The 288,358-nt window shown below is 41.2% G+C and overlaps 4 protein-coding genes and 1 long non-coding RNA gene across 7 annotated transcripts in view; 3 read left to right on the forward strand and 2 right to left on the reverse strand.

Annotated features, from left to right (window-relative positions):
- Positions 1-1,721: 1,721 nt before the first annotated feature.
- amer2 (APC membrane recruitment protein 2) lies at positions 1,722-6,610 on the forward strand. Its single transcript, XM_086305994.1, has one exon. The coding sequence runs from the start codon at positions 1,988-1,990 to the stop codon at positions 4,061-4,063; it is 2,076 nt and encodes a 691-aa protein (XP_086162120.1). The 5' UTR covers positions 1,722-1,987; the 3' UTR covers positions 4,064-6,610.
- Positions 6,611-9,714: 3,104 nt separating this feature from the next.
- LOC147321845 (beta-1,4-galactosyltransferase 1-like) lies at positions 9,715-14,301 on the reverse strand. Its single transcript, XM_086305995.1, has 2 exons — positions 13,829-14,301; positions 9,715-13,065 (listed from the first exon to the last, which is right to left on the reverse strand). Exons 1-2 carry the CDS (start codon positions 14,240-14,242, stop codon positions 12,400-12,402), a joined length of 1,080 nt encoding a protein of 359 aa, XP_086162121.1. The 5' UTR covers positions 14,243-14,301; the 3' UTR covers positions 9,715-12,399.
- A 10,820-nt stretch (positions 14,302-25,121) lies between these two features.
- On the forward strand, positions 25,122-177,991 carry LOC147321846 (uncharacterized). The gene is made up of 5 exons (XM_086305996.1): positions 25,122-25,257; positions 29,033-29,131; positions 136,927-137,075; positions 146,009-146,071; positions 176,090-177,991. Exons 2-5 carry the CDS (start codon positions 29,122-29,124, stop codon positions 176,207-176,209), a joined length of 342 nt encoding a protein of 113 aa, XP_086162122.1. The 5' UTR covers positions 25,122-25,257; positions 29,033-29,121; the 3' UTR covers positions 176,210-177,991.
- Positions 177,992-202,417: 24,426 nt separating this feature from the next.
- LOC147321847 (uncharacterized) lies at positions 202,418-228,875 on the reverse strand. The gene is made up of 3 exons (XR_015131028.1): positions 228,717-228,875; positions 210,348-210,402; positions 202,418-203,035 (listed from the first exon to the last, which is right to left on the reverse strand). It is a non-coding gene; the product is annotated as an uncharacterized LOC147321847 (long non-coding RNA).
- A 6,559-nt stretch (positions 228,876-235,434) lies between these two features.
- Positions 235,435-288,358, forward strand: part of zfhx4 (zinc finger homeobox 4) — an 84,318-nt gene continuing 31,394 nt past the window's right edge. Inside the window, exons 1-6 of one of the 3 annotated variants that reach the window (XM_086305998.1) lie at positions 235,435-235,644; positions 259,849-262,384; positions 262,758-262,970; positions 263,313-263,607; positions 265,257-265,798; positions 281,448-281,682. In XM_086305998.1, the coding sequence (XP_086162124.1) occupies positions 259,895-262,384; positions 262,758-262,970; positions 263,313-263,607; positions 265,257-265,798; positions 281,448-281,682 (3,775 nt within the window). In that variant the 5' untranslated portion in view covers positions 235,435-235,644; positions 259,849-259,894. Of the gene's footprint in view, positions 235,645-239,186; positions 239,573-239,597; positions 240,277-259,848; positions 262,385-262,757; positions 262,971-263,312; positions 263,608-265,256; positions 265,799-281,447; positions 281,683-288,358 lie in introns of those variants that run through there. The other 2 variants (XM_086305997.1, XM_086305999.1) reach the window with 2 other exon arrangements.

The following is a 288,358-nucleotide window of genomic DNA, read 5'->3' on the forward strand; positions in this document are numbered from 1 at the left end:
TGTGTGGGTGGGAGCATGTCTCTAGATTTGTGGTTGTGTGTATTGGGCTCATGAATGCAGACATTGTTTGATAGCAGTGGGATGGAAGAGGAGAGCCTGTGCTCACAGTCACTGTGGAGGAGGAGGAGAGAAAAGGAGAAGGGGAGGGAAGGGAAGGAAGGTTTGTAAGTGGGTCGGGATAACAGGGAGATTCATGGGGGGTTGGGAGCACCCCCAGTGGATTGCACTCAGAAAAAAGGAGAACTGGGTGGATCTACGGTAAATGGTGATTATGTAATTTGTTCAGATATACAAACTGGTTGCCATTCTCCAAAATCAAACAAACAAACTGAGATGTGGAATAAAAATGATTTCACTCTTTATTATTATAATTTTTTTTAATTTTAATGTATAATACCCTAATTCATTCACAATTTTACTTATTAGCACAAATGCATTTTGATAATAAAACTGGAACACTTGCTGACTTTGTAAAGACACGACAACAATGAACAAAAGTCAGCAAGTTGATCCGCTGCCATAAGGTTTCCTTCTAGTTGGTGAACAGTTAATTGTTCTACATGCCTGCAGAAACTCTGCTGGTTGCCAAGGTATGCTCTAAAACTATAACTAATGTGAAAAGAAAGAGTGTACTGTGGGCTGCATAATTGGTGACACAAAACCACAAACACAAGGAAACTGAGGATGACGTGATGACAGTTATATGTGGCATCACAGGGCTCAGACACCTGGCCCTGTGTGTCCATATGGAAGAGGCCTCAAGGCCATATGGCTTATATGTGTGTGTCTCAAACTCTATTGAAGGCTGTGCTATTTGTGTTTGTATGTTTGTCTACTTGTAAGTTGTGAGGGGCCTAAATCTTTTTGCAGAGTCACTTGTAAGTCATTTAAGTTGTGGATGAGAAATTGGTTGTGACTGGGAGGTTAAGACCTCCGTGTCCCTTGAAATAACAAAAGCCTGACTGCACTGACATTTCTAAATCCATATCCTGGTCTAAGCCCGCTCATACTGTTGATCAGCAGGTCTTGTTTTTGAGTCCACTAAATCGCACTTGTGATATGCTTAGTTTCGTTTACTTTGAACTTTTTCACCCTCACACTCCAATTTAGCCAGTCTAATAAGCCTGGGTGAAGGGAGAAGGCTAATTCTGATCAATTTACAATGTAAAGCTACTGTTTACCCAAAGCTCTGACTTACCTAACAGGAAAGATATACCCAGAAATTAATGTCCACACATGCAAAAGTTCTGTTTTTAGTGGGCAGCATCATTGTCAGTTTTCCCACATCTGTGGTCCATGTCCTACAAACAGTCTGTATAAAGATTAGCCTGTGATCTGTCCTAATAATTGGCTATTCAACCGAGCTGCCATTAAGGAAACCCTCATAAACATATTGAACTCATGTCTAATCCTTTATAATGCATCAGCAGATCAGTGGGTGCGTATTGCTTCATTGCTACCCTGGAATGGGTTTGTACAAACACAGAGACGTGGACACACGCATACACGGTGCACACACACACTGATGGATGGGGTGAATTTTGGGCTTCGGAAATACTCAATAGTTAAAAGGAAAGACCAACCAGTGCATCGGTGACAGGCAAGGTGGAAGCAGAGAAGAGGAAAGGGGGTTGGGGGAGGGAGTGGAGGAGAGACGCTGGCGCCCCGCCAACGTTGACGAAAGCTGCTTAGCCCACCCAGTTGCCATGGATACAGTGAGGAGCAGCATGTGTGTTTGTGTGTGCGGCTGTGTGAGAGAGAGCTAGAGAGAGAGAGAAAGAGAAAGAGGGAGGGAGGCAGACAGAGAAAACCAGCAGGCAGGCGTTAAAGCAAGTCAGAGTGGGAGTGAAAGAGCACCAGACAGCAGGGTGGAGGGAGAGAGAGAGAGAGAGAGGGTGAATGTATGTGCGCCAGAAAGAGAGAGGATAAAAAGGTAGCTAAAGAGCTCGAGGGAGACGATAGAGTGGGAGCAATAGAGTACTAGATAATGGAGGTGCACTCAGAGTGTGTGGAGCCTCCTGTGGCCCCTCAGTGTGACCCTCAGCCTACAGGGAAGATCAACAAAGCTGCCTTCAAACTCTTTGGGAAGCGGCGCACTGGATCTGGAATGGCCAGCTTCTTTTCCTTCAGGAACAAAGGGGCTACAAACAGCGGAAACAACGGGAATTCTGACAATGGAAATTCTTTGAATGGAAACAGCTCAGGGGCATCGGCGGAACTTGTGAGGAGCAAAACCCACGATGGACTAACAAGCTCTAATAACGACGCTGATGGACAGAGAGGGGAGGGACTTGCAGGCCTGGAGGTGGGGCCGGTGAGGTCTCTGAGCAAATCGCTAAGTTTCTTCTCTCTTCTCCGACGCGGGAGTTTTAGGTCGAGTGAAAACGGAGGAGCAGGACTTGTCAGAAGAGGAAGGGGCCTGAAAGGGTTTTTCAGCAGCATGCGATGGAGACGTAAAGACAAAACAAATGAGGGCGATGGAGAAGAGGCGGAGGCGAAGAAGGACAAGGATGGAGATGCTGCTGATGCTGAAAAGGTAAAGGACATTACTCTAACCCTTGAACCACCTCCCCATAACCACCAAGCAGACTGTGAGGATGCAGAAGCAGGACCTAACCTCCAAGCACTAGAGACTCCCACCACGAGCGTTACCATGACACCGCCACACTGTGTTGCCATGCCAGGGCCATCTGGTGAGCCAGACTCTCCCTTTCCCTACACGCCCACTGACTCACCACTGCGACCACCCATCCAAAAAGCCAAAGCCTCAATTTCCAGTCTCACCCCCTCCCTTGCTACACCCCCTTTGGATCGCTGCAGCACTGGTGACCCACCATCAGAGCCCTCTGTGGACCGACTCTGCTCCCTCCTCTTCACTGACGTCACGTCCCTCAAGAGCTTTGATTCTCTCACAGGCTGTGGTGACATTATTGCTGATGCCGATGAAGAGGGCCCAGTGGGTAATGGGGGCAGTGGTACCAGCAGCAGTAGCAGTGGGGGAGGAGGAGGTAGCGTGGGAGTGGGTATTGGGAGAGTTGTTGGTATCACCAGTAGCATCTCCCCATCTAAACCCCCTTTATCTTCTCAGATGCCCCAGCCCATGTTCTCTGTCTCCCCAAACTCTGCACCTGCCTCCCTCCCTGCCCGGACCAGGGCACGACCTCAACCACAACAGCACCCACCCGGGAGTGGTGTGGTGGCCTACATGGGTGGAGGGGAAGAAATGGCAAGTCCAGAAGGAGTGGACGATGCAGACATGCAGGGACTCTGGCACATGTTGCCTTCCACAGGAGACAACTCCCCTGCATTGCCCCGATCGCATCAACCTTCCTCCTCTACCCCTACTTCTACTTATCCCCCTCGCACCAACCCTGCTAGCAGCTACCTTCCCTCAGCTTCCAGGAGTTCAGATAGAAAGGTACCACAGGTGAAGGCGCTGGGACTCAGTAAGATTCCAGTAGTTGGTGGAGCGGGAAGCCGGGCAGCTAAACCCCCTCTCCCTCACGCACATGGTCGTCACCCTACATCGCCAGGTGAAAAAGAGCCGCTTAGTGACGAGGGCTACTGGGACACACCGTCAGCAACACCTACAGCAACACCTGACGAAAGTGGGCTGCAGCATAACCAGAATATGGCCCTATCACGTGACAGTTGCTCTGGAGACCACCTGTATGACCTCTACAATGATCCTGAAGAAGAAGCAGAGGATCAGGAGGGAGATGAAGATCCAAACAGCTCGCCCTCTCCGTCCACTGAACACAAAACGAGCCCCATCTCCCAAGCAACTCTGCCTTCCTCCTCCTCCTCTTGCTCCTTCCGATCAATGAAAGGCAGCGCCAGCCTTCCTCGAGAATCCAAGATCCCGGTAAGCACCAAACCAACCACACCCCCTCACTCTGCAAGCCAGTCAGCCCTGTCGTCCGTCCTAGAGGCTGAATCAACTCCACCAAAGACGCAACCGCCTCCTCCGGCTCGCACCAGAATCCCAGTATCCAAGGTGCCAGTTCGTCGTTCTGGAAACAAATCTGGCGGCACAGCCAGAGGGACTGCCCACAAGAAGTAGCTTCTGTCACATGGGTGATTTTCCGCTGGACTGGAGTGCACATTGCTACACTGCAGCTTACGTAGAGCCAAATGTTTCCCCAGACAAAGAAAAATGTTGAGCTGTACAGTCAATGGCCTAGGAATTCCTCTCAAATCTTTAAATCTCTCATTCCTTAGGCGTGTTGGCTCACGAACAGCTACATTAGAGTAAGTGCTTTGTTCACCTGAGAAAGTCACTAGGAAACTTGAAAAAGCTAGGTTAACATTTTGCAACCCTCCTTAAACCTTTGGGGGTTGACTGTTGACAATCTGTTAACTATACAACCACCACTTTGACAGAAAACAAAAGCAGAGCACCTTTTTTTCTTTTATGTTTTTCTTTTAGATTTCCACAATTTGTTTAACTCAATCTGATAGTAAGGACCTAATCTAATCAACATTATTATTATTATTATTATTATTATTGTTATTATTATTATTATCTAATCTGTAATACGTACCTCCTAATTCTCTGATTTTAGAGCCAAAGTTTTTTGATTTTGTCATAGTTTGGAAAAGTCCCAACAGTTTTCCTCCATTTTTCCTTTGGTTGCTGTAAATGGTTTTTTTTTAACATGGTCTTTTGCTGATCGCACACTGGTTTTAAAACTATACATGAACTCTGAACTGCTTTTATTATCTACTTTGCAGCTACAAAGCTATCCTGCAGAAGGTCACACTGCATCTCATACTTTTTAAGATCGATTAGCGGATTTCTTTTTTTAAAATCCATTTGGACTAACTTTGGCTTCAGCCTTTGTACTTGGATCTCACTCACACCCGGCTGCTTCACTGGAAGTACATTCACAGAATTTTAATCTCTGGGATTTACAAATGTTTAAATACCAATGGAAACCTGCAAAACTATCGCAATACATCAACCTGGAGGGATCCCTTGCACTAAGGCTTCGTTGTCTGCGAACACACGCACATGCAGAATCATACACACACACACATACACATTTCTTCTCGCTCTCTGCATGTAGTGCCACATATCAAGGCACAAAGGTCAGGGAACGTCATCTAATGCTGAAGGATCTGACACATGTGCACTGCTCAACCTTTGGCACTGTATTTGTAGCTACACTGGATAACTTTCTTCTCTACGAACACATGCACAAACACATTTTTTCTAGCTAGTACTTTGTTCTTCACTGGATTTCGTACTGTTTTTATAGACTTTCCCTTTCCGCAATCATACTGCACGGATCCTTAACTGTGACAGCACCAGCTTTCTAACACTCTGCCTTGTCTTCTTTCTGTTACTCTCTGTTAGCATACTGTATAGGCTAATGTGGATGGATGACAAGTGCCAGTTTAGAGAACTAGGATATTATACATAGCAAAATTTGGGAACTAATGCTAAATAATCGACCTCGCCCCTTCTTCTCCTGGCTATGAATAAAACAAAACAAAACAAAACAAAAAACAATGTATAGCCTAATTTCACGAGCCACCACAGCTGCGAGTGAATGTGAATGTAGCTTGACATTGTAATGGATATTTGTGAGGACATAGTTTTCTGTGTTCTACTATCCTCTTTGTCCCTCTTTTGTGGGGGCAAGACAAACTGGATTTGACTCTTTTCTAAGTCCCCTGTGGCTTACATTGCAAAACGCCGCTTGTTTTAGAAATAAGAAGGTGTGTTGCAGTCCTAGAAGGCCTTTGTTAGTGATTCAGTGCAATCAGTTAAAAGGGAGCAGGTTGGTCCCTTATAGGGATTTCCATAGAATTTTCATAGGATATGCCAAGTTTAATGTAATCATTCCCACAGAAGCTATCAGTGACACTTGAGTATCATTCTCGTTCTTTAAGCCATCTCATCTCATTTAGAGTCTAATGATTGATCCATGACACTGCTCCGGGTTCAGATATCTTTTCAGCCTCCCTATGGTGTAGTGTAGGCAACCATGGAGTAACCTGATTCTGAGACTGCAGTAGGAACTCTCCTAGCCAAATAAAAGGGCGCCCTAGAGGTCACCTGGGAAGCAGCAAGTGATCATGTCGGTTCACATTTTCCCTTTCTTTAGCTTTAGACCTTTAGCTTCCTTTATTCATTGCTGATTGAGAAAAAGATTTGTTTTTTAAGTAAAGTATTTTTTTGGTTGATGTTATTGGTTGGCAAGATTTTACTTGGATTCCTTTAACAGTCAGATTCTGTAGAACTGAAAGATGACAGGTCATTATGCAATCAATGTCCACCAGGTTTTGTTTAAATACAGGACATCACTCTATCCAACATGTCACTGTTTCTTAGCTTCATCCAGGTATGACATGGCATGATACAACTGTTCCACTGGGACACACTCTTACTCCTGAGGTCACCATGTTTCCATCATGGGCTCACCAACACCAGACTCAGCTCAATGTATTTTTTGCAGGCACACACTTCTCTTTTTTTTCTGGGCCTTTATGTGATCATTTGCTCTGATGAAAAGCAGATTTCCCCCCCTCCTTTATGTTTCTATCTGTTTATATTGTGAAAACCTCATTACATTTTTAATAAAGAAAACTGTATTTGCGCTGATAGATGAGCCCCTGACTCTTTGTAAGCACGTTTACACCATCATAGGAGTTATGTCCTTTTTGTGTTTGGAGAAAAAATAAAATGGAGGTTGAATTCCACTTCTCTCATCCCACCCCTCATGTCCTGCTGTCTTAAATCCCTAAGGATCAGCCTGAGTGAGAAAAGGTGATGCATTGAGTAGAATGTAGCTTTAGTTTTTGGATATTGTTGTGGTCCGGCACTTAGGGAGAGGTCATTCTGGGTCGGGGATTACAGGTTATCAATAAATCCTATTGATTGCTGACATGAAAGCCCGACAGATGCGTCCCTAGCTACTGTTGGTCTCTGTTGGGGAAAGAAAGGAGACAGACAGGCACGGTGATGACAAAGAGAGACAACTGATGCATGTGGATATGAGACCCGTGTGTGTCCTGAATAGATGAAAAGTATAGTTGCATTTTTTCAAGAATGGCTCATGTTGCTAGAAAAAGCTTATATGTTGTGGTTTATCCATGTGAAGTAGGAGGAGGATTTGGTGCAGTGCGAATCCCCTTTGTAATGGTGCAGCAATTCCCCCTCCCTCTTTATCCAGCTCTCTACACTCCGAGGTTTATGTAAAAACCTTACGTAAGACCATAACACTCACTTGTACCAGCCCACCACATCAAAGCCAGGGATGCTGACAGTAAGAATGGTGCGTAATGTTGCATGTGTGTGTGTGTGTGTGTGTGTGTGTTTGTATATATCTGTGTCAGCTGATCTCATCAGTAATCTGCTGTTTGGCTGCTCGATGTGGACAGTTGTTCTCAGTGTGAGCCATGTTTGTGCTTATTTGTTTTCGGCCATAAATCTGGTTAAAGAGTGCAACAGAGAGCACTGAGTTTCTGATGAACAATGGGGTTCTTATTCAAACCAGTGAGGAAGAGAACAAGGGAAGGACTCATGGTGAAAAGCAAAGAATAAGTGGCAGAATAAGATTTATTGTGAGTATGTGAATGGGTTTGAAGAGCTTCAGTGCTCTTAAATGAAGCTTTTATTTAGCTGGTATAACTTCTGATGATCACCAGCCACAAGTATCCACTTGTCACTGGCCACTTCATTAGGTACAGCTTGCTAGTAGTCCATGCCAGTCTCCTGTTCCACCACATCCCAAAGGTGCTCTATTGGATTGAGCTCTGGTAACTGTGGCGGACATTTGAGTACAATGAACTCATTGTCTTGTTCAAGAAGCCAGTTTGAGATGATTTGAGCTTCGTGATATGGTGTCTTATCCAACTGGAAGAAGCCATCACATGACGGGTACACTGTGATCACAAAAAGTAGACATGGTCAGCAACAAGCTGTGCCATTCAAACGACAATCAGCTGGTTCTTAGGAGCCAATATGCAATAAAAATATCTCAGACAACACCACCAGCACCCTGAACTGTTGATACAAGGTAGGATGGATCCCTGCTTTCAGTTTGTTTACACTAGATTCTGACCCTACCATCCAAATGTTGCAGCAGAAATCATGATTCAGCAATTTTTCCCCTAATTTTCTACTGTCCAGTTTTGATGAGCTCTAAAATTCTTTCCATATATGAGTGGCACCCGGTGTGGCTTTGGTCTTTCGTAGCCCATCTGCTTTAAGGTCTGGTAGTGGATGACCAGTAGTTTTGCTCTAATAGATTTAGACCTACAGTTTGATTGTAGGCAAAATATTCTAGCACGGGCTGTAGTAAATAACAAATAAGCATTTACTGCTGTCATAGTACCGTAAGTAAAAGTACTACCAGTTGAATATAACAAAAAAAATGAAAAAGAAAGACTACACTACCTATCTGGTGGTAAAGAAAAGAAATTCTAGCACAGACAGAGAAAAATGAAAGCCACTAGTATTTACAAAAACACAACATCTTGATGGTAGGTAGGCTTTCCTGGCCTTGATAAATGTGTGTGAGTGCATGTGTGTACGACAGAGCACCATTCAAAAGCTGTACCCCACATTCTGCATGGCAGCCTCTCCACAGTTGTTCCCATAGTAACTCCACTAGGTCAACCAATAAAAAGAGGGGGCTGGGCAGGAAGGAGGATGGGAGTCTGTTTGGGGGGTGGGTGCTGACACAGTGTGTGAAAGATGTGATTGGAGTTGAAGTGCTGCAGTAAAAAATGCATACAAAGACAATAAAACACCAAGTGAAGCCTTTAGAAAAATGGAAATGCAATACATTTGAATGTGTGTGACCTTCAGCACACAACACATCTTTGCATCACTGGATTTCAACTTTGCATCCCATGTGAAGCCTCCTCTCACTACTATTTTTCGCCTCTTCACAGGTGTTAGTGTCATTTTGTCCTCTGTCCCTCTTCACTTTTCAGTCTGCCTTTTGAGTGACACTACAGTTCATCTCAGGGAAAAATTGTGCAATCTTCCTTTTATTAAGAATTCATGAAGCGCAAAGATTTTGACCCTTGAAATGGGCACATCTGTTTGGTACACCGTAAAGACGAGAAGATCCAGTACAGTATGACGCTAGTACAGCTGTAACCTTCAGAATGTGTAAGTCTAGTTTATTCCTCAGGACGCCAGACAGTCCTGGATACCAAACAATGTTAAGCATCACATGGTTATGACACCAGTAAGTTCTTTCTAAAAACAGCATGTGCTCGTCTAGAGTGATAAATTCTGCTTTGAAATGATAAAACGGAAAATGTGATTAACTTGCAAACTGAATATGACCGTGTCAGGCATGAAGCAAAATGATTCAAAATTTAATTATCAATCACAAGATAAATATTGAGAATATTAAAATGTAAGGTCAGACACAGCAATACAAAGTACAAAGATTTGAAATTTTTACTCAATATTGAATTAAAAATTATACTAAACTGAGTTTGTGCTAAAACTTTCCTGAGATTACCATCTTATACTAACTCAATTCTCAAAATAAATTTCCCTAAAAGCATTAATATAATATATAATATAATATACAATATGATGACCACATTAAAATAATCAGTCTAACGTAGTGAATCCATAGATGTATCTAGACATGTATAGTTAAAGGAGCTTGCAAAGAAAAGCGTCTGGACTTCTTTAAGTTAAGTCCAGACGCTTTTCTTTGCAAGCTCCTTTGACTACGATGACCTGGATGACTGAGAACCTTCACAGACACCTAGACATGTATAGCTGTACTTAAGCATTATTGGTATTTTGTGAAGAGCAGGTGTATAAAATCACCTAGACACATAGACTGCTTCTACAAACATCTCTAAGAGGATGGGTCGCTCTCAAAAGTTCAGTGAATTCCAGTGTAGTTCTGTGATAGGCTTCACGACTAGACTGTACAACAAGTCTAGTCGTGAAATTTCCTCACTAATAAATATTCGACAGTCAACAGTTAGTAATATAACAAAACTGAAGTGATTGGGAACGACAGCAACTCAGCCATGAAGTAGTAGGGCATGTAAAATAGTGGGGTTAGCAGATGCTGAGGCACAAAGTGTGCAGAGGTCGCCAACTTTCTGCAGAGTCAGTCACTACTGACCAAACTTCATGTGGCCTTCAGATTAGCTCAACAACAGTGCATAGAAAGCAGCCGCATCTGAGCCTTAGCAATGATGTAAAGCATGTCGTCACTGGACTCTAGAGCAGTGAAGACGTGTTCTCTGGAGTGACGAATCACGCTGCTCCACCTGGCAATCTTAAGGACGAGTCTGGGTGTTGCAGTTGCCAGGACACTGGTACTTGTCGGCCAAGAGTCAAGTTTGGTGGAGGGATGGTAATAGTGTGGGTTTCGGTTCCTTTATTCCAGTGAAAGGAACACTTGATGCTTCAGTATACCAAGACATTTTGGACAATTTCATGCTCCCAAATTTGTAATAACAGTTTGGGGATGGCCCCTTCCTGTTCCAGCATCACTGCACCAGTGCACAAAGCAAGGTGCATAAAGACATGGATGAGTTTTTTGTGGAAGAACTTGACTGGCCTGCACAAAGTCCTGACTTCAGCCACGTAGAACACCTTTGGGATGAATCAGTGACCCTTAGCCTGACCTTCTCATCCAACATCAGTGTCTGACCTCACAAATGTGCTTCTGGAAGAATGGTCAAAAATTCCCATAAGCACATGTCTAAACCTGTGGAAAACCTTCCCAGAAGAATTGAAGCTGTTATAGCTGTAAGACGAATGGGATGTCACTCAAGTTTATGTGAACATGTGAAGTTCAAGTCCATGTGAACAGGAGTGGACTGGTAATCTGACATACCAGGCTGGTGCACTTTTGGGCTGATGGGTCAATTGAAGGTCCGCTGCACTGCAAGCACTGGCAGCAGCCCATTTGTTCGCTGTAGAACCAGGTTGGTTTCCCTTTTGCGTTCAGAAGTTCCTTAATACTGGTTGGATAAATTCAATAAAGAGCTGGCAACATTCAGAGGTTTTGATCCATAATGACCTTTGCCAACACATTGTTGCAGTAAATTTGTCAGCTGTACAGTAATGATGGAGATCTTCTGTTCAACCACATGCCAAAGGTGCTCTGTTGAATTAGTGCTTGTCGAGGAATGTGAGTACAGAAAATGCATTATCATGCTCAAAAAACTGGTTAGACAGAATCTGAACTGTGTGACATGGTGTGCTATCTTTCTGGGAAATGGGAGGAACGTGCTCAGCTATAACACTCAGGTAGGCTATTGTGATTAAATGATAATTGTTTTCCCCGATAAAAATATTAGAGAAAAAATATGTAAAAAATATTGCCGAAGTTTTTCTTGTCTCTAAGTGTGCTAAGAAAATATCCCACACCATTGCACCACCACTAGCTGCCTGAAAAGTTGACACAAGGTCAAATGGATCCATGCTTTTATGTTGTTTATGAATTGAAATTCTGACTTTACCATCTGTCATTTCATTTTATGATGAAAATAAACTCCATAGTATACAGTCTCACTTGTGAAGTAATTGAAATCCAAATGCTCTAAATAGACACTATTAGCACAAACATTGAGCAGACACAGTGGCCGTGGCTGCCTCTGTTGGTGCCAAATGGCAACTCCTGAGGCTTAAAAATGAAGCCATTCATTCATTCATCTGAGACAGCAGTTTTAATGTTCTTATCTTCTCTAAGAATATCTAATATACAATAGTGTCCCATTTATCATGCTCGTTGGTAGGTTCTTAAGCATTAAATTTAAACCTTTTTTTCACCTTCCTTTAGTTACTTTACTTTCTACCTCTTAGATATAGCGCACAGTTATAACACACTTTTTAAAATATATGTATATGTATATATATGGTATATTTATGCTTATATCCTTACTCTCGTTCCCCTTATTGTATCTGTAACATGCAACTTCTGTTGGTGCTGTGCTACTGGTAACTAAATTTCCCAGAGGATCCCACCCGAGGGATTAATAAAGTTTCATCTAATCTAATCTAAACTGGTAGGTTACTTAACAGCTGATCAAACCCAGCCAGAAGACATTATACTTCTTGTTATTTGCTGTTTGCAAAACAGATGAAATCATCACTTATAATTGCTTATACTTTGCAGAGTTCAAAAAAAATAAAGTAGAAACAAGCACTGGAATTTCCCTGTTTGTCCCAGTGCAGCAAAAAAAAAAAATGAAAAAAATGAGTTGCTTGAATATTCAGAATTTCAACATTTTCCTTTTGTTGGAGTGGATACCTAAATTAATTATTTATTTATTTATTTTAGGGCAAATTGGAATCACAGAGATTTTAAGAGCATAAGTCACTCGTTCAGTTCTGAGATCAAAACACCAATGAATCACTGGCCACGCAAGAGAGTTAAATTGCATTCAGGCAGATCATTCAGGAGAGCCGATATCTACAGTGATAAAAGTGTACAAGATATCCTTCTCAATGTTCTTTACTGTGTATTTGAGGGAATTGATGCCATCCGCATTCATGGTCCAATGTGTTTGAAACAGTTTATCAGGATTCTTTGGATTTGGGTCATTGTGCGCGTCTCTTTGATGTTTGATCATCCTGTACCTGCCCGTCAGTAAGTCAGGTCGAGAAACCTGCATTCCACGTAAGACTATTCGTTTGTAGATATCATCGTCCTCACCACCCCAACCCCAGTAGGTGTTTGGGAACCCATTAATTTTCAAGTACTGATGTTTGTACAATGAAGCGACCCCACCAAAGAAGGTCTTATAGGGTAAGTCGAAATTAAATTTGTCCATGCCTATAGCCAAGTGTCGTGGATTGTCAAAACATCTGTAGAGGTTACGGTCATTTAGGGGAACCAGATCTACGTCAGAGAAGAGGAAGCAGTCATAATCATATTCCTTGAGCGCTTCGACATATCCTGCATTCATCAGTTTAGCCCGATTGAAGACTCCCTCTCCATCTTGGTTGATGACATAGACTCCGTAGTCCACAAGCTGTCGCTTCAGTATAGGATGCAAGTAATAAAGCCAGTGCTTCAAATGCTCGTGCCGATTCCGGAATGGGATGATGATTGCCACCTAAAGACATGACAATAACTTTTACTTTAACATTTGAAAAATTAGCCCGTGATTCACCAATAATTTTATTTGATTGATTCTAGGGTAGCTTTGCATGATTCAGTATTATCTCATACCAGGTGACAGTTCATCCTCTCTCTAGCTCTGTTTGCCTTCCCTTCAAGACTGCTTTCTTTTGGCTGGGAGCAAACCACAGGTGTGTTTGCTTGAAATGACCATATTAGTGTCACTGGGATCCAACTGTAGAAAGAATTGTCTGAATTGGAATGTTTGTAGCTTTCTGAAGCTTGTGCTTTTAGCTCATGATAATTTTGCTCATACAATGACAGACCTCATTATTTAAATGTGACGATGTTTAATATTAGCATGTATGTCACGTGTTATCTTTAAAAGCTTAAAAAAGCATGACGTTTTTTCCGAGTTTATTTCAAATGATACTGAATCGAATGAAGCCAAATAAAGAAATCTGTGAGTGAGTTAATCATTATATGATATATATGATACCATTTTATCTCTATATATTACCTCTAATTTCTCTTTTGGTTGGGTAAAATCAGGTTTTATTTGATCATTTACACCTGTTTAAGTATTGAAAATAAACTATGAAAAAAGAGTGCCAAAAACATGTAAAAATAAATACACAAACAAATAAATAAATCCTTACATAAATAGTCAATTTAAGGAAACTTGTCCCCTTAAATGCAAGTTGCTATCAGTTGCTGGTTTCTTTCTTTCCTCTCTTCTTCTCAAGTCATTCACCTACCTTCTGCTTTGCAACACAGTCTTTTGGCTTGAACCTTCCTCCTTTTTGAAGCAAAGGACTGACTTCCTTTCTCACATGTTCCCAAGTCCTTCCGAAATCAAACTCAACGAGGAGTGGACCTATGAGATCTGGGGGGTTTTCAGGGCAGGGGCCCAAAGTTAAGCTGACAGCAGATGGTGTCGGTGCCATCTCACTGCTTTTGTTTGAGGCTTTGATCCTCCTCTCCAACAGCTTCGCGACTTGCTCCTTTACCATCCCTGAAAATGTTTTGTTTCCCAGTGTCAAAATATATTTTTCAGGAACAATAACCACAAAGCTTCTTCTGGAGTAGAATAAAACCAGCACAAAACATGCGACACTAACAAAAGAAAAAAGTACTAGAAAATTAAATAATCTTTTGAAGTTTCCTGCCATCTTTTATCTTGAGTATACTCAGCGGCTCTAATTTCCCTTGTTACAGCTCAGTTGCCAGCATATCTGTATGTTTGCAAGTCAAAGGTATTTCAAACAAAGAGCAACCCAACCGGTTTTTATTTTTGCTGTACGACTTCCTTGTTCACGTCACCTTATCAGGATAGGCCTCGCACCTGTGGTTATTAATTAAACATGACATCTTTTGACTAATTTCTCCAGTGTACAAGACTCTGTTGACTGTTTCATACCTAATTTGTTTGTAATGTGAAAGTAGATTACTTCCTGGCTTTCCGAGTAATTCAGTAAGAGAGCACTAGTACATTTTCCTAACATCACTTTCTTTAATGTATATCTTACCTCCAAGCAATTTCAGATGGCCAACAAAGTAATGTAGTGACAAGAATTAGTGATGATTATGGGAAAGGTTTAATTAAAAAAGTAAGTTCTGTTTGAAAATACGGATATAGTGATATTGGGGGAAAAGAAATCTCTGAAAAGTTGTTAAAGTGTGCCCTCTCCTGGTTTGAATAATAGTGTTTAAGTTTGAGATCTGTCTACATGTGGTAATTTCTGTAATCCTCTGGATTGTCGCTGATAAGTATCCAATGCTCTAGATGACTATCATCAGAAATTAAGAAACTGTTTCCATGTAATTGGTGACAATAGTCATGGAACACTGTCTCATATTGTTTGCAGCAGGAACTCTTTACAGATGAATGATGGGTCCTCTTTAGCAAAGTAATATTGGAACTGTTGGCAGGTTATGTATGTTTAGGATTGTGATTTTATCAGCAAAGCATAAACCAGCGTTTAATGACGTTGTTAGTACACACAGCTCCCTGTTTTCTGAATGATAACATGAACAAAGTCCAGCTACTGTATAATTACACTTAGACTTACTGACATCAGTAAATAAAGCTTGCCCAAAAAAGAAGAAGTCAGTGTTTAAGTCATGGGACCAACTTAAATAGTGAACAGAGGCCATGCTCATCTGAAAGCATAAAAATATTCCAACTGACTAATATTAAAACACAAACGGATGAAATGCCACGGTGTTGAACTGATCCGATGATTGTCTCAAGAACACAGCTCCGTCCTTCCATCTCAAATCACCACAAGCATTCTACTCGACTTCTACTCGACCATTTTCATATATCAAATAATTTCAAAGATGGTTTTTGTGTGTGTGTGAAATGGTCCATCCACCCACTTCCAGGCAGCTTTTTGGCACAGTGAAATCTACCGCCATAATCGAACATGAACATGTCAAAAACTATTAAAGATAAAAGCCTGAGAGTTTTACTGCCCTTTCTTACTATCAGAATGAATCAGGATCTGTGATTGTTGCTCAATCTCAAGTTGTACCACCAAAAAAACAAATAAATAAATAAATAAAACAAACCAACCCACCACCCCCCCTAACCCCCAAATATCTTTAAAGATATTTGGTTGCTTTCTTTTTCTGCATTCCTTTTACCAAATGCAGAACAGAAATGGCCAAACTTTCGCATCTTTAATGTAAGCTTTTGGAAGTATTCCTTCTACATTTTAAGTTTAATGCATTACTGTTACACACAGGACATATGTTACATGTTTCTGTTTGTCTCACAGAGCTTGTTCACAGAGTTAACCTCCTAGGTTATGGAATAAAAACAGAGCCCGGACTTGTTAAATGAACTGAATGCTCTCCCCGTGACCCCACTCACTGGCAGTATATTGAAGGGTAACATTGAAAGACTGGAGGAATACGTTTCAATCCAGTTCAAAATCAGCTGAGTGGAAAGACAGGCACTGTTTTGAAATGTGAGCAGACCTCCATTGCAGTAGGCATTCTCTGGTCAGCTGATTTGAAACTGCCACGTCTTAAACAAGCCCACAGACCTTTGGGAAAAATTTTTGCTTCACAGAGTGAAATCAGATACTTGATTCACAATAATAGCACAATTAGCAATCAGTTCTAGTTCAGCAGTTGAAGCTGGAGCTGGCATCATCAAAGAATCGGTTATAACCTTTCAGCATATTGTTATTGAAGTGGTCTGAGAGGGAAGTGGACTCTTGCGCCTCATCTGGAGTGAGTTTTTAGGGCTTAGAAGATCTAGCCTATGAGTGGAAACGCTGAGCAGCCACATCTTTAAAAAAACAAAAACAAAACTGATAAACAGTGTAAAGTTGTCATGGTCTCCGTGCCTGCCCGGTCGGCCCCACAAGGCTACATTTGCTGTTTCAGTTCTCTCCCTCTCTCCCTGGGCGGAGCTCACTGTGGGCTCCCGCCCTTGGCCCACACACCTGACAACAATCACCTGTCATCACCAGGAGCACTATTTGAGGCTGGAACACAGATCCTCTCGTCGCTGGATGATTGTATTACTGATGTTAGTGTTCTCACAGCTCCTGTGGACTTGTGCTTCGTGATTTGTGATTCGTTTGTGACTTCCCTTCTCTTCTGCTTCAGACCTTCCCCCCCCGGACCTGCGACCTCCCTGCCGTGTGAACGTGTGTGAGCGTGGGCAAGAAGACGTGAGCGAGTGTGAGAGAGCTACCCTGTGATTCCCTGGAGTTTTGGATTCCCTTCACTGTATATATATTGTGCACTGGAGCCGTAAATAAACTGTATTTTGGAGACATCTAACCGCTCTGCGCTTGAGTCCCTACAACCAGATCGTGACAAAAGTAGTATAAAAACTATCAATGCAGATGTGGTGGCACATCTTTAACCTGTTAAAGTGACTTTTTCCAATCCTGTGAACAGAGATGGGCAGTAACGCGTTACTGTAATCTGATTACTTTTTTAAAGTATCGAGTAAAGTAAGGGATTACTATCGCAAAAACGGTAATTAGATTACCGTTACTTTACTGTAGGAACGCTGCAGGAGGGCGGGGCATAGACTGCTAACCTCCTTATTTTGACTTTTTAAACTTCGTTTTTGTTCCTGTTGCAGCTTCAATATAAAAAGATTTTCTTTAATTAAAAGTCGTTGTTTTTCATATCTTGTGCTTCTTGAAAAAATGGCTTTGAACTCTGATTCTTGATGATCGCTTGTCTATAGCATTTTGTTTCAATTTTAACCGTGAATAGTGAGAAGACAACGTAGATGGGCTGATTTTGTTTGACAAAAGCGAATGTTTGCACGACAAAGGCATTCAAATACCAAAAGGCCAGTGGCAAAAACAAATAGGAGCTGCAAGGCGACCAGAGGGCTCCACAAAAATGATCCAAAAGACGAAAAAGAAAATATCAGTTTGTCAACACCATGAACAAATTAATACTTTAACACCAACATGTAGGCCTACTGGTCGATTTAATTGGTCAGTTGCAAACAATGTATTTGCAGGGTTCTTTTTTAATCAGTTGATTGTTTTAATACAACTAAACAACATTTTCAGATATGGACAGATATGGGCAAAAACCTCCAATATTTTCGCCCAGTTTTGTTGTTTGTGATTTTTGACAAACCTTTATGCAATAAACGTAAACAGTACACGTAATTTATGTATTTCATTTCCTACTATATGAGGTGTGAAAAGTTATCCTGAACCTAACCGAGTAGTCAAAGAAATCACAAAAAATAAATAAGTAAAAATTGGTGAGCCTTTGTGAATTGTGGCCTCATCTTCCTAATTTTGCCCAACAGGAGTGGCACCAGATGCGGTCTTCTTCTGCTGTTGTCCATCTGATTTCAAGGTTTGATGTGTTGTGCATTCAGAGACGCTCTTCTGCATATCTTGGTTGCTATTTGAGTTACTGTTGCACTATCAGCGTGAAGCAGTCTGGACATTCTCTGTCACCTAAGTCACTTACGTCACTTTCTTCCCCTTTGATTTGTTTCTTTGATTCTTGATTTTATCTTTATCTTGATCATAACCATTTCCAAATGCCTAAATGCATTTCCTTGCTGACTTTCTGCATTGACTTAGAACTGAAGTGTTCCACTGTGGATTTTCCTGTTTTTTAAAGGCAAACACCAATTTTAATTGACAATGCAGATTATTTTGTGGACAAATTAAATAGCTACAATAAATGATCATCCAACTAAACCGTATTTTCATTTCCCCCCCCAGTTCAGTTCAGTTACATTTTATTTATATAGTGCCAATTCACAACAACATATCAGGGCACTTTATCATCATAAGTAAAAGAACTTTAAATGTCATAGATTGAAACCTGATGATATAGCAAGCATTTTGCTTCTGTGGGAAGAGGGGGGTGGGGGGGGGGACCTCCCTTTGAACAATAAGAAACCTCCAGCAGAACCACAGTAAGGGCGGCCAGCCAACTGCCTCCACCAGTTATGCTGAATGAAAGGGAGAAAGTAAGAGCATAGAAAAACCACAAACAAAGCAAAAACTGAGAGGGAGAGAAGATGAAAAGGTAATGACATACAGTAATTACAAAGACAGCAACAGAGAGGAGTGTAGATCATATCCAGTACTGGTCATCTTACTTCAACTCAATATCCTGGCAGTAATCACATGCCTCTGACTCAGCTTTTGTCTTGGCAGGGAAATAAAATCTTGTCAGGAACTTCAGAAATAAGGGTGGAAAATTTAAATGTCTCAGAATAGCTAACCATATTGTGCTGAATTTAATTACCCAATTGCCAAAAGTGTATTCTCGACAGCACTAATGGTCTGTGTTCCCAAGACCTTTTGACTATAGTAGATAGCTTATTATCATTAACTTGCAGCTATGAAATTGAGTAAGACTGAAAAAATCTAAACAAAGCACAATGACATTTTTTCTTTCCTTTTTGTTCTTTTCAATTTTTTCACCCTACACTGTGCTGCACTCTGCAGTGCTCAGAGGTTAACAGCACAGAGATCAGAGTTTAATATGTTTGTGGCAGCTAACACAACACACAACCATCAATGAAGCAACAGTGGTTCGGATGATTTATTGTCAATAAATGTTCCTGATAAAAAATTTTTCCGGGGCAAGAGCAAGCATTTGCTTTAATGACTGCTTTCATTTCAGTTAAACCAAGTTCAACTAAACTCGATTAAAAACGTTGTAAACAGTGACCTCTAGTGGCTCTCATGTACAGATGCCATTCTATAAGACTTTCAAACCATAAACTATGTGGCTATTATTGTTGTTTTTAATATTTTACTTGTGTTTTCATTGACATATTATTTTTTGTTTTAATAAAGTCCTTAGTTGTGAATTGAATGCATGCCTCAGGCTCATCTAAATTGTTAATGCTCTGCTGGCTTATGATTTCTGGCTAGAAATCATATATTTAGCATGATGTGCTGGGCCACACAGCGCAACAAGGGTTTAACCACGTTCATTTAAATGCAAGTGTTGCCCCATGGAAATATCTGTCTTTTTCTAATGCAAAATGAGGCACTGCTTGGTGTGATCACCCTTCTCCATGTGTCTCCAGGGGCAACCTCAAGAACTGTTTAAAAAAAAAAAAAAAAGAACACTGATGTTCCTCTATGGTAGCAGTTGATGGAGCTCCAAAAGGGAGTCAGTCTCTATAGAACCGCATCTAAAATTTCCAATTTTACAGTACAAATTAGTAGTGTTATTGTTGTTGTTATTAGTGTTAAGTGTTATTGTCTATGGATTCAACCAACAACAATTCTAATGCTAACTCTTAAAAGAGGACTCTTTTATTTTGGTAGTCTCCCTCTCTTGCCCACTGCAAGGAATTCATACTCCTTTGCACACACCACAAAACTGATTCACTTATTTATATGCTTTTTTGATTTATTTGCTTCTTTTTTATTGCAGGCTTAAACTGCTTGTAACATAGTTTTGTTTTGTTTTGTTTTTTTCAAAAGTACTTTAAATGTGAATAGCAGATATTTAACTACCAACTCTTATTGGTGCTTACTGGTAACTGATGTTCCCTCACTATTCAATTTTCCCAGGACTTAGTGGATGTGTCTTTATACTCTATATTATATATTTACAATGATTCCAGTCATAAAAAAAAACGTTTTGTTGAAGCTTCAGCTGAACTTGAGCTCTCATATTCAGTCAAAGTCGCTTTAAATGCCTTTTGTTAGACAGTGAGAATGAGGAGACTCACCTAAACAGCAGGGAATTAAACAAAGGACTCACTTAAAAAAAATTCCCAGTGTCCTATAAGTGTATATTTACCTAGCTGTGGATTTAATCTTTCTTATCTCTTTGAAAAACTGCAAGTGTTAAGTTTTATGAGGTTGTGATATCACTGGTGCAGACAGTTTCCTTGCACTACAGATGAATATTGAAGCAGGCTCAGACTTCAGAGTTCAACTATTCATTTTTTTTCTTTTTGTGTGTATGAAAACAATAGTGCAAAAAGTATGTGCAGTTATGTATATTACCACTAGATGGTACTAATGTACCACCAATAAGGAATAAGCCCATTAGGAACATTATCCTGTGCCAGTCATGTTTCATTTCAGATAGTGATAAATTGACACACTCCAGCCTTAAACCATTCTTCAGACCTAATTTCAATGATATCAGTTTCTTTTCATTAATAGAAAAATATAAATGAATTGAAACTACAAAGTAAATACAAGTACATACAACCAAACAGAAATGTGTGCATGCTACTGCATTTTTCTTTTTCTTGTGCAGCTCTGTTTTTAACCACACTTTTGGATAAATGGGCTGTTGTTCACAGAGAAACCTGATCCTGAGGCATTTATAGATGGAACCCCGCTTTGGTCTTAATATCTTCTTTTTTTTTTCGAATACTTCCCACTGACTGGTCATTTTTGCTGCTCCCACCGACTCCAGTTTCAGAATAAGAACGATGCTTACTGAGACACATTTTGATTTTATATTCAGACAAGTGGGCATGTTGGATTTACAGCCAACTCACACTGAGCTAGCAAACTAGTGAACCCCTGTGAATTTAACCACACAAGTCTTTTTTCTGGCACCGAGGCATCCCTTTGGAAGTGGGAGGACCTGCTTGTTTTGGACCCGAATTTTACTTAGCATGCATACTTGTGGTGTCAGAGAGGCATTTATGCAAACCTGCATAATCTCTTAATTAAATATTTGGTTATATTTTTTTAAGAGAAATACTCTGGAATTTTTTGGTTTGAATGTTAAGGTGGTGCCAAACAATTGTTCTTTAGCACCATATAAGTAAAATAACACATTCATCCATTGTTCATTTGCAACACTACAGGGACTTTCTCACTAAATTTTCATACAGGTCAAACCAAACCAATTGGATGCTAAAATGCTTGCAACATGGACAGGACTGAGCCAAATGTTTCTGAGAACAGAATAAAAATATGTATGTTGTGGCATATTAGCAAATATACAGATACATATATAACTTTTTTTTTTAAATGTTGCAGCCTGAAATGTCCTAGTGTAGCACCTCACAGAATATCCAGAGCTCAAGAGGCATAACAACATGTCCACGTACACCCCCACTATCAGAAAATTTGAATACACTGCATACACAGATTCTCTGCAGTCACACACACACACACACACACACACGCACATTTATACTCAACCACAGCTCTTAAAACAGCCCTAGTTACAGCCTAGAGAACTCAGCAGTTTAGTGAAACATGATGCCCAAACCACAAAAGTGTGTGTTTGTGTGTGTGTGGTTTTGAGTGGTCTCAGCTGTGTGGGGCATACTGCAATGACAGCCAATCAGAGCTAATTCAAAATCAGAGTGGTTTTGACGGCTCCATGGTCTACCCGAGGGAACAAAGCGCTTTATGTGTGTGTGTGTGTGTGTGTGTGTGTGGGTGTGTGGGTGCGTGAGTGTGTATCTGAACACACCTCTTCAACCTTACTCTGCACTCCACCTGCTTCTGATTGCCAAAATGGCCTGATAAAAATCAGTTTTTTGGATGTTTTCAGCATTTGCATTCCACAGCCTTTACTCCAGAGTTGAAAATTTATGGAAACGTATAGAAATTATTTGAATTTGAAATGAAAGCAATCCATTAATATGCTATAATTTAAAAAAATAATCCCAGGTACTTATCAAAGCTCATTATCGTGTCTAAAACACAGTTTAGACTTGCCAGCTACCAATTTTAATTTCCCCATTTCCCCTTAACATTTTCCTGATAATAATCTGCTGAATTCTGTGGTTTAAATCAACCTTACCTCCCAGCCAAACCAAAGTTTGAACCTCCTTCCACTTCATTTCTACTTACAATCTACAACTACAGAAAATTGGGAACACACCACACAGTACTTTTTCCCCTTAATTTGAATTTTCATGTTCTTAAATATATATAATTCGTCTAGTTTAAATCTCAATTAAAAATACTATATAAGCATCAATGTGGGGTGGTCCATGGAGGCAGAGAAGGTTGTCAATTCTACATTTTGAGAGGCAAAAGAAAAAAAAACAAAGAAAAAAAACACTAAAAGTAACAATAATTTAGTTTGGATTGCTTGTTTTTTTAATGGCTAATGCTTTTAATGTTTTTTGCTTTAAAAAAAACAAACTATCAGTTAATTTGCATTTAACATGGGTTAACAGCGACCCCTGCAGGAGAGGCAGGGAAAAAGGGCATTTCCTCTGAAGTTGTGATGGGAAGCAGAAAAGAAATGGCTCAAGCTGTCAAGCTTATTTATTTATTTGTATCACAGTAATCTGTAATTGGCCATAAAGCATATAAATGGTCCCCCAGTAGAGCAATAACCAATCAACAAGAAAAATTTCGAAAACCAAGCCTTTATTTTTACTGTGAAATTATGTACCTTTGTCAAAATTATATTATTTTATGTAAATAAATTGTAATGTAATAGTTTTTAACACAATGTGAACAAATCACGCTTTATTCACTCATTTTCTTTTTATATTGTTACTAGCTGCTTGTTTTAGGCAACCTAGGTTTGAAAGAATTTTAGGAAACTAGATCCCGGCATGACTGATTAGGAAATGTTTCAATTTTTGTCAAAAATTTTACTGACTAGGCTTCCACTAGATTAAAGAATTCAAAGAAGACAGTCACATTTCATTTTAATTTTTATTTTGCTAACTAGATGCAACAGGACTCACAGCACCAATGAATTTTTGGTGGGTAAAATGCAGAAATCTTTACTATCGAATTAAATATCAATACAGTTGCACCAAATATTGATACATTTATTGAACAGATTGCCCCTGCAAACCTGTGATCACCCCAAAAACTGTGAACTCTTATGCTATGGTTGTGTAACCAAATTACAGTTCAAAGAGGATTTTTTCTCCACTAGTGGTCTAACCTGTGACGACAAAGAAATCCTTGACAAATGCTTGGCAAAGGTGAATTAGTGCATAAATAAGGTGACAGCTATTACTACAATACTTTCATTTTCATTCAGATTAGTAAGGGATGTCCCTGAGTTCGATATTTAGGGCTCTATTATGAACATGTGGCTTGTACAAAAATGCTCTCTATCTGAAAATGATCTTTTAATGCAGTACTGCCCAGTGCGCTCTGGGACTTGGGTTTTCAGGTGGCATACTTCTGACCAGTCGCTCTTTGTCACAAGTGTGCCACTCTACCACGAACATTTATATTACAGCCATTTGCAGTGTTTAAGAGAAAGCTGAGTTGGGAACTTCTTTTCTTTAAAAGTTAGAGAAACATCTGCCTTACAGTGAGTCACGGGGGCCGGGTGTGAGGATCTAGAGAAGGAAAAATGACAAGCACCATCCTCTACTCCTCGTATCATCCGTCGCTCCCGTTTTCTATGTGACAGAAAGCTGGTGTTCTCCCAATAGGCCCAGGGGCGATGTGTCAGTAGCAAGTGCAGAATGAAGGAGAAGCGCTCAATTAGGGCCCATTGACGTATGGTTTTCACACCTACCTGTAACTATCTGCTTCTCCCATCCCTGATTGGTAGCGCTGTGGAGGCTCTCTCGCTCCCTCCCTTGTTTGCTCAGGCACACACTTGCTGCCTCAAACAGCTGTCTCACTCGCTGACACACTTGTTCGCTCATTTCCCTCTTCATTAAGGCTTGTCCCCTCCATCTTAGGTAAGATAGACCTCCAAACTCATTTATTTGCCTGCCACCATTTGGAAACATAGTCCTGCCTATTCTGCCCTGCTCAATGAGAATCTCAATGAGTGTGATGGAAATTGAATGGTTGCAGCAGCCTTTATAAAAGGAAAAGAAAAAAGCAGTAACAAATAAGATTGCTAAAATTCTTTTTAAAAATAAGTCTATTTTTGTATGAAATAAATAAAATGGTTTATTTAAATGTGCTAATTTTCTTTCTTGTTAAGAGAACTACTGTTACATTTGTATGAAAACCAGGCAACTTTTCATACAACCTCCTTCAACCAAAAATAATTCTGGGGCACAAGAGAGACAATATGATTTGAAGATGTGCAGAGAAGAGATAGTAGATGCTCTGGACAAAAACAAGAAGGAGGAAAAGATGAAAACCACAGAGAAGGCTTGTGGATGTAGTGAAGGATGATTGGTGTGACAGAGGAGGATGCTAGGATGGGTGATCCCTAAAGTGAACAGATAGAAGAAGAAGAAGACACCACCCTAAATGCTGATGAGTTTCAAACAGGCACAAACAGGGCATACGTTAACTTAGAGATATATAGTAATCCAATGGTTTGTATTTTAGCTTGTTATCAGAAATGATATCGACTTTATTCTCCTTCTAATTCTTGAAACTGCCAATAATATTTTCCCAAAATATGTCAATCCACTCTTTCTTCTTAACTCTGGAGATTGACCTGGACATTTAATCAAAATCAGAATCAGACTACTTTATTGATCACAGGATATTCTAATATCGGAAAAGTGAGTGTCTGTGATTAGTTTTGTATTAATTTTGAAACTTTTTGCGTTTTGTATGCCCCCCCCCTTCTTTTACTTCCTGCAAGGTTAAAGGCTTTCAAGAGGTCATTGCTTCACGTTGCTAGCTGCTTTCATTATGAATGACATGTTTTGGAAAATAAAAGGTTCCAGTGATGTTATGTTAGGTAGTGTCATTAGCTACTTTTTACCTTTAGACTTGATTGGCTAAAAAGAACATCCTGCTGCAATGAAAAACCAAAGTAAATTACATGTAAGGTAAGGACCTGTGCCTGCTTTTTGCTGTGCTCTATGTAAACTCCATGCGACTCATTATTAGCTAGATTGTTGCCTTGCTATTTTTGACTTATATATAAGCTACTCTTACGTGTCTTGTATTTGCTATTAAGTACAAATATAATGATGAATTTTCCAGAGGGTTTAGTCTTGAATATATTTCTAGCAGAATAGCTGGGCTGTGCCTTAAACGAACGGGCTAATAGCCGCTTTTTTGTGTGTGAGAAAATCCTGCAGCATGGCTCGCTGTGAAAGGTTTCCTGGTGTTTAGTGGATTCTTCACTGTCAGTGCGGACTGCTCAAGTCCATCCAAGTCACATGGTTTATTAAAATAATCAAATTACAGCATTTACATTTATGTTAGACTACTTTTAATTAACTGCTTTAGCCCACTTACAATGAAAATAAAAAAAAAATCTTATTCATGACCTGTGTAGTATGTTAACACTATTGGAAGTAAAAATAACTTGAACTCCAATTTTGAAAACACAACTTTATTTATTTATTTATTTATTTATTTATTTATTTATTTATTTATTATAAAGCTCTGACTTGTATTATGACTATGAGTCTGTGGTCTGGGAGAGAGTCCTGCAACTCTCTGTCTACAAAATATAGTAAATAATGACCGATGTTGGGCAATTAATTATATAGTTCTCCAAAAAAGTTACTGAGTTTTGCAAACAACAAAGTTTTTTTGCAGCTGTTTAACCTAAAAATGCAGCCATGGCGTTTTTTTTTAAACAAACATTTCAAACTATTTACAGAACAATCAGCTGTTCTGCATCAAATCTGATGCCACACAAATAATTTGTGCCACTCCAAAAAATTATTTCTGTCCACTATGAGATAAAGGAGAACAACAGCCTGATACCTGCAGGCCTGACAACAGGAGATGTATCACTCCTGTAACACCTGTAACATTCAGCAGTCGCCTCATTGTTCTGACACACACAACAAAACTATTGACTACACTAACTACACAAGACTTGCGCTAAATGTCTCAAATCTCTCACATCTCAAAACACTGCCATCACTCCTAAAACTTCCTCCCGTTTCTTAACAACTAAGTGCCATGTTTTGATTGGTCGACATGGTACATTTTTCGACCAATAGGAAAGGGTGGGTTTTTTTGGTTTTGTTTTTGCTCAAAAGCGGAGAGTGTTTCGATCGTTTTTCTTATAAAACGCAGTTTTTACCGTTTCTTCCCGCAGTAAATATAAACAACGATAGTATCCAGGAAGAAAACCAAACATTACAAATTATTTTTATCATAACTCTGGTTTTACGCGGCCTATCAACACAATTTAAAAACTGGTATAAAGTCCACACGTTTTCCGTCAATTGTTCCGTCTGTCCTGCTCACATCTCCAATGGTTGTTCACGTTGTCATTAACGTGGCTTTACTCCACATCAGCCACGCCGCTTTGCTAGCTAAAACACCGGTGTTGGCACATAAGGACGCTGGAGAACTGCCAGGAGAATAACCTCCTCCTAAACATCAGCAAGACCAAAGAGCTGATCGTGGACTTCACTAAAGCAGACAAGGAATTACAAGCCCCTCATCATCAGTGGCACGCCAGTGGAGAGAGTGGACAGTTTCCGATACCTGGGTGTCCACATCACTGTCACATCAACACCCTGGTCAAGAAAGCCCGTCAGCGTCTCTTCTTTCTCAGAAGACTTAGACTTCCATCTGCCACTGAGGGTGCTCAAGAACTTTTACTCCTGCACCATCGAGAGCGTCCTGACGGGAAACATCTGCACCTGGTTTGGGAACAGCACCAAGCAGGACAGACGAGATCTGCAAAGAGTGGTGCGCTCAGCCGAACGCATCATTCAATTAGAGCTCCCTGACCTGCTGTCCATCTACACCAAGCGGTGTAAGACCAAAGCTAGGAAGATTATGATGGACCTCTCCCATCCCAACAATGGACTCTTCTCACTGTTGAGGTCTGGGAAGTGCTTCCGCTCCCTTAAGGCCAAAACAGAGGCAATGAGGAGGAACTTCTTCCCCCAGGCTATTCGGGCCCTGAACACATAAATTTGAATTTGTCATAGCCTGTCAACGACGTTGATTAGCTCAGTATATACAAATTTCGTATATATATATATTTTTGTGCGCAACACAGATTTTTTGTGCGCAGAGACTATTGTGTGCAATTGCGCACGCGCGCTATGTTCCCCAAAACTAAGTGTTAAAGTAAATTGAGGTTTTGGATGAAGCATTATACCCAAATTTGTTCCTAGTTTGGCCCAAAGACAAAGAAATGTTTAAACCCCTTAGTGCTGTCCTATAGTGCACCAAGTATGCACATCTGTATTTGAGGAATCTGTACATCTTTGTTGTCTCTATTCTCTCATAGTCCTGAATTAATTTCAAATAATTACTGAGAAGAGTTTGTGCATGTCTTATAAATGTCAGCCTTTAAATCATCTCAGGGTAGAAGACGAAACACAGGCTCTTGGTCTCTTACCTCCTTTATTCCTCCACTTCTCCCCCTGCTTGCACTCGTTCTTCTCCCCTTTCCTTCCTCTTGACATGTGTCATATTTTGGGCTTCTGCTCTCTAGGGATAAATGCCAGATTACATGGTGTAGTATTTTTATCCGTAGTACATTAACCGGCAGAGCTTACAGCATCAAAGCCTCATAGTGTACATCACACAAGCATGCACACATATGTAGACACACATGCATGCAGGCACACACTCCTATCAGAACTGAAACGGAGGGTGGAAAGTGCTCACTTTGATCACTCTTTCCTTCCTATTCCTAATTACCCTAGTGGCACACATAACATGAAAACACAGAATGCCCTGATATCCCAGCATATAGTCGCACACACAACCACACATAGACACGCACACAAAGAATTTAAAAACATCATGAATTCTAAATACTTAAAAAAATGTGAATCCGTTGTAAAATATTTAAACGCCAAAACCTGAATAAAAGCAACGTGCATGGCATGTACAGATATAAACATTACTTATTATGAAATTAAGAGGATATTAATGCAAAAACTTATGATAAGATAATGCTCTAAAAACCAGTTATGGCTCATATTTGCCTTCATTTACGTGCAAACACACAAAATAAGTTAGTGTGTGAATAGAAGAGTCTTTAATCCCTCCCTGGGATTCAGATGATTATTTTTTTAAACATTTGTTATCAGTGATGGATGAGCGCACCTCCAAAATGCGTGCAGACAGACCAGGTTTGACATGGCAGAAGGCATCAAGAAGTACAAGGAAGAAATTTAGCAACACGTCAGAATATTTAAGGGGTCTATTTTGTTGGTGGCAGCGTAGACTGCACTCTGACATTTTGGTAATTTACTGACCTTGAAATTTGCTTTAACCAGCATGTGTTTTATTGTTTTCGAGCCAAGCGGAAAGTCAAATGTGCACTAGTGAGAAGATTGAAACAATCAGGGGGAAGGTTCATTCAGACGAGGCAATACAAAATGAGTTAGTGGTGTTCTGGTGGAAAACATTGTCTTATGCTGAGAACAGACATCTCAAAACTGGAAAAATAGTACTTTGAATCTTCCTTTTCAGTCAATTGATTTGAAGTAGGTGTAACACTACTAACACTGCTCTCTTTTCTCTCTTCTGATGTTTATTTATTGTATTTTGGATTATAGAAGCTCATTAGTCTTCCCCTTCTTCCAACCTTCGTGTTAATAGAAGTAACATTTCGTTTTTTGATCTCGAAATGCATTATTTTGTGACACACTTTTTGTCTGACTGCAGATTCGGGGTGCTGTGAGATTACGTCGCGTTGCTCTGCCTCCCCTTTGTTGTCCAAGTGTCATTGTGATGGCAGCATCACGAGATTGCAGATGTATTTAGGTAAGAATGAAATTAATTATAATAAATTAATTTTCTTGCATGCTGTGTTGCTGTTGTTTTAGGAACCCAAACAGTAGCAGGAACTTGGGGTTCATGCACCCAAGACCTAGCGCTCTCATTTTTAGCAAATCAAGCTGCTCTGGTTTTCTAATATCCTTAATTCAAACAGTAATAATAATATTCAATAATATATTTAGTTAAATAGTTTATTTCATAGCTGGTAATATATCATCTAGATAAAACAAATTTTGAATGATAATAAAAAAAACAGGGTCATGGCTTAGCACATAAATCGAATTAGTTGTGAATACATATTATGCTATAATTTAGTCGAAATCATCCTGTTACAGGAAAATCTGTCAGTTACTAGAACTCGTTTGTGGCGAAAAACACAAACACTTTTACAAACAAACCAGGCACGAGTCAGGAAAAAATGGAACAAAAGGGAAAAACCTCTCTCCAATGCTTGAAAACTGCTCACCAGCTTTTAGCTAATCTCATTCAAATACACAGAGTTTCTCACCATCTCATCGGTTGCAAACAGGATCTGATGGGGGGCCATTCAGCCTGCTGCGAACGCTGCCTTGTTGACCTTTGGGTGCTGTCAAGCGATCAATGAGGGGATATTTTGCTCAGTTTCCACCACTGTTGGTAGATGTGTGAAGAGCCTCACCCTACTTCACGAGGTAATTTAGGAGAGAGCTTGGAGTGGTGGGGAGAGAGTTTGCGCCGTGTGTACGTGCGCGCGGTGCACTAAAGATCGCAGCTCTGGTGTTTGTGTAGGGGTAGGGGTTAGTTGCTCGTAGGGTAGATGTAGCATGAGTGAGTTGTCGAGAGGTTGAATTGGCCCTGCAGTACATACCGTTTAGCTGGAATCAATAAGGATCTATTCATTGAGTGCCTCACCCCAGGCTTGTGCGCCTCATCCAATAACAGGTGAAGAAAGCCTTTTGTGTGTGTGTGTGTTTGCCAGTGTGTATTTGTGTACTCTGATAAGCTTATAACCCTTGGGAAGAACATTGATCTTCTAGTTGACCTTTCACCCTTTCAGGTTGACTCTGGTATTATTTTAGGCCTGACTTGTAGGCTCTAATGAAACACAGGGCAATGTGTCTATTGTTCAACTGAGGCTTTATATTGTTATTAAAAACTTTATGCTGTCAGATGAAACCTGCACAACTGCAACTCTAATATAATTTTAGAGTTAATATATTAGTGTATGTGCAATTACTTTAAAGGAGTTATTTTGCATCACACATTTGATGGGGTACAATTACAGAAAGGAGCAAGTGTTAGTTTGCTGCTGTTTATTGCGTGTTTTTTTCCATAAATAAGAGGCATTTGAGGTTGAGTGGAGTGCTAATGTCTGTCTCTGTTTCTCTGTGTGGGGTACATACTCCCACCAGGGGTGGTTGACAAGAGATGACTGTGGCTTACCTCACACTGTGAGTGCTGCTCTTCTTTAATCTCTTTCTTTCTGTGTTTCTCTCTCCCCGATCTTAATTTCTCTCAACTCTGACACGTAAAAGCCTTCCCTCCCATCTAAACCACTGCATTAATCCTTCAGCAGGTCTTTGGGGGTATCGTGCTGTTTTTGGGCTCTTCTACTGACACAACGGTTTAGTATCATAATGGCTTGCAAACACCTGTCCAATTAGGCTGGTTATGATGCACCTCAAACTACTAGATGGATCCTGTGGCGTGGCACGGAGATTTAGCATAACGCACTAAATACTTTTTGCTCTGGAAAGATGTTTTTGCAGTTTTGTGACAAATGTCTTTCTGTAAATCCAGGTTTAGTGAAGGGTAATTGAGGGGACTTCAGGAGTCAGCTGTCAGAGAAGGACAAAAGTCTTTCCGCTAAATTTAAAATGCAATGTCAGTTTGCTCTGCGTTACAAAAGTGGAGAAAATTACAGGCTGCCCAAGGTTTATGGGAGGGTTTTTAAAAAGCATGTTGGATTCAAAAGCATCTAAACTGTGGTTGAGTGGCTTAAAGATTTTTGTTTTATTTGAAAAGCAGCTAGGAGATACCAGACTGCACTACTGCTCAATGTCAGATTTTATACTTTGTATCCATATTGGATCTTCGCTCACGTTCCACGTGCTTTGAGGCTGAAGAGGATTCAAACTTCTGACAACTACTGGAGGAAGTACATCCCTTATATGTGTATAAAAGTTCTTAGACTTTAGTTTTAAGATTGTTTTTTAATTCCTCCTTCAAAGAAATGGCAATTGGTCCTGATATTAAGTGCTGATTGGTCAAACAATGGCAAGCATCCTTTTTAAAAAGCCTGTGCAAACATGGGCCAACGTCAGGTCAAAAATACTTCTTAAAAGTGGAATAAAGTACAGAAAAAACAAACCAACAGCAAAGTTTGGGCTTTACTGATCTTGCAGTTATGAATTGTTTTCAGCTATTAACTCATCATCAGCATTCCTACTGGAAATGCAAACCTACCAGAGGGGTATGAAGTGTGCCAAGAAATTCCACAACATAACCCCACCACCCGCAGCCTGAATTGTTGATACAAGACCAAATGAATCCATGCGTCCAAATTCTGACTCTATCATCCGAACGCTACAGCAGAGACTGAAACTCATCAGAACTTTCATTGTTCAGTTTGGTGACACCCCCCCACCACCCCCGTTGTTTGCTCTGGACAGTGTTGTTCCCTGTCTTGTTTACCTCTGCTATCAGCTAGTCGTTTTTGTCTGGACAGCCAAATGATTACTTTGTGTAAACCCTAGAGAGTTCATGAAAACACCAGTAGATCACAGGCTAGTCTGGCACTGATAATCTTGTCAGTTGCTGTCCAGGGCCCTACGACAGCTTTGTGGCTTATGGCTGACCTGCTCAGCTTTGTGGGCTATGCTGGCTTTTGCCTTTATTTCCCAATGCTTAATGTGAATTTCAGCAGATGGTAAATGGTAAATGGCCTGTATTTATATAGCGCTTTACTAGTCCCTAAGGACCCCAAAGCGCTTTACATATCCAGTCATCCACCCATTCACACACACATTCACACACTGGTGATGGCAAGCTACATTGTAGCCACAGCCACCCTGGGGCGCACTGACAGAGGCGAGGCTGCCGGACACTGGCGCCACCGGGCCCTCTGACCACCACCAGTAGGCAACGGGTGAAGTGTCTTGCCCAAGGACACAACGACCGAGACTGTCCAAGCCGGGGCTCGAACCGGCAACAGATCAGCTTGACCATGTCTACATACCTAAATGCTTTGACTTTCTATTGTGAGATTTTCTGATTAGAGATATCATTTAGCAATAAAAGCTGTTTAGTGGTTGCAGGTAGCTGGTAGGTGATGCTTCTGGATGCAAAAAGAAATCTGACTGTATAGAAGTCTTTAGGAAAACAACCTTAATATAATACAATATCCATTTAATGTATTATTTGATATCACGTGATTTTTATTTTGTAAATTATGGATCTCTTTCGAGTCAAAAAAAAGAAAAATCAGTGTATGCTTTAGATCTTGTACTTCACAGGTTGCAAGTGCATGAGTTGGCAGAGTCTCACGGTTTCTCAGTCAGATCCATCCCTCAGTTATCACAAGGTTTCAAAGAAGAAAGATGGCGATGGCCAAAATGCTCAGCTTTAGGCATCAAAATAAGTGTGACAGAACAATAGCGAAGTCTATCCTTTATATACAGTTTGTCAGTGAAATACTTTGATTGTTTTGTGATGGCTGATAAGTTGTAAAATCTATGAAATGTGCACGTTTTAGAAGCGTAGCAGTGGAGCACATGCAGCTAAAAACTCTTACTTCAGTAAGAGTCAGCTCTCTCCAAGCTGAATTTATTAAACTGGAGCAGATCAGGAATCTAAAAAGGCTCTGAAAGCTTTACAGGCATTCACTCAGCGGCTGAACTTTATGTAAATGCTGTTTTAATACCAGACTTCCCTTTAAACGAGCCCCAAAACACCACTGTCAGTCTCACTGTAATCTCTTTCCCCTTCTAGCTTCATAAAAACCTTGAACAATCTTTCTTTGAGCTTTGTCCTGGATTAACTCATATTACCCTTTTTATAATTAATGGAATTTTGAAATTGTTTATTTCATTAGTTTTGTGTTTATGTTTCATGGACATCTACATGCTTGGCATTTTCTTTTTGTAAGCTCCAGTTCAAAGGTGACAGCCCCCTGCTTTTTGTCCTTGTTTCATCGTGTATCATCAAATGTATATTGTATGGCAACTTTCTTGGTTTGCGTTCATTATGAAGCTCTAAGGATTCGAATTGCCTCCACCTATATGTGTGCGTCTGTGTGGTTTCATGGTGCACGCTGCAGTAAGTGTGGATGCGGTGGAGGCAGGCCGCTGGCTCTGGCTCCGGCGCCGGTTTAGGAAGACATCACTCTCCAGGCCAGGCAGATAATGAAGCACAGTGTATGGCGACACAGAAAAGATGACTTATGAACATCTCTCCCTCCTTTTCTCTGACGCTCATTTGCTCACTTGGTCATTCCTCCTCTCTCTCTCTCTCTCACTCTACCTCTTCCTCTGTCTCCATCACTTCATTACACACACACACACGCATGTACAATAGGCGCAGACTGTTTCCCCCTTCAGCCAAACACATTCTGGTTTCCTGAGCATGATTAGAAGAAAATAGTTGTCAGGAAAGAGAGAGAGAGGAAGAGAGAGCTAGCGAGCGGGATGAATGGAGACATGAAGGGACATGTCACACCGTTCACAGAGCACTAGGTCTGACAGGAACCCTCAGGACATGGCACTTGTTTCAAGTGGGGACCAAATGGAGGTGGCACCAGGCTGTCAGTGTTCTCTAGTTAATTAGAAGACATTGCCTTTCTGGCTCAGAGAGGGCAGTTGGAAATCAGAGTTAATTACATCCAGGTTAGAACACTAGTTTGGCACCTCGAGTCAGCTTGTCACAGCTTATCTGATGCTGACCATAATGGCTTCATCCTATACATTCACAGTCAATGATGGCGGCGGCATGTCTGCACTCTTAAGTCTAATGCGTGTACAAATTGGACATACTGGTTTTCACTGTAGTTAAGCTAAGTGGAAAATTCTAAACAGTCGTTACTTTTTGGATCTAATTAATGAGCTGCAGCTCTATTTATTTTCAAAAATGGCAGCGGTCCTGTTTAAAAGCAGAAAAATAAGCTGCACTAGCCGATTTTCAATTTTTATAGAGAGGCCTTTGTTGGGGTTTCTTAATATGTTTTGTGCGTTTTCATTTTTTTTTTTTTTATGCCGAATTTTTGGGATGGGCTCTCAGCTCTGTCCTGAGATCTAAAACAGTCCATTGCAGTAACCCATTCTGACTCACAAAGTAGTATACGCTCAATGTGAGAACGCACCCCAGAACGAACAAATACAAAGCCCCGAACACAGCAGAATGATAGTATTTCAGTTGCTTTTAGCTCATTTTGTTTGGCCACATGTTGAAAAATACATGTACAAGTCTCACATTTGGCCTTTTCAAACAAGTTCAGGGAAAATGCTTCTACTCTGTATGCGGAATCTTTCAACAACACCGTCACAGCGAACCACTCAGGGCCTGATCCTCATCTCTAAACACAAAGGAAAATGCCTGTCAAGTCTTGAAAGAAATCGTGTACCTGCATTTGAAAATCCATTAGGCAAGGCGGAAGCTGCAGCAACTGAGAGCAGTAGAAGCAGATGAAAGGGGTGACTCATTTGATGGTGCCACTGTGTGTTTTGAAGATGGAATATAGTCTGTAACTTGGCCGCATGGGTGAAAACAGAAAACTTTATGGACGTACGGTCACGTTTTTGGGTAAGCATGCACAGGCATGAGTGTGTGCATATACTCTGGGTTGTAGGTACGCAGATGCATGCACGTTGCCCCCCGTGGCTCAGACCCTCTGTCGAAACCAAAAAGCTACAGGAATGCACACCCTGCTTGTAGCCAGGAAGAGAAGTGGAGGAGGGGGTAATCAAACAAGAGAGCACTTAAGGAGAAAACGGCGGGCTGTTATTCTTGAGCTGCTGTACCGCCCTCCCTTAAAAATAAAGGCCTGTTCTTTTCCTCTCTCCATCATCTTCCATTCAGTTTCCCCATCTTTTAGGCAAACCTAATTACCAGAAAAGCTCAGATTGAAAGGAAAGAGCTTATTGTTTTTTATACTGGATCTCCTGCTCTCCCTGTCTCTAGCGCTTTCTTTTCTTCTTTCTTTGCGTAAAACAGAAATATAAGCTCTGGCTTTTCACCATTTGCAGTGACTTGGGAGAGCCTCGCTTGTTTGAAATCACGGCACTTAATATCCATAAGAGGGAAAGGAAATTTTGAGAAACCTGGTTTTTAAGTCGGCCTCATCTGGTGCTATTCTCCTCTCAAAGCCACTCAAAGCCAAATGAAATCACTCAGGGGAAGATAAGTGAAGCTTGCAAATGACCAGAGAAAAGGGAGCGATCATAGTCCTTGCATCCGCTTCATTTCAGTCAGATTCGAGACACACGAATGAATAGGGCGAGTAATTTGGTATCAACAACTCGCAATTCTGTGTTCCATCTTTTTCTTTTATGTCTGTTTTTATGAATTTTCAGTCTTTTCCACAAGTTTGGTTGCACAGTTTACATAATTCTTAGGACAGTCATGCATGAACTTTGTGATAGGCTTAAACTTGGGAATCCAAGTAGTAGAATTACACTCAGTGTTCCTGGACTCCTCAATTGTCCTCTCATTTTCAGTTGTGACAAGCCGTTCCACAGTGATAGCCTACATATAACAGCTTGCTGTGGACACTAATGAGGCTATGTTTATTTTAATGCGCAATTAGAGGCTCAACTGAACCACAAAAACTGAACAACTGGTGTCATTTTCCCTAAGGGCGTTTTACACCTACAGTTCGTTTACTCTGCTCCAAATCAGCTAATGAGTTTATCAACCTGTAGCTTATACTCATGCTTTGGTTTCTTTTCACACAGAGAAGACTCCAAGTGAACTCCAAGCAAACCAAAAATGCATTATTACAAACCATGTGACAACATTCATACCGCTTATTCGCCAGAATTGTCTGGAACGGGACATGGTTGCTTGTTAGCTGTAGCTGCTGTTAGCGTTGGTGTTATCTTTGGGTTGATTGCATTTGTATTGATGTATAGATAGTTTCCAGTAGCATTTATTTAAAGTTTAGTATTTCATCACCTTTAACAGTTAATATTATGCTAAATTATTTATCATTAATAAATTAAGTCCAGTTAATACATTATTAACTTTTACTGTAGATAGCTGCTAGGGATTTTGATCTGTCCTAAGACCACATGGTAGTGCGGATAACTGCTGATGTGAGATGTGTCATCCTGCTCATGACTCATATGTTGCATTTGATTGGAACAAATATTCCTTCCTTGTCTTTGGCAGTTCATGCAGAAATAAACGCACAGATGTTGTTCTTTCGCTGATGCCTGGGTGTCATTTAAATTTTTTTTCATTCAGTTCTTGATTGTTTTTGCAGGATGTCCAGCTAAGATACACACACGCACACACACACACACACACACACACACACACACACACACACACACACACACACACACACGAATGCAAATCATTGGCTTGAATACCACGCACACAAACACACACCCAGGCAGTCAGCCGCATTTACATTCTCCGCAACCACATCCACCACATCCCCAAAACATAAATTATTTCAGTCATGTTTTACGTTTCTAATTGCTGTAAGTATATATGTCAATGTATGGGACCGAGAAACCCATGTGCAGAAATAGAAATATACGTAGTAGATGCACCATAATAATTTTAATGACGTATTTAGGCCACATTAACTGTCTATGCAGCACTCGCCACTGTAAATGCACATTAGCATATATTATGACTTGGCTATGCAAATAAGCTGCATTAATTAGGGATAAAAAGTAATCTTTCCCTCTCAAGTAAGTTTTCTCAAGGCAAGTGGCACACTTGGCTGTCAACAGGGAATTAACTAAACAAAACCTCAGTGGAAAAGCAACTTTTCCTCATCTGACTAATTCCCAATGTTTTCTCAGTTAATAGTGTCATGATTAGTGCCTCACTCAGTGGTCTGAAAGCTCCGTGGCTGTGGACTCTTGAGCAGCTTCAAACCCGAGCTGAAACGGTAAATGTGATTGGACATTTCTGGGTTGGCTAGATGGCATGTTGGATTAGTTGCTGCATTAATTATGCTCTTAGACAATCAACAGCTAAGACTAAGGCTCTGCTTTGATACTGAGCTTCATTTCTACATTGCAGGAAGTATAAGTCCTTCTTGGATATGCGCTGAAACACCAGCGTTTTTAAATATAGTACTTCTTTTGCATACCAAAGAGACACATAAAACTTGTCAAATTAGTAATATTAGCTTGTGTGACTTATTTTTATTTTTCTGGAAGAACTTCCCCCCACACCCACTGTTCAGGCACACATCAGCTTTCAGCAGTAATCAAATGGACCTAATGGTATGTGACTTTATTTTTACAAATCCCTCAACCTTTAGAAGGTACTATAACAAAAAACATGTTTAACATGTTGGCATTATTTTTTTTCTCCAGACTGTGACATCAGTGTTTCTGGTTGAACTAGTTTTATAGAGTTGTATAAAACTCGACAGGAGAAAAGCAAAAGGGGAGGTCAAGCAACAAGCTTACAAATTATACTGTAACTGTAACCTCAGCCTGAGAAAAAGGAGTAAATATGTCATAATTATGGAGATTACAAAACAAAAGAAATTAAAAATGATACAAATATCTGCCATAGCAAAACTTGTTATTATTTTTATTTCAATCACCCATCTTTAGTTTAGTCCAGCTGAATCTGTAATTTCTTTAATATAAGTTATTAATTAAACATCCCCCCCCAAAAAAACCTACAGCTGGTGAAATTCTTATCTTGCAGTGATATACAAGTGGCCTCCAGGCTCTGTGACATCACTGCTGGGTTGGGTTACATGTACAACAAAGAACATTTCTAACCAAAAAAATTCAGGCATTTTAATAAGGATGGGGATGATCAGATCAAAAACAGACTTGAAAATCTGAAATAAAAAAGGACAATAAAACACTGTTTGTGTTACTCTTTAAAAATCAGACTACCTTTAAACCTCATCAATGAGCAAATTTCAGCTAAAGATACCCAACCATAGCCTTTCTTCCCAGATGTTCCTCTTGGTGCCCGGTGTCAGACATGATGGCAGCTCACCTCAAACTAGAGTGCATTCTTGATTATACAGGGTGAAGGCCGGGCTTTTTATAGAAAACCATTACTACAAGGGTTGGCTACAAGCTGAGTCCAATCCAACTTTACATTTGTGCACTATGCTCATTTGATAGCATGTTATTCCCATCTGTTTGTACATTTAGAGACTGTAAGGTGTTCTTCGTCTCTCTTAAATTGTTGTTAATTTACACCTTCAGCATTTTTGCAGACCTTTCCTGCCTTGAAATAGGCAAAATTTTATTAACATAGTAGGTCTTTTCCAGTCTTAAAGAAGGGCTTCCAATCTGGTATTATATTGTTTTCTTCTTTGTAAAATCAGTTGCTGCCAGTAGGCTGATCCATGTGATGGTTTGTGATGATGCTAACGCTTCCCCTTTCATATGAACACGCTTGTAGCTAGATTGTTAAACCCTGTGTTAATTTAAACCGCCTTCATGTGATCTTTCTTGCTGGCATTAGGGTAAGCAAACTACATAATGAAAGGAAAGATATCCTTGCTATGCTGAATTTGCTTTTTAGCAGACGCTGTTATAGTGTTTCCCTACCTGGGCCTTTGTTCAAGCATTTCCTGGTTTGGTCACATGGTCATTATTGATTTTTTTTTTTTTTGGTCTTCTTTTTTATGCCACTGGCTACTGTGCATCACCTGGGATTAAGGAGGTGTGTGTTTGATTTCATGGAGTTATTATAGAGACACAGGGGGCTTGATGTAGTTTGAGGAGCCTATAGCTTACAAACATACACACACTAGCACATGCTGCTTGGTAGGCGCTGATTGTTTCAGATGATGGATGTCACACTTTCACCCGTCAACACAGCGCCCCTGCTGCCTTTAATTGCCCAATCAGAAGGCTGGAACATTTGTTATTGTAGGGCAGTTAGGGCCAGATGACAAACCATACACACACACACACACACACACACACACTTGCACAGTATCCACCTTTCTTTAATCATTTTTGTTTGATTGGAGGTGAACAATGCCTAAAAGAATACCAGGTGTCTGTACTTTTAGTATACACAGTGTTCCTGACAGTGTCTCGCTGTTGTCATAACACATTAAAATACTATGACACCTGCGAGTACATGTTCTCTTTGTAACGGTCCACTTTAATCTCAGGAACAGCAATCAGCATTTAGCAATGAAATATAAAAGGGGGGATGTGGCGGTGACACGACTTCCTGACAAAACAGCACATTTTGAGACAGATAAAAAGGATCGAAACATAGAGGAAAAAATCAAATCAAACCAAATTTGCTTTGGCTTCACACATTCTTCCTCGGCGATGTCTTGCCTTCACTGTTCAGCTCGCTGCCAAGATCTTTCCTTTGGGAAGTCAATAAACTCAACCAAATGTGATTTATATTGTCAAGCTATGAACTTTTATCAAAGTTATACAAGTTGATGAGATGCGTGGTCCTTGTTTAGCTCGTGTGAGTGGCATTCGTTGCAAAGATGTGGGAAAGAAGGTCTCACCACACAGAGGTATGACTGACTGTCAGCAAATGCTGTTCTCTGCATGAACAACAGAGGGCAGTATAATACTGGTGAAAAATTGATTTATACAATCCGTTGCTTCATATTTCTGTCTGTCTCTCATTTTGCCCCCTTCCTCAGTGCTCCTCACTTGATATCAGTTTTTTTTCTCAGCATTCAGTTTCATCTCCTTCTCTTTGTATGTCTGTCTTCCTCTCGCTGTGCACGCGCGCGCGCACACCGTGCAGCAATGCAATAAATATACATGCACACACGGAGGGTGACCCATGCACAAGTGTGAAGTAATCTCCAGTCTGATACACCCCGCTCAATTATGAGCTACAATGCGTGTAATTAGAAAAGAATAAAATGCATTTCAGTTTTCATTAATGAATTTCATTGATTGGCTCTGTCTCTTTTGTTCCTTGTTTTGATGAAGTTAACTTTGAGGGGAATAAACACAACACTTCCAGCGCAATCAGACCAGCTGCGGACGTGCTCGTGCGCTCATGTCTGTGTGTGTGTGTGTGTTTGCGTGCACGTGTGTGTGTGGCACTGGCTGTGTGTGTTGTCTTTGGCGTGTCTTTTTAATCTGTCCAAGTGGAGAAAATAGAAACGGGCCCCACCACAAAGCATAAAATTGTAACGGAGAGAGGCAGAATTCAAATCAGAAAGAAAGAAGTAATAAATCATGGGACGAGACGGGGGGGGGGGGTATAGCGAGAGACAGTGTTTTAAAAACAGCAACGAGTGGCGGTGAGGAGGCTAGAATAGATGAGGTGAGGGGAAAAGACATAATTGGTACTGTGTTTTGGGGACATCTTGCTGCAATACAGTAAAATAAACCACAGAAATATGAGTTGGAATAAGCCGGGCTAAAACCAAATTGAGAGCACTCGTGTATATTTCGGACTACAGCAGTGTTAGAGACTCATGTGTTTGTTGGCAGGAGCGAATGCCAACTCTGCATGTATGTGTGTTTTCATGCCAGTGACCGTGCTTGGATGGCTGGGTGCACTTAATGCCCACACCTTTTGTTTTCATGCATTTTATGTTTGCCACAGCGTCTATGTGTGTGTGTGTGTGTGTGTGTGTGTGTGTGTGCACAGTGGAACAGAGGCTCTGTGTCAGCAGTGGTGTGCCCTCAGTGAGCCTGTCTCTAATTACAGTCTAGGGTTTCAGCGTTCCAGCCCGTCCATCTCCCTGTTTAAACCCAGCTAAGGAAGCCAGGCCCCACTGAGCCAAGGTAAACCATACAGCTAATTAGACAGACTAGCTTCCATCTCTGTAGCAGTGGGGGAGGCAGGGGGTGGTGGGAAGCAGGAGTGTGAATCGAGAGAGGAAGACATAGGTGGAAGGACTTGGAAAGAGAAGGCTGGGAGAAAGAACAGAGGGAAAAGGAGGGGTACCGAGGGATGGTTAGATGATTTGGGAAAGACGGGTGAGTTAATCTAGAGTGATGGAGAAAACGACAAATGCTGGGAAGAAAGAGTGAAAAAAAATTACTTTATAGAGCATTAACTCCATGTCAGAAGTTAAGGGCAAAACGCTGCAGTATTAATAAGTTTTTGTCGCACAAAAACCTCCAAAACACTTCATCAAACACTTCATCAAACAAAATCTCATGCTAAGTTGTTTCTCTTTCATTTGCACATGTTCACTCACATGTGGGAGCATTGCGGGGGCTTGTGGAGAGGGGGGGGGGGGGGCAGTTTAGACTAACACTGTAATGCCGCAAAAGGTGTTTTGACACCCTCCAGCACGTTTTGGAACCCAGCGGTAATTTGCATATTGTAAACAAATGTAAACGGGTGGGGGGTTGGCGTGGGAGGTCATTGGTCAACCTGGGGCAAGCTAATCTGCATAATTGGCTCCGGTGGTTCAAATTATAGCGTGTTGCTGCTTCTGCTGAGAGAGGGGAAGAGAGGGGGAGGAAAAGGAAGGGGTGCAATTATGGTCATATGCACCCAATGAAAAAAAATTATCCTTTTTCAGTTTTTTTTTTTTCCCTTTTCTTCCTTTCCGTGCCTTTGCCTCTCCTCCCTGGCTTACTCTGACCAATAAGAGTGCTCCGCGCTGCCCGACAGCAATCAGAAATTCATCTCGCTCCACGACAGTGAAACCCCACCCCCCTCGCAGGGAGCGGGGGAGAGTGAGAAAGACCAAGAGAGGGAGAAAGCGAGGGCGACGGGAAAACGGATGAATGGAGGAGAAAGAGAGAAAAAAAAAGAAGGAAAGAGCGAAACAGAGAGAGCGAAAGCACGAGATGGCATCTAGACTTGCTAGTCTTGGCGGTGCAAAATGTGAGAGGGGAAGGCGCAGGGAGGGCGAGGATGGGAGAATAAGGGTGAGAGGCAGACGCTGGCTCTAGAGAAGGAGCTAAAATGAGAAGAGGACAGGGAGAGCGGAGAAATGGAGAGGAAAATAAGATGCTACTGCGGTGTGAGATAGGGTGACCGATCTGTTCTCTTCGCACCAAACACCATTTTCTCCTGCCTGTCCTGTCCTGAACGAGGAAAAAAAAAAAGAGCCACATTTGCAGATTCTACCTTATCACTGAAATACTAGAAATCATGTGTCCATGTGTGCTGGGAGAGGTTGGATAAGGGCACAGTAAATAAATCATGGGGGGCTCATTTGAAGAAGGTCACCGGCTGGACCCTGCCAGCACACACACACACAAGCACACACATAACCATGCGTGTTGACAGGCCCCTGCCCCTCATTTCGGGGTGCTCTGGGTGATTCTCCCAGCGTAATGGCTTCTACCCCATTTCCAGTCTCCTGTCTGAAAGAAATCACACACAGACCCTCCAACAGTAGCTCACACACTGACATACACACACCTGGCCAGTCGGGCATTGGGGAAAGGGAACGGATGGAAACAGTCGGGTAAATACATTCTTTTGTAGATATTTGGTGTTTGTCTGCGCCGGCATGCCGTTATACCGCATAGGCTTCTTATTATTTTTCTCGTCATTCTACATTGTACACAGTATTATATATTTCCAGTCTTAGCTGTGTGCTTTTGTTAGTTTCTCATTGTAAACTCGCTCTCATTCTTGTGCGTGTTTAAAGAGGCCATTGTGCGAGCTTGGCCCTCCTGAGCACAGGTCTTGTTTCTTCATAGCGTGCTGCTTTGTCAGGACAGAGCCCAGTAAGTACATGCAGAGGTACGGCGGAGATGCAGTTAAATTTAATGCACTGAACAGTGAGGTGAGTTGTGCTGTCAATCGGGATGTTGCAGAAGCAGTTAGATGGATTTTTCAGCACTTACTTGTCACACGTTAAGGCTTGAAGTGGAGGAAAGTTGACACCTTGAGGGATTTAAACTGGCTGCAGTGACTTATTGAAAACTCTCATGGTCCATTGAGTTGATTTATTCATGTATACTGGCCATGTCCTGTAGTCTACGGAGTTGACGTTCAACTTCTCTGGAAGCTAGTCTTCAAAATATCTTTGGCCGCTCTGGCACTTCTGTCATGAATTAGGATGGGGACTGTATTCTAATAATGTACTAATTATTGGGAAGATTGCACATATTTGGATATTTCCAGGGCCAGTTGAGGCCTGCTGTGCATGAGACCTAAGCTCAGGGAGTGTTTCTTGGGTGTTAGTGTTGAATTGAAGCACTATTAATAGTTTATAACTTGTTGATGAACTAGCATATATATATGTTTTTACTTGTTTGAGTGAGTGGGTGAGACACAGGGAAAGGCGAGAAAGGAGAAAGAGAGATGCATATATCTGTCTGGATTTCTATCTGTCTGTGGAGGGTGGTCAGTGGGAGGGTCTATCAATCATTCCCAATCATTTATATTCAGCAGTTCATATCACTTTACCACGATCGGGAGTGGGAGAGAGTCGGCTCATTTGCATAGGCAAGCGTAACTGTTCCAAAGCTGTGGGATCAACAAAATGTGTGTCTATGTTGATGTACACGTTTGGTGTTTTTGTTCAGTGTGAGAAGCTTGGAATGAATACGTGTGTATGTGGTGACAGATGCAAACCCACTACCATCCATTAAAAAAAGTCTTTTTGACAACTCCAGTGGCTTTTGTTGCATTAGGTTGCCACACACCTGCTCTGTGACGCCACAGCGTGAATTTTTGAAATTGCAATTTAAAGACGGTCCAAAGTCTAAAATGAAAAATCTGAACTGTATTGTTTTCTGATCTTTTTTAGATTTCATATAAATGAAATTTGAAAAGAAAGAATAAAAAAACAATTAAAATGCCACAAAGTAACGTGAATATAGTCTAAAAACAGAACAAAATATTATGTGGGATCAGTGGGGGATCTGTTTAATGCTACGTAATTGTTATGAGGACCCCTTATATTCTTTTGATAAGCCGAGGAAAAACAGCAAAAAAACGCCTATGTTTTTGGTGCTTTTTGCCTTTTTTAGGGCAAAAATTTACACTTAAGAATGAATGGAAAATGTGAGTTAAATGGGACACAACATAATCTCTTAACATATGTGGTGTAGTTGATTTTTTTGAGGATATAATTAGGAAATCACAATTTAAAAGCATGGACCATAAAACATAAATAACGCTTGGATTTTTTATTATAAGTATTATTATATCTACAACTGCTTCATTTAATAGTCATTTCTTTATTAATTCTTTACCTATTAATTAGGCAAAGAAATAAGTGACGCCTTCAATTGTTTCGCTTTGTTCAAACAAAAGTCAAAAAATCCAGATGAATTTTTTTTAAATAGTCAAAGAAAAGCCAAAAATCTTTTTCATTTTGAAACAGGAAGCAGAAACCTCTGATTTTATTTCCTTAAATTGAGATAAAAATCATATATTGGTGTTTATTCTGTTTAAGCTGCGCGTATACTTATATATTTCAGAAAATCTCTCAATTTAATACACGTGTGTGACAAAATATGTTTGCCCCACATCTCGTGGGCCATGCCACATAAGTCCATTTCCTAGAAGAAAAATGACCATGTTCACGATTCATGTTGAACGCATAACTGACACAGGCTTCATGCAGCTTGTAAAATAGCTTTCGCCCTGTCTGTAGTTTCCCAAATGTAACAGAAACGTGCTCTTCCTTGTGTCTTCATTTCTTCATCCCACACTGTCCTCCATTTCTGCCCGTTTCTCCCTGACTCTCTCAGTGTGTGACCTTGTGTTCCTTCTGTGTTAGTGTGTGGAAATTGGGCACACCTAACTGCAGAGGCTTAAGTATAATCATGTATTTAGCTGCAGAAATGTACTGACACACTGTTCCTCCCTGGAAAAAGAAAACTCCCAACATTAATTGAGGGATATTACTGTTGGGATCAATTTCCACGTTTTTTGACAGAGATACTCATTCCCTCAGACCTGAGCAAATATTTATGTCTGGGTGCAAAATAAGGGAAATGACACACACACACACACACACACACACACACACACACACACACACACACACACACACACACACACACACACACAAGAATCAATATGAAATGATTTAGTATTTTGAAACAAATAATTAAAAAATAAACAAATAAATCGCTGAACCATTTGGAAAAAATGCAGTTTTTTACCCCCTCATTTGCATGCATCACTTAGATTTGTTCAAGTGGTAAGACTGCCAATAGGGGCCAGTGTGTAACCAAGTATGGGGCTTTGCTGAGGCTCGGATTCATTGGTGGACGAGAAAGAGAGAGAGGGAGAGAGAGAGAGAGAGAGAGACGGGCTAGGGGGAGCAGGTGGGGAGGATGGGGGCGGCGGGTGGGGGGGGTATTGTTGGAGGGGGTTATTGTGAAATAGGAAACGGCAAACAAGGCGGTCTTTAACTCTGCTTATAGAATATGTTAAAGTGATGTCTGTGATGCGCCGTGTGAATTATTTGCCTTATCATAAAGTGCATTTATGACGCACAGTCATAAATATGCATCTGGACGAGTGTTTTCAAAATTGAACCTCCCTCCTCCTTTCTCTTTTCCATCCCTCCCTCCATCCCTTTTTTCGTGCTAACAACAGGAAAACAACATTTTTAAAATGCAACCCACCAGTGGATGTTTTGGAAACATTTCCTCTTCCCTCCCCTCGCCCCCCTCTCCTCCTCCACCTCCTCCTCCTCTCTTCCGGTAAATCTGCTTATTGTATTATAATGTGGGATGATTTAAAAATGTTTGGAAGTCACAAAGTAATTAGGAAATTCCATGAATTGGTACGATTGCGCTTAAAACGGTGGTGTACTACAAGTACATACATTGACTGCCCCTCTCGCTCGCCCTCCCTCTCTCGTCCCCTCTCATCTTCATAATCAAAATCCTGTTTCTAATTTCTATGGATTTCCTGCCAGGAGCAGCCATGCCAAGAGCTGACCCCCTTAACTTGAACATATAATGTTCTTAATATCCAGATTAAAATTTTTTCTTTAAGCTCTTTTCTACATGTGAAATTATTTCTGCAATCAACCACAAAAGCCAACCCCACCCGTACCCTTTGCTCTCAATTGTGGCCTGTCCTCCACAAAACACAACTTCTTATGCAGATGCTCTGAAAGCACCCACCACCCACTCAGCCTCCCGCAGCAGCACAGACACTCACCTCCCCCTGCTCTTGTCTCTTTGCAATTAGAAAGTAAAAGACTGCAATAAAGGTGGCGCTATATAGGAGGGCAGTTAATGAAAGAAAGGATTATGGGTAAAGGCAGCATCAAGGGGAGATTAGGAAAGGACGAACAGGCTTGCTGAGACAAAAGATCCTGCCGACAAGAGCTGTTTGGAGCGCACACTTTTCAAAAAAACAAGAAACATAAATGAACACTTTTACACTTTTGCATCCAGGAACTCATATCTACAAATGCATTCATCAAAGCGTCCTCTAATATATATACAAAGTTGAGAGCGCCTCTGAATTCGAGGATTGCTGTCTTATGGAAAACTACATTTCCAGTGACACATTGTGGCATACAGATACCACAATGAAAGATTAAGCCAAGATGTTGTCACATAATCCATGTGAGCTTGGAATTAGAAGACCCCCTCACTGAGAAGAGACTCAAGATACTAGGCATGAAACTTTTCACATCCAGAGAGCAGTAGTTGTAGGTGGGGCAGTGCAGAATCATCAACTTTAAGACAAAACAGATTTAAAAAAACACAAAATGCACACCTATTTTTTCACTTTCCCAGCAGTTCTGTTAAAAAAAGGCAGACTTTTTATTAACATCACTTGGTTTGCGCTTTAAAAAACTACGTTTATGCTAGTGAAGGTGTCTTTTAAGGTTTCCAGAATGAAACCCTTACATGTCCACCAGCACTATGAGACAGGCATACGGTCTCTTTAAGTAGAGTGATAAGCACTTCGGCCTCAATACTGAACAGGGAGCAAATTGAAAGTGAAGATTGCCTTCCCATAGACTTTATCTTTTCCCACTAAAACAGGGAGCGGGCGGCTATGACTACACCTATTGATTTTGCAATTTCAGCAAATTAAGAAGGAGACAGCCAAGCCTATTAGAGATCTGTCTGTGGCAGGGCCTAGCAGGGCCGTTGTGGTCTGTGATGGCGATGCTAAAAGAAGGGGAAAGAAAGAATGTGTACCCGTCTTGGGGGGCGCCTGTCTAATTATGTTTTTTACACCTCTTAGCAGGATGTACATAAATAAGCACATGCCACTCATCTTTTGATTTCATGCTATATAATGTGTTATGAACAGCTGCCACAGCGGGCTGGCTGCCGCATAGATGTGTAAATATAACACAAGGCAATCAGGATGAATGAATTACCCACGCATGTGGCCAGCCTCAGGATTTCAGTAATAAAAGAAGCTAAAGGCCAATCTGTACCGCTCTAATATCCACAGTAATATCCACTGCCACATGAAGAGTGATGAGAGGAATAAAAATTTCTATAAGGGTGAGAGAAAGAGGTGCAATTCAATTATAAACATCAAATAGTGCACGTTCCTATAAGTGGGCTGCTGGTTTGGACATGCTATATATATAGGCACGTGGCGATGCTTTGTCAGTGTTTTCGTTGCTACTTTCTTGCTGGGCTTGATCGCAACACGAGAAAGCCCAAGGTTTGTTCACCTTCCGAGAGGTCAACAGATTCAAACCATCCAAGTGCACTAATCCGTGATATACATTTATCGGTAGGAGGTGAATTTTTCTCAATTTTCAATCTGATTGTGTTATCAGCCTATATGACTTCCATATTGGAGTTTTAATATGGGAAATTCAATAGGAGCAGTGATGGATGGTTTCTCTGGTAAGGGCTGCACATTTTTCATACTGATAGGTTTTTGGGTCCTCAAAAAGGAAAAAAAAAAGATGAAATATGAGGGGTTTTTTTATTGATCATTAGTCTCGAGTCTGCACCTGCTTCACCAATTTGTTTCCAATCAGAATTGGCATTAAGATTCATATTTGGCATCACAGCAGCAAAATTTTCTCATTATTCATTCAATAACGAGCAGGAATTACGAAGACAAAGAGCAATACAAGACGCCCAATTTGTCCAATTTCCTCCATTGTGATTATTTTTTAACGTTTTTTTTTCCTCAGCCTGTTTTACATTGAATTTTAAACTGTTGCCCTCAGGCGTTAGGTGTGCATAGCGGAGGAGAAATGAAATTCTTGACCACTTTGCTTACTAAAGGTGCAAAATGGTTTTACAGTCTGCCTTGGGTTATAAAATAAGCTAATTGGGCAAAGTGTGAATTAATTCCTGTTTTCTGTGCCATGTAGGCACTTGCTCTATATGTGCTAGGCAGGAACAGAAAAAGTGTCTGAAGAGCAAGTGGGAAGGAGTGAGGAGGAGTGTGAACGGGAGGGCTCGGCTGGCAACTCAACACGGGAATCGCAAGCTAATTCATTGATTGCCCCTTGGAAAAGACGGCTGCTAATTGTTAGGTAATTAACATGGCAAGCTGTAATTATGTTCGCCTAAGGACCTGATTAGTGTTTCTGCATGTCTTATGGGCGCTGAGGGGCTGTATCTGTGTGTGCGTGTGTCTAAGCCTATCTGTTGGCTCGAGGACAGATGGCACATTGTCAAAAGCTGACATGTTTTGTTTTCCCTGATGTGTGTGTGTGTGTGTGTGTGTGTGGAGAGAGAGAGAGAGACCTGTGTACAGAGAGACAGAGAGAGGAGACGAGCTGTGCCCAGGGACTTGTCCTTTTGTTTCAGCATCATTAATTAAGTGCTAATTGAGTGTAATTATTTACATCATCACACACGGCGAATGGAGATGTCAAGTGGCAGAGGCACAAAGGCAGTTGGTGGGAGGCTGGCAGCTGAGAGCCTCCAATCTGTTGATGCCTGCATGGTTACAACCCACTGGCAGCAGAGCAGGAACAATTAGCAACAAGCTGAAATCGGTGCTGTAAAATGTTTACACACGAGCGTGGCTTAGACTTGTAAAAAAAGATTGTATAAAATGAAAGCTTTAGAGGCAAAGAGAGAACAGAGGGAGTGATGAAGAGGAAAAGGAAGTGAGGCAAAGAGTGACATTGATCACTCTGGAGGAGAATGAGATGAGGCAGTATGTAGTGTGTTAACACCTACAGCTAATCAACATGACAGAGTTTAGACTTGCCCTAGAAACAACACGTGTACACACAAACACGCGCACTCATTTTCACAACCTGACTGAGATAATAGCGCATATTTAAGTGTTTTCTTTACATGTGCACTCATTCTGCTAGTGGTTTTCTGTGTAGAGATATAAATATGCACTCATTTATGAGCAAGTCTGCATTAAAAAAAATCCCCTTGCTTCCACTCACATCCTCTATATCTTCATCAGAAAATCACTGAACCTTGAATCGAATTTGGTAGCAGCTGGATTTCCCCTCCTCTGGTTTTGCTAAGACAAATGAACAGCAATGAATCTTGATCATTTGCCACACCTGTCTGCGCGTAAACATTCTAAAGGCCTCAAAAAAACGCCAGAGCCTCTATCGGTTTGATGATTGCGCCGAGCATGAAGAACACAGAAAGTTGAACAGCTGCACAGACCTCGGTAACAAAGACAAAGTGCGCCTCAAGACAAGAGAATGAATGTCACTTAAATATGAGTTAACAAAAGGTCACTTAACAACAAGCCCCGAATAAAACAAAACTCAGGCATCTTAGCGGACGTGCGTCGTGCGGCGCTCTGGGAACAAAGTGTTTATTTTGAGGCATCGCAGTCAAGTAGCTGTGACATATTGCTGTTTTTAGACGTTAAATGTATTAAGAGGGAGCCAGCCTTTATTGATGTTGTAAATCAATATTGCTGGATAGAGGGAACTAATGTTGTGGTATCAAGTGTTCCATTCAAAACTTTTATTTATTTATTTATTTTTTAACCACATTTTAACAAGCTTTGTGCTAAAAAGAAACAGCATGCCATCACAGAATGGTGTTTTGTTACTTTGTAGCTTTTAGGTTATATAATTCATGCGTGTGCTCTCTGCCAGGTTGGAGCACCAAACGAGGAAAAAGAAAATGCGTTGCTTAAATGCGCAGTAGTTTTGCCGAATGTTTCAGCTTTGCTGTTTGCTTAGACTTTTGATCAAGACTGAGTAGTGCGCACTGAGACCGAATGAGGACTACTCCAAATTCAGCATCAGCCTGCGTGTCCATGTAGCCACTTGAGTTTGCGTGTGTTTGTGTGCGCATGTGCTTGAGCATGTAAGAGCTTAAGTGTGTGTTTATGGGTGTGTGAGTGTGCAGAGGGGGTTAAGCAGAGGGGTATTCTTGCCTCTGGTCAGAGGTGGAATTAATTTTAGCTGGCAGTCCCACGCTGCGGTCATTTGGTTTAAAGGGAGGTGTTATTATCCTGATTTGGCCGTAACGGCAGGGGATTGGATACCCGACTGGCAGCTAGACACTTTTAAAGACAAAGGGGCTGGAGACTGTGTCCTTTTATGAGGTGAGAGATAAATAAATGAGCAGAAAGCCAGCTAAACACAGGAGTATCAGAGAGTTACAGAGCAAGTGCTCGAATTTAAGTTAATCCCAAAATAATATCTGTTTTGACTGTTTCGTTTCTGAATTTGAAAGAATCTCAGCTTAAAAATGAGAGTTTAGTTTTCTGCAGGACACCCTGCTCAAACATATTGCAGTTTACATTTTTTCTACATGATCTGTTTAATGATAAATTGCAGCTGACACTGCAGAACAAACTTTGACTAATAAATAACAAAACACATCAATAGCTGCAATCAGATACTGAGCAATTTGGGATTAATGTGATTAATGTCGGTCACCGAGTGTAAACTGAAACGCAGAGTTTACGCCTACAAAGCCATGCGCACGAAGACACGAGCAGGCATGCGCATACATATACAATCCAGCGACAAGCTTAATAAGAGATGCTGGTTATAAAATAATTGCATTGTCTATTTTTCAGAATGAGCCTAAGCCCCCATTTCATTAAATCAAAGATCGATCTCCTGACAGAAATACCCAAATGACCACATTCCTCCCTTTAAATACCAGCCATCTGCCAAGGAGGGCCTTTTCAGCCTCCCAATCATTTGCATAACCAAAAGATTATTATTTTCCCCTATGAAAGTTGAAATGACTGAATAATTATAATGTAGTGGATTAGAATGTGGAAAAAAAACATGCCTTGATGTCAGAGAAGATTGCTGAGTAGTCACTATAATCGCTGCTTAGGTTTTTAATCAGAGTGAAATATGGGCCATAAATTATTGCCTTTCATGCAAACTTGTGTTTATGCACCGGCGCATCACAAATCTAATTTTTCAGCATTTTTAAGAGGCTTAAAAGATAGTTATTTTTGTGCAGGAGCTCTGAATTAAAAATCGTTCGAGTATACTTTCACTCGTGGGGATTATGTTCCATACTGTAAGGTTTTTGCCCGAATTACATTATAAACTTGAAATAACCTGCCCTTGCTTCAGCACAACTGCTTGTTTCATACATGCCAGCCAACTGAGATACAAACATAAAATACATGACATGGACCTTTAACTCAAAGCTCACATTGTGTAATACCTGGAAACCTTCATCTTAATATCCTGCAGGAGCGCACTTTGCTACGCTGAACCTATTGCATCACGCTGAAATCTACAACTCATAAAAGTATGTGCTGTTAAATCTTAGCGCCGATGTTTCGGTACTGTACAGCAGTGTAGTGTCAAAACGAAGAAGTCATATATTTATTTAAAATACCTCTCAGCCAGAAAGTGAAAGATAGTTTTAATATTACAAAACACCTCAGGATTCAGCTACTAAGATAAGATCCTCTGAGCCTTGAACAGAAAAACGGCACACATAAGTACAATCGGTTTATCTATGAGCTCCATTCTTGCTGCTCACGCGCTAAACACGGCAAAGTCTATGATGCCTGCACACCCCTTATCCTTAACAAAGCAGCAAAGCCAATGCATTGCGCTCGATCCTTCTGTAACGAATTCATACATCTATATCGACGCACCGGGAAACAAGACACCTGAGGAGAGAGGGATAAAGTTATGGACAGAGAGATGGAGGGATATATTTCTCCTTTTTTTTTTTGGTTTCGTTGGGAGTATTAGCAATCAGAGCCCCCACCCCCCGCTCCCCTCTCATGTTCTTTACAGCTGCAAATTGCTTTGCCACCTCTTCCCCCAGCAGTCTGTCCTGCCAAATCCGCCCATGATGTATCATTATCGCAACTTTGGGTGGAAATCCATAGAATCAATAGGTTTGTCAGGGAAACTCACGCCTGGGATTGCTTACATGCTGTGAGGCTTGTTCATCTACTAGTCAGGCCTATCCTGCCACAGGCAACGAAAAAAGGAAAAAAAAAAAGAAAAGAAGAAGCCAACAACAAGCGCATCGGTATATTCAAGATGTACCCAATCACCACATTCATATAGAAAAATACGCAGGCCCGCATGCGCGTATGCAAACGATACGATGCGTAGTATCAATTTCACAAAGGCGCAGATATACCCACGCAGATATTTGTGTTACCATCTATATTTGCCTGTGTATTCGTCTATCTTTGCTTCCCATCTGCCCTCATCTTTCCCCTATCTGTCTGTGCTGTACTTCATTAGTCGAGCTGGTCAGCAGGATCTGGATGGACGTCTCTTCCCATGTAATTACTGTCCGGTAAACAGGTCAGAAGGGTAGAGTCCAGCCACAGCTGCTGCAGCTTTCAGCAACTCACACACATATACACGCAAGTGCATGCACTCATGCACGCACAACCACACATGCAGTGGCTGTGGATCCCGAGCTTTCAGAGTGGTATTGATTGGTTGGGCTGTGACATCTCCTAAGCCATGTCACCCCTGTGAAAGAAGCCTCCAAATTGACCAATAATAAAGTGGTGGAAGTTGTAGTGGCACTCTCCTGGGAGCTGTCCGCGAGGACTGTGTCGCTGTGTTTGTGGGTGAGGCATGTGTCTGTGTATGCGTATGATTGTGTGGGCAGTGGATATACAATATATGTGTGTGCCCTCTTGCCTTGCTGGCTCCGTGGACACCAGAGTGACCATCCGCCCTGAACCACATTTGCACATTTTTGATTATTTGCTAGTGCTTTCGCTCAGATTAACAGCAACTTAAAATAAGAGCAGTATGTAGCAGTAAGTGTAATCAAGTATTTGTACTGTGTATTTTCCTTTTATAGTATTACAGAAATAAGTTTTATAAATGGAAAAGACAATAAATCAGCTGCCAGAAGCACACTATTTATTATATTTATTACACACCAGAAACAACAGCTCTACGGTGATCATTGCAGCGTGGTATAATCCATATATATTTACCTACACATATGACAAAATATTTTTTAAAACTTATATAAATATATAAATAAACCTTTTTGTAATGTCAGAAAAAAGACTTAAAATCAGCTTCAAAGTTACTGAATAGTCATAGTCAGACAGTTGATGCATTGTCTGAGAGACCCTTACAGAATCTGGTCATCATAGACTCGAGCACTACTCAGATTTACATTCATGCAAATATAATCAAACACTGCATTTTGACACAAGCATTTATCTTGAATCGTCTCTGGTTGTTGCACCAACCAATGCACACACTACAGCACCGAGCTGCCCACATTATACAAATACACTTCTTTATACTCAGTTGAATGCATTCCTCTTGAAATTTGCAGGTATGAAAGCAATATATATGTGAACTTTCCATTTCCCGTACGATCTTGTTTCCACTCGGCACGTGCGGATAAAATGAGCTAATTTAGTAACTTTACAACCAGTCGCAAGAGTGAGAGCGAGTTTGAAATTTTACTTCAAAATGTGACCATTTGATCCTAAGAAAAGATTTCAGATGATGAAGCAGTCCTTAAATATGCATGATAATATCTGTGTGTGAAGAGCGCTGCTTCACAACTATTGTTATTTTTTAACAAATAGACTCATGTCGACTGTTGCAACACACTTTCATAGCCTCTTCACTTACTGACTCATTAATCTTCACTTTGAGAGAGATCAACCTTTATACAAATTTTTTTTTTACTAAAATTAGTGTCTGCATATGTGTGTGTGTGTGTGTGTGTGTGTGTGTGTGTGTGTGTGTGTGTGTGCGCACAGGCGTTCCAACACCAGCCTCATTATAGCACCGCTTTATGCACAAAGACTGTGGGGTCACATTGATTTGACTCCCTGGAGTATTAGCATGGGATTACAGCAGTCAACAGGCCTTCATCAATGTGTGTGTGTGTGTGTGTGTGTGCACATGTGTTTGAGAGAGTGAATGAGTAAGAGAGATGAGAGAGATGAACCAAGAGTAATTAGCGCACAGAATAGTCCGACATGCTGCGCCTTTGCCGTGGAGACTGTGTTTTCCGTGCGTGTGTGTGGCTGTGCGAGCAAGACAGAGGGTGAGTGCATTTGTGTGCCCTCATTAATTCTTTGTACTAATACAACTACCACCCTGCTTGAAGTGTTAGACTCTTAGAGAGCTTCTCATCTTTATGATTTAACACTTTGATCTCAGAGTTTGATTGCGTGTGGGTGGGAGCCAACTTAGTTAATGTTGATGTGCGAGTCTCTTTGTGTTCGCTTGCCTCATGTGCTATTAGGCTTGTGTACAATAACCTCTATGAATAAATGCATATCTGTGTTACATCTCCAACCTGTGTGTCACTGTGCGCGCTCTCAGCCGAATGGCAACTCACAACAACTCACAATCAGTTTATCCACAGTCTGTGTGTGTGTACGTGTCTGTGTGTCCTTGGTGTGTGTGTGTGCCTGTGTATATAATGACAGCCATTTCAAACACTTGGTGGATTACTCATCATCACAATTTGCATAACTTTGAAGTATTCATAGCATTAGTGAGGCAATTACAATAATTAACATGGGAATCCATGTCAATGGGCCACAGCCATGAGGCAAGTGCAATTACAGTTATGCTAATTAGGGTTTGATTAAGCTTTTAAAGAACAATCAGCTTATTTAACTGAACATATTCAAGAGGCTGTAGAGATATCCCCCCACCCCCCCACACACCCACACTTATGCTATCGCACCACCTGATGCACATATGTGATATGCACATAGAAACCCCCCCACACGGTTTTATGCAGAAGCACCAGGTGTGCAGGGGTGGTGGATGTACACACAGGACACCTTCGCTGATACTGAAGACAGGCCTGTACACACAGATGCACAAATCCATGCCCCTGTGCATACACACACATGGCTGCACACTCACTGTCCTCCCCCCTCCTCTTCCTCCTCCTTTTGTTTTGTCCGCCAGTCTTTCTGTCCAGACAAGAAGACAGGATGTGTTTTTTTTTTTCTTTTTTCTTTTTTTCTTTTCATTGAACAAGAACAATTTGCTGTCTGATGTTGGAAGCCTCATTGTAGTGACAGGGCCTAAATTAAAGTGTGGGCTTATTAAAGCTTGTGTGTGTGTGTGTGTGTGTGAGTGTGTGCGCATGTGCTCCTGACACTGATCCGCCCAATAAACTCACTGTCCGTGACTAAGAGTGCGCTCGCAGCAAGACAGACACAATTGCCTGTTAAGTCAGTGTTGCTTTTATTGGGCCTCCCTGAACAATGCCTTGATGTGTGTCACGGCTCAAACCGAAATCAAGCCAAACTGAGATTATTTTAATGAATTAACATGCCCTCCTCTTCGCTGTGAGGGCATTTCCTCTTTCCCGATCTATGCGCACCTTTTCCACCTCACAAATATGCATCGTACGTCTCTATTTTTCTTCTAAATTTGATTTTTCACATCATTTTATGGCTCGTTTTAGCTCAAATGGAAAGGGATCTGGATTCTTTCTCTCTGGCTAGAGCCAGGACCTTTGGTCTTTTTAGTTCAGCGTGCCAAGTAGAATAAAACAGTGCTCTAAAACTCAATCCTACTTGACCCAAGTCTGAGGAGAGGTTGCTGAACTTTTTTTCAGAACACAAATGAGTAACTTAATCTTTTATCATGGGTCTGGGGCTCATTAAAATATATTGCTTCTTTTGTCCGGTGGGGACCTGCCAGATACATATCCATGACCTATTTTTTGGTCCAAACTCATAGTTAAGCCAAGTGTTTAAGTTTTTTAAGTGGACTCTTAAAAAATCAGGATTTCATTTTTTAAATGACTACAGTTAGAATAGCAGTATATCAAAGCAAAAAACAAAAAAAGTCAAACTGTACGTCTTGTGGTTTGACTCAGTCTGGGTCAGCCAGCGGATGAATGTCACTCACTGCCCTGTCAGGGTCACTATAAAGCAAATAAAGTGCTGTTTTGGATGCTTTATAATAACCACTGACAAGAGAAGTGCTGTTTATTTGTTATAACACAAACACACAGACACGAATGCGCCATTACTGTACCCATACATGCACGCTTAAACTCACATGATAAGCACCTTCATTCAGCTAAAATCCATCTCTGCTTGCAGGTTACCTTTTTAGATCACTTTAGTAAAACTGCATATGTGTGTGTTTGCTCGAGCCAGTCTGAGGTATGTGGGTAAATGCTATATTTCCATACGTGTGCGTGGCTGTACATGCATGCATTTGTGTGTGTGTGCGTGTGTGACTGTGCGGTTGTGCAGCTATCATCATTACCCTAGTCAATACCCACATGTCCACGTATTGATCAGTCAATCGATGAGCGATGAAGGATCTCAGGCTGCAGAGAGCTTTGTGGATCTGTTTAGACTTTTACTGAGACCACACAGTGAGATCAGCTCAAGTTCAGTTAAAGATCACCTCCAGGGCAAGATTATTGGCTCTTAGACAGTTTTACGGGCGGCATTGAATACACATCTGATTAGAGCATTTCAAATAAAATACATATTACAGCATGTGTGTGTGTGTGTTTTTTTTTTTTTTTTTTTAAATAAAGTAGCTTTTTAATATCTATTTGTTAGATTTATCCTCTGGACAGAGAGACTTGAGCACATTCCTAATCATTACATGTTATGTTTGCAAGCAAGCTGGTTTAATCTCCCTCTACAGGCTTGCTGATCAAAAGTTTGTTGCAGTTGAAAGTGTAAATTATAAATCAGAGTTGCATGCATTTGTTCATTTTGTTTTGCTATTGAATCATCTTTATAGATTCTCCAAACTGCATACAGAGAAACTAAATTATACTTAAACTTTTTGTTTACTGACAAAGGAAAGTATTTCATATACTTTAATGATACAGTATGAACTGACCAGATGTGCCTTTAAAAAAAAATAAAAAAATCATTGCACTTTTTTTTGACCACAATGACAAGCCACATGGTAAAGTAACAATGCATGCTAAACTGTAACTTTGCACCAGTTGCCATGAGTTATGCATGCTATACATAATTACTCCAGTCTTGTGATGTCCTGTAAATGTAAGTTCTCTGAATTGGAGAAGTCATGCTTATGTTACACCAGAGGCTCTTCGTCTTTTTCAGCCCACGCCAAAATTAGAAGTTTAGTCTCTCACCCTGAGGAGAAGGCTCATTAAAACATATTACTGCTCTTGACATGTGGAAACCACCAATGGCCTATTTAACTCTGAAGCCAGAGTTCATGAAACCAGTGGACAGTTTCTGTGCATAATTAACATATTGAACATGTTGTATCCGTCTCTGTCTGCTTCCTGGTGAGTCTGCTAATGTAAAGCACAAACTGTGAGTACATCCACAGGTGTATTTTCTATTATATGTCTCTTTTAATCCTATGCAGTAAAGTAAGTCCTTAAAAAGTGTTTTTTTTTTTTTGTTCAAAGAACATTTTCAAAAAAATATGTTGCTATTTGGTCATATGAATATTGTTGAATACATAATATTATGCTTTTAGAAACAAGATTCACAATTTAGGGATGTTATCAACAACCATTAATTAACATGCAAGCGGGATTAGTTTAAATCCCGAGTGAATAGTGCAATCGCCAGAGGCTTGAAAACAAAGCAGAACTACAACAGGAGCAAGTATGAGAATTTGAGTTATTTTCAAAGGGAAAAAATAGGAATTCATGTTTGCAACATGTAACTCTGTACTTCTAATGGTAACTGACTAATAAACATGTCAGGTGCCACAGGTGTCAAGTCATCAAATGTTCCAGTTTCTCCAAAGCTACTGGAATCTTAAATGTCGGTGTTATATATATGTACAATATACACATACCACACATGTCATATGCGACACGTTGCACTGGACACTGCTAAGCATTGTTCAAGGTATGGGAGACGGACCGTCATTTTTTCATAAACCTTTCAAATATAAGACAAAATACTAACCTTTGATTTTTAAACACTTTTATTTTGGAGATTTTCTGCTGTATGATTATATAAATAGATGTTCTGCTTCTGTGACTCACAAAAGTTTTGCATCAAATTATTATGGAAAATAAAAATAAGCAGGTCTTGCTGATGTTTTAGTGTTTACTTTTTTAGACAAATAATAATTTTGCCTACCTAAATAATAAGTGAGCAGTATTGTTCATGTAAATTATGCTCTACTGAATTCATAACCTGTACATTACTATAATTAATCCACTTTTGGCAGTTGTGATTAATATAAGCACCGATTATTTATACAAGATTGTTACTTCTTGCGTTCTTTTGTCTTGATTTTGATTTGGTATTGAGCAGTGACTCATTCTTGGTAGTAGCAAGCTAGCGTTTCCATCCTACACTTTTCTCCTTTTAAATGGCATCAGACACCCCTCAACCCATGCTTTCAGATTGCTTTCAGTTTTAAAACACCTTCTGTACTCGAAGTTTTGTTTCTTACTGATCTCATCCAGATAAAGCCGACCGAATGTCACTGTTTAACAGTTTCAAGTCCAAAAGAGCTCTCTATCAAGTAAATGCTCTTCTGAGGTTTGCTCTTGTTTTATTTTTGGTTTCTATCACTCTCACTCTTCACCTTCTATTCCTTCTCCAACAACAGGTCTCCTTTTTCTTTCACTATTTGTTTTTTTTTGTTAGTTTCCACAGTTTCTCCGCTTGTTCCGGCGTCCACAATTTCAGCTACCTAGGGAAAGCTACTGATCGCTAAAGGGTACAACAAAAACAGCACCGTCTTCTGTTTTTTACCAAGAGATTTTGTATCCAATGGCAAACAGAACTAGTATAGTGAAAGAGAGAGGCTTATCCTTCTAACCATTCATGGTGTCATTATTCTATACACAGCACTCTGTGCAAACAATTTTTAAAATGCAATGTAAAGGAAAACTTCCTGTTTAATTTAATAATACGCAAAACATCACGTTAAGCTGCTAACAGACAGCTTGTCAGCAGCCCTGCAGCGCACACTGCACTCAGTGAACTGTAACTGAACAACCCAGTAACATAGAACATGCATAACATTGTAGTCTATAAGCTTTGCTATTGAGGTTGGCAGCCGGGACAGAAAAATAAGAATACATAATTGTTCTATGTATTTATGTCCATAAAATAACATGGACCCCTCCACTGTTTCTATATTTAGTAAAATTATTTAATTCAATTCTATTGATTTAAATACTTTGTATTCTAAGGCAAAAATCCTCCAAAAATAATAATAGATTATTTTTTCAATAATCTATAGATGTGGAATTTTTATAATAGAAATGTATAAGTGTTGTAGAAATACTAAATGATTACATTTCCCCAGAGAACCAACCCACATTACAAAACTACTGAAAAAGACTTTATAAAACAATAAATAAATACACAATGTCCAGTTTTAAACAATTAACAAATTATTTAAAAGTAGATATCGTCATATAAAATGAGAAATTTAAAATCATTGATCTAATTGAGCTGCATTTACACCCCATATTTGTTTGCGTGTATATATACAAAGGGACGAGCTCTCCAGACTTTTCCCTAAACAGTTTACACAGAATTATTCGATGTCTGATGTTAACAAAGCATCACAGGGTACATTTCCATGACAGCATTGTACATAATGTGTGTCAACATAGTCAGCTTGTATTAAAAAAAGAAAAAAAAAAGCCTGGAGGCCTCTTACATTTTCTCCCTCTCCACCTTTCAATTTCTGCTCCCCCCAGTCCTCTTCACCATCACTCTCCCTTCTCCCTCCTCCACCCCTGCCCAGTCCCCTCCTCCTCCTCCTACATACCCCCAGGGTGTCCTGAGACCCTTCATTACTGTCGCCATGGTAACACCTCAACCATTTGACAGTGGTCCTGGACACTCCTCCCCACCCACCCATCTTCTTTTCCTGACTCCTTCTCTCCTTCCGTCCTTGTCTTTTACGCTTTTCCTTCATCTCACCCCCCCCTCTGCAAAAGTCCCTCCTGCTCCTCTCAAAACATGGCTTCCGGACAAAAATCACCAAATCACAGCGGCAAGTGGGGCATATGATGATGGGACGACCCCCTGAGGTTTTCCTTCTACCCCAACCACTCCTTAAATGGCTAGAGCAATCATAGCGTCCTAACACTTTGAAGTCAAGTCTCAATTCCACTCCTTTCACTTTCTTCGTCCGTCTGTCCGTCTTCCCGTCTGCCTGTCTCCCTTTTTCTTACACCCTTTCCTCAAGAGTCAAATTGGCCGGCTTGTGGGCCTATATTGCCGTGACAGAGGGATGTCGTGCAGACTATTTCTCAACCAAATCAGTCGGCATCCAATTAAACATGGGAATATTGATCTCACGCCTCATTTCTGAGGATTAGTATTCCCTTTGAAACATGCTCTGTTTGAAACACGACCGTGATGAAAACGCACATGGACACACACACGGATACACACTCATAATATACATGCTGAGAGACACGGGCGCTGTTGGCTGTCTGCCCTCCAGGTGTGACACGATGATCAGCTGTCATTACGAGTTGCCTTCATGTTTGCGACAGTTGACAACGTCAACATTAGGTTTAAGGCCCCTGTTGCTTCTGCGATGCCAAGTTCATGCTCGTACGCATGCATACTGTAGGTTCATATGCATACAAATACACACATGTGTGCACACACACATGCACGCACACACACAGACTGGGTCAGATCAGTTCTCTCTGGCCACCTCTGTGCTTTGTAGCAATGTTTTAATCATGATCGGGTTTGTTTGTAATTATAAACACTCTGAGACACCCATATCAAAGAGCTTCATAGAATTCAGGCCTATGGGTATCCTTGGTTGCTTTTGAAAAATGCTTGCACACACACACACACACACACACACACACACACACCCGCTTAAACACTTCACTTCAAAAGCAGACCCTTCTTTCTGAGATGTCTGTGCGGCTTTTGCATACACCTTGAAGGCCTCTTGCCCAGAGCCCCAAGGTCAACACAAGTTGTTTGTGCATGTCATATCGAGCCATCCCCTGGGTTCAGCTGCTTCAGAGGCTAGGTCCTGCTTGCTTTTTTTTTTTTTTTTACACCACAAATGCCCGTCTTTCAAAGTCAACTCCCAACATCTGAGAGAAACGAGACTTTGAAAGCTAAAGTTAGAATCAGCGGAAATTAACAGAGTTTATTTTAAACAGAAAGCGGCTTCTTAATGGAAAGTTGGCAACTTATAGGTTAAGTGCTGGGCGTTTCACGGGCATCTCTCGAAAAGAAGTCTCATTACTGTTTCAGATCATATTTAATCCCGCTGTTTACAGTACTGACTCCCCAGACAAAATCGTGCAGTCCTCTAAAATGATGATGTTTTATCCGTCATCAGCAGAATGGCGACCTAAATATAACATCTTTTTGTTAAGATGCAGATGTTAATCTTCAGTTGAACCGATAAATCAAATATAACCATCCCGCCCAGACCTAATGATTATTTCAAACGCAAACAGAACACAAGACCAGAAACAAATCCGTTGTGGTATATTGTCTTCATTCATTTTATTCGGTATGTTTTTAAAAACCCTCTACAGTTGCCATTTTATCGTAGTTATATCAATGCTTGCACAGTGAAATGCAGCTTACTGAGCATTTCCTCAGCATAACCTCGAAATTGCTGTTCCACATCTGTATCCTAAGGTGTATGCAAACATACACAGATTAAAAAAAGAAAGAAAAATCCCCCCCAAAATGAACGCGTAAGCATAAAATTCCAAGCAAAATGTACTAGTTTAAATTAAGTCAAAGTTTTCAAAGTGGTAATGTTATGCAATAAATAAATAATAATCTTTTCCATAACCAGGCTGCTACAGGCCATTTTTTATAAAACTTTCAGAGAAGATTTTATTGACATGAAATGGATTGTGTGTTTGTGCGTATTTGTGTTTGGATTATGCAACACCGGACTGATCACAGGCAGGATATGATGAGTGTGTGGTGTTGCGTGTGGGTGTTCAACAATAATAAAATTATTGACTGTTGCATAACCCGCATAAGAGTTTTTGTGCTTCTCGTACTGAAGGATGGCGCTCACTCGTTTGATTACTTCGATTACTGTATTTATAGGAAACAGGGGCTCCTATTAAAGCGGCTCTAAGACATGAACTGTTTGACCAAAGAATTTAAATAAAACATTTGCCGAGGCAAAGTTGAAGACCTGCATCAAACTTCAACATGAATTATAAAACCGATGTCTTTGAAAACGACCTTGTACTTTCACTTTACTTTTTTCTCACTCTTGGTAAAGACCATGAAATGAAAGAAATATGTGTTGTTGTTGGGGCAAAGGAGTGCATGGTGTCTCCAGAGTCATTTTCATTCACAGATAAACACACGGCAGCATCGGTAAACAAGATTCACGGGGAAAGAGTGAGACACATTTGATAGTCATAAAGGATTTTTTCCCCTCAACGAGCAAAGATCAAATAAACTCTGTGTGTCTGAGGTGCCGCGTAGCCTCAAGCAGTGAGGCATAAATTTAGAACAAATCTTGTTTCTCTTACAAGGGTATTACTTTAATTTCTATGCTTGGGTAAAAAAGGGAAATGCGGGGGGCAAATTATGAAAAAAATAAATAAAAACAGCAGAAGAGTGCAAGTCGTCTTCCATCCATCCTTCCTATGCATTAGAAAAATATGCTCTATCCCAGTTCAAGTTATCACCTCATATACCACCTGACCCCGCAGCTCCCTTCTAAAATCAGTTTTGGTTCAAAATGAAAAAGCAATTTTCCTTGGGTTTATAATCCTTAGTAATAGTCAACCATCATTTTTAATCTTTAGATGCATTTTAAATCCAAGCTGTAATGTCTTAACTCTCCGCCAAGGTCAAATATCTTAGCAAATAAGGCTTAAGCTTTGTTTTATATGAAAGAATTACATGATTAATACCAAAGAATTAATCACGTACTCTTCAGATCTCCCAGATTGGGTTTGTGCTAAAGGATTATGCTGTCCTACTTTTTCACATGGCACAAATTGACATGGAGGTTTGTTTAGTAAAGTACTGCTAAATACATTCTTTTGAACTGTTTGGTTGAACAGAGCATTGATTGCAGATGTGATTGCAACTTTCGGGTCATTCCTCGCCCTTTAAAAGTTCGAATCTTATTACAGGAAAGACTTAAGAACGCCATCAATTGAAATAAAGGCAAATGTTCTTTGATATGTAATTTCTTTGCACATTGGCACATTAACAGTTAAGAAGAAACACACATAAAGTACTGAGAACGCAAAAGTTGCACTACTGATAATGAACTCTCAGGCTGTCCATGTGACTTTTAAAAGGAACATGCCACACTTAGTCACATCATATGACCTTGCAGTTTGTAATGCTCAGCATACAATAACACTCAACTTAACAATAAGTCCAATAAGTCAACTTGTTTTGAAAAAGCGGCTCCTGGCATCCGAGACGGTCATATTTGAAATTTTCCTTTTAAGCGATGCCAGTAGACAAAACTGTAGCAGCCATTCTCCCTGCTGAATCAGTCATCATTGGAAAACTCCAAACCCAAATCATCAGCTGCCACCTCATGTTTCTCTATTTACGACCACCCAGGAAGGCCTCACTTATTAATGCACACTTTTATAAACTGGACAGCATTTTCACTCCTCGGCCCCCTCCTCTACGTCCAAACAAACCATGATTTATAATTCCCATGATTTATGATCCATTGGAGTGCCGAAGTACCACCGTCTACTCAGCCATTCGTTTATACATGCACCCACTACAGATAAAGTAAAACTAGATGTAGATGCATTGGATGATTTCATTCAAAACCTGCTCATGTGTTTATTATGCACAATAAATCTAAAACCACTTGGAGTGTCAGAGCAATCTGTTGCCTCTGCTGCACTTTTATTGCCGGGCAAAATGATAAGTTGCTTTGTAAATTGCAGGGATAGCGACACATGCATATTAATGGGAGATTTCGGATGTCCCCGCATTTTGATCAATGCAAAATGAATAATTGCTGAATGTTTTGTGGCAAAACTTGAGTCACAGTTAGGCTATGGATATTTTACTTTCAGGACAAGAACAGACAGATATATTAGAGTCATTGTGCGCCAGCATAGTTGAGTATCTTTTATTTTGAAGCATTAAACCCCAGACTTTTTAAAGCACCCTGATCCTCCAACTTCTACTTTCATTTTACACTTTCATGAAACATGTGAGATACATTTCAAGCAGTTAGTGTAAGTGCATGTGATTATCATATGAAAGGTTATGTTTGACCCCACGGAGTCGGTTGCATTTAGCATCCATTTGGAGATGCTCTCCCCCTTTTGTTCTGGCTTGCCTTGGATATCACCTGGCTGTGACTGTGAGTCTAATGAATGTTGATATCTCTATATGTGACAGATATTACACAATAAAAATGTTTCAGTAAAACTCACTATGTGGGGTAATTGGTGCTGTTTAAAAATGCATCAGGTTCGGCATGGCAGCGTAGACACATTGCGCGCACACACGAGCATGCCCGTATACACACGCACGCACAGTTGCACGCCAGGCACTTTCTGATCTGACCCGTCAAAACTCATTAAGGCTTAAAACATATTTCCAACTGACACCCGAAGTCTCCATTAGAAAACCGCCAATTACCGCTGAAAGATATCCCCCCACCTGCCTGCCACATTTGCATATGATTGGAGCGATCAGTTAAAATGAGAGCATTTTGGCGCTGCTCAAAAATTCACAGTAAGCCGCCAGATCAAGGGAAGAGGGGGGGCGCTGGGGGGGCATAGTAATGTGAAGTCAGCGCTTTAACTGCAGGTTTAAAAGTTGCTTGGACTGCGGGGGTGAGAGTGGGGTTACGTCCTCAAAATCGTGGCTACAGATGCAAGTTGGGCAACGGCGCCCCTTCTTTGCGCGGCTCTCTCGGCGATGCACTGTTTTGCCAGCGCAGAGTGGATCTAAACATCTCTCATTTAAATACATTTGAATACAAGGACAAGAAATAATAGGCACTGAACATGTAGCGCTATTGTCGTGGGAGTGTAGAGTGCAAGCAGTGCAGATTTTCGCAATTATGAATGTTTTAATGGCAAAGTTGTGCTTGTACAATTTTTTTTTATTTTTTGGACATGGCTTATGAGCGTATGAGAGTTTGTCTGTGTGTGTGTGTGTGTGTGTGTGTGTGTGTGTGTGTGTGACGGAGAGAATGAGAAAAAAGAGAGAGAGAGGGGGATTTAGGGTGTTTGCATCAAGAAAAAGCAGCACTTATAGCCATTACAATCAAGATCATTCATGTGCAGCTCATATTTTCTGTATCGCTCGCTCCCTCTCTTTCTATCTCCTCTTTATTCTTTTGTCTCTCTCTGTCATGTTGATTGTCTGACCATCGCTGCCTTCATAAAGTTGTCTGGAGATGAGAAGTCAAGTCTTCAATCAGCGCGGAAGTAGGCCAATAGATGTGAATCCAAACATATGTCAATCAGAGACATAATCACCAAGCCTCTGGCTGAGGTGGGAACTGTAACAGTGGACCCTATGGATGCACATGTGCAGCCATTCTTTTAGAGTATATGCATTCATGCACAAAAGTATGGACGCAGCCAGAGTCACTTAGGGTCATTTCGATGGTTGATGATACATTTCTCATTAGTCTTATTTGTGTCTTTCAGTGGAATAAAGTTTGTTCTCAATACTTATTATATCCAGAAATCAAGTGTTTCAATGATAGTCTACTAATAGTAATGCGATATAATGTGCAGGCCTATGACATCATGCAACTTAAAGGTAAAATTAAAGGAAAACAAGCAACAAAAAAAGGTCTGTTAGTGCTGCACAAATTAACCTTTTATGTAACAGGATGCCATATGTTGTAGTTCTGCAATGAAAGATATGAATGGAGACAAGCTCTGAAGAAAAAAAGAAAGGCCACTGAGCCAGCAGCTGCTATCTGGACATCATGTGTAGACTGAACTTAAATGGCTCTGGATGAGGTTGTCAGACTTTGGTAAATGTGAGAATATTCAAATATAAATATAATAGGTTGAAAGACCCGTTGAAAGAAAAAAAAAAAGCTGGTGATGACATTGATTGCAAGGTGTGACACATTTTCTTTATATGCAACAGACAGTAATGACTGTGCTGATGGCAGGACGATCATTATCACTGTAATCATCATTGGTATAATCAGTACTGTTTTTAGTGGGAGATTGCTTTGAGCCTCCTATTGGTTGTTCAGGGTGTGATAGGGAGATGGAGGGACACACAACACGCACACACCCTCCTACCCACACCACACACACAGACAGATAAACCCAGCGGCTCTAAACGAGGCTCTTCATTGTTTCCCATGTGATTAAAACTGAGTGCCGTTGAGTCTCTTATATTGTCATCAGCCTGCTTTTGTGATGTGTGCTGTATGTGTGTGTGTGTCTGTGTGTGTTTGCTCTCCCTGCAGTGACCCTGCTCTAAATGAATGTCAGCTTGCCTTAGTCCAAGCATGGGCCCCAATGTGGCCGATCGATACTTCATTAGGCCGGGATTGTCTTGTGTCCATGCAACCTTGAAGCTGTTCCTTAATTACCCCGGCATTAAGACCCTGGACATCGCTACAGACCACGCTACACTGAGGATGGTCAGACCCAACAAAGCAGTGACACCCCACCACCACCTCCCCCAAAACCCTTCAACTCCCCCCTGACATCACCCCCCACCACCACGACACCATGCTGCATCAGATGCAAAAATGCTCACACATGCACATACATAGAAGAATATATAAGCATGCATCAACCCAAATGTATAGATGCTCCTTCATTCTCGCTTTTGATGGGGGGGTGATGTCAGGGGGGAGTTGAAGGTGAAGCGAGGGCAATGAGGAGTACACAGAAACAAAGCAGTGGCAAAAACAAATGCAGAATAATTGTATGTTTTCCTGATAGTCACTGCAAACGAATGAGCAAAGAAGAACACCACAGCACTATTTTCTGACGTTAGCGTTTTGATCAGTAGAAAAAGGTGTCGTTTCGCTTGCCACGCATCACAATATTTTCCCTTTTTTTTCCCCCCAGTAGCCCTGGCTGCCTTGAAAAGTGAAAAAGTAATTATCAGTATCATTTGATTTTAGTGTTTATGGGGGTAACCTACATCACTAACCTCTTTTTCAAGATGTGAAGCAGATGGCGCACGAGATAAAATGCTTAAATGTCACCAGGCTTGACATTTCAGCCGTGCATGTGTGTATGTATGTATTTATTTATATAAAGTGTGTAGGTGTGCGCCTCACGTCTGTGTCTGTCCATTCGAGTTTGCAAGTGTGTGTGTGTGTGTTTTGTGCTGAATGCCAGTCTAATCCTTACCATTCACTGAGAACAGAGATTTCTGGGAGGGGGAGGAGGGCGAGGAGTTGGGATTGTGGGGGGGGGGAGTAGTGGGAGGAGTGAGGAAAAGATGATGTGGAGACAAGGAGGAGAAAGGAAAACATAAATAAATCATATCCCTTTCTTCTTGGGCGCTGAGTCAGAAATGGGTGAAATTTCTTACAAAGTTAGAAATACTGTACCGCTGTTAATGTAAGCAGGTGGAAGTAATATCGGCAAGAGTCGGGCACAGTGAGTGTGCATGAGAGGGAGGATGAAGAGAGATGAGAGGCAGTGGGATGCGTTCAAATAGATCATTACAATGAAAAGAGAAAGGGAAGGAGAGACAGGGAGACGACGAAGGAGGCAGAAGAGGAGGAAGTTGAGGAGCGAGGGAGAGGGTGAGATGTGGAAGAGGAGGCAGATGGGAGGTAGGGGGAGGGAGGGGGTGGGGTGCAGTCAAATGGCACTCATGACAAATGACATCCCCTGTCTCCCAGTCCCCTCTCCTCAGCACCATGATTTGTCATCTCCACTTCTGACATTTTTCATCGCACTATCAAATCACCCTGACAGAATGATATTTTCTAATTCTCCCAGCCTTGGAGCACGCCAAAAATAATGGCCTCCACATGCTATGCACACTCTTTCTCTGTTTCCCCTACCGCTCTCTTTATTTTCCATCCTCTGTCTCTCATAAACATCCGCTGATTCTTTAATAATGAAAATACAGCAGCACAAATGTATTGTAGGCAGGACTAGACTGGAAGCAATTGGCTTCATAGAGTCATTGGAGTTGTTTTATTTAGGAGGTGGCACGTGTTACTGCTGTTTTCCAAATGCGTACAGCTAACAGTTCGGATTTGTTGGTTTCCATGTGAGAATGAAAAATGAATATTAAAAAAAATGGTTTTTTGGCTGGTTTTTTTTTTTCCTACCTGGGAGAAAAGTTAGCATTTTCTATAAGTGAGTAAACGAAAGAGTAAAAAAAAACTTTCAGAATAAAAAGTGAGATATTTCTGCACTTGTAACCTGTTGTCATTTTCCTCAAAAGATATAAGTGAAATTAAATGGACTTTTTTTTTCAATAGTTCTTTTGTGGTGCACATCGTGATAATCAGCGTGGTAATCCTTAATCTTTCTTCTGTGCTAACAGAACTTAGACAAGTCCCCACCTGCTGAGCCTTTGAGTTTCCTGCGTATCACCCTCCATTGTTTTATTGAATATTAATAAGCACAGTGTCATATCTGCCGTGACCCACCTTTCCGATAATCCGGGTCATGGCACCGCAAATGAGTTTATGGCTAATTCCGTCTCAGCAGGAGATCACTATCTCTTTAGCCCAAAGGCATACAAAGAAAAATAGGAATGCCTATAAGTCTTCACATGACTGCTGGCTTTGGATCATAGTGATAATCAAACATTTACCATTTAGCATTATGGTGATCCAGTTTCATCTTAATGGCAGATTTTTGGAAGAATCAGAAGATGAGAATGTTGAGAACCAATATAATTTATAGAGATTATAATTTTCTCAAAGTAACACATTATCCTTACTTTATTGTTTTCGAACCATTTACACTGTCAGATGAAACAAAACCATCCACCTATTTTCCAATGCTTTAATCAGTCTCTGTGTGCTTTTCCTGACTTCCCCATGTGCCTCTGTACTAGTTTTACATCAGGGGTAATTATGCTTTATCCTCCAAGGGATCAGCGTCTCGCGCTAAGCAGCACCAGGGTGTTGTTGTTTAATGTAATAAATGTCATGTATGCATGGCTTCACATGCGCTTCGTTAGCAGTTTAATGCTAACGATTAAGCATCACCAGTGCCTCCCAGCCAAATGGCAACATCTGCTGATGACAGAACTGTTTAGCTGGAATCATCATGTGGAGAAAGATAAACATTGTTTGCGACACCTCAGCCTCTGCAACTGTGAAACTTTGGTTGTTATTTTAAGCTGTTAAGGGGAAATGATTCACATAGTATTATGCCATCTTTGATAAATACAGTTTTATATCAGTTTTATTATTTACTTGAGTCAATCACAACGTACTAGGAGGTGGAGTTTTAAATCATTATAGCTGAGGCCTATTAGGATTGCATGAGGCCTGTAGCTAGCTACAGACACACCACTAGGTAGGATAGGATACTACTATGTAGCTAGGATAAGAGACATACAGTTTTTGCTAGTCTGTGTATTTATTGCAAATTTTTATTGGTTGAAAGAGCATGTGTGTAAATACAGGATGAACAACAGAGGTTGAGAAATAGCTTGGTAAAGTCTGTTATGCCATGATATGCTAGTTAGCCACATGCTCATGTTGCTTATGTTAGCTAATCATGTGGGGCTTTTACTGTAATGCCTGGTGAAAACAGCATAGAAAGGGGAAAGCTATGTTCCTAAAGCTCATCTTCTCACTAGAATGATCATAGCGTATACATGTTTGTCTGTATAGGCTATATCCATCCATGTTCTTTTGCTTCTCCAGTTCAGGGTCATTGGGAAGACTGGTGCCTATCAGAGCTGTCATTGGGCAAAAGGAGTAGACCGTGAATAGGTCACCGGTCTGTCGCAGAGCTGAAAGAGGGAGACAAACAACCCTATTCATTCACAGTCACATACACACCTATGGCCAGTTATTAATCACCCGTTTGCATCTATCTATCTATAAAAATACAAAAGCAGTCTGGGTGTTGGCTAACAGACCTTTGCTCATGAGCACATGAGCACAAAAGGTCACAGGGTCCACTTTACAAACATAAAACATTTAGAGTTAACTTGATTTTTTTTCCTTGTTAGTCAACCCTTCGACTGTGCTGTTGTAATACAAAGTTTTATGCCAGCAACACGCTGAAACTGAGAGAATATTAAAGCAATTTCAACTCTGCCCGCTCTGAGATTGGGCCACAGTCAAAAGTAATACCAAAGCAGAAGAGATCAGTTTTCTATCATCTGAGAATTCTCTAAAGATGAAATAGGCTTCATAAATGAGTCTCAATGATAACTGGTGTATGGTAAATGATAGAGAGAAGATAATATAGGAAATTGGGCGAATAGTGTCTGGAGACTGAATCCATTCATTTCCAAGTAGAGATCTACTGTGGGCCCTGCTATTTTTTAAAAAAAAATGTACATTCTGTGCTTTGCTGCAGATTTCATCCCAACTCTCACGTCAACCACTTACACACAGTATTTATGGTCAAGCACGCAAATATACATACACCGACATAAGGAAACGGAAGAGAGGCAGCGATTATGGTAAAGAGGCATGGCGGATACATCATAGGATGAAAGATCACATCACCGAGCTATTGATGTGCTCTTGAGCAACACATTGGTAGCTTAGTATTCCGACTCTTTAGGTTGCTCTTGATAAGACCATCTGACTGAGTATAAAATGTTGGGGAGTGGGACACAAGGGGTGTGGGAGATAAGTGGAAGAGGGGGAATGACAGTAGAGTGGATAGATAGGATGGAGGTAAAGGAGGAAAGAGGAGAGAGAAGGAGGAGAGATTGATTTGGCCAGCCAGGAGATGACTGCTGATGAAGGCCTCTCATAGACAGATGGATACAGCGTCAGGTCCCCGCTCCTATAAACCCTCAGCCTAATCCGCCTCAAATTTCCCTCTGATTGCTTCTAAATTGCCTTCTCCCATAGTTTCCTGCTGATTTCTCACCGTGAACTCCTTCCCTCCCTGCCTGCCTCTCTGAACGGGGAATGATGTCTAGCCTGGTGAGCTGCTTCCTTGGGTTTGACCGAAGAATGTGCTAAGAGAGCAATTGGGGAGGGTGTGAGGGGTGATGACTCCTGTGCCCTTGTTGTGTGTATATGTGTATAAAAGTGTGTGTGTGTGTGTGTGTGTGTGTGTGTGTGCATGTGTCAGTCCCCTCATAAAACCAGTCTCAGGTCTTGTCATTAAAATGCATTATCATCCCACTGTGTCAAGAGAGGAGACAAATAGTCTTTCTCTCGGCCTGCTATCTCTGTCTCATTCTTATTCTCTCTTTCATATACTCCCCGACTCCATCTCTTCAGGGAAGTGTAGAGGTGGTGGCCACGGAGGAGGGTCTCTCTCTTTTTTTCCTCGTGCATCCCCCCACTTTTTTTGTGTCTTGCGTTTCCTGTTTTATTTCACTCCCTTTATTCACTTTTTCTTATTGTGTCTTTTTTGTTTAGTTTTTGACTTATTAGCCTTTCATTCCAGCATTCTCTTCCTCCATTGTCTCCATTTTTGTACAGCGTCTCTCTCTGTGCCCTCGCTTTAATGCAATGCATGGACTCGACAGAAATGTAATTCAGAATTATTCAAAACGGGGACAGTGTTTTCTGTCCGTGCCATGCGCGCCCCCACCTCAGCAGCGTGGTAATAAAGCTATAGCCTAACGCCCTCTGATTTGTTTGCCATTCGTTTATCATTTGACCTTTCCCTGCTACCATTAATACAGAAGGGGAGGGGGGAGATGGACAGAGATGGACAGGACGGACAGACTGAAAGACAAAACCAGAATCAAAGAAGCATACATTTAGAGATGCAGAAAGAAAGGTCAAGTAAAGAGACAAACAAGGTAGGAGGGAGCTTTAGAGAGAATAGAGAGAGAGACTGAAGAGTGAGAAGGAATAAAATAGAGAAGGAGAGAGAGAGATAGCAGGGAAGGAGCAGAGAAGATTGCATTTTAGAATTACTGGCCAACACCTAACAATTTATGCCCTCATGCAGTGCTTGGCAGCAGCTGGAGTCTGCAAAGCCTGCGGTGAGTGTGCACAAGCGTGTGTTTGTGTGCGTGCATGTGTGTGTGTTTGCGTGCATGTGCATGCGTGTGTGTGTGTGTGTTGGAGAGAGAGAGTAAAGGTAAGCTACAATACTCTATAGCGGCGAAGTGACATTATCAAGGGGCATTAACTAAAAGGTGTATCACTGCCGCTGTACACCGATATATGGTTTTATATAAGGCTCACATTGTGGCAACAACACTGTCCTGCAGGAAGAGCAGAGCGACAAAAAAAGAACCCAAAAGGGAAGACCTAGGCTATATCATATCGAAAATCTTCTCTGTCTTAACTAACCTTTTGATCCTAGGATGAACTTAACCAGGCACAACAGCCGTGTGGCATGAAAAACAGCTACTACTTGACTAAAACCAGAAACACATATGCTTACTTCCTGATTTGTGAAAAGTTTAGTAACATAACAAATACAAAGCCAGATTCAAAGGAAAAAAACATGCAAATGAATGACATTAATTTTGTTTTATTTTGTGTGTGTGTGTGTGTGTGTGTGTGTGTTTTCTGCTTTTTTTTGTAAAATGGTGAGGTCACCACCAGACTGTGTGATCAACTCCACAAGGCCTGGCAGACAAAGACCTCAGCCCAGCCAAAACTACACAACCCTCCGAGAACAGGCGCTAACACAAACCATTTGTAGCGCTGTTTTTTTATGAACAGTTAATCCATTACAGCATGAGATCGTAGTTAAGAAAACTTTGATCCTGTTGGGGGCAAATAAGGATACCGGTTATTTTGTCAGTTTGTTGATGGTTGAAAGGATTAAGATAAAGTGCAGTTCTTGCTCTGGGATGACCCCCGCATTAAAAAAAGGGGGTTAGGAAAAACAGAAACTGTATTAGTCATAACAATGTGTTGTCATACACGTTCATGCACGCACACTGCGACGCAAACACACACATAAACAACAGCCCCCCCCCCCCCCCCCCCAAAACCCTGCTATCTGTCATCAGCCTAGAGTGAGCTTGCAGGTGAAAGACCACAGTGGGCAGTGAAGGTGGCGGTGGTGAGAGCCAAAAAAATTAAACCATCTACAGGGAGCTCCAGTCTGAGAATATGAACAGAAAAATGAAGGTGACATTTGAGAGAGGAGGGAGTGGGGGGGTATACTGGTGAGGCTGGAAGTGGGGGGGGATTTTAATAGGTCCCTGAGACACGAAGGGTGTGAGATGAGATGATGAAACCAGAGGATAGAGAGGAGGGAGGGCGGGAAGGCAGAAGGAGATTGTGTGTCAAAATGTGGATGTTTGGAGATTGGGCTTCCAACCCTGCCAAATGATTAAAATGTTCCCTCTGACATTCATATTCCCCTATCTAGATTCCTGCCTATGTACGTTGAGCTGCGTTGAATATAAATTGAGAGATGGCCCTATAGAATTTGATCTGAGAAACGTTCATGGCCGGAGATGCAATTTAGCTATGTGGCGTTTTGTGACAGTGTTAGCTTGATGAGAAAAGGGAAAGATAAGATTTTATTTTATTATACTTTCTCTTTTTTTTTCTGAAGCCACAGACCAATCAGAGCCTCTTCTGACCATGTGTCTCAGCCTCAAATGATGACGCATTAATTTGGTTTAATTTTAGTAATTAAGACTCAAATGTTACCTGCTCTTTAGAAATACAATAATACAATAATTTGTATTTATTTATTTTTAATTAGGCTCTGATTTGATCTGGCAGCTTTCTCAAACTTTTGTTTAGTAATATTTAATTAAATTGCTCGCACTGCACACAGCCACACGTATTTGCACTTATACTTACTCATGGATACACGCACGCACATAAACACACACTTGCGCACAGACAATAAATGCACAACAAAAGAAATCAGGGGGACCTCAGACATCAGAATCTCCCTGAGTCGCCATCCCTTCCCTTCCAACGCTCTAGAGATGAGGGTTGTCATGGTTACGGGGGCAGAAAAATCACCCCATGTCCCACCCCACCCCCCATGACACACATCCACATATACACATATATACAGACACACACATAAAGACACACCATTTTTCCCTTTTCTGTTTTTTTTTTTTCCCCCTTTCCCTTCGGCTGTCCGGACATTGCTGATGTCACCGGTGAAACTATGAATTTAACATACAGGTCAGAGATGCATATCTGGGCCGCAGTAAGCCGTCAGGAGATGTAGAGAAAAGGAAAAAAAAATGGAACAAGAGCCTCGTTGGCTGACAGATAGACACAGCGTCCGAACGCCCTTGAAATTTAAAAGAGAAGGTAATAAAAAATGAGAGGAAAATTCTAAATTCAATCTCGCCGAGATTTGCTTTGAGGATGCTCGCTTTTTGCTCCGCTTTCTCCTTTTCAGGTGCAATTAGACCTTTTTCTCTGTAAGAAAAAAAAAGAAAATAAAGGCAGGCAAAAGGCAAAAATGAGAGAAACAAGGAGAGCTCTACTGAAAGGAGAGATGGATGGTGAAACAAAGCAAAGAGAGTAGAAAGAGGGGAGATTCTTTGAGAGTTGCTTTTGTTTTTGCTTTCACTCTGTCTGTGGTATTATGAAAAGGACTTCGCTGAGCACTTAGAGGATTACAGTGCACTTGCTCCTGATAAATGTCTTAATTTCAATGTGATTTTTAAGCCATCAGCATAATTATTATTTTTCATTTTTCTTCCCCTTTCCAACTTGTTTTTAATGAAGACCCCTTTTCAATAAACAAATGGATATGCATTAAGGGGGGATGATGGGGCTTTCAAGTATAAACCTCTCATGTTTATTAAGTGCTTCCATTACACCACATTTCTTCAGCAGAGCATTTTTTTTTTCCTCTCTTCTGGAAAATAGTGAGGAGGACGTTTGAGCAGACACGTTGAGGCGCTGCTCATTTTTCATTCTTTGCTTTAACTTAATGCTCATTTGCATAAAGAAATACTTAAATAAATGAAATCAATAAAAGACAGAAGATTAAAGACGTAGATAAAAAAAAATGACTGGGAACAGTGTCGCACATCATGTTTGCTATTTCAGCAGTTTTAATTAATTAAGATCATATAATAATGTTAATTGCTGAACAGTCAACATTGTTATCGCTCGCCTGTTAAAGGATATGTTAAATATGGGGATTGACAAAATTTACATCACTAATTAAAAAGCGTATTCCCTTTCCTTATCAAATAAATAAAATGTTGAGACATTTAAACCCAGACGTCTAGCTTTTGGACTGTGCTGAGTGAACAAATACAAGACGATAAATTGATGCAGTCTGTCTGGACATTGTTCTCATATAATTGCAGTTTGATAACTCCGATTGACTATTGATCGGCACTGAGATTTGACCCCGGCAATAAATCCAGACCCCTGGTGGCCAGGACACTGCATCATTGAATCTGAAATATTTTATCCAGGGCTTAAGAGGAATAGCCACTTATTCTCCCCTTACACAGGTTTTTCTTTTTTTATGACAGCAGTGCTCTCATCTTTCCTCTTAAGTTTTACCCTTTTGTGACCTTTTGGAGAGACCAAACGTGTCTGCTTTATATATGGGCTTTCCTGCGATGACGGGGCGGCGAGGGAGGTTATGGACAGGGTGCATTAGCAAGTCCCCCCCCCCCCCCCCCCCACCTCCCCAACCCACACCAAGCCAACCCACCATAGCAGAGTCTCTTACCCCAATCCCTACTCCGCTTCACTTCATTCATTTTGTTCGTCCCCTGCGGTCGGCCAGCAAGGCCTCTAAATCCTCCCTTTATTGTACACAGCGCGCACAAAGGCTTGGCCTGCTCTCTCATTTCCTTGATGTGCCTTTGGACAGCAGCGGTGGCTTTGTAGGCGTCGATGCAAGCATTTGCATAAAGGAGCTCCCCGGGACCGTCGAACAATCAACTCAACTGTTTCTGGTCAATCCAGAAGAATTACACATGATGTGTGACCACATGAACTAAATACTGGGGTTGTGGTCTCTGAGATTAAAGTTGTTTGAGATAAGCAGCACAAGGTGGCCAAAGACGTATGATTAGACAAGAGGAGCGAGGCTGACTCTCTTGATCTTTGGTGACGCGAATCGCCACAACCTCAGCTCGCTGTCTCTGCCTCACTCTCTTTCGCCTCACCTTCCTCTTCAAAACTAACAAAAGTGGGATTACCACGAGAGAGTGAAACAGAGAAAGAAAGACTGGGTTGAAAAAAAAAAAAGTCAGCGTGTTTATGGCTAAGTTAAGCTTTTTGAACCAGGGGAGGCGGGCGGGGAGGGCTTCCATCCTAAAATAGGCTCACTTCGGGCTGCGAGGCTGGTAATTATTGACCAGGAGGAGAGAGTGGCAAACAACACACTCATTACACATGGAGATTGCTTGCTCACCACTGAACACCAGAATGGCGATGCAAATTGGTGGCTGCCCCCTTTTTGTGTGGTCAAAAAAATCTAGAGGGTCATTAGTATTTTGCTGGGGCCCGTTTAATGTTCCTGAGTTGCATGTGGGAGTCAAGCTGCCTTTGAGGAGGTGGCAGCGGCTAAAGGGAGGGGAGATGGTGGCCCTGGCGTCTGCTTCAAAGCCTTCACTCAATCTTTCATGTCTTTGCTCGAGAGGTGATGAGCATAATACGGGAGAACAGACACAAATATACGTTTCACTGGCGATCGCCTCTTTACTGCAATAAATTTGTACTTTTATTTGGAAAGAAAAAATACTCCGTACTAATGCAGTGTTTTCAGTTTTATTGGGGTTTATTTATTTCTAATAGCATATCTGCACAAGCTACATATGCACAAACTTTAAAAAGCATGAAAATATACATGTACTTTATGATATCAGGGTAGAAACGAATAAACATTTCAGACAAAGGTTTGTTTTATTCAGAGGTTTGATAGATTATTTTTAGTTTAGTTAGGTGCATATTTTGAACTTGAATATAATTAAATGATAACATGATATAGTTCTATCAAATTTTCTTGATCACAATTAATAATCAGTTTGGGTAAATAGAATAAAAGAATACATTTTTAGATGATTAATCAAGTTGGTTGCTGGTGATAGACCGCATCATCTTCACCTGGCTGTTTTCAATATTTTCTGATACTGTTATAATGCATCTTTACATACATTTATTTGGACACATATAGATATTAAAGTGTAATAAAATGTGCTGTTCCACCATATCTGTCACAATGGTTCTTTCATAATATTTGTAGATGTTTGCGTGTGCTCACAATGTAGCGCAGTCTTATATTTAATATGAATTTTGCACACACGCTGTCCTGCATTTCTTTTCTGCTGGATTTTTTTTTTCTTGTACCTGTGTGGGCTTTCCAAGGATACAAGGAAACAAACACGATTCTCCAACAACAATGCACAGCTCTCTTTTCCTCCCCTTCACGTTGCATTCATTGCTTTATATGAAAGGAGATTAACATCGCCTCTGCATTTTTTTTTTCAATTCCCAAATGTATATCAGGCAGATGAGAACCACAATAGTTGTAATAGCAAAGTGCCATTATTCATAGTCGATATTAGCTGTGTGACACTGTCACTTTCGCTGCTGCTTTGGCGCTTGGTTTATTTCTTCCCATCAGGCACTGGGGTGTGACAGGGGGAAGTGTTGTTAGGACTGAGGTCCCTACAATGTCCCCTGATGTGGACAGACATTATAAATGACATCGCCCAATCAGATGCGAGATGGCGACCGGGGCTGGTGTGTGTGTGTGTGGCAGAAAGAGAGAAAAAAGGCATGGTGAGGGAGGAGAAGATGAGAAAACACGGGGAGCCTCATTTGATGCAGTTAATGTGCAGATTTATGTAGAGGGACAGTGGTCAACATTCATAAGATCTTCTTTCCTCCCTCCTAGCCACCCCGCCCCCGCCTCCTCCCACCCCATTTCTTCCTATCCCACCCCTACTTCCCCCACAGGCTTTCTCTTTTCTCCTCTCCCCCTCATTCTCTCCCACTCTGTCACTCACCATCATTCCTCCCTTCTCTCCCCTGTTTTTCCCTCCTGTCCCTCATCTGTCTCTCCTGACTTCCTTTCCTCCCTCCCTCCCTCCTTCCGTCTCCCATGAAAGGACTGAGATTGTTGTGGACTGCAGCATTCAGACCAATAGGAGGCATAGGTAGACCACAGAAACACAGACCGCAGCAAAGGCAGGGAGCCTTCGCTAGTTTGTTTCTATGTACAGCCAGCATTTCTTTTCAAGACAAAGCAGGATGATGCATTTATCCTGTTTTGTCTGCACACCCCAAGGATGCATATTACAGTATGCAAAGCAGCACCACACAAACGAAGCTGCTTGATTGATAAGGCAATTTGCAGAACTCTTAAAAAAACAGGGGAAACTGTGAAGCTTAAAAATGCAGTGCTGCAGTCTGCTGCAGGGCTTTTTTTTCCAGTGTGAATTGTATTTAAAAAAAAAGTCACAATCCAGAAAAAAGAAAATCCTAAAATAGTTTGATTTTAATAATTTATTTGTAAATCATGATGGGCATTATATTGGTAAACATACTATTTTACAGTAAATGCATTTTATTTAATATTCATGTGAATAAGAATAGGGTCGTTTTTTTAATTTATTTTTTCTTAATTAAAGCTTTTCCGCAGCAGTTAAATGATTATTGTGAGTGAAGATGTTCTCTCATCATCTGAAGAAAGCGTTGCATTTTCTTTTCTATGTGTTTTATAGGTAGCAGTTGCTCAAAGAAAATGTTCTTTTCATCTTCCTCGTCTTTGACAACCTTGACTATTAAACTTTTCTAATTCAGCCAAAGTTTAACTTGATAAAGAAGAAGAAGAAAACAACAAAAACAACCCTTGTTTGTTTGTTTTTTATCAACAAAGGCTATGTAACCTCAATAGGAGTTCATGTAATGTTATTTTTTCATTTACTCTCAATTCCTTCATTTTAAGGGACCACTTTGTTTGTGCATTGCTTTATTTAACTTGAAGCATGTTCAGTTGGAGTTATGAACTATGTTCGAGAGCTACTGCTAAGTGGTTCGTGCCTGTGAAGCAGTTTGTGGGCAGAACTTTATTTTTTTAGTTGAAAAACTTTTTGCTCCTGCTGTGATCTGAAGTGAAGTGAAGAAAAAAAAAATCCAAAATTTAAAATGTCACAGTATCCCTTAAAGCATTCTGCATTATTTTCATTATAGTAGTGCAGAACCCACGCATGGCTTCATTTAATGATTGAATCAATTTATTTCTGAATTAACCCCACCCCCCACCCCAAACCCAAACACACACTTACACATACACACCAGCTCCCTCCCCTCTCATCTCTCTGCCCTTCATACAGTATTTTCTCTCTTCTTCTACCTTTTCCCCCTCCCTCCAACTCTTTCTCTCTCTCGCTCTCTTTCCCAGTCCACTGAGTTTTCTGGGTAATCCCTCTCAATCATTACAGAGGCCCTTCACTCTTTGTGGAACTTTCTCACCCTTGCTGAGTCTCAGACTTCCATCCATTTTCCTTCTCTCATGTTTCCTCTCTCAAACCTGCCCTTGCACGCCTTCCTTTTCATTTCCAGGGTGGAAATAAACCACAAATCGTTTTTCTAATGCACTTTTTTATTTTAAAAAACTGAAATGGACACATATTGCTTTAAGTCTTCCTTAAATGTACACTCTTAAAAATATATATATGCAGTATGAAAGAGTTTGCAAGAATAATATGTAAATTACTAAAAGACTGAGGGTTAAAAAGATGCAGAGACACCCAAAACACTTAATCATCACATATTCATGCAGCAATGACAATAAAAAAATACTATATATCATATATGCTAAATCTTTACCTTTGTTTGAGGTTATGTCTACTATATATTCCAGGATGAAGAAAAAAAAATGCTACCGAAAGCTAATCATATGAGTTCAGTTCCAAAGTGGGTTTCACTTTTATGCTAGCAATCATTTTGTCACACATTTTCAAACAGAGCATATCCTGTTTTGGAAAGAAACTCTTCAAGCTCAGTGTTTCTACCTGCAGCAGCAACCGTCTGTAGTTTTCTCTGTCTGAGAGCCTAAAGCTGTAGCTTTACAAGTGAACCTGCCAGTGTGATCTCAGACTGGCTGCACCCTGGGGCAAGGCAGAGGAGACTATACGTGTGTATGAGTGAATACACTATGCGTGTGTGTGTACAGTGTGTTAGAGCTGGCACAACCACCCCAGAAAAGTGCTCTCAAGACCCTTGATTCCATAGCTCAATATTATGATCTCTGAAATTTCTCTTATGCCAGGGTGGAACTTATGGATTTTGGGCATTCGCCTTGCAGCGCTATTAGCCTGCTATTTCCATACATTGTTCTTTGGCCTCTGGAGGAGAGGGGCTTTTTATTAGCCTGGCTGCTTTTTAGCTTCTCTGTCAAAAGACTGTAAAATTCGGAGAACTCGTTCAGTTTTATTGATGGTGGGCAGGAATATCAGTAACTTTAAATCACGAACTTTGCTAAAACGACTCAATCACACTACCGACTTTATAATGACCTCACATGTTATGGTATTTTTTAATTTCCTATGGCATCATTATCACAGTCGTTCGTTTTAGCTCAGCTCTCGCTCCCATGTGTCACGACGGGCCTGTGCACATCTATTAAAACTGCGTCCAATGAGGACAATTTTCCGCTAATGTGCTCTTTTAAAAAATGGAATTACACAGGTGATAAACTCGGTGAACTCCCACCCTTGCTGTTTATGAGCTTATGAGATGTGGATGTGTCCAGAGTAAAATGTGTCAAAGCTGAAACATTAGCTGAACTTTTTTTGCAGGCTACAAACTAATTTCCGCTTGTCCTCTTCTGCACCGCACTTTAGCGGTACTTACGGAGTGCAGCTTAAAGATGTCATTGCAAAGTAAGAATTTGTGATTTTAAAGTTGACAAAGAGTTCCCTTTTATTCTAGTTAGGGGAATGATGGCTTGATTGACAGAGAAGCACTTGAAGGGCAATACAAAGATAGCTAGCTGGGACGGCTGGAGAGAGCGAGGGAGTTGCGCTTGCTAATTAAAAGAGAAGCAGCTGTCTTTCTTTCAGTTTCTGTTATTCCCTTGTTCCTGGGAGTATTAATGTTTTATTCAGGAGAAACATAACTACAGATGAAATTAATAAAATCAGGCTCTGCCTTTCCCTTGCTATCTCTTGGGGGGGTGGGAAATTCAAACGCTCGTTTCTCCCGGCTTTGAAAGTGCAAACTCAAAGTGCTCCGTGTACTGTAGTTTTCATTTCTTCATTTCCTGCATATTAAGTTCCTTTTCCCCTTTTGTTTCAAAGTGCATTGCCCTGAAAATAAAGATCAATTTTTCAGTGCAAGAGGCTTTGGAATTAGAGCAGTGTTTTCCACACTAGCAGAGTGATTTACTGTAGTTACTGCATTATTTTCACGGGCCGTGTTGTGTTGCACGTACAAAATCTTTGTATCACAAATAACAGACTGTGGAGCTTTTAGTCCTGTTTATGCAAGTCTACATGAGATAGAGGGTAAGTGCGATTATATTTCAGCATGCTGTGTCTGTGCAGACGTAATAAGCATGTTCTTGCACTTTTGCAAGTGTGTATGTGTGCATATGAATGTGTTTCATTTGACTATACATCCAGGCTCTGGGAGTATTTGCCTGTCTGATCACCTCATGTGAGTCTAAGAAGGGAAGCCATGCGCGACTAACACGCACTTCAGAGTTGAACTAATTGTGTCATTTTTAACATGAATCTGTGCTTGCCCACATTTTATTCACTCTCTTTCCTCTCCTTTTCCCCTGAGCCACACAATGAATGCAGAGTGTAGCAGGCCCTTGCATCCATCCAACTCTGGAGGAATTTTCAATGCTGCACGCAGGTGCATCATTTATTTCCCCACCCCGACGCTGGTGTTTAGATATGTGTGTGTGTGCATTAAACCTACCTTTGTGGGGACCAAATAACCTCACGTAATAAGATTAGGTGAAACAGCTAGTATTTGCTGTCAGTGCTTATTGAGGCCAAGTTAATTGTGAGATATTTCTAAAGGTAAAGTTGAGTGCTACTCAGGTTATGGTTGAAATTAAGTTTGCCATTCAGGTTTGGTGTGTGGGGTTTCCCTTTGTGCACGCTAATACAGTTCTGCAGCACAAGTTTTATGTTATGTTATGGTTTTTGATAGGCAGTAGTGCTCACAGTTTTGCATGTTTTATGTCATTAGGTAAAAAAAAAACATATTGCATACTAGAGTCTGTCAATATTCAACAGCATAACAGAAGTATTCAGATTAGTTTCCTGCATATGGAAGATTCAAGGAAGCCGGGATGTGTGCCATTTGCTGTCAAACTCACAGTACACTGTGAGTGGTGGAAAATAAGAACAAGCAAACAATTCGCCGTTGAGAAATGGATCGTACAATATTGTAGTTTAGCTTCAAAAACAATACTAACATAGCAATAATTTTCCAAAAAACATGAATTAAATTTGAAACCCACTTCAGATTTCTGTGTTATTCCGTCTCTGTTTAAACAAAGTAATCTAGTGCAGTATGAAAGAGTTTAAAAGAGTAATGTTTCTTTAAATTGTCCATGACTCTAATGTCTTCAACCACTAACATATTTGTCAACAGCTATGTGTTTCACAGAATTAAAGCCAGCTGCTAAGAACATCATGTTTACTCCCGTTACCAGTGAGTTAGGACGCAAGCAAACTTTGTCATTTTGGAAAATCAGAACTGCGTCGTGTTGTCGAGTTGAATGAAGAAGCACTCGTTTCCACTCCACCTACTTTTTCTCCACCTACTTTTTCCCTTGCCAACGCCACTGGCGTAAGTTAAAATGAAGGTTGATGCCGGCTGTATGTGATGGTATTAGAAATTGTATAGACATGTAATTGTTTATGTGCCTGGAAGCTAATATCAGTGAAAATAGAGTGACAGTAGGCAGCTAGAAAGGCTAGATTCCTGACTTTGGAAGGCTTTACCATATTTTGGGAGTGGACTGCTTCGTATTTATTTAGACAGTGAAAAGGAAAAATACAGAGCTGCGGGTGCACATTTTGTTTCCAGACACAGGGACATAACTATCCAACTATTTCTTGGCAGTCACGGACACGTTTCAGTAATGCGTGTGTCATCTACACACTCACTAATCCCATTCTACAAACAACAACTGACTAACCCTAATATCAGCTAAAAACTCGCTGATTTGCTTCTGCTGGGATCCTCTTTACTAAGATGTAACTGGTCAGTGGGGGTGGTTGTCTGCAGGGTTGTTTCTGACATTTTCCACTTAAAATCTAATTTGCAGAAAACATAATTTTCATGTAAACGACAGGTACAATCACAGTTCACGTCAAAGAGTCAGTGAAACAGCTTGGCTGTGTTGCATGTGACAAAGTCCCACATTCATTTTCCCATTACTGTATTAAAAATGCACACATAATGTTGGCAAGAAGGAGAAAAGGAGCAATAATAGAAGTCCTAGCAAGCACACTGTTTCGCTGTTGTTGAATCTAAGTACATTTGAGTGTTTGAAGCTATTGTTCACACTGCAGTAAGTACCGAGCCTTTTTTAATGGCAGTCTCTGTTTCTTAGCCCTGTGATCTCTCACTCCACTCAGCCAAAGCCAGGGAACCTTAATGGACTTCCTACTACACAAATAATGAGATAAGTTAAGACATTACAAAGAGCAAGACGGACATGTAAAAACAAAGAGAGAGTCGAGTACTCGGAGCTAATTCTATGCAACTTCAGTGCAGATTCTGGCATTTAAGTCCTGGAACAAATAAACAGACGCACAGATGCAGAAACACGCTCGCCCGTGCACGTGCACTCGCACACAGACGCTGCTTACACATATTTTTACCTACCGAACAGCAAAGCACACACATGTGCGCAATCACACATACACAAGCCAAGGCAGTGCTGTCTGGTTGATCAATAGTTTCCTGTGCTGGGGAGGGGTGATGACTGCAGACAGCAGTCAAAGCCCCGAGGACTAGAGGGTGACACCCCTTATCAACTGAGCAAGGTGAAATGTCAAACACTGGATCTGGAGCTCCCTCCCTCTCTCTGCACACCGCCCCCCCTCACATTCGCTCGTTTTCTGTGAGATGCTCTTGACTTCCCTCAGTTGCTCCCTCCGATTCTGATTGTCTTTGTGAACTTCTTTCTCTGGATCTCTTTATCTCAGGGTTTCCTCCAAATGTCTGGCTCATTCTCTCGTTCACCTTACTCTGAATCCCCTTCTCTCACTCTCTTTCATCAGTCTCTCTCACTGCTACTCTCAATAAATCAGTTTTTAACCTTTTCTCTAGTCTGAAATATTATGGGATTCTGTTAATAGATTCCCTTCGTGGCATCTGTTTCTAATTGTTTTTCTTTTGCATCAACCTTGCACCATCCTACAAATGCTCTTACAAAATGTTCCACTTTCCATTTCACTGTTACCTCACCAGCTTGCACACAATAACTGCACCACAGCAGAAAAGCCTATTGAGAGGAACACAGTCATAAATATGAATTTGAATATGGCAACAATGTTTGTGGGGGTGTTTCAGTTCTAATCTGGTTTACATGCACTCTGCATGTCTTACTCTCTGTCCATTTCCATGGCCCTGAGCTTAATAACAACACTGTAGGATTAGTGCAGGGTGACTTCACACAATAACAAAAAAGAGGGGGGAAAATGCCACTCTCGGATCCAAACGATGTAGGCAGCTTGAATACAGACACATAATTTTGTGTCAGTGAGGGAAATGATACATTTTTCAAACTCAAAATCATTTGAATTTAATACAGTAGTAGATGATATGATAAAAGTTTTAAAAGAAGCAAATGACTCTTTAAAAAACATGTTAACGTCCTCCCTTTTCTGACCACTGAACAACATTTGGTTTTAATTCCTCATCTGGCAAAAGGATTATCATCCTCAGATTGGATTTATGATCTCAGTGCTCAGGCAGGTTTACGCAGCAACCATATGTAGAATTATCATTAGAGCCATAATCCCCAGCAGTGCACTCACACACAAAAACACCCCCTCCACAGTTAAATGCCCCATCGTTGATCATGATTGGCAGTTAGTGATTCTGGACTTCTGTGTGTTTTCCCTCAGTCAAAGCAAATTCCCATGCATGCTGTACGGATGGTGTGAAACACAAAAACAATGAGATAAGCAGGGGTGGAAAAAATAATATCCAGATGTTTGTTGTTGGAAGAGATAAAATGGAAAGGGGGTAAGATTATTTCTTTTATATTATTGTTATTGTTATTTTTAGTTTATTATCATTCGCTCAATCTCTCACACATCTATTTAGACTCATTTGCACCAAACTTCCCGATATCTGGCCCGACTCTGAGGCCCGGTCATGTCACGAGCTAGGTCAAACTACCTGAATACCACCAGAGATCATTTCAAGGTAGCATAGAATTGATTTCACCTCATACATGTGGTAGTCTGCTTTGCTTTCCCTTTGTATTGTAATATCCACATATAGCCAATTTGGTATAATTTTATTATTATTACTCATTCTGCTACTATCTGTCATTCCAACTAAGAGAACTGAGTTGACCTCAGTGTGTTCAGTATTAACTTTCAGCTTTTTTTACCTGATCGTGGGTCAGCATTGTTAAGCCACCGAGGTGTGTGACATCATTTGGAGGTCACAAATTAAGTGTAATAGCCGATGATAACATCATAACTGTAATAATCTTTCAAGTGAACTTCGGTCTCCAGCAATACATCTGCGGACTGTGAAATAGATGAGATGAACAGCTGCCGTAAAAAGCAAAGTATAGATTCCTTCCTATAGTATCTGATGTGCATTTACTGAGATTTTGCACAGTTAATTATAGAAATCATTTGGTAGCTCTCTGCACCAATTGCCAGATTATATTGTTGAGCAAACCTGTCACCTGTAAATGTATTTTTTATACGATCCCGTTGTTTTCGCAGTCTCGTTTCAGTGTCAGCGTACATCCAGGCTATGGACAGCTCTTTTTGAATGAAGCACACATTATTCTTGGCTTGAGTGGGCGGCAGGTGCACAAAGCCCATGTCTGTCACACCAGAGAGTGATGTTTACATCCGCACACTTGTCTGTGATTAAGACTAGGGAACCAAAGTACTTTGGTAGAGGTCAGGATAAGACTGCGGTATAAACATGTTGTGTCTCGAATAACTGCAAAGCTTTTCTAAATTATACTTGAACGTAATCCTAACCACAAAAAATCTATGGGCTTTATTCACAATTTTATTTAATCATCACTAATTATTAAACTCTGGCCCTCTTGTATAGTAAAATATATATTTGATTTATAAGTGGTCACTTCAACTGTATAGCCAGTCAAATATATTTTCAGATGTTTCCAGCATCAGGCTATTTTCAAGTTGTTTATTGTGTTAATTACAATTAATGTTTCCTCATTTCTTCACATTAAGATTTTTTTTAACATTACCTTGGAAACTGATTAGAAACTGAGGATTAAATCAATGCAAGATCAAGACTTTTACCTCAATTTTAGTGCCCAGCTTGTTTCAAGGAAAGGAAAGAACACCTGTTCCTAATCTTCCATGCAGTGAGTTCACATTACTGATTCATACTCCTCACCATCCTTCCTGATAAGTCATCATCAACCCCCCCCCCCCCCCCCAACTCTCACCCCACCCCTCTCTCCCTCTGCGACTCCCGCAGGCTTCGCCATCTCTAATCAAGGCCTAATGAGCCTAATTGGTCGTTAAAACTTGCCAGAGTATGACACAGCGGTACTACAGCGTCTGCCATATGGTCGGGTTTGGCCCGAGGCCCTCAAGCTGCCAACTGTTCCCCCCGTCACTGACTGAACTGTGCTGCACTGACTGACAGCGGCTGCAATGGGAGTTTCTCTTCTGTTGATGATTCAGCACTCAGAAGACCACTCAGTGCAGCAGTGAGTGGAATATATATACTATACAGAAGTTAACTGTTGACTTCCTCAGCCACCTTCACCACATGGATATTAAACTGGAGCCAGATGAAAGTGCCGGGGATTTTAATTTTTTGGGGTTTTTTTTTAAGTTGAAGATGGCAAAAGTACCCACAAACCAAATTGTATGCATGATTGCAAGTAATAATAATTTTGTTGAAATCATTATTACATTGGCCAGGTTGTCTTGTGGAACTGAAGAAGCAAGCTCAAGGGTGGAAGAAAACTAACAACTGTCGGGTAAATACGGTCACTTCTGGCTCCAGAAAAAAGATGGTGACAAGCATAATGCTAAACTCACTTCTAACAGTAGTTTACAGTGCAGCAGGTGATATCATGGTAGTTTGTCAGTATTTTGTATGGTATGCCAAATATCCAGATTAAACAGAAGAACATGTCACATCATGTCAAAAGATGCAACCACTGAATAATTAAAATTTAGGATTTGCGTAAACACATTAAAAGTAGTTCTTTATTTTTCTTTTTTTGCAGCAAAAAGCTTAGCCATAGATCTGACAGCAAGCTTAACATAAATGGGCAATATCCTTTTTTAATTTGATGAATTTTCCATTGTTTTTTACACTTTTACCTTTCCACAACATTCATTCTCCCACCAGTGACCCTTGTTCCAGGGCAGAGAAATGAGTAGTAGCCTAATATTATATTTAGTAATATTTAGACATCCTATTGCCATCAGTGTGATGTGAGCTGCATCAGTAATGTGCTAACTTCACAGTGCTGCATGGCCCACTAATTAATTTGCCTCTGTAAGCTAGGAGCTGTGAGGCCTGCTGCCCTCAGCCAATTTACTTGTGACCTTAATATGACCCAAGCATAGCGCTATGTGGCTTGGTTCTAGTGTCTGCGTAGGTGTTCGTGCATGTGTGCGTGTGTGTGTGTGTGTGAATAGGTTAAGCATATTTTACCAAAACAAGGAAGCCCAGCATCTAACAAGAACTGATTATGTAAATGATGTGTTGGCAGCTCCAATACATCTGGGGTTTGAAGTGTGTGTGCGTGCATGTGGGTTTGTGCATGGGTGTGTACTTGTTGCAATAAGGTTTGAGCTGATCCCATTTCTCCAACTGGCAGCTCTGCAAGCTTTTGGTCACCATACTGTGAGTGATGGACAGAACATTTATTTATTTAATGCAAGTTTCCAGTTGGAGCAGATATTTCAATTAATCGTGATTGCAGCAAAAGATTACGCTCAAAGTTTTATTTTAATCATAGATAATAATAGAATAACCTTTTATTTTATTTTATTCTTTTTTATTCTTTTGTGGTGACCCGGTTGTTTCAAAGTCCAACAAGAGTCATTGTTGGTCAGACGGGTTATAAACAAGCCAGTGGTTCAGCCAGATTGTCAAAACCGCTGCATTCTGCTGCAAGTCCAAAAACTCTTACACACCTTAAGTAAAGTCTTCAGACATTGTGCGCACATGGAAACTGTGCACACAACAGCTGCAGCAACCAGATTGAGATGAAAGCTGATTCTGGAATTTTTTCTGTAAACTGTGGTGGGTGTTTACAACAGAAAGTTTGGGTTATTATTGTGACATTTGGCTTTCCAAGAGGTTTGTTTAAAACCTATTACACTGACCAGAATTTTTTTTTTCTTTTAAAGGAAGAAAAGAAATAAGACGATAGGGAGAGAAATATTTATTTTTTTAAGGTGTCCATTACAGGCTTATTTTGTAAAATGTGTCTTGATCTCCTTCTCTAACCCCACCCCCATTCTTCATATTCCCTCACCTCCGTTTCGCCAACTGATGTCTTCATCAGTGATAATTTTGGGTCCATGCAGAGTGCGGCCGATTTCCCTGCCAGTAGATATAACCTGATTGAAAGCAGCCAGCGTCTGTCAATACCGCTTGCTTGTATTTGGCTGCGTCCCGCCTGCCTCCAACCCAGCTGATTATTGGAGACCTCTCATGGCAGTATTGAGCTGCTGTTCCCACTCTTGTTACCTAGCTGATAGTTTCATTGTTTAAATGCAGATGGAGGTGGGCTATTGAACAACCAAGACACTCGGTCCTAATGGTAAACAAACAATCGGAGTGGCATGCGGAGGGAAAGTGAGGTCAATAGAGTTGATTAATACACGTAAGGGGACACATAATGGACATTGCGATCCATATTTTCCACTGGCCACATCCTCTGTGATGTTCAGATGAAAGTTCTGAAAGATCGATAAATTGTCGGATATAGCAAAGGTGATTATGGATATACATGAAAGGGGGGAAGTTTAGCTTCAGATAAGTGTTGAAATCAGTGAAAGTTATATGGAGCTTCTATATTGTATTTTCAATGGACTGCAATTACCCTGTGTTAGATATATCGGCTGTGGTTTTATGGACCGTTATTGGAATTCAAAATGGCAAAACAGTAACTTCATGAGGGGAAAAGTGTAACGTTGCTTTTGAGGTAGCAGTGGATTAAAATAGCTTCTTGGCCTCTGTGCTGTCAGCCTCATCTGTACTTGGTACAGATGTTCATACAGTATATTATAGCTTGTCCATATTCTAAAATCACCATTTCCTTGATTGACATTAGATGTGCTTTCTCTTTACCAATCAGCCTTTAATAATACAATTTCCTTCTCTAGTGATTTTTCTGACATCACTCTCTTCTTCCTGTTTGGCCTTTCTTTCACCCTCCTCTGCTCATAATCTTTTAATTTGATTCATGTGTTTGTGCTCTCATCTAACGATATGACAACGTGAGTCAAGTTTCCCAGAAAAGCACACAGACATCTTTGTGTCAAATTATATGAAGACAACCCAACAATGCCGGCCTACTCAAAACCATATGTGTGGTTGCAAACTTAGACAAAAACGGAATTATGTCCTGTTTTTGATATCTGGCCCTGTCTTACAGAAGTTCAAGCAAATGTGAATGAATGGAGCATGAGTCTCATCTGTGATGTGTGAAGTTTGAAAAACATATACTTCTCTTTTCCACCTTGAAAGGCCTCGGTACAGGCTGACCCATACATCAAAATGTATCAAAGGAAATCTTTTGATGGAACTTTAAAGTGAAAGGAGCCTTGTGATTGGGCAAGTGATGTACTGAAACTAAAAAACATAGTTCAAATGATGTTTCAGTGCCTTAGAGTTTAGTCCTCAAAAGCCAGGAAGCTTATGCCTCTAAGCTTATGGCTCGCATAAACCCAATTAAAAGCTGTGTATTACCTGTATATGTGTTGGTTCTTTTGTGTGCCGCTTGACTATCTGAGGTCAAAGGTTTGGTTTACACAAAGCTGCAAGGGAACAAGATATAAACGCTGAGACAGAATAAGAAGTAATTTCTAGAAGCTTCCGTTGAAGTAGAGCTGGGCGATATGAGATTTTTTCATATCACGATATGTTTTTTTCATTTCAGTCGATAACGATATCTATCACGATATAAGCCAAATAACTATATTTGTAAGATTTAAATGTGCCGTTGCTCACAAGTAAAATGTGAAATAATCAGCAGCTTGTTTTTATTTAAATATTTATTTCCCATAATAAGTTCAACAGGGTAGATGTACTTAAGGAACATGAGACTTTTTCAGATAAATAAGGGCAAATATTGCAAACTACACAAAAGGCAGCCGCTAAAGCGTTTAAGTTTCAAAATAGAACAAACGAAACAGACTAAATTGTCAATTCCACTTAGAAACAAAATATTAATTCTAAAAATAAATCTTAGTTTGTTTTACAGAAGAACAGACAAAACTGACTAACTTTTGTCAATATCAAATAAACTGAGAACTAAAAGGAAATTCTCAATCTCTCCTTGTTGTATAGCTTAGCTTTTCAAACACTTTTAACAGTTACTTTAGTCTGACAAAAGTCGAATGACGAATTAGCGCTTCCAGTCAGAGACTGAGGCTACGTCCACGCGTACACGGGTATTTTTGAAAACGGAGATTTTCCGTTTTCGTTTTAAAAAATAATCCCGTCCACACATAAAGGCAAAAATGAAGGAAAACGCTGCTATGAACATGCCAAAGCAGCAGGTGGCGCTAGATTCCTAACCGTGCAGAAATGTTGGCCAATCAGAAGTCTAGAAGCCTCGGTGGGAAAAAGTAAACAAAGCTGGGGCATAGAAGCAGAACAGAGTCGTATGTGTGGAGGGACAGTAACTGTGTGTATATGTAAGCATTTAAACACTGCAGAGAGTAGAATTAACAGTAACAGTATTGTAGAAATTCATTTCACCGAAACAATAACGTGGCGCACAGTGTGACGCATGCACCAGTTTATTGTATTTCCAGACTTGCTTTCGGCACATTTACAGTGCACGCTACTCTGTTTTTGTCAGACTTGAAATAGCCGAAATACCTTCACACTACGGAACTTCTATGGCTCTTCCGTTCGACAATCTCTCCGGCATTGGAACCATCATCTGTTTTCTCTTCGGTCACGCTCGGTTGATTTTTCTAGTCGGCACACTCATTTCCTCCATTACGCGCTGGCTCCATTACCCGCTGGCTGTTTCCCAAACAAACACACGTGCGGCTCTGCGCTGCTTAATTTGGATTGGCTGACCTTTTTTTTTTTTTTTTTTAAGAGGACAAGAGCGGCGAGGTCTATCGCGATAACTTAATTTCTCTATCGAGTAAAAGTTATATCGCGATACATATCGTTATCGTTCTATCGCCCAGCTCTACGTTGAAGAAATGGAGTGAGTTGACTAATACAAAATACTTTCTATAAACTGTATCTTAAGTTTGCTAGCATTTTTTTAAATGTCCATGCAAAGCATACTTAGGGCCCATTTGAATGGGATTTATTTCTCTAGGGAAAGTAGTGCGAGCTTAATATTACCACCCTAATCAGTTATTTTATTTCAGTCCAAGGCACGTGTGTGAGTAATTTTTTGCCCACTCCCCAGTAATTATCATAGCCAAAATTAGATACTATTTTTCAGCAAACTCACCAGTCCTCCTGTAATTTAAATCATTTCTGGAGTGCTATCCCTGCATTTCCAGATAGCATTAATGATTTTTAAAAATAAATGGTAATATCTGCTTCACTTGTCCTGTATTTTTTCAGCTCAGTGTGAAATTTTGTCTGAGAATTGGGAAACTTGAAAATGATTTTGACAGTCCGATGGAAACATGTTAACATCAGTGTATAGGTCTGTTTGCAAACTAAAGGCACGATGGGAAGAAATTAAAGCTGTCAGGAGAGCTACACCTCATTAAGATCATTTACGGGCTTTTGCAGTGCCAGCTGCACGTGGGCACTATTTTTTTTCAAGCCATATTTTTTTAGCTTATGCTTCATTACAAACTGATGCAATTTCAAACGATGCCGAATTTCTTTAGTTAAGCAACAAACATCAAAATACATTGATTTGATTTATCTGATTTCTAAAGTGATCTATGTGAACAGCTCGTTCTAACTCCTAACGCGTAATATACCGACGATTTGTCAGGTCCCGAGGCGTTCCATGTGAACTATGCTACGTGCCTGATTATGTAGGAAATCTAATAGAATGACACTCCCACAGTAACACACGTTCCAGCCGTGTATTCCAGCCCTAACCCTAACCTTAACCACCACCTTAATTATGTTAGCGTTTTCCAAAGGGATTTAAGTAAAATAAACGGACATGTGCAGATTGATTCCAAACGGTTCTCATGTTTCCGAACTCGAAATATAGGGACGTGTTGGGTGGCTGAAAGCATAATATACCTACGATTCGTCACCTAGCGTAAAATGCTACGCTTTGGGAGTGAAAACGTGTTGATATGAACCGTCTTCACTATTGTCCTTGCCTATTTTTTAAGTTTAACATCCCATGCTGAATAATGATCAGGATGTACACCCATGATGATGACATTGGTGATGTTAATGGTCAGAATTTGAATTTTAAACTGTTGTTTTGGTCTTGGCTACCATAAGGTTTAACATAAAATTGAAATGTGGGCAACAATATCAAGATTGTCAGTTTTTCTCATTACACAGAAGAAATATATAATAGAAATTTGCGCACGTTTGCATTTTTAACTTCTTACTTCACAGTAAGTCTGGGGTTTGAATCCAGTATACGGCCTTTCTGTGTCAAGTTTGCAAGTTCTCCCCATGTCTGCATGGGTTCTCTCCGGTACTCCGGGTGCCTCCCACAGTCCAAAAATTACATGGGGTTGGGTTAATTGGTGATTCTAAACTGACCGTAGGCGTGAACGAGAGCGTGAATGGTTGTCTGTCTGTGTTAGCCCTGCGACAAATTGGTGACCTGTCCAGGGTGTACCCTGCCTCTCACCCTACGACAGCTGGGGCTGCAACCCCCCTGCAACCTGAATTGGATAAGCAGAAAAAAAATGGATGGATATTACCTTCTGTGCATGCAGTCTTTAAATTATGAGCATATTTTTTTAAAGTAGTTATTTACAGAGCAAGAATTACTCACCTTAGCCTGTAAATAAAGCACCCAGCAACTCTCCCAGGAATAAAGCTCATGTCTGGTGACCTATTAAAGGTTAAATCCTGTAAAAAGGTTAAACCTTTAAAGAATTATTTTCATTACTTTTTAGCTGTTACAATCACCCTCTTCCCTTATGGGAATCAGTGGATTAGTCTTTAGGTTGTGGGTTTTTTTCCTTTTACTGCTCTAATATCACCTCATGCTGTTGGGTTTTTTTCACACAGGCAGTTGACTAACAGAGGAAAATGAAGTATGCCGTATCCACAGGCCATACACGGGGATGCATGCAGGGTACAATTAACTTTCGCTGAAGTGATGGAACCACTTAGTGTACAGCAACTTCACATACTGTGCTGCCTTTTAACATTTCAAAGTTAATAACTGTTGCCATTTTAAAGTCTGCGGACAGCTGAGATACTTTTTCCACGCTTTTGCCCTGCCATTCTGTGTGTATCTGTGCGCTAAATAAGGTCAAGACATCAACCACAAAACAATAAATTTTCTTGACAACATAGGGACGGTTCAGAAACCAGTGCTGTGGCCAGAATTCAAATTGTATTCAAACATCAAAGCATGAAAACCCTGAATTGCACTTAAGCCCTTGTCTACTGAACCTCATTTCAAGCTGAAATGTTTACTGTTTGTCATCCATTTTACATCTTTAACCTCGGGCTTACGTCACGGGTGGACCCAAATGACTCTTGATCACATCCCTCTAAGTTCTCTTTTGAGTGTGCTTTGCAAATTTTACATCATAAGCTTTTTTCCTTGACATTGACATTGCCTTTCAAAGTGTGTACCAACGTGCAACAGCTAATGGAGCCCTCATCTGTTTATTTGTTTGGCAGAGACGCATGAGTCGATTAATTCAAACAATAAAAACACAACCCCCATTTAACTCATTATCCCTCCATAGCCTGTTGTGATGTTCTCAGTGCCACATTTCCGTTTTCATTTGGCTCATTACTGTCTAAGTGGTGCCACAAATGGCCAGAATGATGTCACTGATATGAATGAAGACCATGGGAGTGATTGGTTTAAATGCCTCTGTGTAATTGAATCGTGTTAGCCAGATATGCAATTAAATTATGTTTACTTCACTGAATGGGCTTGTGTACAGAGTGTACTTTGTGTGAGTTGTGTGTGCAGTAGTGTGTGTGTGTGTGTGTGTGCATATGCTAGTGGAAGAGGAGGAGAGATAGAGCCAAGTTGAGCATCTACCTCAAAACATCACCAGGCAATTAAGCCAAAATAGAGGAGATCAAAGGTTGATTTACTCCAATTATATATATATAAAAATGTAAATAAATAAATTTCTCACCCATGTCTAATGACTTCTAAGCATTCAGGTTTCATCTGCCCAGGATATAGGATAATCTGTCTTCATACCGATATTATGGGTGTTAATGGGGTTTTGGAATGATCACAGAAAAGAAATACATTAAAAGAAAAATGAGAACATTAAAAGCAAGGTTTGACCATCTTATTAAGATCAGATGATGTAAAACTTTAATTGTAAATCAGCCATTTAGGAGTACAAGCACCATAGATTGGTAATCTGCCTATTTATGACCCATTTTACACTTTTAGGCACCTAATATCACCGGCTCCTGCATGTTTATCCTTCAGTTTGGGTTACATAAAAGTTGTGCTGCAGACATATATACGCATAAGAGACAGGTTGTTGTGCAAGCACTGATTTGCCAGCCCCCTCCACTGTCTCCCTGTCTTGCGCCTACAAACGCGAGCTCGTACGAATCAGCGCACACGTGCATTGTGTGCTATCTGACTTGGCAGGCCCCTAACCGTGACCAATTGGCGAGTGTGGAGCGCGGACAGTCGGATTATCTGAAGACACAAGCTCTGTCTCCCTTGGTTTCCATACTGTTGTTTCAGTCAGCCATTAGAATAACAATGACAACAATACATACGCTGCCATAAGCTGACATCCATCCAGCATGCTGTAGCTGCAGGGATGAAGTCAGGAGACCAAGTTTGTGTATATGTGCGTGTGTCTGTTTCTCCAGCAAAGAATGGACAAGATGTTAATCACATCCATCTTTGTCTTTGGAGACTATAATCTTTTATAAGAGCAACAATAGTGCGCGTGTTGGTGTTTGAGTGTGCGCGCGTATGTGTGTGTTGCTGTCTAATGATACAGCGGTGACGATGGCGGCGCGTGGCGTCCCTATCATGTGGCGAAAAATTGATTAGCCAAGGGTCACACGCAGCAGAGCCCGAAGCGCGCGTTTGTGTGTGCGTCTCTGTAAATGCGTACTTGCGGGCGTGCTGGTGAGAGTTCTGCGGGCGTGTGCGTAAAATGTGTCGTCAGACCTCCTGAGCTGAATATCGACGTATTGATCAGACGCTTGTGTTGCTTAAAGCCATTTGCTCCGAGGGGAGTCCTTCTAACGTGCGCGTGGTCACAGACAGCCACGCACGCACACATATACTCAGAGCATGGGTATTGACAAGTGTGTCATCTTTTTTTTTGTGAAGACAATTGCTGACAACCAGCGTTGTTTCTCGTCATATTGTGTCATTGTCTTATCAGACAGAGGCAGTGCGCCGCTACAAAGCACACCTGCCACACGCCCATTCATTGGGATGCTAATGCAAACTCTACAACATAATACCATTATGCAACATAATAATCTCACGGCCCACCTATTGGCCCTATACATGTGCTGCTGTATTGTTATAATGATGGCGTATCCCAGATGTTTCTGTCTCTTTGAGGGTTTAGAGTGAAGTAACAATAAGAGAAGGAGACATCTCAGTAAAAGTGTGAAGGATGAAACGAACCTGGCACGTGGTCGTAGCACATGCTATAGGCTTTTGTTTAAAAACTGATCTCTGGGCTTCAGAAATGACAAGGTGGGAGCGGCAGGTGGTCTTTTGGTTAAGATACCCAGGGGCTTTCCAGGCTCTGAATAGGCTTTTTAGGGTTGGGTACGCATGCAGAAAACGCAGCCAGTCTTTATATAATAATACTTCTGCAACAGATTTGTTTTTGCCTTTTTCTTCTGTTTCTTTATGAGTTACACAGACAATTAAAGAATGATAAAAAAAAACCTTAATGAACTTATAATGTAATGTCTCTGTTAAGTTCAAATTAAAGGTTCATTGTTGAATAGCCTGCTGTTACGGAGAGCAAGACAAGCGGTTTGAGATCCTTTGTTTTTAGATCGTGTAAAACAACTTTAAAACTGTAACACGTCATAATCATGTCCATTCTTCTATTTTCTTTCTCTGTTATTAATTTCTACCACAGCTGTCACGGGGCAGAAGGCAGGGATCACCCAGAACAGGTCACCATTCTTTCTGAAGGCTGCCACAGTGACATGGTCACTTTTCACACCTACTTAAAATCACCACCTCAAACAGATACAGGGAGAATATTCAAATAATAGATTCAACCTCAGGAACTTCTCGCTGTGAAACCACAGTGCTAACTACTGTGTAACCACCGCCACCCTATTTTATAATTTCATAATCATGTGTTAGATCAGATATTAATTATCATATATTTTAACTTCACAAAGAATAAAATATATTGATTAACAGCACTTAATGTAAGCTAAAACATTTATTATTCTATCGCCAGGCTTTTGTCCGTTAAACATGTGGCGCATCTGACTGGCAAATGAACTCGATGATTCATGAGGTTACAGAACACAGTGTGACAAGTTATTAGTTATTTTAAAAAGGCTTATTGCTTGGTAGCAATAAAAAAAAGAATCCTACAGAGGGATGAGATCACATTTTGGTAACAGAGTGCTTGCTGCTACCTCCTGTTCCACTAACTATGAGAAGATACCGTAGGAGGAAGCAGCTACAACAGCCAAAAAACCCAAAGACCTGGGCCTCCTGGTTCTGGACCGTAAAACTAATATTAAATAGTACTATTAAAATCACCAGGAGATTTAACCTGACTCTGGTTTTTCAGTGAAAACATGCAAGCTTAGTTGGCTTAGTGCAACTTGTCTGTGTTAAATATATAAAGGGTAGTTGTGGATGGAAGTCGTGTTAGAGTTTGTGTTATTAATCCCATTTTAGCTGGTGAAACTGCAGCGAAGTATCTGTGGGTGCTCAGTAAACACTCAGCATATGGGGACAAAATAAAATATTACAATAATCAATATATGCAGTTAGCCTTTGAGCAACTTTTAAAAACACCATTCTTATTGCTTATGTCCAGATTTCTGCAAGTCAGGGCTAAACTTCTTTATTTGAACCAAATGTCACCAACATCATAACAATCATTTTTCAGTGACACAGAGATGTGAATGAGAAAATGAGAAAATATGATACAATAAACTTGTTTAGAAACATAGTGTAACTGGTCGTAAGGGCTCCTAAGTGAAACTCGCTAGTTTTAATTTGAACTTAACGTGTAGCTGTGAAAGCATCACCCTCTAAATTGCCTGCAGTAATCAAATATCACAGAATAAAAACAGTTAAAAGAAATCAATGATTTTTAATAAGATCAGAAACAATCTCTTAAAACACAACATCAATCACACTCTGTCATTTCTGCCTCCCTCTGTGTTTACTGTATGTGTGTGTGTGTTCGTGTTTATGTGGACTGCCAGTTGATGAATAACCACCGAACAGTGCAATGATTCAGCATCATATGCACTTTATCAATCAAGCAGTGTCTGAGAAGCACAAATGCAATTAGCTAATGTGTTTGTCTAAACTCATCAGAGGATGCAATTAGCAAGGGGAAACAGATAACCTCACATAATCTATCTGAGAGCTCCAAGCAAAGGCACAGCAGAAAGGAGGAGGTTAGCAAGGGTGAGGGTAAGGAGGCGAGGTGATAGGAAAAGGACACATTTGTAACATAAAAGAGATCATCTGTAAACAGAACAAAAGAATAAACTTTACTGGGTGGAAAAAGGTCTTATCTATTACACCTCACAATCCATTTCCTCCCCTTGGCCTCCTCCTCCTCCTCTCCCCTAGCCGTCTCTTTTTCTAATTACAACAGATGGCATTGAAGTGGCAGCCAGAGCATATTTCATCGGGAGGGAATAAAAGCAATTAGACATTCAATTTGGAGTGTAATTAATCCTACATCAAAGCCTTCATTAGTGATCGCTCGTTAGTGAAACATGCCTCTCTGAGAGGCCCAATAATAGCCCTCTTCGTCAGGGGATCAGCGCTAAGAGGGAAATCAAACAAGGTTAAACAAAAGCCATTGTTCCATTGGCAGAAAGACGAAGACAAATGAGGTGGTGAGGCTGGGGTTCGACTCACTGTTTTACACACGTTTTCCAACTCAAAGCTGTTTTTCCGGTTAAAGGTCTTAACTGTTAAAACTCTGGCTTAATGTGATTGCCTCCTATGTCAGTGCTTTAGTACTTGAGTTCCCTCTCAGGCCGGGATCACACGTAATGAATGTGAATGTGGTACTCTCTGGTGATAGCTCATTCATTCCGGGTGAGGGAGTCTGTTGCTTCGGCGTCGTTCTTTTGCGACTGCATTGTGTGCACATGATTTCCGTTGTTGTTGCTTTTTTGTATCATTGTATCATCTTAAAAATTGAATCCACATTTTTTTTTTCCCTACCTCTGACAAAAAGCCATGCCTGTCTTGCACACATCCTGGAACAAGCAAGCAATAAAGTCCACAGCCAGTACTAGGAGCTGTACCTTTGGGGTTTCACTTGTACACAGTTGTGTTTAGATTCGAGTCTGTAGTTGTGCTCCTTTGTGTCGGCCTTGGTTGCTGCTGTCGCTGTTGAAGTAACTTGTCCCTTTCACTCTCTAGGTATTTGAGGTAATCTGTTGCTGCACTTTCAGTTTTATTCACTATTAAGTGAATTTTTGCAACCTGTATAATATAAGCAACATATTGAAATTAGTGATTTTGTGATACAGTTTTGTGTCTATTACTTAAAATGTCTTGATGTATATTTATTTTAACCAGATGAGAAATGGCTAATAAATGTTAGTGAATTACATACCTTGCAAAAATAAAGTAGTGAATCAATGCCAGTGTTTGTGATAGCAGACAAATTAATAAATACTGTCATGCAAATTGTAGGAATGATTCAACTTGTCTCTAAGGCCTTTCAGTAATATTGATTGTATTTAAATCATACAGTGAGGTCCGTAGTTGGTTGGATTCATACGCATCTTTTTGTGGTTTTGTCTCTGTGCACCCCCCCAGTGTATTTCAAATCAATCAGCATGTGATTGAAGTGCAGATTTTAAGCTTAAATTCGAGGGGTTTATCAAAAATTGTGCATGAGCTGTTTAGGAATTATAGCCATTTTTTTACATAATCCTCCATTTTTAGGGCCTCAAAATCATTGTTTTTATAGTCACTGACTGCCTGCAGTCTAGAACCCATGGACATCACCAAGCACTGTTTCCTCACTTGAGATGCTCTGCCAGGCCTGTACTGCAGCCGTCCTCTTGTAGTGGGTCTGTCTTCGGTAACCAAAAAACGTATTCTCTCATTTCTTTGCATTGAGAAACTCGAGTTGCTTTTACAGTATGCTTTGGGTCATTATTTATTTGTGCTATGAAGCACTGTCTGATCTGTTTTGCAGTATTTGGCTGAATCTGAGCAGAGTATAGCTCTGTACACTTTCGAATTCATCCTCCTACTTCTATCAGCAGTCACCAGCAGTCATAAATGCCCATGCCATAACATTACCTCTACCACATTTGACAGATAATGTGGCATGCTTTGCATCATGAGCTGTTTCTTTCTTTGTCCATACTTCTCTTCCCATCATTCTGGTATAAGTTAATCTTGTTTCATCTGTCCAAAGAGTGTTTTTTTTCCTTCTTTAAGACATTTACTAGAAACGTCTAATCTGGCTATCCTATTCTTGAGTGTAGCCAGTGGTTTGTATTGTTGTAAACCTTCTGTGCTTCCATTCAGGGTGGTGTCTCTAGACGTTGACAATATTATGACTACCTCCTCGAGAGTCTTCCTGATTTGGTTGGATGCTGCAAATGTTGCGGTCCTTTGTTTTAAGGATGTACCAGGTTGTTGTTTTTTTTCTGTCTCCGATAGGTTTCTTTTGTTTTATCAGTCTAATGATGGCATCCTTTAGTCCCATGTCTTTGGACTTTACCCTTTATAATTGCAGTGAAAATATGTGAAATGCAAACACTTTGAATCCACTTCTAATATTATATCTGCTTTGTAGGTCATGAAATAACAAGGAAACAGGCCACGAAACAGCTTATGTGTTAATTGTCCTTCTGTTTTTGATCTGAAAATGTGAAACTGTATGAAGATGTTTATATTTCTTAAACCACATGACATAAAGCTGCACTTCAATTACATATTATTTTTTTATTTATGTATTTTTTAATTTAAAACCCACTGTGGTAGTGTGTGGAAGAAAGAAATGTGTAATTGTTTACAAATCTAGCTGTAGATATAGTACACGTGAGTGTCAGTGAGCATGTTTTACGCTTTAATGGGACTAGTGAACAAAGCAAAGTTACCTTGGTTAATCATTACAACGCACCTGAAAGTGCACATCATGTGAAGAGGGTTAAAGTCAAGATTGAACTCCTTTTGCACTCAAAAGCAAAAACACTATTACAACTTAAAGAACGCACCGTTAATCCTACTGTATCTCCTCTGCTACATTTGCTTTAAATTGTTTTCTTGAGCATTTTCACCAGCTTTGGTCAAGGCTGTTGTAGCAAAGCAGCCATTTATAGACTTCCACAGGTAGGAAACGGAGTTTTTTACAGCCTGTATCTCTCAAACACAGATACTGCCATCATGGCGTGAAGCATCTTAAACGCAAGCTCCCTCTGTGGTTAGGTTGGGGTTACACCTATAAAGACTTTTTAAAAAAAATCATGGTCCAAACATGGTGTCATTGTTTGTAACCCATAAAATGGGCGATGATTTCTTTTCCTAGAAGAATGCTTTTGCTGGTGTGATTGTCTTTTTCTAACAAACAAAAACAAAAAGATATCAAGACCAACTGGTTTAAATATGTATAGTTAGGTGCAGTTATTATAATGAAGTACTAACTTGTAGCATTTTATCTAAAAGGTGGAGAAAGAATGAAAAAATACAATTAAAACTAGCTTCTTCTTTTTTTAACTTGAAATGTCTTTGTCACCCTTATTTTAATCTTTCATGCAAGTACAATGGAAAACAATCTGAGGTTGCTAAGGCTTAGAGTAATGTTAACTATCACTGATAACTTGAAGGGTTCTGGTGTACAAATGCAGACACAGAAATACGACCCAAACCAAGCACCCCAAATATGATATTACAGGTGATATGATGAAACTGGGTGAAACATGCTCCAGGTGTACTGCATCCATTTTCTTGTATGCTGTTTTTTTGAGAGCTGTTTGCTTGCGCGCGACGCCAACAGGGGATTCAAATTCAACTCTGATCGGTGAGGAGATTCAGGTGAAGGGTCGCAACGAGGAAGAGTACCCACGTGCAAAATTGACATGAGGAGGTGAGGAATGAGGGAAGAACGATGGGGATGAGAGGATGAATAAAACAAAGTCCATCTCTGGCTGGGGGTACCTTCAATAATTCTAAGGCTTCATTTACTCTAGAGGATAGTTTGTGTGTGTGTGTGTTTGTGTGTGTGTGTGTGAACACTAGTGTATTTTCCCATGCATCTGAGAGTTTTTTGGTGTGTGTTTGTGCTGTCTCTGCACATGAGAGTAATACAATATCCTTACAGAGGGCAGTGCTTGCCGTGCCTGTTGCCCCAGACACACATCCACGATGAGCAGATGAAAAATGAATTAAAGAACAACAGAAGAAAGGCAGAAAGGGAGAATAAACAATGAGAAGGAGCTGTGGCTCCAAATAGTCGTCTAGCTAGTGCATATATGCATGGGTATTTGGATGTGTGTGTGCGTGTGTGCGCACACATGAGGGATGTCTTTATTTTATGATTTACGCCGTGCCCCACTTCTTAATGTATCGTGAGTGTGTGTGTGTGTGTGTGTGTGTGTGTCCATTGAATATTTAGTGCTTTTGTCCTGACAGTGGCTATGGGGTGGACTAGTGTCTCACGAAGAGGATTCAGAAGTCTACCAGTACGAAACTGTCAGGAAGATGTGCAGGATATATCCCTTCTTTATATATTCTTGCCTAAATATATAGAAACCAATCAGAACAGGCAATACTTAATAATATTTCAATGCTATAATACCAGCCACTGAAGAAAGACTGAAATCAGAAGATCAATAAGAGATATAGGGATTAAGAAGAGATATTGTAATAATGATCGGATTGCAAAAGGCCCATATACTCTTTCAAGTGAGATTGGTTTTGCAATATGTGACAAAAAAGAGAGTAAAAACTTTCAAGAAGTACCCAGACCTATATTTTTTTTTTTTCATTTGTATTTCTAGAAGATTTTATGGGCACACTGATGTGAAGAAATGATTGTAAATTATTTATGTGTGGCTGTGTGTAAGTTCTCAAAGCCCACAGTGCAATTAGACTGTAATTAATTTGAGCATGTTAGTTTGAAAGGGCATGTGCCTTAGAAATCATTCGCTTTGTGCGTTTTTGTTTGTTTCCCCCTCTCTTTATGCCTGTTTGGTAGCAGCCAGGATTTAGGAGGATGCACAGTTTGTCATTTGACCAGTGAGACAGATACTAAGAGTTTTGGCTGTGACTTATTTGAGCTAATGGTCCAGAACATTGTGAGCACCCCCACACCCAGAGGCAATTTCGTAGGAGCACTGGGCCGGTACAAATGGCCTGTGGTATACCTTCGTGGTCAACACACACGGCAGGCCCATATACGTGCACATGTCAGCGTGCATATACACTTACTCACAGATATACGCACACGCAATGCAGTCAAAAAAATCACACGTCTTCCAATGCACGCTATCAACGGAAGCCATACTGTCCAGTGTCAAAAATGTGATAAATTCCTCATATAGTTACATATAAACAAAGGATAGGGTGTAAGAGGAAGGAGAAATAATCAGACTGTCAGACACTGGCAGAGACAGCGTGAGATAGATAAAATGAAAAAAGAATAGGAGAAACATACAGAGAGAGACGGACAAGCATATCAAGAGAAACGAAATGAATACAAAAAGGAAGGTAAGATGAATGCAGCTGCAAGGCAGGTCTGGTGAAGTGGAAGAAACTTCCAGAAGAAGAAACACTGAGTATCTGTGATTAGACTGTCTGACTACATTTCTGCAGTGATTTGGTGGTTGAGAAGCACACTAATTCTCTTTGAAAAGTCCACTCCAGACTAGACACTTCAGCACAACATTTAGAATGTCTGAACTCTCAGCCAGAGACCGGAATGACTGGTCAATTATTTCCTGCTAGGGAGGACATACAAGTCAAGCTTTTACATTTGGTACGCAAAATCAAAGTGACACAAGGGCATGAACGCATACAAACACACGTACGCAGGAAGTGTAGGATCTCCTGTTTTGCAAAAGACTGTGCGCTGCATGTGCAAAAAAAAAATTTGTAGGCATCAGTAAAAAAAGAACAAATATATAAAAATGGGAAACAGGTGCACTGATTTATCTGATGCATGTGCAAGCATACATGTTTAATACAGTATATCAGAAAGTCAATATTTGGTATGACCATCTTTATTTTTACAAAAGCCTGAACGCTCAAACTTTCTTCTAATCTCTTTATGTAGTCTTCAGGACATTTAAAGCGGTTCTTTGGATGTTGGCTGCCTGCTGTTCAGTTCTTTGTTAAGATGATCCCATACTGCTTCAATAATGCTGAGTTCTGGGCTGTGGGGAGGCCAGTCCATGACTAATAGTGTCCCATTGTATGTATTTCTATCCAGGTTTGCGTTTACTGCATTGACAGAGTCTGATCATCATCGCTAAAAAATGAAGCAGTTGTCAATCAGATATTTTCCAGATGGTACTGCATGGCGTTGTAACATAAATAACTCATGAATTAACACATTAAACCACTAGTTATATTAAAGAACAGTTTTAGGACTCTCTTTTTTTCTAACCCCGCAATAGACCGGTGAAGTGCCCAGAGTGTAGCCTGTCTTTGGCTCTCTGACAGCTCGGAGAGGTTCCGGCTCCCTTGCAGCACTGAATAAGCGGAAGAGCATGGATGGATGATGGATGGATAGATAACATTTTCACTTTCTCATGTTTGATCACACAGTATGTTTTAATATAAAATTCTCAACCCACAGACATTCAGGCTTACCTAAAACCAGGATACAGTGATAAAGTGTCTTGCTGTGCCATGACTCAGACACAGCCAATCACCATGGCAGTAAGTGTGTGTGTGTGTGATTTAACCTCTTTTTGTATTTGTGCATTTGTGAAAGGAGCTATATATACACTGAACAAAAATATAAACGCAACACTTTTGTTTTTGCTCCCATTCCCCATGGGATGGACGTAGAGACCTAAAATTCATTCCAGATACACAATATAACCATCCCTCCCAAACAGTGGTCACAAATCAGTCCAAATGTGTGGTAGTGGGCACATCTGCTATATTGAGATAATCCATCCCACCTCACAGGTGTGCCACATCAGGATGCTGATCTGACATCATGAGTAGTGCACAGGTGTACCTCAGACTGCCCACAACAAAAGGCCACCCTGGAATGTGCAGTTTTTTGCGCTATTGGGGGTCTGGGGACCCAGAACCGGTCAGTATCTGGTGTGACCACCATTTGCCTCATGCAGTGCAACACATCGTCGCATGGAGTCTATCAGATTGTCAATTGTGGCCTGTGGAATGTTGGTCCACTCCACTTCAATGGCTGTGCGAGGTTGTTGGATATTCGTGGGAACTGGTACACGCTGTCGTATACGCCGGTCAAGCACATCCCGAACATGCTCAATGGGTGACATGTCCGGTGAGTATGCTGGCCATGCAAGAACTGGGACATTCTCAGCTGCCATCTGCCCTGAACAATGTGAACCATGATTCATCCGTGAAGCGCACACCTCTCCAACGTGCCAGACGCCATCGAATGTGAGCATTTGCCCACACAAGTCTGTTACGGCGACGAGCTGGAGTCAGGTCAAGACCCCGATGAGGACGACGGACATGCAGTTGAGCATCCCTGAGACGGTTTCTGACAGTTTGTGCAGAAATTGTTTGGTTGTGCAAACCAATTGTTCCAGCAGCTGTCTGGGTGGCTGGTCTCAGACGATCTTGGAGGTGAACCTGCTGGATGTGGAGGTCCTGGGCTGGTGTGGTTACACGAGGTCTGCGGTTGTGAGGCCGGTTGGATGTGCTGCCATATTCTCTGAAACGCCTGTGGAGACAGCTTATGGTTGAGAAATGAACATTCAATGCACGGGCGACAGATCTGGTTGACATTCCTGCTGTCAGCATGCCAATTGCACGCTCCCTCATTGCTTGCTGTGAGACAAAACTGCACATTCCAGGGTGGCCTTTTGTTGTGGGCAGTCTGAGGTACACCTGTGCACTACTCATGATGTCAGATCAGCATCCTGATGTGGCACACCTGTGAGGTGGGATGGATTATCTCAATATAGCAGATGTGCCCACTACCACACATTTGGACTGATTTGTGACCACTGTTTGGGAGGGATGGTTATATTGTGTATCTGGAATGAATTTTAGGTCTCTACGTCCATCCCATGGGGAATGGGAGCAAAAACAAAAGTGTTGCGTTTATATTTTTGTTCAGTGTAGTACCAGTCTAATAACTGGATACTTCTCTTTCTTTTCTTTTCTTTTCTTTTCTTTTCTTTTAATTATCATCTCTTATATGTACAAATGGAGTAAAAGCCGGGTTTGTGCAATTCAGTGACCACATACTGAGTAGATACTTAAAAATGAAGGGGGCACATGTAGATAATGTCTCCTCTAAGACAGAATGTTCTGCGAGCTCTGCTTTGTAGCTGCGAGTCTTAAAAACCTTCTAATGATTGAGGCAAACGTAAAACATGGCACACAGTCTGACTGGCTCGATTCGTTCTATCAATGACTTGGTGTTTCAGAAAGACTATTTTTACAAGTAGTAGTTTGTTTTAGATTACTTTATAAAAGAAACATTGACTGACCTGATTACTTCATTGATTTACCCGATTAATGACTTATTTGGATAAAACACAGCTGTACAGTTACATAATATACACACTTCCCAAAACTCTGATTATGCTTTCAATTCTCCATCGCTAGCCTCAAGAAACCAATGGAAAAAGTCTAAAGTTTTTTGAGCCCGAAGCGAGAGGCAGACAAGACAAAAACGTGAAGTCAGTTTGGGTTTGTTGAATTTAACGTGCTTCTAATTTTGTTCTGGCCTGCACATTAGAGAATATAATTAACCAGCATAGGTTCAAATCACTGCAGGGTAAGTCCTTGCAATGGTCAGATCAGAGTCCAATGGACCCAGAGTGAGTAGATGCTGTTAATTTTATTCTCATTTATTAGCACATATTTCCTGGAGGTATTTAGACTAACAAGGTTTCAGAGGGACTTGGCTGAGCTATATGTGGCCTGTCATTATTGATTTCACTGAATGCAGGCTGTGATGAGTACGATACACACTGCCGTGTTTTGCTGCTTATGAGAAATTAGTACGCTGTGGTCTTGTTCTGTGCTGGGAAACAATCGTGTTATGAGAGAAACAATGATATTGACTCATCGAAGCAGGTTGTGAAGTGTTTTGAAATTTGACCAGAGGAATGAATGAAGTGTAAATAACAAAAAAAGGCAAGTGCAACTGACACAGCTCCTTTAAAGAAGAATAGGTAATGTTGTAGAAATAGTCTGTTTTAAAACGATTAACTATTCCTAAACCTAATCAAGGTGGTTTTTGTTAACAAAACCCGAAAACATGAAGTCAAAATTAAAGTTAAAAAAAGGGGTGCTGGATCTACCTTTTGCTCTCCGACTTACGCAATTAACATCCTTTTTATTAGCTTCAATCAGCTTTTTCATGCAGCAAAATACAATTTGACAACAATGGGAGGCATGAGGAAGAGAACAGATGTTTTATTCACCTTTAGTGGTCAGCTGTGTTAAGCTTGCAGGGGCTCATCAGAACTCTTTTTACGGGTCTTTTGGACTTACTTTCAGATGTTTGGGGTCGAAATCTGGTCATCTCTAGTTTATTATGGATTAAGTTCTTGGATGCTTTTATTGCACTTAACAGGAAGGGTAAGTAGCACTATCTTGACTTTACCTGTCTCTCCTCTTTTCTATCATTTATGAACACACGGAGTAGAGAGGAGTGACGTGGACGGGAGAAATAGCGCTACTGTAAATGAAAGCAGAGCTGAGTAGAGACTCTCGTGCTGAGCTGAATTACATCAGGACATTTAACATGTTTTACATTTTTCAGTGTTGATGCTTTTTTGTGTTTGTCTTGTCTTTGCACAAGGTGCAATAGAGCTGTAGCACGAGCGCTGCTTTAGAATTACGCCTTCTGCAACTAACACGTTGAAAACAAACACAAACAATACTAAGAGAAAAAGAAAAATATGCTATTCAGGTCTCAAGCTAAAGCCTATTCCGCCTTGAAAGGACTTTCCTGCCATTTTTGTGTCTATTTTGCTTTTTGAATGTTACTTTGAGCAAGAATGCTTTAAATACGTAAAATATTGGCCACAAAGCAGCATTGTTCTGCTTATAGCCAGATTTTCAGTACATTTTTAACCTCTTGCAGTTTAGGGAATAAAAGCTTCTTTATTAAAATATGAGCTTTCTTGTGGCTAAATTACATTTTCCAATATATTTGGAAATTTGTGGCTCTGTAATATTTCCCAACTTTCATTTCTTTATTATTAAAGGGGATCTGCCTAGGGCCGTGAATTAACAACACTATAAGGCAGTCATTCCTGAGGAAACCACTGTACTACAGAAGGAGCACAAAACATTTTCTCTTTTGACAGTCGCACCAGCAGATGAGCATGCAAAGCTGCTTAGTTTTGAATTAAGTCAAGGAGATCTCCTAGTTTCACTTGTGAAGAACCTTATCTTATCACGCTGCTATTTTGTCTGCTCTTACATTTACTCCCTTATCATTTATGTATGTAACAACCATGTAAGGTAACAATTACTTGCTGTGCTGTCTGTGCGGGGTGGGGGTGGGGGGGGGTTTCAGGAATTCCCTGACTTTCAAATGCATGTGACAGGACACCAAAAACACAGAGCAATGACATAAAAGAAGTATCTGAAGTTCAGTTTATTCATTAATAACCTAAAGAATCAAAGAAAAACTGTTTAAACATTTATTTACATCACTTTATGTTGTTGTTATGATAGTTTAAACTAGCATGCACTGTGTACATACAGAAACTGAAATTACGTTTCATTACAGTTACATAGGTCAGATGTAGCACAATCAGATTAACACAAATTAAAGACAAGTAAATATTAATAACACATGGCAAATTAAAGGCTATTTTACAAAAAAAAACAACTCAAATTTGGTTGCTTTGGATTTCTATGTATTTAACCTACTCATGATAGTTACTCTGGAGCATCTAGTGTTTACTCTTTCTAACAAATAAATGTTAGCTTCTCTGTAAATGAAGTGAGGCTCCCCATATGTACTTGCCCTTACAAATAAGTTTCACAGTCTTGGCAAACTTTTGTCTATCTTGTAGAATATGACAAAAATAAAGACAGAAGGACCCAAGCACAAATCCACAGTACATAATGCATGTCTGACAGAGTTATTAAAATGGTATCTGCAGAAAGCAGCCAGGAGTGGGCAGGCAGGTAAGTAATTGAGTGTTTCTGGAATTGGAGCCAAAAAGGGCCGGGAGAATGTTAAGAGTTCAAAAGTCCAAAACTTGGGGTTTCCGATTGAGGGGAGACAGTGAGGGCGAGGAGCAGCAAGAGTGCGCAAAGGCAGCTGAAAACAAAGAGACTGTTAGACTCAGTGAGTGAGCCTAATGTTTCAACTGGAAGCAGCTGAGAAAAAGAGTGAAAGAGAGCGAACAAGTGAGAAGGAGAAAGGGCAGAAGGGGAGGGGAGAGTCCTGGACTTTGAAGACCATGACAATTTTAGCTGTTTACTTAAAGACAGTGGCACACCTCAGTTTCCTCCAAAGACTAAAACATGCATATCAGGTTAACTGGTCATGATAAAACTGGTCAAAGGGGTGGATGCGATTTTGAATGGTTGTCTGTATTTTTGCCTTACTCGTGTTACAGAACGGTGACCTCTTCCTTTGCAGTGTCAGCTGCTATATGCTCGAGGCACTCCATAACCCTGTTTGGTTTAAGAGTTGGGAAAATAAATGGATGGATTGGATGAATTCCAAAAGTTATGTTGCCCAAAACCTCAGATATGTTGCATAATGGTTTCTGTAAACCTGATGAACCAGCATTCACACAGACTGTTTACTATGACTGCACAGCTGCGCAGGGATGAGCGACGATCTGGATGCTTCTGTTGCTCGCTTTTTTCCCCCCCAGGTGTTTATCAAACATCTGATGGCCTTTTCATGCATATAACCCGATGCAAAATAAATGTTTCCCAGGAGAAATGCCATGCTCTTCCCATATAAAAACAATACTGCGCCTTCGACGCTCTCTTTGACTACTGGCTTCCAACGTAGCTAAACCAAAGTTGAGTGGCAAGTCTTGAGAACAAGCTCTGAGAAACCATAGCCTTGCTTTTAAGAGGCAGTTTCATCTAATTATCTTATTTTTTTTACTGTGTATTATGCATTATTAACACTTGGGACAAATTACTTACTTACTCTTAGTCAACTGTGGTGAAAAATGTGAACAACACAGAAGCCCCCTTTGCATTATGTAAAGTACTCGGGAAGTGGTCACTGATTTCTGTATGAGATCTTGTGGTATTAACACAAAGATCGCTCTTGTCCTCTAACAACTCTTAACAACCAGTGGACTATATTACCCCTTTTCAAAATATAGTTGATTTGCTGTGATGTGAAGTATGTTGTGATGTATTTCTACTCATAATAAGAGATAACTGATTTGGCCTTCAATACTTTTGTCTCTCTTGGGGTCGATTGATGACTGGACACCATAATTCGATTAGTTCAGCATGGCTGTTTTTGCGGATGGTACCTTGTGTAGCTTGACAGAAGGAACCATCTGTAATATAACAGGCACAAGTTGAAGCTTTGTGATGCGTCACCTTTTACCATGGTTTAGTAGTTATAGAGCTAATATAGCAGTTAGGACAAACCAGACTCCACCTTTGGGTTGTCTACATTTACACGTGGACATTAAGTGGACATTTTTAGTCCAAATGGTAAGAAAAAGAAGGAAAAGTAAAAGAAACACACTCGCTAGCCTCACCTTACAACTTTCCATTAAAGCGAGCAACTCACTTCTTGTTCCCATCATGTTGGAAATTACTGGTTCGCAGTCCAACATGCAGACTGGATATAAAAGACGGACATAACCACAGGGTTGGAAGAGTAAAGCTTATGTGGAAATGCCTATGGTCAAATATTAGACCTCAGTGAGAGGTATTTTTCACTACTGAGTGCCACTCACCAGCTTCGCCTTGTCATACAAATATGATCACTTTTTGTTTAAGAAAAACAAGATGGCGAACTGCAAAAGACCAGCTTTGAGGCTTATAAATGGTTGTTCACTAACCAGTATGTGACATCATAGTGGCTGATTCCACTTGCTATACATAGTGTACACAGCGCTGTGATTATTAGGCCTGTAACCACTGATAGTTTAGATGAACCTCAACTTGAAAAACTCGATTACACCAGTATTCTTCTTTGATAGCAATCATTTTTCAATTGTCACCTATTGTTATGGAAGAATAATCCCTAACATGCTTCCCATTTGTTGCATTAGAGTGATTGTTGTCTGCATTTTGGGGTTTATCTTTGTGTTTTTTCACCCTCGGCCCGAAAGGTCATAGTACCTCATCCCGCTGACATTTAGAGCATTGATAATATTCCCTCACATATCAATTTCACCTATTTTCTCATCATTCTCGTTTCCCCCTAGCAGAAAATGGAATCATTTGTGCTTTCAGCAATTTGTTATTGATTGGGAGAGCTCTGGAAATAGAGGGTTGCCATTATGGCAATGCTGCAGCTACAGTTAAATTGAGTTTTAAGCAGGCCTGCAAATGTATCATTTCACAGCCATAACACAAAAGCTTTTAAATCCATGAACGTCAGGATGGATCAAATGCCTAAAAATACCAGTATTCTCATCATATTGAGAGCTATTAGAATTTCTGCTGTTGAGAGGTTTTCGGTAATTCTGTACAATGTGACAGTATGTGGCTGCGTTTAACAGAAACTGCAGTTAAGATTGATTCTCTGACTAGCATCAGGCCTGTTGCTGCTGTTGTGCTATTGTGGGTAAAAAAAAACAAACCTGTGATTTGATGCCTATTGCTATCTTACTCTTGTTCTGTTCGGTCACTGTAGCTGCACTGAAAGAACATAATGAGTGTTTCCCCTTAGGTTAGGCTTTTACAAGCACAGCGCAACAGAGTACAGCAGAGAAAATTCATTTTATATATGCATGTAGGGGAGTCATAATAACCGCGTATTACCAGTAACCAATAACTGCAATTTTCTAAAACGAATTATCAATATCATGTCAGTAATGCAGTAATAAGTCACCTCTGTACACTTTTAGCAATTTGCCAAAACCGACAGCACACAACAAACAAGGATACGGATGAAACTGACTATTATCATATATATATTTTTAGTTTGTATATACATTAAAATGATATTGTAACTCAATAAATACATCAGTGTACATATACAGATGCTGGTCACAAGGAAGTGATGGACTACTTTCTCCAGCGCTTGACTTCTGCCCCACAGCCCTTCTTCCACTGCACTCAGGGGACAGTGCATCAGGCCTGGGCAGGAGAGACAGTAGGACTGCCTCAGGCTGGGTCTTCAACACATCATCCCAGCTCTGGTGAGGTTAGGATGCCAAAGAATCACAAGCATGCAGCACCTCTTCTTGCCATTCATAAATAATGCCCCTTCTAACAATGAATTAGTAATTACCCCAGATGTTTTATTTTTGTTGACCCAGAAGAAGAGGGGCTCGTAAATTAATAGCACCCCTTCCTTCCCAGGGCATACTCCTACTACTATTAAATCCCTAAAGAAGGGCTGCTAGCTTTTTTTATGGCCTGTGAAGCTGTGACTGCCCCCCCACCCCACCCCCCTGCACTTCAGCAGGTCGGCTGGCCCTATAACAATCCATCCCTGCAGCTCTGCAAACACTACCAATGTTCTCACTGTGTGGCATTGTTACGGCTGTGGCCATAAGAACACTGTGTGGGCTGTTTGTTCTGTGTCTCTTTACTGTGTTTAAGACTCTTTACAGGTCCCTCCCCTAATGAAGAGTAGTGAGCAGCTGATTGGACCATGGAACAGGTGACCACATTCAAAAAGCCGCTCTGACAGCTCCAGGGAGAGAGAGAGAGAGAGTGTGGAACGAGCGAGTAGCCTGACAGCCGTCGCAGTCCTGACCCTGGTTTTCCCAGCCTGTGTTTATCTTGTGTATTTGTGGGAGTGTGAATTGTAAAAGCCGCTCCTAGTGCATTAGCTGAGAGCTTAGGCACTCGTGGGCTGAAGCGGAAGGGGTGAGCTGCCTTTTCTTTTGGAATCGTTTTCTCCTGTTTTCTTGGTCAGGGAGCGAGGGATAGCTCTGTCATTTGTTTGTTCTTTTTTCTTTCTTAGGGTTTAGTTAGTCTTTTCTGGTGGGACTTAGTTGGTTTTGTTTATTATTTTGGCCTGGGCTCACCCTGGAGCTATGCTTCTTGTCCTTAAATAAAATCACTTTTTTTACTCACAACTGGTTTGGATGTTTGGCTTGGGAACCAGGGCGGGGATTTGTCTCTCTCTCCTCCAACCTTATGTGCGTCCCTACCCGCCTAGACTAGGGGCGTAACAGGCATAGACACAAAGTTCTAACATTGAGGTTTTCATCACAGGCCGGCAGACACAATCTGTATTCTCTGCAGTGGCAGGGTTACATATTATGACAGTCATTTTTCGACTCAAGGTCACATGGCCGCCCATTGTTAACCTACGGTGAGCAGAAATTATATGTCATTAAGTTTTGTTTGTCTAACAGTCCGATTTGTCTTATATGGCGTATCTTATCTTTGTCTTATAAGGGAGTCGTGCCAGGCATGGTGGCTTTGTTGTCATCAAAGCAAGAATGTCCTTTGCTCTGATGCGATCCTCAGTGAATGGCTTGCTAGTTGTTACCATGGTACAAAATTGAGTACAGTTGTGATTTCCAATTAGTCTAATTGTATCAACAGGGTTGTTAATTAGGATTACAGCATCCTGAATGTTGGACCTGTTGGAGTGTATCTCTCTGCTCAATTGCACTGTGAACCCACATTGAAAATAATTACTTAAGGAATTAAGAATCTATGTGACTGGGACCAGGGTTTACCCCACATTTTGCCCTGTGACAGCTGAGATAGGCTCCAGTACCTCCGCAACCCTGAACTGGGTAAGCGGTCAGGATGGATGGATAGATGGATGTCTCCACAAAGACAGGAAATGAGATCTGTGACCAACTAAAAATCACTGGAAAGACAATTACAGCAGGAGGTACAGAATGAGACTTGTTAGCACTAATTACAGTGGCCATTCTCTGTAAATGGTACCAATAAATGGTGCACTGCTGGCAAGTCCAAAAACATTTAAACAAGTTCTTCAGACTAGATAGTACGGCTGTCTAGGAAAATTGCATTTCTGTGACAATTAAGAGAATGCAGCAAGTTCTATTGATGCCTGATGCAAGAAAAAAAAGGAAAGAAAACCTTTGTAATGTGAATTATGTGAGAACTAGTATGTAATTACGTACTTGTGCATGTGATTGTGTTTTGCTATTGGCATGCCACCTTTCATTTAAGTATATCGTGATATCCATGTATGTGGACCTATATCTGTACGTGTGTGTGTGTGTTTGTTTGTTGATGAGCAGAACAGTGCATTTCAATCATGGCTGTGTCTTACCTAGCCCTTGCAGACCTTGTCTTACTTTCCTTTAAAGGTTAGCAGTGTGTGTTTGGTTGTTGACTGGGAGAAAGAGAGTAGGTGTGTATGTGTGTGTGTGTGTGTGTCAGAGAGAGAGAGAGAGAGAGAGAGAGAGAATGCCAGACTCTTAATGATCCCTCCAGAGAGGTCTTGCTGTGTGTGTGCAGCGCCGAGGCCCGAACAGGGAAACACGGGGAAATTAGCTATCTCTCTCAATAACCTCTGATGAAAGTCTGCCTCCTACCCAACTACTCTGTCACTGGCTCCTCAAGACAATAAGCCAATTAGACCAAACCCAGCAAAGGGGCAGGGCCTTGTGTGAGTGTGTTTTCATTGTGAAAATCTCTAAGTGTGAGCAAGAAGTCAGAGAAAAATGTAAGAATAAGAATGTCAGATTGTTCATCCTTTTATTTATTTTTTTAAAGGAGGTTGAAGATTTTAAAGTAAAAGCTGTGGAAAATTTGCTAAGTAAATTTTCATTTCTCCGCCTGCTACAGTGTTTTAATCTGAGTCAAGTTTCAAATCTTCAGTTCTTGGATTCAGACTTTACAAAAACCATGCAAACACCAAGTGGTGGTTTCTAGTTTTTCTACTTTATCTACTATAGTTAGGTCCATACTTTGTTGAACAAAGACACAATTTTCTGTAGTTTTCACTCGACCACAGTAATTTTAAATTAAACGGTCAGTTTCAGCTAAGAGGTTCTACAAAGCCCCTGCTTTTATACACAAGCCAACATTTTAATAGATTCAAACCTAATTGGAGAACTGACTGACAAGCAGGCTGATAAAATGAATTCGTTAGTGCACTGGTCAGCTCAGCAGTAGCAAAAGGTCTGAAAGACCACAGAAGACAAATAAAATGCATGATGACAGAATTATTTCCATGGTTAATTAAAGACCTTACCATATGGTGTATTCTATTAAATATTATATTAAAATATTTTTTATATGAATTAGTATCAAGGGAATTAATCATTTAATTACCTCTAACAGTGATATCCAAAAACAGTGATATCTGAACGAAATTAAGTTCACATAAATAGAACCTCATGCCTAAAGACACCCTCATGAGTTTTTTTTTGTAAACAACAGGATCATATTATCTCTTACTCACAAAGTTCCCTGCTTGCTTGTATCTATATATTAGTGTAAGTTTACAAGATAAAAGTGGATAGGCTTTTACGACTTGACACGAACACACAAATAAACACTGACTCTTTGAGTAATAGAATAAAGATTTGGCTTTTGATTTACTTTTATTTATGTTTAAAGTCTGTATGAAAATCATTAAGTCATTAGGAACAGTCACCGGATAGTGATGGGTGGGGAGGGAACACTGTAAGCAAAGCAGATGTGCAACAAGAGAAGCCAAAACCAAGTTCTTGTTAGCTTGCCCCTCTATCCTTCTCTCCAGTAGCTGCTTGCCTAGAGCTTCAGCCATCATCGCCTTTAAAGTTTTATTCATTACTACCGTACCTGTCCTCAAGGTGATTGACAAGAAGTTATAGAATCACCGACTGCATAAAAGACAAACATGCTCCTCTTCCTCCCGTGTTTAACTAACAGGATGGATGCTACAGTGACTCCCCCGCCTATACACGGCGTTATTATAGTACAAGACAAAGTTATGAATACTGACTGTACTAACTACCTTTGCAACATAACACTAGAAGTTTTATTTATCTACATTCTCTTTTACATTTTTAAATGTTTAAAAAAAACACATTGCACCTATAAAAAGCAAGATAATTACAGCCACGTTCCCAACAAGAAGTCATCTCTCTGCCTTAACAGTTATATTTTTACCTTTCTTGGCCCATTACTTGTTGATAAGTAGGATAGTGTGACACCATTAGTAGGGATGTGTATCATCTCACCATTACTCCACACTGTATTTTTGATCAATAGGGGATCCAAAGAAGCAGATACAGCAGCACTGAGCAGCAGGAGATCCCATTGAATAATTACAAGAATAAGAAATATGTCATGGCATTTACAAACCAACATTTTGATTTTGAAACTCCATAATATATGGAATAATATATTAAACAGCTTTAAGAAAATGACTGAAAATGATTAATCCCTTATAAATCTCTCCTTTTTGGTATTGGGATATGTGGAGTTGTTGATGTTTGCTCCAGCAGTAATGCCTAATGTGTGTAATTTAGATAGCAGCATTGAGATTATTTGTCACTTTTTTTTTTTCAAATTACACTCTTGCTTTTTCTGTCTCCCCCCCTCTCCCTTCCACCCCCTCTTTGACTCTGAGATATTGGCCTGTCTGTTCGTTCCATAACTCATACTTTACTTGTGATGCTCAATTAAACTGCATATATCAGGGGAGTTGATGGGTAGGTAGAACATTTGTAATCAAGCATATTTATTCTCTTTAATCACCCTGGGGACCTGGAGACCTCAGGAAGGCAGACGCACAAGGCTTCATGCAAATGCATATACGCACATCCACACAGACATATACACAAATCCTCAAGCAAACACACGTACCAGCGAAACAACACATGCACAACCATTTACGCATGCCACAGCGCACGCACACGTACACACGAATATAAATACTTATCAAAAGCCGCTGCTGAACTCAATCAGGCCTCAGCTTGGCAGCCTTGACTCCATCACCCTCGCAACTCCCCCTCTGCGCCCTGGTCTCTCGACCCCAACCCCATATAATGACAGCACACTAGTTTACATATTAATGAATAGCTTCGTTTTTAATATGCTGCTCACTAAATCACGCATGGCAAGCCGACAGGCTATTAGTGCTTTGTACTCCTCTGGTGTATATTAAAAATATATGTGGTGATTTGTATAGGATACGCGCCTGTAGGTGTTTTTTGTGGGTGTATGTCAGCAAATGTTATGTGTATGTATGTCCTTTACAAGCATATTTGTCTTCCAGTGTGTAAAGGTGCACTGCCTGTTGTCGATCATTGAACAGTCCTAGAAGGAGATTTGAGAATGGATGTTTGTGGTCATTTGCAGTTTTTCCGGAACATATAAAGGCAAATTGCATTCATAAACTTCACTTTCACTCTTTCTTTTACCTTTGTTAGACCCACATGCAATCCTACATGCATGTTTTACAGCAGGAGTTATTATTGTCAACTTAGACAAACAGTAATCTCGTGCAAATACACCCCACTGTCAGTTAATCTCCGGTCTCTGTCAGTAATCACATATAGAAGAGTGAAAGGGACGTGAAAGGTAGGAAATAATTAAAAATATTCCCAGTGGCTGCTTTGAGACTGAGACTCGGTGTCACTTCACTTTTAATTAAGACCATGGAAACGATACACCGACGCTCATAAAAGCACACACAAACATCACGTTGTGCATTCACATGGCACCATTTGCGGACAGGCATATACACATTCATGCACACACTATTGCATACTTCCAGAGGGCAACAGGGGAAATAAAGGTTCGGTTTAAAGAGGGTTTAGAGCCATCCATGACCAAGAATACGTCTATATTCAGTAAAAGTTGTGTGTATGTGTGTTTCTGGGCACACGAAAGATGCAATCTGCTCTTTTGTGACAAATCTATTTGCCTATAAGAAAGGGAAGAATATAAGAGCAGGAAAAGCTGTAGAAATAGATATACTTAAACAATTTTTATTACTGTTGCAGACACAAATATGTTTATATAGCAGTAATACCACAATGTCTTGGTTGATCTTAACACAGAGTACACATGGTATGCCTGTAGTCACACATAAATGCATTTTAAAGAGCCGCTATTTTAGGTTTCTTGCCCAATTAAACACCTCGGGCCTTATAAGTGTTTTTCTTTGGATTTAGTGCCCAAAGAATAGTCTTCACATATGCCCACACGTGTAAAGTCCATTCACAGGATCATTATGTATAGGATTCTCCCTCATTTTCCATTGTATGACCACCATCAAGTACCCACTACATTATTGAGCTCCCATCTGCTAATGACAAAATAGACAAAGAGAATAATCAACACCCTTCTTTGCCTCTTCTGCTTTCTTCCTTCTGTCTATTGTGTATCAGCTCTCCCATCTCGTTCTCCCCAGTCATTTGGATGAAATCAAGGGATCTTCATAATGTGTGCGTGGAAGCAGAGAGTTGTGTGAGTTGTGCGCTTACATTGTTCAAGAGTATGTATTTTCAAATGTGTTTGCCAGTTATCCACCAACGTTTGCCTTTGTGTGTGTGTGCCGGTGTCCCTGCATGTGCGTGTGTGTGTGTGCATGAAGTCCACAGACAAAATGCAATAATTGAAGGCCCTCCTGCCGATTTCACACAATCAACGTGGCCACACTGGAGGTGATGAAAGTGAATCAAAGATTGAAGGGAGAGTTGCTTTTAAAAAAGGCTTTCAGAGCCCCCTCCCCATCCCTCAATTATCCCCACAATGCCTTATTAATACTATACCCACCTTCACTGCATCGCACCCTTTTTATTTCTTTCACTGCTTTCCACATCAGAGCCACACAGTGTTATGTTCACAGTACCCAGTGCGTTCATATCTTAATATCTGACCAGCTCTCCCTCATTGCTTTTCCTTTTTTCCTTCCTTCCCCCTGAATCCGTCCTCCACTCCAACCTTGTCCTTCATATTTTTTAAAACCCACTGCCCTTTGCCTTCATATCTGCCCAGATCTCCGTCACTGTCACCCCCCTCTTCTGTTCTCCTTCGCTTCCCTCCCCTTTACTTCGCCCCCTTCCCTCCACCTTTTTTTAATCCTTTTTAATGAAACAGAGGACCCTGCTGCCAGTGGAGGTGATCCTCATTCGCCAGTCCCAGTGTGCACTGATTGTCTGTCTGCAGAATGGCTGGGGAGAGGGCTGAATAGGATAGATGAGTCTGTATTGGCCCTACTGCTGTAATTCTCATAATGCTGCTACCCCTATACCACTGCCACCACTCTCTCAGTCATCCCCTCTCTTCTTTTCCCTCGCGTAAAGAAAGATGAGGCTTGGAGATGTGATCCTGGAGATGAATGCAGCCTTATTACTAAAAAAGCAAGGTGGAACTGTGCCATTAATTGTTCTGCATTCGGCGTTAGCACAACGTAAGGGTGAAGCTCAGGGCTTGTATCATGGCTACGGTTCAGAAAAGGGGGCTGGTGAAAAGGAAGGAATAATAGAAGGGAACGAGAGAGGAGGTTGTGTCTGTTATCATCCACAACACGTTTGCGTTTGATGTCGCCACCGTCATTTTCCTCCGTGCGTCTAGATCTAACCAGAGAGCGGTTTCGGGATCACAGCGACACAGGGGAGAAAATATTGAATCAATGCTTTTGCCGGCTCTTGAAAGCCGGGTTAGCGTTTGATGCTGCGACACTGGGTGAGAGTGAGAGAAAAAGAAAAATGTGTATGAGGAAACAGTCACCCTCTCCTTCAAACCCTCCCCTTCTTTTATTTTCCTCACCCCTTTGCTTTCTTTCTGTCTTTCTCTCTTGTCTCTCTTCACTGCTTACCGTTGTCATTGTCTCATTTAGCTTGTCTAAAAATATAGTCTTCCTCCCCAGAAGTAAAGAGGGAGAAATTTCGACATGTGTGCGTTACCTTTTTATCTGCGAGGCAGGGAGAGGAATCTTGGGGGAAATCAGGTGTCTTAATGACAGCAGAGTGTGCAGCATGGGTAATGCCGAGCGCTGGCATTTGCAGTACACGCATTAAATTATTCACATCAAAAACTCATTGTTTGTTACCTGACAGAGCCGCGGAGAGAGGTGGAAGGATGATGGAAAAGCGTGATGAATTAAACATCAGGAGGATGGAGTGCCTCAGAGAGAGTGAAAGAGAAAGCAAAAGGAGGGGGGAGAGAGACCAAAAGACAGGAAGGTGCATTCAAATGGGATGTTTAGAATCTAAACATGCACTCTTGTCTTTTGAGAGACGAGAGGTAGAGTTGAAAGAATGAGTATGTATTTACATCTGTGATTTTTATGATAGCGTGGAAGACTGTTTATAGTCCCCACCTATTATCTCTGCCACCAATGACAGGCAGCCAGGATGGAAATCAGGAAGTCGAAACAGGAAGTGAAAAATGTAAAATCTTGAGCGTTAGAATGAACATATAACCCTTTTTTTGTCTTCTCAGAGAAAAGTAAGTTAAACCAGATCCCTAGTAAAATACTAAAGAATATTAGTCTTGTGTGGGCAGCAACCATGAGTCGTTTTGTGTTTTTGTTGGGAGTACTTAACTACTGAAACTACAACAATAAAGTTTCATTTTTTATTTAACCATTTATTTTGTACTGTATTAGAACACTCGTTGACAAGCACCATCCCTAAGGCAGCAAAAGTAAAAGGTTGGGTGTCACTTAGGCTCCTACATACACAGTCGCAATATGACTATGTATGTAGTCAGTCTCATTGTGGTAAACCTGCTCAAAGAAATGGTTTTTGCTAAGCATTGGCAAATGTTCAGTTTGTGCAGTTTGTTATAAATTTATATCATATGTGCATTCAAGAAGTTTGCATGCTTTCCCTGTGTTTGCGTGGATTCTCTCTGGGTCCTCTGGCTTCTTCTTACAGCCCAAAGACATGCAGTCAGTGGGGTTAGGTCAACTGGTGACTCTGCAAATTGGGTGTGAATATGAGTGCGAATGGTTGTCTGTCTCTTTGTGTTAGTCCTGCGTCATGCAGGTGACCTGTCCAAGGTGTAGCACGCGTCTCACCCTATGATAGCTTGGGATAGGCTCCAGCCCCCAACAACCCTGATAAGGATAAGCGGAAGATAACGGATGGATGGATGTGCATTCAATATTTTTTTTTTCTGTGACTTTTCCTAAGTAGCTTTAGATTTCCCAAATACCTAACTTTTTTTTTAACCCTCTCAAGGCAGGCGTTGCCGATTTGCAACAGTTAAAAACTAACAACCTGATTACCCCACATACATATTTTATGAGTTTTTTTTACTCAGAAGTACCACTGCAGGACTTGGTTGTGCATTAGCAACAAAAAGTTTAATTTGAGCCTGAGAGGGTTAAATTAGTAATAAAAATATTAATAAAATACAAATATTGGGTTAAGTTCCAGTGGTTTGTATAAAGATGACTTAAGAGACGTTTAGACAACCCTGGGTGGTCTTGGGTAATCTTTAGCCAGCTGATCTGGTACATTTTTGGGAATACCAGATATCAATTCTGTCTGGGCAGAGCTTTATCCAGTGAAAACACTCCAGAGGTTTGCATGATCATCCATAGGAAGGACTCTTTTTCATATATTTTGACACTGATGCTTTAACAAAAATAGCAACTAACATACAAAAAACCTCCCGGACTAAACAGGAAGTCAGCGTAAACCAGAATTAAGTGCAAAGTTAGGGCTAGTTAACAGCTTTGTGAGAATTGATTTTGATGGGAAAAGACATTAGCAGCAAGTCTAGCAAATTAATGTTTAAGCATTCTTTAAATATGGATTAGATTTAATACTTCATGAAGTACAATGATAATAGCTTGTTTCACAGAAACATAATGTAGCACTTAACAATGTACTGTAATTAATACATTATGCTAAGTTGTATTATGTTAATTTCTGATGGAGAAATTAAAAATAGATTATACAGCCAGTCTGAGTGTGTATCCTCTTGATTGGGGAGCAGAAAGCAAGCGGGGTAGAGCGAGGGGAAAAACACATGCATTTATCAAAGGGTGATTAAGTTTAAGGCAATGATTCACTAAATATTTAACAGCTTTGCTTGGTGCAAAGTATATCATGAATTATAGATGGTGAGGATGAGCGTGTCTTGATGTAAGACAGTGTTTAAAGACTTAACCTACAATATGGGAAGAGCAATTACCATTGTAATAAATGAGAGACGAGTGAAAAAAGACCGTCTATTCGTTATTTCTAATTAATTTCTGAGGATGATCACAAGGGGAGGGGTAGGGAGAGGATGGGGCCACGTCCATTAGTCCCTGACACTTTGGGGCCCTTTTTGTCCTTGATAAATGGACTGTATATGTTTCACCAATGAGATGCTCAACAGCAGACATGCAAAAGCTTGAAGACACACACACGATCACGCATGATGTTCACATGCACACACAGAAAACATTGCATATATTTTCTTCAATTAATGAGGACACAGCAGAGCCTTTTTCCCTTTAAAACTATTCTAAGTTCATTATTTTCTGAGTATGTATTTCTAGTTTCAGTTCAAAATATCACATATATCAGAAAACTGCAGTATCAGAAAACTCCTGGTTTTTAGCCGAGGATAAAATGGACTATTTCCGATGTCTGTATATTTAATCCACTTGAAATTCACTGAGTGATGGAGTAGGAGCAGCCAATGTGGACAGAACACGTGGAGTTAACTTCAAGGCAGCGAACAAGACCCTGCTGCCTCTATCTTTCTCTCTAAGTGGTCATTTTAGATGTAAATACAGCACAAAACATGGGAATGCTGTTGTCTATATTCATGTTATTGTCAGACAACATTATAGCTGGAACATCAGGATTTTATTCGTGCGGCGCAGCATCTTGGTGACTGCTTTGTATGTAAACCTAATGCATTTAGTTTCATTTAATACTGCATATGTGTTCCTGCTGCTTTAGTGGGAATTCAGCTGTATAAAAGCACAGCATATATGAACATAAAAAGTAGCAGAACGGCAAACATCACAGAGCTGACAAAAAGCCAGCTAACTTTAGTTTGCACTGAAGCACAAAGGGGAACACGACAACGCAGCAACCCACAGCCAGTTACAATTTATTGGTTTCACGTCAATGTCAAAGTTTACACAATGGGCACATGATCAAAGCCAATGAAAATGTTGGCCTGATTAGCAGTGCAGCCTGCTGTGGATATTTCTATTGTTGTAAGGAAACTGAAATGAAATGAAAAATGGAATAATCAACAGGGTCTTCAGCTCCTCAGATGCTAAGAGGACGTAAAATCTCAGTTGACAACAACGCGTTTAGCTGTATCACCAGGGCCAACAAATCTGGATGGCTCTATCATAAGCACATATTCTGCTCTCATGCAAGCAATGAAAGACTCATTACAATTCCAAAGATTGTTTTTCTGATCTCTTGTCAAGAAGGTTGATTTTACTACCAATATACTTAAGTAATTATTTGTAACTTTGCATAACTAACATCGTGTGTGTCTGTGTGTGTGTGTGTGTGTGTGCAGTATATGCTTGCGCTACAGATCCGTCTTGACTAATACTTTGCCTGTAGCCACTCTGAAACTACTTCCTGTCATACAAATTCTCTTTATATACCCTATATTTCCTCTATGTTTCCTCCCCTTGATTTTATAAAGGATCCAGCATCTCCCAGCAATGCTTTCACAAATTTCATTAGGTAAGGGGTAAGCGGGGCGGTGCACTGGTTTTTCAACTTTCACTGCGCATTACTTGTTGTCATATCACTAAGGAAGAGAGAAGAGGTCTGCGTACAGGCCTTATATTCAAAGTCACTGGAGCATTCCATGTGTAGTGCTCTAAAATATTGATGAGTTAGCAAAAACACACTGGGTCCTGTCATTTTAAGGAACACAGGCGGATGGAAGTCACAAGGAAGAGGGACGATACCGCCTCTCCTTTTTTTTCAGCCTGTAGCCATTTTAACTGTCAGTGAAGGTAATTTGCTTTTGCACAACTCCAAGACAAGCACAGCGAAAGTCAACTGATAGGCCATTAAGTATAAACCGTGGATAAACAAAGGTTTAATCAATAAATCACCTATCCATCTATCTATCTGCGAATCTATATGGTTATATGTCTGTGTACTTCAGGCTCATAATATATGCATTTTAATAAGCCGCGATGATCTATCAACATTATTCATTGCATTATTCCATTAGATGCGCTTAATATATTTAACATGCAAGCCAAAGGGGAAAAAAATCACCATCAATTGTGAAGAAACACTTTTTTTCCCCAGCACTTGTTTGCATCCAAAGAAACCTTTCTTTTATTCAATCCTCTGCTCTTGTTTAATTGATTATTTGTCTTTTTGCAAATTTTATTTCACCTCTGTTTTCTCGTTCTTTCTTCGCCTGGAGTTGAGAGAGACTGTTTGGTTTCAGTGGCTTGTGGGGCTACACTGATGTTAAGCCTATCTGGTTTGTCTGTGTGTAGTCTTATTGATCCTTGGCTAAGACATTAGATCTGAACGTCATGTCAAGGGTTTGGTGACCTCTAGCAGCCTCTCTCCAAGTGATAGCTTTGATAAGCCTCATCCCGCTCTCTGTTCTATATAGAGCCGTGCCCTAACCTTTAGCCCGACTCTGTGTTTGAGCCTGACCTTTCTTTGATGTGTAATACATACCACGTGCCGTCCCACCACTGAACATACTCATTCAGGCACAAGATATACACACATGTAACCCCCCCCCCCCCCCCCCCCCCCCCAACACACACTCACACACATACACCCCGTTAGTCAACACCCTGAAGCACCAACTCCCATGGAACCTTATTAAAACCACCTTCAGTGAAAATGGGGGAAGTTCTCAAAGTCTCTATAACTTGTATAATGTGTTGTATGAATAATGTTTTCTTCTCCTCATTTCCCCCTCTTCAATCGTTAATGCAGAAAAGCAGAGGCATCACTCACACAAAAAGACAAACGCCCAAGTCCGCTTGCCACTGATGGGCATGTCTTATTTACTAAAGGCAACAACCTGGCCTGGCAGGAAGCAAACACACACACGCACACACCGTGATGTGCATGCGTGGAAAACGCAATCACATTTGCACAATCGCATCCCTGCATTCATGTGTACATGCTGTCTTAGATACTCTCATGCACACAGGCCTACACACACACACATGCACACACACACACACACAGCATTTCCGTTTGATGTTTGCCAGTCATCCAAGATCCCTTACAGCCTGCCTTGCCTCCTACCAAATAACAGTCTTCATTAATTAAAAAAGAAAAGGCAGTGTTATTATAATTCTCTTTGCTTGGCCCTTGATGTAATGGAGGGGGTGTGTGGTGTTTTGTGGCTCTTCGAGAGTTTGCTTTCATCATCGTCTGAGATTCCCTATGGCTTTGCCTTACTGCCATCAAACTCTCTTTTACTTCTTTTTGTCTTTTCATCCAATGAGATGAAGTTTGGAAAAGTTGCTCCAGCCCAACAGGATCCTTTTTAGCAGTTAATGCCCTTCCCAGCTGGCAGGCAACTAACAGCCCACAAGCAGGCACCAGCGGCAATGTCGGACAATGTTATTAGCTTTCCAGCTTTTTTCAACTCATAGCTGATGGCTTGAAATTAGTATTGGCTTAAAGCAGCCAAACGCTTGCCGACTGTTTGCTCCGCAGGTCAGCTTTGTTTACGGTTTTCCTTGTGCATACAAGGTTATGGATATTAGATTTGAGCAGCTCAATTTTAAAAAGTAACAAACCAGATCAGGGTGATTTAAAAAAACAAAAGAAAAAAACATAATTAAAGTTACAGTGCTGGACAGAAACACTTTATATCTACATTTGGCCACTTTGAGAGGCATGAAACTAGCAGAAGACGAATGGAGGGACAATTAGAAGGACAGACAGGCTAAAAAAACATTACAGAGCAGCGTGACAGACAGACAGGTTCAAAAGGCTGATGAGAAGAGGAAAGAAAATGAGTGAGAAAATGGGGCACGCTGCTGCACTCTGTTTGCAAGGGCTAAACTTATTAGTCCATTCTTAATGCCTCTCACTGCAGATAGCATTAAGAAATACACGGTAATGATGATTTGTGTTCTCCTCAGCCAACAGAGGAAGAGGAGCCCACTTATTCCACATGAGTGTTATAATTGGCACCTTATTGCATTAGGGTAGAATGCACTGTGTGATTTCCTGGGTGTCATTTTTGACTAATGGATTCTTAAGAATAGTAATCTAATCGCTGTCATTATTTCATCTTTGCTGCTTTCAGAAAAAGCCGTCGTGATTTAGGTGGGGGAAGGAGTTTTAGCCGTGGATGTGTTGGGGCATGTTGCAAATTAATCTGCACACCTTGTAAACAGAAAGAAAGCAAACAGAAATCAATTTGGCTGAGTGAGGAACTCCACTCTCAGGGCTTTTAGCATCTGCATTAAGCCCAAGTTGTTTGGGTTGTAGTTATTTTGCTTTTTTTTTTTTTTGTTTCTGTGTTTGCCTGACAACTTTGTCAAATCAGCCCACTTATGTTACTTGTCAACATGGTATGCTATTTCCTGCTTCAATCAAGTCCTGTTTCTAATTGTAAAGCTAAATCATCAGTACAGATATGTTTTCAGCCATTATTAATAGCAGCTGCAGAATGGCATGCTTGTTATTTGCTGGTGTATTTTTCAGCAATCTCCAGCTCCCTATTACTTTGTGTTCAGTAATCACACAGTTTCAATACACACCCTAGCATCTCATAATGCCTAAAAATCCGAAACCTCTGCAGCTCTACCAGTCCCTCTGTTTCCATTTCCACATACCTTGATCCCGGTGTTGTGTCATTAATAGAGGTGATGTGCTGTTTATTTTATTGATCATGTGTTTTATCCGAGCATCAATGCTGAGTTCACTCACTGGCATGCACATTCCCTTTATCAAAACAGACACTGGACCTCTGCTTTGAGGTTTTCATCAAGCAAAAACACCCATTATGGTCTCTGACTGGCTGGCTTGCTCAGAAAAAAAAAAAATACTGCTGGTGTTCCCCTGACATGCAACATCCCAATTATGCCCACACAGACGAGAATATACACTTACACAGGTCACATAACACAGACACGCACACATACAGACACACAGCTACATAAGCACTCATAATTTTGTTTGAAGCTCTGACACACATTTCGCATGCTCACAAATATAGACTAGCTGTTTTCTATACAGACGTATAGTAGGACTCTCTCTCTCTCTCTCTCTTGCTTTTTTATACATCCTCAGAAATACACACACGTATACACACACATTCATTGAGCCTTTGGTTTTCTTTTCAGACTAAGGAAGTGCAGGAATGTCAGAATGGAGGCTGATCTGATCGTCAGGAGAGTGTCCTCCTGAATAACCCTCGACACACACGTGCACACAAAAACACAGACACACACTCCACAGCTGAACATGCACCATAGATACACACACACACACACACACACACACACACACACACACACACACACACACACACACACACACACACAGACAATGAGACGGTCCACCACACCTTCCCGACATGTCTTATCACCCCTCTACCCCCCTTCCCCGCAGCCTTTTTCCACCATCCCTCCTGTCTGCCCCCCCCAACCCACCCTCCTTACCACCACTGTCCTTACCACCACCCCCCCAGCCTCCAGGGAGAAAAGGCTGACTTGCATTCAGCAGCATCTCTCAGGAAAGAAGAAATGAATAAAAGAAAGGAGATGTCCCGTTGACAGTCAATGTCTGCGCTGCCAGGAGCCAAAATAACTGTCAGCAAATGCTCGGGACTGTCCAAAATGCCACAGAGACATTAAAAAAACAAAACAAAAAAAATAAAAGGATTGATAAATAAATAAATGCATGAAATTTAACAAAGAAAGAGGGGAAACCTTACTGTCACCTGCGGAAATGAAACAGAATTACAAGCGAGGTGTAAAATCGGCTAAAAAGAGAAGGAAGCATCGCCAAGCTCGCTACATTGTTCAATCAGTCGTATACGGTTAAGAACCCTGAAAGAGTAGCAGTTGCTATGGTGTTAAGGTAAATAGAGCCCCTAAAAATAAACACATATGCAATACAATAAAACTATTTTGCTCAAGTGAGTGCAGTTAGAGTCATTTAAAAGCTCCACGTATATTTTATGTGCTTTAACCAACACAGTGGAAAGCGGTCTATCCAGCTGGGCACCATGCTGATCACTGCTTCAGTGGGGCCACACTTTGGAGGGCATTTCACTTTGCAACAAGCAAACTATGCTGTGCACACTCTTGCCTCGTGTGCAGTCATCACCGCACTTTTGTTCTCATGCAGTGCACCGTCAAAGTATAATTAAAGGGACGTATGATTACAACAGCAGCTTATGCGTTACATTATGGTGCCTACGTAGTCATTTGTATAATTTCCAACAGTAATTGGACTACTTTTGTACAAGCCACAGTGCCACTGATTGTGTTCTAGTTTGATTCATGGGAGCACTTTAGCCAAATGCGTTATTTGTTTTAACACTGTGAAAAAAAAAATTGTTCTCAGGCACAAGTAATCAGCATTTTCATGTATCTCCTGTATGACAGTGTAGTCATCTGTCTCTATCTGTAACTACATCCTGAAAGCTGTTGGAATTCCTACTCTATACATTTTTCTCTGTGCTTTGTCTCTAATGATCATTAATTGCAATAGATCTGAGAGGGCCCGGATGACCTTATATGCCAGTATCATACCTAGGACCACTTCTTACGGCAGACATCCTAATCGAGTGCATGTCTAATTTATGGGGCTGGAGTTTGCCATTAAGGGCCTGATCCATGGAATTAAATAACTAGCAGACCTTCGCTGGTCCCGGACGGTGGGCGGAGGAGGAAGGGAGATAGCATGATGAATTGCCCACCCCTCCTCTACCTCATCCTTGACTTTGAAAAATACTGTCTCTGCATTTTAGGTCAGCTTCTGACAACAATTAGGCACAGTGAAATAGATAGACTGTGACCCTACCCCCCCTACCCCCTTCTTTTAGTGGTTTTTTTTTTCCTTTCTCCTGCCATATCCTGTGTGTTTGAAAGATAAAAAAAAAAAATACAGGAGGTTATAGGAGTAAATATGGGCCGGCATGAGCTGTAAAGGAACAGCAAAATGTTGAGAAAAACAAAGAACCTGTCTAAATACAATTATAATACTCATTAATCAGAAATAAATTTATCAATGGGTACCCCTTTCATTAAATATTCATAAAAACAATCTGACTGGATTTCATCATAAAGTAAGCTTTGGTCAGAGGTTCACATCAGTACTCTTTATAAAGAGGGAACATTGAAATAATACTATATAAACAGCATGTAATGATACGTCTTTTTTCACAGGTGCATATTTTTTTGTCTTCTTTTTATTTTCCACAGAATATTTTCATGGACATTGCTATTGATCTTGCCATGTGACGGAGGTCGAGCCAGCTAATTCCCTTTTTCATTACAGCAAAGCCCCCCGAATTCTCTTAGTAGAGCTGCCTCTTAGGGGCATCCAATCCCTGGCCTCTCCCAATGACATGAATATAAGCCTGTGCTGATGGGGCCTGGTGTAAATGTATTAGCCCTGCGCCTGTGCCCCTAGCCTAGCCAGCCATAATTATGTTAGGAACCAATGAGACAGCTGGGAAATCAATATGCTAAGACAGATTGAGTGGAGATGTGTGGCCAGTGGAGTGGGAATAGAGAGCTCTGGCAGCTCCCCGTGGTGCGAAGGGGCTAGAGTCGACGATTAAGCCATAGACTTAGCATTTACTGCTAGGATTCACTGCCTGAATCTAGTTAGCATTTAGGGAAAGATCCCTGCGAGCAGACAATGTTACTATTAGATTGGAGGCTTCACTCGTTAGCTGAGTGGCCTATCATCTTTGGAGGTCGGGTAGTGGCATAAGTGCTTCAACATGCACAGCTTTGAATCCATGATTCTTGTGGTCTGTGCTCACTTTACCAGTATGTACTGTAGAGTCTTGCTTAAAGAGTAGATTTCAGATGACATTTTGCTATAAGATTGGGCTGCCAAAGGTCATAATATCACTGATGCTGATATTCTGAGCTAGTTTATCAAGTCATTAGAAGTACCTGAGTCTGCAAAGCAGAAAAATGTGGATGGTTCCTTCAGCACAATTCTTTTTTCCTTTGGGATATGCTTCATTCTCTTAATTTCAAATGCTGAGAAAGAAAGTATGCCTGCACTGTAGTTCAGCTGTTTCATTTTGTTATAGTTATGGCAGCCATGAGTTGAGAGAAAGAAAACTACAAGCACAGGCCTTGGTACGTTACTCTTCTCTGATCTTGATGAGCAGCTGGGAAGGAAATGAATAATTGGTGCAGGGGGCAGGGGTGGGGGTGGAGGGCGGTTGTGGGAGCAGGACAAGTGGAGTTGGGTTAAAGAAGATGGTGGTTCAGTCTTAACTTTGATGATAGTCCACATAAGCCGAAGCGCTGCTGTAATTTATATTCAATTAAGCAGGGGGGGGGGGGGGGGGGGGGGGTTACAGATTCAAGACAAAGGCTCCGTGTTGAGGTGGAGTCAGAGGGAGAATTTAGAAGGGAGGGTGTGTGTGTGTGTGTGTATGCATGTGTGTTTGGGGGGGTGGGCGGTGGGTGGGGAGAGTTGCATCTGCTCTCAGCCCCAATCAGCGGCCTTGAAGGCACTGTCCCTTAACAATGGACCCCATCAGTGCGGGGAGCGGAGTCACAGGCATAAGTGCACCCAATAAGTGTGCAATTTCTGCCCATATGACCATCCTGACACAATTGCTCTAATTTTCCTCCTTTGAAATGACTGATAAAAGACTTAGGTAATTGCTACGCCACAGAATTTCTTCCATGATCAGGAGGAAGGAGGAGGGAATAACTGAGGGACAGGGAGCAACAGAGAGAGACGGAGGGGTGTGTGTCTGTGCGCGTGTGCGTCTGTGTTTGTGTGATCATGGGTGAGAAGTGACACAGCCCCAGGGCCTGACGATGGAGACTGGAGTGTCAGTTTGTGAAAAATCCCAAATTAATACTTGTCGTTTCCTTTTCCCCTCTCTGAGTGGTCGTCCTCTGCTTCCACCAAGGATCTTATTAAGAGGAGGTAATTTGTCCTGACAATGTATCGGAAATCACTCAATCAGATGATTTCTTGGAAAATATATTCAAAACATTGTGGTGTGGAGTTGAGGTGGCGGCTAATTCTGATGCTTATATGTCTGTCTCCCACTCAGTTTTTCAGTTTCTCTGCAGAAGTGAAACCTAACGGTGAACTTATTAAAGTGACACAATAAATGTCTCTTTTTTGGAGTCTCCTTCCCGCTCACACGCTTATTAGTGATGCAACTGGACCCAGATGTTATCATCAGTCTTCAAAAAATTCTTTGACCGCATTTCTTTTCTGTTTGTGTGTGTGTGTGTGTGTGTGTGTACTTTCAGGTGCATGTGTGCCGCTGGAGTCTGAAAGCTTAGCTCCAAACCTGTGTCACTCCTCACTATGACCTTGTCCTTTGTAATCAAGCCTCTTTTATCTGATTCCTCACATGTGTGTGCGGCGTACTCACACCCATCTCATTGAAACACCATGTATTCTGGACTGTGGCCTTACTTGATTGGAGTTCAGTTACAGGGATAGATAGAGAGGTAAAAGATGTGCACTTGGAGTCAGAGGGAAATAGATAAGAGAATAGTAGTTTAGTCGCCTCAGTAACTAACTAACCTGACAGCACACCCAATCAGCTTCTCAAAACTGTGTGTGCGTGTTCTTGTGTACGTGTGTGTGACACGGTGTGACAGACTCCTGAGGTGCTGATTCTAAACACAGTCTCTGCCAGTGCCTGGGTAATGTTGGCTAATAGCTTAATCAATACTTATTATGGCCCTATTGGTTCACTAAAGTGAGAACAGAATCTCACCAAGCGCAGTGCCTCAGTGGAGAGAATGAAAGACGGAGCAAAGGAAGAGAAGAAGAAGTGTCTTCTGCTGATCCAGATGGACAGCCTAACCTCCCTCATGGGATTTCCTTATTCAGGAATCCAATTTTCCCAATGTGATTGACTCGGATTGGATCACATGGAATAAGGCTAACTCTTTTAGCACACCCAATAAAGCACTAATGGGCTTTGTCCCCCATTTTCCAACTTTTTCCCTCCTCAACTCGACTGGTCGTTCGCAATTAGCACTGGCAAGGCAGTGGGTGGTCGAGAAATTAAGTGATGGGGAGAAGGAATGAGAGTAGAGGGGCATGACGAAGAAAGAGAAGAGGTGATTAGTTACAAATAGCAGTGGCACAAGCGTTTACTGAACACCATGTTCTTAGGGCATCTTTAGAAATATGATCAAATTAAATCGAATGGAGTATACTTACAGTGCACATAAAGCAAGATTAAGTTTGTTAGACTGGTGCCAGACAGCTTAGATTTATATGTTATTAGTGTTACTGTAGTAAAAGCAGGGTTGTTGGAATTGTTGTAATGGCGGTTAGAAGTGGTAATAGTTGTAATCATAGAGGTAATGCACTAACATTGGTGTTCAGACTGAGACTGAGCTGTAAATCTGACTGAATATGCTGTAATATTAAAATGAAGAGCACGGTTATGATAAACAATGTAAGCAGAGACATAAATACACAGTGAAAGGACATGAATCGCATCTCATGTGATGTTTGCAAAAGTGCAAAATTTAATTTACTAGAAAAAATTAGTGTAATTGAAAAAAAATACAGTCTAAATGCAGCAGTTAGTTAGATGTATATACTTGTACGGTCTTCATTAAATCTGAATGCTTCAAATGTAATGAAATTCATTTAGTACTTTAATACGCTCACTTAATGAAAGAATATAAATTGAAAAAATACGATCGGGATAAATTATTATCAAATTGAGCCACTTCTTAGAGAGAAATGATTTAGTGCAGCTTTATGGATGTTATTAATTAAATATTTTACACATAGTTGTGGCAGCTTCAATTCAGCTCAGTGTTCAGTGTTGAAGCAAAATCCATATGTATGCGACTTAGACTGAAAATTTTGCTAATGGAAATATTTGTTGCTAAAGGTATTGGTCATTTATCTTTTTTTATAATTCAACGTTGTTTTCTCATTATAATATTTATAATTGCCACAGAGTATATATAAAATGCATTTTAGACCAATCCAAGCCAAAAATGCGAAGTAACTCTAAGCTGCATTCTTCCTAATGTCCAGCAGGAGGCGACTACTCTGGCTACAAAAAGAAGTCGGGGTGCATGGAGGTCGGGGGGGAAAACAACTTGACTAAGCCCTTTCCAGATGAGTTTGTAGTTTTTAGTCTTACTAATGATCTTACTGATGATAAATTATGTTAGATTCAAAAAGGTCAATAAACAAACAATTTTTTAGGGCGGGCCTACCTTGTGATTGACAAACCACTAATTTACAGGCATGCAGTGTCAGATCGGCCAGTCACTTGTCATATTGATTTTTATTGTGTTGTCAGCTTAAGGCGTGGGTGACGTCACACGGCTTCATTCATCATTTGTATACAGTCTATGGTAATTCTGAATAGCATATAGGCCAATGTCATGCTCTTCAAAACCACAACAGATACTAGTATACTTGGAATTAGCATTAAACATGTGTTTTATTTAGCGTTAGATACTACACTTTGGATTTGAGTTGCATTTGATGACTTTCCCATTCGACTTTTTGCTACTACACAGTATGCATGTCTTCTAAACATATCTCCTACTGTGTTTTGTGCATCTTTTGTCATTTCATTTCTGCCAAATGGCTTCAGTAGTCGCAAGTCTTTTCGACAGCCAGCTCTCTCCTGGCTGCCATCATCAGACCAGCTTGCAGTGAAATAGATACGCTATGAAAACTCACTGTTGTGTACGGTGGCCATGTAGAATAAGGAGATTGGATACCACAAAGCAATGTTCTGCATTTCAGCTGCGCTACACTGGCATTGTGTGGAAAATGTTTAGAATGGGCTCTGATTGCACAAATCAAACACAGATGATGAAAAAGTGACACGCACGCACCAATCTTGCAAGCTCTCGTTTCTGTTCACAGGAACCTTGCAGGGAAAAGAGGAGGACTCACCGCAGGAAATAGAAGCATTGATTGACAGATTAATCATTCTGGTGCTGAGTGTATGTGTGTGCGTATCTCGGAGCGAGTGTATGTGCATGTGCAAACGTGTGTGCGTGTCCCAACTGACCTTGACAGCTCAGTACTAGCGCAGCAGCCACGTCCAAGAGTCAGTCATTCAGACACAGCTGGTGGCTCGTAGCTACCAGACTCTGCAGCTAACAGTTAACACTGTGTCCACTCTACAATTATCCAGCAAGAGAACACTTATCAACTACTGTGTGCTTTAGAATAGCATTGCATTAATTTCAAATTTTACAAGCTATTTAAACAACCTGAGGTGTAATTAACAGCTTAAGATAATGGGTAATATTATAATGACTTTAATATCTTAAGTAACTAATTATCTTTATTTGATTCTGACTGGTTAGCATGGCTAAATCCATTGTGTTTTGTGTCCTCTGTGGCAAAGTCAATAGCATTATCTGCTGTAGGTGTTTTTTAATTACTTTAGCGTTAGTATCAAAGCATCACACAGTTTTCTCTTTTTCACACTAACTTGAGTCCTGCACTACAGTAGCCTGTGTTAACCTTTTTCCCATCCTACGGCTCCCGGGGGCCTGACCCTGAACTCAGTCACCTTTGACAGCTCCTCAATATCATCTCCATCCCCCAAGCCACTGATCTTAGAACAGATATTTTCTTATCCTTCTAATGGTTAAGGTTAGGGAGCTAGTCCAGAGTAATCTGATCCCGAATCTGTGGTGGGAGACAAGTTATTCCTCGGGCATCTCTGCTGCTCAACAAACACAGAGAGCGAGGCGAGCCAGGGGGCAGTATGGGTCTTGCAACCTGCCCTATAGCAAGGTTGATGTTGTGTATTTGTGTGTGTGTGTGTGTGTGGGTTTACACATATGCGTACACATACATTGCATTTTCTTTGAATTTTGGAGCACGAAATATGTGCCTGCATATTCTAGCTGAAATTCGAATCGTCTTTAGCTTTTTTGTACAAACATGTGTGGGAACTCAGGTGTGCCTGTGTGTGTGTTTGTGTAAATGCCGGCCTGTCGAACTTGCAGACGCAAGGGAGATGTCATGTTCAGTTTGTGTTTGGCTAACCCTGTGGTCTCCACCCCTAATAGCAGGGTCTATGGGGTGTAGGCACATGCCAATATTCATTGGCAGTTGAATCAAGCCACTTAGATACCATCTGTAAACAGCACTCAGAGGGCCTTGAATTAAACTGAAGACTGGAAACATTGGTGCTCGCTGCAGAGATTACCAGGTTCAACCAGGTTAATGGGCTCTGTGGCCATAGATCAGTTATATAGATATTGGCAGGCATGTGCACAAAACCTCATGTCTTCTATGTTTCTGTGTTAAATTACAAATTATTGTTGCTGTTATTTTAAGTATGTGGAGAACTCCATGAACTTGAGATTGCATTCATTACGCAGATCTCAGAAAGGCAAAGGTTAAATCAATATTCATCTTAAATGTTGTTCTTTACTTTCAATTATGAGTCAAATTCCTGATTACCTGTATGGCTCAATTATGTGTACGTGATATAAGATTCCCTATTCTTAAGTGACAGTTTGAAACTCAATACATGCAATGCATAATTATTCATTTCCTGGTGATTGTATACTTAACCATGTTGCAAAATTACAAAGGATAATTTACAACTGTCATTCAAAACCAGTATATTTTGGTGAAATGACACCACCATGCATCATTTTGATGTCAACCAATCAGTATTTCCCCCCTCTTCTTCCTCTCTCTCTCTCGTTCTCTCTCTCCCTCAGCCCCTCTCTGTCTCCTTACTCCCTTTCGCCACCATGGCGCTCTGTTCACCAACACTGATTCATAATCTATAGCTGTGCCTGGGAGACCAGCAGCTATTGATTTAACGCCTACAGTAATCCAGCGCTGTATCCGCTGCTTGTTAGAGATGCTGAGGCCTAGGAACTGGGGCTTGCAGAGGTAGCCAGACAGAGACTAGGACAGATGTGAAGAATTGTTTGGATTCATTCCTTCACAGATTTTTTTCTTTTTAATTGTCTCAATAAAAGACCAATTTTGGATAACAGACTGCCATCATCTTTATGGAAAATATAAATATTTGGGTGTTTGTATTATGTATTACAGGCTAGGTGAAATGGTTTTTTGAAGTAAAGTTTATTTTATATCAGAATATTTATGCAACATAATTCAACAAAATGCAGATCACATCAATGGTTCACAGTAGCTAATTGTATGTGGGAACTCCGTCCATCCATCCGTCCATCCATCCATCCATCCATCCATCCATCCATCCATCCATCCATCCATTAATTTTCTGTCACTTATCCAGGTGTGGGCTGTGAGGACAACAGCCGAATTCCAGACTTCCCTCTGTCTGCCCACCTCCACCAGCTCTTCTGGGGGAATACCAGGGCGTTGCCAACAAAAATATATAATCTCTTCGGCATGCCCCCAGCCTTCACCCTGGACTTCCACCTGGTAGGACTTTGCCGAATTATTTTTCTTATTTTTTTGTAATTGTTCAATATCAAAAATATAGAAATACATGTATGTGGACTGCCAGAAGCCCTCTATGAATAAATTTAACTTGAAAAATGTTTATAGTGTTTGCTACTTCCAAAAAACAAGCCCCCAATCTTTTGCACTAATTTGGAAATTATTCAACATCAGCATGCTTATTACGTTGTATGCACCATAAGAATGTGCGCTTAAAGTTTGAAGGATAATTGTGTTTTCTTGAACGTGTTTGGATACACTAACAGACCACCTGAGGAAACAGTGACTAATTTGTTTTCTGTGAACTGATATTTCAAGTAAATGTGAAGATTTACATGAAAAAAAAATGCTCAATTGTGCTCTTCTCTTTTTAAACATTCACCTTGCTTGTAGTCTGACAGGCTATGATTTTAACAATTTGAGATGATTGTTTTGGAATTTAGAAGTGTTATTGCTGGTTTTCTGGATAATTATTAGGTCATGTTGCTTGCCCTTTTCCCTCAATAACACATCTGTTTGTGATTCCTAAAAATCATAGCAAAACACAGATTTGTGTGATTTTATGCAAATTTTAAAACTGATCAGAAATCTGAACTATTAATGTCCAGGGATGATATGTCCTCTGAATGCAATCAGTTCCCTAAGGGGATGACCCTAGTCTGATGTATCTTAATTTAAAAAAATAAAAAAATCACACCACGTTCAGTCATGTCACATAAACATATTGTAAATATAAGTTTGGTTTAACACACCTTTAGCCCATAAGCGATTGGACAGATCTTCACAATTTACAGTGGTATGACACTTTATACCCGATATGTAGTAGCTATATGCGCCACTAGTTTATTAATGTACATATTTACCACTTTATCTTGCCACATGAAAATAATAATTCTATATTTTTCCCACTTTATTTCCACATGTATATCTAATTAGTCATGGAACCTTTCAGTCACAATTGTCCTTCTCTAAACGTCTGGCGCTGACAAGAGTCAAGATCTCCTCTGCGTCTGTTACAATAACCCACTGCTCATGCTTACAATTGCCTGCATATGATTTGGAATGAGCGACAGCTAAGGCAGCCACGACATATTCATACAGAATGCTAATCATGCATGATACAAGAATAATAGACAATGTCGCTTTCAGTTCATCAAGCATCCAGGTAAGTGGATATGTAATTTAAGTTATTATCAAATCTACCTAATTTGGTGTGGTCCATCCATCATGATAATAGCACCATTCTGTGCACACACTTTCAATTGTGACAAGCCTGTATATATATGGACAATACCTTTGGCATCAGAGTTCCTTTTCATTATAGATAATTGCAGTCCATGTATTTTAGATCTCTTCCCTGGATTTTCACGACAATGTAGTTCTTTGAATGAGTGACAAGAAAATGGTATGACCAGTAGACACAACCAAAAATCTAGTGGTGAGTTTCATTTAGTGTACAAATGTCTGTTTGAAGAGGGCAATTTTTTTTACAGCATTTTATAATGAGAATAATATGAGTATCGCCATGGTCCTTGTATTTCCTTTTAAATTGTGCAGTTTAACATTATGACCCTTCAACAGTTCATGTATAGAAAATTGAAGGCATTGAGTGCAAAGACAAACATGATGTTAAAGAATATATGAAGGTAAAGTATGAGATGTCTTAAATAAAGGTGCACCGTTCAATTCCTTAAGGTCCCTTAATCAAGATGACAAATGACAGGAAGGTTGAAGAGGAGTACTTATCTCAATCAGGTACAGACCATCAGCACAAAGACAGATAAACACGCTGACCTTCATTAGTCTGGCCAAATAATTAGCTGACCTCGTCAAATAAGCACTCGTGCTGCACACACTCAAGCACGTACGCACACATACACACTTTGCGCACAGTGGTTTGTATGTGCCTTTAATGAAAAGAGGACTGACGCACAAAGCTGATTGCTTTGTTCTGATGAGTTTCTGGCTTGAGTAGCCCACTTGATTGATGGATAGATGAACACAAGGATGGGTGGATGAAGACAGACAGAAAAGGAAAACTCTGGAGGAGATGAGTGCTTTTGTCGGGTAATATCACAGCAGGCAGGAACAAAAAGCTGTCTACTTGTTTTAATGTGCAAAATGTATTGATCAAATTGTTGCTGCAATATGCAGAAAGAAACATTAAAAAGCATTTTAAATGTATGCATCTTTATAAATCCTGCAAGACAAATTCTCGAGTCTAGTTGCAGCTACCTTGTAGGGAACAACCATACTTGTCCATGCAGTTGGGTCCTGTCATGTACTTTATGCTCACTTCACCATGACCAATACACTAATCTCTGCCATTCTCCTCTGGCTACAATGAGCTGAAGAAGGTTAACTTCACCTTCCAGGGTAAATAGAAAAATGAACAGAATGGCTGTCTGAGATGGGGTTATAAACAGTAGTCATTAACTCAGCTCTGCCACTTGCTGGCACAGAGGGAGATTTGTGAAAGGTCGTGCTTTGGAAGTCAGCTTTGCTGAGATGAAAAACAGCAACACACCAAAAAATTAAGAGACAATTTGTTGTTTCAGAGATACATGTGAATGGGACACACACGATCCAGTTTTAGTCTGTGAGGTTTTTTGTTTCTACATGTAAACTGATCTGACTCTAATCTGACATCTGATGTCAGATTCCTACGTTGCCTTCGGAGTCCACTGCAGACTTGGTCTGACACAGTCTCTGTGAGTGTCAAGGATGTAATTTGCATTGGAGTAACTGATACTTTAAGCTGAAGTAAGGGAACTCTTCACAAAAGGATAAATGCAACCACATCACACTGAACATCGTCAGCAGAGAGTTAAATATGTCAGAGACTTGAAGAATAAGTGCCTTCACTTACTCCAGTCCATTTCTAGGTCTTTGGCTTGACAGTTTTAGAACAGCGGTAATATATTCTGGCACCAGGTCTGAAGACAATTATGTGAAATTGCTGCTTTCTCATCTAGATTTGCCTGTCTCCACCATTTTCATCTCAATCCAATCCAATCTGAAACCATTTGAGCAAATAAAATGATATTTACTTCATCTTCTGTTACAAGCTTTCAAAATTACAGGCTTCAGGAAAAATCAATACAAAATGCCAGCTTAGCAGCAGATGTATGCTCTGTGAGAATGCTAACTTTTCCTCTTCATGTGTCTCCCCATCCTCCCACAGAGGTAGGGGGAGGAGACAGGGAGCAGGAAAAGAAGTTCCTCACCAACAACTAGGGGGGTGGATTTTGTGGTGGATGTTTATAAACTACTTGTGCTTGCAGGCCGAATGCACGATTGTCTTGTCCAAGACGCTAACCTTTAGCATCTCGCTGCGCTTCGGCGCATCTTACAAAGTTCACTGCGAGAAGGGAGTCTTGACCCTGCGGATGATTTGGAGGACTGAAATACCACTTTCATTTATTATTTATCCCGGCTGGCCGAGGGGAAGGCAAGCCGTGGCGCTGTCATACCTGACTGGCTAATGTAAGAAGTGGCCATCTCACTGCAACCCTGGGGAATCAAAGCCCATTACTGGTTTGAGAGATTGCCTAATGTCCACTGTGAACACACACCCTGGATCAAAACATTAGGATGAGAGGGAGATGTAGGTACACACAAACGCACTCCATTCAAACAAGACGTTGTGCAGCGGTTGGAGATGAGAGAGGAGTCCTGGAAAACGAGAAGTAAACATTTATAATTCAGATCTGGCCTTGCAAGACTTCTTGTTACTCCAGTACAGTCAGTTCGTTAGGATGTATTGTTTATTAGATTTTTTTTTTTTATTCTACAGGTGGAGACAATGCGTATAGCATTTGTATAACAAAGAACTCCTGTTTTTTTTTTTAGTAGTAAGAGGTAAATTTAAGACCGCCCATATTGACAATCTTACACAATCTTAAAGATAAGGACTATAGCGAGTTCAGCAATACCAAAAGGCCCCTAAGAACAGACCGGACAGCTAAAGTTGATGATTGCAGAATTCTTGGTATAAAAAAACTCTTTCCCAACATCTAACCAAGTCCAGGACGCGCCAAAGTAGAGTCGGCCTTTTGTTGTCTGCAATCAAGAGACTCCTTCATGAATGTAAATACAGAGGTTTTACCTCAACCACTGTTAACGCCATTCTTCCAAAAGATACTCTGTTATTTTGAGGTTGGTGGTCACGCATCAGTCCAAAATATTGGTTGATAAGTGGATCCAAAGCATATGACTGAGATATTTTTATACTCATCAAACCATTCAGTGACCCCTTTGGTGCAATATGAATAAAGATATTTCATCACAGAAAGAAAAAGAATAGGTTTGCAGTGACCCTCTCTAAGAGGACCTAAACTGCACCAACAAAGTACCACCCTTCCACATGAGAGAGCTAAAGTAGACCCTCACTGTACTGTTGAAGAGTTCAGATTTTACAGGTTTTTGTTTAATTTCTCATCCATCTGACTGTGTGAGTAAAGCTGTAATTTATTCACTGTCAAAAAGGTGTGCCAATAACACTTGCTTATTACAGAGACCATGTCTAATGGATAAGGACTACCTTTACACAGTTTCTCAGGTTGAAAAGTGCAATGACCACTTCTTTTTGTGTTCTTGTGTGCACGTGAGTGGGTGTATCTGTGTCGGCGTGTGTGTAATTGCCAAGATGGAGGCTTAATGACCCTTTGGATCTGCAACCGAGGTGTAGCTAATGAAGCGTATGTGTATGAAGTACAGGCCTCTGCCTTTAATGGGAGATTCCTATCAATACCACAGATCAGATTAATATTTCAAAGTTAATGTTTTTGTTGAGGAATTTGCAAAACAAACATGAGATGAGGCTTCACAGTCGCTTGTGCAGGAAAATGCAATTTTCTCAGACTTAGCCGCTCATCTTTTTAATTACAGACTTAATAGCTTTATAGATTTTTCAAAGATGAATTCTTATTGGCATTTTTATAATTACTGGTCTTTATTGCTTTTTATGAAAATAATCGTCAAGGCTCATTTACCCCACAAACCCTGAGGCCAAACAAATGCGTTTCAATGATGAGTGCAGATAACCTCCAAAACACTGGTTCTCATTTTTCCAACTCTTGAATTCTTTACGAATATCAGCATTATATTTTTCACTTAATGTAAATAAGTGCTTCGCACCCATAAAACCAATTACTAAGTCTTTTTTTTCTTCTTTCAGACAAGTGCTTTCAGTAGTGAATTTGTACAGACAGCAGTTTTATTGTTTAAAGATGTTGGCTGGACAGCGTGTTCAAACATACCGTGAACTCCAGAGGCAGCTGAAACCAGAACAATGCACATTGGCCTATGGGGGATGCAGAGTTGGCCAGAGTTTCACATGTCAACATACTATCAAATGTGGTGCTAAAATGAACGAACCTCCTCAGCATTAACACATGTACAGAGCCAAAGCGGGCCAAGACAGCTTTAAAGCTCTGACTGTAGAAAAAATATACCTGGACACTTCAGCGAAAACACATTTAGAAGACCTGGCCAAGCTTTTCTCGTGTAGTCTGCAAAGGCCTTCGAGTGCAGCAGCCTTAGACAAACAGTGGCTCTGAGCCATACCTTGCTAAAACTTTGACAATGAATTTGGGCAGCCGGTAGAAATTCAGTCCTATGAATTTGTGGGATAGCAAAGCAGGCAAATAATCTTTTGTGAAATTTATACCCACCAATGGAAGAGGCTCCTCTAATCACTATTTAATTTAGGTTGAGATTCTGTGCGGAGGGACGAGTGTACATTTGGCTAGACTTATCACCACTAAAAGGGAAATATGCATCGATTTAGCCTTGAACTCCCTGTTGAACTTGGCTGCTCTGCTTCGTTGCGGTTTCCCAGTACATTCCCAATTCCTCCTCTCTCTCCAGGACCCAGCGTGGATGCAGACAATAACCGGAAAGAGTATTTAGAAAATTTTGGAATGAAGTGGATGTAAATTTCAGTCCTTTACATTTGCCAGAAGCATCTGTTTTATCTATAAATACTAGCTCCCAAAGAGCCAGAGCTGTGGAATATTTCAACCCATGCTTTATTTAATTGGCTTGGAAGCGTAAAAGGAAAGAAAGAAGACTCAAAGTATGACTCTTTTTCCCTTAGACCCCCTGCTAACAGGCAAGTCTGGCTCTTCTGTATAACTAACCCAATCTGCATTTTCTCATAATAGGGCCAGTGCCAGCTAAACATGTTCACAACACGAGATTGTAAGAACAAGCCATTTGCTTGAATATTGTATATAAATCAGTTGGCAAGACCATTTATGTCACCAGGATTAAAGCAAAAATCAGTTTTGCTTTTGGGGGGAAATTGGGTTTCTCGTGGTGTGAATGAGTGTTGGCGTAGCTTGTCTGGCCTTGGCTGTGTCTGCTGAAACTCTAAAAACAGCCTCTGTTTTGGTTCCAACATTTTCGGTCTCTATGGCGCTGGATCCCGTGTAGTGTAAACTCAGTGTGGTCTGAAGAGCCTCTCTGTATGTCTGCTACACATGTGAATATGCTCGACAGATGTTAACTGGCTTCCAGGCAGACAGGCTCTCCTCCCCCTGGCCTTTTTGGCTCTGGTTGTGACATGGTGACACACAGTAGCATCTGGAGTTCAGACTGGGTCACCCAGGGCAAATATGATACAGAGCGGTACATCACTTGCTTGGACCTCCCACAACTTTGAAAAGGATGATTTTGACAGGGTTTTGGAAAAATGTTGGCATTCCTGCCCGCTCTACATACGGAGGCTGAAATATTTAGGACTGTTTTGACTTATCTGACCAGCTAACTCTTCATATGTTGGCAATGCAAGCAAGTTTTTACTAAACTCAAGATGAGAAGAAGCAGCAACTGGTAAGGCTGTGGGGGTTATTTTTTCTTAAACTACCACCAGCATCTGATACTCCATTTATGGAATGAACCCAAAGGAGAAAGAAATCTGCTGTCTTTTACTGATTCTAGATCTACTGAGAGAAAACTCTCCATGGGAATGCACACGTCTTCATCCTCACACACAGGTATAACTGTGATATGATTAGAAATATGTAGCACAGTTAATGAATTGTTATTTGGTGAGTATGCAAGAGATCAAACGCAGGGAAAGGCAGATGTTCAAAATATATGAGCTTATATTCAAAAAGCCCAAATAAACTGAAAGTCACAAATAATCAAATTTGATGTCGTTTAGCTTATGGCATATGTAAATTCAAATTAAATTAAATTCCTTCAGTATCTTTAATGCCAGCCAACTTAAATTCAGTCCATATATGCTGCCAAAGGGGGTATATTTGAAAACCTCCAGTGAAAAAGATGCCTGGTTGCCTTTTTTGTGTGGATTTCAAATTATCGTCATTTTTCAAATACATTTTGCTGTTTTATGGTGACCCATTTGTCAGGATTTTGCACACTGCCATTTCGTGAAGGCGGCTTTTTGATAGTCAAGACGGGTGTATAGGAGCCGTATACCTATTAAAGCAAGCAAACAAACAAACAAACAAAAAAACAGCTTTTGTGTCAAACTTGATGTTTGACTATTTGTCTGCATTTCCATTGTTAGCTGACAGTCAACCGTGCTCGCAGACAGTGAAGCGTCAGCTCGCAGCTCATGAAACAAACATTTAGCAAGCACATAACAGCAAAGCTGCCAGTTGACGTGCACCCGTTCAAATCCATCCCGTCATGTAAATAACTTGTTTCAGTGTGCTTTCAATTAAAGCGGAGGACGAAGTGCCATTGCTGCCTTTGATGGATGAGCTTAGATATTGGAGTGTACCGTTGGATGACAAAACGTTCCCCCACTCCACCTCAACTCCTCTTTCCTATTGATTCTCCTGGTGGTTATTCATCAGGGCGGTGGCCACTGTCAGATCAGCTGCTCCTTCTTCTCACAAAACACATTTTCCACAGTTATTGATAAAGCTATTTGACCTTTTATTCAAATGTGTGTGTGTGTGTGTGCGCAAGTCTGTGTGTGTGTATAATGTGCACACATCTGTGTTTTCTTTCTCTCTGCTCTTGCCAGAGGCCTGCAGATCACTGCAGTTACATGAATAAAGTCAGGCTGTTTTGATTAACGCCAAATGAGTAGGTCTATTCTTTGCAGATGTGGGTTTTAGCAGTACTGAGCCTTGCTTTCACACAACAAAAATAAACCCCAAACCTGTTTTACAGTTTGGCAAGGGGGAGCGCACATATACAGTACGGAGAGTTTGCACATACATATGCCCGTGTTCATATACATCAGTGGTCTCGTACATACTGTGATGTGCATGCCTTCATGCATATTATTTCAGTGTTTTGAAAAATTTCGACCCTTTTGTCAAGGTGAAGACAGGCTGCCTTGGCTGCGAGTACAATAGCAAATGTGCCGTGAGTTAGAAAAACCAAAATTGGAGGGAAGAAAGCTTTGGTTGCACAAAGGTTGATCCACGGAGAGAATAATGATTTTACAAAATCTCTGAGATCAGTGGAGGTTATAAATTGTGGTCACATACCATATGGCATCAGACTGAGGGTACCGTTCTGACAGAGATGACCAGATCTTGGAATACTATTGGCTTGTTACTGGAGAAGTTAAAGAAGTAGTTAAAAAAAGGTAAATAGTATTAATAGTATTTTTTATTTATATTATATTGTGCTTTTGTACTCTTACTTTCCTTTCACCTCTGCATGTACTTTTTTACACTACAAGCCAAATTCATCCATCTACACACGAATGCAAGCATTGGGGCATTGTAGCTTGCTCAAGGACACTCTGACAAATGCGATGGAGGAGCTAGAGATCAAACCACTGAACTGTTGACTAGTGGGTGGGGCACATTTTAATTAGCCAAAGTCAATAAAAAGACAGAGAGAGAGACAAACAGGTATAATGTGCAATCTTATGGAAATTAAACTAGTTACTTTTGTATGTGTTTGTGGGTTTTTTTCAGAATTCAACCCTCAAGAGAAGTGGTTCATGTGTCGACACCGGACGAAGATCATCAATGTGCAAGGTTAGGATACATACAGTCTTTTGCAAAGTTTATAACCTACTAGGATACAAAAAAAGTTAAAAAAGGAAGCTTATTTGTATTTTCTGTGGCAGAAAGTCAATCGAATTTTCACTTTATTTTAAGATAAATGCAAGACCTTTCCTTCATACCTACCACACTTGTTAACATACTAAAAGCATAACAAGACCTCTGTTTAATATAATTGGAAACAATTGTATTTTCAATTTTGATGGTTGGTCAAGATAAGACTGTTAAATATGTTAAACATTTTAATGATTTTTGACACGTTCTTGTAGGGAGACATAGGGAGCAGTCTAATCACTGGGAAATAATTAATTAGCAATGAAACAGTTCGGTTGAACCCTTTTGATTTAACCAAATAAGGAATTTACTCAACATCTGAGCGCCACATTTTGTTTCCCTTGTATTATTCTCAGTGAAGCCACAGATAGAGGAGGAGAGTAACATTTTACACACTGTAGTATGAAAGCCATTTTCTTGTCCTTCATGGTGGCAAACTGTTCAATTACCATGTCATATAATTTCCCAATAGACCCCAGGTTTTTCACAATAAAGGACTCAAGTCGCTCCAGTCCAGATGTGTAGTGATCAGTTCTGATGTGGCCGTTAGATTTTATCTTAACTTAGTGGTAATTAACGCAGCTGGGGGTTATTGTTGTTTTTCACAAAGCATTTTAATGTATATTTAGCCCCTAGACAAAGTTTAGGGAAATTATAGGTCATGACTTGTGTTTTAAACAATTAAGTTCACTTAGTTAAAATGATTATGTCCATGTGTGAATTTAACATAGGGTCATCTCACAAAACTTAACGGTGGAAACCTGAAACTTAAAGAATGAATAGCACAATGAAAACAGAGATTCTCTGTTGGTGTTTTTATTTATATGATGACTCGCAGCTGTGTTTATATGGTGTATGATTTTAAACCCTGCTGAGATTGAAGCGCAACGGTTTTATCCTATGAAATTTTCGCTCATGTCTTTTCCTTGCTATCAATAATTAAGACTAGATCTTGGAATGAAAAAGTAATTTCCCTTGAAAGAACCGGATAGAATTGACATAAACCCTAGCCCCCAAAACACAGCCCAAGAGGTATCGAAAAGCTCAGTAGGTGCCAATAAAAGTGGAAAAACAGAAATCTTTCTAGCAAAACACAACAACAAGAACAGGTACAAGCCATTGAAGTGGAGAAGTGAAAAACAAGAGCGACTTAAGGTGATTCTCATCTTCAACTCCAAAGCCTTGGTACTCCCCAAAAAAAGTGGGAATGTAATTTCCCAGACTAGGAACATAAGCCAGGAGTAATCTGGCCTGTAATACCTCCTAGTCCTTAAATAAAAGCCCTCCATTTTAAGTCTTCAACCTCGTTTTCCCCCTCCCTCCCTTCCCCACCTTTAATAGGATTTGGTAGAAAATGGCTTTGTGAATCGCTCCTCTCCGTCTTGCTCAAGGAAGAGCGGGCTATTCTCATTGAGAAGTGCTTAATTGCTTCAAATGACTGATGATATATTGAGGGAGAAGGGCCTTGAGCCAGGGGCCACATCCAAACACATAACAGATAGCGCTGCTGGACGATGGAAGGATATGGACTGCAGTGTATATCTGTACATTTTTGTGCGTGCGGTTATTGCAACAAAGATGAAATGCTGGGGGTAGACTAGTGATGGGTCGTTCGCGAACGAAATGGCTCTTAGAGCCGGCTCTTTGACGTGAACGACGCGAGCCGTCACGTGGGGTTTTTTTTTTTTTCTTTCTCTCAGCCTCTCTCTCGCACTTTTTTTCCGCTTCACTCTGCACGCGAGCCTTGTGCTTTACGCTGGGCAGAGGGGGGAGGGGCGGTAGTTACACTCAGTAGCACAGGAACAGAGCCAGAGAGAGAGAAAGAGAGGCAGGGACAACAACATTAGAAAGGTATAGTAATCATCCACAACTATTTTCGGTTGCAGATGATAAAGGATTGAGAAAGTTTATTCATGCAGGTCCATATGACAGAGAATATGCATGTTCTTTTAGTTTTCATATTATAATTTATATTTAATTGTGTTGTGGTTTGCAGTGTTTTGTGTTCTTTTCACTTTAAATTTGTGAAAGGAAAAAGCTGAAAATTTAAATAGTTAAAACTTGAAATGTGAATAGTTGATTTTTGTATTATATGATTTATTTATTACATTTTATGTGGAGTGAATAAATAAAAGTATATTTACGGTGGCCCCTAGAGACAAAGCACATACAAACTTCAAATCACGTACGAACTCTGAAGCATGTACAAACTCCAAAACACGTAAAAACACGTACAAACTCCAAAACACGTAAAAACTCCAAAACACGTACAAACTCCGAAGCACGTAAAAACTCAGAAGCATTTAAAAACTCAGAAGCACATAAAAACTCAAAACACGTACAAAAGACAACAGAAGTGCTCCAGGATGCTGGGCGCAGTGTTGAGCCTTTGTTATCTTGTGGCTACACAAGCCAGCAAGTACCAACGACCGGATTTGGTGTGTGGTAATAACAGGTAAATGAACTTTTTTTTAAATTATTTGAATATATATATGAGTGCCTGTGTATAAATACACAAACAATACACACATGCTTTCAATTGTGTAATTTAAGTGATCTAGTAGCTCTGCTTTGGAAGTTCAGTTCATGCTAGAAATGTGTTTTGGAGTTTGTACGTGTTTTGTCTCTAGGGGCCACCGCATATATTTATATATAAACATATATAAATAAAACCACTTGTTTTTACGTTAGTAATTCCTTTTGTGCATAATTTTATATTATTGTTAATAATAAATTAATTAAAGCAACAAAACAACCTGAAGAGCCGGTTCGGAGCCGAAAGAGCCGGCTCTTTTTAGTGAGCCGAACCTAAAGAGCCGGATCTCTAAAAAGAGCCGGAAATCCCATCACTAGGGTAGACGCTTCTCTGTAAGTGTCATAAGTGTGTGCGTGCTGTGGATGGAACATGCGTAAACATGCAGTTCCCTGCATGCGTGTGTGCTTGGACTTGCATGTGTGTGTGAAAGATGGTCGCCAGGCAGTGTGCGTCCTATCGACACCCCAGTAACAGACTAAATTAAAGCTGTGATGAATTGTGGCTGTCATGGCAGGAGAGAGGGGAGACTCTGCACTGTATTCTGCCTCTGATTAGGTAGGAATAGAAAGATACAGTATATCATTATCAATATGTAGCACTATATTTTCATTAGATTTTTCTCTCCACAGTGGACAGCTTGATAGGATGATTTTTCATTTCAAAAAAAAGATTAAACATCTTCATGATGTCAGTGAGGAGTTTGGTTAAAACTGTTTTTGGTGTTTCATGTGTTAGGAACATGTATTATGATCTCAGTGGTGCCAAAATAGCTTTGATGAACTGGATTTTACTAGTTTCGTGTTCATAAAACAATTTAAAAAGCTAGTGAAGGTGCAACATGCACAATTAAAATGTAAAACATAGAAAACCTAAAAGCTCTTTCATCATTGTAGGAAGCTCATGGCCATATGAGAGGCAGCGGCCTTGGGCTGTTTACTTAAAGAAGCAGAAAGTCACAGCAGTTCCAGGGATTGAGGGCTATTGCATGTTTGTGCACTTTGTGCTTTGAAAGTGACAACCTTTGGGTAGACCACAAGGTTTTTTTTTTTTCTGTCAGCTGAAGTGATATACCTGAGGAAGCAACATGATACACGAAAACACAAATGTAGCTCCGAAAGTTACAAATGCTCACTGTAGTTTTCAGAACTAATGAGACAAAAGTAGCTCTTTGAGGTTCAAACCAATACATGTCACAAACAGCTGACGTATCCCTATGAAACCCAACAACTGTTACTAAAGCACAAGACAAACATGGCAGCTGTGTAGGGCTAGGCAGCCTTTTAAACTACATTAAAATTGTCAGCTCTCTATCATGGTCTAAACGTGAAACTGAATATACATCTCATTGGAAAGTTGCTTAGAGAGAAGAAAGGATTGTGTTGCTCTTCAACAATGTATTTCCAGTGTATGTTATGGAGTTCTGGTCATTTGTTTGTGGAGCTTCCACAGATTTGTACATTTTCTGAGTTTGTGAACCTCCTTATTTTAGTCTATGGTGAGGCAATCAGGTATAAACAGAGATTGTCAAGCACAATGCGCAGTCGTGCGGCATTATAAGAACTGTTGAGTGTTTTCTGCCTTCCAGTCTTTTCAGCATTTTCCCTTTTGAATCATTTTTGGTTGCTCAACAGTGGCACCGATCACATATATGGAAACAGGAAACATGACGAGGACCGTTTATATACTCTGAGAAATTAGGGTTTGAGATTTTCAATGGTCTCAATACTTGTACTAAACAGGGGTTGTTGTTTCGTTTTTTGTTTTTTGCATAGGTGAGTTATGCGTATGCATTTGTTTATCAGTGTCCAATACAGTTTTGTTACTGTGGGCACTTTGACTGACCCCATTATTATCTATGTAAACAGAACATTTAGAAGATAATATGACCTTCTCTAAACCTTAAATATTTGTGCAAGGACATGAAAGATGAGATCTATACAATGCTGCTCTAGCTCCGTTTATAGACATGATGTATGGTGGAGAAGGCCTTAGACAAGTACCATCACCTAGTGCAGTAGATAAAAGATAAAGTCACAGCCACACTGCCGCGTGCAGTAGAAAAGAATACCTTACAGAATGGGATCTTAATTAATAGTGTACACACATCCACTAAAATCTGATAATATTTTTTATCAATCTGTCTGTTGACTGAGTTAATGTTTTATGTACTTCCTGCTGCCGACAAGAAGATACTTGCTCAGTAATAAGAAAGTAATGTCTTCCCATGTCCTGCTTACAGCCTTAGCAAGTCTTTTTTTCCTTCTCATCCCTGTTGTGCATTCGTAATGTAAATGTCAGTAAAGTTGTGGGTGCTGTACTTCAGCAGAGAAGGGAGAATAAACGCAGGAAGTCACAGATGATTTAAAATATAACTTTTCCAAACAGCTCAAAAAATATCAGCAAACACACAAAGTGTTTCTGTACACGTTGGATGACAGTTTGTCTGCTAGCTAAATGTATGGATGCTGTATTTACCCAGAGGTGTAAAAAAAAAAAAAGTACAAACATTAATGTGTGAGATCTCAGAGATGGAGAAAGATGAAAGAAAGAGGTCAGGAGAGGAAGATCAGAGGTTATTCTCAAAGCCCAGAAAGTTGATTCTGTTCATCTGGATGTTGAGTTCTCAGTGGGAGAACTCAAAGCTGTGATGTCCACATGAACAGATCAGTTTTCTGGGATTTCCTTACCTGCATCCAGACAATATCCTCAAAGGTAAGGACTGCTCAGCAAAAGTTTGATTAACTGTAAACTTAAATCTTACATAATTTTGTAGCTCATGCTAGATTTTTGATCTATATGTGATGGTTGTGGGTTTTTGTTTTTTTGAATGAATATACAGTTTGCAGCAACGAGCTATGTAGACATGGTGTAGAGTAGGCTGCTGCGTTCAAGGTCCAAGTCCCATCACGAGTAGTGTGCATCATTATAATTTAACCTGATGATTAAGCCACTCACCTAATTCCATCTTTTATACTAGCTTGATATTCTCTAAGGGTCAGAAAGCAGCTATTATTGCCCATACAACATTTGCTTATCTCTTGTTGAATTCAGTTAGCCTTATGCATGAAGAGTAGTAAACCTCAGAACAGTAGAGGCAGCACTGTTAACTCAGACCAGAGGTGGGACCAAGTCATTGTTTTGCAAGTCTCAAGTAAGTCTCAAGTCTTTATCCTCAAGTCTCAAGTCAAGTCTCAAGTAATGTCAGGCAAGTCAGAGTCGAGTCTCAAGTCACTGGTGTAAAAGTCCGAGTCAAGTCACAAGTCTGAAACTTTGAATTTCAAGTCCTTTCGAGTCTTTAAAAAAAACAAACGAAAAAATAATGTTGCAGTTATGCTAAATGTAAATATTAGACCATGTAATTTTAAAATCTGTGTTTTTCTCAACACATACAAAATAGTGAACTTAGAAAATATACACAAATTGTGAAATTGCACCTCTTTAAAATGCAGCTCAATTAAACTTAGCTCCAAGAATAATTTTCACCGACAGTTCTGAGATACGCTGCATGTTATTCTTGGATGCGGTTGTAGGACCAGCTTTAAAATCGCATGACAAAAATATCATACACATTAAAAAAAACTGTATCACCAACGTAGCCTGGACAACATTTGCTAGTTAGATGAAGTCAGCTATCTCATCTTAGCATATTTATATGCATATTTATAATCATACGGTTCTTGGAGTGAGTGCATACACTCATGAAGTTTAGTAACTTCCGGTCACTGCAACAAGCCCAGGTACAGTTTACCGACGGATGGGTGCAGGACCTTGAAATGCACCGTGTAGAACGAAAGACCATCGTACGTATCATAAGTTTACCAGTCTCACAAATCGTCTTCATAAATACACATTCGTTAACCGTTTATTAATATAACCTTTGAGCTCAACGGTAATTAATTAGTAGTGGAAATAATTTCTGGTAGCATCACAGAAATGTAGCAGTGACAATAATACTGTATGCTGTAATCGTACTGGACAATTAGTGATACAAAAAACCTGTTTTATCCTGTGAATAAAAGTATGTGTTTTTGTCAGTGTACCATAATAACAGAAGCGAAACGCAATATTGTGTCAGGATAATTTACTATTTATGCACAATAAATAAAGGAGCATAGCGCGACAATTTCTGTTCAGCGCCAGACTTGCTTGTAACCTATATCACCAATTATGTTAAGAAAAATGACGCATTAACTACAACAGCAGACTGACCTTCGTGTAAATGCTTGGAGCAGACTAACCTGTGAGCTGGAGTGTTCTAGGACGTTATATTTGATCTTTGAATGGCTGCAATCCAGGCCATCCGTCGCCTCTTTGTTACTTCGGAAACATGAACAATTTCTCTTCAACGACGTAATCCGATAACAACCGATCTCTTTACCCGTCGGCTTCCCGTGGCTGTCATGCGACCGGCTATTGCAGTTAATAATACAACAGCTTCTTGACATTTTTGTGTTTCTTTTTATCGCTGTGTGACTGATTTTAATTGAAAGCCTGCGTGCGCTAGTACCGCTTGCCACGAGTTCCCAGAATCCTTTGCGGTTCTACCCGTGAATGACGTCACATTTTCAATCTCCATATAATATGCATGTTAAATTTTATATTTGGGGTAAAATATCAAGTCTTTTCAAGTAAACCGGTTCAAGTCCAATTCAAGTCCCAAGTCATTGGTGTAAAAGTCCAAGTCAAGTCACAAGTCTTAGAACATTTTTTCAAGTCAAGTCTAAAGTCATAAAATTAATGACTCGAGTCTGACTCGAGTCCAAGTCATGTGACTCGAGTCCACACCTCTGACTCAGACCTTCCCAAAGTGTGGGGCCCGCCCCCTAGAGCCATTGCAAGGGGGGCGCGATATGAGAAGGGGAAAAAAAAAACAACGCTTGGACACTGCTAGCACGGGGCGCCTCCACAAACGCAAAGCAGGAGATGAAGCATCGCTGAATATGTTTCCAAACCAACTTCATTCTAAGCCAAAGACTTAGCATATCTTCCCTTTGGCTTCACCTGCACAAGTGCCAAGGTAGGTCTCCCCTGCAGAATTGGTTTTCCCTTCGTCGGGAGCAGCGCTGGGCTCTTCAAATCACGGACAAACAGTATCCCACATTCTTGATTTTTAGTTCACAAACCCTTGTTGTAATGACTAACTACTCCTGACATTTTGGAGATGTTAGCTCTTTATACAGTAAAGTTACAGTGGGATACAAATAATATCAGGGTGATCCTGCCACGATTTGTTCCCCCTGTCTAAATCACGGACAAACAGGATCCCACAGTTGTTTATTTTTGAGTCCATTTTGCACAGAGAGGCATTTTTTGAAAAATGTATTGATATCAATGTTAAATATTATTACACAGGAAAAAAAACAACTACATGTAATATAATTACACCGTGATGCCTCTGCCTTTGTAAATAGAGGGACAGTAACTGCGTGTGTATATGTAAGCGTGTAAAACCTGAAGATAGAGACAAAATACTGTTAATCTGACTATCTGCCATTTTGCAATTCGTCTCATGTAAACAATAACGTGGCGCACAGCGTGACGTGAAAAAAGGCACATACCTTTAACATTGCATGACGAACTCTGTATTCCTCGTCCACACGTAAACGCAAAAAAGAAGTTTTAAAAAATCTCAGTTTTCGGTGATTTGAAACGCCGTTTACGTGTGGACGAAACAGCTGCGTTTTCGAAAATACCCGTGTAGGTGCGGACTTGCGTAAAAGAGTTAGAGTTAATTTTCTTACTACCTGTAATTTACTGCAGATTACTTGTATTTGCTTAATTGTTTACTAAATGTTTGAGGGGGGTCTAGCAAAAAAAGTTTGGGAACCACTGTGTTAACTGATCATAGCATGTAGACAACCGACTCGAGGTCACAGTACAAATTGTGCATCTTATTTCTAAGTGATTATCTTCCCCACACCACACTGCTACACCTGATCCTAAAGCTATTAACTGATTATAACTGTGTATATGATAAAATATGATTATCTAGATCTACAGTGGTCATCCAACTGTGAAACCCCATTTATGTTATTGTAGCTTTTCTGGTAATAACACTCTAATATCTCACAATGTATGTATTTGTATTTTTTTAAACAATACCAGCCACTTAAATAAACTCTGAAGCAAACCACTTATGAAATCAGCCCAGCTCAACATGACTCTACACATTTGAGGTAACACATGGGAAGCTATTTTTGGTGACACAATCCTAGAAATTCAGTGGCAAGTGGAATTCACATATATTCTCTCATGGCGGTAGACTGTCTATGTGTATATACTGTTTTATCTGTGACCCGTATCCTGTTTACCTGATAGAGGCAAAAACTCAGCGTTGAAACTCCTTAAAAGTCAAAACCAAAGGGGCGAGGGGGTGGAGGAGCGCATCCAAACGTATACCACATGTTATCACACACACTTTCGTACGCACACACACTAACATACACACACACACACACTCCACCAGCCGCAGGGCGCCATGGTTACCTTGGAACTTTAACGTGGACCAGCTGGTGTACTTGGGTTGTGAAATTGCATTGCACTCTCGCGCGCACAGACACACACACACACACACTTTCAGAGGATCAAAGGGAGTTGGAGCCCTGCACAGCAGCCCTTCTGCTCCTGCCCTTGGCTAAATGGACGACCAAACATTCCAGGCTGTCCAGCCCAGTAATATCTGGCCCGCAGCCTAATGAAGATGGACTGTGTTTATAATTCTCATGTTTGCTCTGATCACTAACATAATCCTTTCTATACACATAACATGGAGATAGAAAACACTGTTTCTGCTTCTTCACATTAAGTCAAAGTGCAGGAGAAGAAGAGACGAATGAAAGAGGTACCTAAAGCTGAAATACAAACCCCTGTTTCAGTAGACTTTGTAGCTCTTTGCATTTTCACACAGGGCATCACATGATCTCAAACAAAAGAGAAGGCACCAAGGGATGTTTTTCTGCCTGCTTGAGACTTTGACACCTGCTTCACCGCAGCAAATTGGAATGGCTCGCTCTCAAATGAGATTTCTGCCTGCCGCATGAGGAGAGAAAAAAGGTCACCCATTACAACTATTCTACATGATTCACAGAGTTATCACATCTCTGCTCGCCTACCTTCCCTTTAATTAGCTTCGGGGACCTGGGCAAGGTGTATGTGTGTGTGTGTGCGTGTTTGTGAATGTGACTGTCTGATATATACACAGAGGATCTTTTTCTTTCTTGCTTCTTTCTCTCCCTTCATCTGTGTTTGGGCCAAAATTAAAATCCCCATGTTGCTTTTCAGGGACATACTATATTTTTCTAACAACAAATGCATTGACCCATGAAATCTGCCCTTATTTAGCTTGCACTGTGAATCAGAGATTACGCTTATCACTAAGATGCATGCTACGCTGAGTATGACTGCAGCGATGTGGTGCAGTTTAATGCTGAATGTGAAGGTGGTCTTTTGATTTTTCGTGACTAAATAAATGACAAGTTGCAGTAGACTTCTCCTTATCATTCAAGAGCTCCTACACATGATAAATTCAAGGCGGCATTCTCTGTGTCTCACATATCCCTGTAAACCATTCCCTTCTGAAATCCCTGTAAACAGAACATTTGGACAACTGGGGAGGGGAGGGGTAGTAGACTGATAATAAGTTTTAGATTTTTGAGACTCTATTTTACTTTGCAATAGCATATTGGTTTTCTGAGAGTTGTCTAACACTTAAAAGATCCTTATTTGCACAGCTACTCGGACTATTGTAGTACTATTGTAGTTATTCGGTATTGAAGATTCAAAAATATCCAGGAAGAAAATAAACTTGGCGAGATGGGATAAATGTAGGAGAAGACACTGGAGCCTTCTTTTGTGTGTGTTTTTGTGTTTGTTTGTTTGTTTGCAGAAAAGAACTCATCATAACCTTTGATGAGTTGATTTTGAGGTCATTTTGTCTCAGAGGTTTGAAAAGGAGGAGCATTGATTTGGCGTACACTTTAAATGATATGGTCAGTTACAGATTTATGTGTTTTATTGGTAATTTAAGAATTTAATGCAGCAAAACGAGCCATATATTGTGTGATCGTGTAAGACATGTGAATTACACCTGAAATGATTAGTGGATGAATGACGACTTAAATGTAGAAACAAGTGATCTAGATCAATTTTTTCATATTTAGTGCTGTTTGTTAAATGCAAAGGTTTTCATACATTCTTTGTCTTACATTACAGTTAAAAATCACCTTAGGCTCAAGACATTTAAGCATCTTTTTAGTACGTATTACTTTAAGCATTTAAGCATGTATTACTTATTTATTTATTTATTAATAAACCGATTAATCAGTTTATGTAGCTATATAATACAGAATTAATAACTAAAATGTTATTTGCAGAATCAATTTATGGACTTATTTACATAGGTATTACTCTAATACATATTAACATCCAAGCTCTTTTCCCTTTAACTTTACTGTCATTTTACCTATTTTTTTTTTAAGTCTTGTGAGTCAAATAATAATTGCACCAGTAGTAATAATAAGTAGTAAAACTGTATCAAAGCCTGTGAGCTAGTTCAGGCAGGAAACGTGAGCTGCTTCATACACACTGACTTGCCTCACTCTCACCGTGTCACATACCAATCACACTCTTCCAATATGGCGATCTATTTAAGCTACAGAATATCACATTTCTCCCACTTAAATCTTGTCGGTTTTGTTACCCTGCATCGCCACGTGCTGTTTCAATCCCTTCCCCACCCCACCATTCACCTGTTGACTCTAGGTGGACATTTACTCATCACTCCCCAATTTCTATGTGTATCATATTTGCAGGGAGTGATGAGCTTGGAGCCTGGGTGCCAAACTCTAAAGCCACGTACACACTGGAAGCTGTTTGCTCATTGCACATCTGTTTGAAGCTGACGGCTGGTCGCTTGCAGACATTCTAAATGTATTTACTACCAGATCATATTTCAGTCACTGGTATTCGTCACTCTCATTGGGTAGTCTTCTTAGTTGGTCACCTGGAAGTTGTGAAGAGTTTATCGTGAGACCCGTTCATTTCACCAGCACTTGCTCGCACAGAGTTGCTTGAAGTTGCCAAATGAGTTGAAGTTCTCATTGGCTTTTAGCAAGGTTTAACTTACTGTTTTAACTTGTTGTTTTATCAGTGAGGTGTTTTATGTACTTGTGTTTTATTGTATTTTATATTTGTATTTTATTGTACAGCACTTTGGTCAGCCTTGGTTGTTTTTAAATGTGCTTTATAAATAAACCTGACTCGACTTGACAAACATCATTCACTTTCTATCGTCTCTCATCGCCGCATCTCTGCAGATCACTTCTGGTGTATACATGTTCTATCACCCTGTGTTGTGATAATAAATCATTTCAAATGTCACTTGTGTGTAGGGATGGGTATCGTTTAGGTTTTATCCGATACCGGTGCCAAATCGGTACTTTTGAAACGGTGCCGGTGCTTAAACGGTGCTCGAACCGGTGCTTAAAGAATGGAGAACACAAACTTTGTCCAAAAACCTCTCATGTTCAGCTGTTTGTTTGTTTTTTGTAAAAAGATAACAATGTTAGCCTTTTCTGCAGCTATGGGGCATATATGGTATCACTCTTGGCTGGAAGCAGTGCTTAAACAATGGAAAAAAAACACAAACTTTGTCCAAAAACCTCTCATGTTCAGCTGTTTCCCACTTTTTCTTTGGTCATTTTAGCCTTTTTGTCCAGGGTGAAGGGAGTATCTGCCATCAAACAAGAGGACAGCCGCATGTAGCTATGATCATGTTTGCTAGTTCACCTTACGTGCATTAATGTAATAACGTGGTTAGCCTACTCAACGTAAATTACACTCGAACAACATTAAGCGACTCACGCAGAGAAGAACGGCTGCTGCTGCATCATCATCCGTCATCATTTCTGCTACACTGGCAGGGCTAGGGGCCAGGACTCTATTCTTCGGGTTTTTGGGGGATGTTGCTCCGGGTCCGATAACTGGCAACCCACCCAACGTGCACAGTGTGAGGTCTCGCAGCAAGCTATCAAATACGGCGCATTTCTCGGCTTTTAAAAAAAACGCTATGCGTCGCCAGGTGTTTCATCGGATTTGAGGTGTTACCTCCTTTGACAGTATCACAGTATCAGCTTAAAGCACTTGTTGCTGCTGAGTTTGCATATTTTGCTGTGAAGTACAGCCAGAGTTTTGACCGCTTCGCCTTGGACATTTTTAATCTGTAGCTCTGCTCTAACTGAACGTACGTACCTGGCCCCGCCTACTATCCTGGGAAACGTAAAATGATTGGCTAGAAGTGTATCACAGCTCAGGAAAAAAAAGCACCGAAATAAAGCACCGAAATGTGCGCTGCTTTTCGGTCTGGTTACTACCGTTTATGTCAGAACCGGTGCACCGGTACCCATCCCTACTTGTGTGACTAAAGTTAAACTATTATTGCTTTATTGTTTAATCATTTCAGTTTTAAGTTAACAAATTGGCCAAAATCTGCTTAAATTCTGCTTCAAGTGTGGCAGCTAATATTAGTTCAGAGAAGAGTGGAGTGAACAGAGACTTTAATTTCTAAACAACTAGTGTAATTAATTAAATGAAAATGGTTAGAAGGTTCAATAAATGCTCCATTTTCAATAAAATGTGAATTTTCTGGCAATTATTTCACATTTTAGGCATTAAAGGGATAAGTTGTGGGTTTCCCAAATGCTTTTATCATTGCATGCATGAATATATGTACAGAAACAGGCTTTGGTGTCTCAGCCATATGTGTTCTGCCCCACACTCGCACACACTCATAGACCCAGTTCATCAATACCAAGGGGGTTTAATCAACTCTCAGAGGAAGACATCATTGCATTTAGAATCAAACCTATGGAATCAATACCTGTGTTACACTTAAAATGACAAAGCGCTTAGCTGCTGCTCACGCTGCCACACAGCCCCAGGGTAAGTTTTGAATGTATAGATGGATTTGCAGATCATTTTACGGTTTTGATTTTGGTTGTGTGATAGATCATTGACGATCTGAATCCCTCGGGTAGTTATTTTCACCAGTGAAATAGCTGAACTCCAACAAATACAAATAGGCCTAATACAATAACTACAGCAAACTACTTTGAAACCACCCGATTGCTCTTTGGAAACAATGAAATCACCAATACCAGGTTTTTGTGCTTGCTGGATTTTAACACCTCAACTTAAAAAAGGTCAATAAGTCACTATAATGCCAGCAAACCTTATATAATCAGGTGAATACAAGCTCAACTGGGCCAGTAATGTTCATTTAACTATGTTTAAACACAAAACCAGGCTAGTCAAGACTAATATGTCTTTTCATAACCAATTTTGAGGAAGATTTTGATACAAACAATGTAAACACATTGTATTACAGCAAAGCCTTTCTTACTTATCAACAGAGCTGCTGTCGTAATTAACACAAAGCTCTTAAGAGTCTAAGGAATCCTCACTTTGGAACGAGTCCCTGCATTTTTAATTGAAAAGAGGAAGCTGAATTATACAAGTAAAGTGTTTTTCTTATACCTTGCTAATCTAATGATGAACTTTTGGAATTTTAAAGGGTTTAAGTGGTGTGTTAATATGACGTCGGGGGACCTTCACTTTAAGCCAATATGTCAATATCAGCTTAAGTGAAGGGCTGGCTTGAAAGCTAACCACAGAATCAGACTAAGTGTGAATTTCCATTTCTCTCAGATGGTTGGTAATTACAGCTGAGCTCTCTTATCCTCATTCTCTCAAAGTGTCTTTGCCCACAGTGTGTGAGCAAGTACATATGCGCAAGATAGAAAGAGGAGGAGAGAGAGTGCAAGAGAATCAGTCTTATATATTATTTCAGTCACGCTGGCCACATCTGAAAACATTTCACAGGCAGTGCAAAGGAAATGTAAATCTAAGTTTGCTGAATCCAACGCGCGCACACACACATACCCATGCAAAGGAGAGGGGAAAAAAAGCCTCGTCTCCCCACTCTCCCTTATACACACATAATGCATTAAAATGGAAAACAGCTCACACTGGCCCCGGCATTGAAGGGGGCCCTAATATTTGTTTTTCCCTCCCCTGTAGTGTCCTCATTGCCAATGACCAAATTTATAATAATCTCTAGCTCAGAGTCCAGCGCTGCTTTCAGAATCCATAATCACCTCTACAAAGGTTTCTTCAGTGTGGCCATGGCCGTCTACATACCCACTTTCTTTTAGCTCTGCTTCAGTGCTACTGCACTTCGCCCCAACCTCTGCAATCTGCCGGTGGGCATGATTGTCTGTCTCTGCAAGGACAACCCAACCTCAGTGAGGTATTGCATGCAATCATCTGGCTTATCACTGAGTTTTACTCCTGTCACCCAATTAACATCCCTGTGACAAAGACTGCATACTCTGTTTTCATACATGTGAGTAGTTAGTGTCCTTGCTTCTGGCCTTTTTGCCAACTTCATTGCTATGTTATGAGCTCAGAACCTAACTACCTATCAGTGATGCTTACAAACTACTGCTCAATTTTATGTAAATAAGAGCATAACATATATGTATATTCGCATGTGTATATATATGTATGTATGTATGTATATATATGTAGATATGTATGTATGTATGTATGTATATGTGTATATGTGTATGTGTGTATATATGTGTATATATGTGTATGTGTGTATATATGTATGTATGTGTGTGTATATATATATATATATATATATATACAGGGCAACATGGAATATTAAAAAGGTAGTACATAGGCTTAACTAAATCCAATAATACTGTTTTCCAAAACTTTGAGACGTGTCTTCCTAGGTAAACATGTTTTGGTTGCAAAAATGAAAAACACACAAATTAATTACATGCATCAATAGTCAGGCATCAAAAATGTCTGTGGTTTGTAACTGGGAGAGAGAAAATTCAAGCTTTGTTTTCTTGCATATTTTTTGCTACTGAAAATGAGCAAATCTCTTTAGAGACTTGAAATGTGCAACATTAATATCTTCAATAATCTGGTGAAGTTTAAAATAATTTATGTTGGCTGGCTTGATTTGTGTGTGCTGAAGCTGCCCTCATCCCAGAGTTGAATAACCAATGGGCATTCTGAGCATGTGCACATGGGCCTACACACAGTTGGGGAGCCATCCAAAATAGTCTTGAAAATCTTTAGATCTTCAAACTATGTACTACCAAAACAAGGATCTATCCAACCAACCAACCATGGATTGAATATAGTAGTACTTCATATTTTTGCTTGCTCCTTCCTCTCTTATTACAGTTAATTTTAAAGTTGCTTCTTTATTGAGAATGCATGCATGCTTATTCAGAGGTTAGCTATAGCAACAGCAATCACAGTAGGCCCAGAAATTAATGTTGGCTCTAAATGAAGAAGCCAGGCTCTGCTGTAAGTATGCAGAGACAACAGATCATTTGATCATTACTGATTTGTTATCTCTCATGACGAAGACGTTTTATAAAAATGTACACAAGTTAAACCTTCACAGGGAATATTTCGGATTTGCCTGCGTTAGTTCTTGATTTTTTTAAAACAGAAAAAAGTATGTATATATTATTGCTTAACTCTCGTCTGGCAGCAATGCATTTTGAACAGATTAAACAGATAGAGGATGAGGATTTATGTGATGCATTTCAGTAGGAAAATTTTCAGAATGCAAAAAAAGGAATTATTGTTTATCAACACATTGATTAAAGGTTGTGACTCCTCTGAGACAGTGTTGTTCTGGCAAAAGGTGCTGAAAGTCCCACAGACAGGAGAGAGACAACAACAGGTGTGTGTGTGTGCGCGCGCACGTGTGTGTGTTTGTGTGTGTGTGTGTGTGTGTGTGTAAAGCTTTTACAAAGGTGTATCTTGATGGCTACTTTTGATTTTCCAGTAACACACAGTGCTCTCAATTTAAAACTATTGTACATGTCTATTGCACAAAGCCTGATCATTAAAACAAGTTTGCTGTGGCCCTCAGGGTAAGTTGAAGCAGTGGGTGGGAATCTGTTTTTTTTGTTTTGTTTTGTTTTTTCAGGCGTTATTCAGACTTGCTATGTTTGATTTTCTGTGGATCTTTTTGTCAGAATTTTCTCTAAGAACGTGCTTTTTGTACAGTATATTGTACTTTATTAAAACATTTTAAACCCTAAACGTGAAAAAAAGGTTCTTGAAATAACTGTTTACTTGTAAAACCTGGCCTTGTCCCCCTAGTTATAGGTGAAAGATTAAAATTGTGAGGTATAAATCTTGAAAATTTAATTTTCCAAACAAAATAATTATGTGTTCAGTCTTTCTGGACTTTCTGGAGCAGGAAAAGAGATTCCTGGTAAGATGTAAATGTCTGTGACTCCTGCTACTACAGTATATGGCTTAGCTTTCTAACTAAAGCATTACTTTTATAAGTGTACTTGTTGCATGAATCTTTATTATAAAGTTGTGAAATTTCACTTTTGTGCCTGTAGACTACTTGCACTGTATTAGTACAGTTACCAATCAATCACAGCACCACGGGGATCAAACAACCACGCTTCAGATAAACCTTGTACCAGTAACTAGTCACAGCCTAAAATTTGAAGTAGGTCTGTAATACTTTTCCTTATTTTTTATTTATTATCATTTTCTTATATTAATGATATTAGGTTTCAAATGATGAGGTCCACATATGTTCATGTTGTCACTTTGAGCATGTCTCTCAGGCTCCAGGCTGCTCTGAATGTCAAATTCCAAACTATTTTATTCGCAAGAGGAGATTTCCGCCTGCCTGCTTCAAAAATGCTTTTTTGGTTTTGAAGGTATTTTAATTTGTTTAGCTTCAAAGTAGAGCACACAAGACAGCCGTGGATACTGTATATGTTTAAGGACCAACAACAGCCAAAAGCCAAGGTTTTTGTTCACTCCAGAGGGGAATTAAGAGAGCTGGACTTTGGCTGGGCTTAAGGTAAAAAGGCGATCATTTTTCATGTGTAAATGGCCGTGTTGAGGAGTCAGAACCACAAGCTTTAAATAACATTATATAACTGAAACGGTTGTTTTGATAATCAGACCAAATGGCTTCTAGCTAGTTTAGTGTGTATATTTTCATGTACTTAAGCTCCTTCTTAATAAGTCTACCAACTGTTGCAAGTTGTTTTTCTATGTGGAAAAAAGTGTAGAGTTACACTAACCAGTCACTTAGTAACATGAGAATAGCATTGTACATGCTGCCTTACCTGCAATATTTCCTCATAGCATTTCATCACATTTCTCTCACCTACATCTATTAACAAGATCTTGTAATTATGCTGTTATACAGCTTGTGATTCAAACACTTAATCCACTTTTATGTGTCTAAAATATGCATAAAAGTGCAGAATTTTACAGAACAGGTGGCCGACTTACACCTAAACATGTGTGAGTAGATTTGAGAAGATGCCAACCAATAAAGAATGTGATATTATAGTTAAATAGGTTTACAATTTGTTTTTAGACCCTCGTTTCTGGCATGTGGAGATGTCGCTGGCAAACATCAGATATTTGCAGAAACCAGGTGAGGGTCAGCAATTCAGAGGAAGGCTGGTATGAAGGAAAGGTGGCCTTGAAGGGAGTTAAAATGGTGGAAATTTTTAGATAGAGGCTGAACTGAAGGACTTCATTAAGATAAACAAGGATTTTCTGAAACTGTGACTCATGCAAACCTAGTCTTGTAGAGTTCCTGATGAGCCAAAATGAGCATTGTAAGTCCACTTTAGACACTTCTGATATTTAGATCGCTGTGTTCCTGTTTCTTTGATTTATTTACCTTACTAAGCATGCTCCTAGCAGTGCTCATACTGTCACCAGTGGGTTATCCTTATTTGCACCTTCCACACTTCTTCTTAAGCATCTTACAATTCCAGCTAGTAAAAGGTATCAAAAGACCTCAACAATTGTTGGATGCAGGGCATTCTTCAAGAGGCAATGGATCCTGGTCAGGCTAGCTTGAGGGAAATGAATTACTTGTTCAGTGATATTTAAAGGTAGAAAGGTAGAAGCCGGGACTTCCAGTGTTAAATGGCAAAGCATTGGTAAAATGTATGGCTGACATAAGCAGACATCAACAGAAGAAAAGACTAGAATCTTTACAATCAGAAAATTGTTCGCAATTAGAAAACTGACTTGGTGACGCCCCATATACACACACACGATAAACACACATTTTCTTTTGCCAGCCAAGCACATAAACATGTAAAGCACCAACAAATATGTCTAGCCTTGATTAAAGAATTGTCTAAATCTGTTACCTCGGGCAGATTGCTCTCTGCATAAATCATAGATCAAACCAATCTAATGACGGCAGCAGTGATGGGTCCATCCTCCTCCAGGTCTAATGTTGTTTCCCCTCTGCCAAAATGCATAACGGTAATAATAATAATAATATGCACATAAGCCCAGCTCATAAATATCAGGCTCAATCACGCATGAGAGTTGCTACACGTGCTTAAAAAAATCTGTTCAAGGTGAGTGTCCTCCCAGCATCTGAGTGCCAGTAACAGGAAAAAAAGGGAGAGAGACAAACGCACCTTTCTCCTGAAAAGAGCTGCAAGACCTCTTACATGTATGTTTTACTCATTTGTATGTGTGATTGCATCCTCTCATTGTGCATGAGTGATGACTCCAAGCTACTGTGACCCCTCACATCACCTCTCCATGCATATAAAAACAGCCTCCTGCTTTTAATATCCTCATTTAATGACTAGCCCCGGTCCAAAACCATTAACGTAATGACATCACACTGGCCATCTCTCTCTCTCTGACACACACATGCATGCATACTGCCCATCATACTTGGAGTTGTGACATTCTTTTGAACTACAAATAAACAATAAATTAACAGTGTTTGTGAAATTTGTTTCAATATGATGCTCATGTGTAGCCAGCTTTGTCTTGATTTTAATCCTAATAGAAGAGTTTGTGTGTGTGTTGGTAACTGCAGCAGAGTTGGGGGTTGCAGTTTCATCTTATTAATTCAAGGACAGCTCCTAATCATGCAGAGTGAATATACGTAGACATTACAGGAACATACGCATTAACCTCTTGAATATTTACGTCACGCTCGCACACATACACAAATGTGACTACTCGCACGCACGCTGAGTACACACAGGCAATTTGTAATATTGAATAGCTGACACAGTAAGATTTCATAATCTATTGACAGTGTCACAGCACAGTCATGCAAGGTGTTGGAGCTATTGATAAACACAGCACTGGCCTGTCGCCCACGTTCCTTAATCTGGGCCAGCGTAACTCAGTGTGGACGTCAGAATCGAGGCCACTCCTGATGACATCACAGGACACACGGGGGCTGAGAACTCCCCAGAGCAGAGCAGAGCAGAGCTTTGTGGACTGTTTTTATACATTGTCAAATAACTAAAGATTCTGATTTTTTTTTCCCCCCTTTTTTACCCAAATGGTATATAGATGATGGAGAATACAAGAAAATTTGCATTGTGTTTATTGAATGAACTACATAAAAAAAATTACAACACTGACATTAAAGTTTTTTTAAAAAAAAACTTTGTGAATATTTATTTATTTTTAAAACACATATTAAAAAATAGAGTAAAAAGAACAACTTTGGCCATTAAAGAGCAGTCATAGGAAACATACCGTCATACATTAAAAATAAACATTAATGGACACATTTACATGTACAAAAAACAAAACTCTTTTACAAACCATAACTAAGAGTTGATGCCACATTGAAAATAATAACCAACTCAACACTGTTCTCACAACTTATAATCTCAGTCAGCAAGCTAATACAACAGATATACTATACCTGAGAACGCAATTCCCACAAAGCGATTGAGATCAACATCCCACATCGCATTCGCAAACCATCCATATAATTTTTGTCCCTCCAATTAGAATTTTTAATATCTTGGTCGCCGTTAATGGAGATTAATGGGCGATCGCCATGGTGAATTCCAATGTCATCTATTATCATTCCAGCCTTGGTCCCAGTCCGCTCTAATTGCATCCTTAAAATGCCCTCTGCTTCGCAACCCCCAGCATCCTAAGAACAATCAATAATTTTAATTTTCGGATGCCCCCAACCCCGCTCGAATCCCTACCCTCATCCTGTGCTCGTGCTCCTTTCTTCCTTTTCTGCGTGTCGATTTGTTTCCAAAGAAAATCAAATGCTTCAGAATAAAGCCGAATGGGGAATTAATTACCCATCTCGTCTATAAGCTCCTTTTGAATCCTTCGTTTGTTTGTCCGTTCGTTGGGTCGTCCGTCCCCCTTGTTTCTCTCACGTCTGCTGTGTCTTTCCTCGCTCGCCCTCTCTCTGTCTGGCGCTTGGGGGGCGCTTTCCACTCTCGCCCCCCCCCACCCCATCTTGCCACGTAATTAGCATGCAGATATGCATCGCCTGATTCGCAAGTCAAATCGCCTTGCCATTTCTCCCTCTCTACATCTCTGGCTCCATTTTGATTGTTCTTATTCAAATAGGGTGTTTGATTTGGAGAACCCCCTCCTCCTTCATCTGGTCGACCCAAACACGCGCATATGAACACACACACACACACAGTATATGATAACATTTCTCTTTATCTGCAGACGACAGAGCTTCGCCAGTCTCCTCCTACACTGTGCCCTGCTGCCAATAACGCAAAGCACGAATCAAGCACAAATTTTATTTGAAAATTTCCATTTTCGTGGCCATTTCAAAACACACTAGTTGTACAGCAACCTGTCTGAGGCTCAGAAGTTCCAAGTATAGCCTGTCTCTGAAATAAAGCACACAGCCATGGCAGGTTACATATGATGCATGTTCTTTTTCCACCCACTTTTTTATGAGATCCTCTTACTTTAACGCATTCACACAGATAAGAATTGAGTATAGTGTGTGTTTTACTGCCACTGCACAAATACATTTCCCTCCTTCCGCTCTCACTCTCTCGCACACACACAGAGCATGTCTGCTTGTGCAGGAAGATGTTTGCTCAGCACATTTCAATATGAACATCATAATACTCTATCTTGTTGCCATCCGTTTTCTTGTCATAAACCAACAAGAGCCAGCAGTTTTTATTCCTGAATGCTGGGAGACACAAATCACATGAATTTTCCCACAAACTGAAATGTCTTTATGGAGGGATATATATATATATAGAGAGAGAGAGTGAGTGAGTTGGTTTGCACTTTGTAATTTTGATTTTTGTGGAAATAGGAGTCAATATTTGACCTTTGCCACGTCGCATAAATGAAGGTCAAGTTGGAGGCCAGACCTCTATCTTTCACCGTCATTTTGCTTTAGGCTCTCATATGTGCTTGAATATCTCATCCATTGCATGCAGCGGCATATTGAAACACTGCCATTCCTTCACAGATGAAAGCGGTTGGCTGACCATTCAGCAGCTGGTGTGGCACAAGTAAAATTCTGTGTTCCAGCCGGGGAACTGTATGTCCTCACATGTGATCCCAACACACAGCACAGACACAGCAACAAGTGTCAGAGCACAGTGTAGGGGGAGGTTTCTCTCTGTGCTCATGTCTTGGTATTGTTGGCACAAGGCCAGCTGTGCCGTCTGTCTCCTCTCCCCCTTCCTCTGTCTCTCCTCCTCCAAACCAATCTGCTCTACATTTGCCATCATTACGTGCCTGCCATTCTTATGGCATATCGGAAGGCAGGCGCCAGGCGCCCTTTACCCCTCTCTCCCCTCCTCCTTCTAACGCCCCTCTCTTCACGCCCCTATTTCCGCGCCCACTTTGCCACAGAGTTCTCTGAAGGGTCCAGGTGGCATCTTGCCCTGCTTTCCTCTCACAGTGAGGACAGAAGACAAAGAAGCTCAGCGGATAGACCAAAAAACAAAAAAAACGACTTGAAAATGAGGATTGAGGATATACTCCCTTCCACATCCTGCTTGGAGCTTGCAGTGCTTCCTGTGCCCACAGGCATGTTGTTGTTGTTGTTGTTGTTGTTGTTGTTGTTGTTGATGTTGATTTCCATACCTGTCCTTCATCTGGGTGGCTGTTGCCGTTTTAGCAAAAAAAAAAAAGAAAGGCTGAGATGTAAACCCGCGTCAAACCTTGGAACTTTCATGGCTTTTGGCGCTATTGACGGGACCCTGGTACGTCTCATATGCCCACACACTTGCAAAAATACACACACACACATACACAAGCACGCACAAACATGCTGCAGAGTGTTTCTCTCAGAGCTCCCTGCCACCTCGTCTGCCTGCTGCCTCGAAAGAACTGGGAATACAACGGGATCTACCAGAGACTTACTCATACATACACACAGACACACAGCGGATTTAATACGCACGTGCACTCACCGGTCGTTTGAGGCTGCAGGAAAGTGAATAATCAATTAAGTATTGATTTCTTGTAAGATTTTGTAAATTTCAAAGGCAAAGATAAAGAGGGTAGCTTAAGGAGAGTCGCCGCGAGCGTGAGGAGCCGCAAATTAGCCAATAAACACAGACAGTGGAATAAACGAAGGCGAACGAACGAACCGCTCGTCACTGCAATATGCTTCGCTTTTTTTCTTTCTTCTTCTTGTTTCTCTATTGTTTCTTCGTGTCACTCCAGACGAATTAATGCTGAATGCGACAATGGTTTTCTATGGAGATGAAGAGATGGCGAATGGGCGAACGAGGGTTAAAAGCAAAGGCTGCAGGAGGAGAGAGAGAGAGAGAGAGAGTGACTGGAGGACTTGGTAATTAGGCGGTTTGCAACACACACCTCATTATTATGGGGAGTATGCAAATTAAGCGGCTGGCTTTTTTCTTTTTTGTCATGGATCAGAAGGCAAGAGCTGCAAAGAAGAATTAAGAGCCATTATTCTACCCAAGGAGAGGCTGATGTATGCAAATGAGAGAGAGAGGGAGAGAGGGAGCAGGAGGAGACCAAAGAACAGTCTGTAACCACAGAGATATGCATTGGACTCCACTGCAAAGGAGAGTCAAATGCAATCCACAAATACACCCTTATTCTCCCCCCATACCCTGGAAGATTCTTCTACGTTTGCACGGGAAATAACGAAAGCGAAAACAACAATCAGACATGCACCTTTATTCCCTATCATGCCTATCTGCGCATATTGATAGGCTGCTCCGTGGATGATAATTACCTTTTGGAATATTGAATCGCGAAACGAGCCTCGGAACGAAGGAACGAGAAGAAAGGGGAGAAAAAATGAAAAAAGAGCGGAGGTATGCAAAAGGCGCTAATGATATTCAGAGCGCTGACTGTGTGTCATCTGCATGATGACAACGGCCAATTATAATGAACCATTGGCTCTCTGCCACAGATAAGTAGGAGAGAGACAAAATATGGCTGAAGAGGAGGGGTAAGCGAAAATAACTTCCCTGTTCGCTTTCTTCTTAATTTGCCGACGATATTTGCCGATTCTGCGCGATGTGGATTTACAGTAACCCAGTAATGATGCAATTTGGGGGAAAAGAAGGGAAAAAAAGATCATCTTTTCTTTAAAATGTCCCTTAAATGGAATAAAGGCCACAGAAGAAGAGAGCATCCCTCCAGGTTAAATGTATGGCTGCTTGGGTGGTATTCCATTCCATGTTGTTCAACTGGGCTTTGTTTCAGATGGCACTGGCTCCTGTACCCACCATCGCTCTGACAACCCAAAGAATCTGTTGAAAAACACATATATACACACACGCACACAAGCAAATGCACACACGGCGGCATCATTCGCAATGCCGCCCTCTCCCCTTTCTCATCACTCTACAAAATGCTTCCCCATCACAGTCTTGCATATTTGCATGCCGCCCCACCTATCACAAAGGACTAAACAGCGTTATGCAAAACAGTCCGGTATCCCCACTTGCATAGCGATAAGATGAACACTGTGAGAAGGAGGGGGGCAGGAACTGAGTGGGGGGTAAAACAAGATGGGGGGGAAGATGGAAGATATGAAGCGGTTGGGGGGGGGCGCGCACAGGGGAGCTTGTTGGCACTAAAAAGGGGGCACGTGCAGTGATACCACTCCTACTGCTTGATGACAGAAAGAGGCGGGCGTGGGAAAAGTGAGGAGTGGAGGGAGGGGAAAGGAGGGAGATGGGGGTGGGTGGCGGGGAAGACGAGGGCATGTTGGCACTAACAGGGGGCACGTGTTGCCGTAGGAGGAGGGGCGATGTGGGTGGGCGAGGTGCGGTGGGAGGCGCTGGGAAATGGGGGGTTACACGGGGGCGCGGCAGGGGGTGGCACTAAACACAGATGAGCGTCTAAGGAGGAAGGATTTTCAGATTGCGGGGCCACCTGCGTTAAGGAGGAATGTCATACCATTAAAACACAAAACACACAGCAATCGACCCTACACACACACACACACACACACACTTCTTATCAGATCTCAGGGGAATATGCCAGGGGGTGTGGCTGCCAAGCATGTGATGAAGCACAGCAACTTCACCATGAAATACCCATGTGTGCTTCCACAGACCTGCAGGGGTGCCAGAGACGTGTGTGCACTCGCACATGCACATGCACATTCACACTTTTTTCTTTTTTTTTTGCATACGCAGATGTATTGGAAATCTCAGCCGTCACTCCAGATCTGGCACATAGCCGAGGATATACACCGTGTGTGCCACACACACGCATGCACGCATACTTACACATGGCCTTTTGATTTCCGTGTCACTTTGAAGGAACCGTTTTGATTCTTCAGTGAGATTTCACTCTCCTGTCTGTGATGTCTTATTACATTATACAGCAAACTGTTGCAGGAGTGGAAGATCTTGGATTTTCAGCCACTCTTGGAGCCCATTATTCACCTATCACAGCCTGCATGACGATGCGAAAAAAGAGATTGCGCTAAATAAGCGTTAATATATGCGCAACACTTATTTTTACAACTTGGGATTCATGTGCTTTTTAACAGTAATTATATAAAAATAAAGGTTTGCTGTTTGAAATGTTCTGTTTATTTTTGTTTCCAGCTGTAAAAGGTATGCCCAATGACGCCCAATTTATGATGCTCTCCTCACCTGTGGTAACTTTGTACTTTCACTGAGAAACGCAGATTTTTGCCTGTTCCTTTCCATATTTCTCCCTCTTTCTACCAGAGCACGTAAACTCATCTGGAGTTGCCTATTTGGCCTTCCACACTTCCAGTCTAGCTGAACTGTGCTTTACTTTTGTAGCAAGACCTTGACCTTGGTGACAAAAACACCCAATTGGTTTGACTGCAGTCAGGAGTTCACGTTTGCCATCTTAAAGTCATCCAGTGGCAAGTCGATTTGATTATTTTCACATTCGCTTCTAGTTTAAGAGCGATAGTAGTTTCACATGTCCTTCTTGAGATGCAAGCCTATAGCTTTTAGTCTCACTAAGTGAATCATCAGTGGCACTATCAAATTACCCTCAACAGAGACCAAAGGTTACTTAAAGGCCTTTTAGTCATCCACGCTGGCATGCCAGCTAATTTACAGCAGACTCATTAGACCGGCATTAAACACAATTTCCTGCCGACAAATTTCATTTGGTCGAAAAATCATTACCATGGCAATAATAAACAAGCCTATACAGTAGTGGCTAATGGCAATTTGAGTAACCTAATGTCGTTAGCAAGCCCCAGAAATAGCAACAGTGGCTCGAACGGCTATGATCAAAGCTCTGCTTAAGATAGATGTTGACATGATGTGTGTTAATATTACTTTGGAGTTTTTATTTCTTTTTGTTTTCTTTCTCTTTTTCTTTCTTAAGCTTTGTCTTGGGCCTGGACAATGACAGTGGAAATATAATGTTTCATAACTGTCAGTGCACAGGGTTGTGTGTAGCCTGGGGTTACTGTGCTGAACAATAAACCATAATTTGATAGATGAGAAATTACAGCGGTCCATCTACTGTGCAGGGCCCTCACCCCAGGCAACGCAATACCGCTTCAGATGATGTGTCACATTTCTCTGAGAAAGGGAGAAAAATGAAATTATTCTTTTATACTTTGTTAATAATGTCTGACTGCATTTTGAATGTAGCATCCTTGTTTGTTTTATGTAGATAAACTAATACAATAGATGGATGTGCGCTTTCTCGGTAACACTGCCAATTATTAAAGGCCCTCTGTCCTTTAAAGCTCCATACGTCGCAGAATAAGAGGTGCTTGGAGGAATGATTCCTCCGAGTCTATATGGTGCATACTGTGTATTGCAGAGCACAGCAACGATTTATATTTAACAGCCGCTAAAAACATACCACCTTCTCTCTCCCACATGTGGAGAATCACTGCTTGATAGGAGCTATGCATCATAGCCAGTCCACCTCGGTAAGCCAGTGCATTTGCCATTAGCAAATGTATATCTCTTTGAGTGTAGCATGGATTTGCCATGTGAGCAGCTTGGAAATTATGTGTTTTCTGTGACATTGTGGCTGAGAACTACTCAGACCAACCATTAGTACCCCTGGAGCATGCTCCAGTGCTGTATCATTTGTGTCAAGCATACAGGACTGATTTGACTTGGTCCTGTGGTGAGTATATGACAGCCGTACAAACATAATGGTTGTGATCTGACTGGAAACTTGCGCTTAAGTGTAAATTAGTGGGCAGCGCTAATAGCATGCATAAGAGGGAATGTTTTAAGTGCAAGTATTTAACTGGAAGTGCGCTGCAGTATACTGAGGCGGGTTTGTGGGGCGATGAGCAGCTATTTATCATCTCTGTTGTGTAAGCTGTTGCTTTGTGATTTCACCACTAGGGTCACTGTGAGGCTTGCGTTAACTTTTACCATGCCCACTTCTTCCAAGAAAGAAATCCATTCAAATGTGCCCCAAGCAGAGTCTGTGGCTGTCTGATCATATATATAAACTATGTACCAGGACAGTTATGCTGTTAAGTATATTATATTTTTATTGCATGCATCAAAAGCTCCAGCCAAAAGCATGGAGGCTAATCCCACTCCTTTGTTCTGCTGTGTTGTATGTCTTGTCAGACAACAGCAGCAGTGAAGTCTATGAGGGAAACATTTTGTCCTTAGTTTGAAGCTGCTGAAGCTTACATCCTCTGAAGGTGGTGATGTCATGTGAAATGAATGGCTTTTATTCTTCAGTAATTTTACGATCTTGGCATGAAACCTTATATCCTACCCCGTTCCTATTAAGGAACCCCCTACAACCCCCATTCTTTTTAACAAGAACGATCTGATAGATGTTCAGAAAGAAGTTTTTTTTTTTCTCCCTTCGCCTTTGTTCTGGTCAGTGGGCTCATGCAATGTTTATTAGATTAAAAGTCAGTCACTGCAACAAGAGAAAAGGTGAAAAAAAAAATGCAAAACACAAAAGGGAAGCCTATTGTACGCACTGGCAGAGCTTTCTCTGCTGGTCTTTTTATTACAAATTGAGACCAAATCACTGTGGAAGGCACCAGAGAGCGGGGGGTGGAGGGGTAGATTTGCCTGTGATTTAAAGCAGCAGTATGTAGTACAACATTTATGATCAGAACTGTGTCTGTGTCTGACAATTAACGTGACTCCAGTCAGTTTTATGGCCGGATTCAATCCAGGACTGCATTTCAGCGTGATGATCGAAGACAGAGTGGACATAAATAAGAATATACATATGTGAAATCCATAAAGCCTTACCAAATGACTTATATGGAAAAGGGAAGTGTGGGTGGAAGAGTTCATCCTCCACATCTGAATTGTCACAGCAGCTTTTATAATGAACAGCACAGCTGGGGGTTGGCATGTTCTGGTGCTTCATATGTGCCTGGATTGTTCTAGAAACTGAACATGACCAAAAGTCTGCTATTTTTTTAATCCTTCTACTCTGTTAGACTAGAGCTATGTAATCAAAGAAACAAATGTGTGCTAATGGAAAGACTTGTTTTTATTGAAGGTATTAAAACAGCTGGCTCTAAGTGATTGTTTTACTGCGTTCGATAAGCTCGGGATGTCTGTTGCTGCTATTCACCCATTAAATGTCTAATTGTTTGATTGCAGTCTTTATTTCCCTGTTTTCGTGTAATCACATTTCCCAGCTAAAGTTTCAATTAGCTTCCCTGTTTGTGCCTTAAAATAAAATCTTCTTCATATTTGTAATATGATTGTAAACAAGTAAGAACATGCTCATTTTAAGCAGTCACTAACTTGCTACATGAATTTAATTGGTGTGCAAAGGTAAACAGAAGTGAAGTTAATTAAACACTTTGACTTGAGATGACTAGATTCAAGATTCGTCCTATTGTTTTCTCAGTAATGTTTCTTTAATTAGCTTGACATGTTTGGGTTATGCTTTGGAGGCTTTTAATGTAACAACTGTAATTCCTCCCTCTTTGACTGTTAGCATCATGTGTTGTTAAAGCCTATGTTGATGATATTTTGAATTAGCCAGTCATCCAGAACAGTGGCCCCGAGAGAAACACACTGGAACTTAAGAAGACGTCAGCAAATAGAAAAACACTGCAAAAGCACACAGAACATAATGAAAGTTGACTAAAACAAAACAGTGTTTTGGGGAAGACGATAATGTGATGGGCCATCTGCAACAGCGTGACAGAAACCAAAACGTGAAGGATTACAATGAGACACGCTTAAAAGAAGTGGATTTTACAGTGTTGTCAGTTAGAAAAATATTAGAGTTAGGGTGTGTTTTAATTGGATGATTCATGTAATACGCAAGATACATGTTTGTTATTAGCCGTTTACTGTTAGGTTCAATCACATTGTCTGCCCCAAAACACTCCCACTTCCACTGGAGTTTCCTTACCTGGATGATTGAGCATGCACCAAGAAATGTGACCGTAGTTTTGATGGCACCTGTTAGCAGTGATCCATTTAAGTGACATACATTTCCATGGCGTAGCTTAGCTTACAATCAAGCGCAGTTTAGCTTGGCTTACACTTTTAGTGAATGTCACACATAAGCACTGTAGGGAAAACCACACAAGCTTAGAAAGATTAAGTGTAATGTAAGTTTTAACCGTGTTAGTGTTATGCCTGTATGCCAAGTGGCCCTGAAATTGTATGTAAAATATCTGTTTTATTACTGTATTTAGCAGTCACTCATCTTAAATACCTAGTTACATGTTTTGTCACATAGTTTGGGTTGGGTGCCACTTTAACTCAGTGGGTGAGCAAGTGACCACATGGTGCCACAGGACTGGAGTACAGTGGCCCTTTGCTGCGTGTCTTCCCCCTCTGGTGATTTAAAATTAACTTTTGAATAAATATATCAAATCCAAACCAAATGAAGTACACAAAATGGTCTGATAAGTGATTTAAAAGGATTTTGAAAGGGAAAAAAAATAACATGGTAGTATTGATTGGTGTAAAACGACATATGCAACAACAACAACTCCCTTTTGTTATATATATCTGCGTGACTTCTGACTGTGAGAGTCAAAGGACTGGTACAGTAGATAATGTATTGGACAATCAACATCACAGATCTCTGCCTTTCTGTCCCTTCTTCTGTCTTCCCAGCCATCAGCTGCATCATCCACCTTTCATCAGGCCACACCATTGATCCTCCACCCGGCAGGGGGTCCTTTCAGTATGCAGCCTAATGTTCTCATTATGTATCCTGCATGGTCCCTTTGCTGATGACTGGCTGATTACCATCTCATTAAGAGACATGGCCAGGCAGGGGAGAGAAAGACCTGTCACAGTTTAAGGAGCTCATCAGAGCACAGAAATAATACATGCTGAAGACTTGCTTCATGTCTAATGATACCTGAAGGAATATGATTTCTTTATTGGAGAAAATAGGAAGGAAGAACATTCGCTGTGTAATATAAGCTGGATATGTAGCCTTTTTGTAAATATGGTTTAAGATTGCTGGCTTAGGAACTGAATAATTTTTATGGCAATTTTGCCATTTTTAATAATTTTCTGTTTTATGTATTCACCTGAAAGATGATATTTGATCTGCAACATAACTATTTTATACCAGGAAGTTGCTGTACTGTTTAATATCAGCTTCTAAACAGTTTTATTAGGCTTTATACTCCAATCAGCCACAACACAACCTCTCCTAATACTGTAAAGGCGGAATAGGAAATCCCGCCATGACACAGAATGCTTGGGAATAGTTCAAGGAACACAACAAAAAGGACCTTATCCTTTATACTCTGCAGATCCCGATCAGGCATTCATAAGTCTGATTCATTGAAGCTGCACCTCGCAACCTCTCCAACCCACAAGGACCCAAAGGAATCGCTACCGCTATTCCAATCCCTGATACCACAGGTCAACCTCAAAGGTCGTGTGTGCATGCCCCAACAAGTCAGTGATGTTTTGGCTGCAAGAGGGGAACCTACACAACATCAAGTTTTAATGTTATAATGGCTAATTGGTGTATATGAAGTGAAGTGCACACAATATCTACAAGTCAGGTAGACAAGAACCGCCTTAAACATTCAGACTAACGTAGAAGTTGAAGTCTGAGGTGTACACTGTGAAATATCTAAAGCTTTTCACTACAGAACAAAATTTAGCAACAACTGCATCTCTAATAATCAATGACAGTGCACAATTGCACTCAGAAATAGCATTTTTGTTACCATTATCAGTTACAACTCTGGTTTTATTAGGAGATGTGCTAGTTAATGACATCCTCATTCGGTTAGCCTCCTTTTTGAGGTAGATTTTCTTCGACAGTTTGTGTGTGCGTCTGTATCTTTATTCCAGCATCCATGTGTGCTGGGGAGGCTGGGATGGGGGGTGACTGAAAATCCCAAGGTAATCTGAGGCACAAAGGCAATGTCATTATAGACATGGGAGGACATTATTCTAAAATGGCAAGTGATGCAGTGCTGAGACAGTAGATAAGGTGAGGAGAAAATGTGAAGGGAAGAGGAGAGGAGAGAGTGAACGCTTAAATTTGTCAGATAAAAACAGGCCAGGCTGGAGGATGTCACGATACAGGGTGTTGTTTTTTTTCCCCTCCCCTTCTTTTTCTTTCTTCCATGCCACCTTCTCCCTCTCTCTCTCTGACTATACCCTCCTCTCTCCTTTTTTTCTGAGGTTTATCTGACATACAATGAATGCAGCAATTTTATCTGAATAGACAAAGCAGCGGTGACATGCAGCCTCACTCTGACGATTGACCTTGAAGGAGACGAAAGGAAGGGAAATTTTAAAAAAAGGAAGAAAGAAAGAGGGGACTGGCCATGGTTGTTACTGCCTCTGTCTGTCTTTTGCAACTCTCTGGGCTATTTTAATATCATCTCCCTAATGCTGTGTTTGTGGAGCCGTTTTCTAAACCTTGTTGTCTTGTAATTCTTCTTGTCATTTAACCTGATAGAGCTCTGCTTCCAGTGTGGTTTTGAATGAGTCCTGGACAAGATAAGGTTAAAAATAGAACGGTAAATTGTAAACACAATAATGGAGAACTTAATCTTAAATCAGTAAAATAAACTAATGAGATAACTGAGAGAGTCTGGGTCTGTTTTGTTACTTGGCATCCTGTTTTTGTTATTGCTGCACGAGCTCCCGGGACCGGGTGTATGGACGATGTGTATGTGCAAAGGCCTGTTCTCACACATTAGCTGATATTTATAAAGAGGTGAGAATGTGCGCACACCCACTCATACTTCAGATCACGTGTGGATGATTTTATGTTTTGCTTTGAGCAGGACAACCCTGATACAGAGAGGTGGAGATGAAAAATAAGGTGATAGAATTTAACACAATTTCACAGGGCTTGCATTTCTTATTACGATTTCTTCCCCTGTTCACAGCGATACACAAAAACTAATATTAAAATGTACAATTTAACATTCATAATCTGTCTAGTAAACAATTGTTTATGCACTAAATTGCATTAGCCTTCATATTTGCTTTTATTTAGGTATGTATGTTTTGGGGTTTTTTTTTTTTTTTTTGGAGGGTTCACTGTGGATGCTATAAGCAGTTGCAGCCATGCATAACAGCCCTGGCTGCTGCTCAGGCATACTTGGAGGATCTTGCTGATGTGTCTGTAGTCCCATTGCTTCTTTATTTTTTCTTTTACAATTTTATCCGGCCCTTGATATCACAGCTGCAGCAGAGTACAATGCCGCATATTACAAAAACAGTCCTGAAAATGTGAATGAAAGGGCTTCGTTCCAAACGAAACCGGAGAAACCTCAACAAGCTATAATGTAACAATGATGCAAAAAAATAAAAAATAAAATAAATAAATAAATAAATAAATAAATAAATATATATATATATATATATATATATATATATATATATATATATATATAAAATGTTGCACTGAGAAGTCAAGACTTACTTTTACAGACTTAAGGGAAAGAAGCTGTCTTGTTCATACCCCTATTGCTTGCACTACACCTACGCGTACAATCAACAGCTGGATTCAACAAGTTCTCGCATGTTCTCCTGAGTCTTAAGTCATCTTGCAAAATTTAAGATGTCACAGTCTGATCTTGAGGTAGGCGAACAAGGTTGTTAGAATAACAGGCATAATAATAATTTACAGAATTTAATGTCAAAATAAAACCAAGAACCCAAAGTAATGAAATCTGCCTCCCACTTTTTATTTCTTTTTTTGGATCTAGTCTTGAAATAGGTTGCTTCATTGGCAGACTCTGGATCCATGTGATAACGTTATTGATTTATCTTTTAGTGAAATAAAAGCTGAAATAGTAAGGGAACACCAGCAGATTTAATAGAGTTTCATTTTGTCTAATGCGGTCCTCGGTCCTTGTGCTGCCGATAGGACTCTGTGACTGTGTAGCTGGGAACATTTCTTTCCACTAGCATTTCTCATAGTTACAGTAAAAGTATCTGCTGCCAATATGTACTCATTAATTAGTCATTTAGTGGCTCTGTGGCTCACCACCATTACACATTATCACACGCAGACTGCAGTACAATTGATAAACAGCCCACTTGTTAACACCACAGAAGATATTAGCAAGCAGGCTGTTTCTTTCTTTGTTCTTGGTTGTGATTACAAGTTATTCACTTTACTTTCTCCATTATTAATAATGTTTGTAAGAACAAAACTCAAACCAGTGACGAATGCACGCAGCATCAACCTTTCCAACATCTACGGACTTCTAACCCAGGGTAGCAGCTGCCTGATGTCACCTGGAGTGCGCGTGTTGAGCTTAACACACTTTGGCACACCTAAATTTTGTAGTCTAGGGCTGCACATTGAAGTGGAACAGGGTTATATGTGGCCCACAGCTGGCTTCTTCACTTGTGATGGGATATTACCTGCAGCACAAACCCGAGTTCTGACCAAGTCAATTAGCAGATGTGTTCTGACATCGTAGCATAAACATCAGGTTTCGCCACACTGAGAACATGGCACGGGCAGATTTGTTGGAAATTTCTAGAAGTAATTTTAAATGTCAGCAACTCCCTGTGTCAGTGATCGCAACTGGAAACAGGAAAGGAGTCTTTTCACTAATTGGCCCACATTGGATCACAGTGGTGAACATAAAGCAGGGCAAGTACTGGAGGAAATGTATGTGATGAAAGAAAAAAAAGGAATTTACATGCAAAGAAATTAATATACACACTTTTGTTATTTTAGGCATTCTGTCTGTAAACACAAAAGCTCACAAAATTTTGAATGAATTCTGATCAAATTTTGCCTGGGTGTAAAATTGGGTCTTCAAGGTCAACTTAATGATTTATTGGTGGGGAACTGAACAAAGCCTTACAACGTAGAACTTACAGGTGTGCTGAGTATTATCAACATATAGACCTGAACTCTCCTTCAAGATCAATGGATTGATCTGATGGTCAAAGTGATTTTTTTTTCTTTTACAAACTTGTGATCAATTTTTGATTTTTTCAGTTGATATTTATAATAAACAAACTGAACAGTGAAATAAAATGAATCTTACACATGTACTATAGCCACATAAAAACAAGAATAAATATGAAATAATTACACTCAAACTTATGTCGTGTATATAAAATGGGTTTCAGTGGGGAAAATACTAAAAGCCGTCACTTTGCGCTTGTTTTTACTGCACTGCAAACTTCTTAAAGTCCTTAATGTTACTTAATTCATTTTTATTTTTTAAAATTTGATCAGTTTCCTCAGAAACTCAGATGAAGCCCAAGAATTCAAGGGGAAAGAGTCATTGTGCATTTAAAGACAGAAGACCAGACCAATTCCAACTGAAAAAAGTAAACAGTCATTGGACGAAGCTTATTTTATTGTCAGGAACTAAAAGTACAAAAAGGTTATTATTTTGGACCATTTTCCTTGTTTGTCCTGTTATTATTGCTATATTAGCTTTGAGTTTACAGGCTGTACTTGAGCTTTGGAAATGATAGACGTGTTAATTTAGGCACTGCCTTTACAAACCTGATTTGAGTTAGCAGCTTATGTTGCCATGTTCTCCACTAATAACACACGCTGGCACACAAGACCCGAGTCTCACTGTGACACTGTCACCTTTCAAATAGAGAGGAGAAAATATCATTTTTTCCGCAACCTTTATGGAGCTTTTACTACACCGAGGAGCAAAGTCAGTATGCAAGTATGCAACGGATGCAAAGACATATCTTTCTTAGTCCAAAAGTAAACCTTTTCTATATACCCTTTTTCCTGGCTCTTAGGTAAGAGCAAATAGATTGTTGTATTAACAGATTGCATTGAGAGAGGTTCTTTTGCATATTTTTTAGACCGTTTACTTATTAAACATCTAAAAAAATTTGCTCATATTTTGCTACTAAATGTCCTTTTCTATTGGACGTTTAAAAAATAAATACTGTATATAACTACATTTTTTCCACAACATGTTTGGCATCTGCATTTATAGTTTGAGTATGTATCATATTAGCTTATAAAGAGCTGATATCTAGAAGTGACCCTTGGTTTAGACAAACAACATCCTGTGACATTAATTGACCAGTCACTAGGCCTCCGTTACAGCAGGTGTGTAACTCAATCCAGACAGTGATCTTTTAATCTGTTAATGTGAAGGGACGAATAATCCCACATCTGGAAGTTTTACTACTCTGTAATTACAGATCTGTTATGAGCAGCCCCCTGAGCCTCGGAGAAAAAGAATGACCTGCATTCAGCTCCCCACCAAGACAGACACGATAACATTTAGAGGGGATGAAATTTGTGTTAATTTCAGACGACTTGCCTTTTCCAAACCAATTTGTGTTTCGCTCTGTTTGTTGACATTGCTTCTAATGTGATGACTGTGACATGTATTTCCACAACAGATGGATTAATGTTTTTCTTTTTCTCCGTCTATTTTTTTCCCTCTTTTTTTCTTTCCCCCCCTTTTTTTTCTCTGTCTCTCCCTCGCTCTGTTTCTCTTGCTTGCAGGATTTCAACTAGACAGGTGCTTCCTGTCCGGACTTTGACATAAAATTAAACACTAGTCCAGATGTGAAGTGTGTGTGTCTGCAAGTGTGTGCATGCGTGCACGTGTCTAAGACAGACAGAGGGAAGCCATGTTTCTGGTGCCCGGCCTGGTCATTTCGCTGCAGTTGAAAGAACAAAGAATGAAAAGAAATAAAACAAGGCAGACAGAAGAAGAGGCAGGGCACTAAAGAGAGTAGCCGTGGAGGAAAATTAGTGACAAATGCAGTGAAGAAGTTAACCTTCCACGAACCGATCGCTCGATAAACACACGATAAACTGTTTTTGCTCCTTAAATTTGTTTTAAATTTGCCACCCAAAGTTATTTCAGTTGCAAATGTGAATGCTGACATTTAGAATTAAGGAGTTTAAATAGATGTGGCACCGCGTCACTTGTGTCCACTTCCCATGCACAAAAAGCCGATTCCTTTTCCTTAATTTCAGTTTCAGGCTGATTCCAGGTGAATGGCATCACAATGCGGCTTTGAAACACTGATTAAATACAGTTGTCTAAAAGAGCTGCTTTTCTTTTCTTCTTTTGCTTTTTGCTTTTCTTGTCCTTGTCCTGAATGGAGAGACCGGAGAAGAGGAAAAGAGGGAGAGAAATGGAAAGGTCATGAGTGATGGATGCTTTGTGTGTGTCTGTCATTCCCAATTACTGAACTTTGCCTTTTAAAGCGTCGCTCAGATGCATTTCTCATTTCTGCCTTTCTGACTGATGAAGAGCAGACTCTGACTGGGGGCCACTGTGTGTTTAAAAAAAACTGCCTCACTAGTCATTCAGTATTTACTTCAGATACAATACACCGCAGCGGCCGCTCCTGCTCTGCAGCGTTCCTCCAACACAACTTTTTCTTCATTTGTATTCATTCTCCTGTTCCGTTTTCAAATGTATAGTTTCCCTGTGCTCAGGTCTGTTATGGCACGATGCAAAGAAAAATTAGATTACATATTTTGTTTTTAAAAAGAGAGAGAAAGAGAGAGAGAAGAAATGTTCAAAGCTGCAAAAATACATCACAGGGAAAAGACTCTTTGGAGGGAGGTTGCACTTTGATACTGGGCAGCGCAGATGAATAGAATACCCACACTCGGTGCACCCAGCCAGTCTCTTTTAAAGCTTATCGCAGTTATTAATCCCTGAGACAAAATGCTTCCGAACAACCACGAACTTTGGAACGCTCATAAAATTACACTTTAGGGTTTTACTTGAAGGAGTAAACAGTTTTGAATAACCTTTTACAAACAGCCAGAAAAAACAAAATCACCAACAGGGCGCAGACTGTTAAACTTCGTTTCTATGCGATTTGCATTTATCCAAGATTTTTTCTCCCTTTTTTTAAGAGTAGAAAAACGTTCCGTATGCTCCCAGTTCCCATGGATCGGCTCCTCTCCTTTCTTTGTGGGCATTTTTCTTTTCAAAATATCTTCTTGATACAAATGTTTAAAAATGTTTCAACTGCCTATAGCCAGGAAAACACGGACTATACAGCCACCCTTTTGTAGTCTTCTGTGTTATTTTTAACAGGAAAGAAAGAGGAGAGGGACAGGTGCTATGGCAGGCAGCTAGATTAATCTCCTCTGTGCTCTGTCAGCCTCCTCGCAAAACTTTAAAAAGTGTCATGTTGGCTGTAATATCGTGACACTCTACAGACATAGGAAGAAGAGGTGGGAGAGAGGAAGGACGCGAGGAAACAGAGACTGAAGACAGAGGAGGAGGAATGAAGAAAGAAAAAACTGTTGAGCGAAAAATAATATATATATATGCCACACACAAAAACAACAGAATCCTCCAATACCTTCCTCCTGTGTGATTTTTTTTTGTCCCCCACCTACAGACTATATTAAAATCATTCCCTGTTAATACATCTATTTTCTGCTCGTGAAAACCTCCCTATGTGTCACAATAAAGGTGGAGGTGGTTTGTGAGGTCGGCCTGAGGAGAGCTTTACGAGACAAGCTGCACTGATATATGGCTCGCGGAGACTCCATTAAAACCCTGGACCTGCGCCATTTGGGAAAATGGAGGTCACTCATTCTAGGGTCACGTGACATCTATAAAATCAAACTTTTTCTTACTATCTGGTCATATATCAACCCCCCCCCAACAGCCCCTTTTTTGCCTTTTTTCCCCCACTAATGCTTGAATCTTAAACAATAGGTCCAGGGTTGAGGATGATCGTTTTTCAAGAGGTAGAAGGGGAGGCTGCTCTGTGTGCGTGTGTGTGTGTGTGTGTGTGTGTGTGTGTGTGTGTGTGTGTGTGTGTGTGTGTGTGTGTGTGTGTGTGTTTGTGTATGCACTGGAGGGTTGGCAAAAGGGAACAGGGTGTGATGTTCAGTTTTTGATAAATGTACCATATCAGATCTGCAGAGGAGCATAAGTAGAACAATCTGCAGTTGGTAATCTCGGAAAGATGAGAACAGGTGTGCAAAGGAATGGTTGGGAGTCCTTTTTTTCCTACTCTGTCATCTCTCCTTTCCTCTCCTCCATCACTTTTTTTCTGGTGTTTTTTTCTATTCTCCGTGCTCAGCTTCTCGGTTTCTTCCCTCTCTGCAGGTTACCTAATTAAAGTGACTTCACGCTTTCTCCCTTACTCACCTATTATTGTCTCTGTCTCTTGCACTCTTTCTGACTTTCTGTTTTTCCCACTCTCATTCTTTGTTAGAATCTTAAACTTGTCTTAAACTTATCCCTTTTCCCTTTACTCCAGCTCCTGTCTCCCCTCATACTGTATACCCTTAAAACCCAAGAAACATGTCATTTGCTATCTCTCCCTCGCTCTTCCTCTCTGGTTCCCCCCTTCCCTTATCTTCATGTCTCTTTAAGCCAGAGTGTGTGTCCTGTCTGTCTACGTGTGGCTCCCGGCTCCCTAGGGCAGCATTTCCAGGCTTCATTTGTTTGAGGGCTTTCTAATCTGGGGACTGGGACAACCTCAGTCCACCGTGCCCTCGTCAATCATCCTCGAAGAAGGAGCAGAGAAGAGGTGAAGAAGGAGTAGAGAGAAGCATGAAGACTGGAGGTGATGGCATGATTAGTTATCTGTCCTCGGTCTTGCCCACCCGCCCCATTGCCAGCGACTACAACTCCCTCCATCTTTCCCATCTCTCGCTTTCTCCCTCCTTCCACCTTTTCCCTGGCTTTCCCCTCACTGTCTCTCAATCTATCTTACCTCCTTATCTCGCTTTCCCTACTCCTCTCTCCTGCATCCTGAGCGCTAGCCTGTAGCGCCAGCAATCGCTCTGTCCGTCGGTCTATTTATCTGTCTGTCTGATTGTCTGACCTCAGCCCCGACGGTGGTCCCTTTTGTATCTCTGGACAAATGAGGATGACCTTTTATTGTAAAACAGACACCTATGGGGAGGGATGAAAGCGCCAGTGTTTAAATTAACAACAGAAAGAAGAGAGGGAGAGGGAGGCCATCTCAAACAGAGAGGGAGTTTGCAGAGATGGAGAGAGAGTGTAAAGTTTTTGAAGTTCTAATAATTATAGAACAGTGTTTGCGTCAAACTGGCATGGCCACTGTTCAATAATAAAGTCCCCTACCTGGCTGGCAGCTATTGATGAACAGTGGTGGAACAGTGAGGAGCGGACCTCTTGAACGTGCCCCGGACCCATCAGTATGGGTGCATGAATTATAAATGGCATTGACAGTGGAGGCCATAAGAGTAGACAGAGTATTATTGCACATGAAGGTCCATTCTGATTTTGATTATTTTTATTCCAGGGGGCTCACAAAAGGCCAGGAGACCGTTGGTGAATATTCTAAAAGGGCACGGGGCTGAGATGGGCTTGATGGCAGGCTTTGATTTCTGGCTAATAGCCACTTCAAACAGGCCGGGATGGCTCGGAGACAGGGGAGGAGGATGACACCGGGGCTAAAGGACAGAAGGACATGGGACGCACACAAAGGAAGGCCACACAAACCGCATTCACGGAAGACATGTTGCGTTTTACAGCTTCAACATTTAGCTGACATTCGTATGGTCCAGCTGGACAAATACAACGGGTCACGCGCGTGTCTAAAAGCCAAATACACTTATTTAAAGTCATGAAATATGAATCTACAGTAAAAGCAAGTGCTTTTGGTTGCAACAAAGAAGTAACAGTTTATTTTTGTTTTAGCAATCCACACACAGAGATCTTTTTTCATGGCAACATGACACCAAGCTGTGCACTATACTTCTTCAGTTCTGTTCTCCAAGTTGGCAGATTTCATCAGTCAGAGTATGGACGCACCTAAATGAATACAGGGTAAAATGTAATATCTAAAACCAGAAGCAAGTATTCTTCTGAAAGTGTGCAAAATGACCCTTTATATATAATCCATTTCAAAGTTTACAACTCAAGTCTTCAGAAACCTTCTTTTCCCTTTTTTACAAACACACACACAAGATCACATCATGAGCATGGAATCATTTGGCTGCTTGTGTGACCTGCACGACTAAAATAAAGGCCTCTGGGTAGTGAGACAAAGCCTGGACTATAGGGTGCACTCAATATGGCAAAATGAAGGTAATCCACTGCAACAAACACACAATATAAATCTTCCTTAAGGTCCAATTCCACCCCCTCTTCATCATAACTGCCTCTTATTCATTAAGCACACAGAAACACACCAATTTATACTCTTATCACACACACATACACACCAACCGGGACTGCCACACGACCGAGAGAGCTTCCACGCCACAGTCACACCCTCTCTCTTTTTTAATTGCAAAGAATGGGCCTTGGTAGGTCGCACAAAACAAATCAATAGCTCTAAAAGAAATATTCAAATGTGACCTAGAAAACAGAGCTCGTGCTCCCATTTTATCATTGATTTTTGATGCAAGGCGATTTAGTTTTGCGAGATTATTTTTTTATTAGTATTATTTTTCTTCTTTCTTTTTTTTTCCCAGCACATAAATATTTACTCCAAAGATAAAGCACAAGTGCGGGAGAATGAATATTGAATTTGGAGGTAAGCATGTGTGTATGATCCAATATCCATCCAAAGAGAGGCTGTACATTGTCTCAGTCAGAAAGGCAATATAAATATAAGCATATTTGTTAGAGCCAGGGTCAATACCATAAGGTGGATATGGTTTGTGCCTCTGAGGCTGCTTAGCGAGATAGTTTGAAATCAATGGTGTGTCTGGCACCCAGCTCATTGTCTGATTATGGTTTTGTTTCTCACAGCTACCAGATTAATGTAGTTTTTCTGATTCAATCAAGGAAGAATCTCATGTCTTACTTTTTTAACACTAAAACTTTTAAAGCAAGCTTCTCAATATTTCATTAAAAAAAATAAAGACGTTTGCTGTGTATGCGGGCTATTTATTTATTTTTGCTTCACAGATGAGCCGTCACACATTTTCACCTGAGAGCTGCCCAGTACAGCACGGTCTTCATCTGGGACAGGTTTCACGAGAGCAACTGGGAACTGAGAGCTCACCTGGGGGTTAAAACTAGCAGCTTTACCAGTTGGCTGGTTCTTCAACCTCTACATTCATTCATTTAAAGCATTACCCCAAACTGTGATGGTTTTCGGAAGGTTTTGAAGTAGGCATACAGATTAGTTTCTCTATTTTGACAAAGCTGCAAACTCAGCTGTTTGTGATGGGGTTTTTACTCTTACCTGGTCTTTGCAGGTCTCTTTTCTCATATGTTCTGGACTCATCTTTATGTGTGTGCATATTAGTGTGTGTGTGTTAGGTTAGGTTCAGGTATGTGTGCATGTGTGGGGGTTTTTTTGTTGGGTTTTTTTTGTGAGTTAGGAGATGAAGAGGATATAAGCCTGGATTAAGTTCAGAGGATGATTTTTATCCTTGCAGGGGGTCTCTAAACGCTAAGAGACTGATGCAAGGTGACCCTGTCTGGACACACACACACACACACGGGCCTTTAAAGGAAACATGCAATCATCATGCACTTACCAATGAACACATCCATGCACAAACACATAAACTCATCCTTGCAAAAGGCAAGACGCATGGGAGAAAAGAGTCTAAGAAGGAACATGCAATCATCATGTGCACACACACACGCACGCACGGAGGGCACACATGCACAAACATACAGGTGTGTCATGATCCACAAATAGGGATTATATAGTGCTGATGTTAGAAGTGAAATAAAGAAGGCTCTGCCAAAGCTTACTCTTCATTGTCACGCCGATAACGCTATCAGTATTGACAGCGGATAGAATCGCGCCTTCAATAACTTCCACTTCCTTTTTTTAAAATTCCTTTTTTTGTGTTTTCTATTTGAGCGTCCCACTTTTATATGTCTATTAAAGTTGCACTGATTGCGCGAGTGAATGACCTACTGTGTACTCAGCACAGAATAAACATGGAAGCTCAGTTAATTCAGCTCACTTGCACTTCCAGCAGTTTTTCCACCTTTGCCCTCATGTTCAGAAGCAAAGGGAGAAACAAAGGGAGATATGTCACCCTGTCATTTTATCATTTCATTTCCCAAATGAGCGTCAACAGCGTTTCACGGAAAGCTGATTGTGACGGGATTTCTCTTTGTTCTCCGTCATTAGCGCTTAAGATAAGCAACAAACATGCAACCTGGATCTTGCCTCGCTTATATCTCCTAGTCCACCTCCTTTTCACTGACTTCCTCCTTTTTCCAGCCCTGTGTCCACATCTGAAGCGCTGATCAGATTTGGCCGTTGGAAATGAGATTTCGAGGGCTAAGCATGACCTTTGCTTACTCTGTCTTGCTGTGTCTTTCTGTCTGTCTTGTGACATTTCTGCCGTATGCGCAAACAGGTGCAGACACCCGTGTTCGCATGTACACAGCGTGTTCCTTTGTGACGCATCAACACACTTTTATTAAGAATGAAAACAGCGCAGGAACAGAACAATAAGAGAAACAAAGATGACAGAATGTGGATAAAACAGGCAACATAGTGCAAACTGGGTGTTTGCCTTTACGAGACTGGGGCCTTTGGGTCTTGACTTGGTCTTTGAGGTGGAAGTGTGGGTGTTAGCTCTGATCTAAAGAGCAGGTACAAACTCTGTTTATGTACTATGCTTACATATATTGTAAAACAACACGCTCTGTGGGAACTAAGTCACTTCTTTTTGTCAAGAGAAACTCAGCTCAGTGTGAGGCTGTGGCTAGTTTACTGTGTACGGTGTGTTAGTGGTGGGGAGCACCTGCACCTGCATGGGTTTTCCTCTGAAACTTCTCCAGCAGTCCAAAGATGTGTGTGTTTCTAAAGTGGCCATAGCTGTAGATGTAAGCTATTTAAACCAAAAGAAATAATGCTTAGAATTCAACACAGGAGTGAACTAACCAGTAGAAAAGCTGTACACTCCAAAGCACTTTGTTCTTTAGGATGATCCTGTTGTCTTTCTGCTTCTGCCTCCATCGTCTGTCCAATTTAGCCCCTTATCTGTAGACAGCATACCCACCCTGACAGACCTTCCAATGGTCTTTAGGGTAAACCAGTGTCGCATTTAAGTATCCAAAAAGTCAACCTTAACATCTAAAGAAGCTGTCATGTGGTGCAGATGATTACTACTTCATATGATACCATGATCTGCCACTTAAAAAGAATATGATACAGTAGGTATTAAATGGTGGCTTGCCCCCATATTTTTTCCCTTTAGCAGCGACATGAAGGGAAATTTAATAATGAATTCACTGTTTTCTGTGGCCACTTGCCCTTTTGCCTCCATGTCGCATTGTGTTTCGCCTTTCCCCCCCTTACCTGTCCCTTTGTGTTCTTTTATCTGCTCAGCTGTAAACATAAAAGAATCTGTATCCCACTCCAGCTGTGCTGCTTCACCTTGAAGAAGAACAGCCCCCCACCTCTCCTTCCTTATACAGATCATTTCAAACAAGTATTTCATTCAGGGATGGTAATCAGACAGTCCGTTTCACTCACACACACACACACACACACACACACACACACACACACACACACACACACACACACACACACACACACACACACACACACAAACACACACACACACACACACACAAAGTAATGGCAGTAAGTGATTAGGTTCACAGATGAGGGATCATTTTTGTCCATTTTCTGGGAAACAGTGATTGCTCCCAGCATTCATTAACAAATCGCAGAGGTCAAATGATTCAGAGGCAGCAGCCGCTCTTTTAAAAGCCCCTTACACAGTCCAAGATGACTAAAATGACACTGCAGATTAACAGACATGCCGCTAAACTAGTCCAACAGATGAAAAGGACGCAGTGTTACTGCCTCCTCAGTGTGTCTTGGTAGTTTACGGAAATGTGGAAAACGGCAAAACTATACGTCGTTGTTAATTGTCAACATGAAATAGCTGCATTTTTAGGAAGGGGGTAAAAAAATAGCCGTTTGTTGTGCTGGAGCTGCAGAGAACACATCGCACAAAAGGCTGTGCGAATGTATCATTGAAATGTGTAATCCCCGAGCAGCCGGGGAGCTGTGTGTGATGGAGAGAGCCGGGCTTCATCATAGCCTCCACGGGAGGCTGGAGGAGTCCAGAGTGAGAGAGGCAGACAGAGATGGAGCAAGAGGAGGAGGGGTGGAGGAGAGACACCATACTGACAGTATGAATGATACATCATATGATTGTCTTGGACAGAGCTGTTCTCTCTGAGTGCCTATACTGCACTCTCCAACTGTCCTCCATTTCACAAGCCCTGTTGCACTGATTTATTACACTCAACAAAACTGCTATAGACTCGACTCTGTGTTGCCCATAAGTTTTCAAACTTTCTCACCGGGAGATATTCCTGGAATATTTATATTTTTTGCTACGCTGTACAGCTTTGTTTTTGTCTTGCTCATGGTGATGGACAATCAACCACGAGCAAGCCTGTGAAGTTTTAAATATCAACGGTGATCCTGTTTATTAATCATTCCTTCGACTCCATCACCGTGTAATGTTCACGGCTCTTACTTAAGTGCTTTTGATTTTGTGAGTGAATTTTTGTATGTGCCTGCCACTGGACAGATCGATAGAAAAAAACAAAACAAATGCAGATGGCAAATTAATTTTGGTTTCGTGTACTATCGAACTGTCAATAACGCTCAATAGTCTTTGAGCTGTGGTGTCTTCCGTTTCCTCAACAAGCAAAGGGGCCGGAGTAAACACGTGTCATCATTCGGATAACAGGAATGGCGTGTTTGCGGGATGTAGGTTACATTTCAGAAGTTTGAAAGGCCAGCGAAAGCTACCATCTGTAAATTATTGAAGACGTAAGGGATAGGAAGGAGAATATGAGTGAGTAGCATTTAGAGTTCAGGAGAGGGAGAGAGACGCGGCCAGCTCGCATTGCAGTTCTGTGTATGACTACGATGGGAAATCCATACACCCTAACCTTTCTTTGTCTGTAGTTTTATTGAAATTGAGCGGTCAGGGGGACAGTTCCATCAGAACGATGTTGAGCGGATTCAGCCACTTCTGATTCCCGACCTGCTTTATTCTTCAACCTACAAAAAGTCTGTTTGCATCATACGTGGACGACGAAGACTCATAATAGGTGAAATTCTCCTTCCCAGTTCTCACGCACAGCCTCTTTTACAGTTGATGGAAACCCACTCTCCTGATAACAAGTGTTTTTGTGCAACTAGTATGCCAGAAAGCCGGCCTTTTATTAAATCTTTACTTTAACAAAATCCTTTTTGTTGCCTTCCTGATGGTATTTTTAAACTTAACACAGTCTGCATATTGAAATGTTGCACGGTATGACCACAGGTTCTCAGAAAACTTATGGGGTTACATTTTCTTTGGACGAAAAAAAGATTTGAATTTTCACTGCCGTTTCACACACCATTTTCTAAATTTGCCAATTTGCCATAAATACAGACAATCATCAGAAATGACAACATATAGAATTGCAAAAAGGGATTAGGTATAAGCATCTCCCATATCTCCACTAGCCACCCCGTTGAGGGAGGGCAGGTTGGCAAATAGGTTTTTCCCATTTCAGACACCACAATGTCACTCCATCTCATTGCGGCATCCATTACGTGCTACCTTGGGAATGGGGAGAGGTCCATGCTGAGAATCAGGGCAGAAAATGGCCGCCCGCTAGGTGGGGTAAAATGGCCAGCGTTATTATTCTGACTCCCCCCAGGGGGAATTGGCCTGAATATAGATATGCAACATTATAAAACCAGGTTATTATCTGGGTGCACAGTAACGGCCTCTTGCCTATCTCTACCCATTGACGCACACGCGCGCACACTGGCAAACACACATGCGCACATGGCCTGCACACATATTATGAAATCCATGAAATGTAGCATACTGCGATGATTGTACCCTCTCTGGTGATTGAGGGATGTTTACCATTCCTGTTTTTTTTCTGTTTTCATCATGTGTCATTGTTTTTGCCATTATTCTCTTTCTTCTTTCATTTACAGAAAATTAGCATCAAGCCATCTCTGTTTTCTCTCTGCCTCTCCCTCCACCGCCACCCCCTCTGTGTACATAATGTCATTTTACGGTGCAATGATATTTCCGATTTCAGTAATGTAGACGGCCGCTTCATATCAGTGAGCATTATTCACTTATGGGCTCCTTGATTTAAAAACATATTTTTTCCTTGGTAATAAAATTATTATTTGAGTCAGTATCTCTCTGTTGTTTGTGTGCATAGCGCAGGAATCATGGACAGGTTTTGCAGATTATGCATGTTGAGCCATGCTTAAGTGATCCCTGCCACAATGATCAAGCACTTTTCACAAAGACGCACATGGACAAATGGACATTTAATGTTATCTCTACATGCAGCACAGGATTGACACAAGCAATTTAAATTAGATGTAAAGCTCCTGGCCAACCCCCCCTGTGTGTGTGTGTGTGTCTATATATATATATATATATATATATATATATATATATATATATATATATATATATATATATGTATGTATGTATATGTGTGTGTGTGTGTATGTCAGTCATCTTCTTTCTATTAATGTTCTTATCTTTCTCTCCTCTGTTTCTTCCTTTCTCAGTTCTGTCTGTTCTCTCCTTCTTGTTCTAAATTTCCCCCTTTCTGTCGATCCCCACCGATTATGCCTCCCTTCCCTAGTTTTGCCCTTACCTACTGATGTTTTTCATACGATTTAATAGCTCGCTCTCTTCCTCCACCTCTCTCTATCTGTCTATCTGCCTTCTCCAGGTCCACTCTAATTCCCTCCTTTATTCATGAACCTAACCCTGCTGTGTTGTGTCGGTGTGCACGTGTGTGTATTTGGGTGTGTATGCCGCACGAGAGGAGAGGCAGACAGTAAATAGGAATATGAATCTTTAAGGGCCTGCTGCTACAGTGGCTGAAATGACTTTTCAGAGCCGTGGTGATTTTCCAAGAAGGATGTTGATGAGGGGATTGCAGGAGATGTGTAAGTGTGAGTGCCCGTATCAACCATCTTTTTAATTATTCCCACCTTTTTCAACCTCAGAGCATTTGTTTAGTGCTTTGTATTTTTTAAATGTTTCTTAGTCCAATAATAAAGCAAGATTCATAAAACTATTACATATATTTCACTTAACTCTGCGAGTAAGATTGCATTTTTATTAAGTCTGATGAGATGTTTACTCACCTGGTATTCTCTATATCAATTCATCATCAATCAGAGCAAGTTTTAAAACCCTGCTCTTTGTTTTTCAAATCTTAGTTTACAAGCAACCAGCCCCCCTGTGGCAATATAGACAGAGTGCGGGGCCTAAATGACTTTTTGAGCACCAAAGCCATGTGTCTTGAGCCCAAAGTGTCAAGTTGATTACTCACTGCTGACCACGATGAGTCAGCAATAATTCATTAGTGGCTCGAGAGCACGGTTGGGATTGCAGCTGGGGGTCGGGGTTAGGGCCAAAGGTCAGGTGGGAAGGTGCTGCACAGTGAATTAAAATTAGCGGCTAGTCTCAGAGTGTGAGCTATCAAAATATTTGACATTTAGCGGAATTCAGCCGGGACATTCGATTTGAAATGTCAAAAGAGAAAGCAAAACACTCGTCCAAAAAGATTTTCCCTCCCAAACATACCCCTATCCTCTTTTTAAGTTAAAAACATACTGTGAATATTAAAATAAAATTTTATAAGGATATCTAAGGATATCTATCTTTATAAGGATATAAGGACACCTAACCCGGTCGTTGCGATTGGATCTTCTTCCTCGTGATGAATTTGCACTTCTATGCTACGGTATATTACCTCATCTCATGTGTTAATGCTATTTCATTCTCCTTGCATGAAAGTCGCCAAAACTAGATGTTCTTCACTTTTAGAATTCACTTGCTTCCAAAAGGCTCATTGCAAGTTTGCCTTATAGGCTACAACTGTTTTAACATTAGATTAGATTTAGCTCTAGATGGAAACCCTAGAAAGGCCATTGAGTGACATGTTCCTGTTTCATAAGCTAATCAAACCCGACAACCCCATCAAAAAGGTCCAAGTGACTGCTGACAGCTTCTAAAAAATTTTTTGACTGTGTTTGTGTGTGAGAATGTATTTATTTGTATCATGAGTGTGCACTGACGACTGTGTGTGGATGTACCTGCTAGAGTGTGCCTGCAACTCTTGGCTGTCTGTCACCGGCCTCCATCACATTACCATAGAGCCATGACATCTCTGGCAGCCTTCTGAAGCCTCAAATCTGATAAAAACAGAGATAAATCTGCTCTCTGATCTTCCTGATGAATATGATAAGACCTGCTCCAGGTTAATGGACCTTGACACCTATCAGGGCCCCGAGAACCACTGATCCCAGATCAGAGGTGGAAGAGACAGCGGAGGTGGAGTAAGAGGGAGTAAGACCCAGGGGGGTTTATCGGAAGCTGCCCTAGAGAGGTGCTTCCAGGCTGGGCTTGGATGACAGCCACGGCTGGGTGACGGTCCAAAGCTCCATGCAAATCCCCCACCCTCCCTCATTCTCATTCACCCTCAGACCTACCCACTCACACGCACAACTTTCGGTTTCACGTTTCCTGTTTTGACTTCTCCCGTCCTGTCTCCTTTCTCTTCCCTTCTCTCTCTCCCGTAGACTCTCCTTCTATTTCTGTTTTCTTTCACATACACTAACACACAGGGATCTCAGGGATATACAGGGGTGTGGTAAAGCTAGTGATGGGGCTCTGCTTTGATGCCCGGTGGGAGATTACAGGGCCAAGAAGCAGAGATAAAAGTACAACCAAAACACAGGTATCTGCTCTTGCTTATGCCTTACAAACACATTCACGCAAACACACATCCATAACACGTGTTCAGAGTAGACCGAGCATGCTCACACACACAAACACACACCTACATACACACTAACATCTAATGGCTAGTCAGTGACACTGAGGTCTTAGCCCCTGTCTGCCAGTCCTCATTTGTTTCCCAGCCCCTCCTATGTGTGTATAGCAGTAGCACTTGCTACTGGGTGTCTTGTTACTCCTCAGAAGGTCTATTGATTTAACTCTTGCCACAATCTATAACACTATTGTCTTGCCTTAAGTGTCTCATCTGTACAATTCACTGGCAGGAGTCTATACATCAAAAAAAAAAACCCACCTGCTTAAGGATATTGGTATTCTGCAACATGCTGGGAATACTTTTTTTTTCTCAGTGAATTTCACATTTCTTGCACACTCAACCTTACTTTTTTAAAAAGTGAAGATGCTTGCAGCTAGGCATAAAACAAGCTAGTACAAGTTTATTTTTACTACTGTTGTGTTTATAAAGTCAATATTTTATTTCACAATATCATACAGCGGTATTGTAGAGCAGAACTTATATTTTAGATTTTTCCATCTATTGGGACACGTATGGAATATTTATCTTTGTTTTGACACTTCCCAAAAAAGAAAAAAAAAGAAGCATCGCTTGTTGAAATATACAGGTATGTGGATGCAACGTATTCTCATTTCTGGGGAGTCAAATACTACCATAGTGTCCCAAAGAGATATGCACAAGATATACTCAGACACCTATTCCAACAGAGCACCAAAGTCTGCACGAGGAGGCCGACTGTTTGGCGTCGGTCTAAATCAGATGTCTGCTAAACAAGAGACTTCTGTTTGTATCCCATCTGGCAGCTTTTGCTTTAATTTGCTGTTTGTTGAGGCCCTAAAACTTGGTGGGATTTACCATATGATCATAGTTTTCATATGAATACATTCATTCACAACATTCAGACGTGATGTCAACCAAGTATACATTAGGTTTGAGACTCGGCTTGTTGATCTGTTTGTCTAAAAACTTGGATTTTGTCCTCAAAAGGTTTTTCGGTATTTTGATGCCTCTGTTTTTGTTTAAAACTTAAATACTCACATTCATATCAACGCAGGTCTGAGAATACAGATACCGTATGCGTGTTTCAGCGCTTCTACTCAGATCTTTTGATCCTTTTTGCCCATCAGATCCAATACATTTGAAATCAACAAATCACCTCAGTATAAAAAGGCAATCACCTTTTCTGGTATTTGAGAAATGCTTTCTTACAAGCAGCCTACACAGTCAGATGTCTGTTCTGTGCTGCATTTATACCTTTGTGAAGCAAGAGAAATAGAAACTATAAAAAATATGAGTAGTTACATAGCTATTCAGTTGAGCTAAATGCAATATTTTACAAGCTTTATCCTACAGTGCACAAATTCCAAGGTTACCTTTCAGAATCTGGAAAGATCTTACCATTGATTACCTTTAAGTGGCACCTCAATACAAATCATTAACAAGGGACTTTGGCCTCTCCCATGCAGTAATAATTGAGCTAGTAAGCTGTATGTTTAGAAAAACAAGGATGAGTGGCTGGGCAGGTGAATAGCACTAAAGATGAATAGCAGAATTCCATGATGTTGTTTCTTTACCTTTGAAGGTATACAAGTTTCTTCAAAGATTTACACTTAATTGGAAATTTTCATGGTGTTGAAAGGGTCATTCAACTCCATGATATACTCAGGAAAAAATAGCTCTTGAAACGCATCTTTAAAGTCCTGCTAGTGTATAGCAAGTGAAACTGAAAGTAAATAACTGATATTGACTAACAAACCTGGTTTTGGATGGATGGAAACTTTAACTGGAAAAAGTGAAATAAAAGGGGCTTGAAAAAAAGATTAAATGGTGCTCTTTGAATCTTCTGTTTGGACGTATACAGCTAGCGAGGATGGTTGTGTCGCATATGACTGAGCTGTCAGAAAACTAGCTTTTAAACATTTGGAGATGGTCTTGTTTGTACTTAGTTCACAAGGTCTTTCCTCTGCTCTGTTTTTCTCACAGAAGGAAGCCCGGTGAAAAAGATAGCAGAGGAGAGGAGAGAAATGGGGGGAAATGGGGAAGGAAACTCTGATTTGTGTGTTAATGTCCACATCTGTAAGACTGCTAACACATCTGGGAAATTAAAAAAAACACCTCTACTGCTAGACTGTAGCTAAACTAAACACTGTTTTACTGGAAAGCAATGTTTCATACATATGTGGCTTGAACCTGCAACTATAACCATACTGCTCTTATAAAATCCCAACTTGAACAACAGTACACTGGTTGAGATTTGTGAATCCACTTGAATTACTGTATTCTAATTATTTTTTTATATATATATATTTTTCTTTATTCTCCATTTATACAATATTTAAATTATCTAAATTAGCCAATAGATTTTAACATTTTAATACTTTTGCTTGTGTCTACCTGTGAGTCTGCCTATATGCCATCAGGTTAAGAACCTGAAGTCAAAGAGATGTGGTTGTCACGGTGAGGGCCTCTGTGACCATGGAGACATCAGCAGTGTAATCTGTGGGAGGCACATGTACTTCATCCTAGTTACTGTCGTCAGGCTTTGCAGGATATGGCACAGGCCCAGCAGGCCGCGGGGGTAGTGATTATGGTGGGTCTATGGTGAAGATGCCGTTACACTGTGGAATAATCAGACGCGTTCATTATGAACGTCTTTACATGATGCCTTGTAAACAAGCTGCAGTGAAATTACAGTAATATCTATCTATCTATCTGTCTGATGCATACATGTTTACAGGTAATTTATTTAGTGTTTGCATTGCTCCAGAATATTCACACTGGGAATCAAATGCTGTTGTTGTTTGCGGTGGAGGCATGAATAAAAAGACGGGGGCGATTTACCGAGGCAAAATAATGTGACACTGACGCCTTTTACTCTGGAGTTCCATTGCCCTAAAATGAGACTGGTCAGATGGGGAGTGATAGCTTTCCACGAAGGTATTATATGGTCGCTACCTACCTGCACGCTTCCCTCAGCTTCTCTTGCGCTCTGTCTCACTCATGCCTCATTTTTAGCCTCACCCCAGCGTCCAAATACTAAAACCAGCCATTTTGGATTCGCGTTGCCGTCATTCCATTATGACAGAGGCATGCAAGCTTGCACCCACATGTGCAAGATTACAAATAAAGTAATGTACGCATATGTCCACCACATGTGATCTTGTTTCAAAATGATAAAAAAAAAATTCATGCAAAACAATGTGAAATGATCCAAAGATATTGTAGCTACTACATGCTGACAGGTTCTGTTTCAGCACAGCTAGAGGGGAACATGGCCTGGTGAATCCTCAGATTACAGCTGTGGTGGCCTAAGTGGGCTGATGTCTTACATAAAAAAAATACACATGGGTACACCTTATAAATATTTTTTGACTAGGCGCCACAACTGAAATAGATACCTAATTTAACAGGTGCTCACCATCCAAATTATTTTCTGCACTCTGTCATTGCATGGTGTATTAATGGCCTTGCTGTCCTTGAAACACGCCAGTATTTCTTTTATTCTTCTTTGAGCCTTCAATACATATCACACGGCATTTTACATTCCTGCGCTTTTTTCATTAGAGTTACTTTATTTATCGTCTCTTTTTTGTCTCTGAATAGGCAGCACAATGAGGCAAACTTTTAATGCTGAAAGCCCTGTTGAATGTAGGAAACAGGTAGCATTGCACATAAAGGGAACCTGATCCTTGATGATGGCTGTGTTAAGATGGCAGAGAATCTGTCCTTCAGCTTTGAGATGCCTCCCTTCTCACGTGTGGCTGTTTCTATAAATATTTCCGGCATTTGTATATATTTTTACACACATTTACATGAGAATAAATCATGCGTGGAAATTTCTTAGTAAAGACAAAAAGAGCGAGCAACAACAAGTGGAATGTGGAGGACTGAACATCTGTGTGTATTTGATACTATGTGTAATAACCACACAAAAGAGAAGGACAGTAGCCTATAGAAACACCTTTATTCACATATCTTCACGTATCTGTGTCAGAGCGTGCACGTGTTCAAAGACAGGAGTAAAAAGCAGGGAGAGAAGGGAAACAATAAAAGCCAGGGATCAAGAGAGGGAAAGGATTTGTGGATGGTGTGTACACAGTAAATATTTTCATCCATTCCAGCTCAGGCTACATACCTGCAGAGGAAACAAAAAAAGGAGGGGAAATAGGAAGGACAAAGGTGAAGAGAAAAGAAAAAAACAATCACAGGGGCTAATATTTCTTCATTTAAAAAAACATTAAAAAGTTAAAGATTGTATTTCTCTGACACAAAACATTCAAAAAAATTAAATGAATTCCCCAGAAACAACAATGCAGCAATTTAAGCATCAGAGGCCTTGATTACCATGACACCTTCACTGATGACAGTGAAAGTTTAAACATCCCGGAACAGGAATGGGGAAAAATGAGCAAAAGGTGAGTTAGACACGACAGCATTCAGTCAAAAACAAAACATCGCTGACACACACGAGCAAACAATACAGTGCACGCTGCCGTTTCATTCCGTGCCCCTGCCTTCCCTCTTGCTTGCATCCAATTTACTCACTTTCTTTCGGTTTTGTGAGACATTTTCCTGCCGCTACAAAGCCGACGTCATGTTCACAGCTTTTCTACATAAGTGTTTCATGTCACTCCTTTTCCTCTAAAACACACTTGCCTATTCCTTGTGTTCCTGGTCTTATATTTGGGTTTGAGAGTGGATAGGTAACATTAAAGAGCTATCACTTTCTCTCTCTGTCATTCCCTTCCTTCATACACCATTTGATCTGAAGCCAGATATGGCTTTTGAGATGTAGACATGGACACACACACACACACACACACGCACGAGCGTGCATGGATGCAAACACTTGCACTAGTGCAGGCAATTTGCACACACGCTGACTGACAGATAAACAATTTCCAGAGAACGCACGTGCACGCACTCTCAAACACGTGCATGAACACACCTTTATTTTGCAAGGCTTTTTTGTGTATTTCCTCCTAGCCAAACATCAAAAGGCGAATACCATTTCACATCACACAAACATCAGTATTACAATCCTCGGTGCTCCGCAGTGTCATTTTCAAATACCCCACCCTTGACAACTTGTGGAATAGGTTGAAGGAACGGAGCATTCAAACAAACAGGCATAAATACACAACAAATACCACCTACAGCCAATAAAATATGCATGGTAGAGGATGAGCACTTTTAAAGAGACTACTGTCAGAATTAATAACATGCAACAAAAAGACAGTAGCAGTGGCTGTTTTCCACAGGTGTGTGTGTGTCTGTGGATCTTCATATTGTATTCTTTCCAATGTTCTGTTTTTGTGCGCTGCTTCTGAGCCCAGCCATAACTCAACAGCGTGATGTCAAATGCATGAGAATCTTCTCTTAGATAAGAAAAAAAAAGGAAAAGTTATTAGCTCTATTCACATTTTTCATGACACACACACACACGCAATTTTCTAAAATACGTTGAAACAGTTTAGAGTGTAAAACATTAATCACTTCCAAAAAAATAAATAAAAATTGAGCAAAACTTCGGGACTCAGCTCAGCTCTCTGAGTTTAAAGTACAAAATGTTCCAAAAGTCAAAATTAATGCAGTCAGATTTTTAGGAGTGTTACGCCATGATATATTAGATCCCAATAACTCATCTTTTCCTTTACTGCTGCCTTTGTTCACTCTCTTTCTGATCTGTAATTGAAAAAGCATTCCATTTTTATTTTTCTCCTCTATCCAAAGGCTAAATCCAAAACACCAGCCAAGAGGTTAGCCTGGTCACCTGGCACCCACAGGCACTCTCTCTCTCTCTCCCTCTCTCTTTTTCTATTTCACACACATGGACATGTGCGTGCACACACACACACACACACACACACACACACACACACACACACACACACACACACACACACACACACACACCTGACTGCTGTGCTTCAATAAACTGTAAATTCCTCCTCTGCGCCCACCGTACCCAAGCTAACCCTTTAAAAGTCATCCGCCTCCACCTTGTAATGCATGGACACACACCCACAGACACGAACATACATACTTACCCACAGTTACACACAACAGACAAGCCCAAACACACAAAAAAACAATGTGGCTTAGTGGATGGTATCAAATTTAGTGGCCACGGGGATCTGACTGGGGTCATAAATCTATATCTAACATGTGAGAAAATCTCTACATGAATATCTGGAGAGACACAGAGGGAGAGGGGAGATGGAGAGTCAGACAACGGGATACAGATGGAGAGAGACAAAGGGGGGAGAAAAGGCAGAAAGCAAAGTAAGAGTCTTGTAGACCGAAGGAGAGCCACAGACAAACAGCATCAGGAGGAAACAGGAGGCTGAGCGAGGTATAGAAAGAAATAAACAAACACATGCAAGACGACGGAAAAACTGAGTGGGAGAGTGGGCGACAAAGCACGGCGGAGGAGAGGAGGAATAAGTAAGGGAGATAAAGATAAACCGGCAGAGGTAGAAATAGAAAGATAGACGGAGCAAGAGAGTCACAGATGGAGACTGTGACAGTGAGAGATATATGGGCGGAGAGACAAAGCGAGCAAGAGAAGGAGGGCAGAGAGAGAAAGCTCGAGACAGACAGACAGACAGAGAGCGAGAGAGATACATGACCCCTCTCGCTCTAACAATGGCTCTTCATGTGGTGCCCAGCTTAGCAGGCGAGCCGTTGGAATCAGGAATGTGGAATGTGGGATTTCAGGCTTGGAAGTGATAGCTACTGTCTGTGTGTAATATTTAGGGCCGACACAGGGAGCCTCTGGCATGCCATGAAACACATGGACGCTGCTGCTTTTTCTGCTGCAAGTCAATTTATGTGTCCTGCATGTGCTTTTATGGGGGGAAAGTACAGAAACACACTCATGTAGTTATATGTACAGTATGTAAAATATGATACACGTTTAACAAAAATTACTGCGCTTTACTTAGACTGAAATATCTTCATTTTTACTATATTTCTGTCAATTTGATAATACTGTACTTCCTGGGATTCTAGATAGAAAAATATCTGTTTAAGTAAAAGTTTCAATGCCAAATATGTAAAAATAATAAAACACTCATTTCAATTTGCTTCAGGTAAAAAAAAATATTATTCCTGTTTTTATATTAAAGATGTTAAAAAACTGTAAAAAATAATTTTTTCCATTTAATCTTGTGATATGTAAATATATCATAGGTATATTATTACATTAAAATTACTGATCAGTTGCTGTAGAATTCATTTAAATGTAGTTAGACAATTTATTTAATATAGAATTAAACATTTAAAAATATACAAAATCTTTGTACATACCAAACCACTTACCAATGTATTTATTTTTATCATAAATTTTGAAAATATTAATTAGTGTGACGTGAAATATTTGTAGTGGACTGAATTAAACAATTACCATAATGAATTAGGAGCATAAAGCAGGATTTAAGGTATAAAACCAAAAAGTAAATTGTTTGAATAAACTTACGAATTTACTTTCTACAACTGTACTGTAAATGTGCCGTGATTACATTTTACATTGTCCCAAACTTGGGAAAAAAAAAAAAAAGTGCAAACATTGTTGAGGTGAGTTTAATCTCCATGAGCTCCCGGGATAAAGTGGAAGTTTGAATGTATACACACGGCTTCTGCATATTGACACTCTTTGTCTCTCCTTCTCTGTCTCTTTTTCTCCCTCTCTCTCACGGAGCTAACGTACAGACTGCTGCTAACACAGGAGACAGTTGTTGCTGGCCGCCCCAGTGCCTGTCATGGCTGTCAGGCCAAATCCCACGAATTATGGCTGTTCCAGATGTAAGAGATTTCTAAGCTGCCTCCAACGGCCTGCGGTCTGTGGTGAGAGAGAGAGAGGGGGAGGAAAACAGAGAGAGAAAGAGAGAGAGAGGGAGACAGAGATTTGGGTTTATGCAGTGTCATCCAGAAATCAATCTTCCTTTCGCAATCTCTCATCTTTATTATCTTTTCCTTTTCTATCAGTAGGGGAAAAAAAATACTGTCATTACTTAAATAACTTTTTGGACAAGATTATTATTTTATATATCACACATTTGAAATTTCTTAAGAATATGTGACCTACGTCTGCAAGAAAGACTGACTGCCTGGCATGCTCATATTTTTAAAAGGCAGCTAGAAAACTGATACTTTTGCAGGAATATATCTTTTCCAGCTGAGCGGCAGTGTTTGTGAAGTGAAATCACGGCGTATTCTACATTTATATATCTCTATATATTACCTGCGGGCACAAATTCATGCAAAATCATATCATATTAGCAGCGGGGTTTGTATTAACATTAATTACGACATAAAATATTTAGCATTCGCCGATGTTTTCTTGAAAACAAACAAACGAAAACTATCAGAGTATTGACACATTGATCGTTTCGTCTGACCGGTACATTCGTCGAACTTCCCCGTATGCACATCGACACTTAAAATTCAACCCCCATCGTTCTCTTACTTCTTTTGGTCTACTCTCACTCTTTCTCTCATTAGTACTTCGTAACCAGACAGTTTATTTGAAATTATGAAAGCATTACACTCTCTGATGTAGCAGTTTAAAAATCAATAGCTGAAACCCTAGCTGCCTCACTTAAGCCCTCTCCTATGGCAAAGGGGATGTCTCTTTCTCCCTCTCTCTTAAATGGTAATTTCATTTGCAGTCACTAAGACCTCACCGATAATTACCAATGCCCTGAGAGAGAAAGAGGTAGTGAAAGAGAGAGCGGAGGGATGGGAGACAGGAGAGATGGATTAAGAAAGGAGAGTGAATGCCAGTCATTAGAAAAGCTTTCCTCTCTCCCTGCTTTGATCAGAGTTAAGAACACATTGCCTTCACTCTATCGCACCCTGACACCAACCTCTGAAAAGAAAAGATGGAGCACAGGAGTACGATGGAGGCGGGTGAGTGAGTGAGAAAAAGAAAAAAAAAGATCCCTAAAGTCTTAAATAGCGAGCCTTAATTTTGACATTGAACCCGCTCTGTTCTTGGGTTACACCGGGGCCGTCCATTTTCAGAGCGCCACCAGCCACCCCCCCACCCTACCTTCTGCATCTCTCAAATGAACTAATCAGAAAGAGGAATATGAAGTGTCCTGCAGGATCCATTTCTCTAGAAGCATATGGCAATGATTGATGGGGGACAACTTTGACTTTCCCAGGTCATCCTGCTTGCACACATCTGGGAGCATGCAATAATTCTCTTAATTTTAGACCTTTTTTCTCTTCCTTCTTTTCCTATCTCTCCCCCCCTTCCCAAAAACTTCAATTTCACTTTGGCCAAAAAAGAACCTCCTCTCAGTCTATCCGCTGTCTTTCCCTCTCACTTTCTCAAGGCTAACACAACCAGTCATTTTGGCTGAAATAAAGGCACTGTAGTGGTTACCAGATGCTTATACGGGCTGTTTGGGCAATCCCCTTGTTTTTTTTATGGCTCCCAAGATTTTTCTTTCCCTCCTAAAAAAAAAAGAATGAAAAAAACCTTAAGAACCACTTATGTCATATAACTATGCTAGTTGGATTTACCATATGTGCAATAGCGATTTAATATTTCATCATGATAAATACTGTAAAAGACATAAGGAGCAGAAGTTACTTGTGTTTATTGCTTTAAAATAGACTTCAGGCTGAGGCTTCTTTTTTTACAAAGAGCTGCACATCTTGAGGTTTAATGAGCATCTGTTTTGTTTAGTTACATTTATTTAAATGAAATGGTTGAAAAAGAATAATGATAGCATGGTGATAATAATGATATTCAAAACCATTTGTAACTGCAACAATCCAACTTTTTCAGTGTGTTCGAGCGAGGGAGAGACAACCATCTCAAACCTCCCCGACAGCAACTGGGCCTTGTTAGCTGTGCATTGAAATCATCTTTGACTCTGGGTTTACAATAACAGAGAAGAACTTCGACCACTAAATGCTTTCGGGAAACCCGCCCGTCCTCCTTCTGCCATGTGATGATCCCACCTCTGAAATATTCAGCACCATTAACATTCCGATGGGTATCATCCCCTTTCAGACACAATTCGCTCTGCTCCTCAGACCTGTGGGCAAGGCAGGGAGAGGCCGGGAGCAGATGTTATCTGTTCTCATTCTTCAAAAGATCCCTCCTCCTCCAAACGCACACTGTAAGTGTTATATGCGGTGTAGAGGAAATGGTGCACAGAAGAAATGGTCCCCTCGCTACTGATCAGTATTGACAGAATCTCTTGTTTTTTGGGGGGGAGAATGTGCTTTTGTTTTTTAAATTTAAAAAAGAAAAGGAAAAAATCAATGTAAGACCTAATGTTGCAATATTTCCTTTAGAAAACAACTTTCTGTTTCGTTATTTGAATTTCATTTAACTAGCATGGAGTTCTGTTTTTAAATTCAGTTTTTAATCACATACATTGAATTTAAAATAGATTTAATTGTGTGCAAATTGAATTTACATCGTCTTGTTTCAGCTTGCCTGCATTTTACCGTTCAGACAGCTATTTAAAGCTGCCTTATCTGATATCTTTAAGTTCGGCACCATCAAGTCTTCCACCGGGTTTATTGGCCGGTAAAGCTTAAATGTGTTTGATCTTAATTGCTAATGATGTGACCATAAGGGTAAATTGTTTTGCCAATCAAACTGTGCGTTCTCTCCTACACTTACAACTGCTTTCATGTTTTCAAGGCTCACAGCTGATTAGCAAGTTGTGTTTCTCTGTCTGTGTATGTGTGCGTGGACATGCGTGCGTGCTGTCACTAATAATGTGTGATCGTGTGAGAGACAGAGTGCTACACTTTGAGCACAATTAGCCAGGCATTTAGGCGTCTTAATTGGTGACATTCGATCTCAGGCACTCGTTGATGAACCACTTAGCAGCAGACTTATGGATTAGCAACCGGCAAAGCTCTCTCTTCTCAGATGTAACTAACAGGTCAGGAATTAGTGCTCTTAACACTGCTTTACAAATGAAGACAGTTGTATTGACTAGCACCGAGAACTGCTTTCTCCTCTAGTTTCCCTTGCTAAATTTAGTCTCCTCTTGAAGTCCTACTCCCGTCCTCTCTTCTTATCATCTCGTGTCATGTGTTTTTTCTTCTTATCAGCTGAAACAAGCTTTTGTTTAAAAATTTGCTTTGTTCACTCCTGGACAATCTCAACCATGACGTTGGCTGTGGGCCGCTCACATTTGGCCTCGACAGTATTTAGTTTTTGTTGTCATGGCGCTGAAGCTGTCTCAGTTGTCTGGGCAACATGTGCCGGGGCTCATGGGAGCCTCATAAATGTCATGTATCGACGGAACTGCTCGGAAGAGCAGGAAGTCCTTGCCAAAAAGAAGATAGATAGAGCGCCACTGGTGTTGGGAATGCCATGTTGCATTAAATCAATTTTGCAGGGTGCATACAAATACTGTGACACTTGCCAACACTCATATGTGTACAAGATGCTTTGCATGCAGAGATGGCCAGAGATTGAAAATAAACAGATATTACAGCTGTGCAGTTCTGTTCTTTTCTTCTTCGTTCCCTTTTAAACTAACCCGTGTTCAAGGAGCCGATTCAGCAGCCCCTATCCTGCCCTCTGTAGGTGTGTCACAATTTCGCTACACTTTCCCCTCCCCAGGTCACTGTCATGTGCCTGGACCTACTGAGCAGAGGGGCCTTTAAACAGGAGAGACAGCACTTGTCCGTTAGATTAGCATGTCCCCAACGTCACATGCCTGTGCCTGCACACGTCACCTCTTGTCTGGAGGTGCCTGTCGGGGTTCATTAGAAAATGGTCAGATTTTTTTTTTTAAAAGACAAAACAAAAACAGGGATTTTCTTTTTCTTTTTTTTTCAAAAGGTAGACAAAAAATGTCTGTGCACAGGAACAGGATCCGATGCTTTACTTTGTGTAAATGTCGGCATGAAAACACAAACACCTTCATTAATACAATTAATTTTGGAATTTTTCTTTCTCAGATCTAAAATAAATATTCCTGACACCACGTCATTATTATTCAACACAAAACACATATTCTAAACAACAAAGCAACTCCAGTCTGAGGCGAGGGCCAGTCGGCATTTCAAACGCCCCTGAGATTCCAGATATTCTAATACCGTGGGACCTTCTCTCATATTTATTGTGGGAATCAGAATTTATGATGAGTAAATTGGGCTTCTTCATCTGTGTGCCGGGGGGGGTTGCAACATGCGGCCGAGATGGCTTGACTTATTGATTACAGGGAGCAGTATGCCCCATTTCAAAGGGAAGGAGAGCCCCCGCCACGCAACTTCTGAGAATTAATTTGCCCGGCATGGGCCTTCATGAGAAACACATGTCCGTACACACACAAATGCAAGCATAGACACAAACAGGCACACAGAAACCAAAGCCTGCAGGTAAAAGAATTACACTCCCCCCCCAGAAAAAAATAAAATAAATAAATAAATAAACACACCTACACAGGCAGGCAGCCCCCTCTGCCCCCACCAGTGCACACACACACACATGCACAGAGAACCAATTTTTACAGCGCTCCAGGTATTGTTGTAACCAAAGACTGTGATTGGACTTGCTGGCACGGCACGGGGATAAACTCAGAGGCATCTCAAACATTCTCCCACTATCTGACAAAAAATGACACCAATAAAGTTTCTTTTTTTTAATTTTTGGTAACATTTTTTTCTCTTTGGTATTCACTTTAAAAGTGTGTGCTGGTGGTATTTCTTTATTTCAAATAACTGAAATATTTCTCACAAAAAAATGACATAAAAGAAGAAATAAAACCTGCGTTTCTGAAGAACGTTTAAATAATCTGACAATCTGTCGGATAAAGCACCGTCCGGTGGCGCCGCAGCTGTACTGGAAGCGAATACGACCCTAACGCGGTCCCATCCGAAGTGTTTCTCCAGACCGAATCACAGCTGAACTATCCGTGGTTCATCCCTGGCATTGTCCACCGGATTGCCCTCGACATTCAGACACCAGCTCCTATTTCACCAGCAGCACCCGCGCTAATTTATCATCATGGTCATGACAGACAACACATCTGTGTGTGAATGGATTAAGTGAGGAAAGAGAGGAGGGACAAAAGTGAGAGCGAGGAGGGGCAGAAAGAGGGAAGAGCAGGAGGAAATGTGGTAGCGAGGAGGATACTAGTCACCACATTCGAGGCTTTTAAAGGGTCATATCTTGTTTGAAGGGTCCCATACTACCCTTCACTTGACCTCTCGCTATCCCTCCCACCTCCACCTTTGTAACACGCTGTCAGCTAACCCCCCTCAGCAACTGGACAGCTCATTGTCCTGGGTTGTCTTATATTACAGCCCCATATACTGCAAGTGTGAAATGGAAAAGAATTAAAGAGCTTAAAGAGTGAATTGAGAAAGTAGACCTGCAGAAGTTTATATTGCCACATAAAACAGTAGCTTCACGGGCCGTGAAAGGGCACGTCCATGACGACCAGCTTGTCGATGACGGTCCTGCGTGACACCTTTTTTTAAAAAATATTTATTGGCTGAATGACACCGGTGTGTTTGTCAGCGTGGAGCAGACGCGCAGGCCTTTCCGGCGATGAGATTGATGGGGATATGTGTTGAAATACGGACGGGCGACAGATGAGGAGACACTCGCGTCTTGTGTTCACATGTTCTGCGCTCACATTAATGCCATACGTGTGTGTGGTTGTGCGTACATGCATGCATACATGTCCAGACAGCAGGTGTGCATATACAAGCGTCTTCATGTGTGTGTTCAAGCAAGCATATCTGTTTACTTTTGCTCTCCAAAACCCACTCGCATTTGAATGCAGGAGACAGGACACATCTCTCTGCTCTGTGAGCCGCTAGACAGCGCAGTCAGAATATTTTAGAGTCCACACACATACTACATCCCTGTACACACACATATACGCACACACGCGCACACATATGCCTCCCTGGGGTACCCCATATGCGGTGCCTGGGGAGTGCAAAATGGAACTTTTTAAAAGCCAAAAACACTTCTCTCGAACAAACTAGTCTCACTTAATAATACCACACTCATGTTTCTCTCTTCTCTCGCGCGACAGGCCGTCATTATCTACAAGGGGTGGGTGTTTCGGCTGCATTTTAGGGAAAGGTCGTGGTTGTTGTTTTGGTATCTGAAAGCCTTGCTACATGACAGATGGCAAATAGACTATTTGGAATCTATGCATCAACAAATACATTTTGGTATGGAAATGAAAAAAGGAAGGAGTCTGGGAATTGTGGATTTAGCGTGAAGAAGCAGCAACTTGCAAACTCCTGAGACATTCGATTGACTTGAATTGCTTATTTGAGACCCGCAGTACATGCTGCAATATTTTGATGTGCATTACATTGAGGAATCAAGCGAAATCTATGTTGCCGAGCCTTTTGTTGTCGTTGTTGTTGTTTTCCATCTTTTTTATACAGCAAGAGAGCAGCAAGGGTCTTTTTTCTTCTGCTGAGGTAAATGAACTTATGTACACACGGACACACAAAAAAGCAAACACACATGCACAGAGTCCGGGCACACACAACCAGTATGTATACAGACAAACACGCATGCACCTTCTGCTCTTATGAAGATAAATATGGCAAGGGGTAGATTTTCACCTGCATCCCCTGCAAAGGGACACACGCATTCATCTTTTGGGATGTGTGTGTGTGTGTGCCCGCATGTTCGTATGGGGGGGGGGGGGGGGGGGGGGGAGCATATTGGGGATACAGCTGCAAGGGTGTGTGCACCTCACTGCCTTTTCAATGTATGGAAATGTATGTGCATTTTTAAAGTAGGGGGGCTAAATTTATTTCTCTTTCCCCCGTGTACCCTTCGCCCCTTCCTCTCTCTCTCTCTCTCCCCCCTACCTCATTCCTGAAGCTGATAGACCTATGGATGCATGATAGATGGAGAGAGAGGGTGAGGCAGAGAGAGAGACAGATGGAGGGGGTCTCTGCATGGATGCATACATGCATGCATAGATGTGTGTATATATATATATATATATATATATATATATATATATATATATATATATATATATATATATATATATATATATATATATATATATATATATATATATATACCCTTTTCTCTCAAACACATGCTACAAAGTCACAAACACACACATGCATGCATACAAACACACACTTCTGACTTCACGATTCATGCACATACCTACCTAATCCACAGTTTTACATAATGGGGAGGTGGAGAAAGGGGAAGCAAGTCGACTCCTGTAGCAGGGTGATAAAGATAATATAAATCATCTGACTCTTTTTTCTCTTCTGTATGTATACACATTCACCCAGGGAAATGCTGATATGCTATAGGGGAATATAATGAGATATGTACAAGGGTCCCCCTCACCGTCAAGAACACATGTGGGTCATATGTGAGCTTTGTGCAATTTTCACAATGTATAAGGATTACGGTTGACGTTATGCAGAGATTTTAAGGAAACTGGTCCAAGTGCAGGTCACATGTGTGCAGAATGGCAACGCTGTTGCGCTCTTCACGCAACCGAGTGCTCGTTTTGATATGCAGCGGATGGATTTTTCACACATTTCAGCAGTGGTCTAGAGTTTGTTTGTTGCTAAAAATTAATTAAGCAAAGAAGTATGCAACACACTCTACATACAAAACAAAAAAAGAAGAAGATTCACTGTTAATTATTCAGAGAAAGTTAATTTTTCTGGAATATAATTAAAGGCATTTAACCATCAGGGACAGAGTGAGATCAAAGATGTACATTTGATGTCATGCAGATAGCATTTTTAAATTAGCAAACCCTCTTAACTTTTATAATTATCTTTGGTGGGAGAACTGAGGCAGGAAGTTCTTTTGTGTTAATTCTGGGACTGAAATAGTCTCCTAAGAATTAGATTAAATTAATTAGAAATAATTGCAGATAGGCATGCAGATTGCATTTCCAATGCAAATAAATCTTATCGGAGCAGAACTAAAGTTTATTTTTTGTTGGTATTATTCTAAGAGAGAGAGACTCATATAAATTAGCAATAAATATTAGTCCAAGGTATTAGCATTAAGGATTTGAAAAGGAGTTGCAGCAGGAAGTTATGTCGATCCGGCGTGTGCTCAAATTAAAAAAGTGATTAAACGTGTCAAATTTAGTGCGATAACATTTCATTGCGTTCCTGTTTTCAGGAAAGGAGTTGTGTTTTTTAACCTCCTCTCCCAGTGTTTCTATTGAAGCTGATATATATACGCATACACACACAGACACACACATACAGAGTAATGTCCTAACATATAAAAAATGAGAAATAGGCAATGGGCGTGGTATATGTGTATGTCTGTGTGTGGGTGCGCGAGTCAGAGAGAGAGGGAGGGAGACAGCGAGAGAGGAAGCTTGAATTTTATCTCGCAGTGTCAGTACCGTCACAGGGAGGAAAAAAATAGAATTGTTTCCTCCATATTAGGAATCAAAGCTAAGCCCAGTGTTATTGTGTCCACCATTTTGACTGCAGTCAACAGACCTTGAGGTAGCAGGTGCATAAGGATGAGCGTGTAGGTGTCAGTATGTTTTATTTATTTTTCTCTTTTTTTATTTTAGTGGGACAAAACGCATCCTCCTGTAAAGCAGCAGAATCATTCATTTTGTGTGTGTGTGTGTCTGTCTATCTACAATTATATGTACACGTGTATGCATACACACATCTTTTCCTGTGGTGAATGTGAGTGAGAGTGTCCGCATGTCCACGCTTACATGTACACGGGTATGCCTGCAGGTGTCTGTACCTTCAGCATTTATAGTCCCAGGGAACTGCTGACCTCGTCCGCCGACCCCCCTCCGCCACCACCCTCTGTGTTTCTAGGGGGATCCTTGAACTTGACCGTGGAGGGAGAGGGGTGATGGGACTGAAGCTGAGACTTGAAACAAACCACTCTGATGGACAACAAAGACAAGTAGGAGGGAGGGGGGATGGCTCGGGCTTGGGGTGTATAAAGGTTGAGATTCCAGGGAAAGGTCCCCAGGGTTTATGTGTGTTTGGGTTGTGAGTCTATATAGGCTAGCTTATCAGGTTTCAGAAATATGCTGCTTCATTAAGCCTTTTCTTCACAGGATGCTGTTATTGCTATAATAAAACTGCATAGTGGTTATAAAGCTAGTCCCCAACATGTGTGTGCTAGGATAAGACATTATGGTCAAATGTCTTTGCGCATTTTTGCATTGTGTTATATTATCTATGCATTTAATTCCACATGGATGCCCTTATAGAATGATAATAATAACACTGTTATTTGTAAAGCACTTTTCAAAAACACAGATTTATAAAGTTTGATGTTCTGTTACACAGACCCATAATCAACCACAGGGTTACGCATTAATTCCAGCATACACACTTGCATCCATGCAAATAGATGTAAACTGTGGCCCAAAATAAAGGGGGAAATTTTAAGGTGAATCTGACCTATAAAACTATGTTTTCAGCCGTCATTTGAAACAAATCACAGATTTACCTGATAGCTGAGGAAGGCTGTTCCAAAATATGTGAATGGTAGTTTGTGGAACATGATAATTTAGTGACTCATAACAACAAAGACAAAAAGTCATAACTTAACTTAAGAATATGGACAGCCTTTTTTCTCTCTATAAACTAAGCAAATACTCCTAAACAAAACAAAACAACTAGTGCTTTCAAAACAGTACAGTCCTCTTGAAAAAAGAGAAAATGTAAGAGAGACTAAAATTCCAAAAAGCATGTTGTAAAGATTGGTTTAAGTTAGAAGCTGCAGGAGAAGATGAAAGGAGTCAGACAAATGGGTTCGGGCAGAGATGGTAGTTTGTGGATGAAGATGATAGGAGAGGACGAAGAGAGGAGAAAATGAATGAGGAGGAGGAAAAGACGAAGAGGAAAAGAAAAGGTGGGAGTTACAGAAGTGGACAATTAAATGGAGCGAAAGGGGAGAGGATGGAGAAGTATATGTTTGGGAGGAGGTAAAGAAGAAGAAGAGCTTGGAAGGAGAACTGGTGGAGGAGGAAGGGGATTGAAAGAGGTCAAGGAGCATAGTGTCTTTTGGCAAGGAAAATGAAGGGGCATGTGTGTGTGCACATGAGTGTGTGTCTGCCTAATTGTGAGTAGAAGGTGAGAGGTGAGGTCTAGGCACGCTTCTCGAAAAAAAAAAGAAGAAGCAGATAGAGATGGACAGTCAGAGGCAGCGCTGCACTGCATGTGTGCGCATACGTGTGCACATGTGTTCGTATGTGTGTGCGCGATTTCTCTGCATGCGTGTGTGTGTGTGCACCTACGTGTGTGTTTTAATAGCCACAGTCAGAGAGCCTCTGTCAGACGGTCAGCTAATTGGCCATCTTACAAGTACAGAGGAGGCTGCTCGCAAATTGGCAAAAAGGGCAACCGGCTTCAATCTGATACCAAACTCCTTTCTGTCACGATGCTGTCCATTAGACAACAGCTTAAGTCAGGGAAATGGAACAAAAATAAAGAAAAACAGAATACAAAACAGGGGGAAAATAGTGGCGTAATTGTGCTTTGGAGACTCGTGTTGTTGCGCTCGACCCGTGTGTAGCGAGACAATGGGGATCATGCCAGACTTAGCGTAAATAAAAATTTGGGGAAACGTTGCCAACTCATCTGGCTGCTGTGTTTTTATATTTGTGTGTATGCACGATTGTGTTTGTGTTTCCCTGTTGCAGAAGCCTCATGTATTTTAATCCATGTAAAGTCCCAACTGGGTTCCAATTAGGAACAGGTTTCCTAACGCCCTGTGGGGAAACTGATAATTATGCTGTTGACTGTGGTTCTGACTTACAGTATTTGTGTATGTGTATGTGTGTGTGTGTGGTGCAGGGGGACTTAACACAGCCTATGATATTCTTTTTTATCTTTCTGTCATGTTTACAATGCTGACGTTATTAGCTGTATCAAATGATCCTTCATAATTAGACACAATACAAAATTTCAAATCCTCTTATCTCAGTTGTTTATCATAAGTAGTGTGTGTAGCACACATGCAAGCACACACTCGAATAATATATTTATACACTAAATCTAAGCTTGAAGGCACAAAGGGCTAATATAGCTGAGCGTAGCTGCTTCTAAACATTTTTTGGGGTCTGACTGTTAATGTTCAAGCGCTTGTGTGCAGTTTAGAAGAAGAAGAAGAAGAAGAAAGAAAGAAGAAAGTGTGTACATTATTGTACTTTATTGAGCCCCGTGGGGAAATTGCTCTCTGCCTTTAACCCATTCACTCAGTGAAGCAGTGGGCAGCCATTGGGCGCCCGGGGAGCAGTGTGTAGGGACGGTACCTTGCTCAGGGGTACCTCAGGGTAGCTGTGCACGGAATGAGTGCACGGAGAGCAGAGCCTGTTCCTTTTATCTTTCTGTAGTCTTTACACTGGTGATGATCTTAGCTGTACAAAGTGAAAATGATGTGGACAAATCCTTATCTGAGTTGTTTACACACTGCTTTAGGTTTGAATGTAAGCATAAAGGGCCACTAAACCCCAGTTTTACAGGGTCTGGGCGTCTGAATTCGTCTATTAATACATTTTCATAATGAGTCTCCTGTGTTTGCAGCCATGCATCTGGCACTATGTTGAGTGTGACAGGTAGCTACGCCCTAATGCTCTTCACTGTAACTCCACCATCTAACCTTGAAAAAAAAAGAAAACAAACCTGGATTGACACTGATATAGTGGACAGTGCACCTCTCACATCTAAAACTAAATGCTGAAAAATGTCCCCTCAGATAAAATGGATGACCCAGCTGTAGAATCCGCTGGAAAAAAATACATTGTTTTGCAAGGCTGAGCTAACAAGAAAGCAAGAAAGTGTTGAATTTTCTCTGGGTGGTTTTCTGCAATTTGAAAAGCTTGCCATAGCGGCACAAAAAGGCAGCCCTGTGTTTATTTTCAGCACTGCAGTGTTTTAGAGATGTAAAGGCCCTCCTCACTGTGTATTCATGAACTCTTATTGTTGTTTCCCCTATTTCCATGCCGTGTCTACGCCAAAAAAAAAAAAAAGAGAAACGCCCCACGGAGAGGAATTGAATGCAAGATATTTACAGCATTTTTCTTAATCCGTACAGATGGCCGTGCTGGGGTATGTACATACCACTGTTGTAGACTTATTCATATCACACGAGATTCTGGGAGGGGGTATGGGGTTAAAATCCAACTCCAATTTACAAATCTGAGATAATTTTCATACTCCCCTCTGAAGATTTCTTACATAGAAATGAAGGCAGTTGAGGGTTTAGAAGGGCACAAGGAGTCTTTTGAGACTGCAAAACAGCATAATTGTTTTGCTATCCAATCGGGTGTTATACTACACATAATATATGGTTATTTCATACAGCCTCCAGACTGCCAAGATGTTTTCAATTTGGCACGGCCCTGCGATCATGATATCACAGAGAAAAGAGAGAGAGCGAGAGCTTCCAGTCTGGGATGGCCAGAGCAGTGAGAGGGCGATCATTTCGCCAAACTCAAAGGCTTTTTTTCCCCTCCTCTCTCCCTCTCTCTCTCTCTCTGGGACGAATAATTCCACAGTTGCTGAGGCACTGAAAAAGCAATCTGCGGAATACCCCAGGGTCATGTCTGTGGCCGGATGATTTGTGTGAAATGTCATACATTAAATATAAGTTTAACATTCAGCCTGGTGCACTGTAAAACTGCCCTGTCGTTGCCACAGTCCGCCATTTCCCTCTGTGCAGGGAGGGTTCGGGTTCAGGAAAGCGGTCACAAAGGAGTTGGACACACAAATACACACAGAGACATGGACACACACACCACCACCACCCCCTGTGTCTGCCCAATCTTAGAGGGAGTAGAAGGAAAGAGGGGGGTGCAGACAGCAGGAAGTTGTGAGGCCATTCGATCTACAGCTGCCTTTCATTTATGAATGCGAGAACACTAACTTTTTTTTCTTGAAAATAGCTATATATATAGTTTTTTCAATTTCTTCTTGTATTTTTTTTTTCCAAGGAGCTTTTGGCCCAGACAGGAATTGAGAAAAAGAGGGAGGGCGGGGAGAGAGGTAGACAGACAGATGGACACAGAGACGGACGGTCGGTCTCGAGGCAGGTGTTGAATTCGCGTCCAGCTCGAGATGAAAAAAGTAAGAGAAGAGGTGAGGAAGGAAAAAAGGGTTGTAACTAATTCATAAAGTTTCGGGAAAATAGCAGCCACTGAGAGGAAGAGCGCGAGAGAAGAGAAGCGAGAGACAGAGGGAAAAAGGTGTCTCCAGGGACTTCAGTGAAGCAGTCATCCCAGAGAGCGAGAGAGAGGAGATTCTGTCCATCCTAGCAGATGAGAAAGAAATGACAGAGGGGGTACAAAGGATGTCATCTGCCAGATGGACAACTGATGAGTTTCCTCCCTTTTCTCTTTGTCTTTCCTTTTCCCCCCTCATGGCTTGTTTGTTTGTGTGCAGTCTTTGCCTCTAGAAAGTTTCCGTCTGAATGACTACAATAAGATCGTGTGTTTGATATGTAAAGGGAAAACGTGGATATTTCCGAAATGTGAAATTCACTGAAGAAGGCCAACTTTAGCAATGATCAAAGGGCGAACAGTGGATGGTTTGAGTACAGAAAGTATAAAACACTATATCAGCCCTGATTAAGCTGTGCCAGACTCAGGTGGATATTGTTCATGAATGTAATTATATACCTCTGTGCTTTTTCAATATATTCTTATCTACTTGGCACAGTTCAATTTAGTTTTCGCCTGCTGGTGTTTGACAACATTTGCATCTAAAAAAATCCATGCACCCTTTCTACAAATTCTGCTTATTATTGCCATGAAAGAGCTTACCACCAGATTTATCAATTTCACCTTGAAGGTGTTGTACTTGCTAGTGCATTTGTAAGCAAGCCCGGACTCTTTGAAGACAAACACAGTATCGTACAATCTGTAGCCCCCCTTTCCCACCCTTCTCCTCCCTTCCCACTCCCTACTTCAAAGCAGAAAGGCTGAGATGAAGGTTTGGAAAGAAATGGAAAACAAATTGTTCATTTGTATCTGGGAGGAGACCAGACACTTGAGCAAATGCTCTCTGCATTCTCTCTTTACACGCGCTGTGGTAAAGTTATCTTAAGGTGGGGCGCGGGAGAGCCAGAGAGAGGCGAGGCCCCGGCAATTGCTGTTTTAAAGTCTCAGCCAGACAATCAAATGTGTAAATGAGAGTGAAGCTAGTCAATGACCACCTTCGGGACAAATCTACTGGGATACTTGATGCATACTTGCAACTGCAAGAGAATTTTCAACTGCAAGAGGAATGTTGCTCCGATGCAGTTTTATACTGCGATTACTAAGGAAATACAAAAAAAACCTAGTTTAATATTTTTAATAGTATGAGAAAACTATCAAAATCACAGGTATACAGTATATTAAAAATATACAACCAACTAGTAAACAAGAGATTAAAGCAATGACAAAGACTCTGTAGCGTGTAACATTTACCTATATCCATGTAAAATAACCAAGTATGCACCCTCAACGCTTGTGAAAGGCCAATTTTCGCTCAGTGCATTATAGAAAAAGCCCCTGTAGCTTTGATCATGAAGGATAAAATGAAGCTCTTTCATTGACAAAATAAAAGAGGCTTTTTGATGTCAAAGTGCATGCTTGACCTCACTACAAGAGACCATGCAGTGTTAAATAGATGGCTTGTATTTAAAACAAATCTGAGGAGCTTTCAGGTGATATGCATATTATCCTGCTTTACTCTCAAAGGTGCTGCTGGACAGTCTAAAAGACACTTCAAGTCACCTCTGTACCAATTTTTAGTGTCTGTGTTTGAGCGCAAGCTGCAACAAAGGTGTATCTGATGCTTGTTTCTGTTGCCAACCAGCTAGTTAGGCACCAGTGCGGGATATCTGGGGAATTAACACCTATATGTCTAAGTCGGTGCTATACTACAGACTGATGTATACTTTATATGACAGAACCTATATATACTCCTTACAATATAAGGCAGAGAATGAAGAACTGCAAGCCATAAGGATATATCACACAATATTATATATGTTTTGAGCTTCAGACTGATGATAAGGATAAATGGGATGATGGGAGAAGGCCAGACTGTGGTTCCTTGGCCATTATCCACAGGCAGGCAAATCAAGCCAGCAAATCAGGAACAATGGAGCCCTCAAAGAGCAGAGTGGGGATCAAAGCAGCGCTAACTGGCCATTGCAATCCAATTGAAATGTTCACTTTGCATCTCTCCAAAGGTAATGGATGTGGAGAGTGGGAGGTGAAAAGAAAGGGCTGCCCGCTCACATTTGTCGTAAAATTATGGAAGCTCAGAAGAGAAAGAAAGGAGAAAAATGCACGTGACAAGTCTGGCCTTCTCAAGTCATCTACTGTAGAAGCTTCATAATGTCCCTTGGTTATTTTGACTTTGAATTTGTGAAGATTTTTTTTTCCGCTCCCTTTTTTAGCTTCCTTTGAACCTTCCAGTGGTAACATTATGATGATATATGAGATGCTATACTATGGCCCTTGTGCATGTGGAGTAGGGTTGAGGCAGGCTATTTCTTAAAGTATCCTCTCACTCGCTCACTCTCTCTCTCTCTCTCTTTCGTTTCCTCCGTGCCTCTCGCCCTCTTCCTGTCTTTGTCTCCCCCATCACTTCCTCTCTCCATTGCTCCGTCTCTCCATTTGAATGTGTTGATCACCTGGGGAGATGCTGCATTAATGCTGACGACCAGTAAAAAGCAGAATCTCCTCTTTATTTATCTGCACTAAAATTCCTCCCAATCTTTCCAGCACATTTCACTCAATCACGCAACTCAGGCCATTCCATTAGCCACACAGGGGCGTTTTACCCCATTGAGCACAACACGCCCCGCACTTCTATGAATATAGATTCCCCTAAATTATGTATAATGGGAGTGCTCAGATTTTAGCATTTTTACTAAGAGGGTTTGAGGGTGTATGAGTTGTTTCTGCTGCTTTTTAAGTGCATCTTGAAATTCACAGTGTATGAGAGACTGGAGATGGTGTTTGCATCCTTTGAGTTTGTAGATTGTTAATGGAATGAGGATATGGGTGATATTTTAAATTTGTCAGTGTGCGTGACTTTAGATAAATATATATGTATCTATAAATATGTACATTTTTTTTGCAGTGCATTCATGTCACCCAATACTAAACTAAATTCAGTAATGACATTACAGTTACTAAGCAAACAAAACTATGTGGTTACTTGCGTTACATAGATTTTAGATTGTCTGCATGATGGGTGAAGTGAAAAAGCTAAACAAGCAAAATGGGAAAGCGGTCTATAACTTTTGAGGAATACTTACATGGACATTACTTTTGTTTTCTTTGCATAAAATAACAAGAATATGACTGTAAAGTCCAAACTGCACCCAGGCAAGAAACAACTACTCACTGCTAACACTCCACCCTCTTATTGCAAGCATCTAAGACAGGGGTGGGCAACTCCAGGCCTCGAGGGCCGGTGTCCCCTGCAGGTTTTAGATGTGTCCTTGAACCAACACAGCTGATTTAAATGGCTAAATTAGCTCCTCAAAATGTCCTGCACTTCTCCAGAGGCCTGGTAACGAACTAATCATGTGATTCAGGTGTGGTGACCCAAGGTGAGATCTAAAACCTGCAGGACACCGGCCCTCGAGGCCTGGAATTGCCCGCCCCTGATCTAAGAAGACAGCATGCTAACACAAAGCTAGCTGAAAACAACAGGTGTATAGCATTGTAGCCTTCATTTCTTCACACATCAACAGCTGTGAAGTGCTCTTTGGACTGGCTTTCAACTTTGCTGTCCACTTTGTGCAAATACTCAACATAATTGTCACAATGCTCAACGCAAAAATCTTATGTGCGTGTCTTCGTTAGGAAAGGGATGTGCGTCTGTCTGTGCAGTATATATTGCTAACCTATTATTTCAGGACATGCTATGAGTAATGTAAAAGTACTGTAACAAGTAGTAAAAAAGTGTTAAAGAAATGTGTAAAACTTACTTTTTTAATAACAATCCAATTTATTTGTTTACCTGATTTAATTTTGGCCACTTTTACGTTCAAGATCATACCCTCCTACACCTCTTTTTCACACTTTTTCCTCTGTGATAAGCACAGGATTTTCTCCAGTGTTAAAATGGCAACCCTTAAAATTCATTGGGGCTTTTTTTTGGTTTGTTTTGTGTCGCTCGAAGCCAGCATGAGATGACATGCTGGCCACAGTTCAAATCATCCTGCTGAATATTCTCCTTCAGAGACCATAGGACGTTACAGTTGAAATCAGTGCTGACATTCCTCAACCAGTGGGACAATCACAGCGCACACCCAGTGAATGTTAAAAAAGAATGATGAGTCTTTTCCCATTCTCGTGCTGTACATCATTTGCTCTCTTGGAAAGTGTCGACTCTTCACTAAAAACTGTTGAAAACTCCTCAGTCGTAGTCCGAGACCCAGCTGTCATTACCAGCAGTGATCCTCTAATTGAAATTCGGGTCAGTTTGAAACAGCAGTTGATTTTTGCACTCTGCACGAGTTTATGGCCTGTGGTGAGTGCACAGTATGAATGGTCAGAACAGGACTTCTAGGGAGCGATCTAAAAATAGTGCTTACTCTGGAATCAGTCAGGACATGCCTGAGAAGCTACCCCTGAACAGGAAGTTGGCCAAGTTTAAATCAGGTTAGATTTTGGAGCCTTTTTGATCATACAGTACCTCGCATATCTATATCTGTACTATATATTTGATTACAGTTAATTACACGTCAGCTTATTCATTCTACTCTATGAAAAATATGAACAATTGTTAGCCGCAGCAGTGATTTGATTGCATATTACTGTTGCTTTTATTAGGATACCTCAAGCTGAACCTATCTCATAAGTAACTAATGGCTTAGTCTAGAGGTCTGGATTTGATCTCTTGTTGTGCTGAACATTTTCTGCTCCAAGTGTGAGTAGTATGACTAATTGGATGGTAAGTAACTTTAATTCACATGTTGGCAGTTGGTGTCCATGTAGCTCAGCGGGAGGGAGGGCCACAGCTGAGCTATATCAACAAACAGACCAGCAATTCTATAATCAGAACAAAATCAACATCCTCATTACTGACTCCAAGCTGCTGCCTACATCAAAAAGGGCTTCAAAACTCTCCGTCCTTGTTTTCCGGGAGTGATTATGTTTAGTGTCAGCCAGACATATCAACATTTTTTTTTTTCTTTTTGCACTGAGACGTGCTCGCCGGAATGCTAACAACCTAACAGGGGGGTAAAGTTAGAGATATTATAATCGGCTTCTCATTCTGGTAGTTTATCTTATGTAGTGCTGTAATAATGTCACAGCATCTCACTGAAGTAAGACACGCTAATTAAAAAATATTTTTTACAGTAGTGCATGTACAAATCCAGCGCTATTAATGATTACTGATGACAGGCACATTTTGGATGTTGAAGCTACAAATTTATCTTGCTATAAACTCACCAGGACTCTGGGATTAATAATTACCATTGTTCAATCATCAATCATGTCCTTTTGTTTAAAATACACGAGCTGTCTGCATCTTCAGCGACAATCTGAACTTGATTTGACTGGGCTTTCCATTTTGTTATCATTATGTTTGCGGGGTTTTTGTTGGCTAACTGTGATCATATACATGAGTAGCAATGCTAATTATGTAGCGTGCCATGTGCCTTATGAACCCATGCTGTTTGTGTTACCATTGAGCTGCACTGTTTGTGGAGCCGTAGTGTGTCTGTACCTGTGGTCTGTGGTTAGCCTACCTCCACCAGCTTCAGTATTTCTGTCAGCAAAAAACCCCATAAACATCAACATTGAGTGAAAAATACGTCAATGCATACTTTTTTTCCCCCAGTGTGTTCTGCCACTCTTTTACATTTTAATTTTAAACTACCATAATTATACAAAATGTACACTCAAAAATCTATTAAGAATTCTCATCCAACTTTTTTCCTCCACTGCTACAAATGCATCCACGCTGCCAGATGCAATGATTAGATCAAGCGACTATCAGATCTGAGATGGACCAGAGCCGGCGCGTTTGGTTATTTGGCAAACTGCAGCTTGGCTGCCCGAGCAGCACTCACTCATCTGTCTTATTCGATCACAGCCTAATAATACCTTGTGATATATTCTATATTATCACATGACTGTGCATTTTATTTGCCTGCAGCTCTCCTTTGCAGAAGCCAGCACAAAGTAAAGGCCAATAGGTTGAAGGTTGTTTCATGAATATTGCACCGTGACACCTGCTGAAATTATGCTGTGGAAATTCAAACATGTCCTGAAATCTTTTTTTGAAAAAAAGGAAAACATGATTCTTGGTGATACAGCAACTGTGGTAGTATGGAGATGAGTGCCAGAGAAAGTGTCAGTGCCTGTCTCAGGTTGAACTAGGCCCGGACGCTGGCTGTCTCTGTTGTTAGAATGTAATGGACATGTCACCCTTGAGGAAAAGCTGCTGGCTGCTTGGGTCACCATGCCCTTCAGCACATGACACTCTCGTCGGCAGGGTGACAGGAACATGCAAAAAGCATACGGACGCCATGGCAACTGAATCTGTATACGCGTGTGAATGTGCTCACAGCTGTGTGTTTATGTGTGCGTATTGATCCGACGTGTTGTCTAAACTGTATTATTGACCTAAATGTTGTTTCTAACATCTAATCTGTTCGAGCTCAGATGTAATTTTATAAAGATTTTAGAAACACTTGTTAGATTCACTTAAGCAATTGTCGGCTGATGGGAATTTATTGTGCCGATTTAGATGGATTGCTTTCATAAAATCTGATGTTGCATTGAGGGAGCCAAATATAGCAAATGGTTCAGTAACTGTATGATGCCTCAACACACACGTACGCACACCCACACCCACACGTACCTACCTACACACACAAATAAACATACGACAAACACTCTAACATATACGGACACAAACGCACACTTGTTATCGATCTACAGCTTAGCTCATGCCAGCAGGTAGTCCAACTCACCGGTTATTCTGAGGAATTGCTTTCAGTGGCTCCATCCACACACACACACACACACACACACACTACAGGATTGTTTCCAGTGGCTAAATCTACACAATTTGTACACAGCCAACTCTTAAGACACCATCACCTCCTCTTCACAGATCAAGGGCTGAGTTTGTCGATACCACATACACACACACTCACTCGCAAACACTCTTGCAGCCTTATAACTGAACCATGTTAAATGCCGTGAGAGAATCAAGTTGAATGCTGTTGCATAGTCAGTTCACTATCCTGTTCTCTCATCTCTCCACGTCGGTCCTTTCCTCCTCTAAATATTGTTTTTCCTCCTTCTCTGTCAAAGTCACGCTTTTTGAATTCTCTTTCTAGACCATAACGCACTTTGGGGTGTAAAGGATAAGGGATTACAGCTTTGTGTATGAGCATATGAATGACTTAGAACTGCTTAGGTGCATGTACATGTCATGTTTATTGTGATCCCAAACAGCCAGGCCCGCCTCTACTGCTCTGTGCCTTTTTTTGAATCTAATTTGAAAATAAGTAAGGGAAGCACAAAGTTCATTTGTGCAAAACCAACATTTGGTACAATAGAATGTTTCTTATTAAAGTCAATCAGCCAGTAGACAACAAAAGAACCTTTCATTGAAGAATATGAAGTGAAAATAAAAAACAGGGCACTGCAATAGCTGGCACCGCTCTGCTTGTAATATGTCATGTGCACAGCCTCCTCCTCTCCCAAAATCGGCCTCTCCCCTTTGAAAGGGATCGAATTAAGATGTTCCAAGGATTTTCTTGCTCCTTCCCACTCCTCTGAAAGGTCATAAGTCTAATGCAATTATGGCACATAACTGTGGTAACGGAAACACATGCCAAGAGATGCTATGAACATACAAGTTGTAAACTGCAACTTTCTCTTCACTAAGCAGAATGTTGCTTTTTACAACTGAATCAATATCTTTAACTAAGCCTTGTAAAGCGGCCCAGTTAGAGACTTTATTTAGATTTACCTCTGTCTGACCTCCTCATGCTCTGCTTTGACTTTCCCTGCACGAGAACAGCAGGAAGCCTTGCATAAGAACCAGGTGGCACTGAAATTGCGCCATCGTGGCAGATTTGTTTTAAAGGCATTTATTACATCTCTTATGATGTATACACTGTTTCTTGATGTGACTGAGCTCCAAACTAGGCTGAAATTGTTGCCGTTTTCCACTTTCGCAAACTGGACATGATGTGTAACTTAGAACATTAAAACTGCCTACATATGTTGGGCATTTAAGAGTTATTAAATGTTGGCATTAGAGTCAGCGTAATATAAAACGGATTAAAATCCAAGTAAGCTCTCCTCTTAGATATTCATTTTAAGCAATCGAATTGGTTTCAAGGCAATTTTGTTGTCTCATTTAATAAAAGTGAATAGAATATTGGAGAAAACCTAATAGCTAAGTAAAGAAATATGATGCTACAGAAGGTGTAATCAGTTTTTGGTCAGAAAAAAGAAAGATGGAAAAAGCAAGAAAGAGAATACCAATCTAGATTATTCTATCCAAAAGACCCAAATCAGAGTATTCTTTTGCATCTATGTTCAAGTTGCGAAAGGTCGGAGTCATGTGATTGGAGGAGTAGTCAAGCTAAAATTAAAATAAAGCCCTTTGAATCACCTTGTTGTTGAATTGTGCTATACAAATAAACTTGCCTTGCCTTGCCTAAAATTACTGCAGCTTGATATTGTTAAAAGAAACTATCTTATAGACTTATGCATTGTGTTATAGCGCAATGATACTTTCAGTAGGCTGGTTTGTGATGGCAAAGAAGCCTACTGATGCTTTTGTCTGACCCTATCCATCGTGTGACTCACTCTGAGTACGTGTGTGTGTGAGTTCGTGTGAAAGACAAAGAAAGAGCTTGAAAGATTGAGATCAAAGAAATCAACAAGTCTAATTTAAATTGTGTATTTTTCCCCAAAAATGCCAACAAGTATTTTGTATAAACACCCCTAAATTTTTCCATTACTTGACCGCGGTGTTACCTGCTTAATTAAACAAAAATTTTTTTAACATTTTGAACCAATGTGCCTGCTAAAGTCTCAATTCAGTCGAGACAAATATAATGAGCAAAAACTGGTGGGGAAAAAGAGAAGAAAGCAGAACTTAGAACAATTATAATAATCAGCACTAAAAAAACAAGAAAAGAAAAAAACTGGTTTGTGTATGTGACACGCTGTATGTATGCATGTGTGTGTGTGTGTGTGTGTGTGTGTGTGTGTGTAGGAGGAGGATGGAGGTGGCAGTGTGAGCATGCTCTTTCTACTGTTTCCTCGACTGGTAATCAGCCAAACAAGCTACAAGTCTCTTGCTATGATTTGCCCCCCAGTGTGTCTCCAGTCTGAACGCCTGTGAGTAAATCAGTGTTTTTCTATGCAGACATTCATATGCATTTATATAGTATCCAGTCTATACTGTACATATAGTATGTCTGCTTCTGTCATTGTGTTTGCATGGGACCATGACTGTGCCCGAGTGTACTCTATGGCCATATGTTTCTGTGTGTCTCTCTCAGAATATATATTTGTTTCCTGCGCCTTCCCCCTGCAGAGAGTTTACAGGTTGCGTGTGTGTGTGCAGTCTTACATGTTCCCATATGTGTGTATTTGCCGGATGGGAATACAACTCCTAGGACATTTAATCTAGGGGGAATTTCACGCTAGTTACTACTTGTCATCAAATGTTTCCAGCGTAAAATACTGGAGCAATCTTTTATTGGCGGATGTTCGGGACGAATTCGCTGTCAGACCCGAGTGGCCCGCTGCCCTCCAGATAGACTGAAAGCGTCCTTAAGAGTGTGTTTGAGAGCGGAAGGAAAGAGAAAGAACGACACAAATAGCAGGCAAAGTTTGTTGTCTCAATTTTGATGCTTTTCAGCTGTGACAAATGAATCTGAACTTTGAGTGTTTAAGTGTGTATGAGGAGGGCTTATGTTCTAACTTAACTTTATAATGGAAAGATAGGGAGGCACGGAGCCCCTCTCCGCATGCAACCTCTCTCTCACTGTCTCCTTCTCACACACACCCACAGATCTGAACCCGAGCTTAGGGGAAGACCGATTCCAGTATATCTGCAGTCGTATGTGTTCACTTAGTAAGCCACAGCTGCTAGCACCATTATTATGATTTCCTGTGTGTGTATGTCTCTCTGTCTATCTGCTCCCTCAGCACACACTCGCACTCACATCTAAGCGTCCTATACAAATGGAGTTTAGCAGGACCCATATTTTACACCCGCCTGAGTCACTCAGATGTTCAGCTGTTTCACTGTAAAATGTAACCTAGGTTGTCTTCTAATGCATGTCACTGCCAGGAATATAAATATATTCCCTCCACCTCATCAAAAGAAAATGAAAGGAACTCATAACCTTAACTTTAAAAGCCTGAATAAAGGAAAGGACTAATCCTTTTTTTGTGTCTCTAAATATTAAAAATTTTCCCTATTTAAGCAGGCAGTTAAAAACAAAGGGCGCATTTGTTTAATAGAATAATCCTCCGTGTATTTAAGATGACTCCAAAGCTTTCAAATTTGATCCTTAATGTTTCGACAAGCTGTTCAATCAGTTGTTTTTTGAGGACATTGCAAATGGCAGGCTGTCTCTGAAATACGTTTGCTTGTTTTACCTGACCCACTTTTCCTTCACTATGTGTGTGCGCGCATGTGTGTGTGTGATTGTATGTGTGTGTGCGTGCTTTCGCTCTGTCCCTCTTTGCTCAGAAGGTTGTAAATGTAATCTTAGACACATGTTACTTCGGCTGATGTTTTTCAGATTGATGTCAGTTGCGATTAGCATATCTCCTGCCAAGACACAGGAGTGCTCTTTAGAGTCTGGCCTCATACACACTCGCTCACACACACACACACACACACACACACACACACATGTATGCAAACCGTTGGGTAAACATAGCTCAGCTGCCATTTTGAATGATTGCACAATGATTATTTGATGCAGTGATTTATTTTGAACACAGCCTGTAAGTAAACTGAAGTAAGAAAAGATGAAAAATCCGACTGACAAGCTCCAAAACAAAATTCTACCCCAAGACAGTCTCCTGACACCCCTTTTCCAGCAACATATTATTACATGCTGGCCCCCCAAACATGTTTTAACACTCCCCGGCCTCCAACTTTAATGTCACCATGTCTGTTTCTTTAAAATGCCGTCTGTAGAACGCAGCCATGTAAATGCAGCTGTGACCAACACATCCCACGCCGAAACTGTTTCATTTGCATTCATCTTCTGCTTGGGAATGGAGAATTCCTCCTCCAGTGTAAGACAGCAGGGGAAAGTGTGCAAAATGAATTTCTCGACCATCTCAGGAGAGCAAACGATATAGGGATTCAGAACACACCCTTCAGACAATGGAAGAGGTGGGGGGGCTTATTTTCTCTTCTCTCTCCCCCTTGTCTCCCCTGTCTCTCTCCACACCTCCCTGACCCTGCTTCCCCTCAACCTGCCCAGCAGAGTGAGAGAATAAGTGTAGTACCAACAGGGGGTGGGGGAATTGGAGAGAGACTGAGAGAAAGTCAGATAAAAGTAGTTAAAAGAAGGAGAAACGAAGAGGGGGGGTGTGTGGAAACAACAGGAGAGTGACTGACCAAATACTCAGCGACAGAATGAGAGAGGAAGACGGATGCAGAGAGGAAAAAAAGAGAGGGGGGGAGAAAAGATGAGAATATATATGCGGTGGCCAGTGTTGTGAGACAAGGCAGGTTGCTGTCACTTTAAAAATGACTGTAATAAAAGTGACCGCCGGAAGATGGATCTGGTGATTTTGGCTTGCTAATCAGTCATCTGTGAAGAGGACCACAGCCCAGATTCAGCGGCCGCCTGACACCTTTTGATTGATGCCTGTGCCCGATAAAAAAGGGCCCATTAACTGTCCTCCTATTAAACTGGGTGAAATGGCAAAATGCTCTTCTATCCCACTCCGCTCTTCTGATCTCTCTTTCATTTAAACTATATTTCCTTTTATATGCTCTGCCCTCGTCCTTTCAGCTCTTTCCCAACTGTTAATGTTCCTCTTGGAGTTATTACTGGCACAGTGGGGCAGGTGGGAATAATGTTAATCGTCGAGGCCTACTTGTGTGTGTGTGCGTGTGTTCACTGAATGCGCATACTGTATTTAAGTTCAGTCCTCCCACTCGAATCGATAGATCAATAGGAGGCCCTAGACGCACTAGTCGAGGCATCAGCCGGTACCTGCATCAACAGTTCTCGTTATGTATGCAAATGAGCCGCGTAATCAGTGGCGTCACCGAGGGTGTGACTTCAAACCTTCAGAATTTTCGCCACATGCCATTCGTCACAGAAGAAAATAAATAATAATAATGACCCGCGAAGCTGAATCTCATATCTCCTCACATCTCCTTCTCTTACAAACACAAACACACACACACACAAAGATTGCCTGCAATAATAATAACCCTACAGACGACAGCTTCGACCCCCTCCTTCCCCATCCCCACATCACCACCTCAACCCCTCCACCACCACCACCACATACAATCAAACAAAGCCTCTCTCTTACCTTGCGCATGACCAATCCTTCCATCTCTCTCTTTTTTTTTCCTCACTCCACCATTCTATCTATGCATGCTCTTCCCCTTTCTGTAAACCCAACCACACCTAACAGCAACACCTTGCACTCTCCCGACCATCCCACAGCCTACAGCGCGGCACTCACACCCCCAATAAATACAACCCTGGTCTGCCGTTTTCCTATCTGTCCCTTTTTCTCTGCCCCAGTCTCTTTCCCCCCCCCCTCTCTCTCCCCCTCTCTCTCCCTCTCTCTCTCCCTTTCTCTCTCCCTCTGTCTTTCCCTCTCCCCTCGCTCCTGGCTGGTGCTGGTGAAATATCAGGGCAAACGGATTCCAGCTTTTTTCTCTGGCTCAGAGGGGTTGTTCTGTGCGATTTGGCCCTGGGGTGCATTTCAGCACTTCTGATGTGAGAGAGGGGCGAGAGAGAGAGAGAAAAAGAGAGAGACAGAATGAGGGAGAGAGGGCAACGGAGAGAAAGAAAAAAGAAGTGTGTGTCTGGTTGTGTGTGTGTGTGTGAGAGAGAGTGAGCGAGGAGGAGAGCGAGGGAGAAAGGAGACATAGCCTGGGCTTATCCTTTCTTTCTGTGGGGCAGTCAGTGGTTTTAAAATGACAGGCTTTTGACCAGCATCAAACCTGCGACTGGAGGTGTGCATACTCTCGCTAGCTTACGGAGGCCTTGAGGTGATCTCCATACATAATCAGGACAAGATACCTCCATGACAGGTGCGCGGCCATCTTGGAATCTCTCTGTGTCAGTGGACTTCAGCACAGTGTCTGTCTGCTGGGGTATAAATAGGACAGATGAACAACTGCAGCGACAATTTTGTACCTTAACGCTCTTCGCGCAGATATTTTTAACACACAAAGAGTGTACCAAATGTAGTCCGGGGACCCCGAGATAAAAGAATTGTAAACAGTGTGATCATAGTGGTATTATTGTAAAATATAACCTTATTTTTACTTAACAGTCATCAGATATGCAATTATTAAGCAACAGAATGCATTTTTTTAAAGGTGAGTTAATATGCATGTTATGCAAAACATATGCATTTCTACTGGAAATTGAACCTTTTATCCAAATTACAGTCTGCATTAGTAATTAGTATTAATTACTAATTATAATTATTAATTAGCGTTTATGTGCTGTAAATGCAAGTAAACATTATTTGTATTGTCACATGATTAAGTCAGCTGAGGTCGTTTTGACCCCAACGTTAAATACCTGTGATAAATTTAAACTTCAGCACATTTCAATTTCATTTTTCTTTTAAATACAACACGAGAAATAAAATCTTCTCATTTAGCATTTTTAAATGTGTGCCTAATGACAAAAAGAGATGCCGTTCACATACAGTTCAGCATACCACACAATGTAGGCGGTTATGGCAAAATCTGTGCTTGCTGCATCTGTGCCTGACTCCTTCAGAATGACTGACAAGGTGCACACCCCACCAGCCCCAGTTTGCTCTATTAAAGCTGGATAGGCAGAATCAGGTGCGTTTGACTTGGGTCCAATACAGTTGGCATTTTAAAAACACGCCGATTAAACGTAAACGCAAATCAGCGATTTGAAGTCATTAGGAAAAATGATTGAGACGCAAAATTGGAATGACAGAATAAGATGGGCTATGAAAACAAAGATATAGTAGGTACACCAGCCAGAAATAGTTTAATGTAAAACAAATAACAAGATTAACAAGACTGGGACATTTTTTTTCAGTATTTTCCAGTATTTTAATTACATTTTCATCTGAGCTGCTACACGTCATCTGCAGATACAATGACACATGCTTACAGAATATTAATTTAAGTCTCTAAAAATAAAGATTAATGTAACATTTACTGCATCAGAAAATGTCAAAACAACCTATGCCAGAGTATTTTAGAAATGCTTACTCAAAATGTATCCACTTGTCAATAAGGTGGATATATGTCTGATATTTTCAGTTTTCAGGTCAGTCATTTCTTCTGAATATTTTTTTAAAGCACATAATCTTCCATTAGAATTCATTTTGGAAATTCTACACCTGATTGTATTTTACTGTTTCCATTCATGTGTGGTGCAGGTGTGTAGTTGCGTGACTTCATGGGCTGGTGTGTATGTGTGCGTATTTATGTTTCATAATCTCACATCTCACTGTGGGGCGTTCTAAAAGGATTTGTCACTCTCAGTTCAGATGGGCTGATTGTGAATTAAATGTATTTTTAGGCACCTTTTTTCTGTCCCTTTGTGAACCCAGTTAGAATTGAGGTCAGGACACACAAACAGACATACACACACATACAAATGCGCACGCCATCTCAGAGAAAGACACATAGCTTTCAGAACAAATCACTGTTGAACTACCCTATGTGGAATGATTCTGACATTTTGTTTGGGAGAAATAGCATTTAATTGAAGGGAGGGGCGATACGGATGGCAGTTATGGAACCAAGGGAAAATGTCTGCATTTCAACCCAAATTGAAAACATAACAGAGTTTGTGTTTGTGTGTATTCCTGCGTGTGTCTGTTGAGGGGTTTCAATGCTATCCACACTTTGCTTGCTTGTTTGAGGGTGATTAAGTTCAAGGTATGATGTTTATTCCTTAAAAAAATGCATTCACTTTGTATTATAATACGAAGTATCTCTTTAAAATCTAAAATTTACCCTGGTTTAAACAAAAAATCTGCAGGTTTGGAATTTACATATATGGTGAGGAAGTGCAAAGCTTTCATATCTCCACAAATTCCCTTTTGTCTTTAATTTTCAATTTAAATAAATTTAATTCTGTACAAATTGTCTTTCTAAAGATGTAATAGGCAGTTAATGGTGGGAATTACAGATGTGTTCATGCATTTTTTATATCCAAGAACAGAACCAGCTATATCATTTTACAAATTAGGTAAAGTTTCACATTCCCCAGAATAATTAGTGACTGCTGTTAAATTGATGTTTCTGTTATAATACATCTTAAAACCTGCTCATTGCTGCACAGAAACCCTGTTTCTATTGCCCCCAACACTGTAGGGTCAGAGGTCAGAGTCACCTCCAGATCATGCATCAGGAGCTGGGAGTGTTTTGCTCACCGAAACTTCGGTATGGTAGGTGCTTGCAAAAATGGCTGCTTGAACAGGGGTCATCGGGTTTAATGATGGTCACTTGGAAAGAAGGTTGAAGAGCCCTCATAAGGACTCTTCTAATGTAGTGATGAAGCCAACAAGCGTCTTTCGGGGTCACTGCACACCTCAAAAGATGACGCCCCTCTCTCTCTCTTACTCTCTTTCTCTCTCTCTCCCCCTGTAGTTCTTGTTCTTTATTCTCTCTTTCCCTTCAAGCGTTGCCAATTTGTCTGGGCTGCATTCCCTAATCCGTGCGCATTTACGCAGTGGTCATTGCGCCTCCGGTTGACTTGATTGGCTTGTTAGACGATGGCGTCCGGGCAGGAGACTGACTGAATGTACAAGCCCACAGCTGACAGCAGTGTTAGGTGGTTACTCTTTGTTTTCTAACGTGCTGCAGCACAAAAAACATTTAAAAAAAAAAAAAATGGCGAAACGAACATGTTCAGTGTTTGTTTTTTAAATTATTATTATTATATTGAATCAAAACAATTACTTTCACGAATGTATTAATTTATTTTTAATCGAGCTAATTGAGTTAATAGCATAGCCTTATTATTTTTTAATAAAGCATTTAAAAAATAGAAATCGACATAAGTTTAAATTATTCAAAAATCCCAGTAATTTGCAACATTACCTTTTAATCAGACGGTGGTTTTTTTAAACACCACATGACACACTTGAGGTTTTTCACTCAGAAAGCTGAAATGTCAATCTGACCACAGAACTGACTTCTTAGTACTGACCGGTTATTTGCCGTGTTGGGGTGGCCCACTGAGTGTCAGAGGAAAGGCGGGGTGTGGGGGTGCGGGGGCACGGATGGATGGATGATGGGGTGGGAAGGTGGAGGGGGTGACAGTCCCCAAGAGAGAGAGAGTAGGGGGTTCCTGGAGCTCTAAAAAGGACCTCTCGGACCACTAAATTGACATGTTCACGCCATGGGTTGTCATGAAGAAAGCACTTTAATAAGCCATGTGATAACGCACAATATAGCGGTCTTGTTTCCTTAGGCCATTAAATGGCAGGCCTTTACTTTGGATTCCAGACTTTTATTATTATTATTAGTAGTAGTAGTAGTAGTATTATTATTATTATTATAGATCAATAATATTCTAAAAAGGTTGATTTTCCCAAATAATGAAATGATCAGTGCTGCATATTTAAATTAATTTGTCAGTAATTTCCTGGTATACTCTTTTTTGCGAGAATTCCTCGTGCATTATTGCAATAGGATATGCAGAATATTTAAATACTGATTGTAGAGATTGTAGTTACATTACTAACCGGGAATCATTACAGTTATTTTGTTCTATATTGTGAATAGGCTACTGTCAGCTGATTTTTTAATTTTTATTTAATGGAGCATACAGGTGCTTTTGTTCCCATCCACGGCAGCTTTACCGGTGTAAGTCCACGTGGATCTGAGTGATAATCAATAGAATGAAGAGAGTAGTTGTGTGTGTGTGTGTGTGTGTGTGTGTGTGTGTGTGTGTGTGTGTGTGTGTGTGTGTGTGTGTGTGTGTGTGTGTGTGTGTGTGTGTGTGTTTGTGTTTGCGCGTAACGATAAAGCCGTTTTTTGGGGGTGGGTGTGTGTGGAACCGGGGGGTCCCATCCCCCACCACCGTCGTATGGAGGACACTCACTGGACGCGTGTCTATTAAACAGGGTTCAACAATGAAAAAGATCGGAGGACCAAAGGGCCAAGTGGGAGGAGGGCAGCAGGGCGAGGTGAGACTGAATGGAAACAGCAGTGATGTTGGCTGTGTGTGTTGTGTGAGAGGGTTGCACACGGGGAAGCGGGGAGGGCGTGTGTGCTTCCGAGGGTGTGCAGGCACTTATAGTGTTGCTTTTCCTCTCGTGAGCGACCCGAAATGCGAGCGGCGACGTCTGCCAAGTCACCCTTCTCTCTCTCTCTTTCACTCTCCCTCCCTCTCTTCTCTCAGTTCTTCTGCTGCGTCTCCTTCCTCTTTGCCTTCAACACTTGTTCTTGTTCGGGAGCAGTATCACAGCAGACCTTGCCCCGCCTGCATCTGGGTAAAGACTTTACAGTCAAGGGCCATCGATTGCGCTTATCAAATAAACAGAGTGGCACCGGCGAACCCACCACCCACACCTTCACCCCTGTCTTCTCCCTCCGTCTCCTAATCTCATGACCAACCCCTCCCCAATTGCACTCCACCTCTTTCCCTGCCCGAGAGCCCCAACAGCTGTGGTCCCATGTAAATTTTACATGATTGGCACCTCCTTATTTTACCCCTCCGCCTGTCCTAATTCCCCCGTTTCTTGCCCCACACACCTCCCATATCACGTTGCATATTAAAGCACAGTTTATGCAATAGCTCATCTGAGAGCGGGCACTTGCTGTCATGTCCATACCTTTTCTTATGTCATTTGCATATGTGATTATAGTGCATGAAGTGCTTGATTGTTGGTGGGTTTAGGTTATGTGATGCTGAAATGTGATATTTGGCATGCAGAGTGGGTTTTGTGGAAAGCAGGGGTACTGAAACGATTCCCCTTGACCCTTGAAATGCAGCGTAATCCCGTGTGGCCACGTTTGATTAGGGCATTTTCTTTCTAATTGTTGTCATCAGGACTCGCACTATCACTGTGCATCTGGAAGCACTTTGACATCTAAGTCAGTGGTCCTCAAAATCTGGATTCAAGAATCCTCAAAGGCCGCGCCGGAGAGGGTCACCCCCGGGGGTAAAGCGCAGAATTGTTTAATTTCACTGTGATTTCATTAAGCCAGAATTACTCCAATTAGAAAGCACGTGTCTGAACAAAGGTTTCACTTGTGTCACTGGCATCACTTAAAACAGGTCTGCGACGCAATTTTAAATCAATAACGACAACAACAAAAACTGTATTGGTCACCCCAGGGACAAAATCCAATTAAAAGAGGACCCCTTTGTGCAAGGTGTGTCCATTTGGGGGTCCTTGACATGAAAATGTTGGAGAAGCCCTGATCTAAGTGACTGAGGCAAAGGGCTGCTTTGACAGTCTTTGTTTTTAGCTCAGGCGCTACAAGCTCTCCTTTTCTTCTCTTTTTTTCCCCCTTCTTTGCTTTTTTCATCTCTCTCTCTCCCTCCCGCTCCCTCCCTCTCTCTCTCTTTAAAAGAGAGCGGAAGAATGGGCTGATACCGGTCTCATGTTGCGTATGGATTTTCGTTTATATAATCGATTGAAATGACCCAATACATTGATTTTGGGTTCAGTGTTTTACAAACAAGCGTTTATGGGTCTCGATTTTATGTTAGGCATGATGGCAGTGTGACACCGACGCGCAAAGAAGTCGGAGTTGTTGATTTTTAAATAAATGATCTAAATAGAAACAAATAAATATCTATTGTTTCATGTATAAAAGAATAGAAAAAAGTGTGACTGGGGTGGGGGTGAGGGGGGCAAATAAAAAGGTAAAGGGAGACAAAGAGAAAAAAGACAATATTGTGCTGCCTCTCTCCTTAATCAAATAAAGTGATGTAAAAAAAAAAAACACAACGCAACACACGCGCGCGCGCGTGCACGCACAAAAGCATTTCCTTCCCTCTGAATTTCTCCTTGAATTATATGCCATCACTAGTGTGTGTGATTGCGGAATATTAAATTAAAGTGGGATAAGTCCGCACCGAGGCGGGCTGCGTCCAATCCGCAACTCATTTCCCCTGTTGTAGCACCGCATCACTGCGCTCCTCTCTTTTCAATGACAATGTGCCAAATCTGGGCATTTTGAAAACACTTTCCATATGCTATTATCGGATCGCTACTGAGCAAGAGAACGACGAAAAGAAGGAAAACGGAATGCTTTATACCAAAGGTACCAAGAGTCTACATTTTTATGTATCTTCTTTTTTCAGTGGCTTATTTTACTTTGTGCTTTTTGTGGGAATTTAAGAAGAGGTAAGAGGAGGTAAATTTGAAGTTTTTCTTTTTTTATATATGTATATACCGATTGCATATTTATGGACCGTTGCTGGGTGGCTTTAGGGTTGAGTGTGAAAACGTCGAGAGAGTTTGTGTTGAGCATCTGTGGACAAAAAAACTTCATTTGTTTTTAGTGGTTTTCTCACATTTTCCTCTTTTATCACCAAATTTAAAAAAAAACTGCCCACTTTCCTTTGAGATGTCCTGTCAGTCAAGTAACTGAAGTAAGATTTTCAAAAACATTAATTTCGATTAGATAATTCAGTCTTTTTTTATTTATTTTCAGATTAACTGATTTTTGCAACTCCACACCTTGGATTTTATGTAGGCGATGGTTTTGCAAGTGGTTTTGCTTTTAGAGGATTTCTGTGTGTCACGTTTATTTTTTATATTTTAATTTTTTGAGGTCAAATGCATGTTGAATGGCTTGGCAGTTTTTTTGAAAGATCAATTTTCATTTTTTTATTTGTTTTTTTGTTCACTTTACTATTCTGGAGACAGTGGCGAAATCTCACATAGGTGCCAAGCGTTGGAAGAGTTACAATTAACTTCTTATTGTCTGTTTTATGGGCCCTTTATGAAGCTTGTTTGTGTATGTGTTTGCTGGACGAGAGTTGGCCAGTGGGTCAGTGTGGCAGGTTGCGGATCAGAGCTATGGGCTTTTGCGTGTTTTTTGTGTGTGTCCTGATGAGGCAGAGGGGTCAACCCTGCAACCCCATGAGGGCGCCGACGCATAGGACAAACAAGGTGGACGTCTCATTGCACATCCAGAAAAAAAAATTACGATCAGGTGTCCGCAGTAGACATGAAAGACCGGGTTTAAAAATTACTAAATAAATATTTAAAATAATAATAACATAAAAATCAAGCTGAACATCAACAGAGGTTTCCAGTCTGTCTTCAGGGAATATTGATGAACCAACAGTCCCTTAGCATATCCCAGTGTGGTTAGCCAATATGGCAATTTCTCCGGACATTCAAAGTTATTGATGTACTGAAGTGACAGAAGACCACTATGGGTGTTTAATGCCGCCTTTCATATATATCAATGGAGGCTTTAAAATAAAACAAACTCGATTCATTTAATGTTCGATAATTACTCTATAACTCACAGTTTAATTTCAGTCTACCTGGTGTGAGCTTCTGGTGATGCGAGCAAGACATCTCCCTGTAATTTATTTTCTTTACACACAAATACTCACATGCTCGTGCACACTCACACGCACGGAGACTAACATAAGCACGCACACACATACGCGGAGAGAGAGACACACACACAAAAACAGAGACACTAACGGAGTTTACAGATAAAAATCTGCAATTAATTGAGGATGCTGCTGATGTGAAAATAGGGAGAAATATTAGTTAACGCGGTCTATTGTCAAGCGGTCCTCCCGAGAAAGAGCATCGTCTGCTGGGAGAGAGGGAGGGTGGAGACCGGGAGGGGGGTGGGGGGAGATTTACAAAACGCAGGAGGTTAAGATAAGCGGTAGCCTGTTTCAGGTCTCCAAATCCGCTTTGTAATTTCTCGTTTTCTCATCGAAAAGCGATGAAATAACAAACGCAACTCCGCCGAAAATGCCAACGGCGCGCGCAAATTTAAGCACACACGTGTAAAATAAGTACATCCCTTCACAGAAATGGAGACGATCGTAGAGAAAAATAAAAGAAATGAGGGTTGTATAATCTACAAAAGTCCTCCGTTCTGGCGAATAAAGTCACAAATGGCATATAGGGTCCACTCCGTACTGCTTCTGAAAGATCAGCGCACGGCCCCCGGTGGACTTTTTTACGCGTCCGCTGCTGAAGCGGGTAAAAATCGACTCTCCGAGCCGTCTGTGAGCGACGCCTCCCAGGGCTGACAGGCTAGAAAAACCCCCCTGTAGGACAGGGAGGCAGCTACAGCAGTAGCGCAGCAGCAGGAGCCTTGGATCCGGGTGAAAAGTGACGCCTCTGTTCATCACCTCGACCCACCCACCCCCTTTGTTGGAGACCTCTCTAAACCCAGAATAAACAGCCTCGGGTCGGGTCGGGCTCGGATCTCTTGGCTTCTTAAGGATCCAGTTGGTATGGGTGCAGTCCAGTCAATGTGGCTGCAAAGTAGACCAAGTACTTCACTTGCCAGCAGCAGCCTTATCATCACATCCCAAGTCCCGGCTCATGCAGTTCAATTCACCCCCAGCTTCGATTTTTTTCCACGAAGGCGAACAAGATCTCTTGATTTTCTCCCCGATTGAGACTGTGTAAAGTCTTCCTCTTGCCCAAAAGCCTCTATTAAGAAACCGATGGGGGAAACACGGCAAACTGTTTGCACTGAGATGATATAGGGCTAAAAAGAACGCTGCACTTTGTAAGGACACTAAATGTAAAAGGCAGTGAATTGAGCTTTGAATAGACACGGTGATTTTTGCGTGACCCTGTATTGGATTTTGCAGTTTGATTCTACTGAACCCACACGGGGCCTCAGTAGTCCAGAAAGGGCAGAGATGACTTTCCAACATGTGGTGGATTACTGTGATCCTTTGTGGCTCGATGTGTACCATTATATGCAACAGATCGCATGCACAGTCATCACTTTCAGTAAACAACGAGAATATTTTTTACACACACACATAACTACGTAATATAAATCACTCACATGTAATTTATGTTGTGTGTGTGTTTTGTTTTTACATATAAAGGTAGGCCTGACACACAGGTCCATTTTGATGCGCAGCAAAAAGCCGGTTCTGTGGTTTTGAATCTCCTTTCAGGTATTTTCCCCCTCTCTTTATGTTTTTACGTTCGTTATTGATCAAAAGTGTTATTCGCAAAGCGCAGTTACCGTTTTAAAAATCACATAAAGATTTTTTTTTATATTCTACAATTTCTCGGAATCAAAAAAAGACATTCTGAGCTTTACACGATTAAAAAAATCATAATTTACCTGTAGTATCATAATCAATAAAAAAAACAAGCTGGTGTAAAGTACACACAAAAAATATGAATCCTATCTTTGTTAAATCACATCTTAAAAGACATTCTTGTTGGAGCATTTTGCGCTGCACCTCAGAAATATTCATCTGCACAACTTGCTTTATTTATGTTTTTTATGGGAAAAGATGACTTCTAAGTGCTTGTAACTAATTCGAAGTCCAGCCTTTTTTTCATTTTGCTGTGGAGGAAGCGGTTGTCCATTGTTCTACATGTGATTTGGCCCTCGGAGAGAAACCATACAAAAGGATTCTCTGCGCGCATAGACCTCTGCGGCCGCCAGGGCTCCGTGTGCGCGTCATTTGCAATGTGGAGACTGTTGATCAACTCACTAATTACACTTCTCTCCTCTCTCCCTCCCTCTCCGTCTCTCCTTTGCTCCCTCCCTCCCTATCGCTCTCTCTCTCTCATTCGTCCTCTCTCTCTCTGTCTCTCTACCCATTCCCAGAGTGCATATCGGGAAATAGACACACAAAGACATGCGCACTCAACTTAATCAGCCATTTTTTTAAACAGGGCTAAAACGATAATAATTAGCAGAATAAAGACATATCGGATTTTCATTTCCTTTCCTCCGTTTCCCGACCCCCGTCCACAAGAGAAACTGCGAGGCAGCCCGTCGACACGTCTTTTCACCGCCACCGGAACCAAAATAAGGGATAGCTCTCTAAATGCTTGACATTTGTGATTTTACCCCCTTTTCCCAATATAAAGTTGGAGGATTATTGTAATTTTCCCCGTTTTTCCATGTTTTTACTGTCTAATTACGCAAGACGCTGGATGTGACTGTTTTATAAAGCCAAGAGCAAAGAGAGAAGCGGAGGTGACGGTTTTGGAGGGGGAAGAAAGTAAGTTTTTCATTTCCACCTCTCCCTTTAACTTTTATTGAGTAGTTTGGGGTGTGTGTGTTAAATTTAGTGGTCGGGTATCGATTATCTATCTCGCCGGTGGATCCTGGACATCGGGGTCGTTTGGATAACAGGTGCTGGGTGTTTTTTAGTCCAGAATAAAGGCGGATATCGTGATGTTAGTGCAACTCCGGCTTCTTTGGCTACTATAAAACAAGCGACTGACAGGCTTGGAGGCGTTCTTACGCATGTGTCCGTGGCAGTACAGTACGATACCACGTCCGGACCTGCCTTTTGCAAAGTTTATACTAATGTGCAGATTGTGTGGCGGACACATGCGATGGTTGTTCCACCTTTGATACAACGGGACGGGACGAGCGCCTCCTCTGCTTTTGTGGCTTTGCAGTGCGGATATCGTGTTGCCTTTCCAGGAGTCCGATCCCACGGACATGTCCGCTTTGAGTCTAGTCGAGGTGTCCGGCTTGCTGTTTCCCTCCCCACTCAGTGACTCCTCATTTCAGGCTTCAACGATAAGATATTTCATCTGAAGTCATATTTTGGGTGCACTGCAGCGTTTAAGCCAGTTTTTCCGTACACGTCGGGAATCATGCACCTTCCAGGCATTCTCGGCCGAAGTGACACGATCAGTCTCTCGACACGATCCCCTCTCGCCGGAATAAGTGCATATCTTTCAAATTTCCGAAGTAAGGCTTCTTTTTAAAAAACGAGATGATCGGTACAGAAGTAACGCGAATTTGCTGCCGATAGTCCATACACCTTTACCTGCTGCGCTTAAAAAAGTAGTCTCACTTCACCGAGGCGTGCACAGCTGCGTCGCCCAAGAGAGCGACCGATCGCTGGGCTACCGATAGCACAGAGAGCCCCTTTTAGAGCCAGCCAACTCCGGGATCCCCTGATTTTCCTCAGCATCGGCATGTTAAGCATCAGCAAAATTACCACTCTATTTTACATTTATTGATATTAACATTTGTTTTATTTAATTTTATTTAAATCCCGCCCTTTAAAGTCTGTAAATTCCATTTCTACTGTCGGTCTCCTATACGCGTCAGTGGGCTTAGGCATTAATTTCCTCACATAAATTGTCATGTTATTTCCAAGAGATGCTGGCTGCAAGATTGTCTTTAAGTCGTATATTTGTGTTAGTTTAGATGAACTAGATTACAAAAGTGGGGATTATTAGGTGTGTTTTTACGTCTTTTTTTGGTGCTTTTTAAGTCGGTAGGTAGACTTGGCTGGGTTTGGGACGAAATGCTGGGGGTGAAGGGATGGGGGTGGGGGCAGAAGGGGGGGGGGGGGCATCGATCGCACGGGAGGAAAAAAAAAACATAAGGCTAAGGGGCCACTCTTTCTCCAGCCCGGGTACGTAACGGTGTAGTGAGTGTGTGTTGTGTGTGTGTGTGAAGATTGTATATGCTCTAAGAGAACGATGCGCCGATATAGGATAGGCGACCGTTTTATGCGATTGTCTCTATTCATACACGGCTTTCATTGCTTTTTTGGAGGGGATCGATGTTTAGAAGTCAGTGCGTATTTCTTCCGCAAATAGAGGCTTTTAATTCACTCTTTATAAACCCACTATACTTTAATATTTGTTTGGATTAATAAATGGGTACATGTTTGAAGAACGTACGCCTACGTTTTAATCCAAATAGGCCCATTAGATTTTCTGTAGAATCTCAGAGAGGAAAAAATATAACCGCCTTTGCTGCTTTAATAATATCCTTCTATTATTAATAATATTATTGTTATTATTGTTGTTATTATTATTATGTAAAATACAATTTTCAAGAATAGATCTAAGATCGTTTTTTCCGGTTCAACTATGAACACTTATGGGGGTTTTTTCTTCTTCTTCTTCTTCTTTTTTTAGAAAGGGAATATCTCCTGTCTTGTCAGACAATTTAATTGCATCTGCATAAAATCATATATTTTAAAACAAAAACATTCAGCCTCGGACCAGTAATAAAAAAAACAAAACAAAAATCATTAAAAAGTGAAATTATGAGACATGATGATCCTGTCTAATTGCAGTGAATTTCGTCAGTTAATGACGGTATTGTCTCACTCTAAAATAACAAAATCTCACTGTTATTTTTCCAGCCTTGCAAATGAGGGATTTTTTCTTCTTCTTCTTTTTTTAGGCGTGTGTTTGCAGAAACCCAGGCCTCCTTGTTTTTTTGTTTTTCTGAGCCTGGTGTCTTAGCACTATCAAAGACTGGCTGTGTATAACGCTTCGTGTTAGTTAAGCTGCTTGCAACGTTCATTTTACCCTTAGCAGGAAAAAGGACGGATAAAAGAAAAAAACACACACACATATAAAGTGTGAAAGATGGGCAGACAGCCCTGGGAGGACAATAGCTGTTGGCTTGAAAATGCAGCTTGATTATTAAAAGCTAATGCATTTTTAGTATTGCAGCGTTCATTAAGAGTGAGGATGGATGGGTGGGGGTATGGGGTGGTGGTGGGGCGGATGGGTGAGAGGCTACTGGGAGGAGGAGAGGATGGGAGACAGAAAGAGAGAGGGAGACAGGGGCTGAGTCTGTCCTATAACTCCTGGGTCTAAGACACATGCAGCTAGAAGATTGGCTCGGGCCTCTCCTAGGGGTCGACAATGTGTCATTTCCACCCGGCTAGATTGCCCTCTGCCTATCTGATATTAATGTGCAAATCAATATTTCAAGGATTAAATTTCCCTTCTTCATTTTTTATGGTTTCTACCTCAATAAGTCTCCCGTCTAATAGAGGAGGCTGGATGATTTAGAAGCCTTTGCTGCAGAAAGAGAGAAAGAAATAAAGAGGAGCTTTGCAACAAGGCTATCACTGCATTTTAATGTTCTTCTTCGTGGATCCCCCATAGGCCCTTAGTAAGGAGGGCTATATCGCTGCTTTACAGTGTAAAGACAGCCAATTTGGCTAAAAAGGCAGAAAGGGAAAATATGGGTCCGGTTGAATACTTAAGACGCTGTGGTAATCCGAGTAGCAGGTATTAGTGAAGGGGAGCTTCCAACCCCCCCACCCCACCTCCTCAAAAGAGACACACACAGAGCTACATCCAAACCTGCATTACCAGCCGTCATGGTTGAGCGAGCAGTATAGCTTACTGCACTCCGGACTGCTTTAACAATATATTTTTCTTCTTTTTCTCCTCCATTTTTCACCTTTTTCTTTCTTTTTCTTTTTTCTTTTTGCATAGAAGGCCATTGACATCCACTGGGGGAGATTTACTCTCCTGTGTAATAACATCTGGCGTATGTGTGCGATAGAAATGAATCACTCCGACACAATGACCTGCGTATGATTATTGGGGAAGGGAGGAGCGTATTACCATAGCCATAATGCTGCATCTCATTGAGAGTCAACTAAATGAGCTTGGACCCTCTGACTCCCAATAGACATTCATTAAGGGACAGTGCACACAGAGGCGTCCGTCTGCCAATAGGTGTGTGTCTGTGCATGGGTGTTTATTTAATCCTCCTTCCTGTACCATCTGGTGCACGTGTGCATGCGTGTGTGTGTGTGTGTCCGGCAGCAGCAGCACAGTATGAATTTCCCTCCACTCCGTCCACCCTGGGCCCCTAAACAGCCCCCCCAAACCCACCCATTCAGCTTTTGCAACAGCATAGTAGACTGTTTTAACATACCCTTGATAGGTAGAGTGTCAGCAATTGAAAACAAGAAAAGAAAGGGAGAAAGACACAGAGGAAGAGGCACAAAAGAACTCTAATTGTAGCACGATCGCTTGGCTTCCTCCCTGATTCACGGCCATTATGATGTGAAAAGCACAACCGCCTGTCCTCCATTATCAAAACGGCAGGCCTACACACACACACACTCACATCCATGCACGCATACTCACTGGAGGGAATCGTGCAGATTTTGTTGTCTCTCATCTATGACTCAAATAACGGTGTCATTCCAGTTACCTGCTTTCGGTGGATTCGGTGCTTAACATGGCCAGCATTTTCTTCACATGAAGGGTAAATGGTTGATTCGCCAAAGTAACAGAAATGCTCTCTGCATTTATTTAAGGTAAATATTTAGGATCCCATGCTTAAATTTGACTCTCGTGGACCAAGTTGTCTCTTTTTAGACCCTCTTCACTGCACTCCCTTTGATTTTTCATAGATTGTCTTTTATGCAACTTCTGTTATGCAACAGTTTAAAAGCCTGCCGTGTTTGATGCAAAGGGCTATTTACCAATTGCACATATGTGTGTGTGAGGGATGATGGTCTGCAAGTAGTAGCCAAGGTCTCCTGGCCCAGGGAGGCCTGTATAAGGGGTGGTGGTGGTGAGGGGGGGCAAGAAGCTAAGAAGTTCACTGCAGCTCAGCATTATGTCTCAAAGACCGGGGCTTCCTGTGTCAGCCCTGGGGCACCACCACTAACACACAATTTCTCTCTATCACACACACTGCGCGCGACGCAGAGGAGGGTTAAAGACTTGGAACGAGATCAAGCCTCTCCGTAGCTCCCGGGGAGGGTGCTTGTGAATATGCGAGTTTTAGTGTAATTAGCACTTAATTATATTAACATATGCAAATTGTCAGGCGGAGAGCTTGTACTGCCGGTGGGTATCGGCTGAGATACAAGTGAGTCTATTGTACCACCACGGCAAAAGGAAAAAAAAGAGAGCGAATAATGGGTGTGTGTAAGGCAACCAGCCAGCAGCCAGGAGCGGGCCAGCCCCCCGTGCTACCACGTAACCAGCTAGCTCATTTAGGTCTCCGGCTGGCCGCTTTGCCAAATTTCATTAGTCGCCATGACGACCTTGCTAATTGTGCTGACTAATGTCACTTGTCCCTGACCTGTCTTCAGTTGGGATGGTTGTGGATCCTTCTCCACCTCCCTCGACCCGCACCCCCACACAAAAAACCCCCCGAAAAACACGAGAGGGGTTAGAAAAGAGAAAGACAGCGAGAAAGCGAGAGGTCCGACTTTCCAGATTAAGGCAGCATACAATGACTCCTATTTACACACGTTCCGCTTCTGCGAGCATTTGCATATTCAAAAAAAATACTCTGCCATCTTTCCTTGTCTGCTCAGTGTGCGTGTTTGCATGGCAAGGTTGCGCACATGTGGAAGCAATGTGTCAGGGGGAACAACAACAGTTCATTTGTGTGTCATTCTGTGTGTCACATGTTTTAACACACACACGCACTGTGAAGTGGGCCTCGTATGGCCCTGTGTAGCAACATAGCCAAATTTGTTTTTGATTATTATACATGACTGAGATTCGGGAAAAGAAAAGCTTGAGCCAAAATATCCTGAGTGAGGAGTTGTGTCTCTCAAACTTTCGACCCTTCTTTTCATTTCTTCCAAATATCTAATTACAACACTTGTATAGACCCCCCACCCCCCCTCCCACATACACACACACACCCACCCCACCAAGGCAGCGGGACTTTATTTTATTTTAGGGGAGTAGGATGGACAAGCATTTAATGCTCTGTACTTCCCGATAGCCAAAGGTGGATAGCGATTGGGCCTAGTTGGTGCTACTAGTACTTGCATGCTAATCCTGTTTTTTGACAGGAACGTAAACTGATATAATTGCTTTTCAGAGGCAGGAACGGCGGTTTATACAAGTGTGAAAGCACGGGAAAGGGGATTAGCATTATTTTGCATAATGCTGGGCAGGCGCTGAATGGGGCATTGAACGCTTGACTGGATGACAGAGATGAAAGAGAGATGAAATGCTCTATCCCTCTCTCTCCCTCCCTCACTTACCCTCTCTCCCTCCCAGTCTAAGGCCACTACCGGTAGAGGACTGTGTTTGCTGGAGAGGACCCCCGGAAACACCAGGGCCAGTGTTTTAGGGTGTTTGTTCAGATGCCAGCAGATGGAAGTGGTCATGTGAAGCAATATGTATGATAGCAGAGGAACTGTGGAGACGGGTAAACTCCCAAAGCCTCCATGTATATACTAAACTGCATCCCTAAAGCACTGGAGTGTACAATTATGTAGTGGATGGATGTGGCTCAGGTAGCATTTACATGGACGGAAGGGAGCGGCTTTTGTGGATCAAATGAAACTACACCGCTCTTACATTTTCCTTTATTGAGATGTTTGCTAAGGATTTGATCGGATATCATCTGGGCAGAGGAAACTGTGAAATCTCGAGGCAGGTGTGTTTCATGTGAACTCCTGTCTGTGGGAGTTCTGGTGGTAGGAAGGAGCGTAAGGGTGGGGACGCGGCTCAAAAGTGCCACAGTGGCCCCCGTATGAGCAAATTCAACTTCTTTAAAAGTCATTTATGATCAACCGTCATCATTGCTATTGCATCTGGCGTATGGAAATGATCCAGGAGCTGAGGGAGGGGCTTGAGGTTGGGTGGTGGAAAACATGAACGGCACAAAAGCCGGTGTGGCCTGTTTTTGTTGTCTCTCATTGGACAGGATCCTCTTTCTTTGACCTTTTGCACGCCTTCCCTCGCCTTTCATATGGTAATTCTGGCCAGACCCAAGGAGGAAACGTTGCCGGAGCTGAGTGGAGGAGGACAAAGACTCCCTCTCTTTTTCTCTGCCTCCTTTCCACGCTATATCTCCTCTTTTCTTGCCTCTTCCCCTCTCAAGCAACTTGACAGACTTTGGCATGAAAGGAAGTGAGTGGATAGTGGTTGAGAAAGGTGGGGATGGGATTCTCGCTGTGACCCGCGTGTGTGCTGCAGTGATCCTTGGTTATGTGTGTGTGGAGTTTTATTTTTGAGTGGTCCTTGTAATGTGTCTTGCGGATCTGTAATCGTTTGAGCCACGCCGCTGGCGTAGTGTCACAGCACAGGCCGAGTCAGGCGAAGAGTGATTTGTTGTGTTTCTAGTGTAGCTAGCCGAGTTATCACGGTGTCTGTATTTCTACCTTTCTTTCTCAGCTCTGCCGACTTTATCGTCTAACAACCAGTAAAAGTGCTGTCTCTGGCGGGGTAAAAGGATACTAATATAGTTACTACAACCCTCCCCTAACATAATACTCCACTGCACCACTGTTGAGCATGACGTGGTTTCAAGGCTCCTTTGGCTCTGTTATGGGAAGGGGGCATGTTATCTGTAGGAAATGTAATTTTTGTCCTCATTGAAATCGTTCATTATTGAGCGCGGTTATCTAAATGTTTTTGTTGCTGTTGGTCCAGCGCCAGTGAGGATTGCGTTACCCTCTCTCTCACTCTCTCTCTCCCTCTCTCCCTCTCACGTCCCTATGTCTGTCTCTCCCCCCTCTCATCTCGCCAAGCCTTCATCAGTCTCTTAAGGGAAAATAGAAAGAGGGGGATTTTTCTCTTCCCTCTGTGCTCCGTCCCGTTCTCAGGCTCTCCTGCCTATTTTGCATCAGCCATCTCATACAGGATATTAACCATGGAAAAACATGGGTCTGGGTATTTCATTTAGAATAATATGTTTACTCTTTTCATTTCAAAGTGGAAGCAGGGAGAGCTCGTAGGGTGTGGAAAGAACAATCGGGGCCATATGTTTAAGAACTCTCTGTGTTTGATCTGAGGTCCTGCGGGCCCTGGGGGTGGCTGAGATTCTCAGGTCTCGGTCAAATGAAATGCACTGATGAAAAAGACAAGGCTTCTCTTGTGCTCCTCCTGTGTCCTATATTGTATCTCGCCGATTGCTTTCTCTGTGTATCTCCGTTGGCATCTCGGCCTCACGTTTCCGGTTGTTTTCCGTCTCATCTGTCATTCGCACCTCTTGACGTCCTGTTGCTTATTGCGGCACATCTCTGATAGTACTTACGTTATTTCTGCACATTGGTGGAGATTTGAAGCTGCAGTTACCTTTCAGGGCTGTGACATTGTTTGTCCTCTGCACTCCTTGATGCAGTCACTGTGAAGGACACTTGCTCAGCCCTTCAGGTCCACGCGAGTACCTTACAGTCCTCATCTTACATATTCAACGGAGCATTCAGCAGCCTTTTATTTTAGAAAGGTCTGTCCCTCTTCCACTCTGCAAAAGAAAATAATGTAGAGCACAAAAGGTTATATGCCACATTTTATCGATTGCTCTCAAAAGTATTTTCAGAGCTTTAAAAGCTGGCAAGATAAAAGAAAAAATTTAAAAAAGAAACCGCAAATACTGCTTCCAAATAGAAGTAAAATAAGAAGCTCCGGGTTAAGAGGGGGGGAAAAAGTTGACGAATGACTAAGTTTCTCCAGGTTTGAGAAAAGACACACCACAATAGCACGAGACGTCTCATGACAAATGATACATTCTCTTCCTTGTCGGCAAAAGACAAAGGCAAGGATTGAAAAGGCAGGCAGCGCAGTCACAAGATATGTGCACATTAATAGAGCTTACGGAGAGATAGATAAATAAGAACACACACACGTACTGTATTCAGTGAAATGATCAAATACACTTACATGAGTAAATATATATATATGTAAATATAAATGCATTGCAACACCTTTACTTTCTTCACAGCATTACATACACAGCTGGTATGTGTGTCAACAGCCGCCTGTGCCTGTGGATTCATGTGCATCGCAGGTGTGTCGTTTGGTGTTCCTGAAGGCAACATGATGCGGATATCAAGGGCATTGGCAAGGCTCGTCGGGGAATAAGTGGCTGATTAATTATGCATGACTTGTGCTCTTAAACAAACAGTGTAATAAGAGATTAAAACGACTTCACCAAAAGAGTTTGACTCGAATTGCACAGAGACGGTAACTATTACTATTAAAATCTTGTGCGCACAACTTTAAAAACGCACTAAAATGCAGTTAAAAGTTAGTGTGACCGCATAGAAGTAAAAAACATAATTTACTCGTGGTGTTTTATCAAATCAAGAGAAATATAAATAATATTTTTTTCTTCTCTCTGTGCTGAAATATTTAATGCACCTGCATTAAATATGAATAGCTGTGTCTGGTTATCTGCAGGATTATATTAAAAGTCGCTTTAAAAAATCAGAATGGAGATCTTTCCTTTTTCTAGTGTAGGTCTCAGTCTGATCTAATACAAGCAAGCAAGCGTGTGTCTGTAACTCCCTGATGAGACTTCAGCCAACACTATCCCTCTCAAACCTTGCTGCTCCTTCTTCTTCTTCTTCTACCCTTTTTTCTGGCCTGGCACCAGCTGTGGAATAATCCTTAATTATTTGCTTTTAGAAAGAAAAAAAAAGGTAAACCCCCCCTTTCCTGTGACAGAAAAGAAGAAGAGCAGAGCAGGCACTGGAATGTTCTTGTATATGAAATTGTAGGTAACAGGGCTAGTTTTGTCAGCGGTTTCACTGATGTATCAGCTCCCTGCACCTAGACTAAATAGAGGGGGGAGCTTTGCCTCGTTTCATCCCAGCTTAGATGAGCAGATATAGCTAGGCTTTTGGAGGAACCCTTAAAAAAGCAAAGTATGCTGAAGAATGGACCTCTTCCTTAACACAATACCTAAACATGCGTCATGATGTGGTGATGGATGGTTCGGCGGTCTGTTGAGGTTCTTGGAGACGCTCGCCCCTTTTTTTTTTCCTCTTTTTTTTTGTGAATTGAAGGGCAGAAATGTTCTTGAAGGCTTTAGTTCCGGGTGATTTTTTTGCACTTAGTAGGATGTGTTACAAATGATTTTTAAAAAAAGTTACATGTGTTTAGATGTGGTTTTGCTCCGCAGTAAGCACAATCTCTGTGTGTTTAAGAGACTGAAAAAGGAGAGGATGCTGACTGTGGTCTTCAGCTGTCTTGTCACTCCATGGTCTCCCCGGTTGTGACATAAAGGGCGATTTACAAGCACACACACACAGATACACACACATATATAAGCATGAATAGACACATGCTATCACATGTGAGGCTTAAATAGGATTTTGTGTAAGTTATATCTAACAGCAGTTATTTCCTAGAGCGAACAGTAAGGTAATGGGTCCATTTTATCTCGGTTCCCTCTCAGCGGGCTGGCCCTAGATTTGTGTGACATGGTGTTTATTTGATAAAGGAATATTGCTGCGTTAATCTAAAACCATGCTAATTACATCTGACAGTTGTTTGTTTGTAGTAAAATCCAATTAAAATGTACACTTTTCAACTCCATTGCTCATTTTTTTTCTTCCTCTCCTCCCCCATTCTCTTTCTTCCCTCCTACAGTAACCAGAAAAAAGAGCCTATGATGGCATAAATAACAACTGTGCTTTCCTTGTGGTTTTTGTGAGAAGAGGGCAAACTCACAACAGCTGTCAGAAAAAGGGGGTTTGTTTAAAAAGCAAATGGCTTTGGTCTAAAGTTCATTTGAAGACCTCTCTAATTAAATAGAGAGCCGAACGCTTAAGTTAATTAGTAATTCACTGGGTCCAGAAATTAGACCTGTCATGAGCATTTAAGTTCTTGGAAAGCCAAAAGGTATGTGTGTATTGTGTTTTTATGTTTTGTTGCCCCCCTCCAAATCCCCTCTGCCTGCTCCCGTATCTGTACACGAGCGTGCCTAAATGTGCGTTCATTTGGGCTTTTCCGAATGCAAAGCATTTCTCCTGTTGGAACACTCAACACATTAATGGGCTTTTTGTGGCGTGTCAGAGAAGTGCTCAAGAGATGTTTAAGTGAGGGGCACATAGCTTGTGGCGTCAGTCGGGATACCTGCCCTATGATTATGTTTATGAAGATAATAACAGGGCTAGGGTCCCGCCGAGTACTGTCTTTAGAAAACAGTAGGGGGTTGAACTTTAAACTTTACTGTTACCCCTGGAAAAAGAACAGGAGAAGATGTGGTCTCCGCGCCTGGGAAACCTCCGTACAGTTCAGAAGGTGTCTTTACTCTTAACAGCAAAAACAGATCTCTTCTCTTCTCTTCTCTTCTCTTCTCTTCTCTTCTCTTCTCTTCTCTTCTCTTCTCTTCTCTTCTCTTCTCTTCTCTTCTCTTCTCTTCTCTTCTCTTCTCTTCTCTTCTCTTGTAATTGGACAGATAACCACAGGACGAGCAAACATAAATCAGCTGACTTTGACACACTGGAGAAACAAGCTGCCCCTACCTGTTGTGTCGTAATAGAGTGATAACTAAAGACAGCAGCTAACATATATTTATGTACTATCCTGTAACTAACTGTGCTGCCTGCATGCTTTTGGTCACTTGATCCTGATAGACATCTTTTACCAAATAGGGCCACATTTGTGACATTTTTGCTCTCCTAACAAGGAATACATTTTTGGCAACAAGTAGCCAGAGTTGGTGCATTAGCTTGTAAAGTTTAATAATAGCTTTCAGCAGGATCTAGTGCGTTTCACGACAAAATTCAGTGTAAGAAAAGTGCCTTTTCCCCCTCATTTTAAACTGCTGTGCCAAAGATTCACATAATTTAAATAACAAGTCGTAAAGTTATGTTATTTTGAGACTTAAAAATATTACGCATACAAGTCGGTAAATGTGTTTTGCACTTATCATAGCATAAAATGAGCAGAGAATCAGAGGGTCATGGTAGTTAATACAGTATAACCAGTTGTTTATATTTGCCAGGTGGATATGAAATGCCTGCGTCAGAGACTGCTCTCTGTGTCTGTCTGTGAGTGTGTGCTATCCTTGACTGACGTGGACAGTGTTTGCTTAACCTCTTCTGCGCTGCGCTGCCACGGCCTTGTCAATTTAAGTGTGTGTGTGTGTGTGTGTGTGTGTGTGTGTGTGTGTGTGTGTGTGTGTGTTTCTGGGAGTGAGAGGGAGTCCAGCAATGGCAGCTTTCATTTTTCATGTTCCCAGCAGTATTTTTTCTAAACAAACCTGCTGAGAAGCAGAGTGAGAGATAGAGGGGTTTGAATCAACACAAATGAGTGATATTTGCAATTTGTTTTTTTCCCTGGACTGGTATATAATTGTGTGTCCACACACACACCCCGAGAGAAAACATGCATTTAAGAGATTTTTTTCAGGATTTGTATTTAGCGGGATTATTAATTTCACTTGGCAAATAATCCCACCCTGCCACCCCTTTCACTTTACAGTGTCACTGCAGAGAGGTGTGCGCATGGTCTCATGCTTTTGCCTCATCTGAAAGATAAGGCTGTGATTTATGTAACAGCTAAGCCCTTTCATATTGTGTATGTTGTACCTTACAAGAGCATGATGAGCAGGCTAGATTAATATTTATTTAGCACAGGCAAATCAAGGATTAAGCAGTCATCATTTTAGCTCTAATCCATGTCTCTGGTGAGATGCAGAGACAAAGAGAGGCAGATTACCAAACTCATAACGGCGCAAAACAACAATTAGTTGGCGACTTGCTTTCCTCGGTTGTGTAGGAAAAGCAGTTGACAATAGATTTGCAAACATGCGCAGAAGCAATAATGCACACACGCAAGCGTGCGCGCATACAAAAGTTGCGTTTTGCTCCGTCATCGCTTGGTTTCTTAATCTATTGTTGTATGCCTCTTCCTGGCTTTTAACTTCTCATTTTCACCCTCCCTCTCTCTTCAAAAGAATCCCTCATTGAAATTAGCAGTGGTTTGTCTGATTCACTCATCTGACGTAAATGTGTCTCATGATCTTTCCACTGTCCGAACACAGATGCAGACACACTCACACAGCTCTCAGATACACACAGACTGACACACATGCATGAGCAATGAATACTTCTTTCTTAGCTCCAACCACGTGGGACAGTGACAGTTTGCGTAAACTGTGCAAGTGTGTGCGTGCTCGCGCGTGCGTGCGTGTGTGTGTTACAAATTACTTGGAAGTCTGTAAATAAAATGACATTCTTTGCTAATTGAGTTAAACTGCTTTTCTGGAGATGTGGCAAAAAGATGAAAGCTCCCTGTGTATTTTATGTGCTTCCATGCTACAAATCTGCTTGCGTGCCGGTGCGAGTGTGTTGGAAATCAGAATCAGAATCAGAATACTTTAATGATCCCTGGGGGAAATTATTTTTTGTTACAGTGCTCCATTTTAAACCAACATGGAGATCTGTGTGACCCTCCAAGGAAACGCCTCCCTAGATCATCACTAAACCGCTGCCACACCAGCCGTCCTGGCTAATGCTCACCACAGTATCAGACTCTATCACATCTTACAGACGTGCTCAGTGTCAACTGCTGTCATCTGTGAAGAGAACGTGGTGCCAGTGGTAGACCTCCCAAGTTTAGAGGCCATTTTGGCAATGCTCCTCCTGTTAACTAGTTTGTTAACTAGTTTGTTCTGAGGGCTCTTAGGTGCTTAGCGATGGGGATACTGCACAAGGTTTGGCTACTTCTGTCCTCAAGCCTAAATATGCAAAAGTTAGCCCCACAAAACAGCTAATCAAGAGCAGGAGCTGGACTTTAAGAAAGCAAAAGGAAAAACACTGTCTGTCTGTCTGTGTGTGTGTATATGTTTGTGTGTGCGTGTTATCTGTAGGGGGCACCCCTAACATAAGGAGCAACAACAAGTAACAGCGAAGGGGCCAAAAAAGAGCATTGGAGAGCTGCTGCAGTGGGGTTTGGTAGGGTGGGGGTGTGGGGGTGGAGTGGTGTGGAAGGGGTGGGGGGTCCAAACCAGATGTGAGGGTGATTGAGAGAACATAAAAAAAGAGAGATAAATAAAAAGAATGAACAGACAAGTCGTGCTGTGATAGAGAAAGACCGGGTGAAGCACACAGAGAAGGAGAATGCCATCCTCAGTTCCCCTTTGCCCTCCTTCCTCTCTCTCACCCAGCCTCTGAATGTTAATGGCTTTCATGCCCCCCCCTCGCCTCCTCCCATACGCACACACATATATCCCTCCCCATGGACACTAGCGCATTGTTTGCGGCAGTGCTTCTATTCTTTCAAACTTAATTACCTTCTTGCCTTTTGTGGCGTCAGGGGCTGGAAGTTTTGCTCCTTGGCAGTGGAGGTCGTCACACATTCTTCGTCAGTGCATTCCCTTAATCTGGCAAGTGAAGGGGTGGGGGGGGGGGATTTTTTGGGGTGGTGTATATAGTTTGGAGTGTGTGTGTGTGTGTGTGTGTGTGTGTGTGTGTGTGTGTGGGGTGGGGGGGGGTCAGACAGAAAAAAAATCAGAGGAAGTCCTGAGAATGAAGCTTCTACCAGCGTGTGCACTTCTGAAGTGATTTTAGTACCTCAGTGTGCACGTGCACGCATGTGTACACGGTGATAATAGTCAGGACATAGGCTGCCCTTTGTTTGTGCGGTTCATTTCCAATCAACCCTAATTAACTAGAGAGTGTTTCCAGATTGCCAGAAAAAGAAAAATCCCCACTTTTTTTTCACTCCCCTCGGTCTTTGCTGTTTGGAGTTTGAGCAAAAAGGGAGAGAAAAAAGAAGAAGTGGAGGCATTAGCTATGTAGATTGCCTCGCCTTTGATGCTGGAAAAAAATCTTTAGCAAGGGCAGTAAGTGGTGACTGCGACCCAGCAGTGTCTGACTGTTTATTTTCATGTTTCAGTTTGAGTTAAGTTTGAAATATTGCCTCTTCAAAGGTGTTAGACTTGTGCATATATTTAGACTGGACCGTGTAAGCCCAAAGTCTGTTTGTAAGAATGCAAAATCCTGTCAAAGTTGTCTTATATCCGTTAAACCTTGTCTCCAACAGGCTGCAGATAAACACGCTGACCCAGGATGCACATGCAGCACAAACTTCTAAAGTGAAATGTATTTAACTGTGCTCGAAAATCAATGAGAAATCCAAGTCTTTGGAGGTTGCCTCTAAGCAGCGACTAGAGGAACAGACGTTAGAATAGAGGCTGGTGTAATCTGACCCTAAATCAGATTTTAGAAGCCATCCGTGACTTGCTGGAAGAGAGGAAAAAGACAAACACGGCCCCTGGGTTTGCTATTTTTCCCACCTGGTCAACATTTTGTTTTTGCATAGCACTCTGTATGCTGTTTGCTTCCTGTTAAATTCTCATTTTGAGTTTTTCTTTTTTCTTTTTTTTTTTCCACAGTGTTAGCCAGATATGTTTTCTCTAACAATGAAATTTCAGGTAAGGGCCTGAGGAGGAGTTGGGTGTATTGTTACCTGAGCAACCAATGAGACCAATTTACTTGTCATCAACCTGAGGGATAGATCCTGCATACCTGCTCTGCAAAAAGAACGAAAGAACAAAAAAAAAGACCACTTCTGTCCTCTACGTTTCACCTTGTTATACTCCTTCTTTCCCCTCCTCTAAACCTTCTTGTCTGTTCTTTTTCCCTCCACCTACAAATCCAAGATCATTGATCATGTGAGACGTAATTTTGATTTTGATTTGCCAAAAGGCATTTTTTTGCAGACTAGGTAATTTGTCGAACAAGATTCCTGTGCTAAATGGAGTGGCGCTTTAGGTGTCTGGGCCTTGCCTTGCAATAATGATAAGGTGTCTTTTGGTAATGAAGGCCTTTGCTCACGAGGGAGACACAGGCAAGAGGACAAGCAGACAGGAATGGGTGTGGAGGAGTGGAGGGGGGGGGGGGCATCATCAGGGAGATCTACTGCATCCAGTGTCTAATATTACACCCCCAGGCAACAAACAGTGGCTGCATGAAAACCCTTTGTGAGGTTAAGAAGTAAAGGAGACCAAAAAAAAAAAGAAGCCATCGCCTGCTTATCCCTTTACAATTTTCTCACTGTGTCCTTTAAGACTTTAAACAGAGAGCATTAGTCCCTATTCTGTGATTGTGTGCATATGTGCGTAGTGTGTTTGTGCATACGTGCATCAGTGCTCTTTGATGGCTGCCGAGGCCACTCTTCTATTGTGAGGAAGGAGATAATTCCCCTCCTCCTTCATCCACTTCGTTTTCCATCCCTCCGTTTCTGCATGGCAACAAATAAACAGGTCTAATTAGACCAGAGTAGGCCTATTCATGGCACTGACAGTGGGAGATGGATGCAGGGGCTTTCACAGCGTCTTTCCCCTTTGTCTTTGGCTAACGCTTGGTGACATTTGATTGAAGATTTGGTGTTGGACCGAGGGGCCACATGCCGGGGGAGAGCGACGACCTTCTAGAAGACCTCAAGGAATGGATACCTAGCAATAGTCTCATGCTGTCTCCTGACTTTGTCGGTGGGATTGTCTTAAAGAATAAGCGTGAATTTCAATTCGACAGTCATCAGGCCCCGCTCAGATGTGCCCCCAAACAGCCTGACAAAAAGAGAGAAAAAGCTCCATTTTAGAACTTGGATGGCCACATCACAAAGCACAGGTCTGTCTAATTTCAGTGTTTACAAATGCTGTAAATAGCCACCACAGTATTAACAGCACTGTCTGCCACTGCATTAAAATGTCAGACACTTAGTGATGAAGAATTTGAACCTAGCAGATCCCTGTGTAAACAAAGACGGCAGTGTGGCGACATTACAATTACAGGTTTGTCATTGAACAGGCAGCAGCTCCGGTTAATGCCTGATACTCTGACAGGAGGACAAAAACAGGAGGAGACTGTGACATCACCAGCACCCGAGGGCCTCCGGTCTGAACTGTGGACATGTTGTAACACTTCTACTAATATCAGCTGATTTATTGCAACTTTTCGTATATGTACACTACATTGATACTCATAATGTCCCCATTGAAACTTCTTTAACTAGAAGCACTAAACTTGAGTTTATTATCACTCAAGTGTGATAGAAATTGTTTGTTTTTCCAGAAGTCCTTTGGTTCATAGTGCCTCTCTGCCTCTCAGGGAGCTACTGAAAGCAGCTGGAAGGGGTAGGGGAGAGAGAGCCAAGGGGAGGGGGAGAAAAACAATAGGCCGAGGAGTCTCTTAGCCCCTTTCACCCATCAGACCTAGCGGTGTCCAAAGCAGGCATTCCTGGGCTATTATTTGCCTCTCACTGGATCTGATCTGCCACTTTAATTACCTTAGCGTACGTGGGTGTATTTGTGTGTGGGTGTGCGTCTGTGTCCGTGTGCATACGTGTGAAAGCAAGGGGACATGCTTAATTAAAAAAACAGAGGAAGGAGCAGCTCAGGCCATCTCTTTTGTTCTTCCGTTAAAAGAAGGGAACTGTTTCTGCACTCTGGAAAAACCTGGGCTTTAACACTGTTTTCTCTCTTTCCCGTGTATCTGCGTATCGCTCTGTCACAGATGCACAAATGAAAGTAGTCTGGTTGGTTAGCAGTGCAGAGGAAGCCAGTGGGGGACAGAAAGAGGAATGTTTCTTAGCTAGTAGTAATATGATATGCCTTTAAAAAAAGAAAAAGAAAGAAAGAACGAAAAAGCAGAAGCGGGCACTGCTGCCGTGAAAGGTGTGAAACCTTGGGAGTGGAGCAAAACAAAAAAGGAGCGAGGACAGAGAGTGATCACGAGTTATTATATAGATCCTCGGGCTGTGAAGGTTTTGGCATTCAAAATGTTACTTTAAGCTTAGAGAGGTACAAGAGGAAAATATTGGATTCCCTTGACAGTTAGACCAGACATCTCATTACTTCTCTGTCCAGCTATGCTAAATTAACACATGCTGAAGGGATCAGGAAGACTTCAAATGCTTACACCAGACTGTCTTGCATCATATTGCCTTTTCACAAGCGCTTGCAGGATAAATTAAAAGCCAAGACGTTAGCATTTCACTAAAGATCAGGCATCCACTGTTTTGAAAGCAGCTCCTCTTTTGAGTCCCCACACGAGGCCAAATTATTGAGAGACACCAATACTCAGGGGTTAGTGCAGTCGCAAACACTACGTTCACTTTCTTTCCCACCACACTACTGCCAAGCAAACAACTTGCGCTTATTTCGCTCTAAGTGCATTAAGCAGCAGTCTTCTTTGTCAGTTTTCTGTAGGTGGCAAAATTAATGGGATCAATTAGAATCACTACCATTAAAAAATGGACAGTTATGTTATTGTTGGCAGGCAGTACACATGTAAACAGCTGCTAACCTTTTCACCTATGCCAGTGCCAAGTGCTTATCCATAAGACATAATTCCATACTTAAGGAGATGCATAATTCATAAACTGCAGTGTTTTATGTCCGAGCTACAATTCAAAGGGGGTAAGTCACCAACGAAATGACACCACTGACAAGTAGTAAATCCTGCCGTATGTGTCACATTTACTCTCAAACCCGCTACTTCTGAACAGCTTTGCCCTCAATTACGGTTAACACAAGAGTGTATGTGTTTAACTGCAGGAACATGCACAGTGTGCTGTTTTGGCAATATGTGATAATAATGGATGGTAGAAAGCGGGATAAGCTGTCATTTAAGTGGATGTATTAAAGCCATTATTTGTATATAATTGTTTCCGTCCTGCCAGCTCAATTTTGTTTTATTATTCCGTCACATAAGTAGCTCGGCTATGTCTAAAATTAACACAAAAGTTGGGGGAGAAAATGACTCAGTGTGAGTGTAAATAGCTTGAGTTCTTGTGGCATGACAGACATTTGGTCAGTTTTATCCCCTTGCTTGGTTGTAGCTAATTTAGCTGATGATCATCTCCAAGATTGGTGTCTTCAGCGAAACATCCCAAACAAAAAACACACATTATGTTTTTTGCAGGGTTTTTGTAATTAAACATTCATAAGTATCTCATGTAGGTTTTTCAAGAGAGATAAATTGTTAGCATCTTGCAAGAAACCTTGAAAATATATATATTTTTAAGTTTGCTCTGAAACTTTTAGTGCAAACTCTTGTGCTGGGAGATGATTTTGTCATGCACATGCCACACATCTACCTCCATCCTCTTGCCACATTATCACGCTGAACTGATAAGCACTGAAAATTCATTTTCTGCTCCTTGTGAATTTTTTTTCTTCTTTAATCTCACAAATAGAGAGATACAAAGTGAGAGGCAGAGAGAGAAAACATCATTTCTCTCTTTTAATCTATCACTAGTCCCCATGGAATCATCTCTGGGATATGTCAGATTAGACCTGATTATAGCGCGTGCACACACATGCAACCACAACCGCACTCACACACATGTTTGATTTCATTCCTCACGCTTTTACTGTCCCTCCCACTGGCTTTGTTTAGCCCTGGATTGTTGCGGATTAATCCTCTAATTGCTTTGTAGCTTTATTGTTAGGGAGAGGCAGTGTAGGAAAATAGAGGGAGAATTAAACAGCAGGTGGATTGGGTTAAAGGTTAACATGGCTCTTCAAAGCTTTCTTTTAATGCTAGCTCATTTACACGCAAGCATCTGAAAAGACCTGGTACTGTATCAAGTGAAAAGACACTGGCATCCACAACTAGTTCCCATTTGTTGCATTTAGCTGAGCAACAAAGTAGGTTCCTTTAAGCTGCAGTGGTTTTCCTTTTCTCCCCTTTATGTTTTTTCTCTCAGTTTGTTCTTCTATTTCTCCTCAGGTGATAACAAATTATGCCTGTGATTACAAAATGAAGCGACTGTGGCATGTTATGGGTGTTTGTGGGATTAAGAGGCTTTCTCGGCATTGTGTGGGGGTTTGTTGGAGCCCTCGAATTTGTGCCTTGTTGTGAAACACCAAAGGTTTTAGGTAGTGAGGGGTTGAGAGATGGGCAGCCACCCAGGATTGATAACATCTCACTGGAATTCTAAACACCATTCCTCTTGGAAGCTTGTTCTGCTTTTTTTTCTCTTACTATCGCTGTTTTTTTCTCCGTGTTGCATTAAATGACAAGTGAAGATTATATTTTTTAAATTCTTGATTTTTCTTACAGTGCTATACAGTGCTCCACCATTCCTCATGGCACAGACACACTCTTGGTTCTACTGTCCAAACAAAGCCTACCACATAATTTCAGGGCATTACTAGCTTAATAGTTGCTGCCCAATTAGAAACTCCGGATTTGTAAGAGTATGCCAAGACTTATTTTCCAATGACTAAGAACCTCTATAATTCACATTATTTCTCATAATGCAACACGCTAACTTGATGGGTCATTACCTCTGTTTGTTAGTTGTTGTGCTCACATATGTGGTTTTAAGAAAGTAAAAGAGAAAGAACGAATCCAAGGCCAGTTCATGGCCATATGAAGAAATAATCTTTAAACACAGAAGAGTCCACTAATCAGATGATCAGGTTATTTCTTTAAACTTTCCAGCTGCCAACTGCTGTGCAGCTGCTTTGTTCATAAATCCACTTAATATTGGATTTTTGGAGTGCCATTTGAACAGTATAGTATATATGGTTTGTACTAGACTGCCATATAGGAGGTGTTTTCATCAGTGGGACTTAAAGTTGTTCTTGGTTATTTTGTTGTAGAAAACTCAAAAGCTCTGAATTTTGTTAAAATGGGTTAATTTAAAAACCTTTAGAGAAATCCATCACATATTTAGCACTTGGTTTAAGTCATGTCTTAAATTGACTTTTAAAGGAGTTACCAGTGATTTGGAAATTGCCTATTAAGTCTACTGTTGAATAGTATTTGGTAAATCTCTGATGTTCTTTCTTGATTTCTGTCGTTCTCCAACTCAGGTCCCTGTTGGGCTGGATGAGATGAGATCCCTATGTAGTGGTCGTCATGGCAACTTGTGACTCTCCCCCTATGGTGTCATCACGGCAGCAGGAACATGGTGGCCAGAGGCTGGATGCGGCTGCTGAGGACAACTCCGTCATCGCCATGGAGACCAGTGTCGCCAACAGCACCAATGCCAACAACAACCAATCGTCACCTGCTGCCATTGGAGAGCCAGAGAATGGCCTTGGAGAATCCGTTGTGAGTCCGCTGAGGTCCACTACTACCCCCACCACTGTCAGTGCAACCACCGACCCTGTAACTGAGCAGAGTCGAAGAGAAAGCTTTACTACCGGTAACAAAGGGAGTGTTACCGGAACTTTACCAGGAGGAGGAGGAGGAGCAGCTTTGGGTTCGGACTGTTCTGCCCCTGCCACATCCCCCGTGGCACCGGCAAAGGAGATCCCCTGCAACGAATGTTCTAATTCCTTCTCCAGTTTACAAAAATACATGGAGCACCACTGCCCCAATGCCCGCCTGCCTACCACTGGAGGTCACGAGGAGGGTGAGGAGGTTGAAGGGATGATAGGGGACGAGAGCGAGGATGAAGGAGACCGTGAGGTGGGTGCTGCAGAAGTGGGGGAAATGAACAGCGAGATGGAGATGGAAGAGGATAGTGATGTGGAGAACCTGTGCGGCGAGATCATCTACCAGCCCGATGGCTCTGCCTTCATCCTGGAGGACTCCAAAGAGCAGCGTGGCAACCAGGGGGAGCTCTCTGGGGCTCTCCAATTCAGGGGCCTGCTGTCCCCCCAGACCTTCCCGAATACCCAGGTCAGCAGTGGTCAAAGTGGCCTGAGCCCAGGGGGGGAACGGTTGGAGCAGCCCGCTGCACCCATGTCCTTCTACCCCCAGATCATAAACACCTTCCACATTGCCTCACCCTTTGGGAGTAAATCCCTAGCGGCTGACCACCCCTCCTTCCCAAATACCTCAGCTGGAGGGCTGGCAGGCGCTGGTCCTGTGTTGCACAGTTTCCGTGTGTATGACCTCCGCCATAAGACCGACAAAGACTATCTAAAGGCGGATGGTGCAGCCAAAAACTCCTGTGTGTCCAAAGATGTCCCCAACAATGTGGACTTGTCCAAGTTTGAGGGCTGTGTGGCGGATGGGCGGCGGAAGCCTGTACTGATGTGTTTCCTGTGCAAGTTGTCTTTTGGCTACAGCCGTTCCTTCGTGACACATGCTGTCCATGACCACCGCATGACCCTGAATGAGCAGGAGCAGAAGCTGCTGAGCAACAAGCACATCTCTGCCATCATTCAGGGCATCGGCAAGGACAAAGAACCTCTTATAAGCTTTCTGGAACCAAAAAAAACCCCAAACTCTGTGCTACCCCACTTTCCCTCACCTGCCAACTTCCTAGGGCCAGACACGGGGCTCCGCGGCTTGTGGAATGCTTTCCACAGTAGTGGGGAGAATGCAGATTCCCTTCAGGCAGGTTTTGCCTTCCTAAAGGGCAGTGCCAGCAGCTCCTCTACTGACCAAACCCCCAGATCCCAAAGCATGCCAAAGGCTGAGACCAACCCAAACCTCGGGGGAGGGGCTGGTGCCCACAGAACCCCCAGCGGGAGTTCTGCTGCTGCTACCACTGGTGGCAGCCTGGAAGGGCGGAACTCTGATCGTGACCGCAAAGGCCACATTAGGGACACTTGCACTTTGCAACCCAATGGGCCAGATCTGAGCCAGTACCCGCCCATTAAGCGGGAGCCCGGTACGGTGGGAGGAGAAAGTCCAGAGCAGGATGAGGATGCTTATTCCAGTGGTGGTGGAGCGGATATGGAGGCAGAAGAGGAGGAGGAACAGGTCATGACGATGACAGGCCAGCGGGCCGACAGCACCAGTAGCAAAGATTTCCCTCTCTTAAACCAAAGTATTTCCCCCCTTTCCAACAGTGTGCTAAAGTTGAATAATGACAGTAAAGGCCCTGCATCCACTTCCCTTTCCTCCTTACCTGTTAGTGAGAAGCTGGAGATGGAGAAGAGCCGTTTGTCCACTGCCCTGGCAGCTGCCAGAGAGCGGGAGAGCAGCAGTGACTCAACCAATGAAGGCCTGGCAGGACGGGATGGCTTATCACCATCCTCAAACCCCCTTGACATGATGACGTTGCGCAGAGATGATGAGAGTCCTGGACCTCTGCATCAACACACAGGAAACCCAAGTACACCTGGAACTCCAGGGACTCCTGGAACCCCAGGCCCTGGTGAAGGGTCACCAGGTAGCGGAGTAGAGTGCCCCAAGTGTGACACGGTCTTGGGATCCTCACGATCTCTGGGAGGGCATATGACAATGATGCATTCAAGGAACTCCTGCAAGACGCTGAAGTGTCCCAAGTGTAACTGGCACTACAAGTACCAGCAGACACTGGACGCTCACATGAAGGAGAAACATCCAGAGTCAGGTGGATCGTGTGTGTACTGCCGCACAGGACAGGCTCACCCTCGTTTAGCCAGAGGAGAAAGCTATACCTGTGGATACAAGCCTTTCCGTTGTGAGGTCTGTCCATCTTATGTTTCATGTCTGTGGAGTTCCATTTCCCTCTTTTTTTTTAATTTTGTGAAATTGTCAAATAAGGAGCGTTTCGCTTATGGTTTGTTTTTGTTTTTTGCGTGGATTATAATATAATATTATATTTTATTTTTGATTTACCCAAAATTCCAAAAAGTTTGGAATTAAAAAGGGAAAAGAGGCAGTTGGATGTTATTTTCTCTTTTCTTCAACATACATTGTAGCTTTAAGGATACATTTTGAATTATAGTGCTGAACAACAAATCAAAAAACAACTATTATTTGTCATTGATGTATTTAATGTTTATCATACATCATTACTATTATTAATATTAATTCCCAATGTTTGTTTCTCTTATAGGTATGCAACTACTCAACCACCACCAAAGGCAACCTAAGCATCCACATGCAGTCAGACAAGCATCTGAACAACGTGCAAACACTCCAGAATGGTGGAAGTGAAGCACAGTACAACCACAACCATGCCAACCCTGTGCCCAGTGCAAGCCTTGGTGGAGGTTGTGGGGCACCCTCACCATCCAAGCCCAAACAGAAGCCCACTTGGCGCTGTGAGGTAATGAAACAAACAGAGCATCATTGTAGCGCCGTGGCAGCAACATACCAACTTCCTTGTTGCACTGTCCGCACAATGAGGCGGTTATTTCCCTATGCGTCACTGTGTCTATTATTTTTCTTGGCCACATCGTCTGACCTTCAAATTTAAAATGGAATTTCTTATACATTCTAGTCTTCATCACCATAACCATGGTAATAAAATGCTTTCATGTCCTGTTTTGTTGTTAGCTGTTGTTTTCATGAAATTCTAAGTGGGAAAAAAGTGCTTTGCTGATAACAATCACGCTGGCAGAGTTAGACTTCCTAATACACTTATATTGTTCCACTTTTCTTCTAACAGGTTTGCGACTACGAGACCAATGTGGCACGAAACTTGCGAATCCACATGACCAGCGAGAAGCACATGCACAACATGATGCTGCTGCAGCAGAACATGAAGCAGATTCAACACAGCCTCCATCTGGGCCTAGCTCCAGCTGAGGCAGAGCTTTACCAGTACTACCTGGCTCAAAACATGGGCCTTGCGGGTGTAAAACTGGAGAACCCAGCCAGCAGCAGTGGCCCAGACGCTCAGATGATGATCAACCCCTTTCAGCTAGATCCTGCAACCGCTGCCGCTCTCGGATCTGGTCTAGGTGAGTGGTACTAAATTTGAAACAAAGCAAAACAAAAAAAAGAGATGGGAAATGGCAGGAAAAAGGATATTTCTGCTTATGATGTGAGAAAGTTCCTGTTTTGAATTTTTGGCCTCAAGCTTATTCTTTCAGTTTACTTCTGCTCATTTATCACTGGGCCAGTTATTCTGTTTTATCTCATATATCTGATGCTATCTAGGTTTTTTTTTTTATCTCTCTGCATTTTCTTCTTTCTGTTGATTTTTTTTATTTATCTTTTTTACACCTTCTCACCTTCCTTTTTTCTGCTCCCATCTTTAGCCTTGGCCCCATTCCCTTGCCCCCCTTTTCTTTCTCTTTGGCTCTTATCTCTGCTCTCATATTGTCCCTCTGTCATTGTCTCCTTTCTTTGACCGCTCTCACTGATTAAAAAATGATTATGAGATGCCACATGAGAATTATTCTTAATCTTTCATTTGTAATTTTCTTAAGTCAGCTTAATCCCCCACCATACACACCCCACCCCACCTTTGCTCACCCTGGAGAGAACACACACATTAGCACACATGTACACAGACACACACTCGCACACAGTAGGAAGCGGATTCCCGTAGGAGTGAGAGAGATTTAACAATGACCCCGCAGTGTTGCACACCCACTCCCTCCTCTAGTGTGGAGGTCACAGCCCAGCTAGCAGATGTACTCTCAGTGAATTACAGTGATAACAGACAGCTCCCTATAGTGAGCACAGCTGTCCATTGCATACATAGATAGGTTTTTAATATATATATGTGTCTGTGTGTATAGATAGATACCCAGATAGACACTTATATGCACCTTCTAAATGACAAACAGTGTGATACTTTCACATTATCTTGCGTCCGTGTGCTTTTTTAATCCAGTGCACACCCACACATATCACACACATTTGGCCATCTGAATGAATTATGTAGAAAAGATTTAAATGATGTGTAATTGTTAATACCTCTATACACTTAAAAACACAGTATGAGCTTTGGTACCATACATAAAGGGACAATGAAGGGATCAAACGAAAGTGTTAATTACATTTGTATGAATGGCCTTTTTTAGGAAAAAAAAACTGTGTAAAGCATTGATCAGCTTTTCAAAAATCTGTGCGTATGTGAGAAAAGACTGGAGCCCTGCAGCCGTTGTCCCACCACAGCTGAGACCAGTAATTAAAGCTACCTGATGAGCGAGTTAGCAAGTTGAAAAGGATGATTGTAATTGATCCTGATTCAATCCTATTAAGGTTTTTTATAGACAAGACTTTGTAAGGAGCCCTAGTCCTCTGCAAGGCTTTATTTTATCAAATCCTTTTGTGTGAAAGAGGCCTGCAAGGACTCACTTCGCTTTCCACACTTAATTTCATTTAATAAAAAAAAAAATCTTTTCCCCTTTTTTGTACCTCTATCCTTTATCGCTCCATATGCATTCCAAGCTTTCATTTTTACTATAGCGTTGGCTTTTTGTCACATTACTTTGTTTTTAACATTCCTCTTGCTGTGCTTGCTGCCTGCCTCCTGTCTGACATGTTATCATTGTGTGCTTTCAAGTATTTAATCCTTTTTTGAGGTTTTACCTTTTACACTTCCATCTCAACTCCTTTCCAACAGTCTAACCTAGATTTTCTCTAATTTTATCCTTAGTGAATAATGACCTATCAGCAGAGTTGCGTCTTACAAGCGGTCAGCTGATGGCAGACGACCTGTCCCTGGTTTCCTCAGCTGGAATCGGGGGCATGTCCTCATCAGATCCCTCTCTGTCCTCCTTGTCGCCACCTATCAACGACCCCTCGCTGCGCCTCTACCAGTGCGCAGTATGCAACTGCTACTCCACAGACAGCCTGGAGGCTCTCAACGCCCACGTCAATGCCGAGCGCTCTTTGGCCGAAGAGGAGTGGCGCTGCGTGGTCGGCGATGTCTACCAGTGCAAGCTCTGCAGCTACAACACTCAGCTTAAGGCCAACTTTCAGCTGCACTGCAAGACAGACAAGCACATGCAGAAGCACCAGCTGGTGGCTCACATCAAAGAGGGTGGCAAGGCCAACCAGTGGAGATTAAAATGTGTGGCGATTGGCAACCCTGTGCACCTCAAGTGCAATGCCTGTGACTACTACAGCAATAGCGTGGATAAACTGAGGCTACATGCCACCAACCAGAGGCATGAATCTGCCATCCGCCTCTATAAGGTAAAAACACTATTTACCCACGCCGTGTCCTGCAAAAACCAGTTCGTTAATCTCAGCTCTTTGGCCCTGCTAAGATATAAGCAAACAAGCAGTAGAACAACACTGCCTATGAGTGAGGCTGAAAATGAATTTCTGAAGATAATTTATAAAGAAACAAAAAAACATATGGTTCTGTGTTTTTTGCAGGACACCGATGTTACATCTCATGACATGCAGCCTAATACAGACAATAGAATTCATGTTAATGCAGATCTAGCAAGGACACGCGATTCAGAGAGCACATACTTTATTTTTTGTTTATTTATTGTTTTTGGTTCAAAACAAATGACCCCACTCTCCTAAGCGTAGTGTGACACACATATAAAGTTCCCGTGAGAGTGGAATGACAAAGATGGAAAAGGTCAGTGCAAGAGTACCGAGGAAGATCCCATCTGATACGGGTATATTTCCTGTCTGTTATCAGCTGGCACTGTAGTTCCTTTTAATCCTTCACAAGTGAAGTACCAGCAGAGAAATATTTTTCCCCCTTCATTGTCAGGGCCTAATGACAGTGCCAACAATAGCAGCACTATTCATGTTACTCTTGATATTTGACTTTATGTGAAGCTCAATCAGACGCAGGAGAAACCTGACATTTTATGCAGTAATTATTTCGAGCCTGTTTTATATTTTGAAATATTATAAAATGATAGATTAACTATGAAATGTTAAATCTGACTTTAATTTATATAACTACAATAATTTGTATGATTATTTATAAAAGAAACACACCCTGTTGGTTACATCATCTTGCACCAGAACTGTAGCTTGTTTTGTTTATTTTACCTTTAATTATTCAGTTTTAATTTACCACAGCATTACCACACTAGTTTCCTGTCAGAGCTGTATTAATTGAGCTACTTAACTAATTAAAGTCTTCGCACTCAGAGCAATAAATAATAAAAAGTTAATCTAAGGAAATTCCAATATGCCCAATATTTGGCATCTTTCTGCCACTTTATATATTTAAGTAGATTTAATTTGTTAGACTTCTCCTTCGTTTTAATAGGATGCTATTACATTTCCAAGGCCTTGACCTACAGGCCTGGATCAAGTGCATTACATTAATGAGGATTTCTTTATTACTGTATTCAACATTTGGCAGTGGGAGGTGTTTGAGCGTGTTGTTTCTTAAACGTGGAGGCAACAGGGGTTAGAACGTGTAGAAAATAAGATCCTATTGACAGAAATATATTTTTATTTTTACAGGGATAAACCCATATTTGTAGAATAATAATAAGTACAATAATAAAAGGACAGTTCTGTCCTCTCATTTTCAAACTAGAGCTGGTTTTTTTTTGTATTTTTAAGCAACAATAAAAATCCAACTGCATTTGGCCAACAATGAAAACACGAAACTCAGAAAAGACGTAATGTGCGATAAAGTTTTTATGATTTGAATCTGCAAAATTGTGTTTATGAAGCAGCCTCACTTTACAGACTTCAGTCATCATCATTTATTGTGCATGCGTTGTGTATGTGTGTGTGCACTGTGTCGCATAGTAATCTTAAAGGAATTACATTTATTTGAAAATCTGCAACTGATTCTTCCTTACACTTTCATGCCTAAACTGGATTAATCACATTGGCATTCTTGGGGTTATTTAAAACAGTCTTCACTTCAACAGGATGTACACATTGTCACAGGATTGTCCAGCAGCCTGGAAAAAAAGGGGGCTGGACTTGGCATGGGATGAGTTGGAGATGTCTCTACTCAAGGAACATTTTTAAATTATGAGCAAATGCTGCTTGCACATTGGCCCACATTAGCCAAGGTCCTAACCTATAAGATCAGCTTGATTAGATGACTCAAATCAAGTCTCTTTACTGTCATAGGAAAACTTTACCCTGTGTGTGTGTGTGTGTGTGTGGGTGTGTGTGTGCCTTTGCGAACATGTGTTTGAAAGTGCTGAGCAACTTTTGCCTGCTCTTTCAGTTGATTTAAAATGAGGCAACAGCCAGTTAGGTTACCAAGGCTACACTAAACACTGGCAGCCATTAAACAAGCAAAAAGCTATTTATAACAGTTGTGATTAAATGTACAAAACCCAAGAAACAGAATAAGCTTCACAGAAACGGAACCAAGGGGTGCGCCTGAACATATTCCTGCTTTTGTTCATATTTTTGCTTTCCAAGAAACATTACGTTATGCAGCGGAGCATCTTTTTAGGCACGCAGAAGCACAAGATCAGCCAAGGCAAGAGAGGGTCATCCAGTGCCCCCTCAGTGCACCCATGTACCCCTGCATCCCATCTAGCCACCCACCTACCCCCAAAGGGCCTCCACAAATCTGTTCCACAGATGACGCTTTTAATGCCTTTGGCAGAAATTCCTCTATTTTACCCTTGGACATGTGGTGGTAAAGCCAAGCGTGAGGGAGAGAGAAAGTACAGACAGAGCAGAGAGCGGTGCAGAGGGAAAAAAAAATCATTTCTTTATTTGACCAGAAAAACACCTCTCCTTTTATGTATTGGCAGAGGTGAAAAGCACATGGGGATAGAGGTAGCTTGGCCGGGCGCATAAAAGATCCGAGTGTTGACGACTTTACCATCTGGATTTTTTTGGAAACACAGAATATCTTTATGGCATGGGAAACCATTTGAAGATACAAACAAAAAGCATATTCAGGAGATTTTATGGCTGCTTTGTCGCAGCAATGGAGTACTTCTGAGGGGAACTGAGAGTTTGAAAGGGGTTTTTTTTCCAGACTTTCAAGAGGGAAATTACATTAGCAGCACATGGACATCAAGTCATCTGGTGTCCAGGGCACAGCAGGTGGTGCAGGAAGTTACAGGCCTTACATGGAATAACTGAGGAGTACACCTCATCCCCTTTAGAGGGGAAATATAGGGAAAGTGATCAGGGCTGGTTGGTACCACTCAGGTTGTTTTTTTTCTACACAGTATCTCCTAATATAGAATTTAGCTGATGTGAGTGTGGAACCTCGCTTCGCAGGTATTATCACAGCTGTCCAGTGCAAACCTTTATCCCCCTACAAATAATGTAAACAACAAAATAGAAGATGTTTTAAAATAGCATTTGTATGCTGGCAGCCTGTGAGGTAAGTTCTGCACTAAATGGTGTTGTAGCATAGCGTGTCCTTTGCTGGAAGCACTTGTGTTTGGCTTACCACTGAATATGATGATATATGGCAGATTTTTAATAACAAACACTGGGCTTAATAAACATGGAGACGGGGGTAAATCTGTCAGTGCCATTCACAAGTGCTGCCTGGCTAAGTAGGGGGTTTAGTTTGTAGTCCGTGTGTGTGTGTGTGTGTGTGTGTGTGTGTGTGTGTGTGTGTGCGTGTGCGTGTCGTCTTTGAGGTTGAGATCTGGGCTTGCCCCGGTCATTAGGAGTTGAGAATGTTCATGGTCAATGTGGCATGGTCAAGGACCACACACACACACACACACACACACACACACACACACACACACACACACACACACACACACACACACACACACACACACACACACACACTTTGTGTGTCTTGCAAGCCATGGCACCTGTTTCTCAGATGGTTGTCTGAGTAAATCTTAACTGTCCTCAACCGCTGTCAGTCTATCCAACTTTCCGTCATAATTCAAGCGGAAATGGACCTCCGGGGTCCACTGCACTTTTCCATATCTCTGTTTTCCTTTTCATTATTTTCCCCCTTCCTTTACTTCCCTCGCCATCTCCTTTGAACTCAGAAATTCGAGGTCATAAAACGTTTTTTTTTGTTTTTTCTTTTACTTTTTATGATGGCGATCGGAAGAGAAAGGATATTCAGATTTAGTAGTCGGTTGTTAGTGTGACAAATAGAGGAAAAGAAAAATAATAGAAAGCATCTTTCTTTAAACATCTGTCTCTCCTTCTCGCTCAAACACTCGTTCACAAACTCGGTCTTACCAGCCCTTTTTTTGTTTTGTCTCTGACTCTTTTTTTTTCTCTCTTTTTCTATCTCTCCCCTGGGGAGCAGCAGATAGGCCATCTCATTACCCATGATCCTCTTGGCAACACCATGGCTGGGAATCAGGGGGTGGGGGGAATTAAACAAGGGCTGTAATGGGAGGAGGGTGAGTAGGGAGTAAGAAGATGAGGAAAGGAGACTGTGGTTTGTAGATGCATCCAAACGCCTCCCTTTTCTCATTTTCATCATCTTCTTTGTAGCTCTCCCTCCCTCTCTCTGCCCCCTTTTTTTCTTTCTCTCTCTCTTGCTTTTTCTATCAACTGAGGGACCTTTTTTCAGTCTTTTATCTCCACCACCCCCACCCCCTCCTCACATTTAATTTTCTTCCATCTCTCTCTGATGGAGGTAGCTGCGCTTGCGTGATATTGTGATCTGTGATATTAAGTCTACCACTGTGCCTTGGCTATTAGCAAGGGTCAACCCTGCCCACTCTCATTTGAAAATCAAATGGCCCTATATATATGCAGCCCAAATTATTGGACTGTCATTTGGACTTGTGTGATGGGGAAATGGACAGGAGATTGACTCCCATAGATTTGCATAAAAAGTCATTGTGCTGGTACCCGGAATAGAAAAGAGACTGGATCTATTTCAAATGCATGGCACCGTTTATGACACACACACACACACACGCACACTCTTAAATTCATATGTCCATAAAGAGGTATAGCGTTACATACATTCATAGAGACGCACTCGTTCACAATTGTAGTCATCAAGTTACCATTCCCACTTGAGCCCGTGTACGCTTGTTCCAGACACAGGCGCTTGATCACAGCGTCCTTGTCTCAGACTCGCAGACAGACTTAAAGAGTTGCTGTTCTCTTCAAAAAGGAATGTTCTCAGCCACTTCACGCTAGATGCTACTTGACTGCTAGATATAGATTTTCATATTCTGTCATGGAGACAGATGATGCCAACAAGAGTTCAGCACCTGAGCAGATAAATTAATTCACCTCTGTGTGTTTTTTTTTTGTTTTGTTTGGTTGTTGTTTTTTGCCAGAAAGGTTGTCCGTCCCTCTTTCTTTTTCTTTTTTCCTGATGCCAGTTAGTAGATTATTCAAATCATCTCCTCTTTCACCTGCATGGAGATTACAATAGAAATCTTTCAGAGGTTCGGGGGTGGTGAAGTGGGTGGGGGAGGGAGGATGGAGGGTAGCGGCTAATTAAAGCACAAAAGCAGGTGTGTGTGCACGGGTGTGTTTGTGTGTGTGAACTCTGTAGCTGTAGCTTTCTGTTTGACGGAGAGGTTTGAATGGACAGGCTTCCCCACCCTCCCCCCTTCTGCCAAATAATCCTCATAGATATTAATAAGAGTTTCGCCCCTTCTCCCTCCAACGCCTTTACCAGATGGTCGGCAGAACACGAGTGTTTATACACACATCTGTGGGTGTGGGTGTGTAATGTCCAGCTTTGGTCCAGCACTTGACTGACACTCATATGTAATGTTTAATTTCCCCTCTTAAATTACCTCAAATTCTTGACTTTTTGATGAGTTTGTTGACTAGGTGTGTTCATGTGCGTGTGTTTCTTTTTTCTGTGTGTGACACAGAAAAACAGACTGAGCTGGTTTTCTCATATTAATAGCTAGATGTGATCCCTTTCATAATCATTCGCACCCCTCTGAGGTGTGGGTCATTTGGGCCGCGTCCATGTGCAGGGGACTGTGAAGCAGATCGAGGCTGACAGGTATGGGAACGATAGCAGAGGGGGGGATTGTGAAGTGTGCAGAAGGAGTGGGGGGGGGGGGTCAGTGTCTTCCAGACCACCAGAAGGAAGGGAGCATTGCTGGGATGTGGGAACAAAGGAGTTACCAGAAGTTTCTTTTCCTTTTTGTCTTTTTCCCCTCGTCTTAACATTCCCACCCTCACTATATCCCAACAGACGCTCAGATACACACTTCCCTCCTCCCGTTTTCCATCCACATGCCCCCTACTCACACACTTGTCTTCCTCTAACCTTTTTTTTTTAAATATCCCAAACTCCGCCCTATCCTCGCCTTTCTCTTGGGTCTTGATCATCCTGTTAGGACAAAGACACAAGCTTGTTTAGGGAAAAAAAAAGAAAGAAGAAGAAGAAAAACAACTGAAAACAAAGTAATAATCAAAGAAGGCGCATGAGCTCAAACATGATCTCTCGGGGGCGTGTTGTCTCCACTTTTGATGCATTGATTTGATCAGAGCAGCCTCAGACAGATCACATGGCAGAGAGATCAGATAAATACTTTTTGTGTAAGTTCATTAGCTTTACTTTTGAAATCACCTGACATTAAAAATGTGCGCTTAATTTGCAAGAAAGCTGACAGGAAAAATCGTAGCCTCTTTTTTTTTGTAGCTCCGTTCTTGAAATAGTCTAAAACGTTACATCAGCTTAAAAATGGTATTTAGGCAGCCGTGCTTCTTCCCTCTCATGAAGCTATCAGGATATTGATATGGACAAAGTTGAACTGAAATACTCCTCAACGCCCTTCAAATCAATAATCGATCGATTGGAGGTAATTGTGCTACTCCCTTGGAACGGTCCCAAGTCACCCTCTCTCTCTCTCTCTTTTGCCGTCTCTCTCCTTCTCACACTCTTTGTGTCATTATCAGCATGTGGACCCGTATTCGGTATTTCAGCATTCCAGCTGTAATTGATTTTAACCATTAGGTGCTCAGTGAATAGATAAGTAGTGGGAGATATTCGATTATACGGTGAAAGAGGGAGACGGGGATGAAAAGAGGGAGAGAAAGAAGGAGGGAGAAGGATTTAGGGATGTTGCCGGAGAGCTGCAGAAAGGGGAGCTGACCTGTCCTGCTGTCTATCCGTCTCTACCACTGGCCTTCCATTTTTGCGGCAGCACAATACCGCTGACCTCCTGTGAGTTCAAGCAGCTTAGTTTCTGCGAGGTAATCCCTAATGCTTTGAAATAGACCTGATAGAAAGCCCACTTGTTCAGGATTAATGTGGTTTGTGTGTGTGTATTGGGGGGTGCGTGGGGTGTGGAGGTGGGAGGGTAGTTTCCAGCACATTTAGTTAAATTAACCGATTCGAATCATGATATTCACTTCTGACTGCGAGCAGCGCCTGTAAAAGCATGTCACACTTTATCGACAGACAGGTGGGAGACTTGGATCCTTGTGCCTCACCTGTCACACATTATTACGCCGCTCTTCTCTGTTGTTTGTGTCTGGATTCGCTGTGCTGGTTGCCAGAGTGCTGTTATTTCCTTTCAGTAGCTGCCCGTCGTTTACAGAAGCCATTTTGTATCGTGAGTGCAGCAGAGGACGGTATCGTTTTTCAATTGTTTTCTGAAGATACAAGTCAGACTTTTTTGTTTCTTCCCTTTTCCGCTGCCCTTTTCTCCTCTTTTCCTCATTCTGGCAGGAGTTTAGGATAGGACTAGGGGCAGGAGCAGAGGGAGGGGGGACAAAGGCAAACATTTGAGTAATCTTCAAAGAGCCCATTGGTATGTTGAGTGGACGCTGGTATGCGGACTGCGGCTGAGGCTTTTTCAGGGGAAAACAATATCCTTCCTTTAGATGGCTGGGGCCTGGGCAAACACTACTAGCTAGGCAACTCTGCCCAGTGCTGCCACCGCTATCAGCTTACCCTCACGCCGCCCCTTGTCTCTTGCAAAAATTGGTAGTCTTCTTCATTGCTGGAACAGAAGCAAAAGAAGAACCCAGCTTGGCAAATGCAGGGCTCAATGACTGAGTTTGTGTGACATATCTCCAAATTGTTTAACTGGGAGAGTTTTGATGTCGACTGCTAAAGAAATGGTCGCACTCTGTATAAAAATAGTAGCGGCGGATCAAGTGAGCCACGTTGTAGGTCACCTGCAAGGCACCTGATTTCCTGTGGCAATATGCAAAACATGTCTGCTGAAGAGGTACATTCATTGTGCTGTTCCTGGCAGACAGACCAGCCTAACATACACACACCTGGACGCAGCCTTTCTGCACAACAAGCCACATTTTCATATTGTTTCCAAGGAATAAGACCTGACACTGTTTTGTTTTTTTTAAATTGGAATGTGTAATGTAAGCATACAAAGGACAATTGTATGCTTCTTTGTTATGAAGTTGATTATTCATTATATATACCACTATGTAGAATCTATAGTTGTAGATGGGCACAGTGATATGTCTATCAAAAAAGCATTAAAAGGCAGATCTATTTGATAAATACGACCATTAGAAGAAAGAAGCAGGCAGTCTGCCATTTTGTGACAGTTTCAAAATGAACTCCCTTTTGTCCAGTAATCACTAGCCATTTTCTCACGAGGATCCACCCCAGGGATAATTTCTCCCATTTCTCTGTCATTAGCAGGGCCTGGTATTAGGCTTGTGTTTTGTTCCCTGTACCTTTTGTTTTGTGCTAAGTGAAACCATGCGACAGGATAGGGGCTAACTGGAAAACAATACTCCCCTTCACAGGCTCAGGAATGTGTAATTAGTGATTTGAACCCAGCTACACTCGTCTAGATTCTTCCCTATCATTCTCTCTCTCGCTCTCTTTCCATCTCTTGTTCTTTTGTTCTCCTTGTCACAGATTTTCTTCACCCCGTGTATCATCAAATCTTTCGCTTAGTGTTGTTCACTGTATGCTTCTGTCATTCCTTTTGTCACACTTTCTCTTGGAGACATTTTTTTTGTAGCAAGTCCCCACTACCACCAGAGCAAAGCAAAACAAACTTGGCAAAAAGTCACTGATCCTTTTAGCACCAAAATTATTTTACCTTCTCTTCCTTTTCAGTTTCAGTTAAACAGAACAACAACCGTGTAGTGCAAACTTCTTTGATGATACAGGTAAATGAGCTAAAGTCCCAGATTTGGAACCCTTTTACTCGTGTTTTTCGTAGACCCTGTCAATTAGAACTTGCTTTGATTCCTCAAAAGCATCTTGGTGTGTTGGGAAAATGGAAAAAGATGAGCCCTACCCGAAAGTCTTAGCACACTGGCAGTATAAAATATAACAGGCTAACAAGCATGCTAGCACTTCAGTGATCTTCTTCTCAGCATTTCACGATCTGTCTCCTACTCTGAGTCGGTGGAAAAGATAAAATCAGTGGCACAATGGTTTAGGGAAATAGGGAGGTCTGGTCAGTCTCACCTGGTGGTGATGGAGACAAGCGGGGGGCTTTTAGACCCTAATGGGCTAAGGTCAGGATAGCTAATAGGCAGTAAGTGGCTGAGCCATGCTGTCTAAATCTAATGCTAATGTAAATACTGATCCATTTTCATGGGGGATGGAGGTGAGCTGGCTTTCAAGACACCCAACACACATACACTTGAGCTTAAGTGAGTAAGGAAGATCTGCTCTGGTGTCTTTGTCTTTTGTAATCTGCAATTTTTGAAACTACACGTTAATTTCCTTGCTGTCCACTGATCAGGACAAGAAGAAGTTAATTGTGTTATAATTTAGCAATGTTGTGTTTTAGGAGGGAGACTAGAGGTCAGGTAGGTGTGAACTTCAGATTGATCTTTATGTCAGTTACACACTTCACTTATAAACTTCCATCCATCCATCCGCTTATCCTTTTCAGGGTCGCGGGGGGGCGCTGGAGCCTATCCCAGCTGTCATAGGGCGAGAGGCAGGGTACACACTAGACAGGTCGCCAGTCTGTCGCAGGGCTAACAGACAAGGACAGACAACCATTCACACTCACATTTACTCGCACATTCACACCTAGTGGCAATTTGGATTATCCAATTAACCTATCCCCACAAGCTGCATGTCTTTGGACGGTGGGAGGAAGCCAGAGTACCCGGAGGGAACCCACGCAAACACGGGGAGAACATGCAAACTCCACACAGAAAGACCCCGGCCTGATGGTGGAATTGAACTCAGGACCTTCTTGCTGTGAGGCAACAGTGCTAACCACCGTGCCACCGTGCACTTACTAACTTCTATCGCTATTTGTCTGCAAATAGTAAAGAAGGAAGAAATTAAGTGAAGAAAGAAAGAACAAGTAAGGAGCAACAGAGAAAGGGAGAGAAAGAGACAGGGAGACAGGGAGACAGCACAGAAGTGGAGAAAATGTCGTATGAAAGACTCATTGTGATAATTCATTTATTTGTCTTGGCAGTGATTATGAGATGAATGCTTATTATTATTGGGTGACCTAAGCTAAGCTCATCCACAGGCCCCTGCACCTCATGGATCGGCCCCAGAGCTGTGATCACATGTGATTGCCAGCAGCCAGAGAAACAGGAGAGCCAATTTAGCTCTTGGAAATATTTTCTTTTGCATTTATGAAAATGAGAGCCTGGGCAGGAGGCAAAGGAAAGATGACCATCAGGAAATAAAAGAAGGTCGAGTCGGTTGGATTCAGGTGTGCTGGGAGTGCCTTGTGTTGAATCTTTAGATTACACACTGTGGCTTTGTAGGAGAGGGTAACTGCAGACGCACACTGAGTGTGTGTGTAAATTGGTGCATGTGCACTCAGCACTTTTTTTTGCACTTCTATATGCATATTAATTTATTGTGTCTGTGCAGCACTGACGCTGACTCTCTACCACCGCCTCTGTTTTCTTTATCTGTGGAAGGAAGGTGGCACATACCTGGGCTCTCCGCAAGTCTTTTGAGCAGTGCAGTCTGCCAGTGAATCCATTGGCAGCAATCTTGCGTTACATCTATGTCTTGGGGGCTGAGTGTCGGTTAGCAGTAACATGTGTTAGGGAGCTGGTAGCACTGATGGAATTCTACACTTGGCAGCCTTCCAGGCAGTACTGGTATGTGTTTAAAATACTTTCAAGGAACAATACATGCTTTTGTTGTTTGCTGGGCCAAGTGGGGCTGTTTTTGTCTCTGATGGCCCTCAGGGGCCCAGGGGATAGCACTGGAGGCTGGTGACGTTCTTAAAAAAAAAGGGGGGGGGTAAAGGTACAACCAACAAAACTCCCTGCTCCCCCCCAAAAAAGAGGAGATACAGATGAAAAGATATAAAGAGGTTTTTATTTTCACAATGTGCGGGGTGTACATTTGCATGCATGTGCACACTCTCAGAGGAATCAAAAACAAAACTGAATGTATGCACTTCTTTACATACGCACGCACACACATGCACACAGCACCGGTTATTAAGGCATAACCGCTGTGGCGGAGACCTCTCACTTTCAGCATGTATTCATTAGCTGCCTGTTTCTACACTTAATGACAGGAAAGAGTCCTGTTTGTACCGAATACTCTAATTTGTCATTTGCTTTATGGAGGAAAAATGCAACCCCGCTGCCTGGTTCTACTTTTGAATTTATTTTCCACGTTACCAGAGAACGCATCACAATCACAGGCAAAGACAAAAAAACACAAAAAACAACACGAAAAAACGCCCGACTGAAATTATAGACAGACGCAAAAAATACTTATGAGATAATATCAAAAAAAATGTGGAGTTAAAATTACTAATGCATAAAAAAACGCACGCACACATTCGCACAGTCATAGAGCAAAAAAGAAACGGTGGATTGAAATTATACCCACACGCGCTCTTTCACGTACTCGTACATGCACAGGGAGATAAAAGAAGTTGTGAGGAGATGTCTTTTGGCTTGGCTTATTAAGAATTCAGTTAATGAGGCAGCTTTGTCACCCCAGATAGAACAAATGGATACGAGACAGCAGCGCCGCTATCCTTCCCCGCAAACCCAGGCAGCGAGCCGAGGGGAAGATGTGTGTGTTCTCGTGTTTACTTGTGTGTGAGAAAGGTGTTTTGTAAACATCTCATTCTGCATAATGAATGCAGTCCTCTGTCGTCCTCAGTCACACACACACACACAGCAGCAGCAGCAAACTGCTACACCAGGGAGCTTCCTTTACCTGTCAGACTGACTCTCCTCCCCTCTCCCAAAAACAAGTCCCAGGGTGTTTTTGCATCTGTGTGTGTGTGTGTGTGTAAGTCACTGACAGCATTGACTGTCTTGTGTTTCTGACAGCCGAATGGGAAGTCCTGAGTATTGTAATTTACATTGTGATGTGTGTGTGTGTGTCAGACAAGCACTCCTTGTGTTTTAATGTGTCGGCTAATGTCTGAGTGAGCACCCTGGTCGCTTTCGGTCTTCACACGCTCAAACCTGGTAACATTCACATATATATCTACATATTGCAACACAACAGTAACATGCACATATTTAAATGTTACCTCACACGCATTTCTATTTTCAGTTTGCCACAATGATATATTTTTGCAATTCCCTGACTAGAAGAGGGATCTCTCTGTCTCTCGCTTTCTGTCTGAGCCCTTTTTGGGTCCACGGTAACGATCACTTGCTGCAACACCAGAGAAAAAAATACTGAGAGAGCCACTGTTGCTCTCATATGTGAGCTTTACTATAAATGTAACTACACGTCAGGCAGTAGTGACGTGGACGTTTGCAGTAAATTTGCGGTAAATTAAAGAAATTTTTAAAGGAATTTCCGGTCACTACGCAAGTTAGGACGTAGATTTCCCGCAGAAGTCTAAATCAAGCTTGAGTGGAGACTACTAAATGTTCTCTCCGCTAGTCACACTATTAGAATTGATACTGACAATTGACAATAACATATTGATAAAGCCAGCAATGTGGCATATTCGATGACTGAAAGGGGTTTTATGTGTGTGCATGTACCCCCTTTGCCATCTAGAGATGTCTCTGCCCTGTTTAGATCCACCCAGGGAGTGCTGTGTAGCTGATTTTGATTGGCCCACAGGGAGTGTTGGCTTATTTGGTTGTTTGCCAAACACTAATCCCCAACAATTAACCACCAGGCAGGCTGGAGAGGTGCCATATTGACAAGGATGGCTCTTTTTGCCATTCTGCGCAAAGACGCTCGATATGATACGAATGTGCGTATACACACATACAGATCAGCAGCAGCATAAATTACATGCACATTGCAAGTAGACACACAGGGGCACAAACCCAGGAGCAGGAACAGTGTGTTTGTGTGTTTGAATATGCATTACACAGCCCACGCCTGGCAGGAGTCAAAGTGCTCCTTTAAAAGTTCATAAATCATGGATGTTCTGGCCTGTGATCACCAGACCGCCTGCATTTCAGGCCTGCGGAGTGCCAGAGAGCGACAGACAGCCCTCTAGTTTAGGTCTTAAACAAACCCTCTGGAATGTGCTGATGGGGGAAGAATTAATATTAGGTCTAAACCTATCTGGCATCCCAATTCAACCCTAAAGTATATCATTCAGCTTCTCTCAGCTGAAGCCTCACATCCTAAAAACATTACGATGTAACTTACAGCAGTAAAGGATGTGTGGTGTTTGAGGCCACAAGCGCTACAATTCTCCTACTGCCATTAGGAACCAGTTTAAGCCATCAAGTATTTTCTGAAACTCTGCCTCTCTTGATAAGACTCTTAACTGTTATGGCCATGTGTGCTCACACACTTTCCAATTCTAGCATGGTCTTCATATGGGGCTGTTCTTAACGTACTTCTCGAGGTTGTCACAAGAGGAAAGAAAGGCTTTGTTTGATTACCAGTTTTCTATTCAGCTCTAAGAGCCCCGCTTTCAGCTTCATTCAACTGTAGCTGGGCCCCATTCCTATCAGAATGACGTTAAAATAAAAGTGTGTTTAAATGTCCAGATACGGTTAAGCTCAGAAAGAACCAGTTCCAAGCTAATCCTGTTTTGATATTGTGGTTGTCCTAATTGATCAGAGGATGAATGACAGTCAGAATGTGTGCAACTACACGGGCTTTTACATATGCTGTATAGCATATGGCATTGCTTTGAGAGGTCGTTTTCAACAGAAGGTACTTTGAGCACCTCCTGTTTAATGCCAGTGTTTATAAAGAAACGCTGAAAAGTTCATATTGAAAGAAAAGCCATGACGTCACACTTTCTTGTTTATGCATGTGATATATGCGTGCTTGCTTCCGTAGCACAAGTGTGTTTCCACAGTGAGGCTCGACAGCCCAGTTTTCCTGCGAGGTAGGGAGGGGAAGAAAGAAAAGAAGCAAAGAGAAAGAGAGAGAGAGAGAGAGAGAAAAGAGCGAGGGAGGCCTCCTTTCACAGAGAAACAAAGATAGCTGTAATTAATGGCCCTGAGCTCTGGACTAGGGGAGCTTTCTTCTGACAACTCCGACTTAATTAAAACTTAAGACTTCTGAAAGGGCCTCTGACTGCGAGGGGACGTCCCACCGTCTCGTGAGAAAAACCTCGCAAGATTTCCTACAAAAGAAAGAAAGAGGGAGAGACAGAGAGAAAAGATGTGTTAGTGGCTGTAGCTATGTTGCTAATCCCTGTTTGTCAAAGGAGGAGGGGGGGTGGTTAGAACTCATACACCTGCGACCCACTCCTCCCACCACACACACACACACACACACACACACACACACACACACACACACACACACACACACACACACACACACACATTCATTTTTCCAGTCTCTCTCTCTTCCTGCTCCATATAGCTTGATGCAACTATACTCTGGAGGAAATATTACCTGGCTAACTTTTCATTTGCTTCCAGAATGAAACGTCTTCCTATAGGAAGAGGTGAGAGACTCAGTAGGGCTAGCACATGCACACTTGTCATTATCTGCATTAATTCATGCACAGAACCCTGCACCTCTTTCTCACATGGCTGTATGAATAAATCTTAACAAAGTATAAACTAACCTTTGCGAGCCACCCCTGTGTCTCTGCCATGCTATCTTTTCCCCTCTCTCTCTCTCTTTGTTGCTCTCTTTCTCTCCCTCTCTCTCTCTCTTCTCCCCTTCACAGAGGATCAGATAATAAAAGCTTGGCCTGGTCTTTTGTTTTTGTGCATTGTTCATTAGCCCGGCAGCAACAACAGAAGCACACTTGATATGCTTGGCTTGACTGGGTGTATGGGAGTAGGGCAAGGTGGGATGGGGGCTGTGCGTGCATGCCTGTGTGTGTGTGTGTACATGTGTGTGGGTGTTTGTGCACCTACATGCACCAAGGGCAGGGCAAGAGGTAGGGGGTAGCTTTGCATGGCTGCAATGCCATTAAAGAGGCAAGTGGAAATTAGGGGCTTGCAACTGACAGCACACATTGAATGAGAAACCCCTGCAGCTGCTAACAATATGGAGAGCTGGACAATGTGCATGTTAAAGACAAAAACGGTGTTTTGAACTCAACACCTTGTCTGACTTTTTGTGGGGGGGGGCCTTCTGTCTTTGCATTACTTAGACAATATCCAGTTAATTGGAAATGTTAGTCTTTAAACTAAGCTCAGCTGCTTAGAAGTTATATCTATTTCTGTTTGGTAGTTTCATGTTTGTCTGTCCCTTTTATATCTTGCCTTTATGCCTATACCTTTTTTAAATATGTACTTCTTGAAGATCTTTACTTGTGCAGTAGACTTATATAAAAGAGCCATTAGTCAGGAATCTTGCTCTCTAGTATTTTTCTTTCAGAAATATCTATAATACCACTGTAGCCAATAATGGGTCTGACTGAAATGCTGACTATTGACTTTTTTTTGTGGCTTTTTTAGAACCAGGCAAGTGGGATTTCTGGGTGTTTGAATTTTTGGAATTCAACTGGAAGGATAATAGAAGGAAGGATTTTCTGGCCAAGATTAAAATGTTACAAAGATATCTGGAAAAAAAAACAATGAAGTTGCTCCTGCTTTGAAATTTTTGAACTGTCCCTAAAAGGTGAATGCATCTAACCTTCAGACTCTCTACTTGTCTGTTCCACAGCAATTGCAGAAGCTGGACAGTTCGTATAGCCCGGAGTCATGTGTCTACTACTGCACGCTGTGCGACTACTCCACCAAGGCCCGCCTCAACCTGGTGCAGCACGCCCGCTCAGCTCGCCACCAGCAGAACGAAGGACTGAGGAAACTCCAGCTGCACCAGCAAGGCCTGGGAGGAGATGAGGATGGGCTGAGCCTTCATGAGGTGTTCCATGTCAAGGAGTGCCCCAGCAGCCAAGGTCTGTGCTTTTTCAACCTACTTTGTTTGCTTTAACTGTGATACTTAAGAATATTTGTTAGTTTTAAGGCTATTTCAGTTAATACTTTGGGGATTAACTTTTTGTCACATCTTTTATTTTTTTCTGGTGGAGTGCACACATGGCCTGACTTTAACATTTTCTATTGGCTTCCACTTTTATTTTTATTTTTGTTGTTCTTCTTTTTTTAGATTTTAAAACCTTGATATTAGCTGAAGTGGTCAGTTTTCTTTGTTTGAAGTCAGATTCCTCAATCTTTACTCCTTAGACTCTTCCTATCTCTTCCCTCCCTTGCATCACTCTCTCTTTCTTCTGTCAAATCTCTCTCACTCCGTACTTCATTCCCTCCTTCCTTTGGCCTTCATATCCAGATCACGTCTCTCGATACAGGCCCGTCCATTCCTCCTAATCTCTCCAAAATGAGCATACTGTTCCTATTAGGCTGCTGCTCTTATATCTGAAACATGCACACACACACACATAGACATACACACACACAGTGTCCCGTGCACAGGGACATCCCAAGCAGGCAAGTCAGCTTATGAAATTTCACCTTGGGAGGATCTCATAGTGAAAGGCCTGTACACACATACGTTACTCACACACATGTATGCTATGGCTGCACAGTCTCTCCCTGGAGTGAGCTTTCATTTCCTTTCTCATGACCAAAGCAATTTGGCTTTCATTTAAGAGTCTCCGTCCTGCCAGCAGCTAATAAGTGTAACAGAACTGTAAAACATTCAGAGAGACAAAAAAAAGAAAGAAAGAAAAAAAAAAGATTAATCGTTTTTCTTTGAGTGGGGGGTTGGATGGTGGGTAAGGGGTTGCAGGGTGTAAGGGGAGGGGGCTGCGTTGTAATTTAAACCAGAAGACAGAGAGTCAGGGTCCATTATTTAGTCATCCCTATGTTAATGCTGCCGGGAGAAAATGAGCGCTTAACTTGTTTTTGCTTTGCTTGACCTGCAGGAGCGGGTGGAGTGGGGTGTGGTGGTAGTGCAGGGGGGAATGGGGAAAGTAAGGGGGGGGGGTAACACATTTTGAAGAGCATTCCAGCATAGCATTAGCCCATACATCTGTCTGTGTGTGTGTGTTTAGGTGTGTGTGTGTGTGTGTCAGCTCATGTATATTCCACCATGAATCTGCGCTCCCCAAAGTGTCCTGTTTATACTGTACATATACTCCCAAAACAGATGGGGGCCCAGCGCTTAGAAACATATGTGAGTCCTAGCGCACACACACACACACACACACACACACACACACACACACACATTAACAGGAGACGAGCTCCCTGTCCTGGAGTGGAGACTGCTGCTGGTGAATGTTTGGTTTTAATTACACATGGATCAAAGTTTCGGTGAGATTTGGGGTGCAGCAGAAAAGCATGCTTAGATAAATCATTACCTTACATTTTAACATAGCCACCAACCCCCCCCCCCCCCCCCCCTTCTTTCTCATCTCCTCTTTTTTGCCCCCCTCCCTCCTCTCTTTCTTTCTCTCCTTCTTTGTCCTGCTTATTCCTCCAGCTCCTGTCCATTTTTTTCTCCAGGCCTTTTACCGTTTTTTTTTCTTCTTTTTTGTCCTCCTCCCCTTCCCTTTTTAAATCTCAAACCAATGCGCCCAAGCAGGTTTTAAACCTGTCAAAAGCAATATTTGGCCGCTGCACCAAATTTCCAATGTTCCACTCTTAAAACGCACTAAATTTGTTGCTTGGACCCTCATTTTATACCTTGGCTTTGAGATGGCACATGGTGAATTTCCATGAGGAAGATAGCGTAAAACCTTAAGCGGACGCTGGCACCGTCCAAAATGCTAAGCCACTTTTCTGGATGCCCTTCTTTTGCCCACTCTATATAACTTTCTTCTGAACAACGGTATTCTTTCACATGGTACGTGGTAAATGTTTCAAAGGCTACTTCCTTGTAGCCCATAAGTATTTGGCAGGTGTACGCAGTGAGCAAAGTTACAACCATGTCAAGTAGAGATCAAACACTGAGAGTCAGTGGAATAAATTGGGCTTGTGTTCTTGTTCTGTAGTTTGCTAATAAAATCCGTGTTGTTGTATTTGTTGTTTATTTTTAGGATTTTTTTTTTTCAACCGATTACAAAATAGTTCCTGTTAGCATCACACGCTAGCCCGCCTTACGAGAGAGGCGATTGCTCCCGCAGTGATATATGATGCGAATGGGGTTTTTTTTCAGCAATGGAAAATGCTTTATAGTAGGTAACATTTTCATCCAACGTTCAGTTTAAGGACCCTCTGTTTGTGTATTCGTGTGCTGTTAGTTTTCTGGGCTACAACTCCTGACTCGAGCACTTTCTGTTCATTAGAGACTGGTATGAAAAAGATTAATTTAAGTGCTGACCGGTATCTTTCTCTTAAAGCCTGGGAGTTGGCACCAAGCCACATAATTATAGGCTCATTTGGGAATAAGAGTTCTAATGCTTGGGACTTTATGTACATGTGAATGGCTTTCATTAAACAATTTTGATGCTGATTTTATGGCCTAATTAAGGATACGGTACTGGAGAGACACACCGCAAGAATATAGGTGTTTTGAACAAAGACAGGAGTGTACATGCAGTACTTGTGAGCTTGTAAATGCATAGGTTTGCCGATGTATGTGTGCATTTGTGTGTCTTTGCGTTTTTCTGAGAACTTGTCGGTCTCTGTTGTCCTCTTGAGTGTTTAATTCTCGTAACCTGGGCCCAGCCAACTCACGCCTTTACCTTTGGTAAATACCGTTGTGAAGCGAGTGAACTCTGTGCTCGCTTGCCCGCTTGCACCCTTGCATGTGCAGCAGTTAGCACTCCCGGCCTAAACAGCAGGAACTTTTAACCGCAACCTCTCAACTGCGTCCTTCAGAGACAAAAAGCCCACTGTGTCCACATTTCTGAGATAAACCGTCCCTCTCTGTGTGCAATTAGAAATGATCAAGAAAATTGAGTTTATAAAAAATGCCAGTTTGCATCAGAAGAGCGGGCATAAATGAATTGCCTCTCAACACGGAGGATTTTGCTTTGAGGGTCGTCCAAAAGTTATTAGAAAAATTCGATATTTTTTGTACTTCTCTGCGCTCTGTAATGAAGTTACGTCCTGAATGGAGCTGTTTAGTAAAACAGCTAAAAAAGAAAAATATGACAGATTGCGAGTCATGGGTATTCCATCATCGGTTTGATAATTTGAACAATTTGTTTAGCTGGACTTTTTGAGAAATTAACAACCTCTGAAGCTTAGTTGTTACAGTGATTTTTTTCCCTTTTTTGCCAGCTCTGAATCTCTCGACCATTTGAGCATTTGTTTAACTACAAAGAGCATTTTCAGGAGGCGTGTGTGTGTGCGTGCGTGCAAGCATGGGTGTGTTTTTCTATGTGTTTCCTCGCCCATTAGCCCTGTGCTCCATCATGTGTAAAGCTCCTCATAAGCCAGACCAAGCAGAAACATGAGGCCTTTTCTGCATACTTCACTTTCTGTCTTTTTTTTTTTCTCCTTTCCTTGTTCCCTCTGTCCCTCTCAAAAAGGAAAGGGAGATGGGATCTTATGGAGGTAATTATGTCTGAGAATCCAGCCTGTCATCCATCCCTCCAACACCAACCCCACCACCCGCACATCTCCATCACTCCGTAAACCCCCTCCTCTCTCCCGACCCCAACCACCGTCACCCGACATGCATTAAAGAGGGAGGGAGAAGACCCTCTTTGTCTGAATCCCTGTTTTAAACAAAAGATCTCTTCTGACTTAGACCAGCAACACTTTTATCATGTGCGTGTGGGTGCACGTGCGAGTGTGTCCAGAGCCCTTTGTTTTCTCTGAGTGATAAGGCTCTAGGACATTTTTGGTCCTAGTTAAATTAGTGTAGCAGTGCTAACCATTTACATAGCAGCTGTAGGCTAAAACCTGAGCCTAATGGACTCTTATTATCCACATATATATGTGGCTGAGTGTGGATATAGATGCGTGTTTGTGTGCGTGTTTCCAGCAGGAGGAGGTGGTGGAAGCACGGCCAGTGGGAAAGTGTGCCATCCTGCCTGTTTCCGAACGCACAGACATTCCTTGTTGTAAAATGCACGCCGTCGAATTGTGTCTGAGCTAAGTCGAGGAACCAAAAAACACAGAGAAGAAAAAAGAAATCATCCCATTTTCAATGTGGGAAAGAGCATCCCAAAGAGCATTTCGATGTGATGACATTGAAGAAACTTTTGAGGTATTAGGTTTTACCTCCTCCCTCAGTTTCACTTATTCATCTTATGCCTCGTTTTTTTTTCTTTTTTTCCTTCGGGTGGTGGGGATGGTTTCGCCATTCCAGTGGTTGTCTTTTTTCGGAAAGGTCTCTCCTCAGACAGAAGTCTATTTTCAGGGTTTGTCTCAGTAATTTGTGGCCATTACATAAACATTCATGGATGGCCAGAGGACTGAGAGAAAGGATGCAACACACACCCAGATCTAGCAAAACCACTAGAGTTAGCATAGCGGTCGCCATTTTCTCTTTTAAGTTGTAGAATGGAGAGGGTGAAACCAGATAACTAGCTCATGAAAGGACACTTCAGCCCTTTATTAGGAACAGCTTTAAGCATTCATCTATTAGATATGTACATTTAGAACTGCTCTGGATAGTTTAAGCCGACCAGTTATAATGCATATCGATTTGCTCACATCCAGATGATTAAATGCAGTCATTTATTTTTGACCTTTTCTTCATTTACCGTGACACAGGAAGTTACTTACATACTGTAAAAGGTAAAGTCCACATATTTCAGTCAGATGGGATTCATTCCTCGCATAATAAAAACCTGGAATGTTATTTTATGTGTCCAACACGAATACAAATACAGGGGGGGACTATTCTGATGAGAGCGATGTGATTTTGCCCAAGAGGATTTTTGTAAAGCATGTAGCTTTTTATTGCCGTGCAATTAGTTGGAGACAATACTCTGCATTTTAAATCATTTGTCAAATCAAAATAAGACACATTCATATATGTATATTATTATATTTTCGGCAAGTAGCAATTTACCCCAAATTTCCCAAAACCATATTCTCTATGGCTGAGGGAGTAAAAGATGTGGTCATTTTTTGAATAATTCCATCCAAGCAAATTATAATTACTTTGTGGTCTCTGTGTGTGTGCACACAAAAAAAAAATGGGCAGGAGCCCGACTTGTGCCTCAGAAAAAAAAGTGCCTCGTTCACCATAAACTATTTTTGCAATGGTGTGTTGGGGCGGTATGGGCTCAGCCGATTGTTTTTCTTTGAGTTGAGCAGCTCTTTGGTGTAGGGGTATTACCCCGTCTAAATTGTTCCCTCATGTTTTCCGCCAAGGTTCTGTGCCCAACACACTGACAGTTATAATTTGCAGAAATTGCGCTGATTATCTGAATTAGCATACCTGACCAATGCCACATTAGTCTTATTTACAATACAAAGCCGTGGGGCTCTGAGGACGCATACTAAATATGACTTAACCCTTTGAAGAGGGGACTGGCGTCACAGGGCCAGAACGTCTTTCACGTCAATGATATCACAAAGAGCTTAAGGCCCCCCACTCCATATGGACCTGAAAGCCTCTGGAAGACTCCTGGAAAGGGAAGTGGTGAATGCAAAGTCCAAGGACCATATTGAAATCACAGGTTTACTGCAAGTTTTCCCCTTACTCTCAGGTTCTTTTGACCTTTGTCTTCCCATATTTTTTTTTCACCACTTAGCTGTTCTCCCCATCTTGTTTTTCTTTTCCTTTTCCACCCCCCACCCGCACCCACCCTCTTCACCCCTGTTCTTCTTTATTTTCTTCTCCCTCACGTCTATTCTTTTCCCTCCCCAATCCCTTCATACACCCCCTGTCCATTGACTCTTAACCACAGATGGACAAAACAATGGCCCATGTCACACAGCATTAAGACAAACAATCCAGTGATGGGAGGAGGGTTGTGTGGAGCCGGAGCCACGGTAACCAGGCAATACGCTCACTGGTCCAAGCAGCCACTAATCTCAGACAGCGATGATACAATTCACAAATGGACACTGAAGGCAGCCTGTACGCACACACGCTCACAGCCACATGCAAAAAAAATAGGAACATTAAGAAATATAGTTACTGGGCAGCATTTCTGCAAAAAGTTTTCTTTTCTTGTGTCCGTCTACACTCTCCACTCAGTTTCTCTTCCCTCATCCATCAATGGGAGGTATAGAATTGATAGCAGGTATTGATTACCAATTGGCTAAGGCTAATCTGCTCTAACCGGAGGAAGCTTTGCACTTACAGCGGCTGTCAGTGGCTTGTCGTGTGTGTTTCTATTCGACTGTGCAGCATTACAGTAGCAGTAACAGTATTTTTTTGTCTCAACTGCTTACCTACAGCATACTAATGGTCCAAAAGCAAGGCGTTACATTTAAAAGAAAAGAAACAAATAAATAAAATAACAATGGGGCTAATCTGGACATTACTTTGATTTTTTTCAGAAAAAGGGAAACGTATGTTCTGTCTGCCCAAAGAAGCTCCGAGAGACATGCCAAGTTTCACCTCCCTACCTATGTGAATAAGACCCATCTCCCTCTTGCTTCTTTTCTTCATCTCCCTAATAGGAAATTTGAGCACACTGTGTGAGATTAAAGCAGAGAATCAATGCCTTGTGAGCAATCATTTCCAGACAAATCTCTTTC

The sequence above is a fragment of the Aulonocara sp. 'chitande type north' Nkhata Bay genome, linkage group LG9 (genome assembly GCF_057382095.1).
Source record: "Aulonocara sp. 'chitande type north' Nkhata Bay isolate Kocher_YH1m ecotype deep benthic linkage group LG9, A_spYH_male_GT1.1, whole genome shotgun sequence".
Lineage (NCBI taxonomy): Eukaryota > Metazoa > Chordata > Actinopteri > Cichliformes > Cichlidae > Aulonocara > Aulonocara sp. 'chitande type north' Nkhata Bay.

Bases quoted from the DNA above. Each gene is read 5' to 3' on its own strand.
- amer2 (XM_086305994.1), top strand. From the start codon at position 1,988: ATGGAGGTGCACTCAGAGTGTGTGGAGCCTCCTGTGGCCCCTCAGTGT.
- LOC147321845 (XM_086305995.1), bottom strand. From the start codon at position 14,242: ATGGCAGGAAACTTCAAAAGATTATTTAATTTTCTAGTACTTTTTTCT. The intron at 13,066-13,828 runs GTAGGTGAATGA...TCATGTCTTTAG, and splicing joins ACTGTGTTGCAAAGCAGAAG to GTGGCAATCATCATCCCATT.
- LOC147321846 (XM_086305996.1), top strand. The intron at 137,076-146,008 runs GTAGGACTTTGC...GGTTTTTTTCAG, and splicing joins TCACCCTGGACTTCCACCTG to AATTCAACCCTCAAGAGAAG. The intron at 146,072-176,089 runs GTTAGGATACAT...CTGTCTTCCCAG, and splicing joins GAAGATCATCAATGTGCAAG to CCATCAGCTGCATCATCCAC.